Here is a 243,793-nt window from a genome sequence, read left to right on the forward strand (position 1 = left end):
AAAGCATTTTGCTTCCCTCCAACTTGGTTAACAGAATGTTGGTTGTGGTTATGGGATGGTTTGCAATCCATATCTTCCACCGAGTGTGATGTACTGGCATTCTCTCTGGCAATGGTGTTATCAGGCCAATTGAGAATACAGGAGTTATTAACACTTTTAAAAGAGTTGTTAGCAGGAAACACTGCCTGTTTGGAATCCACTCTGGGAAAAAAGATCTACCACTTAGATAGCACAAGACACTTCCTGTGTAACACCATTCATCTTCCTTCAACAGTGCCCCACCTACTGTAACTCTGATGGTTCAGGTCAAGTTCATGTCTTTTCCCAGGAGGTTCAAGGAAGGGTAGACTTTTTGCCAGGGATTAGTCAATATTTACTCATAGGAATAACAACAATAATTACAATGATGGCCAACTTTTGAATCCCTCTTTTGTGTCAGGCACGATATGAGCCCCTTTCCAGCTATTATATCATAAAATCCTTATCACTGTCACATGAAATCTATACAATTACCTGCTTCAGTTTACCTCTGAAGAAACCAAGGATCAGTTAACTGAAGTAACTTCTCAAGGACTTACAGTTGATAGATGGCAGAGCCCAGAAGCAGGTATATGTGACCTTGGTGTTCTGAGGCATGATGCCCCCTGCCCAAAGCCACAGCCTACAAAGATTCTGATGGAATTTGTTTTTGCTGCCACTTGAGCATTGGTATTTTAAAAGTCCACAGAATCCTGGCAGAGTTATGGGAGATTTTATCTAGTATGTTATGAAAGTGAAGAATGCCCAAGGCTAAGTCCGTCAGTGAGAGGGAGAGAGAGAGGGCGAGAGAGAGGGAGAGGGAGACCAGCACTGTAACTCCAACATTGTAATAACTTGCAAAGTCCTCTCCCCCAATTCCTTTCTCCACCAGTACAGCCCTGGTGACATTCACAGCCATATACGTGGGATACTTGTCAGGAGAAACATTTTGCTGCTATTGTCCCAGTCCCTTTGTCCTGAGAAATTTTATCTAGTCTTACAGTATTTCAAATAGGTCATAACTAGATTCCCTGTGTCTCTTAGCAGACTTAAGCCTAAATTCTAAATTTAAAATATCAGATGGGAGAAATAGCCTTTTCTTCACTTTTATCTACTCTAATCTTCTTTCCAAGCATGAATGGGGTCAAAAGTGGGTCTTCTGCTTGAAAATCTGGACCGCGAGGGATCTCATTTGCAGGCTCTTGAGATGGGTATTTATTTGGAGCTACACCTTCCCAGGCCCAGAAATTACAGGTGACTGTAGAGCGCGAACTACCTGGGCTGTGATGGGGATAATCTAGGGTGGTCCATGTCTGGGAGCTTTCTGACTAAAAGGATGAAAGCCAAAATCCCCTCCCCAGGAGGACATGCAACCATTGGGCTCTCTTGTGACCATCACTGGGATATTGCTCAGATCTGCACCAGGTAAGCTTCTGAGCCCCCTTAAAATGGGCTGAGCCAGCCTCCCATGTCTCCTATCTGCCACAGTCCCTCTTGCTTCTCTTTATTTAGAGACATCGAACTTGTTTTATGGAATTAGCATGCAAGGGGAGAGTACAAATCACCGTATAACTCGTGCAAGTGTCTGTCGATGATGATTTGCGTGGGGCTGCAAGGTTCCAGAGTGATGGTTACGATGACTCTGGAATCAGACGGTCTTGAGGTAAAGCTCCAATCTTCCTCTTTCTAGCTTTGTCCCTCAGGTCACTTCCTATATGTCTCTGAGCTTCACCTTCTTTATTTGCAAAAGAACTGTTCAAATACCTCTGTGGACTAAAGTCTCAGCATCACGAGACTCCAAAATGGCACATTTGTGCTTGTTCATTCTGTAAATGCTTCTCGCGAGGGTACCATGATGCTAAGGACACAACACTGACCCAAACCCATCACCAACCTTCAGTCGACTGGGCATGACAGATGTTAATGATAACGAGAATACCTCACCAATAAATGTAATGTTATGCCCCTGGGAATGCAATGAAGTAAAGGTAGGTGGTACTAAGACAGTTTGCAATGGGGGTTGAGTTGTGACCAGAAGAAAGACCAGCCATTTTCCACCACACCTCTTTGCTTCCAAGAGAAACGTAAGTTCTTAGACAAGTCTCTGGTCCTTCGGGGAGATGGATCCTGAAAGAGGAAACAGGGGAGCACTGACGTCAAGCCATCCACAGACAGGTCAGCACTCTTCCGCCATCACTCCACTGCCCTGCCGGGTCATTGGGATGAACACCACCCGGATGGGACTGACAAACTCACTCATCTGAATCTCTCCTTCCACAAACACTCACCTCCTCTAGACCTGTCCCCACTGTCCCTGTGGCCTTTGGAAGGTGAATTAATGACAAGCCTTCTGCCTCGGATTCCCAGGGGTTGTGGCAGCAGGGTGAGTCACCTTATAACGTATATAGTCCGTTTCCCCAGGAGGCGGCGGTGGGTGGAGGCATTTGTAGAACTCAGCTCTGCTCTGATAGATCATTTAGAGGATGTCATTTATCAGAGAGCGAAAGCTACCCAGGCATGCGTGCCCTCCTTGAGCCTTGGTGGGCAACCCCCAGCCAGCACACGCCTCTGCCACACACCTTTGGGGAAGGCTGGTAAGAACCAGGAGGTCACAGGGTGTCAGTGTCACTCCCCTCCATCTCCACCTCCGAGGCTCACTCACTACTCTCTCGTCCCTCCCCGCCCCTCTGTCTCTCCTTCCTTCATTCCATCTCTCAGTTCCATTTTTGTCTGCCTGTTTCTCTCTCCCTTTCCTCTTTCTGTCTCCCTTGCTGTCTCTCCCTCTCTCCCCTCCTTCTTTCCCTCCCCTCTTCCTCTCTCAAATCTCTCAGCCAGGGTTTCCCTGGTGGCGCAGTGGTTGAGAGTCCGCCTGCCGATGCAGGGGACACGGGTTCGTGCCCCGGTCCGGGAAGATCTCACATGCCACGGAGTGGCTGGGCCCGTGAGCCATGGCCGCTGAGCCTGCGCCTCCGGAGCCTGTGCTCCGCGACGGGAGAGGCCACAGCAGTGAGAGGCCCGCGTACCGCAAAAAAAAAAAAAATCTCTCAGCTGGTCTCCTCCCTCTGCCTCTGTCTCCTCTATCTCTCCACCTTCTCTCAGCGTTCTGATCCTCTCTCTTTCTCTCAATCCCATTCTCTGCCCATCTCTCTGGCTCTGTCTCCCCTTTCTGCTTCTTGCCTATTTACCCTCCATCTCCAACCATACCCAGTGGGGGTCAGAGCTGATTCTTCACACTCTTACATAAATCCTGCCCTGGGTGGGTCTAGAGAAGAATCCCCGCTTCCTTCCAGCAGGTGGCTTTGTCCCCTCTCTCACCACACCTCTTCCTCCATATTCCAAACTCAGGCACACAGAGCCCAGCCCTGAGCCCAGCGTCTGAACAAAGAGGGTGTCTGATGGCCCAGAGCTGAGACTTGTAGGGCAACAGCATCCCCCCCACCCCCGCACTCACAGCCCACCTTCAGTGTCGTGTGGATTTGCAGGGACTATTCTGGAAACCGCCTCCGGGAATCTGCGAAGCAGCTGGGGCAGGTCTGAGTCTCCACAGGACCCACCCTCCGCTTCTCAGGGGCTGAGCCTCTGTTCCCTTCCCGAAGGGGCTGGGGAGAGGGGACTGCTGAAGACACAGCCTCAGAGGAAGGCAGGCAGCCTCTAGACAGGGCCTGGCACGTGACAGTGGAGAAATCGGGGAACCCAAAGATAAAAGAACTGACTCCTGTCCCAAGACCCACATCCTTGGCCCCAGGCCCAGCCTCAGATCACAGCTAGTCTCAATTTAATTGAAAATCAACTTGACAAGGCCCCTACGTCCTTCTGCTAGACTCCGCATCATCGTCAAGATTAGAGACGGTCCCTGAAGGAAACAAGAACAGAGCCCTTGGAATTTGTCAGACTCTGGACCAGGCTTTGTCCCATGTGTCTCCTCCTAGGAAGCCTAGAAGATGTATACAATGGCCTGCCCCAGACAGATGAGGATACTGAGTTTCAGAGAGGTTAAGTGACCTGACCAAGGCCACACAGCTAGAAGCCCTGAGCAGCTCCAGTCCTCCCGCTAAATAGTTGTGCTCCCTGGCAAGAGGGGGTGTGTGGTCCTGACACAGCCCGGGGTACAGGGACACTGTCATGGCTGGAATGAAGACTCAGCAATACAGTTCGGTGAGCATCAGGCCCCTGTTCATGTTCATTGGCTGGGCAAGGGTCCCAGTGTTCTCTGCACCATGCACTCCAGCTGGTCCACCTGCCAGCACTTTGTCGTCGTTTTCCCAGCAGCAGCATCCTGACTATGCTTCCCAGATACCACCCAACTGGCAGGAAAGTTGTACAAGGGGTCTTGCCTTGCCCTCTCTGTTTAAGCGTTGGGCACAGGGACTCAAGTGTGGCCAATCAGATCCTCTTTCCTGAGACTGAGCACAGTAAGCTAGAACAAAAAGTAGTGGTAATTGATTTATCCTAAAGAAACCCTACTCATGAGTTCCTGTTGCCAAGACTTCTGGAAATGCCCTGGTTCCTGGCAGGTCCTGGATTTGTTTGTTAAGCATTTTGGATGTGTGAGCCCCCATATTCTTCTCATAATTTCTTTCTTCTGTTGAAGTTAGCCAATGTCAGTTTCTGTTGCTTACAACCAAAAATAATCCTAACTAACACCTCACTATCCTGCAATAGAGCCCTGGCATGATAATCAAGGCTATGCATGGCTGTGCCTGCCCCAGGTTGCCCCGACCAATTTCCTGTTGCCTGAGCCAGTCGTGCTGAGCTGTCTTGCTACACCCTGCGTGCTCCATCCTGCTTCATGCTTGTGCGCTTGTGTTTTATGGTTTTACCATCAATTATGTAATGAACATTTTAAAATTGAGTTATAATTAAGGTGTTAGTCAGAGGTCTCCAGAGAAACAGAACCAATAGGATATGTTTATATTGAGAGAGAGAGAGAGAGAGAGAGAGAGAGAGAGAATGAGGGAGAGAGAGAGAGAGATTTTCACATGTCTGTGGGAGCTGGTATGTATGAAATCTGTCCACAGGGTAGGTTGGCAGGCTGGAGACCTAGGGAAGCATGGATGTGGCAACTTGACAGTCTGGAGGTAGAACCCCCTCTTCCCCAAGGGACTTTGGTCTTCTTCTCTTACGGTCTTCCACTGATTGGATGAGGCCCACCCACAATACAGGGGGTAATCTGCTTTACTCAAAGTTTACTGATTTAAATGTTAATCTCATCTAAAAAACGCCTTCACAGCAACATCTAGACTGGTGTTTGACCAAACAACTGGGCACCATGGCTTTGCCAATTTGGCGCATAAAATTAACCACCACAATTCACATACCGTAAAATTAACCCCTTTAAAGTATACGATTCAGGGATTTTTAGCTTATTCACAAAGTTGTGCAACCATCACCCCTATCTAATCACAGAGCATTTTCATCACCCCGGAAAGAAACTCCAGTGCTTTAGCAGCCATTCCCCATTCTTCCCTCCTCAGCTCCTGGCAATCACTAAAGCCTTCTGTATATTACACGTGCTGGTTCACCTTCTTCCTCCTCTCTCTTTGCCTGCCTGGTAAATTTCTACTCTCTGCTCAAGATCCAGCCCTCCTCAGATCTCTTCCTTGATTCCAGCCTCCCTGAGATACATCATCCCACTCAAAGTGGTTAATCACTCTATCTTATCTGACCCCCAATTAGAAGCTGGCCATGCCTCCTGGCATAGCCCTTAGCAAAAGATATTAAAATTGTCTATTAATGTGTTTCTCTTTCTCACCAGGCCAGGGGCTTTTAAACTGTGGCCAGGGATTTCAGGAGTTCTTGAAATTGACCCATGTTTTACCTGAGTGTGTGTGTGTGTGTGTGTATGTTTCTCAGGAGAGGTCCACAGATTCTATAACATTTTTAAGAGGGTCCCAAGAAGTCAGGAGCCATGACATTGGACAGAGCTTCTTAAGGGCAGAAGCCTACTTTACTAGTTCTTCTATGGCCTCCCGCCTCGTGCAGAGTATGAGGCTTACTGAACGTGCCTGGGCGATGAATGAATAACATTTAGGAAAAGGTCCCTTCCTTCAAGGTTTTCCATCATCTTTCTCTGTGAAGCAGTTAAAAAGCAAAACCAAATAACATACGGTTAAGAGTTGGGAGGAGGAAGATAGATATATAAGTGCACACTCTTTCATTCATTCACCCATTCACCCATTTACCCATTCATCAGTTTGTCCATTCATGATTCATTTTATGCACATACAAGAAACCACGCCCAGTGCTGGCTGTTCCGGGGCTCAGAGAAGCAAGGAGTCACTGCATGTATCAGAGCTCCCTGAATACAGAGGGAGGTGATGTGGTAAAGTCTAGGAGGGTTTCCTGGGGGAGATGTGACATGAGTGAAGCCAGGAATGAGGACTAGTATTCAGCCAGATGGAACGGAGACCTGGGCAGGGGGTCCTGCGTATGTGTGTTGGAGGAGGGGCATCAGTGTGAGCAGATGCCTGGCCTACCGAGGACCTGAAGAGGGAGAGAATTCACACACCAACAGTCCCTATAGCCCAGAGAGGACTTTTTAAGTCTCCAGGAGGTGATGGCTCAGAAAGGCCAGGCCTGTGGGCTGAGCTGGGCCTGTCTGTGATGCGGTGTGTGGTGTGATTAACAAGCTGGACCACAGGGCAGAGCTGAGTGGGTGAAAATGCTGACCCCGAGCCCAGCTGGGCACAGAACAGAGGGAGGATTTCACTAGTGTTGGAGAGGAAGGATGCGCCTGCTCCCCTGGAGGCTGGAGGGCAGGAGGCTAGCCAGGCGGGGAGGATGACCCGATGGCCCCTTAGTGGTGGTTGAGCAGCCTGGGAGGCTACTAGCGCTAAAGGAACAGGGAGGGAGAACAAGAGTCCATCCGTTACCTCGGCACTTACACCAAAAGATGGAAGACGGCTGCCAGAAATTCCCCTTGAGAAAGGAGAAGCCATGCTACCGGAAATCAAGATTTCGCCGTCATGGGCAGAGAAGGAACGAGATTGTCTGGTGGCTGCCAGACGCTGGGCCAGGGTAGACTTGGGGGGTGCTGACCTGGGCTAATGGCCTCATGCAGGGAGACCCCAGGGCAGGGGCTGACCCTTCCAATCTCCCTCAGCGCCCTGTGAAGCCCCCGGAGCTGCCCAACTCCAACCTCTCTCTTTTTTCCTCCACCTTCCTTGACCTTTCTTTTTATCCCCTGCCCTCCCCACTCCCAAACACACCGCCACATCTCTGAGCAGTTCTGAGCAAATCACTCCAAACAAAACTGTGGCAGTATTTAGGGCAGGGATTCCGGGCCCAGAACTGTGCTTGGTTTTGGAATTTAAAGGTAATCATCAGTTCCACTCCTTTCCTGTGGACCACTTGAGAAATAGGTGGAGATGTTGAATGTGGATGAAGGTACCTCCTTTATTACTGCTGGGAGCTGCATCGGAGGAGGGGACCTGAAGCCAAAACTTCTAGTCCCGAAGTACACTTAGCCTAGGGTTCCAAGCAGAGCAACTGGAGAGCTGGGGGTCTCCTGTATGTCCCCCTCATCCCATAGCCGTGCGGGCGGGTCCTGGGATGTGTGACACGTGCGGGGACCATGAGCTGAGGCAGCTATAAGAAGGGGCTGAGCTACAGATCTGAGGGCCATTGGCCATTCTCCCACTGAGATGATCTCTACCTTCCCCACTGGGACAGGAGTGGAAGGGGTAAAGAGGGACAGCAATTTCTCTCCAGTACTTTTGGGTCATTGCCGGCATTTGGGGAACAAAAATGTCTTTTTCCTTACGCTTGGCACTTTGCAAGTATTTTCTAATCAATTCTTCACTGTGACTATTTGAGGTAGGTGAGAAGCCACTTCACCCATGGGGATAGGGAAGTACAAAGAGATTAAGGGGGACTTCCCTGGTGGTGCAGTGGTTGGGAGTCCGCCTGCCGATGCAGGGGACACGGGTTTGGGCCCTGGTCCGGGAGGATCCCACATGCCACGGAGCAACTAAGCCCGTGCGCCACAACTGCTGAGTCTGCACTCTAGAGCCTGTGAGCCACAACTACTGAGCTTGCGTGCCACAACTACTGAAGCCCACGCGCCTGGAGCCCGTGCTCCGCGGCGGGAGAGGCCACCACAGTGAGAAGCCCGCGCATGGCAACAAAGAGTGGCCCCTGCTCGCTGCAACTAGAGAAAGCCCACATGCAGCAATGAAGACCAAACACAGCCAAAAATAAATAAATAAATTTATAAAAAAAAAAAAAGAGATTAAGGGATGAGGCCTTGATGTGGTAGGGCCAGGTTCTGCATAGCTTCCTGGCCTCTTCTCCAGGACACATGGTCAACACACCAAGCTCTGCAGAAAGCTGTTGGACTCATCTAAATAGAGACAGCCAGTAAGCCATGAGAAGGCTGTGTGACCTTGTTTAAGTTGCTTAACCTTTCTAATCTTGCTTCTCAACTGCAAAGTGCGGGCATTTAAGGCAATCTATATTCATGGTGAACCTGCTTTGTTGAGAGGACTCTAGGGCATCCAGAGGGGAGAGGCTATGTCCTTGATCCAGCTGACAGCGCTCAGATCCTTTCCCTCCTCCCGTCCTTAAAATTCTTCCCTGATGACAAGGGTGCAGGGCGATGGGGCAGTTATAAAGGGTGAGCTCAAGGGAGTTAGTTCCTTTGTTGTGATAGAACAGTTGGGGATCTTGACTGTGTTGGTAGTTACACCAATGTACACACATGTGATAGAATAGTATAGAAATAGGCAAGTACACACACAGGCACATGTGCACACACACACAAATGAGTGCATGTAAGACTGGTGAAATCTGAACAAGGTCTGTGGCTTTCACCAGTGTCAATCCACAAATGGCGATTATACTTGTCAATTGTACAACTACGATAACGGCAGCTATTACCATTGGGAGGCACTGGATAAAGGGTACACAGGACTTTTCTGTACTATTTTTGCAGCTTCTTGTGAGTCTATCATCTTTTCAAAATAAAAAGTGAAAAAAAAATCTCCCATGGCCCCTCATTGCTCTCAGCATAAAATCCAAACTGCGCCAAGGACCACAGACCCTGCACAAACGGGCCCCCTGGCCTCCTCTGGAACCTCTCCCCCTCCCTCCTCTCTGTGCCTGGAGCTCCCAGCTCATTCCTTCTGCAGGGCTTGGGCCTTGCTCTTTCCTTCAACTCAGGTTCTCTCGCCCCAGTTCTCTGCTTCTGGGAGAACTATGAGTTAAAGCTCTTCAGTTTAGCAGACATCAGTGAGACATTAGCAGACATCGGCGAGACATGGGCGAGTCTAGCTCTGGGTAAATGGTAAAATGCTAGATCAAGCTGCATACAGACGCCAGGAAGTTTCCAACCCTGGAGATCTTCAGGAAGATCTGATTGTTTCTGGATGACTGTCGCTCACTTCAGTCATCTATCGCAGGTTTTATCACATCAAGTCACCCATGGTGGCAGGACGTGCGTTCTCCAAAGTCCGTCCAGCTGTAGGTTCAGGAAATCCATAAATGAGGTTGCTCTGCCCATCGGGGCCCCACCGTGAGAGTGAGCTTCCTTAGGGCCAGGAGTGAGCCACTTCTCCTCTCTCTGCATCTCTGGCACCATCATGAGACAGGCGTGGCAGAGCAGGGCCTCAGCGGATGCTGGCCAAATCATTGGAGGGACTGGCTGGGAGCTCATACATGGTAGACAGCAGACTCCGGGTCTGGCGGTGTGGGAAGCAGGCGAGGAGCCCTGGTGTCGTCTGCAGACTTCCTCAGCTTCCTCTTAGCGGCCTAGATTTTAGCAAACTGCATCAAGTCCTTATGGCACACCGCTCATCTGCACGGCATCCTCCATCCAGAACGGCCCTGAGCTGCGGGCACAAATACTAATGTACCATGCAAATGCCAGCCCAGAGAAAGAGAGACCTGGATTGTCAGTTAGCTCCCCCAGTGCTAGCTGGAGCACCCAACCCCCTCAGTCACTAGGGCCAGCCCAGTGCAAGAAGGGACAACAGAAACAGAAATCATCTTGAAAAGCCGATGTTGTCACGCCAGTGTCTTGTGGCAGCCCGGGGAAGGGAGCTTCAATACGAGGGGAGGAGAGGGCCAGCCTGGCTGCTCCGGAAGGGGGCTCCCGGGGTGCTTGGGAGAAAGGGTGGGTCCCTGCTCTTGGACGTGTGGCATCTACCTTCCCCTCTACCTGGCCACCTGCAGGCCAGGTCACCTGGGTACCAGCTTCAAGTGCACATGCCCCGTGGTGTCCTCTAAGCCAAGACAAGGCTCTTTGCAGATACTCTCCTCTGACCCGGGATAGTCACCATAGGAGGGAGGACAAGTGGTCCCCATCACCCCACTTGTCCTCTGTTTCCTCTAACTTCCTTCTGTTCCCTTACCCATTCCTCTGCTTTCTTTCCTTGGTGGGTGAAAGCATGAGTTTTGATGACAGATAGAACTGGGTTCAAACCCTGATGCTACAGCTCACTCCACCCACCTAGGTGGCCTTAGGCAAATCACATCACCTCTCTGATCCTCAGTTTGTTCATCTGTAAAATGGAGAGGAGAGCAGAGCCATCGAGGTATTGCAAGGATCGAGTTTTGAGTAGTTAAGAATTTCAGGCAACATCCTCTGGTGTGCTAGAAATGTTACTCTGTTTATTTCTTAAATTCTGAACTTAATTTCTATTCACGTTCCCATTCTTGGAGGGAAGAAATGAAATCTCAATAAACTCAGGGTGCCCCATCCCCCGTAGTGTTGCCTGGGGGTTATGAAGCATTGAGCTGGGGAGTGGGCTCAACCATCAGTGTGCAGCCTGTCCAGGCAGGCAGCCTCCAGAGGTCCTGATTCCCGTACATTCTGTGGTCACAGCACCATCCAGCTCAGAGGTGGGCCCCCCAGCCTAGAGCCTAGGTTTGCTGGTTCTCTGGGGCTTTCTGGGCCTCACCCCTCCTGATCGCAGGGGGAAGAGTCTTCTCCTTGCCAGACTCGACAGGAAGAGACGGGTCAGGACCTCGCTCCCAGAAAAGATGCACCGTGTGCAACACTCCACATAGAGGGCTGGTGGGGCTGCAAGTGGGTCTCAGGGCCATGTCCTCTCACCCCTCCATCCCCCCACACCCTGCTCTACTTAGGAAAGAGGCGAGGCATCCTCTGCCCCCAGATGCCACCACAGTCTGGGGTTTTAGAGCTGAATGTTCCACTGGAGGTGGGTCAAGGACACACTCTTCTATCCGCTCTCCAACTGGCCTTTCATCTTAAGCCAGAGCCTTTGTAAGTTAAAATCCAAGAAGGTGACTCCATTGATTCTGTGTCATCTTTGCCCCAGGCAGTAAATGCCACAGGTCTCAATGTGGAGGAGGGGATGTGGTCACAGGACAAAACACAAGAAATACCTCCCAATATCTTGTAGTTTTAAGTTGCCTCAATTCTGCAGCCCTGTCCCAGAGTCAGCCCTCCGCGTAACAGCAGCCACGATTCTTTTCCACGTTCCTTCCTCTCTCTTCAGGCTCCAGTTGCTGCAGCAGTGCTGGGAAGCTGGGAGCCGGTGCTGACAGGTTCAGCCAGCTGTGTAGGGCCAGGAGCGTTCATCGCTGGCATTATTACTAATCATCACGCAGCTTGGTAGCTGCTCCCTCCTCCCCTCCCAGCTCACTTCCTCCAGGGTCTCCAGTCTGTAGAAGCCCTGGAGGGAAAACAGACCCAGTGTGCATCCCTGAAGGCTGGTGGCCAGGGCTGCAGCTCCCAGGCCCTAAGGGTATGGGTGAGAGCAGCACCTGCCAGTCAGAGGGCCAGACTCCCCTCCATATCTGTCCCTCAGCTCTAAGATGCTACACCATTCCTATGAATCCCCAGAGAAACGGTGCTAGAAGAAATCAGTTGCAACAGCAGCTGGAGGACTTGGGGCTAGACAGGGAGTGTGAGCTCTGGGGTCAGATCACCTGAGTTCAAGGCCAGTCTACTACTTCCTTGCTGTGTGACATTGAGCAGGTCACTTAGCCTCTCTGTGCTTTGGTTGCCTCATATATACAATGGGGCATAATGAGAGTACCTACCTTATGGGGTATCGAAATCATTAAGTGGGACTAGGTATGTGACTGGCACATAGTAAGAATGGCATAGATGGTGCCTGCCGTTGTTACTGTAATTGGTATATAACCTAAGGAGAATAAAGAAGGGCAGTGAACGCAATTGACTCCTGGACATTTACCCAAAATTATGGATCCATATTTTGCACACACTTTAAAAAGATAAGAAATTCTGCCCATGGTTTCTGTCCCCATTGCCCCAGCCATTTCAGCATCACCTGTCCACCCTGCCACACCACTATGGTAATTATCCAGGGCACCCCTGCCCCACTTCAGCCTTGCTCTGCCCCTTGCTCTCACCCCCACCCCCTCTAGCTCCATCCCTTTCTACCCAGTTCCACCCTTAATTTCTCCACCCTGCCTCCACCCTGAATTTTGCCCTCCTAAGCTGCCCTAAGTCCCTGCTCTTGCTGAGTCCAAACTTTTGGGTAGGGACTTTGGGTGGGACAGGCCAGCCTGGCCAGGGTCAAGGGCCAGTTTTTTCACTGGCAGAGCTAGAGAGGTCATTCCCACTGTTTCTTGATGAAGTCTGGGATGTTATAGGGAGTTGTTTATCTGCCCTTTGCCCCTTGGTCTGTGGCTGTCCAAGCCAGTGGGCATAAACTTCTGCAACCCCAGAGACCCACTCAGGGTGTGATAAACAGGAGGCACTCACTAAATGCACTCATCAAATTGTGACTGAATGAATGAGTGAGTGAATGAAGGTTAATGATGATGTTAACGATGACCAGCATCCTTCCTGGAGCCTTGCAACCTGCCAGGCACTACTAGGCTAAGGCACCTGAATGCTTCTTCTCATTTAACCCTCATAGCAACCCTAAGAAATTGGCATAATTATTACCCCCATTTTACAGAAGTTGAAACTGAGGCTCAGAGAACTTAAAGTCACACAGCTAAGAAATGACTGGATCAAATCTCTTCATATAATTTTCCACCTTAGGAAAGAGTTTCTTAACCAGGTGTCCAGAGATGTGCTTCAGTGGGGAGAGTCGTGAATGCCATAAAACTTTATGCAAAGTGTGAGTGCAGGCAGGCGCAGTTATTTTGGGGAAGCAGTTTCACAGGTTTCATCAGATACTTAAATGTCTGAACATATTTGATTCCACGTCTCCAACCCTTCCTCCTTCCAGCCATCCTTCCATCCACCTCCGGGAGCCATTTGATCAATTTCATGAAGCCCCTGCCTTGTGCCGGGTCTAGCGCGGCACCCATGGCTTCTCTGGCCTCCACAACACGTAATGTCTCAGATAATGCAAGCTGAGGTGCTCTGGAATGTCATTCCCACCTCCCTGGATCTGGGTAATTCAGAAGGGCTTTGCTGCCAATGTCTGGGCTGCGTGGGTGGCTGCACTCTGTCTGAACTCGTCTCAGCGCCTGGTGGAGACTGTTCCAACGCTGGAGCATGAAAGGGAAACACTTGAGGCAGTGCAGCGGTCAGGACACAAAGGGCAGAGCCTGTGTCCTAGCTTCCCCTGCATTCCCTGCAGCCCCCATCAGCCCCACTCCCTCAAGGGGCGTGATCAGCCTCGACAGATGAGGCCATGCTTGATGCATGAGGACGTGGCCCAGGAGAGGCTCTTCCTAGGCCCAAGTCCTATTCCAAGGTCTTTTCTTGCTCCTGGGAAGATGGGGAAGAAGGTGCTTGCAAAGGAGACCCAAAGGGGAAACTGAGGAATGGAGTTAGCATTTTCTGAGCCAGGACTGTGTTCCAGCCGGGGAAACCCTGTGCCGGGTGCTTCTGCAATCATGACCTCTTTCAGCCTCACCTTGCCACTGACATTGGTGGGATGGTTCCTCTTGCAGATGTGCAGAGAGTGAGACTTTCAAAGGTCAAAGAACATGCTCAAGGTCACAAAACAAGCACCACATGTGAAGCCTGAAGCTCTATCTACTTCCCTGCCCTCTGGAGAGCTCCCCCTCCCCCCTCCTCCCTCCCCCTCCCTTCCCCTTCCCTCCCCTCCCCTCCCCCTCCCCTCCCCCTCCCCTCCCCCACCCCCTCCTCCTCCTCCTCCTCAAGACATCACCAGTAGTTTGCAAACAATTATCCTACCTGGCTTCTCTGAGCATCCCCCACCACCTTATCCCATACTAACCTGCCCCCTCCCGATTGCAGTTTGTAATGATGAGAGCATCTGGTTGTCTTCAGCCCTAGATCACCAGCTTCCTGAGGGGCAGGGACTCTTGCCTCTTCTTGTTCGTTACTGATCCATGTATTTAAAATAGTGCCTGGCAGGTAGACGGTGCTTAATAAATATATGTTGAATGAATGAATGAATAACTAAATGAGCCCCAGAGCAAATAATAATAAATGACATTTGCAGAGTGCTTTACAGAGAGTTAAAACACTTTCCCTTTACTTTATCCAACTCAATCCTCACACCAACACCCTTGAAGGGGACCTGTTCACGTTTTACAGATGAAGCGGCCCAGGTCAAATTCACATGTAGGAAGAGAAGTGGGATTTGATCCCAGGTCTAGAGGATGGGGCCCTTTCCCTGTCCTGAATGACCTCAGTGTGAGTATCTGTGGAACACTTAGGACGTCCTGGGCCAGGCTGAGCTGTGCTGGAGGGGGACGGGGGAAGAGAGTGTATGCTTTGCTTTCTAACCGCTCACAGTCTATTCGAGGAGGCCAGACATGCATGTGGAACATTTGGGAAATGGTACAAGACAGCAGCTAGCAGAGTGCTGAATTGCACATGATCAGGTGCCAACCACTTTCCCTTCCTTGACTAATCTGAGTCTTTTAATACCAGATGGGGACCCTGAGAATAGATTTCCTCTGAAATAGATGAAGAGCAAGATGGAAGCCAAGGGGAAGGCTGTGAGTTACTCATTTTCACACGGCTCTAGCCCGGCACGATGTCTGGCCCTCAGCAGTCCACTCTCCCTAACTGGCCACACTCAGTGCCGGACGCCTACTCAGGACCTCGCACACACGACCTCACCACTCTTCACGGCAGTACTGCAAGGCAGGTACTAATGCAGTCCACAGAAGGGGAACGTAGAGTTCAGAGGAAGGACTCATCAGGCCCAAAGTCACACAGCTAATAAGGGACAAAATCGGGATTTGAACCCAGATCTAGCAGCCCCCCAGATTCATGCTCTTAATCTGACACTGCTGACTGTGTGGTGGGAACTCAGCGAACTGCCCTTGTCCGCAAGGATGGGAAGAGACATGGCTGAGGGAGCAGTGAGGAGAGAGGGAAGCAAGGAACACAGCTTGTGTGTTTCGTAAACAGACAAGCACGTGTCTGCTTCAACAGGATCTCTGCGGGTCTCTGACAATCTCACCCTTTCCCCCCGTAAGCACCCTCCCAGGGGTACCCTAAGGAGTCCTATATGGGTACTCATGTCAGAGGAAAGGCAAGACCTTGCCTCCAGAGACTTCTGAGGGCATGCACAGGCCCTGTGAGTGTGTATGTAACTGCTCAGGCTGCTATAACAAGATGCCACAGACTGGGTGGCTTAAACAACAGAAATTTAGTTTCTCACACTTCCGGAGACTAGAAGTCCAAGATCAAGGTGAGGTGCCAGCTGGGTTGGCGTCCGGGGAAAGCTCTCCCCTGGGGTTGTAGATGGTTGCCTTCTCCATGCTGTGTGTGCACATGGTCTTTTGCTGATCACACAGTGGTGGTGGGAGTGGGGGCCCTCTGATATCTGTTCTTATAAGATCATTAAGGACACTAATCTCATGGGGTCAGGGCCCCACACTTATGACCTCGTTTAAACCTTAATTACTTTCTTAAGGGCTCTATCTCTAAATATAGCCACTCTGGAGGTTAGGCCTCCGACATATGAATGTGGGAAGTACACAAACATTTCACCCACAACAGGGTGAATGAGAGAGCAGTCAGAGCCAGAGACTGCATGAGCTGACTCACCTTCCAGGGTAGAGGGAGTCACAGCCATTGAAATCCATGTTGGTTGGGACTGGCAAGATCACCTAAGCGAGTACACTATATCAGGACAGCAGGAAAAATGGTCCCTACAGCCAGGTGAGTGATGGGAGGCTCCCTCTCTCTCCATGTAGTTCTCTCTTGCAAGTCTCCAAGAGGCAGGGATCCAGGCTGTTGTTTTCTTCTTCTCTTGTCCCTCATACTTGTCGTGTATTCCTACTTAGACACATTCTTTGTGAGCATCTCATGGGTGATGTCTGCTGCATTGTACTGTGTGGGTGTGTGTGTATTTATCTGTAGATAATACCTACCACACAGGGCATCATCAGGATTAAATGAACTTTTATGCATGTATAATAAATATCTGGTACATGGTAGGTGTACGAATGAACAAATATTTGTTGAATGAATGAATCTTCACTTGGGAGAGTGTGCTTCTTCCTTTGAAAGGCAAGGATGATCTGGTAATCATCAGTTGTTACTTACTAATTGGGTCACTGAGCAAAGAAAATTATTAGTTCATTCTTTCCTTCATTCATTTATTGAACATAGACTGACTGCACCCCTGTCAGAAACCAAGGGTTAGGCAGACCGTGTAGAGCTAAATCAGGAGCAGTCCCTGCTCTTAAAGACCTTGCAGTCCAGAGGGAGAGACAGACAGGGAAGGGGACAATGAGAACCAAGGTAGTGAGTGCTCTGATGGGAAAGAGTCCCCACATGCCATAGGAACCCCAAGGGGGATACCACTGGGGCCCAGAGAGGGATTCCTGGAGAAACTGACACCTGAAGTAGATCTTCAAGGGTGAGCTCAGTTTGTCAGATGGAGAAAGGGTTGAGGGACATTCTAGGCAGAGGGACAGCCCTGAAGCACAACCACTGAGGGCACACTGGGGACTAGTGAGGGTCTGTGTGGCTAGAGCCCCAAAGAGAGCAGGGGCCTTGGGAAATGAAGCCAGACCACTAAAGGGCCTCATAATTCCTGCTCAGCAGTTTGAACTTTGTCTCGGTGACTTCATTTTATTCCCACTGCTCAGATACAGCCAGTTGTGAACTCCTCTAGATGACCTTACTATTTCTATCTGTACAATGGAGCAATTCATCTGCTTCTTCAGAGGGCCTTGGGGGCGAAGGAAATGAGAGAATGGCATCCTAGCCTTTTGTAAACTCTCAAGTGCCGGTCCTGGTCACTCAGGTAGTGTGGAGCTGAGCAGAGGCCCGAAGGTGAAATGGCTTGGTGCTCCGTCCAGAGATTTTTGAGAAAACTGGGGGCTGTACCATCACCGTCTCCCCAGCAAGGATCCCTCTGTTCCTTAAGTCCTGGCCATCCTAGTGGGTCCTGTTGTGACCCCAGGCTTCAGCTCCACCCCCACTTTTCTTCCCTAGCAGGGAGGGCAGGAGGGAGACAGGGCCGGCCCCTACCTGTCCTGCTCCATCATCCGGGATTCCAGGCCTCATGGACACAGATAAGCCCTGAACTGGAAGTTAGGAGAGCTGAGGCTTTAAATCTGGTGGGACCCAGAGGAGAGCTCCCCAGCTCAGTGGCCCACAGTACCCTCATCTACCAACAGGAGTGTCCCCATCACACAGTGATGACAGAGACCTGGGCTCCAAGTTCTAATCCCCTTTCCTGGCTAGGTAACTTCAGGCAAATTTCCTGCCCTCGGTAAGCCTCAGTTTCTCTCTGTGGTGATGATTAGACACGACCAGACTAACAGTCACAGGGTGTGGGGTGATGTGAGCTATATAGCAACAGGCCATGCGAATGAAAGGGATGGGTGTTATTAAGCGCACCTTCCCTGTTGCACCAGATAGGACAAGTGCTGGGAGTTGAGAAAGCATGAGGTGCTGAATAGGTGGATAAAACCAGTCAGGGTCCCTGGCCAAGTCGCAGACCACCTGTGTCCTGCAGAATGGCAGCTAATGGGCTGGAACGAAGGGGAGCTCTGTATCCTTGGGGTAGGACTGTATGCCCGTATGGCTTCGAGTCAGTGTAAACATGGGTGACTGTGATGCTCTTTTGCACTGAACGTGTGTGCGTCTGCATACCTGCGTGTTCGTGTGTCTACGTCTTGTGTGGAGTCCTAGGGATGCACCTGTGGGTGTTATGGACTATGAGTCTGTGTGTACAACAGCAACACCTGTGTGGACTTGTGGAACCTGTGCACATATGTTTGTGTGACTGTGTGCATGAGGCCATATGTCGGGAAACCCTATGACCTGCAAGCACTGCTTATAGTGGGAACCCAGGCAGCTCAGGAAGGGCAGCTCCTCCTCAGGCTTCGGGGGAGCAAACCTTGCATTTCAGCACCACCAGGGGGCTGAGGAGAATCCAAACGGGTAGACCCAAACTTTGCCTTTTTGCATGAGAAGTCAAGATAGGGTTTGGGGTCCTGCCCCCTAACGATAGCTTGTAAGTTCTTGGGGGTCAAAGAGGGAGAAGGATGAAGGAGGGAGAGAGGGAAGAAACAAAAGAGAGTAAGGAAGTGTCCATAGGGGCCGAGGGCTCCTTTCCCCTTCCCAATTCCCTGTCATTCAAAGGTGGCCCTGGCGCCGGAGGAGCAGGAGGGCACCTTCCTCCTAAGACATCCCATTCCGTGGGTGGAGCAGACTTTGCCCCACCCCATAAAGATTTCCCTTGAAGTCAAATGAAACAACGCACCCCACGCAGGGACACACACACACACACACACACACACACACACACACACACACACACACACACACACACACACACACACACACACACACACACACACACACGTTCTCCCGAGAAGCAGTCTGCTGCCCCCTGAGCCTCACCCATCGGCCAGGCGTCCGCACCCCGCGCCCCTCGTGCGCCCCGGCCCCGCCCCGCCCCCCCGGGGTTACCCGCCGGCCGCTCTCCGCGCGCCTCAGACTCGCCTCGAGCGCGGCAGGCAGGCAGGCGCGCGCGGCTCCGCTCCACGTCGTCCCCGCTCTGTTCATTCATGATTGGTACTCGGCCCCCCGAGACCCAGCCCGAGCGCCGGGAGGGGAGCCGAGCGTGCGGCAGGAGGGGCGGGCGAGCGCGGCTCCCGCAGCGCACGCGGCGCTGGCTCAGGAGCCTCGGCCGGGCGGGCGCACCGGCCCGGTGTCCAGCTCCAGGCAGGCTTCGGGGCATCGTTCTCGGTCCTCGGCGAGGGAAGCGGCAGGGCCCGGGTCCGAAGGCTCGCCAGGAACGGCTAGCCCTGTGAGTCAGTGCATGTGCGGGGCTGAAGAAGGATAGAAAAGGCTCCCAGCGCCCCGGCCCCACGCTCGCTGAATACCAAGCTGCGGCGAGCTGCGGGGGGCTTTTTTTTTTACCTCCCCCAATTCGGAGTAGAAGAGCCACACTGATTTCCTTCCAGTGGAGGGGAGGGGCAGGGCCCGAGGTCCCAAGTCGCACACAAGTCTTCGCTGCCATGGGGGCCGTCATGGGCACCTTCTCGTCTCTGCAAACCAAACAAAGACGACCCTCGAAAGGTAAGCCACCTCCTTCTTCCTTTTGTTCCCCTGGCTGGGTTTGGGGGTGCTCGGTGCTGGGATGGGGTGTGCCTCCTGCCCCCCTTGGCCCGGACCCCCCTCCCCATGAGGAGTGGGTTCAGGTTCCTGTAACCAAAGGAGTAAGAAACCGGCGGGAGGATTGGTGTGAATACCCGTGAGCTGGCAGAGGAGGGACCCAGAGTGGGCTGCGGCCTCAGGGGCCACGGAACCTCTCCGGGGCACCAGGTGCCAGGACCCTACTCCTGGAGGGATCTCTAGGCACAGAAGGCAGAGACAAATTCACAGGTGGGAGGTGGGGACGACATTGTCTGAGTGTACATGTTGGGAAGCTCTTCCCGTTCCCATGACCGTTGGTGTTTGTGCGACTGTGGGCATCCAGCGAGGGTGCTCACGTATTCACTCACTGCCCCCCACCCCCACCCCCAGCAGCGATGCTGTGCAGACCTGGGGGTCCATCATCAGGGAGAGAGTGCTTTCTGCAAGCCAAAAGGAATCAGCTGCTGGCAGGTGATAAAACTCTCAGGGCTCGTGTCCTGGTGGCTTTAGGGAGTTGGGAGCCAGGGCATCACACGAGGGTGCTGCCGCGCTCTGGGAGCCGCCTGAGAGCTGAGAGCACTGTCAAGGTCTGGTGAAGAGGTGAGCTGACATCAGGGATTAGAAAGCATAATATCCCTGGGTCCCTCCTGCCTGCACTTCGGCTGAGATAAGCCCAATCTCACCAGCGGGACAATCATGAAACGGGCCCATGTGAAGTTGGGGGAAACGTGTTGCACCGCGGCGGACTGTGCAGGCCTCCTATCCAGCTGTTTGAAAGTTGGTTGTTGGAATAAAGACACTGGATGCAGTTAGGAAAAAGAATATGATGGGTTTGGTTTGTTTGGTTTTTATGCTCAAATACTACTGTGAGTGGTAGAAGGATTTTAAGTAACCTGACAGTTAAACCTTTAAGTTCTGCCGTTGGAGCCCAGGTTCTGGTGACAGGTGAGGTTACAGTTCCTACCCCTTATGCTGGCTAGTGATTAGATCAGCGGGAGGATAATGGTGGACCCCAGGGTGCACAATGAGTCCACTCTCAAGACTTGGTTGGTCTTTCCTGATTCAGTAGGAAAGTCTGCATCGCAGAGATAGCTCCCCATGAATAACTTGTCTTTGTGGGATCTCGACATCTGGCCCAGTCCCCAGAGGCATCAGGCTGGCTGAATACTGAGGAATAGGATCTCTGGGTGAAGATCTCAGGTGATGAAGCTGGGTTGGCATTCAGAGCCTAGAACATGGGAAGAGGCTTCGACCCATTTGTCCAGCTGCATTGTACATCCTCCTGGCAGGGAAGAGACTGGGTGCCGTTTTACCAGTCCTAGGCAGGACAGGTCTGCAAGCCTTGGCCCAGGACCTTGACATTAACAGCCCCACTTCTCACGGATCCTCAGATACTGCTTGACTGGGGACAACGTTCAGCGCAAATCCTGGTCTCCTTCCCCACCATCTGACCACCATGAGGTCCCAGAGGCCAGGGGACTGTGGGGATAAGAAACTCAGGGATTTGTTTTAATATATTTTCAATGCCTGTGGCACTCCTGGGAGGCAGCTAGGTGTCACAGAAAGATCTTGGACCCTAGAGTCCAACAGATTCTGGGTTCAAATCTCAGCTCCATCGCTCCTTCCTTACGTGACCTCAGGCAGATTCTTTCACCTGTCTAAGCCTCAGTTTCTTATCCATAAAATGGACAGGATACTATCTCTTGGCAGGAAACAGGGTGTGGAGGGAGTGGAGAGAAGGAGGACCCTGCCTCATCTACTGTGTCGGCCGCAGCTACCAGGGACCCAGAGGAGATTGCTGAAAGATGCCAAGATCAATTGAATGATGGATGTGGAGTTCCTCCCCTAGGGCTGGGCAAAGATTATGAGCTGAGACATTGCTCAGACGTTACTGTCTCCCATTCCCTTTTCCTACACAAAACTGCAGGTCACCCCAGATGGATTCCCAAAGGATTCCAAGAGGCCAGAGCTCTTTGCTTCTCTCTCCTAGGAGTCTAAGAAAAGAGAGGAGGGGGCACAGCATTCAGCGAGCCCCTGCTGTGTGCCTGACACAGTGCTAGGTGCTTTTTCTGCGCATTCTCACTTACCTGTCCCAACAACACTTGTTTGAAGCTCATTGCGGGTCCAGGGCTAGTGGATGGGCTGCCATGACAAGCTGCCCCGAGCCTGGGGTGTCTGGTCAGCCCCATCTGCACACAGCCACACCACACTGGCTGGAATTGTCCAGGGCTCCAGCTACGTACATCCCCCCCCCGCCCAGGCCTTTATCCTGGAGCAGAGTCTTATCTTCCTGTCTAGCTCAGTGGAGTGCTGGTCAGCAGAAGACCCTTTCTTCAGGGCTTGGAAACTGGCTGGAAAGGCTAGTGATCAGGGATCCCTTCTTGGTCAGGTTCCTTGCCCCATGGAGACCTGGGTTTCACCTTTGTAAAAGGCGGAAGTTACATTAGACATTTTCTCAGGTTCCATCCAGTTCTCAAATTTGAAGATTTCTGTTGCTGATGCTCTTACCAGAGCTGCCACTATGATGTCTGAGACACCAGCCTCAGAGCTAATTGCAAACAGTCAGAAGAGAGTGGTGGAGATTTTCAACTCGGGAATCGGTCTCCCTGCTGGGTTCAAATCCAGGCTCTACCACTTACTAGCTGCGTGACTAAGCCTTATTTTCCTCAACTGGAAAACAGGGACAGTAGTAGTTACCATCTTAAAATAGCTGTTGTGCTGTGTGGATTTCAGGAATAATGCAAATCAAATGCTTAGCACGAGCTCTGCTACATAAGTAGTCAGCAAATTTTAACTACTATTCAATTTATGGCTCTAGTGTTTAGGGCTTCCAAATGCCTCGAGTAAGCCATCCTGGAAGTAGTCCACGCCTGTTGGAATCCTCACAGCTCAGTTCTGGAGCGTTCCTTCTGCCGTGTCCAGGAAACTAGGACCCAAACCTCACGTGCTCAGATGCTGGTCCTGTTGCTGCAGCCCCTGCTGACCTCTGCTTTGTGGCTGGTCCTGAAAACATTGTATCTTGTTTAACAAATACCCTGCATGTTTTGAAAATATAATTTGGAATCACATACATATAAAGCTGCACATGATTTAGTGGCGAGGGACATGCCTAGCCCAACCTGGGTGTTCAGGGAGAGCTTCCAGAAGGCCACAGAAATCTAAAGTAATTGAAGAGCTATGTCACTGAATAAGAAAGTTTCAAATTCATTTCCTATCCTTCTCTCCGTTTGGGACCTTTGTTTGTCGTTAAGTAAGAATGAGAAAAGTCCTGCCTCAGAGATTCAGCCTCTGCATCCCAGTCCCGGGTAGGGTTTCTGGCTCCAACAGTTTTGTATGTGTTTATCATACGAAGGACACGGCTCTGGGCTTAAAGGGTCAGGATATCAGGGGTGATCAGATGAGGATCACGCAGGTGCAGTGGCTGGGCCTCTGTGAGGGGCAGGGGGCGAGAGAATTTAGGGAGAACGTCACTAGCCCAAGGGCATCTCAATGGAAATTTGCCTATAAGCAAATAAGCCTACTTTGCAGGGGTGGCTGGGTTATCCATCTGCCGTGACCGAGGGAAAGCATTCAGAACCTTCAGGAAGGACTGAGCTTGGGATCTCCAGAGTGTTCATTCAATAGATGAGCCAACAAAATCACACAGCTTTTAGATGCTTTTTCCAAGGCTACATGGCAAGTTAAAGACGAATATGGGACTGGTCCCCTCACTCCTAGACCAGTGAGCATCTCGGGACCTTAGAGACCTGATGGAAGCACAATATTCCTGATGAGGCCAGGTTTGGGGGTTATTGCTCCGGGCAGCATGTTCTCCCAGCATATTCTCCCAGGAAAAATCTGGGAGACCAGTGGGAGGCAGCCAGGCGTAGAGAAGCAGTAGCCCCGCCGTCACACTGTCCTGGGCTCAAGGGACCTTTGGCAAGTCATTTCACCTTGGAAATGTCAGTGTTCTTATGTCTAAAAGAGGAATACTGATTTACAGAGGTGTCCATGCCTGAGCATTACCCATTTCTGCATCTTTATCCATCCTTTTAACTCTGTGTTACCCTTCCCCCCACTGCCTTGTCTAATAGTTAAAATTCTACCCACATTCCAAGACCTCACTCAGCTATTTCCACATTCAGGAAGGCTCCCCCAAGCCCTGGAAGGAAGCAACTTCTCCCATCTAAATTCCTTAATCTTTTAAGGTGTACATTCTCATGACTTTCAAGTCATGCTTTGAATTAGGCAATTGATGGAGGTGTTAACCCCTCACCCCATCCCCAGAGCATCAGCTTCTCAGGGGAGCTGCTCTGAATCATCCTTCATAGTCCCCAGCTTGGTTCCTTGCACATAGTAGGTACGCCATAAATCTTTTCTGGAGGAACTTATAAATAATGGACTGCTTGGCCACTTTCTGTTATTTCCTGGAATTGCCCACCCTGAAGCAAAAGTTAGCTTCCCACTGGAATTTCAGTTACCAGCCCTCTGCCTGGAATAAATTCTTTTCTTTGGTCTGCTGGCTTTGAATTGGCTTTGTCCACAGAATGTACTGAGTCTGTTTACTATTAAGCAGGGAAGTGCTGAGAACAGCGTTCCTGCTCCCCAGCCCCCCTGAGAGTCACAAAAGGACAGGGAGACCATACCCAGTGCCGGGCACAGTTCTGGTCCCTTTATCCCAGAAGAAAGTCAAGGAAGCTCAAAGCGAATGGGGAGAGGGAGATGGTAAAGACTGAAAGATGGAAGTGAAAGGACTACTGTCTGAGGTTTTTTTTGGCCTGGTCCCTGGAAAAGGATCGTGTCTTGGACTTCCTTATATGCCTGGAAGGGTTTTGCTCAATAAATGGTTTGTAAATGTACAAATGAGCAAGTGAATACATACATTAGCAAGTGAGTGAAAGAATGAATGATTGAATGAATGAGGGGATAAATAAATGAGTGAATGAATGAGGAAGCAGATGAATGACAGAAGGAATGGTTGAAGAAGTGAGTGCATGAGTGAGTAAATGAATCCATAAATTAATGAATGGTTAATGAAGTCCCAGAAAGGCTATGATAGGAGGCTGTCTTTGCATGAAGAGCATGGATAGTCATGCTACCCAAATCCTGGATCTAAGCCCCCCACCGTGGAACGTGGAAGGAGTCAGTGGTACAGGAGGCCCTGGTACAGATAATTAATAGTAAACTTATAACAAGTGCTTCATGAAGAGCTGAAAATTATAAGTTCAGTCAAGAAGAGTTCTGGTAATTTTTTGGATATCTGTACCTTGGGGAAGGTGGGAAGATGGAAAAGTATCTCTAGGCTCTCACTCTTTTGTTGATTCGTTCAAAAAACTAAAGTGAGGACCGACCCTCAATGCCCTCCCTTGTATTTCAGGTTCCCCTTTGTCTTGTCTAGGTGAGATCAAGAATCTGTGTATCTGTCCACTCAGTTATTTGTTCACTAAGTAATCCCGTAAGTGTCCTTTAACTTTGCTTCCCTGATGTTTCTACCCAAGATCCCCCTTGGCTTCCCCACTCTCCCTCCACTTCCACCTCCCAAGGTGAACTCCTACACACCCTTCAAGACCTCATTCAATGTCACCTCCTCCCAAGCTTTTGTGGGCAGAGCACATTTCTCCCTCCCCTGCTCCCCTACAGCTGTTGCTCCTTCCCTTGGCTACAGTCCCGAACAATATGTGATTATGGATTTACGCATTCGTCTCTCTGACTAGCTCTCAGGGAATGAGTCTTATTTCAGGGCCTCTGTCAAGGCCTGTTGCTGATGGATGTTGTCTGCATGGAGATAAGGATGGATAGACCAGGTTGTGAGTCCCTGATGGCTCCAAGGAGTGCAGGAATGCGGCCTCGCAGATGAGAAATCCGGTCCGCTCATGGGGAGAAGTGCTGCAAAGTTCTGCATAATGGCCCTGGAGCTGATGTTCCCATTCATCAGGCAGAAGCCGAGCAGTATTGGGGGGCGGGGGGAGAGAAAGAGAGAGAGAGAGAGAGAGATACTGTGTGTGTGTGTGTGTGTGTGTGAGAGAGAGAGAGAGAGAGAGAGAGACTGAGAGAGTTCTGAGACTTTCAGACAATTTGACTTATCTTTAAATGCTTCCCCTCCCTCCAGGTAGTGTTTTAAATAGGTCACCTTTAGGGAGTAGCTGTGATCAGTTGGGCTATCACTAGAGTAGCCGTGGGAGCAGAGCATTGGATTAATTCTTCTTATTCCAGGCCAAACTGAAAGCTTCACTGGGGCAGTTGGGGGTTGGGGGGTGGCAGTGGGAGCTACAGTCAAATCAGAGAGTTAGGAATAGGGTGTGCAATGGTTAGGACCACTGGGTTAAAGTAAGAGACTTGGGTTCAAACTCCGACTCTGTGACTTCTTAGCTGAACCTCTCTGAGCCTCCGTTTCCTCCTCTCTAAGATGAGGGCAATGATGGTGTCTCCCTTATCTCCTTAGGGCTGTGGGAGGGGCCCAGGAGGTGGTGAGCACAGTGGTTCACAGAAGGTGAGATGATTCCAGCAGCTCGGGGCAGTAGTGGCTTTGCTGCTGCCTTTTGTCCCATCTCAGGGCAGGTCCCTTCCTCCTCTGTCGCTCCGTCTGCACTGTGACTGCATGATCAGTCTGCACGCTGATGGACGTTGGTGGTCCTTGGTGATCTCTGTGCCTTCGAGCTGTGGCCTCTGAGTCCACCCCGTGGGCCCCAGAGCCATCATAACTATGGCCACTGGAATCCCAAGCAGTTTCTCCAGTGACTTCTGTGGGAAGCCGTCAGTTTCAGATGATGACAAAATTCCCAACGGTGAGATAGGAGAACAGGGGTCATCAGCAGGGATAATAATAATAGTAATAGCTAACGTTGACCTGGCCTCGCTCTGTGCCAGGCGCCTTGCTCTGCCCTTTTCCTGTGTTATTTGATTAACCTCCTCCCAGCCCTGGAGAACAGACCCTACTACAGTTTCCATTTTGCAGATGAAGAAACTGAGGTTCCAAGAAGGGCAGTGCTTTGCCCAGAGTCTCACGGTGTACGGATAGCAGGACCTGGTTCCGGCTGATCCCAGAGCCTGAGCTTTTAACCTCACCAGCCTCCTCCCCTCCTGGCCTCCCCTCGAGGAAGAACAGGGTGTGTGGAGATGGGGGAGAAGGCATCCAGGGATAGACAAAGCACCTCATTAGCATATGGAACTACTGAGCCATCTGCAGGCCTTGAGCAAAATGCTTTTCACCCCATCTCCAACAGCCCCTGGATCTGTTTCCATTTAATCTGACACTCCAAAAGCCTGAATATGAAATGATTGGGGGCAGAAGGTCAATTAGCAAATTCATTAATAGGATTAAACATCTCTCCTCTGTGCTAATCATTTCTGTGAAGTAAATTCTTCTCCCTTTGTTACAGCCATCGTTGCCTGTCAGAGAAGGATGGAGCGCTTAAGTACCTCCAAGGCTGTTAGAATTTCAAACCATCAGAATCAGACCCCAGAATCAGTCTGTGTTTTCACAGGGTCCAGAGAGGCAGGGAGGGGTCAGTGGGCGGATGAGTGGTCATCCCTGCAAAGGAAACGAACACAAGAACTTGCTGGTGTATTTGCTTTCTCATTAGTTCCCTTCCTGTCCTTAGCCACACATTGGCCTAAATCTGTATTACACATATATATGTGGTATACCAGGTACAGACACATGCTCTTTTTTTTTTTTTTTTTGCGGTACGCGGGCCTCTCACTGCTGTAGCCTCTCCCGTTGCGGAGCACAGGCTCCGGACGCGCAGCCTCAGCGGCCATGGCTCACGGGCCCAGCTGCTCCGCGGCATGTGGGATCTTCCCGGACCGGGGCACGAACCCGTGTCCCCTGCATTGGCAGGCGGACTCTCAACCACTGCGCCACCAGGGAAGCCCCCAGACACATGCTCTTGATTAGACAGACCTGGATTCAAAACCTAGCTGTGCAATTTATTAGCTATGTGACCTCAGGCAGGTCCCCTTGCCTCTGTGAACTTTCGTTTCCACATCTAGAGAATTAAGATATTGATGGTAATTACCTCCAAGGTCGTTATGAGAAATAAATGCAATAATGCATGTAAGATACTGTGGTCAGAACATAGCAAGGGTGAATTAGAGGCAAGTTACTGTTGTTTGGAGCCATGCCACTCAAAGTGTGGTCCTCACACCAGCAACCTCTGCATCACCTGGGAGCTTATTAGGAATGCAGAGTCTCAGGCCCCTACTGACTCTTGCATTTTTAACAAGATCTCCTGGTGGCTTGGATGCCCACTGCAGTTGGAGAAACATTGACTTAGAGCACAGAGTATAGTGCACATGTGTGTGTATATATTGATATATATGTATATATGTAATTATAGGATTATATATCAAACTGGCAGGGACCTTTGAAGCCTTCTGGTTTAAGTATCATTTTAGGATAACCAAACAAGTCCAGAGAAGGTGAGCGGTCTGCCCACAGTCACACAGCTTGAGCGTCAGCCCTGCGATCTGAACCCCAGGCTTCCCCAGCACTGCTTGTTTTTATATGAATTGCCAGGAAGTCAGATTTCCCCAGATCGGCGTTTCTGCAGTTGATCCTTTTTTCCTTAAATGAAACAGAAGGGTGGGACCACGTATGCCCATTAAGTTTTCATTTGCTAATTTAAAATGTTATTCCAGCCAGGTGAGATCCTGAACCTTGCTTCTACCAGCCATCACCTTAGCTTTACCTCCAAGATCTATGCTACCTGAAGGTGTGGCAAGGGGACATTCTAGGTCTTCATCTAGTTGGCTTCCAAGACCGTAGGCCAGGACAGGGTGCAGGACAGACTGGTGTGAACTACTGACATCTCTCCACAAGGGTTTTCATTGACAATGCTCAGTGTGGCAGAGTAGGCTGGCCGCCCGGATTCTGAGCAAAAGCCTTTGTGTGGGATTTGAAGCCCGAAGACTTGACAGAAGTTAATAGGAATCTAATGGACAAAGGAAGGGCCTGAAGCGTGAAAGTCAAATGCCTTTTCCAGGGGGCCTAGTAGGATGTCTCTGTTGGAAAACAAACGAACCATCCTAGTTATGGTAGGAAGCTTTCTGCACTAAGCAATTAATCAGGACTCCTCCAGGGTAAATAGGCTTGTATAGGGTAGAAATTGGAGAGATGGGGAAGCATTGCTTGAAGAGGAGGAATTCTAACTTTTGAAGGCCTGCCATGTCCCAGAGCCTTCTGCGTGCCTAATCTTCCTTCATTTCTGTAGTAGTCCCATGATGGATGTTTTGTTATCCTCATTTTGCAAATTGGGAAACTGAGGCTCAGGGAGGTTCTGTGATCATCCAGTATTAGAGAGCAAGGATTTGAAGCATGTCTGATTCCAAGTTACCTCCTCCGGCCTGAGGGCACATCCAGGGCAAGCAGGCCTCTGACCCCCAAGAAGAGGTTGAACAACTGTGGCTGCTCCCGAGCTTTTAGAGACAGGAAATGACAGCCCCTGGCCTCCTCACCCATCCGACCTTGGAACCAGAAGAAGAGGAGGGCTCGGCTGGCGGCCAGGAGTGGGCTCTGGAGGCCACAGGGCGCCCAGCTGCCTTTGGGAAGCCAGTGCATTAGCATTCATGTGATGGAGGCTGCACTTTCTCTCCATCCCTGGGACTCCTCCTTGTAAGACTCTCCCAGACGGTCAGATGGTCAAATTGCACAATCAGCAGGGTCTCTTAGAGAGTCTTCCCGGCTCTCTTCCTTCCCTTTCTTAGTGCTGACACTGGGCTCGATTAGACTCTTAAGCCCTAAAGGCCCAAAGGCTAAAAGACTGTGTCCCCACCACCAACTGCCTCACCATTTGCTACTTAGATAATTCGAAACAGAAACAGTAAGATAAGTCTAAAGAAATGAAATAAAATTCAGATTTTTCCCATGATAACTTTTTGGATCATTTTTTGAAATATACTTTCAAAACAGGTTTTTTCACAAGTTTTGATGCCTCTGCTTTGCTGGTGCTTTAAGCATCTCTTGAATGTGCCTGTCGGGTACTTCAGCCTCAGAGTTGGAACCAGACAAGAAAAAGAAAAAACTCATCTGTATTGAGCACCTACTGTGTGCCAGGCACTCTGCAAGGTGTTGACAAATATAACAATATTCTTAAAGCTTTTATAATAAGAAGAACAATAGTAAAAAGAAATGACGTGTGTAACACTTTGTACCAAGTACTATTCCAAGTACTTTTGATACATTAAACTAATTTAACACTCACAGCAATCCTATGGGGTATATACTATAATTATCCCCATCTAGCAAGTGAACTCTCCTACTATGAGAGGTAGGCATTCATCCCGCCATTTTATAGATGGGAAAACTGAGACTTGGCAGGAAGTGACTTGTCTAAGTCCCTCCAGGTGGCTGGTAGAAGAACCAGGATTCACACCAGCTCTGACTGACTCCAAATACAGCCCCACTCATTTCCTAGAAGCACTCTGCTTATTTGATATGTCCCCAGGGTGCACTATAAGGATGGGTGGGAAGGCCTGGGACTAGAGACTGAGTATTGAATCCTGTCCTAACTTTTTCAGGGGCACCCTTCACTCCCTGCTGCCTATTGCATGTGTCCCTGCCTTGTGCTACTATCCTGGGTTTTCCTGACCTGCCTGAGCCACCCCCTCTGCACATTGGTCCACATCGTGCAGCCTGTCCGGGAGCCACGTCAGGCTCCCATCTACTTCCCCTGAAGGAGAAGCTGCCAGAAGGAGATAAGAGTGATGTAGGACACTGCCTTTGCCCTCAAGGAGCTTCACACCGGGACAATAATAATAATATTAACCCAAATCTATAGAGCTCCGACTACGTGCCAGACACTTCAGCAGCTTGGTTTTTGTGTAAATCTTATAGCATCACGAGGAAGTCAGCACTGTTACTTGACCCTTTACAGATAAGGAAACTGAAGGACTGAGGCATGAGGAAGGCAATGTCCAATGTCTCATCTCTCATAAGTGGCCAAGCCAGGATGTGAACCCAGAGGGTTTGATTCCAGCGCCCGCATGCTTGTGTTATGCTGTGGGGCTTCTGGGGAGGGAAAGAGCATCTCCTCCTGAGGGGCAGGGCTGGAGAGTCAGAGAGGAAGGCCGAGAGAGGTGGCGTTTGAGGTTGACAACAGAGCTAGGGCTTGGCCCAGGCAGGAAGGTAGGTGGTGAAGTTCTAGGCGGAAGGAATAGCGTGAGAACGTCAGTGAAGCAGACAGCAAGAAAGGAGAAGGAATAAACAATGACAGTGATGCTTGGCACGTTTGTGACTTGGAGGATGTCACTGGAAAGGCTGTTATGAGAAATGGGAGGGAAGAGAACGGAGGCAGAGACCGGAGTCAGGCTGTCCACCTTTATTGAGGTGGAGGAAAGGGTGCTGGCAGGTGATAGAGAGCAAGGACGAGTACAGGACAAAGGAAGTGGGGACCAGGACTGTCCCTTCTCACCCCACCCTGTTCCCCAAAAGCCTCCCAGGGATCACTTCCGCCCGCCTCCGCTCCCCCCACCCTCCCAATGCACTCACTGTTTGTCCTGCATGATTTAGCAGTTGATCGCCTTGAATTGCTCTATAATCACTCCCTGTAAACATGCATCACTCTCCAGTAAGAGTACATTTTCCTCAACAACCGACCGGAACTTTTCTTTCTGCCCTTCTGAGCTCCTCCGAGAAACTCGACACAGTTCTGGGCCCACGAGTGGTACTTGGTGACTTGAACTGACATTTCACAGAGATGCAGGAGGACGTGGGATTCCCTAATTGGGATCAGTGTGGCAAAGAAACTTGGACATAGCTCTGACACCACCCCCTGTGCCTATCCACAGTATCTGAACGTCAAAGGCTGTGGTGTAGTGCAAAAACATAGAGCATTGGGGGCCATTCCATAACTGCTTACTTAGAGTTGATGGAGGAAAGAACAGGTGTGGGGTGTTGAGTAAAACAGAACCAGAGGCCAGTCTAACTCCCCTTATGAGCTGTGTGGTTTAAGAAAATTGCTTAACCCATCTCTGCATGTCAGTTTCTTCATCTGTTAAATAACTATCATGATATCAACTCATTGGATTGTGATGGGGATTAAGTGAGACAATGTGCATGTCTGTGGCAAACTGTAAGGCAATGTATAAATGTGGGTATCAATATGTAGATGGTGATAATGGTCACCGTGGTAGTAACGATCTTGATGATGGTGGTGGTGATGATGGTGGTGGTGTCGGTGTTGGTGGTAGCAATGATGATAGTCATAAGGGACGATGTTATAAGTGGTGGTGATAATGTTGATGATGGCAGAGGTGTTGGTGACCGATGATATTGGTGACTGGTGGTATTAATGGAAGTAGTGGTACTGATGATAGGTGGTATTTATGGTGATGCTGGAGCATGATGATCTTAATGGTGATAATGATGATTAGAGTAGGGATAATGAGGATAGGGTATGAGTAGCGGTATTAGTGGTGTTAGTGGTGTTAGTGATAGGAGTGCTATCGTGGTAGTGTGGTGAGGGGTGGTATTAGTGGTGGTGGTGATAATGGCAGGGGGGATGTTGGCGATGGTGGTGGTAGTGTGTTGAGGGATGGTATTGTGGTGGTGGTGATAATGGCAGGGGGGATGTTGGCGATGGTGGTGGTGGTGATAGAGTGGTGGTGTGAGTAGTAGTGTTGGTGGCAGGATGATGGTGGTACTGGTGGTAGTAATTTAATGGTGCTGATGGAGGTAGTAGCATAGGTAGATTTGAGGCTGTCATTCCCTTTGTCCAAACTATCTTCCTTGACTAGACTGCACAGGAAGATTTCCAACCCCCAGAATTTGAATTCCCCCAGATATATTTGTGAACAATAAGAATGAATAAGACAGTTCAGCCCATGCCTCTACACTTCTACTCTTATTCGTGGTTGGTACTTTCAGAATGCTTTTCATATAAGCTGCCTTCTTGACACTTGCCTTCCCAGCATGTAGCACATTGCCATGCCTGGTACATAGCCAGTCTTCGATAAATATTTGTGGAAGGCGAGAATAAAATTGCAGGATGAGGCTGTGTTCTTAGATGAACTCATCGGTTAAATGTCCCATCTTCAAAGGTATGCGGGGTGATCAGGCAGCTCCCCAGAACACCAGAATGTACCTGCACTCACGCCAGGACCAGGGTGGTTACTGCAGCAGCCCTTCTTACCTGGCAAGCTGGGAAGACTGCCTGGGTGGGGTGGGGGGGGCCCTGGAGGTCAGCCTGGCCCAACCACGTTCTGCCCTGATTCTGCACTGACTTCTGAATACAAGCAACAGTGGAGAAAATGCCATCTCCCACCAGCTGCTTCTGAAGGGTCCATGCTTCCTCCTCAGCGCCCGTTTTTTGTGTAGTAAGAAGGAGAGGCACATTCTGCTTCTAGAAAAGTTCTTCTTGGCAGCAATCCCTCCCCCCACCCCCGGAGGGAGGGATTATGGAAGTGGCTTCAAGTCCAGTACCTCCATAGCCCACCTTTTACCCTGGGCAAGTTAGAGTCACCTGTAGGGTCTCTGTTCATCTTGGAAAAGGAATAATCACATGCCGACCTTGTAGGGTTCTTGTGGCTTTTAGGTATGTGGCACATAGTAAGGGCTCAATGCATGGTAATGGTTCTTAATATTGGTAGCATTTATTATTCCTGTCACTAATGGAGCGATTAATATAATAGGTGATGAATAACGATAGACCAGAGATTTTGTGTGTCCCTCTTTGGTGGAACCTTTATGGCTTGGATTCACCTTGAATCCTCTGGTCCTGGAACTCTGAGCCTGAGGGGGTCCCCTGAATGGATCACATATTGTTGGTGGGGTTGTTTAGAAAAATGAGGATAACCTGTCAGCACTGGGGACCGGGTACTATTCTGTCACATAAGGAATTCAATTTGAAGACCAAATAGTCTTAGATTTAAATCCCAGGCTTACCTCTCATTGGCTGTGTGACTCGAGGTAAGTTACTAGGTGAACCTTAGTTTCTTTGTGTGTCCAGTGAGGTTTATAATACCGACCACATCAGCTCCTTAGAAGAGTATGAAAAATCAAGTGTAAATGGAGCTAAGGATGAGGATTTGTCTCCCAGACAGCTCAGGACAGGAGGTAATGGAAAGACCAAAGTGGTTTTGGGATTAGAGCTGCCTGCAGCCTTATCTGTCATGGAGTTGATTTACTGTCCCCTAAAACCCTGGAACAGAATCAAGAAGGGGATGAAGGGAGGGAGTGGGGTCCTAAGAGTATGGAAGAGAATGTAAACATGTAGAGTGCAGGTGTCAATAGTAGGCTGCCCACCCGTAGCAAGCACTCGATGCAGAGAGAATTCATTCACTGTTGGCATTTTTACTGTTGCGACTGTTATTGTTGTTCAAAGGTGTGTATGGGAATCCAGGTAGAAAGGAGAACCCAAGCGAAGACACCGAGTGAGGGGACAGAGGGATGGACAGAAGCTAGGCTGAATCTATTCAAGGTTACAAAGCACCGAGTGCCATCTGGAAAGGATGGAAACTGAGGCAGGCTCCCGCCCTTCCCCAGACGTCTCATATCACCCAGTGACTCTTTAAAGGGTGTTTGGTGCACGTGCATTTGTGTAGAGAGAGGTAAAGGGTGCTACCTTGAATGGGACATCGGACACCGGTCTGGGCACGTCCCCTAAATTATCTCATTTAATTGTCACACAATCCTTTGAGGTAGATACTGTTACTATTTCTATTTTAGAAGTGTGAAAACTGAAGCTCAGAGAGAACTGACTTGACCAAGGCTGAAGGCCAAAGTGCAGGGACAGCGTTGAACCCAGGCCCATCTGTCCCTTAGGTCTCTGTAGTGCCATCGCTCAGAGACTTTACACCTACTACCTGGCATTAGCTCCATTTGACACTTGAGGAACTTGAGGCTCAGGAAAGCTGCTTCTGTGGGAGCTCAAATCGACGCAAGACTAATCCCAATTCTCCTGGCTGCGAGCTCTGTGATCTCTCCCTGGTAGCTCGCACATCATTGGAACTGACAACATAAAAGTCTCCCATTCCTTCTCTCCTTCTCTTCCTGCCTTTCTTGGCCTTCTTCCAAAACTTTGGAACAGCAGTAAACTAGCTCAAGAGACAGAAAGGCTGTCGGAAGCTCAAATCCGAAACCAATTTGGTCTTCACACAACTTCCATCTGAGCTCCCTGGGAGACAAGCCCTTCTCCCGCCACCGTTGCTCTCATGTCAGTGGGCAGCAGTCAGACGAAAAGACTGACATATATTGTTCCTCTTAATCCAGACCCCACTGAATGCACAGAGCGTTCCATGTAATGGTGAAATGCACGCACTTAACAGCCAGGCACTTCTTGTCTAGAACCTGGCTCTGTCTCTCTTGAGCTGTGTGATCTTGGGTAAGTCATCTACTCTCTCTGAACCTCAGATCTGTCTTCTGTAAAATAGGGCTAATAGCTCCCTCCAAGGTTGTTGTAAGGATTAACTGAAAAGGTGTACATAAAACACCTGCCTCGTAATAGGCACTCATTTGAGGGTTAACAGTGGTTTTGGTTGTTATGGTTTGACCCAGTGAGTTCTGGGCTATAGACTTCATAAATATAGGCTTCTCTGCAATCACAATCTTAGTCCCTAGCACAAGTATGATGGTTCCTGGTATGTGCGATCATTCCCTTATCTATTACCCATGGCAGAAATTGATCATCCATCATAGTACTTTTTCCTTCTGAGCCAGAATGTGACTCAGAATCCTTCTTAACACAGCATTCCAAGCAGTCACTACCAATTGATGACAGTTGACATGGAGATAGTTGAAATTTATTTGCATCGCAGTTCTGATCAAGTTCACATGTTCTGCTCCCTCTGTACAGCCCAGGCTATCTCTCTGCTCTGTCTCCATTCTGCTCCTGTGAGTGCATTTCTGTGCGTGTGTGTGTGTGTGTGTGTGTGTGCACGCGCGCACATTTAAACTCTTCTTCCAGGCTGAAAGACCATTCCAGTCATTTGTGTGTTGCTGTATATGTACAAATCTCTATACTTTCAGAATCCCATTGGCCATGTCATGCCTGTGGCTTGGGATCTGCAAGTAACATCAGCTCGTATCTGGGAAGGATGGCAGGTGGGAATCAAGTTAGAACTTGGGAAAGCAAATCCATGCACAGCACGCACCATCAGCCGAATGACACAAGCGATGGTGGTTGGGTACGAATTTGAAGTTTCAGAAGATTTAACACTCCATTGGCTGATGACTGTATTCTCAGGGATGCAGGCCTAGAATAGAAAAATGTATCCTTTAGGGTAATGCTAGCTGCTATAACAAATAGACCCCGATATTTCAATGGCTTAACACAGACTTTTATTTACCATTCATATAGCTGTTCAATGTGGGTGTTCCTGGTGAGCTAGTAGCTTTCTTCCACGTGGTCACTCAGGGATCCAGCTTCCTTCTGTCTTGTCACTCCACCAACCCTAGGGCCTCCTTTACATCCTAGGTGAAGGGGGTAGAGATAACACACTGCTTCTTAACCACTGTGACCCAGCCATGACAGACATCACTTATACACAGACTTCACCGGGGGAGTTTGCGCCTAACCCCAGCCAGATGTGGTGGGGAGGTGGGGTAGGGGAAGGAGGCAGAAGATGCGGTCGCTGGTTGGCTCCACAGCAAGTCTATACTCTTGGGGAAGCTGAGATGGAGGTAGTGTGAAGACCACAGCCAGGCCTGCCACAGACAGCAGTTCAGGGATGGGCACCCAATCAGCTGGGTAAGGGTCCTACCTGGGGAAGGAGTCTGAGTCCAGATGCTGTTGGGTCCTCTTTAGCATAAAAAAGGGCAGATCACCTGTGTGATCCTAGGGTCAACTGTCTCCCTCCTGGGGAAGGGATGCAGCAAACAGTCAGAGTCTGATGCTATTAAACCTTCTAGTGGTTCAGCTAGCACCCCAGATGATTCTAGGTTCATCAGGAAACTTTATTATTATTATAACACGCCTTCCCAGGCAGCTCTGCCTCTAGGGAGAGACAGCACAGGTCACGACAGCTTCAGCAGTCCTGCTTTGCACGGCAGTTCCTTTTCTCAGTGTGGTTTATATTTTGGTCTCATGATCTGGGTTAATGGGAGTGTTCTCCTGACAGATGGGTCCCTTCTGGGCGTGCCAGTGAAAGCAGGTTTCCGAACCTCCAAGGCTGGGGGCCAGGGGCTGGGGAGTTCACCAAAGTAAATGCCACCTTGTGAGGTCTCTGGGAAGCAGCCAGCAGCCTCTCCTGGGCACCACTCCTGCCTCATCACGTGGCATCTTTCGCTGGCCCGTGAGCACATGAGAGCCACATTCACAGCCCCGTCGGCCTGGGTCTGTTTCCAGCTGCACGTGGGACATTCTGGCAGCTTCTCCCCGATCTCTGTATGGAAGGAGACAGGAAGGAGAGGAGATGAGAGAAAAAAAAAAAATTAAAAAAACATGCTTCGTTTTCCCTCCAAAGCATACCTTGTGAGCCCCATCTGTACAGGATTTGGAACAAAGGAATCCCGGTGCTTTGATGATCGTGTCTGCAGTGGTTGTTGAAACGAGCCTGACACCGGTGCCTCAGAAGGAATTATAATTATATCAGAAGACCTGAGGCAACCGAATAAACTGATTAGTTGCTTGCTCCTAGTCGATAGATTTTTTTCTCCCCCTCTGGGTCATAAATAGGGCCGTGGGAGATGGTGGAAGCTTGCTGGGTGGCAGTAGTCAAGAGATGGGGCTGTGTACATCCAGGAAGCCAAACCAAGTGATACTGACAGGTGCCCCTGTCAGACTGACAGGCGCCCACCTGCTCCCGCACAGGAGGTCTCCCCCCCGGGCCAGGAACTGCGCTCAGAGGAAGGGAGTCGGGCTGTGGCGAGCATTCTCAGAGCAGGCTGATGGTGATTGGATTGCTAGGCAATGCTCTGGGAAGCCCTCCCCCAGGAAAGCTGATGCCTTCTGCCAGGCATAATTATTGCATGGATAATTACACGATTCAGAGTCTGCTGGAGAATCCTGGGCTTGTGCCAGAACGGAGAGGCAGGGTTTTGGGACTGTGACCGATCGCTGCTTCTCAGGGCCGAGTTTTAAAGAAGAGGGTCCTCTTTTTGGCCTCCTGAGAATCCCAGCTGGCAGGGCTAGGACTTGGCATGCCGGGAATCATCCTTCGGATGTCTCCTGCCACTCATCACGCCCCACACTGGGCTCCACTCCTCTTACCCCGATCTGCTGCTCAGCCATATTCTCTTCTCGGACGACAACACCCCATCCTCCCAGACCAGACCCCCACCTGCCACCCTCATGACAACCACCCCTATAGGATGCCACTGTGCCCTTCCCCTAGTTCCTCAAACGTGGCCTTGCCCTGCCTGAAAATGTAAGTGTGGAATGGAAGGATGGAAGGGTGAATGCTCCAGGCTCTGAAGCTGGACTCTGGTTTGAATCTTGACTCCATCACCTGCTAGCTGGGTGACCTTGGGCAAGTCACTTGACCACACTGTTCTTCTGTCTTCCCATCTACAACGTACAAATAATAGTAACAAAAGAACCTACCCCGTGGGATTGTTGGGAGGATTCAATGAAATAATTCATGTAAAGCACTCAACCGAATTAGTACACAGTAGCTCTTTTATCGAAGGTTTGCTGCATGTCCCGAGGTGGATACTCACAAAACGGCAAATCAAAAAAGAAAAAACAGATTTGAACCGGTCCACCTTTTCATTTTAGAGGGAGAAACTGAAGTCCTGAGAGGAGAAGGGCCCTACCCCTCTCCACCCCAGAAGCCTGACTCCTGAACCCCAGCCTGGAGCTCTCTCTTCCGAGGCCCAGCCCGCCAAGTGTGGAGTCGGACGGCTTCCCTCTAGATGGTCACGTGCTCTGAGTTCTCCAAGGGCTCACCAGGCATGAGAGGGCTGTCACCCCTACAAAACCCCTGCCTCTGAGAAGTTGGTTGGGGCCGGGGAGGAAAAACATGCAACTTGGTTTTGTTCCAGATTGAATGAAATGAGGGGGCAGGTGCCAGGCCTGGGGAACTTTGTCTGAGACATTAGAGTCTTAGTGAGGCCCTGGGCTCAGTCTGAGGTGCCCCATTTACTGGGTCCCTGCTGTGTGCCTGGGCTTGGGAAACGGCTGCATCCGTGGGCCTGTCCCTGTCTCTGGTCTCTAAGGGGCTGAGCCCGCATTTTGCCAACTGCCTGGGTCCTAACCCGGCTCCAGCACTTACCAGTTGGATGTCCTTGGGCAAGTGGCTTAACCTCCCTGAGCCTGTTTTTGCTCTTCTGTGAAATGGGGGATCCAGATCCCCCATAGGGGTGTTGTGAGGATAAAGCCCGCAGGTGGTGCCTGAGACTTAACAAAGTCTAACGAGGGAATAACCCAGCACTCCAGTGTCTGGAGTGTGCCCTTCTTGGCATGCCATCAACGTGCATTCCCTTCCTGGAATGCGGAGGAAGGAAGACCTCCGTGAAAACCCTACATAGATCTTTGCCGATCGGCAGTTTTTCCTTGAGTTAATTTGGGAGCCTTGACCTTTCCTGCCATGTGTCTCTGACTCAGACTGCAGTATCGCAGTGCCAGCCAAACGTGGTGACAAGCCCCTTTCCTAGGCAACTAAGCAGAGGCAGGAGTGCTTTGAATGCTTCTCCTGGGGTGGGAGGGAGGGGAGGGTGGAGGGAGCCATCTGACTCCCCAGGGTCCGCCTGGTGAAGGGAGTAATTCCAGTCATCGTGTCTGACGTCCCCCTCAACAAGGGGTGAGGGTTAGTTTCTGTCCCATGTTCAGAAGCCTAACCCCTGCACAGCCTCATCTCTGCCAATCCCCAGGGGAACGGGGCCACAGCCCAGAAATGCCAGAGCTGACCAGGCTGCTCTCCTGGGGTGACTCTGTACTCCATGCAATTCCATCTCACAACCACCCTTGGAATTTCTCCCAGGCGCCAGGCCCCGGCTCAGCCCTGCCGAGTCTCCCAGTACTAGCACCCACGATCTGCCCTGGATCATCAGGCGCTTTCTCCTACAGCTGGGTTCAAAACCCGGCTCTTCCACCTTCCAGCTGTGTGACCTTGCGGAGCTCATGTCACATTCTTGGGACCCAGTTTCCTCTTTTGTAAAAGTCGGTTGTGACTATGAAGCTGGCGCCAAGTCTGCAGTGCTTAGCACAGGGCCTGACCCACAGCACACTCCCAATAAACGTCAGCTTTTTTTTTTTTTTGGTCGTCATCAACTCTACACGGCAGCCCATTTCTAAAGGGAGGTCCATGCAGTCGAGGGACACGGTCTGGGTCGGGGGGGTGGGTGTGGAGAGGTTCATTCATTCTCCTGCATATCGAGTGTGTGCTGCACCCAGATCATGGCCCTCCAATTGAAGATCTGTCCTTCTGGGCCTTGCACGTTTGCTGGAATTGGAGAGTCACCAGTGAAATCCAGGTAGTGACATGTGGGAGGGGAAGACTGAGACAGTGTCAGCTGCTTTCATCCCATCCTCACTGTTTGGGACACCTCCGCCCAGCCTCGCACCCACACCCTTCATCTGACTACCTACTTCCTATCCTCTGGGGCTTGGTATAGGCATCACCTCCTCCAGGAAGCCTTCCCGTGTCTCTCCTCCATCCCAAAGCGGGCTTAGGTGACCCTTCTCCAGGCTCCAGGACACCATTGCTCACCAGGAGCCCAGCATGAAGCTCCAGACCATGAAGCCTGAAGGTCTGAGTTCAAGGTGTCTTCAACTTACAGTGCCTGACATATGGCAGGAGGTAAATAAAGCGACGTGTTCACTTAGTTATTTGCTAATATTCTGTCCTGTTACAAAGGAGATTTGAGGCAACTGAATGAATGAATGTTTGCAGAGCTGAATTAAACTGAGGAGGCAGGGGTGCTGGCCCAGGAAAAACCACATGGGCATGGCATCAGGAAGACCTGGGGGAAAATTCTGATCGTGGCCCTGTGGCTTCTGTAGTCCTTTGGAAAAGTCATTTTCCTCCTTAGAACCTCAGTGAGCTCATAACCCATGAAATGGGGCTATGAAGGTTCTGAGGACCCAGCGTGAGGCCACACGCCAAACTCAGCAGCTCAGAGCTGACGCAGAGCCAGGCATATGAGTTTGGCCTTTCAAACTATTCAGGAATGACCCGAAGACCCACAGCAGGTGGTCACTAGTTGTTTTGCAAAGGTACACACTTGAAAGGTGCTCCTTGGAGGCCTGAAGGTGAGGGAGGGTCACTGAGCTGGAGGTTTGCACACGTGGTTACACGCTCACATACCCTCCCCCAGCATGCGCATCTTAAGACAACTTCATTTTCTTCTGTCTGTCTTTGGGTTCCTGGTAACAGTGAAAGCATTAAATAAATAAATAAAACACGTTGTTTTGAGAATAATGATGTAATCTAATGCCACACAGTATTTGTTTGGGGGGCAAAATTTATTTTAATAGTTTCAAAAATGATTATCGCCCTGTATTTATAGAAACGCAATGGTTCTAAAGGGGTCATTTTACTTTTGTTATCTTTCACTGCACATCAGGGAGAGGGCATGCTGCAGTGGTATTTGTGAGCTGGAGGATTTGGGAAGGCTTCCGGAGCTCACCTTGGAGTTTTAAGGATTGACTGCATGAGAAATTCTGCCCGGGGCCTGCCCCCGGGGGGAGCCTGTGTCTCAGCAGCCAATCCCACCCAGGCTGCTCTGACTCAGCCTCCCAGCTGCTCTGGAACCAGAGGCCGCAGTGGCTCCCTGGCAACCCCTCACCCCCCCTCACCCCGCTACCTGGCCCTTCACCTCTCCCAGTACCCTGCTGCAGTCGGCAGGCCCTTTTTTCAGGAGTGAGCTACAAGTGGTCTCTGGGTAGCTGGATAGCTGTTTCGAAGGCCTGTTAGACCTTCCTAGCACCATATGGGCTTGTGCAAAGAGCTGCAGGCCAGCCTTCAGTTCCACCGTGGCATTTGCTAGCTGGATGGCCTTCCTTATCTGTAGAATGGGCCATCCTGCACAGCTGGCATGAGGAATTCATGAGAAGTGTTATGTCTAGTGCCTGGGGCACAGCAGGAGTTCAGAAAATGTAGTCGGTCTTCCTAAGGAATCTGCAAGATAGTTGGAAACACATGTCCAAGGGCGTGATGTTGCTGATGCGGCAAGAGCCAGGCTTATTTGGAGAGCGGAGGCCTTTGTGGGATGTCAGAGTAAATCGGGCCCCTTACCCTCTATTCCCCCTTCTCTCTGCCTATTGGCAGGAAATCTGCTACTCATTCTGGGACCTCAAGATGTCACAGGGCCATGGATACCCGGTCAGAGAAATCCAAGGGTCTAAAAGGACTTGAGGTTATTTTTCACTTGGAAAGGAGGAGACTTCGTGCAGGGATGTGTGCTGATACCGCCTCTGAATGCACGTGCACGCGGGGAATGTCATTCCAGACAGGGTGACGCTCTGAATTTGAGAATGGAACCCACTGGCCTCCCTTCAACAATTCAGCAGAGCTAGCAGTTATTGAATAGGAGACAATTGTTAGCAGCAAAGATGGGCCCATGGCCCATTTGCAGAATGAAGGGTGAGTGGGCATCCTATCTGCATTAGTCAGGACCTTTTCAGTTCCAAACAACAGAAAGCCAACTCTTACTCTTTAAGAAGAAAATAAGGACTTGTTGGTTCATGTAATAAGAAGGCCAGGGTAGGATAAACTTCAGTCACAGCTGAATCCAGGTACTCAAAGACAGTGTTAACAGGAGTCTGTGGATTTCCATTTCTCAGGTCTGCTCTCCTTTCTTTTGGCTTCATTCTCAAGAGAGCTCTAGCTTTGGGGTTCTGAGAGCAGCCACCAGCAGCCCCAGACTCACGATCTGCCAGCTTAGCAACCCCACTGGGAAAGAGCTTCTCCTCAGTAGTTCCAGGAAAATCCCAGGGCTGGCTCTCATTGGCCTACATTGGCCACACACTGCACTCTGATTGGCCAGGATCTAGGAGGAAGGACAATTCTGCCTTAACAACCAAGTGGACTGTACTTGGAGGAGGAGTGGGAAAACCCAGGAGCTCATCCTAGAAGAAGAGGAATGGCCGCTGGGCTGGTGGAAGCAAAAGATGTTGCTGCCTTGTTAAAGGATGCAAGGTTTCTGGCAAGGACTAATCTCACACCAAGGCACTACTCACTCTAACCTCCAGCCTGCATAATCATAAATCATTCTCTCTTGCATTTGCTGGACACCTGCTTCATGTTAGGCACTGTGATTACTGTTGAACATTCATCTTCTTAGGAGCTTCTGAGATTGGTTCTGTTATCATTATTCCCATTTGACAGATGGCAAACCATAAACTTACAGGGTAGAATACCAAAGTTGCCCAGGGTTAGAGCTTATAAATGGCAGAGTTGGGATTTGAACCCACATTAGATAGTCTGACTGCAGAGTGCAGACTCTTAGTCACCAGGGCATAGAGTCTTCCCCCAAATTGCCTCACAGCTCTCCCCTTCTATGCCTTTGTTCTTGTTGGTCTCTAGACTTTAAACGCCTTCCTTTCCTTCCCATCCTTACTCCCTTGCCAAGCCTATCTTTTTTTTTTTAAGTCTATATTTTAAAAAATTATTTATTTATTTATTTTCTTTATTGTTTTGGCTGCGTTGGGTCTTGATTGTGGCGCGTGGGATCTGCGTTGTGGCACTCGGGCTTCTCACTAGTTGTGGCGTGCAGGCTTCAGAGCACGTGGGCTCTGTAGTTTGCGGCACGCAGGCTCTCTCATTGAGGCACGCGAGCTCAGTAGTTGTGGCGCACCAGCTTAGTTGCCCCACGGCATGTGGGATCTTAGTTTCCCGACCAGGGATCTAATCCGCCTCCCCTGCATTGGAAGGCGGATTCTTTACTACTGGACCACCAGGGAATTCCCGCCAAACCGATCCTTGAATATTGTCTCATCTGAATAGTTTTCTTGGGGATTAATGCTTTCTACGCCACCGTGGTCACCAGCCCATTGCAGAATGCTGTGGGTGTATTTATTTCTCCTGGATGGCCAGCTCTTGGCAAGCAGGGACCGTATCTCTCAATTACCATTCCAGCACCTAGTACAGTGCCTGGCACACGTAGGTGCTCGTTGCTCATGAGATATTGGTTGATTGTTTAGATGGCAACATAAATAGAATCAAAGCACAGATGGTTGCCAGGACTCCAGGATAGGAGTATTATTGGTGGTGATGATCTCACAACTGTGAGTATTATGTTAATGAAAGCATATGTGTCAGGTACTACTTTAGGGGCTTTGCAGACTGCTCCTTTTAATCCTCCCAACAATGCTGCTCTTCTCATTTTGTAGGTGAGGAAATTGGGGCTCAAGTTGAGGAAATGACTTGCCCGAAGAATAGCATATCGTGTAGCTGGGTTTCAAGGACAAGGATGGGGCTGCCTGACGCTTTCATACCCTCTGCCTCTCATACCTAGACAGCTGCCCACAAGATTGGCCCTTCAACAGTTCTTGGCATCCCAGGATCTATTGAACACTTTCCCTATGTTTGGAAAATTCCTGACATTAGAAATTCTCCCTCCCCAAGGTGGGAACTCACACTCAGACTTTCCGCTGCCCTTGCATCTAGGGCTAAGATAGCAGAGGGACCCACATGAGGCTTTATTTGGAAGAGGTTCACCTAAGGAAGTATGGACTCCCTTTTTGGTGAGGGTGGCAGCAGAGGCAAACAGCTTTGTAGAGGCAGTGGTGGGGATGTTCTGGTGTCCAGTTCCTAGTGTGGCCACGGTGCCTATACCGAGCAATGGGAATGTGGGTGGCGTCTCTCCTAGAGAGGGCTTGAACATTGTTCCAGGTAGGGTGGCTTCCAAACCTAACACCTTGACCCTCTTGGAGATTCTCTGAATTCCCAAATATCTTCTAATAACTTCTTTCTCTGTGTAAACCAACTAGAGTGGATACTGTAGTTTGCAACCAAGAGCCTAACCTGATAGGTGCATCCTCGTAGGACAGAGTGTGTGGGTTTAAGACTTGACCCTGTGTGAAGGCAGCATGAGCCCTAGAGGATCTGTAGAACCAGGCGAGGACAAGGCAGTATCTGTAGAAAATTAAAGAGGGGAATTGTTATGCTGATGGGTCTTTGGAAGCTTTTGCCTTCTACCTTAGTCCTTTCAAGCTTTTGTGCACACAGATCCCCTGGGAGTGTTGTTAAAATGCAAATTCTGATTCTGGAGGTCTGGGCGGGGACCTAGAATCCTGTGCTCCCAATGCCTAGCTACCCTGGGTTTTGTTGAAGCTGGTAGTCTGAGGATCACCAGTGAGGTGGTGAGGTTCAGGTGGCCTCAGGCAAAACTTTGCGCATTACATAAATACCGACTTCAGTTTCATGAAGAAATGAGATCAAGTCCTCCTCTGGCAAGTCCACCACTAACAATTATTCCTGTCTTTGGTAATATCAGTTCTATGGCACTGGGAGTTTCAGATCTCGTAATTAGCATGCTTTGTTATACCATTCCTGCTCCTAATGAGGACATTTTAATAATTTGCTTTGTTGAAGAAACAGGATAGGTTCCTTTACCCCACAGTGCAGCACGAGAGGAATGTGGTTTGCTATTTTTACCTCTGACTCAATCGAGGGCAGGCCAAAATGTGTGAGGCACTGCAGGAGCCCCAGTACCCCAACCCAGGGGGAACAGGCCCTTGAAGCAGCCACAAGGCCTCTGAAATCATCAAGTCCTGGCCCCACATCTTTCCAGACCCAGCTCACACTATTTCCAATGGTCACCTGGCCTCAGGCCACTCTCAACTCCCTAAGCAGGACAGCCCTTTCTCTCTGCCAAGCCTGCGCATAGGCAATTCCCGAACCTGGAACGTCATCACCACTGCCATTCTTATCCATCTGGCCAACTCCTCCATGATCTTCAAAACCCAGTTCCTGGGTCACCTCCTCTAGGAAGTCTTCCTTGACCTTCCTTCTTTCTAGCCCTTAGACTGACCTAAATCTTAGAGATCAGTACTTCATATTAAAAATTCTTCTTGGCTTATAGCCTGCAGCCAACTCAGACCACAGACTTGGGTATGCAAGAAACGTTGCTTTCTTTATTGTTCGGTAACCGAGCTTAATTTCAACTTCAGGCCTTCATTCTGCCAAATGAAAGAAACAAAATCTTAGTCAATTTAGGTTCCTCCCCCACTTCTCTGGAGTTGCATTTTTGTGTCAGGAAGTTTCTGCCGTCACAGGCAGGCAGGGGTGCCAAAGCATGGGGCGGGGGCGGGGCATTTGGTCCTCAGTCTTCTCTCTGTGCTCGCATCCACTCTGAGTCCTTGACCCATCTTGCTTCAGGTCACAGGTCCATGCGGATCCCTGGGGTATTCTCCATATCTGAGCCTCAAGGCCTCCTGAGTCTAGTTCATGCCCTCTCTTCTCTCTGATATTCCTGAGACCCTCTTGGGCATAAGGAGATAGTGGGCTTTCTGGGATAAGGTGCTCTGACACCACCTCAGACATGTTGTCCAGGACGCCCCATGAGGCCGTGTTGGTATCCAGATCACGGGCCACAAGGCTGTGTGGCTGCCCTCTGTTCTCAGACCCGCCCCTCCTGCTGCCTTAGAGACTCGGCTGGAGGGGAGGGTCACGGTCCCTTTTCAGGTGACCACCAACAAACACCTAGTCTTCCTTCCCCTCAGATTGTCCTCCTCCTGCTTGCCCCAGTTCAGGCAAATTTTAGGTACAGGCCAGGGGAGGGGGTGGTGAGGCAGAGGTTTCTCTGACCAAGAAGGTAGCTTTCAGATCCGTGGTTTTTTCCAGGAGTCCTTCACAGCTCTGGGCTTGTGGAATTCAGAGAGTCCACGGAATCAAAAGCCTTTTCTCTGACAACTGTAGGTCTTTGCCTGCAGTTGTCAGATTCTGTTTAGAGACTCAGAAGTCAAGCAGGGCCTTCTTTGTTCTCTGCTTTCTGGGCGCAGTCAGCGTGGAACGCCCTACCTGCACCCCGAATTGGGGAGGGGTCTCTGGATGTTGAGAATAACAAGACAGGAGAACACAACAGACTCGGAGAGCTCAGAGAGGGGAAAGGCAGCACCTCCCTTATCTCGACATTTCCAGAACCAGGCATAGCGTAACAAGGGTTAAAAGCAGCCAACATTTATGGAGAGTTTCTGGTGAGCGTGGCACTGCTCTCCCTACACCATCTCACAATCCTATGCAGCAGGTACTATTTTTATCCTGATTCTTCATCCAAGGAAACTAATGTAGAGAGGGTTGGATAGCTAAGGCCATGCTGCCGGGGTTCACAGTCACCCCAGGCAGTGTAAGCTCAGAGTCTTAACCACTGGGTTCCACTGCCTCATATGCCCAGCACTTGGCACAGTGCCTGGAATTCGCCTCTGTGATTTCGTGGTTGTGTGGCATCGGATCAGTGTCTCAACACCTCTAAGTGTCACTTTCCTCATCTTTAGAATGGGGGTCGTACGTGTGGGGAAGATGTGAACACAGAGAGACTCAGGTTCAAGTTGTCTGACGGACAGAGCTCCAACGTTGAATCCCAAGACGTGAGTGCATGAAGTTCACATTTCATCTTTTAGATTGCAGTCCTTCGGAAGTCACAGTTCCTCTCCCAGTGCCCGTCTCCTGACCTGCAAAATGGGTACAACCAACATCTCTGGTAGACAGTAACTTATAAGCCTTGGTTCCGGCAGGGAGTGGGGTCAGGAGGGCAAAGGGCTAGACCGGGTGGGCTGGCTGGGCTCAGGCCCTCAAGTGTTTTCCTAGGCAGTTGTTCATTCATTGGCTCAGGGTCACCCCAGCCTCACCCTGCAGTCTCTGCCCCATAGAAGCTCCAGACAGGACTAGCTGCCCGGCCCAGAAGGGAGGCCCAGGACTCGTGAGCCTGCGGGGTGACACACGGGGCCTCACAGGACTCGGGCTGTGGCAGCTGCCTCCCGGCCCAGGATGGATCATTGAGCAGCTGAAGCCCCCTCCTGTGTGCAGTGGTCTGTGTTGGCTGCCTCGGCTTCTCAGAGAGTCTGATGAACGTGTTTCTCCCACAGCAGTGGCCGCTTCATTTGTTTGTCCTCGTAGTTTCCATTTCTCATTAGCTGCTAAATTGTCCCATGGCTGCAGATCCTGTCGTCCCTGACTCAGCCAGCGGGGGCTGTGCGGGCTTCAGGGGCTGTGGTCCCAGTACCATCCCAGTGACCCAGGGCGAGGTCAAGAGCAGTGGTGCCTGCCAGGCTCTGTCTCAGAGGATGCAAATTAGGTTGGCTCCTGTCCTCGGAGACTTCATGGGGGTAGGCAGGGGCGGAAAGTTCTGCCTGACCCCTGGCCTAGTAACTCAGTGGAACATGATGGGGTGCCCTTGGGTGGGGGGAAGAGGAGGGAAGATATGAGCTTTCTTCAGTGTTGTTACTCTGTGCTAGAGGCCACAAGGAAAGGCTGGCAGTTTTCATGGGCTAGAAAAAGCCAGAAGACAGTCGTCTTCATTCTGGTTGCTATAACAAATGCTTATAAACAAGCAGTCACTTCTCACAGTTCTGGAGGCTGGGAAGTCCAAGGTCAAGGTTCTGGCAGATTCAGTGTCCGGTGAGAGCCCACCTCCTGATTTATAAGCTCATAAACATCTGTCTTCTCACTGGGTCCCCAAGTGGTAGAAGGGGCAAGAGAGCCCTCTGGGGCCTCTTTTATCGGGGCACTAATCCCATTCATGAAGACCACATCCTCATGACCTAATCACCCACCAAAGGCCCCACCTCCTAATACCATCACGCTGGGGGTTAGGTTTCAACATATGAATTTTCGGGAGACACAAACGTTCGGACCATGGCACCAGGGAACTGGGGATTGTACATCTCTCTGCTTCCCCAGCAACATCTAGTAGGTGTACAATGAACACCCACCTCCTACTGATAAAGGACCAGAAAAAAGAGGGGAGGGGAGGGGACTGCCTTCAGAGGCCCCCCTCCCACTTAGCCCCCAACTTTTTGTAAATCCAGCACCCCTACCCCAGCTGCTCTCCTGTGTGAACGATCACCCTCTGAAAACCTGCAGGAAATGCTAAACTCCCAGCCTGCCCATCCCCACCCCTTGCCTCTCATACTTCTTGAGGCTTTTCCCTGAGCACACACTGGCCTCCCATGTTTATTCAGGGAGTGGGAATTAATAGCGTTGTAAATCTACCTCAAATATAATTAAGAAGGTAAATCTACTTTTGAAAAAAAAAGATTTGATTGCACATCTCCAGACCAAATAAAGAAAATTTTAAGTATCTGAGATGTGCAGCATCACGGGAACTGGGTTCTGCTTCTCCCTGCCAGGAGAACATTGGGGGGTGGGGATGGAGGTGGGAGGGAATGGTTGGAGGAAGTGTCTCCTCCTGTCCCACCGGTGTAGAGATGGCGCTCAGTCTTCTCACCTGTGAAGCGATATTAATAATACCAGTCTTTGGTGGTTGTCTCGAGGATTGGAAATGATGCCCACGGAGTGCCCAGCTGAGGGTCTCCTCCTGAATGTAAGCTCCATAAGGCAGAATTTTGCTTGTTCCTTGAAGAATCCCAGTGCCTCACACATGGTAGGTGCTTGATTAAAAAAAACAAACAAAACCAAAAACGTCAAACTCTGAAACCCAGAATCTGGCAGTGGCTTGCCCGGGGTCACACATCAAGTCAGAGCAGAGTCTGGATTCAAACTAAGGACCTCTGGGGTCCTAACCTGGGAGCTCCTTCCACTCACCCAGGAGAGGTGTGCTTTGCTGCATTCCACCAATTACTACTGTCTATAACCTTGAAAACCACCTTTCTTTCACTGGACCTCAGTTTTCCCATCAGTAGAATGGGAGTATTGTTAGCGAGAGACTCATACCTCCACCTTAGTAAACAGGCCAAGCCCTGCCCCACCTTTACCAAGAGCTGACCATTTTCTGTCCAGACTGTGGCCTACAACCTTTTGTCTACCATCATCAAAACCACCCTCTCCTCCACTTTTCTCTCTACCCTCCCCAAGGATGAAATAATGGAAGGCAAACGTTCCCCTGCTGCCAGCCCCGTCCCACCGGTCAAGCTAGAGTGAGGAGAGGAAAGGGACCAGAGCCTCCCCCTCCACTGCCCCACACCTGCTGAGACCTTAAGGAAAGCGGGGTGGCCCTGGGCTGATTCTCAGTGATTTAACTCTCCCTCACACCCGCAGCGCACCTGAGTTAAAGATGACCTTGGCGAACAGCCTTATGTATTATCCGTCTGGTGCAGAGAACAGAGTCAAAGAAAACCCACTCGGAAGTCTGCAGAGCTGCTAGTGGGGTTGGGAAGGGCAGGAAAGGAAGGAGGCAGGATGGCAGGACATGTCCCCAAGGTGTTAGGCAAGATGGATTAAGGAGAGGAGAGTCGCACTTGTGAAGCTCTGCTCTGGAAAAATCGTTGCTGAGGAGAGATTACACACCAGAGCTTCACCAGAACGGGGCTTCGCAAAGAGAGATGGGGCAACAACCAGCTCTCCCCAGACACCCACCCTCACAGCCATCCTTTGGCACTTCAGGCTGGTGGCTCAGAAAGGTAGCAGCTCCGGTCTAAACACCTCCTCCTGCCAAGGCAGGACTGTGCCGAGTGAGGAAAGCGGCCTGGCTCTGGGGCCTCCAGGCCTGGTTTCTACCATCCTGATTCTGCTGTGTGACCTTGGATGAGTCACGTTACCCACCTGAGCACATGTTCCCTTAACTGTAAATAAGGAAAATAACACCCAGCTCAGGGTACGGATGGGTGGAACCATGTGGGACAACGGTTAAGGGCAAGGACAAGGGAGTCGGGCGGCCCAGGTTCAGTGATTCAGTCACCCCTCTGAGCCTGTTTCTCCATCTGTAACAAGGGCCTGGGTAGGTGTCTGCTTCCGCCTTTCCTGCTTGTACTAACCCTTGGGCTGGATAGTTTTTGTTTCTGCCTCGTCTTCCATGTGTGCCGGGGAGGCTGACCTGGGAGGACGCTAGCAAGGAGGGCCTGCCTCTGGCTTCTGGCTGTTCTAAATGGAGGCATCAGCAGGAGACTAAGGGCAGGAGAGTGACATCAAGGTACCTGCCCCCAGGCTCCTCCCCCTGGCATTGTAGCAGGCTGCCCGGCGGGCCCTCAAAAAAGGGCCAGGTCCCTCTCAGGCAGCCCTCCCCACCCAGATCTTTCTGTCTCCGGGTACTGACAGCTGCCCTTCGCTCTTTGGATTGGGGTGTTAAAGGCACCCACTGTTCCCTGTCCTGAGTACTGCACCGTCCATGCAGTACTGCCCTCACCACTGGAAACAGTCCCTTTGTTATGCTGCCTCAGTTTACTCTATTTGAGTGGGCCTTTGTGTCCTGCTGAGACTGTGACCGAAGCAGCTGCCCCTTTGGCCCCAGACCTGGCTCCATTGCCGTTTAGGTGTTTAAAGCAAGAAGAATCCCCACAGCTGAGTTCAGCTCTACGCTACGCCCTGTATACCCCGAAACCTCGCCACCTCACCTAATCTTACAAATAGCCCTGGGGGGAAGTTACTGTGGTTCTTCCCATTTTGCAGATGAGGAAACTGAAGCTCCAAGAACTGTTCTCAGCCAGGGCTCTAACTATCTGTCCTGCACTCCTTCCCCAGCATGGGCAGAGGAGCTTCTGAGTGCCTGCAGTGCAGACTTCCAAGGCACGTTCTCAGGTGGACGTGTCCTCCCCACAGCCGCTTTGAGGAACATGTCAGTCTGCAGTCAGGTGAATGATTAAGCAGGGTGATTGGATGAAGCCCACATAGCCTGACATAGCAGATGCGCCGTAGATGCTAAACACCCTATTATGATTATTATTATTCCAAAACCCTTTTACAGTAGGGCAGGCGTGGGAAGTCCCCCTAAGGCCAGTTCCTTCCTCACAGCCTCCCCAGCCCCTGTTCTTCTGATCACCTTGACTTTGGACTCTGCTGGGTCGGGAGCCACAGGGAGGGTCTTCCCACACACACAGTTGTTCCTCCTCCTTCACTCCTAGCCCCGTCCTTCCTCATCCCCAAGCCTGCCTCTAGGGCCCTCTGTCACCTGCTTCTCTCCTTCTCTGCACGGAGCCTAGGGAGATGGGAGAAAACATGCCGTTACGTCTGGGATGTGAAATGTAACTAGAGTCACGGCTTCAGCTCAGAGTGAAAGATTCAGGCCTGGCGTGAGTCAAGGTGGAATTTCGCTACTGGGTGTGAGGGGAGTTGAGGAGGTGAGGGGTGAGGGACCCTAGGGTAGGCACCCCCCGGGCACTTCTCCGGCCCCATGACATACATGGTGTGTCATCCAGTCCTCCTTCCAGAAGTCTCCTTTGCACCAAGCTGTGTCCTTGGCACCGGAGATGCATAAATGACGCCTAGGCCCTGCTCAGAAGCTCTCAGTCCATGGAGGGGACGGTCCTGAAGCAATGACCACAGCATGCTTGGTGCTCCAGCAGACGGGAGTCCCCCTTCCTACAAGCCCAGAGAAAGATCCCTTCGCCATATTTCCTCTAAGGCAAACACCTGGCCCCTGGCGCTCACGCATTCATTCAACGAACCAGTATTACTCAGTGGATCCATTTTTGGCCACTTCTCAGCCTCCTTCATTGCGTTCCCCTCCAATGGTACCCACTACACAGTGGCTGGCCCCAGAGCTCTGGACTGCCTTCCTCTCCCTCCCTCCATGGTTTCATCCATTCTCCTCCCAGCCTTAAACACCATCCGTATACAATTTGCAGGACCTGAAGTCATGTGACTTCCAAAATATACCTCGACTCTCCCAATTCTTTTCACCTCCTCCATGGTCTCCCTAGCCCAAGCCAATCTCATGTCTAACCTAGGCTGTGGCAGTAGCTTCTGGACTGCGGCCTACAAGTCACAGTCAGTTCACATATCAGGTTGTCGCTCCCCAGTGTAAAACCTTCCAATGGTTTCCCTCGGCACTTGGAGTAAAATCCACATTCCTGACCGTGACCCTGAAGGCCACCCCAGCTGCTGACCTCCCTGAACCCACCCCCCCCCCGACCCCTCCCTCTCTATGGCTACCTGGGGCTTCTGCAAACACCAGGCTCTTCCTGCCTCTGGCCCCTTGACCTTCCCACGGATGGCGGCTCCTTCTCAGCTTTCCGGTCTCAGCAAAACTGCCCCCCTCCTCATATTTCTGACCGTTCTAGCCAAAGTGGCCCTTGCCTCCACCAGATGTCTCATCTCATCGCCCCGTTTTATTTTCCCAGGAGCTCTCATCTCAACCTAATCGTATCTTGTGAATGTGTTCGCTTGCCTGTTGTCTGTCGCCGCCACTAGACTTCGAACCCCAGGAGAGTAGGGACCTGGTTGGCCTGTTCACCGCTGTGCCCTAGCACCTGGCCCCGAGCCTGGCACAGTATAGGTGCTCAGCAAGTAATCTGTTAAGGAGCCGATGCCAAGCGTGCCGCCAGGGTGTTGCTTAACAGCCCAGGCGTCTCTACAAGTTTTATCTTCTGAACCCAGATCTCCCCTTTCTCAGGGCAAGTACGTCGCGTGTCAAGAACACAGGGTGGACACAGATTTATCCTCCCCGGTGACTTCATGCCCGAGGTGAAGTGAGAAGAGATTGGTTTCTTAGAATAATAATTGTCTCAACCTGGATTCTGGCCTCAGCAGCCCCAGCAGCCTGCTGTGTGGACATGACCTGTTCACTTTCCCTCTCTGGGCCTGAGTTCTTTCATTGTAAAATGGGGCTCCCACTACATGCTGCTTCCCTTTTAGATCCTAGGGAAACTTCTTCCCACCACCCACCCAGGAAAACTCGAATGTGAGGAAACCAGGATTTTCAGGCAAGGACATCAGCCCAGGAGCTTTCCTGGGGCATGGCTCCCACAGCCCCCGTCCTGCAGAGAGACCAGCTGGGCTTCCTAGAGGGCATGCCTGCCCAGAAGCCATCCCCATTCCACCCTGCAAAAGTCTCTGAAGGTTTATGTTGAGGCACAGTGAGGTGGCTGCTGGAGCCCAGGCATCAGTACAGCCCTGCGACTGGCAAATAGAAAATGAATCCCCGTTCCTCATGCAGCGTCCCGGGGGTGAGTCAGTGCAGCAGTAGCTGCCGTCCGGCACTGCTACACAGACCACGGGGGCTATAACTTATCCACAGTTATGCTGGCCACCGCGGTGCTTTTCAGATAACAGGTGGCAAGTTCACAGAACCCACCACGTGATGAAGACATGCCCTTCCCTTAGCACAGCACAGTGAATAGAGGTTGAGAACGGTGAGCAGTGCCCCTACCTCAGTAATGAGATCTTGATAGTGACCCACCCCTAGCAGGGCCTTGGGGCTTCTGAAAGATCAGAAACTCTGACAAGTTTACCAAGTTCCCATGCCTGCCCTAATGGTTGCAGGACAGCAGCTCTTTCTTCAAGCTAACCCTCCTCCAACTGCAGAAGGTGGGGTCGAAAAAAGACTCTAGTTAGATGGGCAGGCAACAGGGGTAAAGTGTGCCATCAGAGGGATAAGAACCTCAAGCACATCCCGCTGTCCCTGGTGGAGAAGGTCTTTGTGGTGACACCAAAAGATGGGCAGAAGCTGACAGATCTGGTGCCTCTGACTGTGCCATTCTGTGCTGGACATGGGATGTGTCATCTCTGCCTCAGTGGTCCCATTTATAGAATGGGGATGCTAGGTGATCTCATAGGGTGACCTTAGGTGAGTGACTTCTTTATGAACCCCAGTTTCCCCAGCTATGAGATACTGTATGGGAGAGCTATAAAAACAAAATACACTATGTATATTCCTTCTTGCTCAAAACTAGAATATTCTAGTATCAATCCTCTTTCCATTCCCTTTCCCATCTATTTTTTTAAATTTTTTTTATTATACAGCAGGTTCTTATTAGTCATCAGTTTTATACACATCAGTGTATACATGTCAATCCCAATCACACAATTCATCACACCCCCACCCCGCCTCCGCTTTCCCCCCTTGGTGTACATACGTTTGTTCTCTACATCTGTGTTTCAGTTTCTGCCCTGCAAACCGGTTCATCTGTACCATTTTTCTAGGTTCCACATATATGTGTTAATATACGATATTTGTTTTTCTCTTTCTGACTTACGTCACTCTGTATGACAGTCTCTGGATCCATCCACGTCTCTACAAATGACCCAATTTCGTTCCTTTTTATGGCTGAGTAATATTCCATTGTATATATGTACCACATCTTTATCCATTCCTCTGTCGATGGACATTTAGGTTGCTTCCATGACCTGGCTATCGTAAATAGTGCTGCAATGAACATTGGGGTACAAGTGTCTTTTTGAGTTATGGTTTTCTCTGGGTATATGCCCAGTAGTGGGATTGCTGGATCATATGGTAATTCTATTTTTAGTTTTTTAAGGAACCTCCGTACTGTTCTCCATAGTGGCTGTATCAATTTACATTCCCACCAGCAGTGCAAGAGGGTTACCTTTTCTCCACACCCCCTTCAGCATTTGGTGTTTGTAGATTTTCTGATGATGCCCATCCTAAGTGGTGTAAGGTGATACCTCATTGTAGTTTTGATTTTCATTTCTCTAATAATTAGTGATGTTGAGCAGATTTTCATGTGCTTCTTGGCCATCTGTATGTTTTCTTTGGAGAAATGTCTATTTAGGTCTTCTGCCCATTTTTGGATTGGGTTGTTTATTTTTTTAATATTGAGCTGCATGAGCTGTTTATATATTTTGGAGATTAATCCTTTGTCCGTTGATTCATTTGCAAATATTTTCTCCCATTCTGAGGGTTGTCTTTTCGTCTTGTTTATGGTTTCCTTTGCTGTGCAAAAGCTCTTAAGTTTCATTAGGTCCCATTTGTTTATTTTTGTTTTTATTTCCATTACTCTAGGAGGTGGATCAAAAAAGACCTTGCTGTGATTTATGTCAAAGAGTATTCTTCCTATGTTTTCCTCTAAGAGTTTTATAGTGTCTGGTCTTACATTTACGTCTCTAATCCATTTTGAGTTTATTTTTGTGTATTGTGTTAGGGAGTGTTCTAATTTCATTCTTTTACATGTAGCTGTCCAGTTTTCCCAGCACCACTTATTGAAGAGACTGTCTTTTATCCATTGTATATCCTCGCATCCTTTGTCATAGATTAGTTGACCATAAGTGTGTGGGTTTATCTCTGGGCTTTCTATCTTGTTCCATTGATCTATATTCCTGTTTTTGTGCCAGTACCATATTGTCTTGATTACTGTAGCTTTGTAGTATAGTCTGAAGTCAGGGAGTTTGATTCCTCCAGCTCTGCTTTTTTCCCTCAAGACTGCTTTGGCTATTCGGGGTCTTTTGTGTCTCCATACAAATTTTAAGATTTTTTTGTTCTAGCTCTGTAAAAACTTTCCCGTCTATTTTCCTCTTTGTTATTCTTCTTAATTTTACCATTTATGGACATATCCCTAAATAATACATTTGTAAAATATTGCATTTAATTTGAAATTTAAATAAATGGAATCACACCAAAAAAATCACACAAAAAAAACCATGAGCTTGATCATCTTGGCTCTGTGACTTGGGACAAGTTCTTTCCCCTCTCTGGGGATTGTTTTCCTGTCTCTAAAATGGGCTGAATGTGGGGGGTGGAAGGCGGCTGACCTCTGAGGCCCCTTTCCATATACAGTTCTACACTGCAAGTGACCTGACGCTCCACACGTCCCCATTCGCCTCTCTGTCCTGTGTGCCAGGCCTGAGGCTCTCCTCTCGGATGGATCAGTTCTCACCCTGACCCTCTCGAGTCTGCTGCAATTGTTTCTCAGTTCCCCTGAATGTGAGGCTTCTATCTGAACTCAAACAAGCTTTTAGCCAGTCCTGGACGGCAACTACTATCGTCTCCATTAATCCTACTGGGAGGGATTCACCTTTCTCAGCTGAATGAGTGATGCTTTGAGCCTTGCCCCAGAAATGTGGGCTGGACTATTCAGTACTTGTCACCAGCAAGCTCTCTTCCTGAAACCTCACCCTCTGGTCACCCAGGTGACTGAGTACCTTACTCTCCTTCTTATCAGCAGTGGCAGAACCACCAAGTAAAGCTCCCCCCCTCCACTTTCTGATCTCGTTCGGATGCTCCAAACAATAGTGATAAGTAATGTTGTGAAGAGGCAAAGAGGTTTGCAGTCAGATAGCTTGAACCCTGGCTCTCCTGTTTCTAGTCCGTGCAGCCTTGGCAAGTGCCTTCACCTCTCTGAGGTTCAGTTTATGCATCTACAAAAATGAGATCGTAACACCTCCTGGAGGGGTTGTTAGGAGATGCAGAGAACAAATTGAAAACACCTCAGACAACACCTGGCACATTGTAGAAGCTCAGGACCTGCTGGTTCCCTTTCAGTTCTCTCGTCCCCGTAATATCATCTCTAAAGCCAGATGGGAAAAAGATGCTCCTTTATCAGCTCCTATTCCAAGGAGGCATCCCCATCTATAGATTTATAGCACCTGGGCTCCTAGCCATACACCCCAAAGTCAAACTGAGCAGTGATAATAATAGTTATTCAGCCATAGCACACTGAACCGGGGACCTGAGTTAACTCACAGTTCAGACCTGCCGACGTTCCCTAAGCACCTACTGTGTGGCAGGCTCTGTGATAACCCCTGGGGAGAGAAAGATGGATAAGAAAGTGTAGCATTGAAATTAAAAGCTTGGTTTGGAAGTCAGACATGCCTGGATTGAGTCATAAACTCTTTGTGTGGCACTGGGCAAGTTCATCACTTAAACTCTCCAGACCTCAGCTTCTAAACTAAGATGCCTCAGAACTGCTGGAAGGATTACACGAGAGGTACTTAGCAAGTGCCTGACTCATAGCAACTATTAAAATGCAGAAAGTACCAAGACTCAATCCAGTGTGGAAAAGAAAATAAGACACACATACATATATCAACGCACAGAAAGGTGCTTCTCAGGTCAAGGAAAGTAGACACAGGCAGTCTTCGTTTTTTCTAAGGATAATTGGTACCAGTAAAATACCGCTTAAAGAGAATTTTCTTAAAACCAGAGTCAAAATATCCATTATAAATGGTGAAGGAAAAAGGTTTGAATGGGGGCCATACCTTGAAAAACTGAACCCGAAAGCATGGAAACAAGTCTTTTTTTTTTTTATCTTCTGTTAACAAAATGTAGGTTATAGTGTCAAATGTGCGAATTTTTTTCCATTGAAAATAGAAATTGTTGAGTGTTGATTTTTTGTGGGGAAGGGGATGAAATTTTTCAGAGAGAATCATGTCTTAGCACAAGGTAACAGTCTTCATTTTGTGTTTGATTTTCACAGCATGATAATAGTGTCATTTTGTGCAGATATTTTAGAGATTTATCAGTTTCCCCAAGAGTATCGTCCAATCATTAGATGGTAAAATTTTCTTTGGAAACATATGGCATCTTTATCTGCTTTCTCTTCTTCGACTGTTAACTAGTTCAACTCTGCCCATTAGTAAATCTTTTAGTGTTAGGAAGAGTTTTACTTCTCTACAAACCTTGTAACTGTACAATAATAATTGTCAAATTCAGAGTAACTGACTAGGATTTCTAAAGGAATTCAGAATAGAGAGCTTACTGGGTTGATTCTTTTAAGTAGGTATCCTATTTTAACATGCACACTTAACAAGGTCTAAATCTTACTGATATCTTTACTCTTCTCCTGAATAATAATACCTTTACAATGTTTGGACTCTAATTATCTCTGTTGGGACTTAGAGCAGGCTACCCCAAAATATGCCATTGATTCTTCCACACTCAAGTTACTTGAGAAACAGCTGGTGAAAAAATATATATATATATTGAAAAAAAAAGATATTAAAAAAAAGAAAACCACTCTGATCCATCTCTTTCCCCATGAAAGTGGGAGATAAATCTCTCATTTGAATGTATCCTCCCTGTACTAGGAGGAGAGAAAGCATCCTTATCACCAGAGTTAGGGAATTCAAAGCTAAGAAAACTATATAAACCAACCTGGTTACTTCTTCATTAGTCTGCTACCCTAAGCACAAACTCCTTTGTTTTGTTAAATCTCTACAAAGAATTGTTTCTTTGTCTAAAACTGATCTATAAACAGCCTGCTTTGGTCACTCTGGGGTCTCATTTCTATGGAACTCTATGCATATGAATTTTTTTTTTTCCTGTTAATCTGTCTTGTGTCAATTTCATTATTAGATCAGCCAAAATAACTCAAGCAGGGTAGGGAGGAAATTTTGCCCTCCCAACACCTCCCTCCCAACTTAAATGCTGTGGTTCATTATTTTAGTTCTATCTTGTGATTTATAGTCCATTTATACTTAATACACTTACTGATATAGTTAGGTTTAATTCTACCACTTTGCTATTTGTTTTCTTTGTCATTTCTTCTTTCTTGTCTTTTTTTGGAAATCAAACAAATATTTTTATTATTCTATGTTTTTCTTGTATTGGCTTTTTGTTTCACATTCTGCAATTATTTTTCACTGGTTATTCTAGAAGTTTCAATGTACATCCTTAGCCTGTGACAGTTTATTTTGCTACTTCCTGAACAATGTAAGAATTTTACAACCATTAAGCTCCATTATTTCCCTTCTTACTTTTTGTGCTATTGTTGTTAAAAATTTGACTTCTGCGTATGTTATAAATCCCACAAGACATTATTTATATTATGATTTTTAAAGTCAATATTCTTGCATATTAGCCTAAATATTTCCTTTGTAGTGTTCATTCCTTCTTACAATTTTGTGTTTCTGGCTGGAATCATTTTTCTTCAATCTGAAGAATTTTCTTTGGTATATCTTCTAGGGCTGGTCTGATGACATTACATTTTTGTTAATTTTTAGTTTCCATTTGTCTGAAAATATCTTTATTTTGTTCCTTTTTCTGCAGGATTTTTTTTTTTTGCTATTTATATAATACTAGGGGTAGTTTTGTTATTTTTAAAATTTCAGCATTTTAAAGATGTTTTCTAAAAGTTCACCCATTTTTGTTGAAAAGTCAGCTAACAGACTCATTCATGTTTCTTTGAAGATTTTGTCTCTTTTTCTCTGTGACTGCTGCGAAGAATTTGTCTTTGGTTTTTAACAGTTTGACTGTGAAGTGTGTAGATGTGATTTTTTTTTTTAATCCTTTTTGGGGGTTCACTGAGCTTCTTGAATCAGTGAGTTGGTATCTTTCATCAGTTTGGAAACTCTTGACTATTATCTTTCCAAATACTGCTTCTACCCAATTTCTCTCCTTGCTGCTGGGACTCCAAATATGTGTATGTTGGACCTTGGACATGAGCCACATGGTGCTTATACTCTTGTTTTTTTTAATGTCCTTTTCTTTTTTCTTTCTGGTTTTAGTTTGGCTGTTTCCTACTGTTCTGTCTTTAAATCACTGATCCTGTAGTCTGTTGTGTTTTGTCTGCTGTTAAATCCATCTAGTAAGTTTGTACTTTTTTTTTACTGATTCCAAGTAACTGTTGAAAGATAGGAGACTTCAGAAGGCTCCTATTTTCATCCGTTTCATCCATCATTTTCATTTCTCTTTAACACAGGAATCGTAGTTAATGTTTTTATCTGATGACTAAAATATCCAGATCATCTGTGAATCTGTTTCCATTGTTTGCTTCCTTTTCTCTTCCTCTTCTTGCCTCTTCACATGTTTTATGATTTTGACTGTATGCTGGACATTGTGTATTAAAGAACTGTGGAGACTCCAGATGATTTATTCTATCAGAGAAGCTTCTTCCTTTCCTCTGTTAGGGGACAGGGTAAAAGGCTGAGTCCCTCAGCCCAGTCAGGATTTGAGATGGGTCATTGATGGGTTGTAGTTTTTAACAGACTAAGTCCACCACCTCTGGTTTGTCCCTGTTCCTTGAGTGTGGCCCTCCAAGACTGCTGAATAAGAACCACACTGGTTTCTGTCTCCTCATTCCCAAGAGGGGGAAAAGAGTCAGGCGTTTATGTCATGTCCTCTCTCTCTAGTGGAACTCTGTCTCCTAAGTACCATGAGATCATAAGACATTTTATTCCAACTTTCCACCTCAGCTTCCATGTTACCTGTGCTGCATCAGCACTCAGCAGTGTCCTATAGAGAAAATTAGCCTCATATTTCTGGCTTTTATAGGTTCCAGTCTATCATACCAGCCCTGCCTTAAAGTTCTGCTAGATTCCGTTTCCCCCAGCAGATGACCTCGGCTTGGGCCAAGGTTTAAGCCTCAGTTAATGTCCAGAATCACAAATGCCCCCAGGGAAGAAAGCTGTCAGCAGTTATCAGCTTATTTAGGAAGAGCTCTTCCTTTTCTGCGACTTAGGTCCATTTACTTCTCATTTCCACAGCTCTTTGATATCCTCAAAATTTCTATTTTTGCAGCTTTTTTTTCCCCTTTATAGCTCTTGCAGTAGGGGAATTGGCCTGCTATGATATACTGCATCCTACCTGAAGTCAGTATTTTATCTTGTTATTTTAAGTCAACAAATTAAACATTATCATTATTAATTCATATATTAGTTTAAATTTACCCTCATATTGGTCACATATTTGCTTAGTATTCCTCAGACCCTCTATCTAGATTAATTTTCCTTCTAATTAAGTGAACTTCTTTGGTGAGGATCTGTTGCTGATAAAACTCTCAGTTTTTATCCGTCAAAAAATGTCTTTAGTTTGCTTTCATTCTTTTTTTTTTTAATGTTTATTCTTTTTTTTTAAACATCTTTATTGGGGTATAATTGCTTTACAATGGTGTGTCAGTTTCTGCTTTATAACAAAGTGAATCAGTTATACATATACATATGTTCCCATATCTCTTCCTTCTTGCGTCTCCCTCCCTCCCACCCTCCCTATCCCACCCCTCCAGGTGGTCACAAAGCGCTGAGCTGATCTCCCTGTGCTATGCGGCTGCTTCCCACTAGCTATCTACCTTACGTTTGTTAGTGTACATATGTCCATGCCTCTCTCTCGCTTTGTCACAGCTCACCCTTCCCCCTCCGCATATCCTCAAGTCCATTCTCCAGTAGGTCTGTGTCTTTATTCCTCTCTTACCCCTAGGTTCTTCATGACATTTTTTTTTCTTAAATTCCATAATTCTCTGGGTGTACATTAGCAGGTGGTCAATAGTTTTCTCTTGACTCACCAAAAACATTATTCTACTACATTCTGGCTTCCATTGTTGTTGAGAAGACAGCTGTTAGCCTAATTGCTGTTTATTTGTAGATGGTCTAACTTTTCTCTCTGATTGCTTTTAATATTTCTCTGTCATAGATTGTGTTTCCTGCACCTTCTAGAATTGAGCTGTTTACTATCGGAATGATCATAAGCAGTGGCCCTGTGTTAGACTTTCTCACTCTATCCTCCACATCTTTTAACATCTTTCATTGTTTCCATCTTTGTCTTTCTAGCTTACATTCTAGATACTTTTACTTTGTAACTACCTAATTGTTGACTAATTCTCTTTAGTTGTTTCTAGTTTGCCCTTTAACCTATCCATAACCATCCATTGAGGCTTTTCCATTTGTTTAATAAACATATTTTTATTTCTAGATGTTCCATATGATTCTTTTTCAAATCTGCCAAGACATTTTTACAGTATCTTATTATTTGCTTATGTTTTGAAGCCTCTCTTATTTCTTTAAACATGTAAACATTGTCATCTTGTGTTCTGTATCTAATGAAAATTCTAATATCTAAAGCTTTGCTGATCTGATTTTGGTATCTGTTTTTCCTGCTGGCTGTCTCTCACAGTGCCTTATATCCTTGTATGTTTTGTAATTTTTGACACTGAATTTTCCTTGGAACTTTATCTTTGAGAATTTTTTGAGGACTGAGTTTCACTTCTCCAGAAAGGACTGTGCTTGCATCTTGCAGTCACCTGGGGAAGCTACCAATCCTAAACCATTTTTTAAAAACATTTTTAAAATTTACCTATTATTTATTTATATTGGCTACATTGGGTCTTCGTTGCGGCACTCGGGATCTTTAGTTGTGGCATGCTAACTTCTTAGTTGTGGCATGCATGCAGGATCTAGTTCCCTGACCAGGGCTCAAACCCGGGCCCCCTGCATTGGGAGTGTGGAGTCTTACCCACTGGACCACCAGGGAAGTCTCAATCCTAAACCATTTAAAATTAAATGTTCTACTTGAGATTTTTCAGACCACAAACCCTAGTGAGGGCTAGCATAGGGTTACAAATTCTCAAGGAACATGAGTCCCCTCCCTTCCCCACTTCCCCTCCCTTCCCCACTTCCCCAATCTTCATCAAAGTCAGGTCAGGCAGATTTTCCATGTGAATTAATTGCTCATTCACCTTTATATTAAAGGTCTAACCCTTTGAGACCTAAGATTTAAGTGGAGGGCTTTACCCACTTGGTGGAGCCTAGGTTTTACCTACTGGTTTCCGAGCAAGATTTTCAGTGGCTTGGAGTGGCCCCTGAGTGCATAACTAATTCTTTATAAATCGTTATTTAAAGGCAGTAGACTTGCTTTCAGAATCACTGATTTCATGATTGCCCCAGGCTAAACCATCCTGTCCTTCTTTAGATGGGAGAATCCTGATGCTGGGACCTCCAGCATGGGGACTGGGCTAGAGAAGACAGGCAATGCACTAGCAAACTCATGGTCACTATTAGAGCTGGGGTCCCTGCTTGCTTTCCACACACCCAAGGGTAAGCCCTTTTGTATCCGCTCCACAGATCCAGGGGTCCTGTTGTCAGAAGCTGTAGTCACACTAAGGGAACAAATTCTCACCTGGCCTGAAAAAGTATATGCCATAAATCAGCCTTTTTGATTTCCTGGGTTCTTTTTTTTTTGGTACGCGGGCCTCTCACTGTTGTGCCCTCTCCCGTTGCGGAGCACAGGTTCCACATGCGCAGGCTCAGCGGCCATGGCTCACGGGCCCAGCCGCTCTGCGGCATGTGGGATCTTCCCAGACCGGGGCACGAATCCGTGTCCCCTGCATCGGCAGGCGGACTCTCAACCATTGCGCCACCAGGGAAGCCCTCCTGGGTTCTTTTTAATACAAAAAGATTTTAGTCCCAACCTTAGACCACGATCATGTTCTTGGCTAAGAAAACCTGCTCTGATTTGAGGAACTGACATTCATACAACTAACTGATAATATTGATTGTCTGTCTCTTAACCATGTTAAGAATATAATTAAGGAAAACCACAATAATGATAGCCATTTTACCGCTGATGAAATCACCAGACACTTGATTTAACTCCAGCATTTCTGAAAGTGTGTTCCTTGAACATTAGATCATGCAAAGGGTCTCTGTGTTTAAATAAGCTTAAGGAATGTTATATATTTGAACCTTCTCTTAGAGATTCACAACATACATTAGAACATTCATGGCTCTGAGAAGTCCTATGATAAAAAAAAAGCCTGTTTGATTCATTGTTTTCAAATCATATTTAACCACAGAAATATAGGGAACTTGGAACAGTGATAACTCATCTTTTAGGATAGAATTCACTTCTGTCACAGAGATTGGTCAACCCTCAACGAACATTGAAAAGTGGGTTATAGAGATAAGAAACGTTTATTCAGCAAATATTTGTTGAATGTCCCCTATGCCTACCACTGTGGGTATACATTGATGAATAGAACAGACAATGGTTTCTGTCTTGTTTAGCTTATAGGAGCATTGGACCATCATGGGAAGCATTAAGAAAGAAACATCAAGTGGTTAGAACCTAGATGCTCCTCAAGTTATGGAACAGGCCCACGAGTTGGGCAGTTGGCCAGATATTTGCACCCAGCCTAGAAGCTACAAAACTTACTGACATAATTGTACCACTCAAGAGAACCATAAAGAAGACTAAGCACAATCACATTTGTTTCTGGAACAGCAGAGTTTATCTAGGAAAGGAAGTGCAGGAAAGACTGGTAAGGAAGTAGGTCGTTTTAAGGCTCACAGAATTTCTGATGGATCTGAGGATTCTTTCTAAGTTAAGCTCTGTAACAGTGTCTGAGTCATAGACCAAATTCAGTAAATGTTAGCTGGAATGATGGTGGTGGTGATGGCGATGATGGTGATGACAATGATAATATTGATGGTGACAATGATGGTGATGATAAAGATGGTGATGACGATCGTAATGACGATGGTGATGGTGATGATGGTGTTGGATGGTGATGATGATGGCAGTGGTGATTCTGATGACAGTGATGGTGATATGACTGTGATGAGGACGGTGATGACAGTGATCGTAATAATGATGGTGATGTTGATTGTGTTGGTGATGATGATTACGACAGTAGTAGGAATCTTCTTCAACTCCTTCCTTTCTTTCAATGCTGCTTTCAGTTGATCACCAAGAACTGTGAGTCTACTTCTTAATTTACTCTTAAATCCATCCTCTCATTTCTCTCTGAAATTCCATTTCCTTGGAATAGGCCTTGATCTTTTCTTAATGGCCACCTTGTCTCACTTCCCTGCCTCTAACTCCCATTCTTCCGATCCATACCCCACACTGTGCTAATGTAATCTTCCTAAAGTTTGTCTGACCACAACTCTGCCTTGTCAAACAGCCTCTGAGGTTTCCCCAAGGCCTGTGCTGAAGGTGCCTGGGTGGATTAGCAGGGATTAAAGACTCCCCACAGCTTCCCTCCCCAGCCACATCTCCCCATCTCGTCATGTATCCTCAACTCAACTACACTCAGCCCACTGCACCCCAGTCACACCACGCACACACACACTTCCATGCCTATTTCGTGCTCTTCTCTTTATTTGTCTGTTCTCCTTCTTGTCTTCTAGCAAAACCTACACTTATCCTTCAGCTCAACATTCAGAGACTCTCTGGGGCCTTGCATCCTCCTCAGCCCCGGAATGGACTGTAACGTCCCTTTGCCTGGCCTCCTGTAATGCTTTCTGCACGTATCTGTGTGGGCTTCGCCACGTGCAAGGTCATGTTATTGTCTGTGTCCACCCTGGGTGGGAGGTGCTGCTTGAGGGCGTGTGCCACATCTGGACTCACAGTCCACTGTAGATCCCACACAGTGTAGAATCCCAGAGACATTAGTGTAACTGTCACCAAAGTGCTGGGTGATTGCACCCCCATAGAGTAATAGCTCTGCAGAGCCAGACCCCTGTTCTTATGGGATCTATGTTGCCCACACTTTCTTTCCTGACAATCCTGGGCCAGGGCTTCACCAGGTTTGTAATCCAGGGGAGCCTGAGACCAAACTCCATCCTCTTTTCCTTCATCGACACAGTTTCACTTGTTCTCACGAAGATGTGTGTGTAGGTGGTTGTGTGTGCCTGTTCGTGGTGAAGTCTGGATGGGCTGGAGGGAGACTCAGTCCTCTGTGCTATAGATCAAGGACACTGCATTCTCCTTAGCCTTTAGCAAGTCATTAAAATTAGAACCATTTGTCACAGGAAGGCTCAGTGCAGCATCAGGCCCTTGGGGGGACCAGGCTACATCTCTTGGCCTCTGAAGGGAATGAATCCACTCATTCACACATTGATTTCACGAATATTTATTGAGTCAGTTGTGTGCCAGGCACCGTGCTAGGGACTGGGGATACAGAGCTGAGCAAAAAAGAGCAGAACTAAGTGCTCGTTTTCATGGGTTTTATGATCAGCTGCCCTACTAGTGGGGGTGGGGGCAGACAGCAATCAGAGTAACAAACCAACAAGATAACTGGGGGCAATGATAAGGGCTACAAAGGAAATAACACAGGGGGACATGGGCAGATAATGCGGGGAGACTGGAGAGCTGCTTTGATGGGGAAATCCAAGAGGGCTTCCCAGTGGAGGCGGCATTTGTGCTCAGGCTTCTGTAACAGGAAGGGACCAAATGTGTAAACCTCTGGGGGAAGATGGAAGGCCACTCCAGACCAGGCAGAAAGAAGAGAAGGAAGGCAGTCATGGTTGGACCACAATAAATGAGAGGGAGGGTTCTAGAAGAAGCAGTTAAAAGGCAAGCAGTGGCCAGGCCAGGCAGGGCCTTGTGGGCCACGCCAAGGAGTTGGGGTTTTATTCTAAGTGCAGTGGGAGGCTGCTGGATGGTTTTAAGCAGGAATGACAAGCTCCTGTGGATGCTTTTCGAAGCTCAGCTGTGTGGCGAAGGAATTGCAGAGGGGACAGAGTTGACCAGAGAGGCAGTCAGGAGCTGTCCAGGCCAGGGCTGGTGCTGACAAGGAGCAGGGGTTAGCGCTCAGAGTCTCAGAGTGGTGAGATGCAGCCTTTCCCTCCCTCCTCCCTCCTTCCTTCCTCGGAAACCCAGCTGGCCCTGGAGGGCTCCCAACGAATGACATCATCTTCAGCTCTGGGGTGCTTGATATGCAGGGAACACATCCCAAGGGTTTGCTGAGGCCATACACCAAAGCACGAAGCTGCCAGCATGTGTCGGAGGGAGAGATGAAGGGAGAAAACCCCAATGAGCCCCTCCTGTGGCCTAGACACTGGGTCCACACCATTATCCAGCACATTCTGGATAATACAGTAGCCCTGTGAGGGACAGCTCTGTTTTGCAGATGAATCCTATAACCCTGATCAGGGAAGGTTGCTTGGAAATCACATGACCCATCCTCCTGTCTCAGAGCTTGTGTGTATCCCTGGTTCTCATTTATTTATCAATCATATCCTTAAGTAGAACTCTTAACTATGTCCTAATCACTTTGCAAATATTATTTTTCATAACCACTTCATAAGGTAGGACTTATCATTGTCCCAATTTAACAGGAGAGGAAAACTGAGGCCCAGAGAGGCTAAGTAACTTGCCCGAGGTAGCACTGAGCCAAGATTTAAACCCAAGCATGTGGAATCCACATTCTTTCTAACTCTACCTGTTGCTCTCTCCCCTCTGTTGTTCGTGAACTAGAATAATGGAAAGATCTCCACCCCACCCTACCCCTCAGAGGGTTAGCACATCTCTTGTACACATAGTGGTATTGCCGAGCTGTTCAGTGTCACAGTTATCATCTTGGGAGAGTAAGGACTCCTCCTGGGAAGGCTGGCCTGTCTTAAAGAGGAGTTCATTTCCAGTTACAATTCCTTACAGGTAACGAGAAAGTCTCAGACTGGAAACTCAGAGTGAGAAGGCGGACCTAGGTTGTCTATTTTATTTAACCTTCTGTCTCTAGGTTTAGTGGAGTACCTGGAACAGAGGCAGTGCTCCATAACATGTGTTGAGTGAGTGGATGGATGGATAAAAGGGTGAACACGGGCGTATCCTTCCTGCGAGATTTTTACAGCTGATCCAACAATACCTGGCGCAATGCGGGCAGGCAGTGTGGGAGGGCCGTGTCATGGCTCTTGCCCTCACATTCCAGGGTCTGGTTCAGTGTGCCAGTGTCAATGCTTGCAGGGCCGTGGCCTGTCCTCCGTTCCAGCTGACCATTGAGGCCTGTGGGAATTGGCCCTGTGTGGCCCTGTGTGGCCGTGTCTTCCGATTTTTCATGAGAATCTGGATGTACAGATGTCATACAAAATTATCTGATTTTTAGAAGACTGTGTGTCCCCAAGAAAATACATCTAAGCACCAGCTAGATCAAGTCTCTGGGCCACTGCGTTGAGACACCCAGTCTAGAATCAGTAGGAGGTGGGCCAGAACGGGGCCTGGATTGTTGACCACTAAGAAAGATGGGAAGGTCCCAGGAGCCTCTAAGAGGAAGTTTCATTTTGCACACTGGCTTATACAGACTCAGGATATGATCAGTGTTAATTTTCCGGTTGTCATCTCAGGATTTCAGTTGTCTTGTCTAATGCTGCAGCCAAGCTCAGTCAGTTCTGTCAAGGGATTAGAGGATGGCTCTTATGTACAGAACTGGGCCAAGGCGGTAAAGAGAGGGCAGTGGCTTTTGAGGCCCGAGGAACGGGGAAGGTGGCTTGATGAATGAACCTAATGAACTGCAGCATCTTAGAAACCAGGGCTGAGCAGCCCAGCCATCCTTCCCCAAATGGAGATTCACCACTCGTGGCCAGACTCAAGGATGTGAGCTTTATTTTCTTAATCAAGAGAGAAAATTTCTTTGCAGGCACGATTCCCATCTGGGAAATTCTTTTTATGTTCCATTTAATCCCTTCTGCTGCTGCCAGAGCTTCCTTTGGTTCTATTTATTTCCCATGTTTGTCATCCTCTCCTTCCCCTTCTCCTCTCCTTTTTCTTGTCCCCCACCCCCTTCCCCAGCACCAGCCAGAGCCCGTGAGAAGGGGAGGGGGACTGCGCTTATCCTGGCTCCGTTTGGGGTGGACTTTTAATCCAGGCATGTTGCTGCCTTTGCCAACACCCAGCGCCGAGCGAGCGTTTGCACCAGGTATTTAATTAAACCAGGGATTCCCAGGGGATTTGAGAAACCGACTGGCGGGGGAATGGGCTCTATCTCCACATCTTATTTTGACAAGAGCTGTAATTATCCCTCATCGCTGGCAGGAGAAGCAGAATCGCTTTCCTTCCAGCCCCATCTTCTTAGAGCAAGAGTACTCAGGCTCTTCTTTGCTCCAGCAATAAACAATCTGCAGACCTAGTTTCGCCCGTTAGGCTAAGACTGAGCTCAGCCGTTCCTGAAGTTAATGCAGATGTGCCGCTCAGATTGTCAGCAGTGTCGGTGGGGGTGACTTTGGAGCACCTGATCCGTGCACTAGGGACACTGCTCCCCAAGGAAGATCTTTGTGGGCAGAAGGATGGAGGTGGGAACCACATCCTCCAAAAGGACACAGGTTACTCCTCCGGGAGCCAACATGTATGGGGCACCTTCTGTGCCTGTCTGATGTTTAACCTTCTCAGCCACCTTTCCCATATTACAGATGGGGAAACTGAGGCTCTGAGAGGCAAAGCCACACTGTCAGCTGCAGTGGCCTCAGGACTTTCCCCAAGGGCCAGCAGGCCCCACAGCTTCTGCTCTTTCTACTTTATGGTACTGTGTCCCGGGGATGCCACCCCCCGCCCCCTGGGCTCTGCCCCAAGCAATTCTTGGGTAGATGCTGGAAACACATCAGTGCACTTAATTCTCAAGAACCCATAAAGCAGGTGTTGTTATCCCCAGTTGACGGATGAGCAAAGTCAGCCTTATCAGGCCACTTTCAGGTCAGACAGCAAATGGTTGGCCTGAAAGTTCGTCTAAACCATTGCGCTATAAAACCTCCCTCCATACTGCTTGTGTCCCGGGGTCCCCAAACTCTAGAGTTCTTGGAGGAGCTACAAGAGACAGTTTTGGAGTGAGGATGCTGAAAAACGCCTCTGAGCTGCCAGTCTCGCGAGATTACTGGAGTCCTGCTCTGTGTGCTGCTCTAGGTGCTTCACCGCCAGGGGGCCCACCCTCTTCAGCATCTTCAGGTGCTGTCAACCCTTCCCTTCCCTATGGTTGGAGTCTCCTCTCCAGGCCAGGGCAGAGGCGGGGAAGGGCCTGCTGTCAGCGGGGAAGAGGCGGAGGGACGGACGGGGAGGGGAGGAGAGGGGTGGGGCGTGAGGCAGATGGGCCCAGAAGCAGGATGGAGCCAGCCACCCAGCTCTGACAATTTGAAGTGTTTCTTCCGATTGTCTCCTTTCAGCCCCATCTACGGATGGCTCATTTCGTGAGGGAGGCCCTGGGCATTTGTCCCAGAACTTGAGCTGTGATTAGGAAAGGCAGGAACACTTGGGGGTGGGGGGAGGCACCCCTTAATGCACCAGGATATTTCTTGACCCTCATCTTGCAGTCGGCTCCAGCTGCCACATCAGGGAATTCTTGCGGGTCTGCAGCCTGGATTCCAGTTGCTGATGCTGCCTGTTAAAGATTTCCTGGGCTGTTCTGCCTTAGGATTTGTACAGACCTGGGTTTATATCCTAAAGTTTCCATATTCCAGCTGTTGTGACCTTGGACAGGTCCCTCAGCCTCCCTTGAGAGGCAGTGCGATATAGAGGTTAAGCACGTTAAGCAGAGGTTAAGCAGAGCCAAGCCTGCCGAGGCTCCAATCCCCACTCTCTGTGCAACCCCCTTGCTAGCTGTGCAACCCTGGCCAAGTGACTCAACACCCTGGGCCTCTCTTCTGAGCTGTAAAATAAGATTCTACAAGTAAGTATCCACCATGTGGGGTTGTCAAAAGGATGAAGCATATTCATGCATTGAAAGGACTTGGCACATAGGAAGTACTCACATGTGTTAGCCGCCATTAGGGCGTGGTGAATATTTTCTGGAATGAATATGGATAAACTTAAGTCCACAATTTTCTCTCCTGAAAATTGTCCATTGTGAAGCCATCTCAAACAGATGTGGCCTGGAGGAGTGAAAATACGTAGGAGGTTCTGGTACCTCATGCCTTTTTTCCCTACCTCCTCTCTCCTGCCTCCCCCTGGCATTCTTCACGCAGCTCATGCTGTAAGCGTTTCCTGAGGCCCCTTATGTGCCAAGCTTTGCCCCTGGGGTTAGGTCCCCGGCAGTGAACAATGTGGGTCCTGTCCTCTGAGGGACTAACAGTCGCAGGATTGTGATATAGTGCTGGTGGAGATCAGGAAAGGCCACTTTAAGAGTGTAATGTGTGAGCCATGTGACCATTATTAGGAAGAGCATTTCGAGGCAGAGGAAACAGCTTGTGCAAAGGCCCTGAGGTGGGAACATGTGTGAGGAACAGGAAGATGATCAGAGTGGCCAGACTGGAGTGAGGAAGAGAAGATGGGTAGGAATAAGGTTGGAGTCATCGCCAGGGGTCAAATCATAGAGCCAGGGTGACAAATTGGGCCTTAATCTGAGTTTTCTAGCACAAAGTTGTTATGAAGTTTAAGTGAGAGGAGAGTGGTAAAGTGCTTAGAACAGCATCTGGCATATTGGAGCCCTAAATAATAGTCATATTATGGCTTCTCCTCCTCTTTCCACACTCAGCACTGAGGCTTTCTCTTGTCTATTAGCAAACTACAGACGTTCTGGTTTAGGAAAGTGCACTGTACTTAAAGTTACACAGACTTGGGCAACAAGTCTCAGCTCTGTGTGTTTATAAACCCCCTTCCTCCCTGGAGTGTTTATAAAATGGCTACATCACATCCCCTGCCCAGGTGGTTGGGACGATGAACTGGAAAGTAAAGCGCCACAGTCAAAGATGCTTATTATTTAAACTGCTCTTGCAACCTAAGATCAGAAGACTGAAGCTGGCTGGGACCTCAGGGGAAAAGTCCCTTTCAGCTGCATCATCGGACAGGTGGGACACCAAGCTCACCTGTAGAGAAAGGTCAGAGCGCACTGGGAGCGGACAGAGTGACTCCATTCAAGGTCATAGGAAGACTCTCAGAGTGACCCGGACAGCTGTCAGAGAAGCTGTCAGCTTGTACAGCCCCTGGGGCTAGTTGGGAATGACCCTGGGTGCTGCCATCCGACCCACCTGTGCATTTCCCTGAAAGAGGCAGCCAAGTTCTGATTCAGGGAATTAAAACCCTAATGGTCCCCAAGTCTATTATTATGTTTTAATGAGCTAGAAAAGCACAAACTGAAATCCTTAAGGGCATCAGCTGTGACACACAAATCTAATAAAATAAAGCGCTTATAAATCCAAGAGTTGTTTAAAACCCAGAAATTGCAGCTCACCCTATGGAGCTATAGCTTGTTAGCCCCTAACAAGCTGAGTGGCTTTGAACCAGTCCTTTCTCTTCCCAGGGCCTCAGTTTCTCCATCCGTAATAAAATACAAGGATTAAAAAAAAGACAGGAATCCCTGTGTTCTCTTCTATCCCAGACAGGCTTTGATTCTAAGTACTTAGGGAAAGTCTACCCTGGACTATGCAATATCTTTATTTGACACCTTGTCTGATCTGCTCTTGAGAATCTTCTTCCCAATCCCGTCTTAAACATCACTCCTCAAGGTGGCATCCATCATCACCCTAGACAGAATCACCTCCTCTCTATTAAACTAAACTCCCTTTGCAAATTTGTTAGAAGTAAAGATAAATGCATTGTCTTCAAAATTCTACTCCTGTAGCCCCAAAGGGCTAATATTGTTTATATTACTCTGATTCAAGCTATCACAATAAACCCACAATTAGTTATTTGCATATATGTCCAATTATCTACAAAGCAGCAAATATATTATTCATTTTTGGCTCCCTCCCCAGTACCTAGCACAGGAACTATTTACAACATAGTAAATAGTTCCCCAAACTTTATAACATTACACCTCATCTGTCTACTTCTTGGGATGGCCCTCCCCTACCTTGGCCTTGAGGCAGGCTCCTATTCATCCTTCAAAGTCCAACCTCCAAATCCCCTCCTCTGTTAACCTTTTTCTCCTTTGGCTAAGTGAGTCTTACTTTGGGCTCCTTCATATCTATACGCCTTCTGTTGTCAGGGGGCACTGCATGCTGCCAGGGTCTGTTTACTGTCTGTTTACCCTCCTCTAGGCTGGGGCTCCTTGAAGAAGCAACTCTGGACATTTCTCCTCTGTATCCATCCCCAGTGTTCTTGGCCAGGATCTGTGAGGGCCTTGGTGCAAGTTAGGGAAACTGAACTTAATTGCCAGACAATGGTGGGGCTATTCAACAGATGTGTCAGAGCTCTGACACATAAACCCAGACATGCCCACAACCCAGCAAGCCCCCAAAGCTGTAGGCTCCTCAGCCCGAGCCCTAGAGAGCATCTTGATTGCCATTCCAGCCCCTGACCACCTTTCCTACTCTCCCAGGTCCCTCCTGCTTTTCCCTCATCCGTGTAAATAAGGCTGACAGTATTTCCAAGGAAACATTCAGCTACTTGGTCACTGTTGTGTTTCTGAAGTTGGGAAAGTAGGGCTTTCATAGGTAATGCTCAATAGTAAGCTTTGCAACATAGGCATGCGTTATATACTATGTTCATTTCCTGCAAATCAACTGCTTTGTAAAGAGAAGGTTTATGTGACAACATTTTTAAATTGATAAAGCTTATGCTCAGCGTAACACAGGTTCCAGAAGTTTCCTAAAGTCCTCCTGTGGAGCCCACACTGGGCAGCAGCAACAGGAAGAGCCAAGTTCTCAGGATAATAAGCTCGCTGTGGGGCAGGCAGGGCTCATAAGCTAACCCTTCACCGCCCTCCAGTTCTCCCTCGCCACTTCTGGGTTTCCAGCTGGAAGCCCCACGAGGGAATTCTCTGTGCTCTTCCCCATGACCTGACCCTACGAGCTGTGCACGCCCCGGTACTTATCACTCCCAGTCTGGATCTGGGCTAAAAGCATGGGTCAGGCTTCAGATCTGATCAGGGACAGAACCAGAGTGTCTGGACAGGTGTGCTGCCTCGTGGCAAAAGCCTTGGAAAAGATGAGACCTGGTCTTAGGCTTAGTTCTGCCTATGACCTTGGGTGTCTCACCCTGTGACCTTGGGCCTCTGTTCTCAGCTGCCCCATGGGGGCAGTGAGACTTCCATGTCACACCACAGTGTTGTGAGTTCTCTGACCCTCTCCCTCTCAGGACCACCTCATGTTTACCAGTATTTCTGTCTCCCCCTACCCTTCCCCTGTGGATTAAGGTGGTCCAGACTTGGGAAGGGGGCAGGCAGCTTGTGGGTATCCCAGAGATTTGAGTTTCCAGGACTCTCTAGTAAGAATCATTTTCATTTGCAGGTCATTGCTTCTCAGTCACTGTCTTTCTTTCTTTAAATCATTTTTTCCTTTATGTAACTTGAAGTATAGTTGATTTACAATATTGTGTTAGTTTCAGGTATACAGCAGAGTGATTCAGTTATATATATATATTTTTCAGATTATATTCCATAGATTATTACAAGATATTGAATATTGTTCCCTGTGTTAAATACAGTAAATCCTTGTTGCTTATCTATTTTATTTATAGTAGTTTGTATCTGTTAATCTCATACTCCCCATGTACCCCTCTCCCCCTCCCTTTCCCCTTTGGTAACCATAAGTTTATTTTATATGTCTGTGCGTCTGTTTCTGTTTTGTAGGTAGATCCATTTGTATTATTTTTTATATTCCACATATAAGTTATATCATATGATATTTGTCTTTCTCTGTCTGACTTACTCACTTAGTATGATAGGTCCATCCACGTTGCTGCAAATGGCAGTATTTCGTTCCTTTTTATGGCTGAGTAATATTTCACTGTATACTGCATATACATGCGTACATTGTATGCCACATATATACCACATCTCCTTAAATCAGCCACCTGTGGACAGGCTTTTGGGTTGTTTCCATGTCTTGGCTATTATAAACAGACAGTTGCTGTCTCTTTTTCTCCGTCTCTGTTAGTTTCCCTGTCCTTCTCTATGAATCTTTGTGTCTTTTCCTATCTCTGTCTGCCTTTCTCTTTGTCTTTCTCTTTCTGTCCTATACTATCTCTTCATCCTGTCCCCCACCCCCTTCCAGTCCCTAATGTCTTTCTCTCTGGGTTTTCTGCTGCATATTTCTTCCTCTCCGCCTCCTTCTACCTCTCACCTATCTCCCTTCCTCTCCCTTGCTCTCCCTGCTTCTCCCTCTGTACAGGTCTCTATTTCTCTCTCTAACAGTCCATCCTTCTCATAAGAAGAGGTCCCCTTTGGGGCCCAGCAGCCAGGCCAAGCATCCTACATGCGATGGACATACCTGCTGTCCAGGTCCTGACCGGAGTGTAGCATCTGCCCTGGGTTTGTTTCCACTTACAAAGGGCATCTGTAATTAATGTGGGCAGTGGTTAAGGAGGCAGAGATGTGTTTATGCTCCTCTCGGGCTCCAGTGAAACACCCGTAACATTTAATGTGGTACCCTGACATTTAAATGTCAATTAAAAAGTCCCCGTTCTGTTTGGCTGGCCCCTAGATCCTCAGATGACTGTTGCCGTCCCGCCTGCCTCACCAGCCCCACTGAGGGCCACTGGCGTGTAGATGACATGGCAGCCACAGTGACCGTGACAGTGGGGGTGGGCAGAGTCTGAACGGGCTGAGAGCATTCCAGGCGTGGAAGACAGCGTGACAAGAGGCAGGGAGGGAGTTGGCGCTTGGCTGGAGCAGAAACATGCAGGAAGTTAGCTGGAGCGAGTGTATGAAGGGGATACATGGGAAGCAAGACTAGAGGCAGCGCTTGCCTGCTTCCCCTCTTGTCCCTGTCCCTTCAGGGCATTGCCCAAAGCTCATCTGTTACTTATCACTTAGGTGCAAAGTCTGCCTCTGATCACCCTCCACTAGACTGAGAGCATCTTAAGGCCCCGGTCCATGTCTCCTTCACCTCTCCACCGCCCATGATGCTTAGTGCACACAGTGCCTGGCACACAGTAGGTACACAGGAGTGGTCCATTCAGTTTCATGCAATACTTATTTCCTGAGTTCCCACTATGTAGCAGGACTTATCCTAGGAACTGAGGTTACAAAAATGATTAAGACTCAGACTTAACCTCAAAGGCTCTATTATGTTGTGAAAGGCAAACAGAAAAGGCAAATGCTAAGACAAATGGAAGCAAAGAGAAGAGGCAGCTGGCCCAGCAAGGATGACAGGGAAGGCTTCCTGGGGGAGCTCAAAGGAAGCTGAGACCCAAAGAATAAATATGTGTTTGCCAGGCAGATAAGAGGCGGGGGGGATTCTAGGCAGCGGGCCCAGCACATGTGTGGAGGGAGAGGTGAGCCCAGGAATGTTCAGTGACAAGGATTAAGGAGTAGACAGCAACAGGACACAAAGCTTCACTGTGAAATCCATGCCCAGGGACCACGTGACTGTACCTGAGCTCTGTGAGGGCAGGGACCTCGGCTGCCTTGTTCACAGATGTTCCCAAGAGGCAAGAAGAGTGCCTGACACACTGCACACATTTGATAAACATGTGCTGGATGAATAAATAAATGCTGTCTTCTCTGGCCTCTCTTCCCTTGTCCAGTTCCCAAAGCCCAGTGGGTCCCTGCAAGTGCATTTATTTTGCAAGAGCCTTTCTCAAAGCCTGGCACCCTGTGGGTACCCCATCCCCTCATCCCCTGCATGTCATCTCCCAGCCCCTGAGCTGCCGTGTCTGAGAACGACATGCTCTATTTTCTCAAGAAAGTCTGTTCAACAAGAGGCAAATTGTCATCTAAAATTTCCTGGAATTGTCGTACAGAGAAATCTGCCTTCCTCAGCCCAGGGCTCTAAGCTGCAGCTGAAGAATGAAACACAGCAAGTGGAACATCTGCCCAGAATGGGGTTCAGGCCCTGGAATAACACATGGTACCAGGTCTAGTCCTGTGGCCCCTTGCAGTCCCTGGTCCTAACGCAGGTGTTCATTTTCCCCTCCACTCTGGGAAGGGAGCCCAGGGCCAGGGCACCAAGTTTCTAGAGTGTCGGTTTGCTACCCAGAGCCGTTTTTCACTCCCCACTCACAACCCTCCACACCCAGATCTAGTTCCCCCTATAATCTGCCTTTTCAGTCTTGGATACTACAGTAGTGGAAACTCCCTAGGAAGGCCTGTAAAACCCAGAGCTTCCCCATCCTCCATCCATCAACCTATCATTTACTCATCCTCACTCTCGGTTAGAAGCCTCCCCAGAGTGCAGGGTCCTATCTTGCCTATTGATTTGGCAGGTGTAGCTCCTCTCCATCTTGGCTGGGGCACGGTTTACACTCCCCGACCACGCAGCCACAGTGGTGAAAGGAATGAATCTAGGGATTGCGCCGGCTTTGGTTCAATCAGTTGCTCAGTTTCTTGGAATTACATCCCAGTGGCTGCTATTGACGGAACTGTATGGAGTGGTACCCGGAGCCTGCTGGACACAGGTTCATGGTCCTAAGTTCAATTTGATGATATCACGTGCCCATGCACAGGGCTTCCTTACCTGTCCTTCCCCCAACACCTCACACTCCGGCCTGAGTTTTCTGAGGCAAGGGGATCTGTGCTAAATATTTGGTGTAAGCAATGCAGTAAAAGTCTTCCTTTGTCTCCCTCTTTCTTATATCTTACCTGTAGAGGAATGGGAAGGTATACTATATAGTTTAGAAGTGGAGGTTTTATGATGTTGGACATATTCAGGAAGGCTCCAATCCCAACACATCCCTGCTCTCAAACATTGTTCTTACACACACACACACACACACACACACACACAATCCCCCACGACCCTCAATCCTTCTTCCTCCTTTGCCATGTCACAGCACATTGTGAACACATCAAGAAGCGGACGCACAAGAAAGGTCTTCTGAATCTTCGACAGGAGTTGTCATCAAATAGAGGAGCCCACACACCAGAGGTACACAAATGTTCATCAGAGATGCAGGAAGAAACCATTGAGCTTCTACTGACAATTTTTTTTATCATGCCTAATTTCTGTAATTATGCGTCTTTGCTAAGTACATTGCTTATTAGCACAGTAGCCGGTGCTAATAATATATTAACTATACTCATGTTCTGGGGGAGTTCAAAAAGTGCAGCTCCATATTTTTCTTATAATCATATTCTCTCACCCCTGCTCCTATGTCCTTCAAATTTCCCTAAGTGTCCTGGAGGGTAAATTGAGAGTAACACTTATGTGAACAGCATCTTTCCTATGATACTTCATTTGGTCTTCCCAGCGATCAATGGTGTTGGTGGCAGGAGAAAAGGCTGGGGTGGGGGTGGTGGTGGTGGTGGTGGTGGTGGTGGTGGTGGTGGTGGTGGAGGAGCTGACCATGGTCCTGAATTAGCATTGCCTCTACGGTGAATTGCTAGGGGGCACCAATAAAAATTCAGATTCCTGCATTCTCCCTACCCTCCCAAGACCTACTGAACCACACTCTCTTCGGAGATGTAGCCTACGAATCTGTTCTTTAAAAGCACCTCAAATAATTGCCCAACCAGACATGGGCACCACTGGGCTAGGACATGGTGTCTCTCTTCACCACAGGAGGCAAGAGAGTCTTGGCCAACCTCACCCAGAAGCTTGCATGTGGTTTGTCATTATTTTCTATTTTTATGAGACTTTTTCCTCTTCGTGCTCTTGCAGAACAAACAGACTATTTATATTGCTGATGTCGCATCCCTTTGAAAAACGTATGAGGTTTCATTCATTCATCCGACAAACGTTTTTACCAGTTACATTTATCATTTTATTTTCACCTGACAGATACAGAAACTGAGGCCCAGAGAGACCAAGGGATTTGTTTCTTACTTAGCTTGCAAGAAATAGATTCAGAAACTTAACCCAAGTTACCTGGCCCCAAATTCTATGCCCTTTTCATTTTTATTTCAGGACATTTTAATGAAATGGCCACAAGACCAGAGCTCTGCCTGTGCAATGTATTGTACCCCTCGGCCCTTCTTCCTCTCCCCCTCTCGCCCCCCACCCCCAAGTGCAGGCTGCAGAGGAAATTAACATTCAGGGCATGTTCTTTTCCCTTCTGATCCCATAGAGGGAACGCAGCCTCTGCCTGCCAATTAGTGATGTTCAGATCTTTATTAGAGATGGGGACAGCACGTTCCAGTTATGCAAACACCCTTGTCCGAGAGCAGCCATGGGCCAGTACACCGGCCCCATCTCTCCCCACAGAGTCACCGTGGAGGTGACTTGGTACCCCCAGTGCTGCTTTAATCAATGGTTCAATCAATAACTATTTATTCGACCTTGTCCAAGGTGCTGAAGGAAGCATGGGGGACACGTAATACCTCTGCCTAAAAGAACCTAGAGCCCCGTGGAGAGTGGGACCAGGTAGAGGGAAGAACTTAAAAGGCCCTCTGCTCTTTTTGAAACAATTAACAGTTTCTATTTATTACCCCCCAAAAATAGGTAAAGAAAGGAATTAACATTTGATAAGTACCCACTGTGTGCACTGTTAGGCACTTTATTTATTTATTTTTTAAAATATATTTATTTATTTATCTTTGGGTGCGTTGGGTCTTTGTTGCTGGGCATGGGCTTTCTCTAGTTGCAGCGAGCGGAGGCTGCTCTTCGTTGCAACGCACGGGCTTCTCATCGCGGTGACCTCTCTTGTTGCGGAGCACGGGCTCTAGGCGTGCGGGCTTCAATAGTTGTGGCGCGTGGGCTCAGTAGTTGTGGCTCATGGGCTCTAGAGCGCAGGCCCAGTAGTTGTGGCACACGGGCTTAGTTGCTCCATGGCATGTGGGATCTTCCCGGACCAGGGCCTGAACCTGTGTCCCCTGCATTGGCAGGCGGATTCTTAACCACTGCGCCACCAGGGAAGCCCTAGGCATTTTATACACATCATCTCATTCAAATCCATTAATTTTATAATGAGAAACAATGTGGTTTATTTTTCAAAGCATGTGCTTTAAGTCGGAAAATCTAGGATTGTAATCCTGGCCCTGCCACTTTCTCCCTAGGAGACTTTGTGACCTCAAATTCTTCATCCACAAAATGGGAGGAAATAATACCTGTCTCCTAGGATTGTTGGGAGGAGTAACTAGGTAGTGTATTTAAGTCCAATGCCTCATCTCCACATGACACAGAAAATGAGAAAAATGCAAACTCAGAAACCAGGAGGAAAATGAAGAATCAGGAAGAAGGAAACTGTGGCATGGAGTATGGAGAACAGAAAGTCTGTGGCAAGCAGCCAGATATTCAGAAAAAGAATCTGATTCAGGATTCTGGAGGTCAGGAGTCTGTAGCCTGAGAGGTGGTAATAGTTGTTACCTAGGAGAGCTGGAAACAGAAATGCATCAGGTCCAGCTGTGGAAGAGAATGGAATACAGGTCAGTGTCTGAAGTGCAGGGGTAGGCACATGGGTGAGACACGGTGATCCTCAACATAAAGGGATTTTGCCCCTGAGAATGTTTGAGAATTTCTGGAAGTACGTTTGATTGGCACAACTAGAGGAAGGTGTTACTGGTCTGTAGAGAGTAGAGAGCAGGTGCGCTGCTAAACATCCTACAACGCACAGGAGAGCCCCCTCACGGCAGAGAGTTATACAGTCCCAAGTGCCTCAAGTGTCACTGTGGACACACCCGGTCTAGGGGATGAGTTGGAGTGGGAGACAGGAAGTGAAGGAGTTGAAGATGAGACCAAACATCAGAGGGGAAGTTAGGAGGAAAAGAGGTCAGACCAAGGGTGAAGAGTTAAGAGGACAAAAGGAGGTGAAGTGATGAATCAGATTAGGATCTCATATGGGTCAGGCAACAAGTCAGGGATGGAAATGGGCTTCAGAGCTCAGAGAGAAGGTCAGGATCGAATCACTGAAGAAGTAAAGATTAAGAAGCAATGAGGAAGACAGTTGAGGCCAGAGCCAGGAAGAAAGGGGGCTGGCCGGGCCATCCTGGTTGGAGTTTGGATGGAGAGTAAGTATGGTGGATGCGGGTCAAGGTGATGATGCCCTGGCCAGAAGCTTGAACAAAGCCAAGGAGCCAGCAATGGACTATGGGGTCTAAACGAGGGTCAGGGGCCCCAAGAGTCCAGGCAGGTCGCTGGTTGGAGGTGAGTTAGTGGCTGAGAGGAGGAGTAGCAGGGAGAGCCCCGAGGGGGATGAAGATGCCACCAATGCTGGGAGTATTGGTAATGCTCTCAGGAGAGCAGAGACCTGACCAAGAATCTCCAAGCAGAAAAATGGAAACCAGATAGAAAACCTGACTATGGAGGCAGCATCTCCTGTTCTGGCCCTAGAAACACTCCCCACTGCAGGCAGAGTCTCAATGAAGAGCTGCCCTGGGTCCAGGCTACATCCTCAGCAAAGGGTGAGGTTTGTAGCCATAGTCTGGGCAGCCCTAGTGTGTAGAGCATGGCTAAGAAGTCAGATGCCTGCAGCTCTGAATCCCTGCTCTGCCACCTTCTACATGTGTGACCTTTGACTCTGAAGCTCAGTTTCCTGATTGATAACATGGGAACAATAAAGGAGATTATCCATGTGAACTACCTGAACTGTAGAGGACTTTGTGGCTTTTATTACCACTGGAACATAGTTCCCTCATTGGTGTTTCTGAACACTCTGGTGCATATCTATTGCAGCAGATTATTCATCCATTCGACAAACACTTCCTCGTTATCTAGTATGTCCCAAACACGTGCTGACTGCTAAAATGACCTGGAGGAACAGAGATTGATTTCGGTTCTGTGTTTACTGCACTCCCGAGGTTGAAAGAGATCTTAAAGTTCATAAACTGTCTCCTAGGCTGAAGTACCCTCTACGACATCCCCCACATGTGCGCAGCCTTGGCTCACACACTTCTAGCGGTGGCCGGCTCGCATCTCCTTTCACAGGCTGCTCTATGAGAACATTCATACGTGTGTTGAGCTGAAATCTTCTTGGTCCTGGCTCTTTCTCTGAAACTGCCTAGACTTGTTTATTCCCTCTCCCACATTGCATCCCATTTAGAAATTTAGAATTCTCAATGGCTAACGTACTCTGTCAGACAGGATGGATTTTAGGTCCCCCACCACTGAGTGACTCTCCCCAGAATGGGCTCAGGTGTATCTCTGCCCTCTCCAAGTGGAAAGCAGACAATGGCTGTAACCCTGGGACCCTTCCCTCAACAGACATAGCCTCCAGGGGGCTCAGGGTGACCTCAGAAAGACAGAGACATAGCTCTTTCCCAGTAATGTGAAACATTCTCTTACCTTCCCAAGATCAGGAGAACAAAGCGACTTCTTGAGCTCTCTTAAGGAGTCCATTCGCAGTTTGTTTGAGCTCCACATAATTGGCCCCAGATGCACAGCAGAGGAAAGACATTCGCTGACTAGCTTTTCTAGAACCACGAACTCTTTGACACTGTTGGTGGACATTCTGTGACCCTCCCAGACCTTGCTTTGGGAAGCCTCATGCTGTCTTTTCCACGCCGGAGGGCAGTCCAGATTCCTACTGGGGTTATTTGAATAAACTTCCCAACACCTCTGAGCCTCAGTTTCCTCATCCGTCAAATAAAGATAATAATACTACTTAACTCGTCAGGTTGTTGTGCATAACAAGATAACAGGTGGGGAAAAGAGATAGTACAGTGCCCGGCACTTAGTAAAGTGCTCAACCCCGTGCTAAGCTTTGTTAGGGTTATTTGAATCAAGACAGGGAAGCTGTCCTAGGTGACCTGACATTCCAGCAGAGTCATCAAGATCAGGTTGAAAGGAAGGATATTAGCATGGACAGAGGCTAGGAGCTGCAGGAACAGAAATAGCAAAACATTCAGGCATTGATATCTGACCACTGGAGTTGTTCTCTCCAAAGAAAACTGACTGTCGTGCTTATGGATGGGGACAGGAGAGAGATCTAAAGTCTCCTGCTTTTCTGCAGCATTTCCCTGTTTCTGCTCTGACGTTCTACAAGGCTGTACTTGGTGGAGGGTGGGGTCCGATCGACCCAATGTGGATTTCAGTTCTCCCAGTCACTGGCCGAGTGATACCAGAAAAAAGTCACTTCACCTCTCTGAGCCTCTATTTTCTATAAAATTAAGAAGACATCTATTCCCTTATAAGATCGTTGGGAAAATTAAAGGAGATCTATTCCTTACACACATGCCTGGCATATATTGGGTACCTGATAAATGGTAGCTGCTATTATCTTCTTCTTATCATTATTTTCATGATAATAATCTAAATTATTACTGGCATTCAAAACCGCAAAGAACCTGAAAGAATGAGGATCTCCTCCCCTTTTCTTCCCGTGCTTTCCCTCTTTGGAGAATGCATGCTAGCTAACCCTTCGCCATATTCATTCTCTCTCTGGCTCTCTCCCTCTGGCTCTGGCTCTGGCTCTCGTTCTCTCTCTCCCCTTTTTCAGTGCCCTGATAGGTTCCTGAGAGGGCTGGAAGCAGGGATTGTGAACTGCCAGATTTCATGCCCTGCTCTCATCCCTCTCTCCAAAAGCTTATCAAATATTAAAAGCTGTGAAATAGGAGGCAGGTTTTTAATCATTTTAATCACAGCCTTCCTCAGCCTGCTCAAAAGGGCTCGAAGGAATCGATTCAGAAGTGGTAATTATGCTTGTGGCCCCGTGCCAGGCTCCAGGTCAGCACTGGAGCGGGCACCAGCGACAGATGGCAGAGGCACCGGGGAGGGCTCTTCCCAGGTGGGGGCCCCCGAACAGGAGAAGCCTCATGGGAGGAAATGAAGCTAAGTCATCCCAGGTTAGGCACCGGGTTTTTAAATGCACACCAAAATCAATTGCAAATCAACTTACTTTTATTAAGACCTCCTTAAGTGCCAGATGTTTTTAGCCTCATTTAACCCGCTAAGCAAGTCAGGGAGGTATTTATCATTATCCAATTTATACGCGAGGAAACTGAGGCTAAAAAATGTTAAGTAATGTCCCAAGGCCCGTTAGAAAGTGGCACGGCCAGATATGTCCTGTTCTGGAGCCTGCACTCTGTCCTCTGGGCCTCCATCACCCTTGGGTTCGGGGGCCTGCTGCAGGGAAGTCGGAGGGACTGCTACCCTAGGTGCCCTGCCTCCCTCTTGCAGCCTCACTGTCTGTCCAGCTTTGCTCACCTCCCTCCCCCTCCCCCACTGCAATATCTTATTCCCTCTGGCTTACTCTTGCCCTCCTCTGGCTCCTGGGATTTATCCATGCACTTCAGCCCCCCAGCGAGCCATTAATCCTTTCCAATAGCTTACACATCACAGCCCAGCTGCTCACCCCGCTAGACTCATTTCTGGACAATCCTCCACCCCGTCCACCTCCTTACTGCGTACTCCCGTGGGACCTAGCTTCGTGCAGTTCTCAAACACCTTTCTCTCTTGCCTTCTTGCGTTTGCACGTGCTTTTCCCCTGCCTGGAACAATGCACTGTGCCTCCCCTTCCAGGTCTCAGCCGAAACACCAGTTCTTCCTGGAAAGATGGCTGACTCACTAGGCATTTCCCACCGCGGTGATACCGCTATCGCTTTCTGCCTATGAAGACAACCAGTCTTTTTGCGGGAGGCGGGTTGTGGGGGATGGCTTGTTTGCGTTGCTGGGATTCCTCTGGCTGGCCAGTCTGAGAGGGCAGAGGGCACGTTTGCCTGATTCGCCACTGCAGTCCAGGGCCAAGCAGGGTACCCAGTGCAGAGCACGCATCGGTTAGACATTGGCTGAGTGCGTTACATGAATAAGAAGACTGGGCTTAAAGGTGGGGATTTCTGGAGGCTTAGAAAATAGGGCAGAGTCATAGCTCTGGGCCAGATGAGGCATGCAAGTGAGCAGGGATGGCCATTTGCATACAAAGTACCCAGGAATATTCTTCAATATCACAAGAAGATATGTTTTCCATCATTTTTCCTTGAAAAATGCATCCCTCTTGATCTATCTTTCATTTCCCCACATTTAATAGAGATGTGAATACAGAGAACTATGTCTCTACTGTAAGACAAATAGCACCCCACGCACAGTAATAAATGACGACCTAAGTAGTCTGCTTGTCAGAAAAGATGAAAGGGAGTGGGGCAGGGGATGGTGAGTAGAGGCACACGGACCCTGTCTAAAGGGATAGCTGCTTCTCAACCCCAGCCTGCTGTTACCCAGGGGAATGTGGCCAGATTTCCTGACTTTTCAAAAGAAGCTGGGAATAGACTATATGCATAATGTCCCAATTTTTAAGAGTTGCCTCAATTAAACAAACACATGTACGCACAGACACACATGCACGCACACACAAACAAAAACAAAACGAGCCCAATAAAACATCTGCTGAGAGGTTTTGGGTCTTAGATTGGAACTTCAGCACACATTTTCCTGCTGAGTAGAGAAAAGCTCCTTGCAGATGGACCCAAGTGGGGGCCCCCCAACACCCGGAATCCACCAAATGCCTAGGGTTGTGTGTACCCCAAACACTCCCTTCTTATGTTCACAGTGCTTTCTTGAGGATCCTGCAGAATCCCCACACCAAAGGAGAAATGTTTATAACCCAACCAGGCAGCACTTAAAAGATCAAGGCATACATGGCATGCTGAAATCACTGTCCCCTTGTTCCCGTTTCCTCTCTGCTGTAGGATCAAATGCTTCCAGTTTCAATGATTAATCGCCTCTCAGTTTTCACCACAAGTTGTACAGTGTTATTGACTGGGACAGAAATATTCTCTGGAACAAATGCAAGTCTTGGGAGGGGCTGCTGCTGGCCTGTGGCACCTGATTCAACCCCCCCCTGAGACTGGGTGAGACTACCCCGGGCCCCCCCATTTACGGATGGGGCTCAGGGAGGCTCAAACAAGTACCCAACAACTCTCATTACTGTGACTTTATTAATGGCTACTATCTCGTGAATGCTTACTATATTCTGGGTATTGTGCCCAGCATGTTACATCTACTATCTCATTTTTTTTTTTTTTTTTTTTTTTTTTTTTTGCGGTACATGGGCCTCTCACTGTTGTGGCCTCTCCCGCTGCGGAGCACAGGCTCCGGACGCGCAGGCTCAGCGGCCATGGCTCACGGGCCCAACCTCTCCGCGGCACGTGGGATCTTCCCGGACCGGGGCACGAACCCGTGTCCCCTGCATCGGCAGGCGGACTCTCAACCACTGCGCCACCAGGGAAGCCCTACTATCTCATTTAAGCCTCATAACGCCCCTCATATATTTGGGAAGAAAGAGGACAAAGAACCTTGGCGGCAACATGACTATTTTACACACGAAGGAAATGAAGCAAAGAGAGGTTAAGTCCAAGGTCACACAGCTAATAAGCAATAAAGTAGAGAGTCCAGCTTGGTGATCAGGGCTCCTGCCTGAACTCAGGCATCATTCTCTTACCTGAGCCCAGACACAGACCCACAGAGTCTTTTCCAAGCTGGCTGGGCAAGGAACATTCTTTTGCAAAAGCTGCAGTTACTACAGTGCTTCTGTGGATGGTCTTGGGGTACTGCTGGTACTGTTCTTATGCACCTACTGTGTCACCTATGCTTGGGGGTTGGGGAGGGAGATACTATGGAGGACTGAGGAAATCTACTCCAGCCGCCCTTGTATTTTTCTTTTTCCAGTTAAACATGGTGAGCTTGCTCTCTGAGAATTTTCCAAGGCTCTGCCTCTCAATTCAAATCCTTGGAGATATTCTCCAGGGTCTACGAATTCTCAAGGGTAACATCTTTTTAAAATTTTTAATTTCTCATTTAAATAGTAAATTATTTAAACATCAGTTTAATATTCTAGATCATCGGTTGTAACCACCTTGTCACAATCTATGCCAAGAATCCGCAAAATACAGCTCATGGACCACATCAACGCCCAACCTATTTTTGTACGTCCTACAAGCCAAGAATTATTTCTACAGTTTTAAATCACTGGGGGGAAAAATCAAAAGAATAATAATGTTTCATGACACTTGAAAATTTTATAAAATTCCAATTTCGATGTCCATACCTAAAGTTTTATTGAAACACAGCAGTGCCCATGTTTGCCTGTTATCCAGAGCTACTTTTCCAGTAAGACAGCAGAGTAGAGTAGTCTCAACAGAGACCATCTGGCCCCCAAAGCCAAAAATATTTACTATTTGGCTCTTGACAGAAAAAGTTCGGTGATCCCTGATTTATGCAATGTGATTTTAGTGTCCATATTTTCATTTATGCTTTTAACTGAGTTAGGCATCTGTTTATTTCGGAGTTTGTTTTGTTTTCATTTTTATTGTTACAAGCTAATAAGGAAAAAAAATAGAGAGAAGAACTTAGGTACCTTCTAGAGTGTCCTCATGTGATCGAGTACAATTTTCTGATGGTTCCAGGAGAAAGCCAAGAGAGAGTTTGAGCCAGTATAGCATGAGGTAGACCAGCAGGCTGAAGTAAAATGTAAAAAAATGTCAACTCCACACCATAGTCACACTGCAGGCAGAAGTTCACTTTCAACCAAACCACCTCACATTAAACTAATGTTGTTAATTTGAAGTTTACTAGTTTTGCAGTCTTATTTATGCTTAATTTGGAAATTTGTTTCTGTTTTATAGCTCAATAAGAGCTATAAGCATAAGGATTTTATACCTAGCTTTATGTTTCCCTATGTTAAGTAACATTATGATAAGAATAATTTGAGTCAACACTTACTGTTTTGAGTCAACAAAAGGGTTGAGTCAAGTGTTGAGTCAACACTTAATGTTTTCCCCTTTAATAGGGCATATGTTACTCAAGTTATAAGCAGGAAAAATGGATGCAAGAAGGGTCAATTACATTATACCTTTGAATCAGTATAATCTAGTATAAATAGCTACCTGCCACCCTGGCAGAAAATTCGGTCTCACTTATTTTGGGAGGTCCCCTCCCCAGTTTGAGGAGAGTGGGGAGTGTCAAATAGAAACTCTTAAGGTTAAGTTGGGACCAGGTTCTCCTTTTAGGGTGGTGACCATTTTTTACTATTGCTCCTGTGTCTATACTGCATTTGTATGTGCTGATCCCCACCATTCATCCCTTAGGCTCTGTTGCTGAATGGCTCAAAAGTGCCCCTCACTTAGTCCTCCCACTTGCTTCCTTTCCACCCACTCAGCCCACTTTCCCTTTATTCTCTCTCCTTCTGGAAAAAAGGGAGCACAGTTTTTCTCAATAAGCCTTTAGAAACACAGTGCTAGCTTGACTTTCCTGTGTGGGGCTGGGCAAAGGAGTCAGAGAGGACTGCTAACAATGGGCCTTTCTTCTTAAAAATTCACTTTATCACAACTGTTATATAAAAAACATAGTTTTCCCTCACTGAAAAGTTATACCCAGGCATTGACGATCAGAGAATGAATGGAGCTCTTTTAACCCTCTTCTAAGTTCCCCAGTGTATCAGTTAGCTATTGCTGTGTAACAAATCACTCCAAATGTAATACCTTAAAACAATATAAATTCTTTATTTTGTTCACAAGTCTGCAATTTGTGCAGGGCTTGGCAGGGGTGGTTTGTCTCTGTTCCATGTGGAGTCAGCTGAGGTAACTCAATTGGGGCCTGGAGGATCCACTTTCAAGATGACTCACTCACGTGGCTGGCAAGTTGGTACTGGTGGTCATCTGAGAGCTACAGTCAGGGGCCTGTTTCCTCTTTACATAAGCTTCTTGTTTGGGCCTCACAGTAGATAGTGACCTCAGGGCAGCCAGACTGCTTACAGGGTAGCTAAAGATTTCAAGAACAAGTATTCCAGCAAGCAAGGTAGAAGCCATAGTGCCTTTTATGATCTAGCCTCAGAAATCACATAGCATCTCCTCCACCACACCTGTTGGCTGGTATTATTGCAAAAGCCCACTCAGTTTCAGAGGCAGGGGCCATAGACTCTATCTCTCAATGGAGAAGTGGCAAGGTGCTAAAAGAGTATGTGGGATGGAAGCTATTGTTACAAGCATCTTTGGAAAACACAGTCAGTCACATCCAATTTAGCTTAGGATTGACCTTCCACCCTGACACAATTCCCTGTCATATGTTAGCTGCTTGGGCAAGTGACTTCAACTCTCCAAGCTTCTATCTCCTCCACTAAAGAGAGGACAAGTGAGTATTGCTTCAGGGTCGTGTTATGATCATTAAATGAGATAATATATAAAAAGTTAGCCTGATACCTGGCACAGAATACATGCCTGACAAAGGTTAACCTCTTGCTCTCTTCCCCGACTTCGTCTCAGCCAACCTGCACTGACTCGAAATGACCTTCTTCTTGGCTGCCACCTTGGAAGCATTTTCCCTAAGAAAGTGTGTCCGTGTATTCATAAATTTACAGGTCACACAAAGGTGTTGTTCAAACATTGCTGGGTGCTTGGTCTTTTCAAAGTAGACTCTTGTTCTCAAAGCTGCTGGCTGTGGGAAGGAGCCCTGCAGGAGTCCTTTTGCCCACTCTCGGTCTGTGGGTGAGGGAAATCCGGACCTCCCTCCAGTGGGGCTGATGGAAGGGGAAGGACCACCATATGTCTTTCCCAGAAGGGTGACTGAGTTCCGCTTCCGTCCCAGTTCCCCTGAGATTTTCCTGAAAACCCCCGTGGCTAGCCCAGTTGGGAGTGTTAGCACATCAGATCCCATGCTTTGGTGAAAAATGTAAACACAGACCTGATTTTTCATTTTAAATGAAGCCAAGCATATTGCTCCCAGCAGATGCCGAGTGACTCAATCTGTCCTCTCGGTTTTGAAGGGAACTGAAGAACAACATGGTAAAATAAAGCAAACAGCACATTTATTGGTTGATAAAATGCTGTTTTAGTCTACCCTGGCATTATATGGTGATTGCTATGCAGCGAACATCTGTTATTAAATCCAGACTTCTGTTGCCTGGATACATTAAGTCAAAAGCTGGAACGAGTGAGAAATCCATTTGTGTGTCTGTTGCGTGTGAATGTCAGAGCTCATATGATGCCTTTGTCTTCATTCTAACTGAATCTTTTAATATGGAATGTCTCGCTTGTTAATTCTGACTCTGGGCCAATACTGTTTTCATTTGATTAAAAAGAGTTAAAGAAACCAAGAAACAGTATTCTCTCAGGTGCTCTAAGTAACTTTGTTGATTAATTTTTGGAGAAGGCATGGTGTATTTGAAAAAAGTAGGATGCTTTTAAAGAGAATTCATACCAAATAATTCAAATTCTAGGTGTCTATCCCCAGGACACAGGGGAGATGAGCATATGTTTTTGAGGGCAAGGATGTTCAATGCAGTGTTACTTATAACAGAAAAAAAAAAAAAGAAAGAAAAAGTTAAAAGTCACCTAAATGCACATATGTCAAGAGCTTCATTTGTATTGGCTGCAAATTCCATGTTCTTCCACATCACGATAGACTACATTATTTACAACTTTATGCTCTTCTAAAAAATGTTTCAGTGAATGACTTGGTGCAGGTGTTATTACCTCCTAAGGATAGATCGCTAGGTGTGGAATTGTTAGGACAAAGTGCATATTATATTGTTTATTCGTTCAGTCAACAAGCATGTCTTGAGTGACACTGTGTGCCAGGCAGCAGTGCTCTACACTGGGGCTCGGTGGGGGAGAAAAAGTCCCCACCTTCATGGAGCCAACAGAGTGGGAAGGGAGGAATGAAAACTAGAGAGATCTCGAAGACAGAAGTGAGTTCTAAGGAGGGGGCTGAGAATGGTGGAGAAGCTAGACAGGCATCTCTGAGTGCCACAGATCAGAGGGCATTGGAAGAATCACTCAGAGCTAGCAGTGGTTCCCCAAAATGTGGTGCTGGGAAATGTGGTACATTCACTCAGTCACCAAATATTTGTCGAATGCCTACTAATGCCAGGCTATGTTCCAGGCAATGAGAACGCAGAAATGACCATAACCAATAAGGTATCTTAAAGCAGAAAGAGATGGACAATAAACAAACAAATTTCAAAAAATGGTAAATGCCATGGAGAAATTAAGGAGAGCTGGGGAGGGGAGAGGTCTGCTTAGATAGACTGGGCAAAGAGAATCTCTATGAGGAAGGATGTTTGAGCTGAAAAACGAACATTGAGAGAGGGATAGTCATGAATAGACTGGGAGAATGAGATCCTAGGCAGAAGGACCAGAAAGAGCAAAAACACTGAGGTGGGAATGAGCTTGGTATGTCTGAGGAGCAGAAAGATGGCCATGAGTGAAGCCTAGTGAGCTAATTTGAAAATGGCTTAAGTCTATCTGTCAGTAATTGTCACTATAATGCTGTGAAACAAGCCACCCCAAAACTCAGCAGCATACAATAAACTGGGACTAGAACCCAGGTATGAATCTCTCCAAACTATCTTCTCTTCCATCCATAGTCACCACCTCTCTATGTACAACCTATCTGCTCTGAAAACCACAAGAGCCTCAGAATGTATTAAGTACATAAGAACTAGTCCTGCATCTAGATGCAATGGCTCTCAAACCCTAAGGAGCATGAAAAATACCTATTAAAAGCCTCCTGCACTGTTGGTGGGAATGTAAATTGATACAGCCACTATGGAGAACAGTATGAAGGTTCCTTAAAAAACTAAAAATAGAACTACCATATGACCCAGCAATCCCACTACTGGGCGTATGCCCTGAGAAAACCATAATTCAAAAAGCGTCATGTACCACAACGTTCATTTCAGCACTATTTACAATAGCCAGGACATGGAAGCAACCTAAATGTCCATCAACAGATGAATGGATAAAGAAGATGTGGCACATATATACAATGGAATATTACTCAGCCATAAAAAGGAACAAAATTGAATTGTTTGTAATGAGGTAGTTGGGCCTAGAGTCTGTCATACAGAGTGAAGTAAGTCAGAAAGAGAAAAACAAATACCGCATGCTAATGCATATATATGGAATCTAAAAAAAAATGGTACTGATGAACCTAGTGGCAGGGCAGGAGTAAAGACGCAGATGTAGAGAATGGACTTGAGGACACGGGGAGGGAGAAGGGTAAGCTGGGACAAAGTGAGAGAGTAGCATGGACATATATACACTACCAAATGTAAAATAGATAGCTAGTAGGAAGAAGCTGCATAGCACATGGAGATCAGCTCAATGCTTTTTGATGACCTAGAGGGGTGGGATAGGGAGGGTGGGAGGGAGATGCAAGAGGGAGGGGATATGGAGATATATGTATACATATAGCTGATTCACTTTGTTATACAGCAGGAACTAACACAACATTGTAAAGCAATTATACTCCAATAAAGATGAAAAAAATACCTATTAAGCTAGTTAAGTATATAATATCCTAGGCCTTGCCCCCAAGAGTCTGATTTAGCAGGACTGCGGAAGGCCCAGGAATCTGCATTTTCAAAAGTAACTGCACCTAGTTATGTTGAAGGTGGTTGATGTACCACTTTTGGAGAATCAACGATGAAAAATTCACCAAAGACAGCCTTAGGCAGGCCAGAAAGATGACCCTGCCTATTTCCCCTCAGGGTTAAGCAGAAGCTTGCCCTGACCCCACCAGTTGCCAGTGTCGTGAAGTACCCTTGGGCATTTTTAGCGAGCACATCTCTTCACTGCGATGCCATCTTCCTGGTCCAGCGGGGGAAGCCTGAGTTAATGGCATCTCCTGGGTATAATAAACCTCCCTTAGGGCTCTGGTCCCCGCTGAGCTCTGCTGGATCCTCTAGCATTTCAAAGTGAAGTTAGAGGTTCTTCAAACAGCTCGAGAGATTTCTTGGAAATCCAAGGCGCCTCATCCCCTGCTCAGAGCTGGATTTGGCTCTTAGCTTGGAGGTGGGAAGACCTCCTGGGCCAGGACTTAAGAGTGGCTCACAAGGAATCAAAGCCAGCTTTCTCCACCTTCCTCTGACAGCCCTGTGTGCTTCTCCTCTGATCTCCTGCCAGAGTGGGGAAAGGCATCCCAAAAGCTCATTAACAGCTCACATACTTTGCCCTGAATCAGCTCTTAAACACCGTGGGATGAACAGCCCTAAATGGGAAAGAAAAAAAATAAAATAATGAGTTTCTTACAAGTTCATAAATATCCCTGGTGCTTTCTGTCAGGCCAGGGTTTAGCCTTCTCTGCTCTAAACTTTATTTTCTGAGCCTCTAAGGAGAGTTGGCTATTGGTCCCTTGGCCATTAATTGCTTAGGTGTGCTGACCCCCTCCAAACCCCTCCACCACAACACACTGGTCCATGTCCCACTCCAAAAGTGACAGAACTGCTCCCAGGGATCTGCACCTTCTTAGAAACACTACTGGATAATTATTTCTTTAGTCTATACTGACAGAAATACCATCTCTAGGAAGACAGAGTGGTAATAACTAACATTACTTGAGCATTTCCTGCGTGTATTTTGCATGCATTAGCCAACTTAATCTTTGTAATAACCCCATGAGGCAAGTACTGTTTTCACTCTCATTGCCAGACAAAGCATTTGAGCTTCTGAAAAGTCCCTCATGCAAGGTCACACAGAGCTGAGGTCCGAATCCAAGTCATTTGACCCTAGGACCCCTCACCAGCTACCTCACCAGCTCCCACTTCACATTGCCTTGAGCAGACCATACCTACATGACTCCATTCAAGTTGGATGTTGACATAAACAAATCCAGGCATATCCAGGGCATGGATACTCAGAACCACATCACGTAAGGAATAGTGGCAGGACTTGAAGATGTTTTAACGTGAAGACAAGGTGGTCTCGTGGCAGGGGTTGAGCAAGGGTATAGAGGCATAAGACATGAAAAGTAACTGCAGATACCTGATGATCTATTAAGAGACAAAAGGATTAGATGGCCCTGTATGAGCCCAAGAGTTACAATGTCCAATGAGGTGAAGTAATGCCAGGATATAAGAAAAAGCTTTCACATACTCAGAAGTGTCCAAAAAAGTGTTGGACTGCCTTGGGAAGTCTTGGGAATCTCCCTGTCATGGGAGGCATACAAGCAGAGACTTGGCAATGTCTTGTATAGAGGAGTCTCAATGTCAGATGACACAAATAACTTTTGAGGCACTTTTGACCCTGAGTATATGTCATTCGGTTGTGATTTGCTGGAGCCTCATCTCAAACAGCATTTTACGTTGTCGTTAAAACGCCTAACACAGACTCCTTCTTAATAAGCCTAAAGATAGGCATCATCACTCCTAGATGATGTCTTCTTGGCCTGGGATGCAAAATTTTGTGGGCTTACTTCATATCCAATCCTTATCAGGTGATGTGTCATGAATCACGGATTACTGGAACTACATGAGACCACAGAGCTAATGATACAGGTGAAGAAACTGAGGCCTGGAGACAGCAACTAACATGTCCCAGGTCACAGAGCTAGCGAGTGCCACGTTGGGCTGGATTCAGGGCTTCAGATCCCGAGCTTACTGCTACACTTCCCACACCACAAGGCCTCCTAGAGTATCAGAGTATGAAGGGCCCCTAGCAGTCTTCTCAATCTGCAATAACAAATAGGATTCACTTCCCTGCGCCGACTTGTAATTCATCGGTCGTGATTTCCTGAAGAGCTGTTTCAGAAGGATTCTGGGGCCGCATCTGGGTTCAGTGGAAAAGAGATCTGTGAATCATTAATGCCTTGGGCATAGGTGGGAAAGTAACCACCTGTGTGCCAAGGCTCCGTGAGCTCATTCATCTCAGTGACTTTCTGGCTGTGCAAGCTGAGCTCTCAAGAAGCGATATGAACATTGCAGAAGAGATTATGAGGTGAGATGAGGCCTTAGCCACCTCATTTATGGAAATGATTTAAGGATCCTCGTATGATGATTAAACCCACCTATGGAATGAGAAAGATACACAGCTGCCTTAAGCCCCATCAATATAGAACAGATGACAGGTGATATGTAGATGGTTTGAATAACAAGTTCTAGTTCATCTTGACTAAGGTGCTTTGCCCTGGGTGGCAGGTGGCTCCGCCCCTTACATGTTGGGAAGTCATAAGCAGGTACTTCTCCCGGATCCTTTTGCTAATTGGTAAAATGAGGGATAAGGTTTTTCTCTCAGGGTTGCCATTGAAGAACGGAGAAAATATAAGTACTCAGCACAGCCTAACACTTAGCAGTTGCTCAATAAATAGTAGCAAGTGCTAGCAATATAATATTGCATCTACCCCTTCTCTCTCATCTTTCCAGGCTGTTAAAGGGTTAGCAGCAATGGCCACCCAAAAACAGATTGCCACGGGACACATAGGTCATCAACTCCAGATTATTGGTCTGGGGCAGATTTTTGGAGTCCCTTGTTCCCAAAGAGTTGGAGACTAGCTTTCCAGCTGACTGAGAAGGGGAAAGCCAGGAGGGAAGACCAGAAAATCCAAGGGTAGACCTCTTAGCCCCATAACACCTTTCACCTTCCAGTCCTCCTTGGGGATTCTCCAAGTCTACACTCCTGGTCCTAAATGTAGAGGAAGAGCCAGGGACAATGAGTGTGAAGTTTACTGCAGGCTCGATGTTGAAGGATTACACATTTCCTTGAATTACAAGGGAGCAATCTGCCTCCCAAGCCTGCTATTCCCAAATTTATCAAAACACAAAGCATTTTTTAAAGACCCCTTCATGAACTGATCAAATGTACTTGACAACAGAGCCAGCGGGCCAGTCAGATCAAGTCTTCACAGCCCCTGAGAAGTTGCCTACACGATGGACATGACGGTTCTCAGAATCTGTGGGTAGGAGGGATTTAACTCCACGAATGGGGAAGGGAAAACAGGAAAGCTAATATTTACCGAGCGCCTACTGTGTGTCAGAGGGTTTACAGAACATTATCTCATTTAATCCTCACAACAAAAATACTTAATAATGTTTCGTTTAGCAATAATAATAGCTGTGAAATGGCTGAGATTTGCAATACTAATAGACACCAGCTACTTTGCATATGTGGTGAGCAAACAGCAGCCCTCAAATTCAGGGGAGGAAGAAATGTAGTCTTTATATCACTCAATTTCATATCCATTTTGAGCCCCCAGCCCTTTGGGTAGCAGGACCTTAACCTCTGTCTTTTCAGTTTCTCTCCCAACTTCTTTCCCAAAAGCTGCATCTAAGTTTGGGGCCGGAGCTGGGAGCGCGGACAGAGGAGCTCATTCTGGGTCAGTGCGTCAGCGGGGGTTCAGGACACCCAGCTCGGTTGCCCTCATCTACCTCAGCAAATGCAGAGACGTCCTCATTCCCATCCAGTCCTGGGCAGTCATCAGTGCCTCCTCTCTGTCCCACCCCAAAGGTGGGCTCATCAGGGCTACCCACCCGCCTGCCAGCACCTCCAGGCAACGCTTGGGAACTGTCCACTGCTCTGGGCACTGTGCCAGGGCATGCATGTGCTAGGAGGCTGCCTCAGCCTGTCTTCCTAGGATCTCTGCTGCTCTCGTGCCGGGCTGTTTGCAGAAACCCCAGCACCCAGCCTGTTTTTCAGTCGCATTCTTATCTCCAAACTGACTTAGGGGTTCTCTTTCCTCCCCTCCCTTCTCAGTGACCACAAACATCTTAGTTTTCTTCTTCCCTCCCCTCCTTGCCCTGGTTTAAGAGAAGCTTTATTGAACTTGAGGGCAGAAGAGGCTGCCTCTTCCTCTGTTCTTCAAAATCTATTGTTTTGGGCACAAAATGATCTCCAGGGCTCAGGCACCTGAGGCTTAATAAACTGAAAATCTTTCTCACCTTTCCGGTTGCATCTCCCACCCCTGTGGCAGTGAATGCTGCTGAGCAAATGGGGGGAAAGCAATGAGAAAACCCCAAAATGTTATCTCGCAGTATTCATGAGCTCTAATCCTCCAGTAGCCCTGTGAGGTCAAAATAATTGTCCTTATTTAACCTTGAGGATGTGGATGCTCAGAATGGACATTTGCCTTGTCTGAGGTCTCACAGGGTAAGCAGTGGCACTGGGATGGGCCCAGAGCCCCCATCTGGCTGACTCTATTACCTGAAGATGGAATCTGGGTTGTGCCAGCTCAGTTGATAAGTAGAGGCTGCCTGAGGAATTGCTTTGAGAATTTTGAGGCTGCATCTGAATTTGCTGAGTAGAAAAGTGCTGTGATCCATTAGTAATGTCTGCCATGGGCACTGGACTGGACAGCAGCCTGCCACGGGCTGCCAGTGCCAAGCCTCACTCCCTAGACTCTGTGCGTCTTAGAAATTCTATTCACATCTGTTGGCTAGATAAATTAATGAATGCCTGAACTACTTCATTAGTGCTAGATTTAGAGAAGGGGCTTGAGGCAGGAAGTGAGAGAGGCTGCTCACGGTCGAGTCACAGCGGTCTTGGGAGGCCAGGCTGGACTGTTAGAGATAAGAATGGCAGGAGGGATTGGGACTTGAACTTGGAAGAGCTTGGAATTCCAAACTCAGAAGCCTGTGAGTTGCGAAAGGTTTGGGCTCAGGGGAATAACGTAAGAAAAGTCGCACTTAACAGCAGGGGGCAGCGAACAGTTGAGGCTGAAGGACCAGCCTGGAGAGCTTTGTAATCTGTGTGAGGTGTGGGGGAGATGCCCAGCCCATGGGAGAGGAAGGTCACGGTGACAAGGACAGGAAGACGTGGAGGGACAACTCACAGGTCTCGGAGGCTGGCGGAGGGCTCTTTTCCCTAGTGACTCACATGTTCCTTCTTTCTAGCTGAATTTCAGTTTTATTTTCAGCTCTAATCAGTGATAACAGAGAGATCCAGGTGCTTTCTTTCCCTTGCTCCACATTTCCCTCTGCAACCTCCTGGAACCTAACGATGCCCCATCCTCCCAAAGAAAAGAAGTTGACAGCCTGGAGCAGAGCGGCCTGTAGCTTCATGACTGTCATCACGGTGGCCCCCATTTACTGAGTGCCCTCAGTGTCCAGCACAGGGTCAACCCTTCATAGGCATTATCCCCTTTAATCCCGAGCAGCCTTAGGAGGTAGGAACTACTAGTATCTATATTTTGCAGATGAGAAAACTGAGATTCAGAAAGGCATAGTAACTTGCCTAAGGTCACATCACCAATAAGTAGTAAATCCAGAAACAAAAATCGTTTTTTAAAATAAAATCTGGGGCTTCCCTGGTGGCGCAGTGGTTGAGAGTGCGCCTGCCGATGCAGGGGACACGGGTTCATGCCCCAGTCTGGGAAGATCTCACATGCCGCGGAGCGGCTGGGCCCGTGAGCCATGGCCGCTGAGCCTGCGCGTCTGGAGCCTGTGCTCCACAACGGGAGAAGCCACAATGGTGAGAGGCCCACGTACCACAAATAAATAAATAAATAAATAAATAAAATAAAATAAAATAAAATCTGAGTTCAAAGCTAGCTTCCTTAACAATATGCCTCTGGCCTAATTAAGCCATGACATTTCACAGGTGGAAGTGTCCTTAGAGAATATCTAATCCGACTCCCTCACTTTCCAGAGGGGAAATCTGAGGCTCAGAGAGGGGACGGGATTTGTCCAAGGTCACCAGTGAGTTAGAGGATGAGCTGGGACTTGAACCCAATAGAGGAAGGAAGCCTGACTCTGCAGCCTGTTGGTTGTTGATATCCTCTCCCACATTTCACCACCTTCTTCCCACCCCCAGCCCCCATTGGATGTCGACCAGGTGCATCCTGACACCTAGCTCCCCGGCAAGGCCTTAACAAGGACTGAATTCATGACGTCTCCCCAGCCTTTCAGCCCCTGAGCTCCCCATCCTCCTTGCTCAGAGATGTTCAACTCCACCAGCATGTTTCCCAGGCACACCCTTCCTGCCTGTTACCCGTGAACATATCAGCCCCCGCCCCTCATTCCTGCGGCAGAGATGGTTCTGCTGTCGCTAGAGCAATAGTGCACCCAGTGGCATCTAGAACTCAGCTCATGATGGCATAGTGAATGGAGGAAATAGAGCTGAATGCATCCATGGCGAACATTCCTCCCAGGGTAGACGGGGCCATCGGCTGAGTGGCCCATGACAGATGTCCACATGGGACCCACTTGCAGGGCCACCTTCACTCCTTTAAGGAGCAGGCCTGTCTCCCAGGCTGGCCATGCTTCAGATCGCTCTCCATCCTAGACCATGGACCTCCTGAGCCCTGTCTTGAAGGAGCTGGTGTTTCCACATGTCTCCGACAGTGCCTCTCAAGCAAGCAACCTTGACCCTGCAGTTAGGGAGGCTGGAGAGCATAGCAGTTGATGGCACAGCCTCTGATGTCAAATGAATCCACTTTCAAGTTCCAGCTTTCCTCCTCCCTGCCGGTCAAGCTGGTCAATGTCCCTGAGTCTCAGTGCCCTCATCTGTCAAAGGGGAAGAATGAATCCCTATCCCATGCGTGGTCATGTGAATTAAATGGGATCATATGTGTGTTTGGCATGGTTCCTGGTGCACAGTAGGTGTTTAATAAACAATTGCAATAATAATAATAACAATAATAGCAGTTACTTCTTTATAACCTTCACAGCACTTTGCGTATATTAGGTGCTGTAGTAAGGTGTTGAGATTAAGGTGCTGCTTCTGCTGCTGCTAACTGATGATCATGATTGACGGTGGTGGGGAGGAGAAGAGATGAGAATGTAAAAGCCCTAATGGGCCTTAGAAACAGCAGTTCGTTGCAATAGAAATTGCATGAACTTTGCAGCCAGACAGTTGAACTTAAATTTATTACCCATCTGTGTGACCAGGGGAAGTAACCTCATCTCTCTTCGTCTGGGCCTCATTCCCTCATCTTCTATAGGGCTGCTGGCAAGAGTAAATGAAGCCATGCTTCTAAAGTGCTTAGCTCAGTACCTGGCCTAGTAGACGTTCAATTTCGAGTAGGCATTGCTGTTATTTTTGTCAGTACATTTCTGGTCTCCCCAACCCATGGGTCAGCACTCCCCTTGAGAGCAGGTTGTACACTGCTCTGTACGTGGTCCTTGAGGACAGGGGCAGAACAGTTATCCAACAGCTATTCATGGAGCAGTGTCTGTGTGCCTGCCACTGCGCTCCGCACACGGTGGGGACGAGAACAGACAGGATCTTGGCCTTCATGGAGCTCTCAATCCAGTGGGGAAGACAGATGAATGACAAGTCTGTAATTACAAGTGGATGTTCAGAAGGAAACCAAAAAGTTGCATGATACAGAATAATGTGGGATGGGGCGGTGGGTGTTAGTTTCCTATCACTGCTGTAACAAATTGTCACAACTTTAGTAGCTTAAAACAGCACACATTTATTATTTTACAGTTTTAGAGGTCAGAAATCAGAAATGAGTCTTAAGGGGCTAAAGTCCAGGTGTTGCAGGGCTGTGTTCCTTCTGGAGTCTCCGGGGGAGAGGGCATTTCCTCGCCATTTCCAGCTTCTAGATGCTGCCTGCATTTCTCATCTCATGGCTTCTTCCTCTGTCTTCAAATTGCATCACTCCAACCTCTGCCTCTGTCATCCCATTGCCTTTCTCTGACTCTTATCCTCTTGCCTCTGATAAGGACCATTCTGATTACACTGAGTCCACCTGGATAATTCCAGGAACTCTCCCCATCTCAGGATCCTTAATTTAATCACACTGCAAGGTCTCTTGAAGACGTAGGTAACAGGCTTCAGGGATTAGGGCGTGGACATCCTTAGGGGGCCATTATTCAGCCTAGCACAGGGGGAATCTACTTTAGGTACGTCCTGTTCTGGACATCACCAAGTTTAGCACATAACAGAGGCCATGAATGAATGAATGAATTAGTGAATGAATGAATGGACAAATGACAGAGAAAGAGAGAGGGAGAGAGACAAAGCCAGCCTGTTCCAAGCAGTCCAGACTTGAAATGGGCTCTCATGGGTCCCCTGAGAACCTGTTGCTTTGCTCATAGATCTGCCCTTGGGCATCAAGGGTCAGACCCACTGGAGAATTAAACCTTTCAAGTTCATAATGTAAAAAATTCAATGCCCTGGAGCTGAAAGTCAGGGAGGGACCTAAGAAACCAGCCACGTACTGAGGCCTCATCTGGGTGTTTCATAGAATTCATGGTCCTCTGTTTCAACAGCCACTGTTGTCTCCATTTCTCAGATGAGGGACTGAGGCACAGAGAGGTGCAGTCACTCACCCGAGGCCACACAGCCAGTGAGTGGCAGATCCACTGAGGCTTAACGCCAGCTGCCTGGCTGCAGGGCCAGTGCTCTTATTTCCATCGCACACACTTAATAAACCCACTCCTGGGGCCACCCAGCATTGTCCTCAAGGGGACTTCCTATTTCCCTGCTGGATTCTATGTACGATTCGTTTCTTGCAAGATTTTAAAAAGCAAGTATCGGCTTGTGATGGTGCTTGTCAGTCACTCACGCCTACGGCAATGCCCTCTATTGTTTTACTAGGTGGTGTCAGTAGGAGGGCAGCCTCAGACCAGGACCGAGGGAGACACACATACACACACACACACACACACACACACACACACACACACACACACACACACACACACACACCTGCCTTCCTTCCTAAACCCTCAGCTCCCTGAATGAGGCTCCTGGCACAGCTCCCCTAGGGAAGGAAATGCAAGAGGTCGCCAAGGGAGCCCAGTAGCTTTGCAGAGCAAACCACTCCCTGTTCCATGTCCATATCTAGACTGTTTCCTGTGACTCAGTCTGACTACAAATGGCCACAGGTCGAGGACCAAGGTCAGCCCAAGGAGAGAAGGGATGTATAGAGTAGAGGCTCAGCATCCAGGCCTGGGAGTTAGACCAGGGCTCTTTTACCTCCTCTGCTTCTTGCTGATGGCCTCGAGTACATTGTTTCTCCTCTCTGACCCTCAGTTTTCCCTTCTGATAAAATGGGAATAATAATGGTGTCTACCTCTTCAATTAAAATTAGATGATACTTTCACGTCAGCATTAGTGCAGTTCCTAACACCTAAAAGGTACCAAATAAGTGGTATTTGTTATTACCTAATTTAATTAGGTATTCAGAGTCTCAAATTAATAAACTTACATATTTACCGAGTACCTACTCTGTGCATACCCTACACTGGGGATGAGGGGGGCTGTTTATTTTAGACAGGGGTCCAGGGAAGGCCCCTCGGAAGAGATGACGTGGGAGCACAGACCAGAATGAGAGGAGTATATGCAGGTACTTGATGACTGTACTTAAATTAGTCTTTTTCGTGGGCTGAGGGTGGCCTGGGAGCCCATTGACCTTCAACATAAGTCGTGAGGCCTGGCCCAGAGCAGAAGCCTCTGCAGTCAGACAGTCGAGGGTTCAAATCTCAGCTCTGCTACTCTCTAGATGCATGGCTTCGAGTGGCTGGCCTTACCTCTCTGAGCGCCTCTTTCCTCCTCTGCAACATGGGGTCGGGGATGGGTACTGGCATCCAGTACACGCTCTGTAATTGGTGAGTGCTGGTATTCATATTATGCGATGCAAGTCTGGCAACTTGGAGCAAGTAGTGATGACCTTGAGTGTGGATAAGAGGCAGCTGGGAACCTTCACACTTCCCTTGGCCGGCCTGGGAGAGACCAGGGGAGCTGCCATCCCAGAGCACCCTGATCCCGGCTTTGGCCTAAGTCACTCGCCTCCTGGCACTTATCAACCACTGTGATAGTTGCCAGCTGCAGCTCCTGAAGGGAAGGCTTGGGGACCAGGGAGCCACATCCTGCAAACTGAACTTAAGTGCTAGGAGGCAGAGCAAAAGAGTGTAGGCAAGCAAGTCTGCGTCAGAAATGAGATCCCCAGTGACCGGATGGCTGACGGCAGCTGAAATGTTCTCATCTAACCGCCGAGGCTTAGTGGCTGGGCTCTGCTTTATGCTTTGGTGATGGTCAGTGTTGGGGGACACTGGGTTCGAGGGTGATGGGAGGGATGGGAGAGGTTCCAGTTTCACTCCAAACTGCCTCCACCCCCAACTCATCACCAACCTGACGGGGCAGGATTTACTATTATCACGACCACTCCTAAGACTATCTGTATTTTAAATGATAGGGTCCCCTGCCGGACTGTATTAGTCCTATTATTTTAACAGTACATATGCTGTAACAAACAGCCCCAGAGTTTCAGTGCAGCTCAGAGTGGAGGGGGCAGTGCATCTATGCCTCTGCTCCGTGCAGGCTCCTTCCATCTGTGGTCCCTCCCTCTTCTGTGTCTTCTAAGCCCTCTCCCTTATGCTGCTGGATGGGGAAAGGGAGGCTGGGTTAGCCTGAGCAGTTTGTATGGAGCGGGCCTGGAGGAGAAGACAACACAGATACAGAGGAATTTTTCTAGGTTCTGTCAGGCTGACCACCACATTCATGGAGAATGTGCTGAGGTGTCACCCCCTTTAGGTAGCATTCTCTGCCCCCCTCCACCTTCCCAAAGCAACCCGAGGTGTGTGCGTGCACACACACACACACACACACCAGGCACGCTTTGTGCTTCCCCCACGCCCTAGGCTGAACTCCAGCATAGCACATATCACAGGGAGTGATCATCACCTGCCTATATGTCCTTCTTCTCAGTAAAGTCTGAGCCACAGGGAGGCAGGAGCTGTGTTCCCAGAACCGGGACTGTGGTGGACGCTCTGTTTAGTTTGTTTGAGAAGGAGGGAGGGGCTTCCCAGGTGGTCCAGTGGTAAAGAATCCACCTTCCAATGCAGGGGACGCGGGTGATCCCTGGTCGGGGAACTAAGATCCCACATGCTGCAGGACAGCTAAGCCTGTGAGCCACAACTACAGAGCCCATGTGCCCTGGAGCCTGCACGCCACAACTAGGGAGGGAAAACCCTCACATCACAACTAGAGAGAAACCCCCGTGCCGCAACGCAGCCAAAGAAACAAAGAAAATAAATAAATAAAATCTTAAAAAAAAAAAAGAAGAAGAAGAAGGGAAAGAAAAGAGGAGAGAGAAGTAGCACTTGTTGAGATCTCTCAATTCTTTTTTTTCAATGGTGGTAAAATATACATCACAGGAAATTTACCATCTTAACCATTGCTAAGGGCACAGTTCAGTACCACTGAATACATTCACATTGTACAACCACCACCAACAACCATCTCCAGAAGGTTTTCATCTTGCAAAACTGAAACTGAAACCCATTAAACACGAACTCCCCATTCCCCCTCCCTCCAGCCCCAGGAAACCCATTCTGCTCTCTGTCACTGTAAGTTGTGCTACTCTAAGGACCTCATGTAAGTGGAATCATACAGTATTTGTCTTCTTGGGAGTGGCTTATTCACTCGGCATAATGTCTTCAAGGTTCATCCAGGGTATAGCATGGGTCAGAATTTCCTTCTTTTTTGATTAATATTCCATTGTATGTATATACCACAGTTTGTTTATCCATTCATCCCTGAATGGACACTTGGGTTGCTTCCGCCTTTTGGATATTGGCTATTGTGAATAATGCTGCTATGAACATGGATATACAAATATCTCTTTGAGTCCCTACTTTCAATTCTTCTGCGTATATACCCAGAAGTGGAATTGCTGGATTATATGATAATTCTGTTTTTAATGTTGTGAGGAACCGCCATTCTGTTTTCCATAGCAGCAGCACCATTTTACATTCCCACCAGTGGTGCACGAGGGTTCCAATTTACCACATCCTAACCAACACTAGTTATTTTATGTTGTTCGACAATAATTATCTTAAAGGGTGTGAGGTGATATCTCATTGTGGTTTTGCTTTGCATTCCCCTGATGATTAGTGATGGTGAGCATCTTTTCATGTGCTTATCGGCCATTTGGGTATCTTTTTTGGAAAAATTCTAGTCCCTTCAATTCTTTATAAATATTATCCCCATTGCTCGTAACAGCCCAACGAGATGGGTATTATTATGCCCATTTTACACTTAAGCAAACTAAGCCCTGAAAAAAACCCAAGTGACTTATCCAAGGTCATGTGTGACGTAGAAAGTGACAGGGCTTATATTTAAACACCAACCCTCCTTTTTCCAAACACTAAGCACATTCTATGAAGGTGACCATTATTACACCATTAATAGCATGTTGACTTATCTGTTGTCCTCCCTGTCCCACCCACATGTAGACTGTGCATGCCTGGAGATCGGAGACCGTTTCTTAATTGTCTTTGATGCAGTGGCGGGCACATGTAAGAATATATGAAATGTTGAATGAGTAGATGCAGGCCCAGGGCTACACCCAAAAACTGCATGTCATGACTTGGAAGGCTTGACTTAGCCACTCCAAATCTAGGTTTCCTTATCTACAAAATGAGGATAGAAACTCAACCCTCCGTGGCCTGTTGGAAGGTCGGAACTAACACCTCTGCCAAGTGCCAAGCATGGTGCCTGGTGTGTCTCGGGTGCTGACTAAATAAATGGTAGAAACCAAGAACAGTGTCATGCTATGGGGTGTCGGTGAATGCCAGACAAAACGTAATTTGCCTTCTGCTTGCTTTCCTTCTAGTTAGGGAGGCAAAACAGCCCAGCAATAACTAAAGGGGAAAATTGAAGCCAGCACAGACTACAAACAGGCTTGTGTGTGTGTAGATTATCTCAGGACCAATTCAGGAGAATCTGCACACACTGGATGCCTCAGAGGAGGGGACCCAGGAGTCAGGGAGGTTAAGGAAATTGGTTCATTTACTTCAAGTGGCTTAATCTTTGCTGTATACACTTCTGCATGGTTGGAATTGATTAGGCAGATATCTCTTCTTCTAGAAGAGAGCGGGACACAAGGATAGTGTGGGCAAGTGGCCTGGTCCACGATCAGGTGGGGAGGAGAGCCCCCTGAAAGCAGAAGGAGTCTCTTCTGAATCCATCTGGCTTCTGCCTACCGACCCCACGTGTCCTGGAGACCCTCCCACCTCCCAGCGGGAAGCAGAACCCCTCACGTCACACCAACTCCCAGAAATGTGTACTGGAAAGAACCTGCCATTTGCTCCCTGCATCCCCAGCACCTAATGGAGTTATCGTGGAGAGGGGAGCATTTTTAATTTGCTCTGGAGGGGTGTGTGGAGGCCTGGTGCCACCACCTTCCATCTCGGTGACAACAAACTCATTCTTCACTATAATTAAAATGTCACTTTGATAAATAATTCCATCAGCCCCCTTCCACCTATGAATAGCTTCCCGCTATAATTGTTCACATTCTGCTGAATTAGAAGTATTTGAGGGAGAATTTAAGAGGTATTTAGGGAACAAAGATAAATCGGGTATGTTTTCCACCCTCCCACAGCCCCTCATTAAACAGATATCACCCCTCGCTGGGGGTCCCTCTCCCCAGTGTTCTCTCAGTCACTCTTCCCAAGTAGAGGGAGATGAAGGGGTTGTCACCTCACGGGGGGCCTCATAGAGGGCTGGAGTTTGGGAACATGTGTCGGGGGGCTTCCCTTCCCAGCCATTACTGTAGGAAAGGGAGAGTGGGCTCTAGCTTCAAGAGGGATATAAGCTTGGAAAAGTCAGTTAGCCTTTCCGGACCTCTGTTGTATAACGGACTACAAGGTTACCCTTAAGAGATTGAGTCAAGATATAATTCTTGCTCAATGAGGAGTCATTTGATATTGTTTGAGGGGGGCTTCTCATTTTACAGATGACAGGCCCAGGGCTCCCAAAGGGCAGCTTCTCCTACATGACACAACTAGAAATGGGCAAGGCCAGGATTTCTGAGTCCTCAACATGGTATAAAGCACATGGCAGGAGCTCCACAAATGTTCCTGTCTTTCCTTATTTTTGTTGGTGCCTCCTTCTTCCTAATAAATCACATCCATTGGGATTATATAGGATGCACAGAGCCAGTCACAGGGTGCTGGACACCTTGGGGAGCATCCTGGATCAGCGTTGCCTTGGGTTTCAGAAAGAGATGGCATTTGTCTCTTCCTCCTCCAAGAGACGGGTGTATCTACGTGGCTAAGAGCACAGTACTTTGTAGTCAGAAAGCCAGGGTTCAAGGACGGCCTTTCCCACTATGGGGCCGGGTGTTACAGACTCTAACTACAGTTTCCTTCTCTATAAATGTAAATAACAATTGTCAAGTCTCCTCAATGAGTTGTGAAAGGCAGTACCACAAGGTCCACATGTGGTAAACATTAGCCGTTGTTCCCACTGGGTTCCTCATGAACAGTGTAGCAGGTACCACTTGGCCATGTGGTTTTAAGTGCTGTGTGCACAACTGGATGGGATGGAGCATCAGATCAATCTAACTAGGCCACCCCTCCTTCAGACAAGCCCCCCAGTCCACGTGTGAGAGTCCACGTCAAGGCCACCAGAATCCTGCCAAGCGGCTCCCCTGGCCTGGCTTCTTCCAAGAGTTCTGAATGACAGGTATTCATTGGTTGTGGTAGATGCTGAGGCTGGGGGTTGGAAGGGTGAAGGATGGAGGTGGGGGTAGGCGATGGAGTGTAGGAGGGGTGCAGGCAAAGGGGACGCGGTGGTGCGACCTGGTTGTGAGTCTGCTCTGAAGCAGAGCCCAGGAGGACAGCCCTCAGGTCAGGGAACTGTGTCTGCGAGGGCCATGCCTTGTGTCATCAGTAGGGGAATCTGTGAAAATAACTCACAGCAAGTGTCGCTGGCCAGAGAAGCAGAGGACCCTGCATGAGGCCCACCTTCCCCAGGCTCCATCCCGAGCATTTCAAAAGATGAGCCGTCCCCCGAGGGTAAGGTTGCGATCTACTGAGCAAGGGGGCGTTGTATTTGCACTGAGCACTTTGCCTGGAAGATCTGTGGTAGAGACCCCAAGATGATGGAAGGAAGAGACCCCTGCGTCTCTCCCCTGCAGGCCCCTCAGGGCTGATTCCCTGCCCATCTCCAGGACTAACTCTCTGGGGTGTAGCCTGTGGTGGGCCAGAGTGCTTAGGTTCTAGAATGTAGGAGGAAGGGTAGAGGAGAAGGAACTACCACCTGTGTTAGCTCATTTGATCTTCCTAAGAACTCCGCAGGATAAGTATATTACCCCACTTTACCGAAGGGAAGCTGAGACTTAGAGACAAAGGATAATTTTGCCAAGATCACACTTCTAACAAATGGCTGGATTTGAACTCAAGGCTCTGACTCCAAAGAGCCAGGCTCTTTACAACCGATCCATCATCCCCCTACATTATGCAAGTTTGCACCATGGTTGTAGAGCAAGCGTTTGACAGGCAGTGCTCTCTGGTAGCCTTGAGGAAGGCCTGTGTGGGGACAATGGGGCAAGGGAGTGTCAGGGTGGTGGCTTCATCCCAGCTCATTCCACACCTGCCTGGATAACAGGGCTGCCAGTGTTGTACATACCAGGCTAGCTGACATTCCTTCCAACATAAAGATGCAGGGACCCAAAAAAGTTGTTTCTGAAGCTCCAAGGTTTGAAGAACATGGCTTTGAAAACAAAGAAAGGCAGCACATGCAGAGGGTTTGTTTATTCTCTTGTACGCAATAAAAAGACAGTAATTCAAACAACTTGTTCTAGAACATTGGAATCCCCCACCCCCATACAGGGAAGCTCATCTGTCCATTTGTTTAAAAAAAAAAAAAAAAGCACATTTCTCTGCAAATGCTGACACCCTGTGACCCACCCACCCAGCCCACCCACTACACCGGTTGTGAGGCCACGGCTGCCACGTGGAGATCTTGTCACAGTTGGCAGCCGCCTCTCGGATCGAGAACTGAGGGACCCTACCTTTGAGACCCGTGCCAGACTGGGTGTCACCTGAGAGACTCAGGTGTGCTCCAGAGCCGTGTCCATGAGCCAGGACTCCTGCCTGGGGCACAGCCAAGGAAAAGAGAAGTGACATCACTAAGAAAGCACCTTCTAAGGCGTCGTGGGACATTGGAGAGAGCATTAGACTTGGAGCCGGGACGCCAGCTCCAGGGGTCACTGGTGAGCGCCCCTGGGCGAGTGCCTTCCTTTCTCTGGGCCTCAGCTGTGCAAACACTGGACAGCGGTCCCAAAGCTCTCATCCTGTCTGAACGCCCCTCCAGTTTGGGGCCTGCTTAGTAGGTGGCATTCTGGTGGACCAGAGCTGGAGCTGTGACCAAGGCCAAAATGGATACAGGAAATGAAGATGCTAGAAGCCAAAGGGGGTTGTCCAGGGAGTTCCCAAACCAATGGGACTGGAAGCAGACATCGGAGTCAAGGGCAGAGCTTCTAGGAAGCCAGCGGGCAAAGCGCGGGAGAGCGTGTGGGGTTAGCCAACACTGATTGAGCACTGGCTGTGTACCAGGCAGCGCTCAGTGTTTACTATATATTCAACTCCTTTCAGCCACACATTCGGGCCATGGGTGAGCTTTGTGGGGAAACTGAGACACGGAGAATTGAAGTGACATGCTCACGTTCACGCAGCAGCCACCAGAATGAAAAGCCAGGGTTTGAACCCAGCTGACCTGGCTCCAGCGTCTGTGCGTGTTCCTCACGTCTGGTCATCCTGCCACTGTTGGGGTCGGGCAGGGCCATCATCCCTGAACAAGCATTTGGACCCTGGAGAGTTCACGAATGGTGGGTGGCTGGCTCAGTCCGGTTCAAAGGGCAGGAGCAGGACAGTCGCTTGCAGCTGCAGCAACGCTATGACTCAAACCAAGGCAGAAGTGACAAACGGACGTGGGGGGGCGGGAGGTGTCTTACTCTGTCATCCTCTCCTGGTGAGGAAGGAGCTGTCCAGCCTTCTTGCGGGGCTGAGTCGGGCATCTCACAAACCATCTAATTGAAACGTCTTCACGGAGCCGCATTTCCCGTCACGCGGAGCAGCCGCCAGGGTCCCCCTTCGTCTCTGCTGGCCGAGAGGCTCGTCTCCCACACATCGCACTCCCTCTGCCACCTCCTGCTGGAATGGACGATCGTGGATTTTGGATTGAGATCAATTTGGAAGATGAATGGATTCATGGGCCCATAAAGGGGTCATGAATCACTGGCCTGAATTACTGCCTTCAATCCTGACAGGATGAATTCTCTCAAGCAGATTCTCCTTGTCAGACAGACATGGGAGGCAGTGGCACGACGAATCTCAGGCCACCGATAACATCATTATTCCACACCAGGCTGCTTTCGGTTCCCCAAGCCGCCTTCCCTTAATTTGCGGCTCACTTCTGATGCTGGAGAGGACAAGAAAATAATAAAATAAAATATATATGTATAAAAGGAAGAAAGAAAAGAAAGCGAGAGAGAGAAAATGGGGAAGCTTTCATGCCACATGGAAAGGAGACAAGATAAATGTACCGAATCTGATTTCAAAAACTGTTTGAAAACCCTGTCCGGGATTGTCAGAAACGGCCCTGGCGTCCTCAGGAAATGTGTCACTGCCAAAGGCCTGCAACGCTGAACTCTGCAGCCCCCGCTCCTGCGTCCTGGTGACTTGTTTAGAACTACTTCAAACCAGAACAAATCAGAGACAACTGCAGTCTCTCCTAGCTCCTCAATCACTCATAATCAGACCGTGTATTTTAACAACAAAATCTTCCCTGGCTGAAGAGCTCATTCATCTGCCTTCTGCAAGCTCAATGCCCTTTGAATGGGAAATGAGAGGAAGCCACCTGCCTCTCTGGCAGCCAGGGAAGCCGAGAGAAGGAAGGAATTGCCAGCCCGCTCCCTGCCCCATACATCACCAGTGGGAGCCCAGACCAGCAGGGACCTGCAGGTGAGGAGGCGACCAGCCAGCGAGGGGCTGAGAAGGGTCGTCATCCAGTTCCACACGTCCTGCACCGGATACCTGTCCGTGGTCTCTCGGTTTCAATTCTGTTGCTGCCATCTTTCAGCCATGTGACCCCAGACAAGTTACCTAGCCCTGTGGGTATAGAAGCAAACCCGTGGAAACAATGAATGAAAGAAGCAGAGAACCAGGACTTGGGTGGACCTGACTTTGATTTTTTTACTCCAACTCTCGGGAAGCAATCACTTCACTTCTCCAACCCTCATTTTTTAATCTGTAAAAGGGGGACAATAATACCTATCTGTAAGGTGGAGACAATAATACCTACTTGGCCTCTCTCACAGGGTTTTAGGAGGGTCAAAGAAGCAAGAGAGATGGACGGGCACGCTTGAGATGTTACAAGTGGGAGGTAGAGGTGTTATTTCAGCATTAGGAACCTTGTGCGAACATGTGCACGCTGGGATCAGGTGAGCTTGTCTGACCACAGCTGCACACACTCAGAGCCAGGGCAGGCTTTCTCTCTGCTGCCTGCCCAAGCACCGCCCATTACCAAGGACACCCACAGGTCAGAGGCTCCGAGGTTGCAGAAGAGGAGATCTTGGTCTTGCGCAGGGAGTGGAGGCTTGGGAGATGCCCAAGGGGCCCCGTCACACCTCTGCGGGACCCTCTGCAGGAACAGGGCTCTGTCCTGCTCTGCATGGGACCAGGGGACAGAAGCCAGCTGAGACCAGAGGGGAAGAGGCTTCCTGCCATCTAAGATGCTGAAGCCGAAACGGGATATTGAGAGTGCAGACGGGCCCTGAACCACATCTGAAATGCTCCCTCCTGTGCCCCTACCTGTGTGTGTGCAGGGGGTCAGGTGGGAGGGAAGAGAAGGCAGAGAACACAAGGCTGAGGCCCTGGACCATAAGTAAGGCAGTTTATAGATCCCATAGGCCTGTGTAGACCTACAGGCTGCCCTGGAGTTGAGGTCCACTGACACTGCCTTAGCCAGAACCAGAGGCCAGAAGGGGCACTAGAGCAGGAGCCAGACAGAACCAATTCACTCCTCCTTCCTCTAGCAAATGTCGCCTCTAAAATCTGACATCAGTCTGTGGGTAAAAGTGGAAGCAGCAATTAAAATGAGCTAATACACAATGCCAGGCATACGGTCCGTGCTCAATAAATGCTATTGTGATTACACTGGAGAGCGAAGTTGTTGCAGCATACAATGCATTCATCTTTGACCTGTGACCTCTCACCCAGACACAGCTAAGGAGGCCCTTTTCTTCCCCAGAAATCCTGTGCAATCTAATGGTGGCACCTGCTTAGTTTTCTTACATCTCAAATGAAATCAGGGCAACTAATGTCCAACCACTGCCCGACTTGTCAGAGTTACAGGTCCTTTATCTCATATAATGAGTTGCCCATCATTGGAGGCAATCAAGTAGAATATTTCTGGTCACATGTGGAAGAGGAGGCAATAGCCAGGAGGAATGCAGAGGTGCTTTCCCACCCCAAGATTTTGTGATGCTTAGGACTGTGGGGTGGACATAAGCATGTGATGGGTCTGGGAGGGGGGAGTGAAAAGTTAGAACACTGTGAGTGGGGGAAGGAGAAGAAACTGGAGAACCCAAGAGCCGGCATATGAATTTCACCTGAATATCTTCTTCTTCACTTCCTCCTTCCTCCAGCACTGACCTGAATGAGGTATTTAAATAAGGACAAACATGGAAGCAACCTAGGTGTCCACCAAGAGATGAATGGATGTAAAAGACGTGATATATATATCACATATGTGTGTGTGTGTGTGTGTGTGTGTGTGTGTGTGTGTGTGTGTATAATGGAATATTATTCAGCCATAAAAAAAGAATGAAATTCTGCCATTTGTAACAACATGGATGGACTTGGAGGGTCCTGAAACCATACAACTCCTTTAATCCATTTTGAGTTTATTTTTGTATATGGTGTGAGGAAATGTTCTAATTTCATTCTTTTACACGTAGCTGTCCAGTTTTCTCAGCACCACTTATTGAACAGACTGCCTTTTTCCATCGTATATTCTTGCCTCCTTTGTCGTAGATTAATTGACCATAAGATTGCACCGCTGCTCGTAACCGCATACTTTACTCAACCTGGCCTTGGCCTGCCTCTTAAGTTGCTCACCACCTGGAACTCTTGACCAGTGCCACATGGAATCACCTGCGTTTCCCTGAGAACATCATGCTCTATTTCGCTTCTGGGCCTTAGCACAGGCTGTTCCGTCTGCCTGGAATTCCCTTCTTCCTTTTCTTTTCCCACCCAAATCGTGCTTGTCCTTAAAGATCCATGTTAAGCTTCCTCTACTCTTGGGAGCCACTTTTGGCCCCCATGCACCCGTGGCCTCCCCTTCTCCACCTCCCCCACCCTGGACAGACTCCTCAGCCCACCCTTCTCACATTGCACTGTGACTGAGGACTTTCCTGTCATCCTCCCCTGGAACACGTCTCATTGATTCCTGCCTCCCAAGAGCCTAGCTTGGTGCCCTGCCTTTGATAGACATGTCCTATTGCAGGGGTAGGACAGCAAATGCTTAGAGTTTAACCTCTGGAACCAAAAGGGCCTGATTCAAACCTCCGTTCCACCATTCTTTAGCTGTGCAACCCTGGGCAAATTAGCCAGATGCTCAGAGCCTCAGTTTCCCCTTTTATAAATATGATTTAATAACAGATAGTCCAGTGCCACTTGCTGATTCAATGAGAGAGCTCATAAAAATTGAGTAGCGCCGTGCCTATCACGCAGCCAGCAGATGGCCAATTAATGTTTGGAAATACTGCGCTTCAGAATTGGACTGGAGTTAGACAGACTTAGTTTTGAACTTGAGCTCCACCACTTAACCATCTTTGTGACCTTGGGCAAGTTAGCCAGCCTCCTTGAGCTTGTTTTCTCATCTAGAAAATGGGCTTTCTGTTGGGGCTTAAATCAGAAGACTGTTGTGAGCCTGCTTACTGTCCAAATAAACAAATAAGTGCACGTTTACTGAATTAGGCCTGCCATGAACTTGGCAATGAGTGCACAGCTCTACATTTAGTGACAGGAAATTTCACCAGGAAAGCTGACCTGGGGCCAGCCCAGAGCAAGACTGTGGAGTCGGATTCCCAGCTGCAGGCTCTGCGGAGACAGAGAGAGGGGACAGAGCTTCCTGGACAAGGAAGGGCCTCTTTCGAGTTTACACATGCACCTTTCCCAAGAGGTGATCCTGGGTCACCTCTGGCATTTCTGAACGGGACATGGGAGGAGTTGTGGGCAGGGCATGGAGCACAGACTCGGGAGCAGACAGCCCTGGTGTGAGCCCACGTTCTGCCAGGGACGGCCTGCGTGGCCTTGGGCAAGTTGCATCCCCTCTCAGCTTCCTCAGTCTTTAAAGCAGGGATTATAAATGCAGTACCAACCCCGCAGGTCATTGCAAAGAGCACACCTGCCATTGGCAAGTGCAAGACACCTTGTAGGTGTTCGATAAACATCTGTTCCTGCCCTCTCTCCAGAGCAGCCTTGTCCCAGTTCATATGCAGGGCTATGAACTGGGCTGCGGTGCCCTTTAAATACACCAGCTACAGGTTTGAAACTAATGGAGCACGTGGCGGGGACGGCTGGGAGTCACAGTGGTGTGGAGGAGAATATGGCTTCACGAAAATAACATTTGGAGGTAATTATGGGGGCAATGGATCAGAACCACAGTCAGCTGCCAGCCATCCCCAGAGACAGAGGGAGAGATGGAAGCAGAAGGTGGAACCTTGCCTGGGAGCTGGACTAGAGCATCCTGCGAAACTTCAGCCTGGCTTCAGCTCTGCCCTGAGAATCCTGGGCTCTGGCTCCATCACCCATGAGGCAGGTTAGCTGTTCAGGGCTTCTCTTAGTTCTTAATCCCAATAGGACACAAGTGGTATTAAAAAGCTGTGCAAGATAGAAGAAAGAAATGGAGTGAAATCTGAGGGCAGGGAGAGGCAGAAACAATAAATGCATTAGCAGTGGAGAAACCAGAAAGAGAGATTGCATTCATTCCACCTCTCACCTGTTGTAATAGACACCTGCTCTTTCCCACCCTGTGCTTGGGCTGCAGACCAAACGTGGACCAGACCTGGCTCCTGTGCTCGGTCACAAGAACGAAGTTGGAACGTGTGTTTCCTGCTATCATGGAGGCATCGCAGCACAGTAAGGGACCACCATGCAACCTTCAGGCATCCAGTAAGGTGTCCTTGAAGAGGCACAGCCTGCCTGGAGTCTAACCTGGGTCTTGACCCTGGCAAAGAGCGGTGAAGCAGGCAGGGCTAGAAGCTGCCACTGAGATGGGATGGTGCCAGAGGGACCAAGCTGAGGCCAGCATGAAATGACCTCACCGTGGATTCTCACCACTTGGGTGAGGCCGGCAGCTCCCTCCATGTATGATTCGGAGACCCTACAAGCCCAAGGGCCGCCACTCTGCCCCACACTCAAACCTTCCTCTGATGCCTTTAATTTGCAGGGCTCTGAAAGGTTAAGACCAGATCCTGCACAATGCATGGATTTCCTTTGCTTTTAAGGCCAGTCCATCAGCAAATATTTACCACGGGACTCTGTGCCCTGGCCCTGGTCCAGCCCACAGAAGTAGCCTTCCCTCTTGGCCTCGCAGCTCTCCACCTCTCACCACCTCCCCCTCTGCTCCTCGGCCGCAGGAACTTGCAGACTAGGCATGTATCTGCCGGTCTGCCATGTAGGCTGTGACATCTAGGGTAGGTGACAGGACTTTCCCAAAAGGCCACAGTGGTGGCTTCAATTTCGTTTCCCTCCGGTGGCTCGGTGCTAGGCACAAGGAGGGACTCGTGCTCCAGGCCTGACCACACAAGGCTGTGGTTTCCACTACTCAGGGTGGCAGCAGGCCTCCTAGATAACAACCAACAGTAGCCGTTCACGTGCTGCTCCTCAGTGCCAGGTGTCACTGCGGGATTCACATCATCTCATATAATCCTCCCCCGGCCCTGGCGAGTGGTCTTACTATCTGCACTGACCAGATGAGCAAACCAGACCCAGCACGGAGAAGCACAGTCAAGGGCACATGGCCGGGCGCCAGTTCTGGGCTGCAAACCCCAAGCTTCCTGATTGCAAAGTGCGTGGTCTCTGGGTCTGCACCAGGTCACAGCTCATGAGCTCTCTCTCCTCTCCTGACCCCCAGCATAGTGAGCCAGTCAGCACAGAGGCTCAGAAAGAGACTGTCTCGGGTGCCCTCAACGTGGCCAGTTCCTTTCAGGGCCAGGGATGAGACTGCAGCTGCGGAGCCCAGCAGGGCAGAGGGGCTGAGGGAGTGGGGTTCTGCCCGCCCCCGACCTGCGCGCTAGGACACCTTCCGAGTGCATAATGTGCGGATGAGGCCCTTTGATAAGGACCAGATCCCCTCTTGTTGCTTGGCAACCCAGCTTACAAGTCATAGCAGGAAAGTAATTTACAGGAATTCAAAGTGTCCCTGGAGGTTCTGCTGAGCCGAATTTGTGCAAAGAGGAGCCTCAACGGTCCAAATCACACCATTGGAGGGAAGGAGGGGCGGGAGGAAAAGCTTCCACTTTCCTCACCTGAGAGTCAAGAGCCCTTGAGCTCAGACTCACTGATCATTTCTATTAACTTATTTACTGATTCCTTAATGAGCCCCTACTATGTGGCAGGCCCTGTGCTGGGAGCCAGGCACATGATGACAGATGAGACAGATGCCCCAGAGACACACAAGTAAACAGAGGGTCATGGACATGTGACTGGATAGGGTGTGCACAGGGGTCTGGGTAGACGCCCCAAGGAGAGCAAGTAACACAGATGGGGGGTATGTGAAGGCAGGGGTCATGGAGGTGACCAGTTAGCCAAACAGAGGAGGGCAGAGGATGTCCCAGAAAGGGGCCAGCAGGAGCAAGGGATGAGGGTGAGAGAGCTCAGCACATTCTCGATTCCTATGTGGTCGGGGGCTCGGCGGGGTGGAGGGTGCTTCTGCTGGGGCTATAGGAGAAGTGGCACCCAGGCCGGGCAGGGCCTTGAATGCCAGGCCAAAGTCTGTATTTTAGCACGTAAACAATGAATGTTACTGATAGCAGGGGCAGGGCATGAGATTTGGGTTTCAGAAAAATCACTCTGGTTTTATTTACTACTGGAGAGTGGTCTGGGGGAGAAGCAGAAGTTGGAAGGAAAGATACTGTGGGTATGGAAGTCAATTGAGAAACTACTAAGGAAAACCGCTAAAGGCAAGAGATGATGAGGCCCAAACTAAGGTGGAGAGTAAGGGACGAGTTCAAGAGGTAGGAAATAAAGTCAACTGGGCAGGGAGACTGATCCGTGGTGAGGGTGAGGGACAATAAGAGCCTCGCGGGTGTCTGATTTGACGGACGGCTGGTACCACTTACTGAAATGGGGAGGGCAGGATGAAGGGCAGGTGTGATTTTCGGGGAATTTCCTCCCGTCCTATTCATCAGGATTCTCTCGGTTGCCAGTGACAGCAAGCCAACTGGAATGCGCTTGGGGAGTGGACTGAGCCATGTCATGTGGGGCGGGCGGGGTAGGGATGCGTCGGAGCCTGAGTAGTCCTCTCTAGCGCCAAAGGCCCTAGGGGCAGCTGTTTATGTTGGACAAAGCAGGTTCAGCGGAGGGGATCTGGAGTCGCAGAGGAAAGAAACCTCAGATGGCACGCTGAGGAGGACCCTTGGCCCAGAGCCCATCCTGACCGTCACTGTGGCCCATGTCACACTTGTAGGGAGAAGACAAATGGCAGCTGGGAATGGCAAGGCTGTGCGCACACGTGGGCAGTCTGGTCTCCAAGAAGCCCGGGGAGGGGGATGGAGGTCAGCCAGATGGCGCCTGAAGGCAAGAAAGCCACGGAAAAATAAGTCCCTGTTCTCTGCTCACGGCTGGTACTTGAGAGAGGTTGGAGAGCCCTCCTGCAGGGGCTGAGTGCGGGAGCCTTCCACGGAGGGCTGCTCAGGCGTTTCCCAGACCTGTCCTTCCCTAGGAACTGACTCGGTGGCCTCATCTGGCCAGAATGACTGAGAATGGCACCGGGACAGGTTCAGCCCCCAAGAGGGGATGGGCTGGGGCATCCCCATACACCACACAGGCCGGGAAGGTCTCTGCAGGCAACTTCTCAGCAAAGAGAAAGGCCATTTGCACTGGGCTGCCTGCAGCGCCTCTTTTCTGAGCAGATCTGGTTCTCTGAGCCAGTGGGTCTCCTTCTCTTCCTCCTCCAGCTCAGGAAATGACCTGGGCAGGATATCAACCCAACCTGGGGTGCAGTACGGAACAGTGGCTAAAGGGCCTGTGTTTGATTCTTGCCCCGTGTCAATGGGCAGCGTGGGTGGGCTCGCCTTTCTGAGGCTCGGTTCCCCCAGGTTGTAAGTTGAGGTGGGTTCCCACAGGGGCGAGAGCTCGTAGGTCGTCCCAGGTGCTCTGTCGTGCTCTCTGCCCCAGCAGCCTGCCCTCTTCCCTCTGTCTTGTCTCTGCTCAACCTTCTCCCTGCGTCCTCATCACTGCAGCTGATCCAGGATTTCTGGGTCTACGCTTCCTCAAGGTCTTCTAGCCTCTGCTCCAACTTCCACATCTTCTTGGCATCCTCCAGTGACAGTTTCTGTGAGAGAAGACGGGGTAGAATCATATACATCAGCCCATCTTCATATTTTTATTGTTATAAAAGACACATCACATAAAATTGACTACTTTAACCACTTTTTGGACCTCTGGTGTTAGCTTTTCTTTTTAAAAGTTTTTATTTTATATTGGAGGATAGCTGATTAACAATGTTGTGTTAGTTTCAAGTGTACAGCAGAGTGACTCAGTTATACATATACATGTATCTATTATACATATACATGTACATATACATGTATATGTGTCTGTAGATATACATGTATCTATTCTTTTTCAAATTCTTTTCCCATTTGGTTTACTACAGAGTATGGAGCAGAGTTCCCCGCGCTATACAGACAGCAGTTTCACCCCACCTGACCATTGGTTATCCTCTCTAAATATCACAGTGTGTGCCCGTCAATCCCAACACCCCCCAATCCATCCCCTGCCCCCAGCAACCACAAGTTTCATTCTCCAAGTCAGCGAGTCTGCTTCCGTGTTGCAAAGAAGTCCATTTGTATCATTATTTTAACCGTTTTAAAGTGTACAGTTCAGTGGACACTTCAATACGTACATGAAGTATGTTCACAGTGTTGTACCACCGTCGCCACTGCCTCATTTCCCAACTTTTCACCAACCCAAACGGAAGCCCAGTAACCACTCTTCCCCTTCCCCCAGCCCCTGGCAGCCACGAGTCTGCTTTCTGTCGCTATGGATTTGCCTCCTTTGGGTATCTCACACTAGTGGAATAACACAATATGTGGCCTTTTGTGTCTGGCATCCATCATATTCTCAAGGGTCATGCATGCGGTAACATGAGTCAGTGCGTCATTCCTTTTGATGGCTGAATAATATTCCATTGTACGGGAATGGCATGTTTTGTTGACCCATTCACCATCTGATGGACATTTAGGATTTTTCCACCTGTTGGCTTCTATGACTAGTGTGCTGCTACAAACTTTCATGTATAGGGGGTTTTTTTGGTTGTTTTTTTTTTGAACACTTGTTTTCAGTTCTTTTGAGTACATACCAGGAGTGGAATTGCCAGATCATAGGATAATTCTGTGTTTAACTTATTGGGGAACTGCCAAGCTGCTTTCCATAGCAGCTGCACCATTTTACACTCCCACCAGCCATGTATCAGTACAAGGGTTCCAATTCACCACACCCTTGCCAACACTTGTTATTCTCCTTTTTTAAAAAAAATTACGGTCATCCTAGTGGGGATGAAGCCTATCTTATTTTAACCTCAGCAGGCAACGGGATGTGTCCTCTTGCGGGAAACACTCAGGTCCTCTCGCTGAGGCAGGTGGAGGGGCCACCCCTGGTTCGCCAGCACGCCCAGACACAGCCACGTCCCAGCTTAGGTTCTTGACGGGACGCCCCCATCTCCTTCAAGACTAAAAATGTGGCTTTGGAGTGGTATCGCCCTGGTTTGGATCCACATACCAGCCACAGTCACTTTCAGTAGCAGCCTACACTTTCACTGTAGTTAGCCTCTTGTGCCTCTCATGCCAGCTTCGTAGAGCAGAGGTGAGGAATAAATGAGCTCATCCCTGTAAAAAGTTTAGAGTGATGCCTGACCCACAGTAACTGCCTAATTAATCCAAGCATCATTATCTAACATAAATGATCATTGAGTGATGACTGTATGCCAAACCCAAGGCTGGGTGCCTCTCCTGTTCTTACAGTGACCCCAAGAGGTAGGTATTCAAACCCCATTTAACAGATGAGATCATGAGGCACCTGCCGAGAGGTCACTGTCTCCCAGCAGTGAGTGACAGAGCCTGGAGGAGGACTCTGGATCTGTCCGACTCTGAAGTCCCTGCTCGGTCCACTCATGGCAAAGAAAATACAGTGTCTTCTTATGCGGGGTCCATTCCGGCTTGCTGAGTGCTCTGTTTCAAGGAGGCTCTTGTGTGTGCCCGAGAGTGGCAGTAGATAAATTGCCCTGGACACTCTGGGGTCACGGAAGGATTGTATGGAGACGAGATGAGGGTCTCAGCTGAGGGGAGGGTTCCTGGAGGACAGAGATCTCCATGTGGAGCCTGGTTAATTTCCAGCTATATCATGTTCAGTGTGAATTCCTTTCTCATCTCCCCATGTAACCTTCCGTAAAACCTGTATGACTCGCCAATGCTTTTAGAATTGAATTTACGTGGGGGTGTACTAGCTTCCTATGGCTGGTAACCAATTACCACAGATTAGATGGGCCGAAAACAACAGAAATTTATGCTCTCACCATTCTGAAGGGCTGAATTCTGAAGTCAGTATCACTGGACCCAAATCAAGGTGCTGTCATGGCCACACTCCCTGTCGGGGAGAATGTGTTCCTTGCTGCTCCCAGATTTGGGTGGCTGCCAGCGTTCCTTGGCTTGTGGCCACGTCCCTCCAATCTCTCCCCCCTCTCTTCTTCTGTATGTGTCGTCTCCTTCTGCCTTCCTATTATAAGGATAAATGGGATTTCATTTAGGGCCCACCTGGATAATCCTGGATGACGTCCTCATTGCAAGATCTTTAACTTAATCACATTGCAAAGTCTTTGCCAGATAAGAACATTCAGAGAGGTTTCAGGGCTTAGGATATGGCCATCTTGGGGGCCATTATTCAGTATACTATAGGAGGGAGGATAGAATGAAGGAGAACGGCCTCAGGATGAGTGTGAAGCTGGAGGCCAGGCTGTCTGGGGGGGCCACATCACTCTCAGCTCACACACAAGATCTTACCACCTCTAGCAAATGGCAGAGCTAGGGCTAGAACTCGGGCCTCTTGACCCCGGGTCCAAGGCTCCCTTCACTATAACATACCACTCCTGCCTCTTGTTTTGCTGGGTCTTCCATAGTCATGTCCCCTGATGTGGGTCTGTCTGGGTCACCGGGATACCAGCTGGAAGGTTTTTACCTCAAGGCTGTACTAGGGCCAGGGAGTCGAGGCAGGAAAAGAGTGGGCGCCAGAACTTGACCCAGGGGCCTGTTTGACAGGCCCCGCATATCCTGCCATCTTTCCGTGTCTTCCACCACTGTTGCCCAGGCCTCAGGCCCTCCTGGGAATGAGGCCACCGTTAAATTCATTCCAGATAAGACCCCATTTCAGCCAGCTGTGATCCGTATTGCTAAGCAAACACAAGAGGGGAGAGAAGAACGTGAAAGAGCTTTGAACCCTGAGGCAGCCGATCTGCTGGGTTTCACCCTGTAGTCACATGAGAATGGTTGCTGAAGTCAGATAACATCAACTGTGTGACCTCAGCAACTCACTTTGCTTCTCCAAGCCTCAGTTTACTCATGCATAAAGTGGGGAGAACTACGTCTACCTGACTGACTCATAATGAAGATGAAATCAGCATGAAGGTGAAATTTCTTCATTCAGAGAAATGACAAAGCCATACAGCTCCTTCCATGCTCTGTAAAATCTTCTCTGCTGGAGGAAAAGTTAAAAACTCAGGATCAAGGTCCTAGTGGGAAGAATGATCCTGGGTGGAGGCAGGGAAGGCTACTCTGGCTCTGATCAGACTCTGAATACTTGGATTTGGTGTTTTAACGTTACTTGTCATCACTCTCCAACAGGGAGACATCTGTTTTCCCCTGGTGTGACAGTCATATAATAGGCCTCCTGCTGTGCCCCACAATGTCATGCTCTGGGCAGGAAAAAGTTGTTCACCACTCCACACTCCAGTGTGTGGAGTTCACTCTGTCTGCTGCAGAATCATACATAGCAAAGACCAGAGAAGAAAAAGCCGTCTTCTCCACGGTGGTTTCTTACCACACAGAATGAGAAAGCTTTTCCTCACTTCCTTCCAGTGAGAGAGTCAGTGGAGAGCAATGGCAACCACATGGCTATTTATTTGTGTTTCTGGCAGATTATAATTATCATGATCACTAGCACTTATCGAGCTAGCTATGTCAGGCGCCGTGCTGCATGCGTTATCACATGAAAAATCTTTCCGAAGGGCTTAGGAAGCAGGAAGTATTGTTTTACAGAAGAGGAAACTGAGGAATAGAGAGGTTGAATGTGAATCCCATGTCAGCCTAATGCTGGAATCTAAGCACTTAGCCATTTCACTGAATCTTTTGATTAATTTTGTGTGTGTGTGTGTGTGTGCGCGTGCGCGCGTGCTTGAATTTCACAGGGGTTTTTTGGTGACGTGTACTGTTGAACAAAAATTGTTAAATGCTAACTTGCTTATTTATGTGAGTCAGGAAGTTGTGACAAATAGGAAAATACAAGTAAAAAAAAAATAAAAGGAAGCTGGCTGTAAAGTTAGAATGGAAAGCGCATGATCTTTTGCTGGGGTGGTCCCTAATCTGTCTCTGAGCTTCCCAGCGGCCCCTGCAAAGAACGAAACATGATCTGTTATGCAAACCTCCACAGCAGTTGTTTTCAATATGTGATCCCCAGACCAGTGGCCTCAGCATCACCTGGAAATTTGTGAGATATACAAATTCTCAAGCCCCAGCTCAGAATTTCAGAGTGAGACCCGGCCATCAGTGTCTTAACAAGCTTCCAGGTAATGGTGATGCACGTTTAAGTTTGAGAACCACTTACCTTCAAATGAGAACATACCAGTTATTAACATTGACGTTTGAGAGAAATTTCTCCCCTGAGCTCTGTGTGATGCAGTGAGCTAGTGTTTTAACCAAATCCCTATTGTAAACACCATCATTAGTTTTGTAGGGGTGCTTCTTAAATTTCCCCTCAGCATAGACCCATGTGCCTTAAGGCACAGTTTAATGAAAGCAGTCCCAGGCAGTCAAGCGGTGTTGTCAGGCACAGCATGCTGGCCAGGCTTCCTATTCTCACACGGTCCCCAGTAGTGTGAAGCCTGGAGAGTGTCCTTGCATAGCTATCAGGAGGCAGGAGTCTGGAGCCAGGCTGATCCAGACTTGAATCCTGGCTGTGCATTTCAGTCACTGAGTGACCTTGGCCAATTCTGTTAATCCTCTCCTGATGCCTCAGTTTCATCAGTGTGTAACATTAGAGTAACTATTCTACCTATTTCATTGAGTTGTTCTAAAAAACACAGTGAGCTCATGGGTAATGTGCTTAGTAGGACCACTAATATACTAATAAGTGCTTAATACGTGGTCCAGTGGTTATAAACTAGTAGAACGTATGTCCTGTAGGTGATACAGCAAACCGTCAGCCTGTTTCCATCAGCCTCCATCAACAGTGATATATACCCTTTCCCACCTCCCCCAGAGGATTACTCTAGAGTTGTATATTCCAAACTTCTTGGGCACCTGATACAGAGTTCTTTCACATGTATTATACCCTTTCATCTTTTAAACAGCTCTCCACGGTAGCTATTATTACCCATTTCCTGCATCAGGAAACTGAGGTCTCCCCAGACGAGCTGACTTTTCTAAAGTCACATAGGTAAGAAGTGATTTCAGATCTTCTGGCTTGACAGTGAGACCCAGATTCATCAATCATTTCTTGAGGCTCTCTGAGATGCCTTCTCAGATCCCAATTCTAGTCAACTTAGATGGTTCTCAGCCCCAGCTGGGGGTGGGGGAGGAAGGTAGCTTTTAGAATTGGAGCAGGACAGGTCGATGGAGCTTATCTGGTTCAAGCCCCTGGTTTCCAGGTGTCCAGGCTCTAGAGGGGCTTGACTTGCCTGGGGTCCTATAGTGAGAGCTCTGCAGAGCCCATGCTCCAGCTGTCCACATCCGGTACTCAATTCTCTGCCCCATGCCTCATGGCATCTTTGAAAGGCAAGGTTAATTCCCATGAAAAGCACAGCACAACAAAGTTAGCATGAGACCGAGGGGCAGGGCAGAGAGTTAGAGCCAGTTGCTGAGAGTAACAAAATGTCAGAAAATGTGGAATCATCCACATAGTGCTTGTGGGAGGTATCATATACTCTGTGGTCAAAGCCACAGAGACAGCTATCTGGCAAGCCTTCTTTCTCCCCTGGAGTTCATGGCCACGGCTGCTTTCCTAGAACCTGGGACCAGCACGTCCCAAGCCCACTCTTCTTCCCAGGAACGGTTTTCACAGCAAAGAGCAGCAATTTTGGAATCAGGCCCAGGTTCCCAGTTGTTACATCGGTCAAAGCAAGTCACACTGCCAAGCCCAATGCCAGTGGGGCTGGGAAGGGCAGGGAGGGAGGGAGGAATTATGACTTAGTGATGCAGCCTACCACACCCACCTTGCAAGGTTGCTGGGAGAGAGGATTTGTTCACTCATTCATTCAATGTGTATTTATTGAACACTTGCCAAGCACTGTGCTAAGTGCCGGCTACGTAGCACTGAACAAGACAGACACAAGTCCTTGCCCTCCTGGAGTTTGCATTCTAGTGAATAAACCCCCTGATTTATCCACAAACATTTATGAGTGGTTTGGACAGGCGTTGGAGACACAGATGTCCACAGCAGCACCTCTGCCCTCAGCGAGCTCCTGGCCCATGAGAAAACCAGACATATAGACACCCAATTACAACACAGATGGGACAGGAGGCAACAAGCATGTGTGAGCTCCAGAAACACCTGGCACAAAGCACACTCCCTCTCGGAGCCTCTCTCCCCTCCCTTCCCTGTGCCAGACCTCCTTCCCAGACACGGGCCAGGTTTTCAAGTGACCCAGGCCAGCCAGCTTTGCAGAAAGTCGATCAAGAGCTCTCAGCAGGCCCCTGCCGGGCACAGTGCAGAGGAATTAAGTGCAGTGAGCGAAACTGAGCCATCACGAGTAAGGAGCACTTGCCCTCCCTTCCCGAGACGGATGGGGTGACTGGAGAGGAGGATACAGATCCCGTGGCTGAATCACACATCCTGGGAACCTCCGTAACAGCGTGGATGAGTGACAGCAAACAGGCCTTCTGCCTACAGGGCTGAAAACGCACTGCTTCTCGGGGTGAGCCGGAGGTCAGGGATCAGACAGCGCTCCCCAGAGATTGCTACCGTTTTCCTGAGTCTCAGGAGATGCAGTAAATTGGTTTAATGGAGTGGAGTCTCGTTGTTATGGTGGCAGGAGGAGAGCAGCCCGATCACCCTGCCCCAGACTAACGATGTTAGGTTTGGCTTGGAGTGAACGTGGCCAGCATAATTCAGGGGAACTCGATTTGTATCCTCTTTCTGATAATGGCTGTGTGCTCTGTCCTACTCCCCTTGGGCCGGCTAGAAACCTATGGCTGACGCCTCTCCCCACCTCTAAGGGTCAATCAGTCTGTAGGTTCTGCTGGTTTCCTCCTCCCAAATGTCTCTCCTGTCTCTCCCTTGATTGTCGCAACAGTCCCCACCTGGTCTCATCCGCTTTTCACACAGCGGAGATGTTGCTAGAAGTCACACTTGATCACGACTGTCTCCTGAGGAACACCCACCCACGCCCCAGCACACCCTGAGCTGTGCTGATTCCTCCCAGTGCCATGACTGTAGTGTCTGATCTTCTTATCCTTGTTGCTCTTCTCCTTGTCTCCACTTGGCAAACACCTATCTCTCCCTGAAATCCCAGCTCCAATCTCCTTTTCTGTCAGGGCTTCTCTGTCACTTTTACCCCCTACCTCCCTTCCCACCCAATTAGTGTGGACCACTGCTACCCCCTGTATGCGTCCAGCATCCATCTCCCATCCATCAGGACTGTGAGGGTGTTCACACAGTCTTCATTTTTTGACTCCTTTCTAAAGAGTCATAATAATATAGCTAGTAATTAGACAAAACACTGAGTATTTCTGTTATGTTCAGCACGGTTTGACAACGTTACATGCACTAATTCACTTAATTTCTCGACATTCCATTAAATGGGCACTATGGTTACCTCCTGCTTGAAAGATTAGGGAATTGAGGCATTAAAGAAATCTAAGTAACATGCCCAAAGCTACATAGCTAATAAGTAAGAGAGCCAAGATTTTGAACCCAAAGGAGCAGGGGGGAGAGAGAAATGGATGGAGAAGACAGGAACAGGAGAAAGAAGAGAAAGGACGAAGGGAGGGAGGGGAAAGAGCTAGAAATGAATCTTTGCTATTTTTAGTCATTGAGATTTGGGGATTGTTTGTTACTGTGGCAGATCCTAGCTTGTCCTGACTGATAGAATGAATAACAACGTGTAGACACGTTAGAAGAAGGACTACTTGATCAGGAAAGACAACAGAGGGCTTCCCTAAAAGAGAATGCAAGGACTCGCCTGGTCAGTCCTCAGCAGGGGCTGGTTGGTTTCTGTGTGGCTGGCTCTTTGTGACCCAGGAGAGGAAACATGGTGAATGCGCCAGGAGCTTGCAGCCTGAACAGAATGAGGGGACTAAGTGTGTTCAACAGGAAGTCATCCAGCTCTGGCTGCCCACGAGAGAAGTGATGAATGGAAATGCCTGATTCCCAAATAACCATCAAGTACCGGAGAGCACCTGAGGTGGAATGGTTAAGTGTGTGTTCCCAGGGGAGACCTGCTTCATCTGGCTGCGTCACAAAGCAGATGGAGACAGCTGACTGGGAAGGACTGTCAGTCCCTGGGAATTGCCTTCATCTGCTTCCCAAACATTGCCACAGCCGAGAGGAAAGCCAGAGACCCTGCTGGTGGGGCCATTGACAGGATTCCACTGGGCACGACTGCAGAAAAGGAGTGAAGTAAAGCTGTCAGTTCGTTTGGCCAGCGTCTAGGCTAGCCAAAGCCCTCGTCCCACCTCCTCACTGTGGGCTATAACTCATGCAGTTTACGATCAGCCAGATGGCCTGGAGGGCACACTCACCCCATCTATGTGCTGGGAGCCGTAGTCCAAGGGCTGGTTGCATACCAGCTTCTCAATTTTTTCTTCATTAACGTCTTTAGGCATTTTTTCCCCCTGTTCTTCCCCCCACCATGAAATTTTAATACCAAAAATATGCTCTGTACTGGTTTGTGTACTATATGCATACCTGTGCTTTAAATATAAAAAGAGTTAAGTTTTTTTCATACACACCCCACCCAGAAGAACAAATTTTTACCCCTGTGGAGATGCTATGCTTCCCATTGAGAACACATGTACACTAAACCCTCAGATAACCAATTTCTGCTATCAGTCCCATCGGATTTTAGGGGAGAGAAGCAACTTACCAGGAAAGAAATTCTTTTTGCATAGTGACACCTCCTCCAGGAAGCCTCCCATCCACCTTGAGCCAGAATTGAGCTTTCTAACATCACTGCATGTGCTGTTTTCCTGCACATTCACATGGCCGTCTTTACATACATGTTTCCCTCCTGAGTTTACAAGTTCCTTGAGGGCAGAACCTGTGTCTCTGTGCTTTACTTCCTGTCTCAGTGCCCGGCACATAGTAGGAGCTTCACTGATCATTAAAGCAAGACGAAACATGAAAGCTGCTTTGTCCGGGCCTGGGGACCCGATGCAGGGTGCAGCTGTGGTACAGTCACTGTCGCAGGCACAGCACACCCTGGCATAGTCAGCTCCTAGTCGGGAGCACCAAACAATTTCATTGAGGCATGGAGAGCTGACTGACAAGCCTGTAATAACATTTTAATGGCCTGAGTCCAATTCCCAATAAATTACTTAAGTTTCTGAAGTCATGGAGCTGGCATTTTCATTAATACCCCTGATTAATTGTCTGCCCTAGAAAAAAAAACCCATCACCATCACAATCTTGATCTCACTAGTTCCTTGCAGAGAGAATCCCAGCGGCCTGAGGTATTCCACTGGATGGGAGTTGGTGAAGGTCAAAGGGAGAATCCTCTGCCCCCCTGTCACCCCACATGGCCTTGGGAACAGAGGAGTGCCGGCTCTGAGCCCGGCTGCCTGTACTTGAATCCAGACCGCACCACTTACTGCCGGGGCCTTGAGCTACTTCAACTGCTTCAGTATCTTTATCTGTCAAATGGGGCTAATAATAATCCTTATGTCATAGGTCGATGGGAGGATTAATTGAGTCGGTACAAGTAACGTCCTGAGCACAGCAACTGGCGCACAGTAAGCACGCAGTAAATTATGCCTATTATTATTTCATTTCGGTTGCTGTTCTATTCTTTTTCCTCCAGAAAGCTCAGGGAGCTGCATCGCCTTAGAAGACACAGAACTGCATGTTTGGGAGCAGGGCTGCTTTAGTAGGGGAAGGCAGGCTTTGGAGCACTATAATGTCCACTTAACAGGGCTTTATTAAGTTGCAAGTAGTGAAAATCTGCAAATTTGGATTCACATCCTGGCTCCACCAGTGGCTGACTTGGGGACTGACCCTACACAAGTGCCTTCCCCTATTGAGCCTTCCCAAAAAATGAGGGTGATATTTTTTATGCTCTGGGGTAGTTTTTTTTTTTAAATTAATTTATTTTATTTTTGGCTGTGTTGGGTCTTCGTTTCTGTGCGAGGGCTTTCTCCAGTTGCGGCGAGCAGGGGCCACTCTTCATCGCGGTGCGCGGGCCTCTCATTGTCACGGCCTCTCCCGTTGTGGAGCACAGGCTCCAGACGCGCAGGCTCAGTAGTTGTGGCTCATGGGCTTAGGTGCTCCGTGGCATGTGGGATCTTCCCAGACCGGGGCTCGAACCTGTGTCCCCTGCATCGGCAGGCAGACTCTTAACCACTGCGCCACCAGGGAAGACCCTCTGGGGTAGTTTTGAGAATCTGATGAGACAATACAAATGGAAGCATCTGGTGCTCATAACTGGTCTTTTGTTTATTTATTCAATCAACAGCTTTTATTGAGCACCTACTGTGGGCCAGGCACTGAGCTAGGCACTGGATATCAGCAAATTAGTACCATCTCCTTGGAGCTTTCCATCACAGTAGTTAAGTTGGACAGTGACCAAGTGGACAGATCAACGTGTAATGAACGTCAGGAGGCAGTAAATGCAGTGGAGGAAAGATAAAGCATGGTGGGGAACAGAGAAGGCTGGGACTGCTTCTAGAACGGGTGTTCAGAGAGGGTCTTTTGCCAGAGGTGATACCTGAGCATCTGAGGAGAGGTTTTAATAAATTGAGAGAGCATGCCATGTGGCCATAAGGGGGAAGAGTTTTAGGGGGAGGGAACAGCACGTACAAAAGCTGGAACATGCTTTTGCCACTAACATTTTCTTTTTCTTCCTTCCTTCCTTCCTTCCTTCCTTCCTTCCTTCCTTCCTTCCTTCCTTCCTTCCTTCCTCCCTCCCTCCCTCCCTCCCTCCCTTCCTTCCTTCCTTCCTTCCTTTCCCTTCTTTCTTTCTTTTTCTTTTTTTTTTTTGGTAATTTCAAATAATTTCCTCCCCAGAGCCAACAAGACAGGGGTGTGGGCAGGAGCTCACAGGGCCTAGGTATTCAGATAGGGGCTGGGTAAGGGGGCAGGTCTTTGTTTTCATGGTCGCACATTTGATTAGCTGTGAAAGCCGGCACTCCCTCTGCCTGAGGCTTCCCTCTGCATGTGAAAGAGGCAGGGTTTGGAGCTCCCTCTTCAGCATCCTCTTGCTTAGAGACCCCATCTGGCATTTTTCAGTCTCTGCATCTCTCATGCTCCCCCCAGAGCCACACGGACCTTCATCCAGTTTCTTAATCCAGCATGCCCTCTCTTGCCTCTGGACCTTAGCCCAGGCTGCTCCATCTGCCTGGAACACACTTCCATACACCCATCTTCACTTGCCTAACTTTTACTTATCCCTTATGTCACTGCTTGTCCTCTGGAATCCAGCCTTCCCGGTTGTCCCCAGGCTGGGTAGGGTCCCTCTGCCCTGCCTACCCCCTTTGATTGTCCCCATCACTTCGGTGATCACGCTGATTGTAACTGTGGTTCCCTGTCTGCGCCTCCACCAAGTAGCATGTTCTTTCTGGGCAGGTCGATGTCTTACTTGTTCTGGCATCTCTAGGGCCCACGATCTGGTACCTAGTGAGCATGTAATAAGTATTTGCCCTGAGCTGGAGAATGCAGGGTCTCTGCCCTGAACATCTCAGGTCTGGATGGCAAGACAAGATGAGGTAACAGGATAATGTGCCTTCACTACAAAGCATTGAGAGGAGAAAGGCATAGAGGCCAGAGGATACAGCAGGAGCAAAGGCCAGGAGGCCAGAAATGACAAGTCCTTGATGCGGCCAGCAGGTTAAGATGAGTGGAACGCTTGGCCGAGGTCAGGTTTTGCCCCCTCCAGGCCCGCACACCACGATCCTCTTGCTCCCATATATCCCAGTCATGCCTGCTCTATCTGGTCAGGACCTCACCTTCCAGAATCTGGGTTTATCATCAGCCAGACTTACAAGGTATAATAAGCCAGAGGGAGTCCGGGCTGCTGCCAGATAGGCTGGGCCTTTTGGAGACGGAGTTCACATAACTTTTTGCAAAGCTGGTTCTGCTCACGACCAGTTCCATAAAAGGTCTCCTATAAGCCACACCTGCTTTGGGAGATTCTCATTGCTCATTAGCATATCAAAGGCTCTGAACCGTCCTGCAGGGAAGACTCTGGGTTAACCTTAGGAGCCCCGTTTCCCAAACTTAATTGAATGAGGAGTCCTCCGAAGGTTCTGCAGACCTACTCCAGGCAAAGCAGATCTAACCCTTCTCTGTGTGGGCAACAACAGAGAAATTTAAAAGAATTACATTGATTGTGCCATTACTTTTCCTTCGAGGTGGGTGAGGAGTAAATGAGACGAAGGAGAGAATTACGACCGGAGATGTCAAGCGGCTGTCTTACAAGGAATATTCTGTTTGCCCAGGGAGAAGGTTTGCAGAATATAAAGGACCATTTCTTCCCTACAACATCCATGGAGAGAAAGGAGGGAAGAAGCGAAAGAAGCCCTCCATTGACCACTAGAGATGGGAGCGTTTCTGTTGGTTTCATTTACATAAGTGTCCTTGGCAATTTGTCCCAATTTGTCTCATTACAAATGATGTAAACATCCGGCGAAATCACAGACAAAATGGGACAGTTTAAATGCTGCCTGATTAAAAGCCCCGGGTTGCCTGCAATAACTTGCACGCATGCTAATAGTTTCCCTGCACGGACCTTGGTTCCAAAGCTCTGGGAGCTCAGGGAGGGTCCCCAGGCCTAGTGTCCCCATGACTGCAGCTCTCCACATAGAGCCTTGTAAGAATACACTGTCACGCTCTCTATATTTTTTTGCCAAGAGAGAAAAGAAGGGAGGGAGGAAAGGAGGGAGAGAGGAAGGAGGAAAGAAGGAAGAGAGAAAGGAAGAAAGAAAAAAAGAAAGAAAGCTGCCATTTTCTCCTTTGACATCTCATTGGTGTACAGGGCGGGGTAACTGAGGGGGTTGGAAAACCAAAGTTCAAATCCTAGTAATGTTACTCGCTTAATGTGTGTGACCTTGGACCAGTCACATCACTTGGCTAAGCGTCAGTTTCCTGGTCTGTCAAATGGGGATGACAGTTCAACATCTGGCCTGCCTCACGCTGTTGTGAGACATCACATAACCAGAAGCCTCCTAAGGACAGAGACCCTGTCCTGTCCATCACTGGATGCTCAGAACCCGAACAGTGCTGACGTGGGGTGGGTGCTCAATAAATAATTATTGAAGGGATGGTGGGATGAGTGAGTAAGTTGGCGATTCTATGGGCAATATCCTTCGAGTCTGAAAAGCACTGTACCAATGAGGGAACTCTTTTATAGCCTCATCTTTCAGAACACCTCCCCTTCAAATCCTTTCCCAGTACCTCCATTAGAAGTGGCACAGTCGGGCACTGGTATCTGATGGACCCGGCTCATAGCCTGGCTCCTAATCTTGGGCAAGTGGCTAAACTCTCTGAGGTCCAGCTTGCCCCTCTCTATGACTGGAGAGTGAGCCCTGCCTCTCACAGGGTGGTCGTGATGTTTAAAGAGATGATGGATGCAAATGACCTCCTGGGAGCCTATAGGCAGGAGGCACGTAAGAAGGTCTGTTAGATTAGAGTGAGTCTCTAGCAGGACCTGAGGAGCTCAAAATCAGACCTGGAGTGAAGGGGACTTGGCCAAGGGGCTTCTCACCCCTGAAGCCTGGCGGAGAGTGCCAGCAGGGTCCACCTGTTCCAAGTGCAGAAACACTACATGTGCTGCTTTAACCCAAAACACTGGGAGCAATTGAAAGCAACTGAGAGAAGAGATGATTAGAATACAGGCCTTCCAGCTCTTGCTGTTCTTGCCCCTTCATTAGTTGCTGTGTGATCTTAATAAAACGTCTTGCCCTCTCTGTACCTTTATGTAACAATCTGATAAGAAGAATGTTGATTCATGGCACCAGGGAAGATTAGAGGATCCTGTGAGTCCCTGACACTGTTAACACTGGACTCTGTCCACCTTTCAGTCAGGGGTCTTCAGACCTCTGTGCCACCATCCCCAATCACAGAGTTCCAACTGGGAGGAAGGGTAAGGGGTCTGAAGAAGGAGATAGAGGAAAGGGAGGAAACAGGGCCAGAACCCCCTCAGCAGATGGCAGGAGCAGGGGCAAGTGGGCCAAGATTCAGACCCAAAGTCCACCACTTACTAATGTCAAGAGTGTCCTGAACTACAAACTTCTGAACCGCAATTTACTCACCTTGAAAATGGAAATAAAAACACTTAGCATACAATGTGTTGTAAAAACTAAAAAAGGGTCTGGTTCATAGCAGATGTTCAAAGGACGTCCGTTCCATTTTCCTTCCCCTTAGAGATCTTTGTAGTAGATGTTGGGGTGTCTTCCCAACATCCATTCCACGCTTTCCCTGTCTGTCATCCTCCCACCTCCAGCACTGGGATTGGTCACTCATGGGCTTGAACCCAGCAGTTTAATCCCATTAGTTCCCTTGGCCTTAATCATTGATGCAGGGAAGGCACATGGCCTAAGTTGGTTCAGTAAGATTTAAGCTCAGAAATCTGGTTTGTTGATCAGAAAGAGAAAAGCTCTCTCTAGAAGGAGTTTGGTCCGAGAGTGAGAGCTAGAGCTGCTATCACCATTTTGCTACTGTGAAGAAACTAGCTATGAGAACAAAACTAACTTGAGGAGGGGGCAAGCATCATAGAAAATGTTGCCGAAGTCCTGATCAAACTGTGCCTGAAGCATCTGGGCTTCTCAGATCCACGAGCCAGTGAATTCTCTATTTTTCAAGCCAGGTGAAGTTAAATTTTAGGAGACATCAAACAAACAAACAAACCTAACTAACACAAAAATCTTCATTATTCAACACTCCTGAACCCCCCCCCCCCCAGTCCACTGGGAGCTTGTTTTTCATGAACCAATTTAGATATGCAAATTCAGAGCGGTATTAGGGGCCCTCCCCATGGACCTAGGATTCCTCTTGACTCACAACCTGGACACAGCTTTCTGGACCCTCCCACTCCCTCCCTTTGCCCGAGGGATCTGCTGTAGTATACAAAGGTGTCCTTCTCTTGGTCGTACTAGGAGGCAGTGGCAGGGAAGCTGGAAAGAAGCAAGATGGGGCTGCAGAAATACCAACTTCAGAGTCAGGGAGACTCAGGTCAGCATCCAGCCTCTATTTCTTCCAAGCTTCCGAAGTTACATCACCTCTCTGAGCCTCCATCCTCCCATCTGCGAAACAAGGATAATAATACCTATATGGGCTGCTCTGAAGATTTCAAGACATCGTATGTACAGAATACCTGGCTGAGAGCCTGTGGGGTAGTAGGCATTTCACAAATTGTAGCTGTTGTTTAGATTTTTATCATTATCGTGGTTGCCCTTCCCGTTTTCCAGGGGTAGCACGGATCTAAGATGGTAGGGGCTGCAGATTTCTCGGTGGGGCGGAAGCAGCTAGGTGATAAGAGACGGTGTCACTTGTCAGCACAGAGCATTGTTTGGGGGAGGTGTGGGGGGGGATGGTCAGCACACACCCAGCAGCCACATAAGGTTCAGTATCCAAGTCAGTGACACGCCTGTTCCAGGTCTTTCTCAAGGTCAGGGGTGCCTTTCTTTTGATCAGTTTTCAGAGCTATCAATGTGCAGAGAAATGATGGGAGAAGAGAGACGAAAAGATGAATAAGACCAAAAGCTGCTCATAAACCAGGGTAGATGGTTGTGGAGTCTAACAGCCCTGAGCTCAACCCTGGTTCCCCGGCTGAGCCGCCATGTGACTTACGGCACGTCAGGGCCATTTTCTGAGCCTCGGTTTCCTCCTCTGGGGAAAAAAAAACCCACAAGGAAATAATCACGTATGTCGCCCAATTCGTGGAAACATAATGAAAATTAGAGGATGCAGGTGGCTTGCACAGGCTCTGGGGCAAAGGAGGTGCTCAGTCAAGAGTCCTTGGGGGTTGGGTTGAGTAGTGTCCCCTCAAAATTCATGTCCACTCAGAACCTCAGATTGTGCCCTTATTTGGGAATAGGGTCTTTAGAGATTGAATCTGTTAAGGATCTCGAGATGAAATCATCCTAGATACAATGACTGGTGTTCTTATAAAAGGAAGAGGAGACACAGAGAAGACAGCCCTGCGAAGACAGGCCGAGATGAAGTTCTGCTGCCACAAGCCAAGGAATGTCAGGGCCACCGGAAGCTAGAAGAGGCAAAGGAGGATTCTTCCCTAGATCCTTCAAGGGAACGTGGCCCAGCTGGCCCTTGGTTTCAGACTTCCGACCTCCGGCACCGGGAGGGAATCCGTTTCTGTTGTTTTCAGCCACCCCAGTGTGTGGTGCTTTGTTACGGCAGCCCTAAGAAACTAAAATACCCCTTCTGCCTCAACCCTCTCCCCTTAAACAAAGCAGATGTGAAAACCACCTCATAAGGCTCCAGGTTAAGGAAGTGTGGGATGCAAGGGGCTGTAAGGATGCGCAGGAGGGCTTGAACCTGGAAATGGGGGTGATAGCATCGCCCTCTGGTGGTGGCTTGCAGACTAACAGGATGGGCATGCCAAGCGCCGGGCCCACAGAAGGGCTCTGGGGAGAGTTCTTTATCCAGCATCAGGAGTGCTCTGTTGGGGACTCTGAGCCACCAGCCCCCGCAGAGCCATTTTTAGCAGGAGCTCAGCGACACCTGTGTCCCAGGTGGGAAGCCAGGCCCAGCCTTCACTCCACCCCCAGACCCTCCGAGGCTCTGGGCCTCCTGCCCCTGATGGCTGGTCTCTGGGGGAAAGGGCCCTGCCTCATGCACTGACCTGGGCAATCAGTTGCTCAGCCCACCTTTCAGCCTCTGGGGCTGGGGATTCCAAGTCTCTTTAACTGGGGGCAAACTCAGTAGAATGCTACTATGCGCCAGCCATTGTTCTAGGTACTGGGGGCGCAGCAGTGACCTTGAAGGAGAAGATTCCTGATCTGATGGAGCGTAGAGTCAAGTGGGGGCTGGAGAGGCAGGAAATGAATGAATAAGTAAGGGAACCAGGAGGTAACAGTTCCATGGATTGGTCTAAACGCAATGGGGTACAGACGACAGAGAGCTTCATTTTCTCCAAACTGTTTACCATCCTCTTGTCTCTCATATCCCTCCGTCTTTATTTTAGAACGTCTCTGGCTGTTCTCCTAGCTTTGCAATCACTTCAGCTCTCGTCTCAGGAATAATTTCAGTTTTCAAGTGTCTGAAAGTCCCATCCAGTTAGAACTTAAGTCTTACGTGCAGTTTGAAATTTCTCGCCTGTCTCAGCACTCAGACCTGGGCGGGGGGGGGTTGGGGGAGGCACAGCCAGCCTGCACTTCCCAACTTTTCCCTCCCTTCCTAACCTTCCTATTTCTGGTGCAGGGCAGCGGGGAGGCTTGGCCGAGGAGAGACAAGGGTCTTCGGACGTGGCTGGAGCTGCTGCTGATTTTCTGTTCTATCATGTGGCATGCTGTCATCTTCCAAATGCTGGCTCTTTCGTGGGGCTCCTTGGGGGAGGGCTTTCTTTCTCCCAGCCTGTTGTAGATAGATGTCCTTGTCAGCTGAGCTCCTGTAAGCATCCTTTTGTCCCCCAGCTGCTGGGCCACCTTCACCCCATTAGTAACAGCCTCTCTCTGCCTGGGGGTCCTCTTGTCCAGGCAGCAGCCCTCTTGGCAGGGGGAGGGGGAGGGTATCTTGTGCAAATGCCTCAAGCCTGCTTACCTTCCTCAGCCCCCTTGGCCACAAGAAACTGGCAAACTTCCGCTTTACCAGAGGGCAGCGCCCAGCTGCCCTCTCTCTGTAGGAGGCCACCTGAGGCCCCCACCTCCTGAATTCTCCAGGGGGATGCAGCCTCCAATCTTACGTTCATATACACCCCCCAGACCCCAGGGACTCAGGAAGCTCTCCCAAGGGCTCTGTCGCCAAGCTTCAGGCCTGAGGCTGCACTGGGTGTCTGCCGCTCAGGACCCCCTACCATGGCATGAAATGCCGGCTCCCTTTCACGTGGGCACCCTCACCTCTGGGAGGAGTTCTGGTTCCCCATCACTGGGCTGTGACCCCGGGGAGAGCCCCCTCATGGAAAGGAAGGAGGAGAATCAAAAGTGCACTTACTCCTACAAATTCCCTTCCCCCCATCTCCTTGGGAACGTCTATCCTCTTGTACACTGGCTTGGGCTGGTTAGTCACAAAACCCGTCGCACTTTCTCTCAGCAAGTCTAACACGCATCCACCAACTCTTTTCTATGTATGTATCTAGGGTTACTTCCCAGCCGCTGTCCCCAGATTGTAAGCTTTAGCCAAAATCCTGGGCAGCAGGATGTCTTCATCCACCTCCCGTTACAATGATTACAGAGGCGCAAAGGTTTTGAAGGGCAGGAAAACAATATAATGCGTTACAGCGTAACTGGGCTGGGAACTGGGCAGCAGTGCTGCTTTGGACCCGGGGATCAGGGCTCACTGAGGAGCCACACCCCCACGAATGGGGCGCAAGCATCACAGACCTGGGGAAGAGCTTGGGCAAAGCCCCATGGTGGGAACAACATCGCTGGGCATAACGAAACGAAAGCTTCCCAAAGTGTAGTGAGCGGTGGAGTGAGTGGCCGGGGAGGAGGCTGGACCCTGCCCTGCAGACGTTGCAGGCCATGGCGAGGAGTTTGGAAGTCGCTGGAAGGTCTGAAGCAGAGGGGGGTATGACCACACAGGTAACCCTTGTGGAGACCGGACTGTATGTGTGCCAGGCGTTATGCTAAGCACGTTTGAGTCATTGTTTCCTTTAACTCTTAGAATCACCTTGCTGTCCAGGTCTGAGTACTTGCATTCGACAAACAGGGAAACTGAGGCTCGGCCAGGTGTCCAAGCCTCCCCAGCTGTTAGATGCGAAGGCTGCAATTCAAGCCCAGGACTCTTAGGCTCCCAGCACTTAGCTCTTCCAATCAGAGCATGCTGGCTTTCCAAGAGGGGTGCAGGAGGCACCCCGCCCCCTTTCACCTCAGCCACCCTGAGCTGGTGTCACTGCTTCTGACAGTAAACCAGGAAACCAACCAACCAACCAACCACCCAACCAACGGGTGCTGCTGGGAGGGAGGGTCTGGGGTGAGTGCTTCAAGTTGACTAGAAATTCCCTGTGCAGCTAACCACGCTGGACCAGGGGCAGGGACACTGACACGGGGGTGGGCAGGGGTGGGAAGGGTCTTCTCCCTGAATCTGGAGCCCCAAGGCACCCTGCCCCGCCCTCCTGCTGCCCAGGCAGGATTCAGAAGCTGGACCTCTCAGGGCTGCAGCCTGAGACATGGGCGGGTGAGGGGCACATTGCAGTGAGGCTGTCAAACGAGTTCCGTGTAGTGACATTTATCTTTTGGGCGGCGGAGGGATGGGCATGGTTACTTCAGCATTTGAAAACATCTCCTAGATTTGAGAAACTCCCCCACCTAACAAGTTTTGGTGGGAGGCAGGGTCCACCTCCCTCTCGAGAAGCCCGGAAGAACAGATACTCACTTTCCCAGCTTCCCTTGCAGAGAGGGTGTGTGTGTGTGTCCTAAGCCCAGTGGGCTGGGAGCCCTGACCTTCCAGGGAGAAGGTGACCTGATGGCTGCAGCAGGAGCTGTAGCCAGTGTCCTCCTTGGGGGCCGATGTGGGCTGTGGTCCTGGCTGTCCCCCCTCCTTTTTGGTGTGTGTGTGTGTGTGTGTGGACTTTGCAGGGAAGACAGGAACAGGACCCCAGGCTCTGGCATGGGGCACTCTGTTTGCCCAGTGGTTCTCAAAGAATGCTCCCGTGACAAAGCTGTTAATGGCCCTGAACAGTATGAGAAAAAAAAAAATTCTTATGTAACAGAGAATATCTATATCTCCAGGCCTGGCTCTCTGGCCTCCCAGGGCTGGTCATTAATCCCTTTTCTGCGTCAGCAGCTCAAGGCACAGTCCTTGCATCGCAAACCACCTGGGATGGAACCCTCACGGGGCAGCCCTGCCGGGTCACATGCCTCCCGAATTGTGAGCAAGCTCTGCTTCTCGAGCGTCTTCAAGCAGATTTCCTGTGCCCCTTAGCAAGCCCCCTGCACTCCCCACTGGAACCAGCACCAGGCCGGCCTGACCCATACTAGTTTGGGCTGCTACCCTCCACGCTCAAGGGGTTGGTTCTTGCTTCTCATGATGCCAAGCTGCGCTGGGAAGGGGCTGAGATGACTTCAAGTCCCAGAAAAATCGCAAAATACCAGGTCCTCCTGCCAATGCCCAAGGGCCTGGCTGACCCCACGGACCCCGGTGTCCAAGCTGCAGGGCAGCTCCTGGCCCTCAGGCATCCACCAAAGCCTGGAGTACTTTGATTTGACGTGCAGACAGAGCTTGGAGGGTCTGTTTCGAACCAGCCTATGGTGTTTAGCTCTCCCCAAGTGATGTACAAAGAGGCTGAGACTTGCCAGGGCCGAGGTGGGAGCCCCGCTCGCACTCTGCCCTCAGCCCCACCCAGCACCGAGGCTGGGGGGACAGCCTCGCGCTTTAAGGGACCTGCTGGAGAGGAGAGGGGCCTGGGCCTTCCCTTGATTCCAGGGTCCAGGGGCCCCTGAGGAAACATATCAGCAGGATGAGGAGGTCAGGTGTCCTTTCTCTCCAGTACATGTCAGAGCTTTTTTTTTTTTTTTTTTTTTTTGCGGTACGCGGGCCTCTCACTGTTGTGGCCTCTCCCGTTGCGGAGCACAGGCTCCGGACGCGCAGGCTCAGCGTCCATGGCTCACGGGCCCAGCCACTCCACGGCATGTGGGACCTTCCCAGACCGGGGCACGAACCCGTGTCCCCTGCATCGCCAGGCGGACTCTCAACCACTGCGCCACCAGGGAAGCCCCATGTCAGAGCTTTTAATGAAAAGTCTTCATTCCCGAAGCCATGCCTGGTGTCATTCTGACAGTGTCGAGGATTCCGGCCTGGCCCACCCTTTCTTCCTCCCCAGCTTTGTGGAGAAGCACGTGGGGATTTTCTGCCTTTGGGATCACCTCTGCCCCCTACACACACACACACACACACACACACACACACACACACACACACACAGAGAATGCAGCCAAAAGGGTCTCTCCTGTGGCATTTGGCCCAGATGGGGAACTGTTGGGCCCAGGGACTTCGCAGGCAAGCATGAATCACGCCCATGGCCGGCTGCCCCCTGCCCCCCGTCAGACACGCACATGGCCTCCTCCATCACCTAGAGGCAGGACAAATCAGCCCCAGGGCTCCTGTGAGCCCAGATCTCTTTATTCAAGCCAGGGCCTTTCACCCTCACAGCAGCGTGTGCATATCACAAGCCCCATTACTACAAGTGGGGAAACTGAGGCTCAGAGAGGTTGAGGTCCTTAAAATTGCACAATAGGTATTAGAGCTAGAATTTCAACTTCAGTCTCTCTGACTCCGAAGGGTTTGGGTTTGCTTTCTTCCCTGGCTCTAATGCCCCCCACCAGACCCTATGAGAAAACTTCCAGGAACACTGTTTGCAGGGCAAAAAATCAATAACACATGTAATAAAGAAGAAGGCACTTATTTCTTCATAACTGTCATAAAAAGCAACATGGGGTATTTTCCATGCCCAGGAGCTGGGCTCTAAAGCCATGATTTAAAGATCTCACTCCAGGTCTGGTTGTCCCGCTAAGACGCCCATCGATATCTGAATATTTACACACACACAGCGCTGCGGTACATACATTTCTGGTAATGGGGTGTCTCTTGGAGGGGAGCTCAGGGTTAATTTGCAGGATTCACGTCTGGGGTTTGTGAGCAGCACAGGTTTGGCCCCCAGTCCCCTGGCGGGGACCTCTGGCCATGCACGGAGGGGTCAGACAGAAAATCCGCACCCTTGGCCTCCTGGCCTCCTTCCAGCCTGCAGCCCGTGGCACTGAGAGCAGCTCTGGACCGGAGCCCACCCGGTGCTTCCCACAGACTCCCCTCCCCCCAGCCCCCGCTGAGCACTTCCATCCACCAGGCCCCAGGCTGACTCCAGAATGCAAAATCACTTTGTCCCTCCTTCTCATCCTCTCCCGCCTCCTGCATCTATGGATTTGCTGTTCAGAAAACATCTGTTCCCTCCTTCACCCCTGACATAAGCATCAATCTCACGTTAGCCCAGCTGCTTAAACTCGCGGCCCTGGGAAACAGACACTCTTTCCTGACCCGGCACAGGTCTGGGGACTCTAAAGCAGGCCTGAGGGTCTGACAAGGGGAGTCATAGGGGTGGGGAAGGGGGACTTGTCCACACAGGGACCTCCAGGCTAAGGTCCTAGGTCAGGGCCAGAAGGAGAGAGAGAGATCAGAGGGGTAAGGCTGAAACTCAGGGGTCTAAGGGGAACATGACCTGCCCTGAGAGGGGCCCTGGACAGTCAAGGCCCCACCAAGTCAGTCAGAGACCCATCTGCCCGATGTTGGGTGGGAGTGAAGAAGGGCCTCAGGCAGCCAATAGAAGGCCCTGCAGCTGCGAAGCTACTGCAGCCCAGAGGTGGCAGTCAGATGCCTTGGTTCTGCTACACGCTCCCTCTGCCTGCTCCAGCAGCCCTGGCCTCTTTGCCAGTGCTCAGTTATATGCTCACCACACCCTGGAGCCCCGGCTGGCCCTCCTCTGGATACCTGGCCCCTCTGCATGCAGGATTGCCTCAGCATTCAGGGCTGCCACCCCCCGGTCGCCCCCAGCCTCTGCATCCCCAGCACAGGCACGCCTAGCAGGGACACCAAATGCACCCCGAAACATATTTGGGAAATGGATTAAACCTGAAAAAGGGAAACCAGACAGGCCGGAATCCCTATAAACAATGGGTTTTGTGAAAGGAGATGATCCCCTCTCCCGCTGGCCCCAAGGAAAGGACTTGGACCTGTCTGTCTGTCTGTCTGTCTTCTTCATAACTGTCATAAAAAGCAACATGGGGTATTTTCCATGCCCAGGAGCTGGGCTGAGGAGGGGGCAGCGGGCAAGTGCTGAGCAGACCCTGCCCAGGCTGCTAGGTATTCTGGGAACACCTGATCCACTTCCTGGGCCAGTCTGGGCCTGTGGAGGGAGGGCAGGGAGCTGGGGTCAGGGGTTAGCTGGGCTCCTCTGGTGAAGAGCAGAAATGAGTGTGATGTGAACAGGAGGTAAATAGTCTGTGAGAATTTTGAGGGCAGATACTGACTCTGGGGCGTGATCCAGGCACAGTCCCTCCCCTCAGGAAACTCACAGCCACATCAGAAAAAGAGGCTAAAGATAGATGGCATGTAGTAAGGCTCAATAAATATTTACTTAATGACTGCTGGGTGGATGAGACAGACAGCAGACAGACACTGATAATTCAATGTGCTGAAAGCTATGACTCAATCAACACATGATTATTGTTTCTACGATGCGCTGGTGAACACGAGTAAGGAAGCAAGCGTGTGGTCTCAATTGCCTCTACCCAAGGTGGGCCAAAGGACCAAGAAAGACTTCCCAAAGGAGGGAACATTTGGGCTGGGTCTTACGGATGAGTAGGAGTTCACCCAGTGCACAAGGGGAGAAGAGCGTCCCAGCAGAGGGGCAGCAAGTGCCGAGGCAGAGAAGCAAGAGAGAGCCTGGCCTGTTTGGGAAATCTAGAGTGTAGTTATATGAATGGAATGGAGAGGGTTGCCTTGGGACTTGGGGGAGGGCAGAAGAAAAGGCCCTTGCTAACTAATTTGGAGCCACTGTAAATTTTGAAACAAGGGAGGGATGTAAAGCAAAAAAAAGAGAAAAGGGCACTCTCAGCAGAGGGGTCAGCCTGGGCACCTCATGGGGGTGTGAATGAGCACGGCACATGCAAGGAACAGTGAGACCAGGTGTGGAGGGAGTCTCCTAGGAAACGATGATACCCCAAGGGAACAAGCATGGCCTTGTGATCTAGAAGGAAATGTCCGAGGAGGAAGGTTGGAAGAAAAGAAATAAATTGTGAGACTTTGTCTTAAAGATATAATTCCGGGGCTTCCCTGGTGGTTTGGAGTCCGCCTGCAAATGCAGGGGACACGGGTTCGTGCCCCGGTCCCGGAAGATCCCACATGCCGCGGAGAGGCTGGGCCCATGAGCCATGGCCGCTGAGCCTGCGCGTCCGGAGCCTGTGCTCCGCAACGGGAGAGGCCACAACAGTGAGAGGCCCGCGTACTGCAAAAAAAAAAAAAAAAAGATATAATTCCAGAGTGCAGCATCACTCCCATTTCACAGGTCCAGAAACTGAGGCTCAGAGGGAGCCATTCTGATTGGTGCTGAGTCCAGATAATCACATCTCCAAGGCTACCTCCTTCCCCCATTCATACCAGGTATAAGCAACTGAGAACAGCTTGAGTGTGGGACAGTGGAGGGAACACTGGGTTAGGAATTAGGAGACAGGGCTACAGATTGTCAGTGACTTGCTGTGTGACCTTGCCCAGGTGATTCCCTCTCTGAGCTTCTGTTCCCTCTTCTATGAACAGGGACAGTCAGCTCTGTGAGAGCATGTCTGCAGAGTTGCCTGGTACAGGAGAGAGCAGCTCCTGTCTGGAGCGCACTGGACAGGCAGCTTCCTCATCTGTGAAATGGGCATTAGAATTCCTCCCTCCCAGGGCAGCTGTGAGGATGGAAGCAGAAAATGTCTGTGAGTGCCTGGCGCGTAGTAGGTGCTCAAGAAACGCTGAGGGTATCTACCTGCATGGCCCCAGGAGCCATGAATGGGCTTCAGGAATCCAGGACAAGTCTGAGCCTTGGTGACTTGTCTCTGCCATTCTCCATATCAAAGACTTTTCAAAAGCAGCTGGAGACCCAAAGAAAAGCTGTCCTGGACAGAATTTATGTGAAAAAACAGAAACAGAAAACAGATTTATCTCCCTGCATAGACGGAGAGCCATCTTCCCAACCATGGAGCCACCAGGCCCCAAACTGCTGATTTTTCCTTTTCATCAGAAGCCGAGGAAAAGGCTCTCTAGTGGTGATACAATCTCTTGCGTCTCCCCCAGATGCTGGGCTGGAGCTGGGGCTGCCATGTGCTCCCAGCCTCTCCTTGGGGGGGCCTCTGGCTCCCCTCCTTCCCACCTTTAAGCCCTGGGGGCCAGGGAGACCACAGACCTGGGAGGTATCCCAGCTCAGCCACTGACGAGCTGGTGACCAGGGCCAGGCCCGTCAGCTCGCAGCCCCAGTCCTGACCAGAGAGAGGATAGCGCTGCACACACAGCTCCGTGATGACAGATGCCACGATGGCAATGACAGGCCACACGGCCACACCCACCAACCCCCCCCCCGGGGACATCCCCAGCGTGTCAGGGCTGTGCCTCCCCTGGGGGCCAGGACAGCCGGACAGCAGTCTGCCCTCAGCGCTCAGCCCTCCCCACAGCAGAGGCCCTTCGTTCCTGTCCTGTCCTCCTGCCTGTTTCACAGTGCAGACTCATCTGGACCTGTGGGGCAGGAGAGCAAGCATCTGAATCAATATTTAAAGTAGTGAGGGAAATAAATACTCGAGGTGACAGGACAGGGAAGAGACTCAGAAAGCCCTAGAACAGCAATCCCCAACCTTTTTGGCACCAGGGACCGGTTTCGCGGAAGACAGTTTTTCCATGGGTTGGGGGGAAGGTTTAGGCGGTAATGCGAGCGATGGGCAGCAATGGGGAGAGATGGGGAGCTGTGGGCAGTGATGGGGGAGGCAGAGGAAGCTTCACTTGCTCACCCCTGCTGCGTGGCCAGGTTCCTAACGGGCCGCAGTCTGGTACCAGTACCAGTCTGTGGCCTGGGGGTTGGGGACCCCTGCCCTAGGAGAACCCTGAGATCAGACCCTGTCCAACCAAAGCCTCCTGGATCATTAATTCTTCTGTAATTACTATTCTCTCTTCAAATCCTATATCTCTTTCAAGCTCACGAGGCCCCCTCCGAGGCCCCCCCATTGGTGCTTCCTTGCAAGGCTTTGAAGAGCATCTACCCATCCCTCTCTGCACATGGCCTCCTTTGGCACAGGCTGCAGAGGCTCTGCCTCTCCACCTCAGCATCTCTGCAGAGACCCTGAGGCAGGGAGGTGGGGAGAAAGAACACAGCTCTGCTGCGTGACCTTGGGCGAGTGCCAGAACCTCTCTGGGCTCAGTTTACACGTCCTTATTGTCAGGGACATGGGCAGAAAATGAAAGAAAAGGGCCAGCACAAACAAGTGTCATTTCCCCTCCCTGATTCCTGAAATGTGATAACCTAAGGATGGACCAGCTTCCGACTTTGCCTTCTCTGCAGGCCATTCTCTGCTCGGGGGTGAGGCTGGGGGGGGACATTTGATACAGTGGAAGAGCCTTGACTTTGAGTCAAGGGAGCCTGGGTTGGAATCCCAGCTCTGCACTTACCAGCTGTATGACCTCAGACAAGCAGCCTGGCCTCTCTGAACCCCAATTTCCACATCTACAGTATCTACAAATGGGAACAGAGCTATGGTGAGGATTGAGTGGGACAACCGGAGAAAAGCACCCAGCACAGCACCTAGCACACAGTTGGCTGTCTGCAGGGTTCCCTGGCGTGGGTTGGGGGTAGGGAACTTTGAGTCCAGAGTAAACCAGGAAGAGGCCTCCTTCTCTTCCACGGGGAAGAATTGTGAATCCCCAGGTCTAAGAAAAGCCAGTCCTCATCGTGGGGTCAGAAAAAGCATCCTCTTTTTAAGGGGTGGTGTCTGGGGGGGATCAGGCCACTGGCCTCTCCTGGGCAGATTCTCAGGGTCTCATTCCTTCAAGGGCCCTGGAAGCCAAGAGCTTGGCGTGATATGGGCGCCACCTGGTGTCCAAAGGGGGCTAGACAGACCTGACCTGAAATCTGTGCTGAGTGGTACAGGAAGCCAGGAGCAGTTTAGGGGAGAGGGGTACCCAGGGAGCCACACCCAGGAGAACAGACACCTTATTAAATATGTAGACAACAAACAAGATACGAAAAATAAGTAGGACACCTCATCGTAAGAGCAAAGAAAAAATCAAGCAGGGAACAACCTGAAATTTCAGCTAGAGTGGTCAGGACAGCCTAGCCTGGTTGAGTACAACCCAAAGGTAATAGGGGCAAATGTGCACGTCTCTGGGAAGAGAGCTTTCCGGGCAGAGTAAACAGCCAATGCACGGCCAGGAATGTGCCAGGGTCAGAGGATCAAGGGGAGGGTAGAGGCGAAGTGGCCAGGGAGGTGACAAGAGGACAAAGGTGTGTGGCCTGCAGGTCAGGGGTAGGGCTGTGGCTTTTACCCTGCATGAGAAAGGGAGCTGGTGGCGGGTTTGGAGTGAAACCCAAATGGCATGTTAACAGCTGTGTTGTGCATGGACTGATGGACTGGGGGTGGGGCTGGGGTCACGGGCAGAGGCAGGGAAGCACCTGGGAGGTGTCTGCAAGGACCTTGTGGGAGGTGATGGTGGCTCCGACCAGGATGGTAGCAGTGAAGGTGATGAGAAGGGGACAGATTCTGGATGTACTGTGAATATAGAGCCAACCAGATTTGCTGAGAGACCAGGTGCAAGGGTGAGACAGAGAAATCCAGACTGACTGCAAGGGGCTTTTGCGCCTGAGCAAACGGCAGGACGGAGTCACCATTAACCCAGTGGGTAACATCAGTATCGTGGCTCATCAGAGGAAGTATCAGGTGTGGACATGTTAAGTGTGAGATATATACTCCTTTTATTCTTTTATATTATATATATTATATATATATTTATATTTTATATATATATATTATATATGTATATTTTATATATATATATATATATATATATATATATACACACACACACACACACACACACACACATTTTTAAGAGAAGATTAATATCTCATAGCATTCCCAGACATCACTGTCAGGAATTGCAGCTCCAGGCCGGCATTCATTAGCCACAAACCAGGCTGTCAGGAAGCCTGCCTTGGAATTCCAGTTCTGTAAGTCATATGCTATGTGGCCTTGGGCAGGTCACTTCACCACTCTGGGCTTCTTTTTCCTCCATATGTAAATGGGGCAGGAAGAATTATTAAAGTCAATGTCTCAAGAGTCCCCTTCAGCTCTCAGTCTTTTTCATGTCTTAAATAACACCTCCACAGAAAGCGTCCCTCCCCCAATGTTGGCAGGGTCTTCATAGAACCATCTCAATATGAAACTATCAGTGCGTAGTCCTTGCTGTCTGTGTTTCCCACGCTGTAAGCTCCAGGGCGTAGGTATAGTTTCTTGTTGCAAGTTTTGTCTCTAGCCAAGACAAGTATCTTCTCAAGGTTCTTTGTTCAATTCTGAGGTGAAATTAGGAGCTACTGAAGGATTTTGAGCAGAAACTTTCTGGGCTTAAATTTATATAGTTTATAAAATGATCTGACTTCGGTTTACAGAAGAGTCACTGGGCTGCCGTGATAAGACTGGACGAGGGAGACATAGAGACCAGTTAGGAAGCCACCAGGCAGTGGGAGGTGGCGCCTTGGACAGGGGTGGTAGGGGAGCAGGTGGCAGTGGCGAGCAGTGACCATCTCTGGGTTGATGTGGAAGGCAGAGCCGGCAGGAGATGCTGATGGACTGGATGTGGGTGTGAGAGAGGCCAGCGTCAAGGAAGTCTCTGAAAGTTGTGTTCAAGCTCCTGGGAGAATAGTTTCCATTAAATGCCACTGGAAGACATAGGGAGGGTTTGGGGGAAAATTTCAGGGGTCTGGTTTTAAGTCTGAGGGTTCTGTTAGACACTGAAGTGGAAATGGGAAGGAAGCAGCTGGAAGCAGGAGTCTGGAGTTCAGGAGAGAGCCGGGCGGGAGATGGTAATTGTGGATCATGGGTGTAGAGATGGTGTGTAGAGCCGTGATGCTGGATGAGGTCACCTGGGAGTGACCTGGGCCCTGGAGGCCTGCCCATCACACTCTGGAGGCAGGAAGGACGCACGGGGACGATGGAGGCAGAAAGCAGAGGGCAAACAGGCCACCTGCTCCAAGGACCAGAGCTCTGACCACAGGGAATTGCCTGGAGAGGCCCGAGCCCTTGGAACCCGGCCGGGCTCTCCCGGGGATCCTCTCTGGGACAGCAGCACCGATTCATCCGCAAGGAGAGTATTGACTGAGCGCCTTCTGCATGCAGAGACCTCATCAGTGACTCAACCAATATGACGCGTCACACTTTCTGATCCCAGCCCTCTGAACAGGTATTTTCCATCCTGCATTTATCCCTGTTTGATACCCGAGGAAATGAAGGACCAAAGAGATGAACAGGTCCCCCAAGGTCACACAGCAAGCCCATGGTAAAGCAAAAACAGAGGCTGGCTTTTCTGGGGCAGGAGGTGGGGCACCTCCTATAAACACCTCCAGAATTCCAAGTGCTCCCCCTACAGTAGCGACCGCCCTGGGGCAGGTCCTACCATCCCCACTTCACAGATGGATACACAGAGGCTCAGAGATGGGAAACGACCTGCTCAAGGTCATGACTTATAGTGGCACAGCCAGGCCTGCAAACCAGGCTCTCTGCATTCAAAGTCCACCTCTGTGTCTGCAGTGGGCTGGCCTCACCCCCAATCCATCCACACCACCAGCAGAACAATGGGTAGGATCCACTGAACAAAAACACGAATGCATTCAAAGCAGACAACGAATCAGCAACATTTTAAAATTAACATTATTTTTAGGACCACAGCATCTACCTAGATCAAAATAAAGATATATGCATGAATTCCAGCTATATCCTGTATATGGCCTTTCCAGCTCCTCCTTGGCCCCCTTAGAGTCCTGTGGGCCAGGACCCACTGGTTCAGACATCCCTCTACCACCCCTGTTCCCCTCTCCTCTCCAGACACTAAATGCCTGGCAAGCCTTTCTCATTGGGAAGCTACCACCCCCATCTCTGTCCTGAATGATTGCATGAGCCTCCCCACTTCTACCCCTGCCTCCCACTCTTTTAGTTCATTCTTTGCCAGCAGACAGAGGGATACTCTACAGAATCAATCAGACCATGTCCCTCCAGTGCTTTCCATCTCACTTAGCGTAAAGGCCAAAGGCCTGATGTGATCCTAACTGCTCCCCCCCCACCTCCATTAATTCTTCTATCCCCACCCCTTCACTCACTCTGCTCCGGCCACTCAGCCTCCTTGCTGGTCCATAAACGTGGCACCCACGCCCCTGCCTCAGGACCTTTGCTTGTGCTATCACCCTCTGCCTGGAGTACTCTTCCCCCAGACATCCACATGCACAGCTTCAGACTTTCACCTCCCTCTCTGCAAATGTCCCCTTAGGGAGACAGTCCCTGACAACCCCCCTCCCAGTTTCAGACAGCAACCCTCCTCTCCCCTTCCCTGCTTTCTTGTTTCTCCCTGATATGTTCACTCTTTATCACATTACATGTTGCAGTTGTTTACATGTTGATTTCCTATCTCCCTTTACCCCTACTTAAGTGTAAGCTCCACGAAGACACGTGGATCATCTATTCTGTTCACTGCTCACTCCCCCACCCCTAGAATGGTGGTGGGCTCAGAAAAGGCGTTCAGTAAATATTTGTTGAATAAACGAATGTCAAATAAAATGGGGCCGGGACTCCAGGAGAAAGATTTGTCTATGCTCTGCTCTCTCTGTTTAGCTGAAACCAGGGGGAAGTGAGAGGTGCCAAAGGGGGGAAGAAAAGTGGCCCCTGAGCAGGGCGAGTGCTCAGAGAGCTCCAAGACCTAGACTTTAGGCAAGCTGAGACGGCTTATAGTTTACAGAGGCAGGTTTATAGTCTGCGTTTCAGAGGACAGCACCTGTTACCTTAGCCCACGCTCCAACGTCCTTGCTCACGGCTCCCTGCCTTTAGGGGCAGGAAGCCAGACCAGCTTCCAATCCCTGCAGCCATTTGCTAGTGTTGTGTGGACAGTAATTGCGCTTGCTCCATGGTTTTGAGCTCTGCCCCATGCCAGGCATGGGCTGGCACTCCACCTGCATCTGCTCGTGGGTTCCTTTCAGTCACCTCTCTATGGCCTGGAGCATCCCCAGTTCCTGAAGGGAAAAGTGGGCCCTGAAGAGATTAAGTAACTTGCTAAGGGCACACATCTAGTGTCTAAGACTCAAATCTAGATAGTTTGACCTCATAGTCTAAGGTCTTGACAGCTGTGGACTGGAAATTATGTTACCATTCTCAGTGGCAGTTTCTGAAAATAAGTAATAATTGCTGGATTCAGGATGTAGGTCTGTCAGTCACTTAAAGGCTATAATGACCTTGTCCCAGTCTCTCCAGTAGACCTTCCTCCCCCTCCTCCCTCTCCCCTCCCCCTCCCCTCTCCCCTCCCCCTCTCCCCTCCTCCTCCCCGTTCCCTCCTCCTCCCCTTCCCCTCCCCTCCCCCTCCCTTCCTCTCCTCCCCCTTTCCTCCCTCCCCTCCTCTCCTCCCCCTCTTCCCCCTCCCCTCCTCTCCTCCTCCTCCTCCCTCTCTCCTCCCAGCCCCTGCCCCACTCCAGTCGGGCTCTTCCTCCTCTCCATCCTGGTCCAGATGTCCAGAGTAACCTTGTGGGCAGTTCCTGGGAGCACCAAGCCTCACATAAAGCAGTCTCTCCCTTTTGCTCCTAACAAGTCGTGTGACACTTCCGCACACAACGAGGACAGGGCGGTGGGAGCAGTGGATGCTGAGGAAGCCTCCGCAGTACCCTCTTGCTGGAGTCTGGGGCTTCCTGTGTCCCAGCGCTGGGAGGAGATGTCCGCCAATTCCAGCTGTGACCAGCAGAGGGCAGAAGCAGCCTGGGGAAGGCCCAGGAAGAGCATTGGTGTCATTTCCTCTGCAGGTGGGAGAGACAGGAAAGCATGTTAGATTCCCTGGGGTCCCACACCCTGCTTCACCTAGGGTAGCCTACTTTTTATTTCTTCACAGGCTTCCACAAGAGACTGTGTTTGACCAGAGGCTCTCCAGCTGCTATTACTAGTATTACTGCTACTGATTAGTAATTTTAATAATGATAATGATGATAATAATAATATAATAAACTGAAAGCCTTTAGTTAGATGATCTTTAGGTTTTCTTCAAGACTGACAGTCAATTCTGTTTGTACTTCAGCAACTTGTAAAAAAAAAAAAACAGAAAAAACAAGCAAATAAAAAACACTCATCTGTTGCATATTTAAGAAAATAAACACACCTCCAGAAGTCAGTAGCTGAGGGACACGTCCCGGAGCCAGGCTTCCTGGGGTTGAATCCTTCCCCCACTACTGACTGTGTGACCTTGGCAAGTTACTTCACCTCCCTAAACTCACTTTTCTCATTTATAAAATGGAAATAATAACAAGTCAGACTCATAAGGTCGTGTGTTGTGAGGAGTAGCTGAGGTAATACAGGTGGACATATAGTACCGGAGCTGACTAATTGCTCAACCATATGTGGTTGCGATAACTTCCCCGACACGTCCCCATGGCCCACTCTCACCCGTGGAACCTTCCTGTCCTCCAATCTCCCTGCCCAGACACTTTCTAACTCAAGAGTCATGTGTGTTCCACCTGGTATACTCTTGTTCACAGGTCAGATGCCCTCTGTCTGCCGCAGTGATTCAGCTGGACAAGGTTTAGCGGCATGTGATCAAATTTCAAAATAACATTAAATTAGACCATGAAGTTTTTTTCCCTCACACATAATAGAAAGCAGGAGGTGGTTGGTACAGGGCTGGGATGGCAGCTTCAAACAATCAAGAACTCTGGCTCTTTCCATCTTCCTGTTCTGCCAACATCAGTCCATGGATGCTTCATGGTCCAAGATGGCTGCATGAGCACCGGCCATCGGTTCCACAGATGGTGGTGACCTGGTCTAAGACAGCGACAGTGGATTCCAGAGAGCTTTAGAAGGTAGAATCAACAGAACTTGGTAATGGATTCAGCATGGAAATAGGGACCAGGGAGGTGTCAAGGTTGACTCCTGAGTGGTTGATATGAGAGTTAGATATTTTTCCCATCTCCTGAGACAGGGACAGTGGTCCAATAGCCAGGAAGTGGTGGGCACTAGAGTGTCACAATGTATGTTAGCATATCAACACTGTGAGAAAGCATGCAGGGAAGATACGTAGTCTAGCCTGGTGTTAGACATTAGCAAGGTATGGAAAAGTCAACTAAATCTAGGTGAGCTTGAGCCCAGAGTTGCCATCTTGAATTTCAAGTGAACATGTACTTGCCTTATGGTTTGGGCTGTATACCCCTGGATGACGGTGCTCCCAAACTCAGGTCAATATCCAGGACTGGGTTAAAAGTAATCATTCCAAGGGAAAAATTGGCAGTGAAAGTGTTCGACTGGTACCTCAGGCTTTTGACAACAGAGGCGTATCTGTTAGTCTATACACACACCGAGCATATAAACTCAGTGAAACGTGGAGCATAACATTGAGGGAGGAGAGACAGTGTTTACTAAAATCTCCTAGTGAGTGCTAGGCATGTGCATATATATTTGAGGAGAAGCCTCGTTATTTAAAACTCTCAGCGCTGTCTTGCCATTGCCTGAGCCCCCAACACACCTGACAGTCTGGAGAACTATAAAGTTTGGGAATATCCTGCCAGGGAAACAGTGAAAGGCAGCTCGGCGTGGCATGAACAGAATGGACTCCTGCCTCCTTTGGATGCACAGGAAATGGGCAAGGGGAGCATCTTCTTTAAGGGCGAATCCAAACTCCACCCTGGAGTTGCTACTTCCTTTTGGCTTGCAGTTGTGCAGAGGATAAAGTATTCACTGAACCACAAAGCCCCTGGATGCTAGGAAAAGAATATATCTTGGTCCCCATGTTCCCTTCCCCAAGGAAAGGGTCCAAGCAGAGGAAGCTCCCACCTCTCCGCTCAGAAGGCAAATCTCTTTTACGGCCTCCCTGTGCATTCATGCTCGTGGAGGCCCGTGGGCCCGGCCTCCCCATCACCCTGGGTTCCTGGGAAGAGCCTCTTTCCAGACTCCACCTCTGAGCCTCATCACATTTCTCTCAGGCTGTTGACTTGGTCAAGGTCAAGGCATCGAGAGAAACGTGAGGGTTACCCTGAGGGTTCTGCCACGCTGGGGAGGCCTTTTCAGAGCCACCTCTCCCTCGGTGTGAGGAGCTGCACTGGCCCCATCCCGGAGGCTGTGCTGGTCCCAAGGGAAGGTGTCTGTCATCCCCATCTGTGTTCTCTCTTGCAGGTAAGTCGGACTGGAGCAGCGGGAGGGCTGTGTGATGACACACTGGCAGTTTGCGAGCAAAAGCGGCCACAGTAAGACACGAGCGATTCACTGCATCTCGATTCTTAGCTAGGGTGGTTTCAGTGTGCAGACTTCTCCTGTCCCAGAGGGGACTCCTCTGGGTCTGGAAAGGGGATGCCAAACCTCGGGGTCCCGCGGAGGGCCCCTAGCTTTGGTTGGGGGAGGCGTGGCTTTTGGTTGGAGGGGACGGTGGCTTCTGGGTACCATAAGGTACCGTAAGGCCTGTGCATGTGGCTGGCACTGGGCTGCCTGCCCCAAGGGGGTATCTCCCCATGATCTGCGACATTGGTTCTGAAGAGTTTCGTCTGGCAGCTTCAAATGGCTGAGACCTACTGGCATGGTTTGCAAGGATGCAGGGAACTTTGGGGGACCTCATCAATCCCACCTGGGCGTGCCAAAAGACCCTCGACCTCTGTGGCACGCAGCCTCGGCCGTTTCCAAGCTCACGGCATCCCCCCAGCCATGTCACCCGCCCCTGGCTTAGTGTCTCTTCCTGACACTCTTCCTGTCACTGTATCCCACCCATCACCTCACGTCAAAGTTCCAGCCGATGGGAACAATTTTTAGACTGTTAATGACAGTCCAAAACGGTTTTAAACTGTTTTAGACAGTTAATGCGCATGTGGGATGTTGGACTGGGACGTCACTGTAAGGCCGGGTTTCTAGTGACATTTCATTTCTGGCACTAAAACGTCCAAGGCTCAAGAGGCACCTGTGTGTGCAACCCCAGGACCTGGTTGTTAACCCTCGCCCTGACCCCCTTCACCTTCTCCGTGGTTCCGAGCCTCAGGACCCTGTTGTGGACAGGGCCATCTCTTGCGCGGAAGGGAGTTTGGGACAGCTTCCCCGAAGAGCTAGGCGAATTCATTTTCTCTCGATTTTAAGGGAACGGGACATGCCAGGGATGTGAATCCTGTTCCCAGGATGCTTTAGAAAGAGGTGCTCCCACAAGACTTGAATATGATTTCTCCCAGGGTGCTTTGGGGTGGCTGCTCCTGGGGTTCTGTATCCATCGGGAATATGGGATGAAGGGAGAGATAGATGTCTCCAAAACCCCCAGCTTTAACCCCACGCCTCCCCCAACCAACGCTAGTTTCCCAGGAAACCCAGGATGCCCTCTCTGAAAAGTAAATGAAATATCCCTAAGACCAGGCACGTGTTTGGCCCCCAGGATATGGCCTGAATCTCAGCAGGACCTTCCCCAGACAGCAGTGGATGTCTCCCAGGGGAGACCCATACACTCAACACCTTGTCCCAGACCCTGGACCCTCACGTCTGCTGGGGTAGGGGAGGCCTGATCCCCTGGGTCCCAGCCGAGACTCAAAAGCAATCCCATCCTCTTGGGGTTGTTTCGGCCTTTTGGTCGGGTTTGGTTTCCCAAAATCCAATTGATGGGATGTTTCTGTTCAGAAACCACTCCGCCCTCTGGCGTAAAGGAGGCCTTTGGAAAAAGGGCTCAGAAGCCCTGGATCCTGCAGTGTTGGGGGGGAGGGGTGTAACTGAAGCGCCCAGCATTTCATAACAGGGGCCGGTTGCTCCCTTGTGCATTTCCTAGTTTGATGCCCACGAAAGCCCTGCAAGCATAAGCATAGCCCATTTTTAAGCACTATAAAAGTCTCCTTGAAAATGATTGTAAGGTGATCAGTTGGTGTGGCTACTGTTAAGACTAAGGGGCAAAACCCTTAGAGGAAACAAACGACATCAGCAGAGGGCAGAGTGAGGCACCCCAAAGTGTCGCCTCCTGCAGGACCGGCCTAACCTGGCGCACAGACCTTCCCCCTCCAGCCTCTCCCACCACCCAGGCTCGCCCCAGCCTGCCCGAATCCCTCCTGCCTGTGAAGCGGGGGTAAATGAGCGTCCTCCTCACATTAGCCGAGGGTGCCCCTGTAAGAGGTGACTCAGGTCCTCTGAGCATGCCACTGAGTCCCACAGCCCTTAACCCTTCCCCATGCCGGACTGTCCTCCCCGGCAGGGTCTTCACCCCGCCTCTCCTGTAGAGTGCAATAGCCCTGAGAAGGGCAAGACGCAGGCTCTCCTATCAGCACCGGCGTTTATGAGCGGAGCACTTACTCCCTGCCACTGCCGTCCCCCTCGATCCTCACGGCCTCCCTGGAGGTGTCTTCAGTTCCTCTGGGTCAGGTGCATGAGGACAGGGCAGCTAAGCCACTGCCCCAGATCACAGGCCAGTGGGCGGCAGAGCTGCAGGTGACTCCTGGCTGACATCTCTGCTACTCCTCATGGCTTCTCTCTGGACCTAAGAAGGGAAAGGCGTGAAGAGCCCAGGGGCTGCCCTCAAGAAGCAGGTGGGCAAGAGGAAAAAGGGGAGGGGCCACGGGTATTGAGCACTTACTGCATGCACACGGTACCATGAACTTGATACTCATCATTGCTAGTGTCACAGACCTCCAAAGCCTGTGGAAGCAGATGGAGCGCCCCCCCCACTTGCCCCTCTCCCAATGGGCACTGTTGTTAAATGGTTCCAATTCATTGAATAAACCTGGGGGCAACAGGGGGCCTCCACCGGCCTCCAGTCCTGCTTTCCCAGTATAGTTATCAGAGTGAGGGCTCGGGGCCCACAGGCCAGTGCCCTCCTGCCCACAGCCAGGTCTAAAGGACAGACGCGGGGGAGTTCCATACGGAATTTACTTCAAGCCCCGTCCCCTTCATTTTGCTTTTAAACTTGTCTACCTGTGTCTGCATCAAGCCCAGCAGGGCCGAGGGCTGAGGATGGATCTGAGAGAAGCAAAGTCAGATGCGGTGATTAAAATCAATAGTCTACGTAACGCATCATAGCTCACATCATTCCACTTCATCTTTAAACCCACGACCTTCTTGCCATTGGGATTATTATCTCCATTTTACTGGAGGAAACTGATGAGGCTCTGAGAGATAAAGTGACTTACTCAGGATCAACCAGTTAAGAAGCAGTGAATCCAGGTGTGGGAGTCTGAATAACGGTTCCCAGATGTGAGCTGTGGATATTACCTGATATGACAAAAGGGACTTTGCAGATGTAATTAAGTTCAGGATCTGGAGATGGGGAGACTTTCCTGGATTACCCAAGTGGGCCCTAAGTGTAATCACAGGGTCCTTATAAGACGGAGGCAGAGGGAGGTTAGGACTGGCAGACGTGAAGGAGACGTGAGGATGGGAGCTAGAGGTTGGAATGATGCCAGGAAGGGGTCCCAAACCAAGGAACGCAGGCAGCTGGGGGCTAGAAAGGGCAAGGAAATGGGTTCTCCTGAACTTCAAGCCCTGCCGACACCCTGACCTCAGCCCAGTGGCTGATTTCAGACATCAGGCCCCAGAACTGTAAGAGAATAATTTGTGTTCTCTTAAGCCATCAAGTTGATGGTAATTTGTTATAGCAGCCCTAGGAAACTAACACACCAGGATTACAGCCAGTCTCCTGTTTCCTCACTGCTCTGCCACGTGGTGGATCCTGCTGGTCTGTGCTGGGCCTCTAGTCGGACACCTTCCTCCCCTAGACTCAGGGTCTCCTGCAGTCAGGAGCACAGTGTATCACCACTGCATCCCCAGGGCTCGGTGCGTATAATAGGCACCAGGAAGTGAGACTCACCTTCCCCTGACTGAGAACACAATAAACTGCTCATGAGTTTCCCACTAGATCTCAACCTCTCTAGCACCACGGCCCCACCTGTTCAACCGTCTCCAGTGTGTGGCTTGCAGGGCTTTTGTGGCTTCTTTGCTTCACAGTAGGAAAAAGTGGTGAGGCAGGAGATAAAAGCTTTGCAGTCAGATTTTGGGCTGAGATCCTGGCCAGCTGGGTGGCCGTGGGCCAGGCCTTCAACCCCCTGGACGTCATGCCTCCCCCTGTTAAATGGGACATTCTATTAGCAGCCCCTCCTAGAGCTGTTCTGGAGGTGAAGCAAGGTGATGTATACAGTGACTTGTGCACCGTCAGCCTCTGTGACTCACCAGCCCTCACTGGATGGGTCGCTGAAGCTATCTGAGCCTTACCCTCTTCATCTATAAACCCTCAGTGCAAACCTCTGCCAAGCAGGGCTAACCCAGAGCAGAGCCATTGCCTCTCTCTCCTGATGAAGAAGCCTGGCTACAGGAGAAAGTTCATGGAGAGCCTTAGCAAAGAAAAGACGTCTTGGGAAGAGTAGGGTGGGGCCAGATTATGAAGACCCTTGAATGCCACTTTTTCCCCATTCTTTCTGCAAATGTTTACCGCACACTTACCCAATGTCAGTCTCTGATTTAGTGGCACCTACAAGGGGCGAGGTCCCTGCTCTCATGGAGCGGCCAGACAAATGCCCAAGGCAGTCAGTGATCAAGCCACAGTAGACCTTTTCTTTGAAGTATAGTTGATTTACAGTGTTGTGTTAATTTCTCCTATATAGCCAAGTGACTCCATTTATAGACATATATTCACAGACACAGAGAACAGACTTGAGGTTGCCAAGGGGGAAGGGGCGTGGGGGAGGGATGGACTGGGAGTTTGGGGTTAGTAGATGCAAACTATTACATTTAGGATGGATAAATAACAAGGTCCTACTGTATAGCACAGGGAACCAAATCCAATCTCCTGGGATAAACCATAATGGAAAAGGCACAGTATGACTTTTGAGCAGAGACTGAACATGTCGACATCTGTGAGCATCCGTCTGGCTTTTCTGGGAGAGCGCAGCAGAGTGGAGGAGTCCAGAGGCCAAGTCAAAACTCTGTTGCATCTGTTCAGGGCTGAGGGGAGAAGGGGCTGAGCTGAGAAACAGCAGGAGCGTTGAGTGCCCGTCTCTCATCCAGACTAGTGCTGATTTGTGCCCATGTCCCCAGCAGCCAGGCAGGTCACAGAGTGAGTGCTCAGGGGACAAGGTAGGGAAAGAGAATTCAAGATGACTGAGGTTTGCAGCCATCAGAAACTGAAGGGGTTTTGGAAGACTTGGGACCACCAGCAGAGGGAACCAGCTGGCAGCCCAGGGTCCGGTTGGCTCTTTCAAGCCCTGGCCTGCCCTTGCCCTCAGGTCACAACCAGTTCAGCAAAAACCTCTGCTTTGGGAAGTATAGTCATTTTCACAATGTCGATTCTTCCAATCCAGGAACATGGTACATCTCTCCATCTGTTTGTATCATCTTTAATTTCTTTCATCAGTGTCTTATAATTTTCTCCATACGGGTCTTTTGTCTCCTTAGGTAGGTTTATTCCTAGGTATTTTATTCTTTTTGTTGCAGTGGTAAATGGGAGTGTTTCCTTAATTTCTCTTTCAGATTATTCATCATTAGTGTATAGGAATGCAAGAGATTTCTGTGCATTAATTTTGTATCCTGCTACTTTACCAAATTCGTTGATTAGCTCTAGTAGTTTTCTGGTAGCATCTTTAGGAGTGTCTGTGTATAGTATCATGTCATCTGCAAACAGTGACAGTTTTACTTCTTTTCCGATTTGGATTCCTTTTATTTCTTTTTCTTCTCTGATTACTGTGGCTAAAACTTCCCAAACTATGTTGAATAATAGCGGTGAGAATGGGCAACCTTGTCTTGTTCCTGATCTTAATGGAAATGGTTTCAGTTTTTCACCATTGAGAACAATGTTGGCTGTGGGTTTGTCATATATGGCCTTTATTATGTTGAGGTAAGTTCCCTCTGTGCCTACTTTCTGGAGGGTATTTATCATAAATGGACCTAGAGTCAGTCATACAGAGTGAAGTAAGTCAGAGAGAGAAAAACAAATACCGTATGCTAACACATATATATGGAATCTAAAAAAAAAAGGTTCTGAAGAACCTAGGGGCAGGGCAGGAATAAAGACACAGACGTAGAGAATGGACTTGAGGACACGGGCAGGGGGAAGGGTAAGCTGGGACGATGTGAGAGCGTGGCATGGACATATATACACTACCAAATGTAAAATAGATAGTTAGGGGAAGCAGCCGCATAGCACAGGGAGATCACCTCCGTGCTTTGTGACTACCTAGAGGGTTGGGATAGGGAGGGTGGGAAGGAGACGCAAGAGGGAGGGGATATGGGTATACATATAACTGATTCACTTTGTGATACAGCAGAAACTAACACACCACTGTAAAGCAATTATACTCCAATAAAGATGTTAAAACAAAACAAAACATAAAGCACCTCTGCTGCAGTGATTATGGTGAAGCAGGGCCCAGAGCTGAGGCAGGACAAGCCTCAGGCCTCAAGGGAATCCCCCAGCCCTGTGCAGCTTGGCCCTGAAGACATAAATGCTTATATAAGAAGGGAGGCTGAAAATTAATGAACAAAGTGGACAACCTATTAGGAAAAGAAAAACAGAATAAATCTTAAGAAAGTAAAAAAAAGGGGGCTTCCCTGGTGGCGCAGTGGTTGAGAGTCCGCCTGCCGATGCAGGGGACACGGATTCGTGCCCCAGTCCGGGAAGATCCCACATGCCGCGGAGCGGCTGGGCCCATGAGCCATGGCCGCTGGGCCTGTGCATCCGGGGCCACAACAGTGAGAGGCCCGCGTAACACACACACACAAAGAAAAGAAAGTAAAAAAAAGGAACTAATAAAGATAACAGCAGAAATTAACTTTTGTAAATAAATAAATAAAATACTAGATAAACTTTTTAAAAGACTCATCAAGAAAAACAGAGAACACATAAATAGGAAGGAAATAGGAAGGAAAAAGGAAACGTAAGACCTTAAAAGATTTAAGAGGATATTCTGAACAAACTTCTTGCAATTAGAAAACCTATAGGACATATAAAAATTTTTATAAAAATAGAGACTTTCCAAAACTGACTCAAGATGAAGTTAAAAACTTATAACCTCAGAGAAATTATCAGTTGATGAATACCTTTCCTCAACACAAACCTCAGGCCCAGACACTTTTACCAGTTGACTGTAATGCAGATTCAAGTAAAATTTTAAGAAGGAACACTTCCCAACTTGTTACAAGGCAAGCATAAGCTTGACCTCAAATCCTGACCAAGGAAGGAAAATTAAAAGCTAATATCACTCATGTAGATATACATAATTTTTAAAAATCCTCAACAAAATTCTATCCAACTGAATCCAGCAACATAAAAAACCTGAGGTTATCTCAGGAATGTAGGGTTGGTTTAATATTAGAAAGTCACTTCAAGAAATTTCCATTAACAGATTAATGGACAAAAATCATGGGCTCATCAACACATGGGATGAGGTAAAAGTATTTGATAAAATCTACCATCTGCCCATTATCTTTTTAAACATAGCAACCAGGAATAGAAAGAACTTTCTTACCCTGTTAAAGGATATTTGGAAAAAGCATGCAACAACCATTATACCTAAGGAAGAATCATTGAAAGCATGCCCTTAAGTTTGGGGGCACTGACATCCCTTCTTTTAAATGTGGTTTTGGAAATCCTAGCTAGCAAAGGAAAGAAAAAGAAATCAACAAAATGTGTAAGAATTAGAAAAGAACTTATTTGTGGGTGGTATGTTTGCCTAAATTCAAATAATCTAAGATATATTATTAGATTTCCAGTATTCAACAGGATTTTTGGACAAAAGTCAATGAAAAGACAAACACCAAGAGCAAAAAGATAGAAACTGGAATTTTTAAAATACCATTTAAAAGAATATTAAATATCTAAAATATCTAGGAATGATCTCACAAAAGTTGTGCGAGACATTTGTGGAGGAATTAATAAAATTTTATTGATGGCCTTAAGGAAGATCTATATAGATGGGGAGATGAGCCATGACCTTGGACTGGAAGACTCAACACAGTAAAGATGTCAGTTCATCCCAAAGTGGAAAATGATTTTGATGAAATTCTGATCAAAATTCTAACGGTTTGGGAACTTTAAGAACTACTCCCAAAATGTTTATGGAAATGCAAATAATCAAGAATGACAGCCATACTTTTGGAAGAACGTGATGGGAGAATTGATCCAACCAATTAGTAAGACAGGATAAAGCAAGAGTGGCGAGGAGAGTGTGGTTGTACAGAGATAAACAAACAATGGAACAGTGGAAAACAATAGCTCAGAAGAAGACTCCCAGAGATACAAATACCTGATATGTGACATGCAGAGCAGTGGAGAAAACAAAAGACTTCTATATAACTGTGCTGGGACTATTGGTAATCTATAATGGAAAAGAAATTAAATTGAACTCCTACTTCATACCCTACATAAAAATCAATACCAGGTGAATTAAACACCTAAATGTGAAAAAGAAAAATGATAAAACTTTCAGAAGACAATATAAGAGAATATATGTATGGCCTCATGTTAGGAAAGAATTTCTTTAACAAGATACGAAAAGTACAGACCATAAAGGAAAAGATGAATAAATTTGACTTCATTAAAATTAAGAGCTCTCTCCACCAAAAGACACTTTTTAAAGAGGGTTAAAGTATAAGCCATGGAGGGGGAGAAGTTATTTGCAGCACGTATAACCAAAGCACATATGCTGGATACTTAGAAGACTAAGGATCCTGAATATATGAACATGGCCTATGAACTAAGCTGAAGAAAACAAACACTCCAACATAAAAAAATGGGCAGAAGATCTCAAAAATAATTTCACAGAAGAATTTTTTTGTGTGTGTGGTCAGAATACATTTATTGACTTTTTTCTTTAACATCTTTATTGGAGTATAATTGCTTTACAGTGGTGTGTTAGTTTCTGCTTTATAACAAAGTGAATCAGTTATACATATACATATGCCCCCATATCTCTTCCCTCTTGCGTCTCCCTCCCTCCCACCCTCCCTGTCCCACCCCTCTAGGCAGTCACAAAGCACCGAGCTGATCTCCCTGTGCTATGCGGCTGCTTCCCACTAGCTATCAATTTTACGTTTGGTAGTGTCACAGAAGAACTTAAAGGGTCACAATTTTAGGCAAAGTCGCTGAACCTCATTAGTAGTCAGAAAACCACAGATTAAAACACAGTGAGACAGACTTAGAGAACAGACTTATGGTTACCAGAGGGGAAGGGTAGGGGGGAGGGATAGTTAGGGAGTTTGGGATTGACACATACACACTACTATATTTAAAATGGATAACCAACAAGGACCTACTGTATAGCACAGGGAACTGTGCTCAATATTTTGTAACAACCTAAATGGGAAAAGAACTTGAAAAAGAATAGATACAGGTACTGAATCACTTTGCTGTATGCCTGAAACTAACACACCATTGTTAATCAACTATACTCCAATATAAAATAAAAAGTTAAAATAAAAAACACAATGAGACACGATTTCACAATCACTAGATTGACAAGAATTAAGAAATTTATAAAGAATTGGTGAGAATATGGAGCGACATTCCTGGTGGGAAAGCAAATTTGTACACTAACCTTGTAAAATAGTTTGGCAACGCCTAGAAAAGTTGAATATGACCCCAAAATGGCCCAACAACGCCACTATTCAATAGTTACCCCAGAGAAATTCTTGAGTAAGTCCTTTAAGAGACATATGCAAGGGTATTTGTTGCAGCATGATTTACAACAGCAAAAACAACTGGATACAACTTAAATGCCCGTCAGTAGTTGAGTGAATAAATTATGCAAAATAAAAATACATATGGGGATAAGATTTATTTCAACGTGTTCTCAATCTTCCCCTCCTCTCAAGTATATTTGCCTTTGCCTGCTATCAAAGTGTCTTCTCTTCCAGGACTGTCTGTTTAGTTTGTGTGCTGAAAAACAGATACATTGAGGTATAATTGAAGTCCAAGAAGCTGTACATATTTCAACGGTGACATCTTACTAGTTTTGACGTATGGCTGTCCCTATGAAACCACCACAATCAAGATATGAATATAGCCATCACCCCAAAAGTTTCCCCATGCCATTTTTTATTCCCCTCCTTCCATGCCTCCCCATCCTGTCATTCTCCACCTGGGGCAAACACTTATCTGTCACTATAGTTTGCATTTTCTAGAATTTTATATAAGCGGAATCACAATATGTATTCTTTCTTATCTGGCTTTTTTCACGCAACGTGATTACTTTGAGATTGTCATGTTATTACCTAGCTGACTACTTCATTCCTTTCTATTGCTAAGTAGTGTTGTATTTACATTGTATAGATGTACCAGTTTGTTTATCCATTCACCTGTCGATGGACATTTGGGTTATTTCCAATTTTTTGGCTATTGCAAATAAAGCTACTCTGATATTCATGTACAAGTCTTTATATAGACAAATACTTTCCATTCTCTTGGGAAAATACCAAGAGAGGTGTTGGAATTATTGGATCATATGATAAGTGAATGCATAACTTTTTAAAGAAATTGCCAATTTAGGATTTTCTTACCATCACTCTATTAGTAAATTGAAGTTCATCAACATTTGTAACTTCTGCTCCAAAAGATATTTTTAAGAAAAGGAAAAGGCAAGCCACAGGGTGAGAGAAAGTATTTGCAAAGCGTATGTCTGATAAAGAATGTAGATTCGAAATAAACAAAGAGAATAACCACCATAGTTCCCACTAAGCTGTGAGTAACTGGTACAAGGAGTATATTTTAAAAGGAACCTTCGGGGGGCTTCCCTGGTGGCGCAGTGGTTGAGAGTGCACCTGCCGATGCAGGGGACACGGGTTCGTGCCCCGGTCCGGGAAGATCCCACGTGCCACGGAGCGGCTGGGCCTGTGAGCCATGGCCGCTGAGCCTGCGCGTCCGGAGCCTGTGCTCCGCAACGGGAGAGGCCGCAACAGTGAGAGGCCCGCGTACCGCACAAAAAAAAAAAGGAAAAAAATAAAAGGAACCTTCTGAACCCAAAGGAATTTCAGATCTGGGGAATTTTAGGCCCACTAACCAGGAGAAGGGGTGGGTGGGACATGATCTCTGGTAATATATCTGAAGGGCCGAGAACTTGGGATCTATCTTGGCTCTTGGGGGTACAACTAGGGAAAGGTGGGTCTCAGAGGGACAACTCTGGTCTCTGTAGGAAGAACTTTCTAACAGGCACAGCTGCCAGAGATCAGACAAGTCACTTTGATAGGTGGTAAATACCCCTCAAGGGAAGGATGCAAATCAAAGCCAAATTTGGACCGGATCACATAAAATCCTGTACTTATCCTGAGATTCTTGGCAATCCAGTAGTGTCAAGGGAAGGGAGATTTCTAGAATTTTTCTAAATGCGTCCTGGTGGGTTTTTCCTTCTCCAACTACACATAAACTTGGGCCCAGGTAAAACGTGCATAGCATTAGTCCAGCATGAATACCCAGTGCTTCGATCTGATCCCAGACCAATCCTGACTCACCTCATCCATCTCCTTTACAAGTGCCATCCGGGTGGTGTTACAGAAATCTTGGAACGCTCACCATCTATAATCTTCTATCTCTCTCCCACTGATTTTTCTTTTTATACCTCTCCTTCCTGGACATAATTTATTTTTTACTTTTAAATATTTGCTTCTGTTAAAAAAAAAAAAGAACGCCTGGGACAGATTTATAAAGAACGTTCCTGGAGAGGCGAGTGGATTAATTATTCAGCATCCTCTCCCTTTGTAACTATCTATTGTCTCATATGCATTTATATGGTACCTATCACGGCAGATCTCACTCCATGCTGGAGACGTAATTTCCAGGGACTGAGCCCTTGTCTAAGAGGCACAGATAATATTGCAAATACTGTTTTATTTCTGACTGTAACGGCACGCGCCATTGTTGGCTAATTGTGTTCATGTTTTTAAATGTGAAAAATAATCAAATGTAACTTGAAAGAGATCGTACAGTAATTCAAGGGGATATTAAACCACCAGGAAGTTAGTCGGCAAATAAATAGGTGCTTGTGGCTGTCAGGATGAGTGATGGGGGAGGGGGCTGGCTGTGGGGGAGGAGAGAGGGCAGGAGACAGAGCGAAGGGTAGAGCTGCAGTCCCTGGTAGTGTGTTGGGGGAAGGGGGTTCCCGGGGGCCAGGAAGAGAGGACCTGGAGTCACTGAGGAGGCCAGACACAGAGGAAGGGGGGCACTGCCTCCTCAGGGGGAAAGCAGACGGGTAGGTTGGAAAAGCCGGCAGGTGTTCACACTTGCTTGTCTGAGTGACGTTAGCTATCAAACTCGAGGGTACCTGCTGGGGCAGGGAGGGGCTGCCATCTACTATTTATACACCTATGACATGGCAGGCATGTACCACTGGCTTTACATATATCTTCTCTCTTTTTATCATTAAACATCCCTATGGAAAGATAGTTGCTGCATTCCCATTTTACAGATGGGGAAGCTGGAACTGGTTAAGCAAAGCCTGAGTACTTTTCCTGACACCACTCTGCATCCCCCCTCCCTACACTGCTCCCCCCCAAACCCCACAAAAAACAAAAACTAAGGCACAGTCCCTGCCTTCCAGAAGCTTACAGCCATTTAGGTTGGTTCTAGACATTAATATGCCCAGATTTTCTTTCTTAGTTTTGCTTGCTTAGGATAAGAGAACACACACCAGATTGCAGGGAGGTGGGGTGAGGCGTGGAGGAGGAGTGAACGTCTGGGCTTGTGTTCAGAGTGCCCAGTGCCCTTCCCACCCCCAGGAGGAGGAGTGGGGAGCAAGACTGCCGGGTGTCTCAGAGGCAGAGCCCCAGCCAGGCAGGACTGCTTAGCAAGTGAAAGAAAGACAGCCCAGCTCTGGACCCCTTTTCTGTCAATGCTGGTCAAGAGGGATGGCGTTTGTCAGAGTTTTCTGGACGCAGAATTTCGCGTCTTGTTGCGTGTACCTGGGGAGTGGGAGAAGTCTTCCTGCTACCAGGTGTGACCTTGGCAAAGGGCAGGAAGCGGGGGAAATGAGCGTATCCCCTCCTTTGCTTCCTCCGTCTCACTCTTCATCATCATCGTAAAATTTGGATCTGCAAGACTTCCTCTGGGTTTGACCTGGGGTTTTGCGCCATAACTTGTGAGACCCTCTCTGCCCAATCCAGACTCATGCTGTCGGTGCACATAAAAATCCCTAATTTGACGCCAAGTAACAGAAACCAGTTCCACTTATCTTAAGCCAAAGGGAGGACTTCTCGGAGGCACACTGATGGAGAGGGGCAACTGGGCCTCAGGTGGAACCATCTGTCAGATGTTGCCAAGCACCCACCATGAGCCAGGCTCTGTGGCTCAGTGCATGGGGACAACCCAAAGGGTAAATTGCACCTGAAACCCTGAATGAACTCACATTCCAGTCATGTTCACAAAGAGGTAATAAATTTGTAAAACTGTGTGTACTTCTCTGGCCACCATAAAATCCTGCTGTACTTTGATGCTGGGTATCCATTTAAAAAGAGGGAGGATTGGCTGAATCTGGGGTATTACCATAGGAAATTCATATATATAATCATTTACTCATGAATATTAATGCATTTAATGAGGGTAAAACATATTTAAAACAGAGCGTTCATTCCAGCTACTGTTGGGTTTGTTCATTCCTCTTTCCTGTGCAGATAGTATGCATGGTTCACCTGTATATCAAGCATCTGGATAGAGCTCAAGTCGACCTGTGATTAAATTAGGTTAGTCATTTGTTGGTGATGATTACAGTGTTAACTCATTTCCAGGGTATTAGAGTCAGTAGTTTCACATTTAGGTACGTGACTTGCATTAACATTATCTGGTTAATGGTGTGAAATGTTCTTCGTGGCTTTTTGGAACGTAGTAAGATGATGTTAACACAATCTGGTTCTGAGCTCTATTTATAATGGGTATCATAAAACCATTATTTTGGAGCATGTTAATCTGAAATTTGGAACAATTCAAAAATAAACAGGGATGGAGTTTGCATCATCACCACTTATAACACTAATAAGGACTGGTAAGTTAACAATGAAGAAGTTTATAAAATAATGACTTCAGTGGCTCTGGAGTCAGACCAAAGGTAACAACTGGGCATAATCAAAATTACTCTTGAGATTCCCTAAATCATCCTTAAAACATAATACATGAAAAGATACCAACTCAAAATGCATCCAACAAAAGTCATTTTTTTCCTCCAACATTAGGAGAAATCTCTGTTAGCTGTGCATTAGATGAAGTTGGCATGTATTGGGACCAGGCTGTATGAAAACTACATAGGTCTGATGGTTGTTGACGTCGGCAAGCAGGTCACACTCAGCCCGGTGAGATGCACTCTGGGAGAGGTACCACTTGGAAGGCAAGGCAGGAGAGGTCATAAGTCACTGTGGAGCATTGCTTTAGGTGGCAAGACTGAATTTCTCCTCCACTCAATTTTCACTGTTCTCTCATATTCCCTCCCTCCCTCCCTCTCACGTAAAAATAGCTTTACCTCCACCTGGCTACGTTTGCTTATACTCTCAGGTGGCTCTGTCCAGAAAGGCCAACCCCAAACACTGTGCCCACCATCACTAAACAGGTCCTGGGTGCGCTGATGGCCTTTTAGAGTATAGTGAGTTCTCCAGAGCTGACTTCTTCTGCATTTTCAGGTGGCCCAGACTGCTTTTGTCCCTCCGTGGTGTGTCAGAGTTGGGGTTGGCGGGTGCGGGACTTGGCTTTCAGTGTGATGAAAACAGGCACATTCTGTGGCTGGGATCTCAACCCTATTTTCACTCCACTTCTGATTGCCATTGTGCTCTGAGCATTGACATGCTTCCCGGAGGAACCCTGTCCCCTCAACTATATGTAGCACAGGTTAATTCCCGTGCTCCTGCTGTGGGGAGAATCCTATGCTGGAAGTGGGTCCCTCTCAGAGCAGTCAGTCATCTTGCTTGCTGACCGATGATGCTGCCACAGGGCAGAAGATCTGCATTTGGGAGAAAGCTTGTGGGTGGTTGGAACAAGGGCTGGGCTTGGAAAGGCCTTGGGGCCCCAAAGGGCTGGTGTGGAGGAGCTGGAGTGAGGGGAAGAACGAGGGCAGAACAGGCTGGCACTGACCTTGTGTGCCCTTTCCTCCCACTGCCAGCCTCAGAGCTCTGGCCTCTGGCCATCCTGACTTCCTGAAGCAGCCAGAGGAGAGCAGTTCTGAGGGGAAGGGCCAAGGAGGACATGGCCTGTCAGCCCCTCCAAGCCCCTGGGAGCCCTGTCCTAATACTGGGCAGCAGCTCCGTTCAGTTACGGGGCATGTATATGAGCCAGGCCCCGTGAAAAGCTTCCTCCCGCTTTTCCAGGAATGAATCTCAGTGCACAGACTCAAGTGCGCAAGAAGTGTCCTAGAATTAACTCCTATTTTCAGTCCTTGTGACAGTTCTGGGCCTGACCCTGCAGCCTGCATTTCTGGGGTTCCCTGGCTTCACACCTCCTTCATTGGGGAGCACACCCCAGGAAGGAAATAGACGAGGCCTCGAATGTGGTAACCCCTGGAATAGGAGCCCCCACAGGGGCCATCCAAGAGGTCTCTAAGGAGGTGATGGAGAAGGTCCCCCGAGCTGGGCCTAAAGGAGTGACATTGCAGGCAAAGGGATCAGTACAGGCAAAAGCACAGAGACCAAAAAAAAAAAAAAATTAGCCTGGGGAATTCTATAGAGGGCAAAAGAGTACGGGATGTCATTCCAGCCATCACTTTTCTTAGACATGGCAGGAGATGGGTTTTAGAAGCGGAGGGGGAAGGGCAGATTACGGGGACCTCCCACGGGTATAAAGACCTTCCCTTCTTGCTGCTGGTGGGGAGCCAAGATAGGGTCTGTCTTGTGCTCCACTGAGGCCACAGCGTCCAGCACAGCACCTGCAGGGCTGCAGCAGGAATGTGGGACGTATCTGGTGAATGAGTGAGGGAGTGAATGTAGGAAAAAATGAATAGGGCCAGTGACTTGATCACATTTGCCTTGAGAAGGGTCACACCAAAGGCTGCATCAGTCCCAAATTTCCAACACAACAATGTCTTCCACAATGGGTCTGAACACGTAACACTTCTCAGGTTTTCTTATCTGGGTCCTGGGAGCCTACAAACTCGACAGTCTCACAACAGGCAGAACATGAGCAGCCCTCTAAGCTGATGTTTCCAGAAACACGAGGTCTGTGGTCCGTGAGATTGTTTAGGTGGTGCAGGGGCCCAGCGTCAAAAACATTGAGACACATGGGCCATATTCTCTTTCCATTCTGTGTACTTCGAAGACAAGTTGTATTTCTTGCCGGTGTGCCTCTAACACTTCTCAAATACAAGCTAGTCTTCCCCATCCACTTTTTTTTTTTTTTAATAACCAAAATAAGGCAAGCAGGGCTTTAAAAACCTTTGACAAGCAGCCGCCTCTCACTAGAATTTCATGACACTGTTTTGCTTTGCTCTCTTCATGGTTACAATTACCTTCTATGTAGGGGAAGTGTATCGCAGGATCCCAACAAGAAACAGATGGGAACCCAAATTAGGATATTTCCAAGGGACTCATGACAAAGGTGTGGGAGGGTGCAGGGGACACACGAGAGAGAATGCAAGAAACCTGGGGTTTTGTTGTGAATGCAATCTATGTTCATTAAGGAGAACTTGGAAAATACACAGGATTAGAGAGAAGAAAAAACAAGTCACCTGAATTCCTGCCACCCAGAGAGAAGCATTGTTGACACTTTTTGGAGAATTCCCTTCTTCTTTTTTCCTTGTTTCTTTAGAGAATTCTTTCCTGAAGGCTCACCCGGAGTCTTGCCATGGCTGAAAATATCTTGCATGTTCCAAAGTATGAGGAGGGGAATGAAGAACTAATATGCTCAGCACAGGGAACCTTCTGCGTTTTGTCTTAAACCAGACTCTGAACCAGACCCCTCGCCTTTTCGTTCCATGCTTTAATCGCCTTTCAGAACTTTAACCTTGAGAGAAGAGCTTTTACTATTGGAATTACTTCCATTTCATCATGACTCTGCTGTTCATCTCCTAGTAATCCCCTAGATTTTTTCTTGGCCCCTTTGGGGTCCCAAGATGAGAATGATGATAAGACCTACTATTTACTGGCCACTCTAGCCTATGTCTTGGTGCACACTAGCCCATTTAATCCTGCCCATGACCCACTGAGGTGGGAGGAGTGTGGAGAAAGGTACCAGGAAATAAGCTTATCTCAAGTTGTTCCTAGTCCTAAAAGAACGTAGAACATTACAGACCTGAAGTGACAGGGCACTCTAAGTCAGGTGCATGACTAAGTGAGACCCAGTCACTTTTCAGAGCTCCAAAAGGTTTGAATGAATTATAGATGTATTTATAGCTTTTAGAACTTCTGACACAGTCCAGAACCGTTGGCTGTAAAACGGTTTCCCAAATTCAATCATGTTTCTCAATGATTTCCATTTTGAAATTGGAAGTCTTTGCCCCTCAAGATATAATAAAAGCCACATCAAAGAAAATGGAAAACGTTTTCCCCTTAATATTTAAAGGAGAATGATTTTTATACAAGGCAGTCATTTGTCTGCTTAAAGCAGGTCCCAGGGCAGTGCCGGTTGGAGTTGAGCGCATAATGCTTCTGGTGGATAGTTTCTGTAATGAGAAGCCCAGTTAGTGGATACGTGCCCTTACATGTCTCCCCAACTAGCTGGGTGGCAGCTAAAGACCCAGCATAAGAGGAGATCAGGACTCCAGGCCCAGGGCCTCTGTCCCAGCTTCCCTGTTCCACACACATGTGGATTTCCGCCCTGCGCTTGGCATCTGCCTCTAGGCTAGAGAATCTGAATGTGGTGAGAGTGGGCCAGGCTCTCACTTGCTTCCTTCCCACCTGGCCCCCAGAGACCCATCAAGGTAGAGCCCTGGGCTATGCCTGGTCTATACGCTCCCCGCCACCACCGGCAGGGTTCAGTGACCCCTGCCCTTGCCTGCCCCTTGCTCCTTCTTTATGGTGTGTCCTAGACATGGAACCAGCACAGGCTAACTGTTCCTACAGGAAGATCACTTTGCTAGAGAACCAAGGCAGGTTAACAAATACAGATTTGTGATATATTTCAGAGATGGAGCCAACAGGTCCCTCTGGGCGTTTGCATGGGGACTGGAAAGGTAAAGAAAAGAGAAGCCTCTTCAGATGACACCTAGGTTTTTGACATGAGGTAGTTGTCAGTTTCTGGAAGATTTACTTGGGAGCAGTTTTAATGAGACGGAAATCAAGGGTTTGGTTCTGAACCTGTTATGTTTAAGCTCCCTATTAGCCATTTAGGTGGAGATACTGAGCTGATGATGAGTCTGGAGCTCAGAGGAGAGGTCAGACAAGGCTGACGTTACACATTTTGGGGTTGTCCATGGCCTGAAGCACATAGAGGGAGTCCAAGAAAGGGTCTGTATGTGTGTTTCCCTGAGAGCACATGTCCGTGGACGTGGGGACACATGACAGTTTGTCCATGTGTGTACAATGACATACATGACTTGGGAGGTCACATCCATCACAACTTCCTGTCTGACGCTGGCTGAGGCATGTCTGCCTTCTCCTGGCCTGTAAATAAGGGGATGACGCTGATGCCCTTTAAGATCCCTCCAAGGTTCTGGGAGTAGGTGAATCAAGATGATAGAGCCATCGTGGTTTCTTTGTGGAATCAGGAGGAGGAAGTCTTAAGACTGTAAGCAGAGTGGTTAGAGGTGGCCCTGTACCTCCACCTGGAGCCTTCAGCAGCTGTGTTCCCTGACCTAGCAGAGGACCCTGAGCTCTGCGATAAGAAAGGGGCTGAGGCTGAAAAGGCACGTGGGTTACGGCTTGCCCACCCTATATTACACCCTCTGCATCTCTTTGCAATTCAACAGAAAGGTCTGTATTGCGTGTCTACCCACTTGCTCATTCCCACCATGCCGATCCGAGGGGTCCAGATGAAGTTGTGCTACATCACATTTGACTAGGAGCCAGGAGGCAGGTGGCCTGAGCATCATTTCCCACCCCACCTCCCCCTCACTCCCACCAGTGTTCTCTCCCCACCCGGCTTGTACATGAGGCCAGCTAATGCGGATTTCAGTCCCACTCTCCAGGGTTTCTCCTATAGAAGACGAGGAGTTGGGGGTTCTATCAGAGTTAGAAGAACAGAAAGAGAACTTTCTGGATTCCACATCAAATGCCCCTTTCCCAGGAAATACGATAACATCTGATCTCAGGTCATCTCCCCATGTGTCCTTCCCTAGTGTCCCCAGCCTCAGTGGACCAGAGACCTGACAGTCATCCTCTAGATCTCCCTCTTCTCCACCCAGACAGTCATTCCACAAGTCCTGCCCATTCTAGCTCCTGGCACCTGCAGCAGCCTTCCTCTCCTCTCTATCCCATCAACACCATGCAGTCTCACCAGATCTCTGAACTGCCTCCCCTGGCCTTGTGCATTCATTCCTGCCCTCGCCTCCAGGCCTGTCTATACCCTCCTCCAACGGTGTCTACACCTTGCTCCAGTCCTGTCCACACACTCCAGGCAGAGTCATCTTTCCAAAACACAAGTCCTACCATGCTACTTTCCACGGCCCTCCATCACCTTTAGAATTAATCCTTCGTGGGGCTTTCGATTTAGTGGGGAAACAAAACAAAACAAAACAACAGTGAGAAAGTACGTTAAATATATTAGCGAGTAGTGACGAAAACTAAGACAGCAGCCAGAGAGCATGTCGGCAGTGACATTTTAGATAAAGTGGTAAAGTGGGTGGGGTCTCTCTAAGGACAGGTCATTTGAGCAGAGACTGGAGCACTTAGTAGGTTCTCAATAAAACTTAGTTGACTTAATAACAGAGTGCCTCACTGAGAGAAAGACTCTAACCCATTTTTCGAGAAGTCTTTCCCTCCAGCTAATATTGTTCCAAGTCACAAGCATGAGGCTTGGGGGACCTGAGTGGGAGTTTTAATTAACCTGATATGCAGCAGTGGGAATGGAAGCCCGAAACCTCAGAAGCCTTTTCTGCAAAAGGTCCAGGGCTTGATAATAAAATGGTGCTTTCATCCTTATTAATGGGGGAGTCGATTTAAGGACCAGACCCAGCAGATTATTGATCAGTGTTAATCATTAGAAAATACCAAGTTAATGAATTTAACTGCCAGGCGATCTCTGTGGGACCTGGGGAGAGGCCAGTTAGATACAATAACCTTGTTCCCTTCTAGTCCAGCTAAGAGGCTTATTTACAGACGTCCAGGTTTTTCTAAGGAAAAAAAGGCAAAGTCAAAGTCACTGGGAGTTAAACAGTTTCTCCTTCCAGCTGAGTTGCTACTGGGGCTGAGTGATCACCCCAAGCCTGTTTAACACGCATCTGCTACCACTGCCACTCCCTGTTCCGGACTTTTTTAAATAAACTTTTTATTTTAGAATAGTTTTAGATTTAGAGAAAATTTGCAAAACTGGTAGAGAGTTCCCATATACCCCACACTTAGCTTCCCCTACTATTAACATCTCACCTTGGCATTGTCGCGATTAATGAACCGACATTGCTCCATTATTATTAACTGAGGTCCATACTTAATTCAGATTTCCTTAGTTTTTACTTAATGTCCTTCTTCTGTTCCAGGATCCCATCCAGGCTACCACACTACGTTTAGTCACCTTGTCCCTTCAGGCTCCTCTTGGCTGTGACAGTTTCTCAGACGTTTCCCCCTTGAGAGTTTCGAGGCGTTACCGTGTAGTTTTGTAGAATGTCCCTCAGTTGGGTCTTATCTGAAGTTTTCCTCATGCTTTGACTAGCTTCGGGGAGGAAGACCACAGAGGTAAGGTGCCGTTTCCATCACATCATGTCAAGGATACATACGATCAGCGTGGCGTGTCATGATGCTGACTTTGATCACCTGGCAGAGGTAGTGTTTGTCAGGTTTCTCTTCTGTAAAGCTTCTCTCCCTCCCCTTTTCCATACTGTCGTCTTTGGAAGGAAGTTGCCACGCCTAGCCCGCACCTAAGGATTGGGATGTTATGCTCTACCTCCTTGGGGGTGGAGTATCTACATCAATTATTTGGAATTCTCCGGCACAAGAGACTTGTTTATATTAGTATGGACTCAGGGGTATTTATGTTTATACTTTGGGTTATAATCCAGTATTCTTTTACCTTTTTTGTTGCTCAAATTGTTCCACCTTTGGCCATTGGGAGCTCTCTCAGTTGGCTCCTGTGTGTCTTTGACATACCCCCATCATTGTACGTTTTTTTGTTTGGTTTTTGAGCACTTCCTTACTTTCTGGCAATACAAGATGCTCTAGGCTCATTTTATATATTTCCTACCCCGGCCCTAGAATCAGCCATTTCTCCAATGAACCTGGATTCCTTTTATTGGAGAATCCTGTATTAATTTTCATAATGGGTTGTTGTTTCACTTCATTTTCTTTATGAGTATAAAGATAAGTCATGCTTATTATGGACAATTTAGCAACTATATGACAGAATACAGATGAAGATGAGTATTCCTAATCAGTCAACAGCAGAGAAAGCCACAGCTAACATTTCGGGGTATTTTCACCTGGTCTCTTCTGCTAGTTGCTGGCCCTTGAGGAGTCCTTTCTGTCCTTTCACTCTTGATCTTCTCCATCAGACCAAGGGATATCCCCAGGGAGTGGGGAACTGGTTTTCCTCCGTGCCTCACAGCTGTGGTTGCAGCAGATGAGTCATTCTGGCCTATCTTGGGTTGCCTGTTCACTGGGTCTCTGCCCACTTCTCCCTCTAGGCGATCATAGGTCCAAGAGGCCCAGGAGTCAGGGCATGTCCTCCAACAGGCTGTGAGGATAAGAATACTTCCAAGTTCAGTGACCTTGGGCACCATCGTTGACTGCACTTTCTTGTTTTCTAAGGATTAAATGAGATAATGTGTACAACGTGCTTAAAAGAGGTCCTGGAACATAGCAGGTATTCAACACGTAAAAGCAATTATTATTTAAGTTACCATTATTATTAATAATCCAGAGAAATACATCCCTTAATGACAGAAGCGCAGGCTTAGGGTGGTGGGCAGGCCTCTGGGGTATAATATTTGCACAAGCAAATTGCCTCCTCCACGGGAACCTCATGAAACTGATCTGATCCTTCCCAAGAATTTGAGCAGATGGGAGAGCAGCTGCCTCTCTACAAGACCAGCAAATGGAAAAGAGGGCCCTTGGGGTCTAACTGAAAAGAATATACACCTAGGGATAGGCTTGCATTGCTGTCGAGAACATGGGCTCTAGAGCTGGGCTGCCCAGGTTCAAATCCCAGATCCATCACCTACCTGCCAGGTCCCCTTTATACAGTAAGTTGTCTAACCTCACCAGGCCCAATGTAAGAATAACCATATTACGTACTTATAAGGTTGCAGCAAATACTAAATAAGTTCACAAAAGTAAGAACTCAAACAGTATCTGGCACAAAGTAAGCACTCAGTTCATATCAGTTACTATTTTTGTTATTTCATCATTCAGAACTCTTCAGCTTGCAAATAACAGAGAAATTATCTTAAAATTGCTTAAGTTAAAGGGACTTTTTGGCTCATGTAACTGAATCCCAAACGTTCATAGTGATCAAGTCATGTGCCCTTCCCAGAGCTAATCACTGTGAGGGGACCCTAGGATGCAACTGGCCACTCTGAGTCACAGGTTTCACCCCTAAAAACAACAATCACAGGGGATAGATGTGGGGATGCCAAAAGCAATATATGACTTTCCTTGAAAATGCTTCCCTTTTCCCTGAAGATGAAGCTTAAAAGGAGAAACTTCTGAGGGGCTAAGCATTGAGCTGATGGGCAAGTCACACAGTCCCTCTGCAGCAAGGTTCCTGAGGAGGAGTAAAGCAAAGTTGGGCAAACAGGCAGCTAATCTATGGGCAAAAATCACTTTCGACAGCATCCTGACCTCCCGCCTAGTGTAAGAGAATCTCCTAAAATGTTCCCCACTGGGCTCTGTTAGGAAAAGGGAAATACCACCAAACTGAAGTCAGCAGTCCTGGGTCCAAGTTCTGGTTCTGTTATTTGACGTGGAGCAGGTGGCTTGCCCTGGTCTGGGCCACTGCCTTGTCCCTTGGCATTAAGCAATGAGTCAGCCCTAGAAATCCCTGACCCTGACCATATCAGTGATTGCTCTCCTGTGTCGACTTTTCTTCCATATAAAGAGACTGTGGCATGTAGTGGGGGAGCCCAGTCAAGGAATCAGAACCCAGGAACCGGACAGAGTTGAGGAATCATGGCAGGGGAGGAAGGGAATACAAATATGTATTAATGGGGCTTCCCTGGTGGCGCAGTGGTTGAGAGTCCGCCTGCCGATGCAGGGGACGCGGGTTCGTGCCCCGGTCTGGGAAGATCCCACATGCCGCGGAGCGGCTGGGCCCATGTGCCATGGCCGCTGAGCCTGCGTGTCCGGAGCCGGTGCTCCGCAACGGGAGAGGCCACGGCAGTGAGAGGCTCACGTACCGCAGGAAAAAAAAAAAAAAAAAAAAAAAAAAAAAAAAATATATATATATATATATATATATATATATATATATATATATGTATGTATTAGTGCCTAGTCCATGCCAGGCACTGATGTGTCAACATTATCCACGGTGTCTGATGCCAAGCAGCCCTGGTGACTGTGGTCAGTCATTGACATACTATGTGGGAATAGTTTCCAGGGATCTAAAGGAGGCCCACTTGCAGTCTGGCTAGTTGAGCACTGTGCCATGTTTGCTGCTGGGCAGCTGGCCTTGGGGTTGCCAGAGGCCCTGGAAGAAGAGCTATTAGGCCACGCTTCTGACTGGGTCCTTCTGTAGGAATCCTGGGTGAAATTGTTCCACTAGTCTTACCTCTTTGGAGAACCCTTCCCAGGCTGGACTTGGGTGCCCCTGTGTCATGCTCCTCTGGGTCTTCTGCTTCTCTCTCAGCACCCAGCACATAGATTTGTCATCTCCATCTAATGTCTACCTACCCCACTGACTCTGGAAGCCGTGGGACTGAGCTCCCTCCAGGCCCCAGCATTGATCCTGGCACAGAGTGGGTGATCTATATTTGTTGAATGATTGAACGAATGAATGAATTTAGATGAATTTAGACTCTTTCTAGCTTCGCATTGTAAAGCAGGAAAAGATGGAATGAATACGATTTTAGGCAAGTCACCTAATCTCTCTGGACCCCAGTTTTACTACCTGTAAAATAGATATAATAGTAATCTGTCCCCGTGTCATGGGACTGTTTTGTTGATTAAATGAGATAATGTATGCAATACTACTAACTACCCTTACTTGAATGTTCCTTATATTACTGGTGCTGTATTAGGCTTCAGATAATATATTTGAAGTAATAAATATAGCGGACCTTAACAAATACTTGTCTTCTTCCCCCAAAACTACTTTAAAGTTTAAATGTTATGTTTTTTTATATATATAAAGGTTTTTTTTAAATTTATTTTTGGCTGCATTGGGTCTTCGTTGCTGCACATGGGCTTCTCTGGTTGCGACGAGCGGGGGCTACTCTTCATTGTGGTGCGCAGGCTTCCTGTTACGGTGCCTTTTCTCGTTGCTCTAGGCGCACGGGCTTCAGTAGTTGTGGCACACGGGCTCAGTAGTTGTGGCTCGCAGGCTCTAGAGTGCAGGCTCAGTAGTTGTGGCGCATGGGCTTAGTTGCTCTAGCGGCATGTGGGATCTTCCCGGACCAGGGATCAAACCCGTGTCCCCTGTATTGGCAGGAGGATTCTTAACCACTATGCCACCAGGGTCCCTAAAGTTTAAATGTTAAAGTAAAATTTTATTTGTTGAAGGGATGGATGGATGGATGGATGGATGGATGGATGGATGGTTTCCAGAAGTAGCAGCCTTCACACAGCAGGGGAATGAGTGGGTATAGGTGTACCGTTGGTCCAGCAGAAATTTAAACCCTTTTAGAATAACTACCTTGGACTTCAGAGAGTTACTGGGTATGGAGATTTGGCTTTAATTAAAGTCTCAGCACAGTGTTAAATGCCATTTTATTTTAGCTCATAATTAACACTAATAAGATGAGCAGATCACAAACAGCACACATTCTGAGAAAGTGAAAAACAGCATCTGAGCTTGGTGGTTTCCATTTTCGGTTTTCCCCCCTCCCATGTTCTGTTCAATTAAAAGTTTTGAGAAAATATTGCAACCACACTCCTTGTCTTTATGGTAATGAAGCATATTAATTTGAATGTGATGAATACAATATTCCACTGACTTTTTTATTCCCTTATCTACAAAAGTTTAAAATAATGGGCCAATTAAACTGGGAAAGAAGAATGCAGGGTTTGCCCGGTGCTCCAATTCAGCAACCAAAGAACGGAAAGAGCAAAATTCTGTGACAGTCTGTGGGCCAAACTTCATCTCCTTGGCAATAGCTGAGAGACACTAACGGATAATGACAGGTGTGGACCAGGGCGGAACAAGTACCGTATTAGGGATCAAGAGACCAGGTTCTAGAGCCTCCTCTGGTATTTTCTCAGTGAATATTTGTTGGATGGATGGATGGGTGGATGGATGGATGCAAGGAAGGAAAAGGTGAGCCAGACCACATCCCAAGGTCCCATTCTTCTCAAGGTAGCAAATTAAGTCTAGTTTGGAGCTGACCTAACCCTTCTAAGACCTAGAAGTTCTTAGAGGCAGAACTTACAATTTAAAGTCCAGTTCTCTGACCTCTTTATCCTAGAGGCATAAATATAAATTACAGAGCTAGCCTGAGCTCAAGTATGACAGCCCAGAAGAGCTCAACTCTAAAACAGAGACCCTCCCCCCCCCAAACCAGCTAACCCCAGGGAAGGCTAAGGCTTCACCAGTACAGTCTTCTGCTTTGGGAGGGGGACATCCTGGACAGGGCTTATGACCGTGAAATATGGTCAAGCTATCTCCATGAGGATCTCCAGAAGGCTTCCCACCTCCATGTGGTCCCAGCTCCACCTTGCCGCCACTGTGTTATCTGAGGCAGTCTGCAGGTACATCACCCTCAATTTCTGTGTACTTTGTCACTTTCTATTCTGTCCTCTACATTGCAGACATTATAAAATGCAACACACATAGACACATACACTCATGATGATGTTCCTTTGCTTAAAACCCATTGTGCCCGGGATAAACAAATCCTTAACACAGTCTATGAGACTCTGCTTGGCCTACCCTAGAGTGCCTCCCAGCCTTTTCTGTCTCCACATCCTCCGGCCCTGCCCATTCCCTGCCTCTAACACTAGCCTTCAGTCAGTTCCCAAACACCTCTTCAACACTTAGGATCCCACTCACCTCAGGACCTTTGCACATGCAATATTTTCCTTAAATGTTCTTGCCCTACCTGTCGTCTAGTTAATGCCTTATGATCCTTCAGCAATTAGCTCAAGCCTCACTTTCTCAAGGAAGGCATCCCTGATGAAACTCCCTACTCCAGTTCCAGCCTGAGTTGGGTCCTACGTTTATGTTGTCATAGCCCTGTGTATTTTTCCTTTATGGCACTTATCACAGCTTGCAGTTACATGCTTGAGCTATTATTTGAGTCATGTACCTCTCCTTCATTAGGCCGTTAGCACTATAACCATTGATTCTTAATCATTGTATTTCTATTGCTTAGCACAGTGCCTGGCCCATAATAGACACTTAATAAATATTTGTTGACTGAATGAATGATTGAATGAATAAATGCCTAATTCAAGAGTTTTGTCTCTTTCCACTCCACTCTACTGCTTCCATTTTGGGATTTCTTAATTTCTGAAGCACTTGGGCTAGGCCTTATTCTGGGAGCTTAAACAACCGAGATCTACCCTTGCTCCCAAGCAGTCCACAGTGTGACAAGAAACAGATACATAAATGCATAATGACAATACAGTGTGCCAAGTGCTGCAATAGATGTAAGTGCAGGGTTTCATGGAAGCAGGTAAGAAACGCTTCTGTTCCCCACTGGGGAGGCTTCCCAAAGGAGATAGTTCCTAAGATGAGTCTGAAATGAAAAGGTATTGGGAAAAGAAATAAGGGTGGGGGAAAAATTTCAGGTGAAAGGACCAGCACGTGGGAAAGCTCAGAAAGCAGAGACTGGTCCTGGTAAGAAACACAAGCGACTGTGATGACTGTGCCCTGGATGGAAAGGTGGTACTGTGAGAGGTGAGGTTGGGAGGTAGGCGGGGACCAGATCACCAAGGACCTTCAATGACAGCCAAAGATGGCAGTGGACACTGTATGGAAGGGACTGGTGTGGTGAGACCTGTGATTTGGAGAACTCCCTCTGGAAATGCTTTGGAGAAGAGATGTTCATACTTCATGGGAAATATTTAGCCTCTGTTTCCCCAGAAACAGAGGATTAAGCCTGGGGAAACAGGCTCGATTCCAGGGCTGTCCATCAAACTACTTTACAGAATCCAAACTTTCTTTTCCAAAGGGCACTTGGTGTGATGGACCTTGCTTATTCATTGCAGGGAGAATTCATTTCAGGGTGGAGAATTAAAAAAAATACAAGATTAAGCAGTGTAATCAGCTGCTGCAGAGAGTTGGAAATGCAATAAATAATAATAGCATTGAGAGCTGTTTTTAATAACTCACCAGTGTAATTTAGCTCCGGCTTCTTGGAGCATATGTCAGAATGTATGTAATGGCAAATGCCTCATTGCCAACCTCTAAAGACAAATGTCTTCCCAGGAGGAAATGGGGGGGGTGGGAAATTGGAGGACATGATTTGCAAACTGGATGTAGGAAGGCAAGCATCATTCACTTTGACACCATTAACTTTAAATTTGTGATCCTTTGCAGAGGTGATAGGTTTCAGTTGGTTTGTCTTCAGGGATGGGCAGGTTAATAGCAATAATGTGGTAAAGGCAAGACTCATAATCTGTAAGAGACTCTGCAGACCCACCATTTGCATGCAGTCCATGTTCTAATTACAGATCATCCTTGTCTATCTATTACAGCAGGTCCCCAGGGGACTGATGTCTCGGCAGCATTTGTTTTACTTAGTTGAGTTACTAAATATTCATGAAACCATTAAAATGTGTTATTGAAAAGTTTTTGACAGAGTCTGACTTTTAATAATTCATATGGGTTGCACCCACCCTCCCCCCCACAAAAAAAGTCCAAATTACTGGGATGGGGCTAGGAGTCCTCCCCTCTTAGGGAGGCATCGTGACAGTTAAAATGAGATGGACTTTGGAGTCAGATGGAACTGAGTTCAAATTCTAGTTCTAGTTCTACCACATACTAGCTGTAACCTTTTGCCAACTTACTTAAACTCAGAGGCTCTATTCTATTAAATGACAGTGATGATGTGATGATGATGTGATGATGATGATGACAGCTAATATTCATGGATCACCTATTGCATTATTTCTTTCACAACAATAGTATGATGTAGGTACTATTGTGATCCCCATTTTATAGATGAGGAAACTGAAGCTCAGAGCAGTCGAGTAACTTCCCCAAGGCACAGGGCTAGTAAATAACTGTTCTAGGACACAACCCTGGGTCTATCTGACTGCAAAGCTCATGCTATTAAGTGTGCTGTGCTATTCTCTGATACTAACTTCTACGGTTTTGCAATATTAGAGACAATGAATGTAAAGAATAATTGCTGGCACATGATAGACACTTTGTAATGTCTCTTGCGTTGAAGGACTAGATTTATATTCCTTTGATGTGTTCTCTCTGGGAAAACATAGCACCATGTCTTTGTCAAAGTTTTATAATGTCCTGATCATTCCATACCTTTGTCCAAGTCACTCCACGCCTCCACCAGGCCTCGGGGTTTTAATCTATAAAGTAGGGGTGAATGGGAGTTCTTACACATACCATTAGTTTGGGTGTAAATTAATACAGCCACTTTAGAAAACAATGTAGCAATATTTAAATCAAAGATGCACAAACCCTGTAATACAGCAGTTCTACTCCTCCCCTAAAGCAGTTTCTCTGCCTCCACACTCTTGACATTTGGGGACAGATATTTCTTTGTTGTGAGGGACGTTCTGTGCATTGTAGGATATTTAGCAGCACCCCAGGCTTCTCTCCACTAGATTCCAGTAGCCTCCCCAGTTGAGACAACCAAAACTGTCTCCAGACATTGGCAAGTGTCCCCTGGAGGCAAAATTGCCATTGAGAACCACTGCCCAAAAGGAACTCTTGCAAAAGTGCGTCAGAAGCATGTTCAATCTGATCAGAGCCACAAGATTTGCAATAGCAGAAAAGAGGTAACAAGCTAGCTGTCTGCTAACAGGTGAATGGTGTGTTTATCATGGCCTAGCCACTGAATGGAATCTAATACAACAGTGAAAATGAATGAACTACAGTTTCACATGCCAACATGGATGAATTTTATAAACATAGGTTTGAGCAAAAAAATAAAAGCAAATTTCAGAAGCCTACATGTGATATGATTCTATCTTTGTAATGTTTAATAACGTGTAAAATTATGCTATATACTATTTAAGGGATATGTGTGTGTGTGTGTGTGTGTGTGTGTGTGTGTAGTAAGACTAAAAAGAAATGCATGGAAGTGAAAATCACCAAATTCAGGATATGGCTATTTTAGAGGGGAAGGGGTTGTAATCAAAGCAGGGTACATGGGCTTCAGCTCTACTGATATAACTTTATTTCTAGGAGATGGGTATATGAGTATTCATCAGATTATTTTTTATACCTCTTTCTATGTCTGAAATATTTTACAATACTTTTTAAAGGAGTTAGAGTATATCAGTTCTAATGAGGGAAGAGCACAGAGAAAAATCACTTGAGGAACTTTTCCTAATTATGCATATTTGCCTCTTGGAGATTCTGAAATCCTCTCTCCAGTTCACTCTCCATATCCCCAAGCAAGAGTCACCGCCTTGACCACTGTCCCCAGTAGGAATGTGTCATCTCTCAGGTGTTACAGGGCTGAGAATCAGTGGTCACTGGAGAATTCTTCAGGATGCTTCCTCTGGTTTACTCTTCCCCTCTAATAATCTATGATTCCATAAAAAAAGGATTTGGGGTTCTACTAGGTAGGTAAACACATAAGCAAACATCCCTCCCTCCAGTTTTCAAAGCTCAGCCCATGAACTGTCCTATGCCAGGCCCTGGACAAGTATATCCCTGGGGGTTAGGAAGGGATGCTCCTGGAACGAAGACGGGTGCTCCTGCCAGAGTATTTGAAACCATCCTTGTATTCCTGGCCACAGAGGTGTCCTAGGACTCAGGAAGCACCACTACCTTCAGGTGAAAAAACAAAGCCTCAGCAAGGTCAAGTCATTTGAAGGTCATCCAGCTAGTGAGTGTCAGAGACATGAATAGACCCAGGCCTGCCTTCAAATCCCCGTCCTTGTGTCTATGCCATGCTACCTTGCTGCATTAATAAGAACTCTCACAATTGTAACTGAGAGTTAGTTAGCAATGCAAGAAATTAAAGCAAGAGATTTCCCCAAAAAGCACGATTGACAAATACGTGCTCTGCATTTGGAGACAGAAGAGCAGGTTAGAGAGCGTGGAGAGTCCAGACTTCAGCTCAGCTCTGGAAGATGACTGATTTGGCTTTAGCCAGGCAGAGGAGGGAGAGAGCATTCCATGTGAGGAAACAGAGAGACAAGGGAATGGGCAGGGCAGTGCAAGCCAAGTTCTGTGCCAGGAAGTCAATGTCAAATGCATTTGGTCTAGAAGAAAGCTGGCTGGAACTGGTGCCCATCTGTGGTTCTGTTTGGAAGTACAGTCACTGGACCGGAGACTCCTTGATGGTCGAGTCTGATCTTAGTCACAGTCGTATCACTGGGCCCGAGGGAACATGATATTGGAGAGAGGAAGGCAGGAAGGAAGAAAGCAATGCAGGAGAGGAGGGAAGGAAGGAAGAGAAGAATGTGTGTTGAAATTCCAACGGAGCCTGGATCCCTCCTGAGGAAGCAAAAGAGGTAAAAAACTGAACCATGTTGGTGGTTATTTAAATGCCCTTATTCCCTGGCTTTATTTACAAATGAATGTTCACTGACAACAGTTCAGGGTTTTTTTGTCTTTAGCATCTTTATTGGAGTATAATTGCTTTACAGTGTTGTGTTAGTTTCTGCTGTATAACAAAGTGAATCCTCTATATGTATGTATATATATGTATATATATATACCCATATCCCCTCCCTCTTGCGTTTTGCTCAAACCGAAAAATGATTCACGCTGACAATCAACATGAACATGGTGCACTTGTTCATAAATGTGCTCATTACTCTTGCCTGCCGGGAAGCATCAACTCGTGCGTTCTAGCCTGCGTTTAGCAGAGAGACCTATGCTTCCACCTCCTCAGCCTAGGATTGTGATGGGGAAAGAGATGCTGGTGAGATGCAGAATGAAGAATGAGTCCTGCAGGCTGGAAGTTTGCTGTGTGGTGGGGAGGGAGGAGGGGAGGTCTTGAAGTTCATCCCAAAGGACACAGAATTCTTGAAAGAGGGTTCAAGATCCTCCTAAAACTAATCTTGTGAGGTGCTTGAGATAAGCTTTTCTGAGGGTTTTCTAAAATCCAAGAAGAAATCCGGGATGCTTTTCTCCCATTGTCTCTCCTGCCCCCCATCTCCATGGAGCTGATGATAAAATCAGATAAACAGATCTGCCTTTGAGAATTGCCCACAGAGGGACTGGGACCCAAGGCGTGGAGAACTCCCCCATTGGATTCCATGAGAAGCTGATTGAAGCAGGTCATCTCTCCCCAGTGACGTGTTTATGAGAGAAGGGCTTCCAGCTCCATGCACTGAGGCTTTTACCTTTCAGCATCTGCCCCTTCCCATAAATATGCTATCAGGAGCAATAATGACTAGCGAAGAAGTGGAATCATTGTTGGGACTGAGTGAGTTAACGAAGTGTATAAAATCTCTAACCCAGGGTGGGATGGCTGTGTTACTGTAGTTATTATTATTGGGGAGAGAAGCAAAGGGCCTGAGAGAAAGAACTGAGAAGAAACAGGAAAAACGGGGACCAGGACCAACTCTGAACTCTACCCCTCATGGCCCCCACTGCTGACCACTGAGAATCGGAGTCCTGGGGAGTCAGGGAATACTCTCAATGAAGGAATCCACAGAAGACCTGAACTCCAGGCCTGGCTCTGCCACCAACTAGCTTTATCACCTCCTGGGACACCCTTGTCTGAGCTTCCTCTGTCAGTTGGTATTCATTCTTGTGATAATTAAGAAAAAGGAAAAAACCTGTGTGAAAGTCCCACACAGTGTCCAACCCATGAAAAATGCAGATAACATTTAGTTTCCCTCTCTTGGCCCCTGTTTTCTTCTCTGTAAAATGAAAATAACGCTGCACCCTAATTTGAAAGTTTATTATGAAGAGTAAGCACAGTATTTTTCAACAAATATTTGTTGAGAAACCTCAATATGTGAAGTAATGTAAAAGGTGAAACAATTTTGCCAATTATTGGATTGGCCAAAAAGTTCATTCTGTTTTTTTCCGTAACATCTTATGCAAAAACCCGAACGAACTTTTTGGCCTGGCCCATAGAAATCCTAGAGCATTTTTTAGACATTGTGACCCTCCTAATGGAAAAGGATTTCCTCTTCATCTGTGCATAGTGTCTAACACAGGCCCAGTAAATATCTGAGAAAGAAGAGAGAGAAAGGAAAAGAGGAAGGGAGGGAGGGAGGAAAGAGAGGGAGGGAAAAAGGAAGGGAGGGAGGAATGAAGGAAAGATGGAAGGAAGGAAGGAAGAGATATATCATTACTTAATTATTGTACAATTATCATCTTCATTATAAAACTAATTTAAACAAATGCAGCCAGTGCCCCCCAAAGAGCACCAAGATAAGGGCTATGATAAAGAACACTAGAATAATTTTCGCATTTTGACCAGTAATGGGAATAGTAATGATTTTCTCTCTGAATCATAACCATCTTGCAGTTAATAGTTCGCCTTCTGGTAGAATTGAGAGCTCTGAGATGGTGCTCTGAGGAATTCTTTCATTTCTTTCCCACCTTTTAAAGAAAAGAGAACTCCAAATGCAATTATTGGCATTATTTTTATACCAACTGCAGCAGAACATTCCAGAAGATGAGGCCTCTACCAAATTAGTTTATCCAGATGAGATTTAGACAGTATGTCTGGGAGAAGCACACAGAAACCCACATACCAGCAGCAAGCCCTACGGAGTCAAGTGAATGTGAACACAGCGTTGCCCATGTGTTTTCGGTTAGCTAAGTGAACTGCTGCAATCTTGGGGGGCCCTGTACCACAGGACACCTCTGTTTACTTCAGGTTACACAGCAAAAAGCAAGCTGTAAGCAGCAGAAGTAGCCAGCTAAAATCGAATTTTTTTTCTGACTGCTGGGGGCCAACATAAATGAATTTTAAGCAGCAACAAATCAGACTCGACCGAAACCATTTGCCTGGAAGGAAGATTTGTGGCTAGAAAACTGAAGTTCATGCTACCCAGAAATTTCCAGAGAAAGTCTTATTCCCATACCTGAAAGAATATTCCTTTCTTTCCCCAGATCCAAACCCCCAATGGAAATGGCTTTTTCCAAAACTCCGTGTACATACTCAATCTGTGACTTTTCCATGGGACCCAGCTGCTGATGATCCCCTGGAGTGTATGAATAATAATAATGATAATGATACTAATATAGTTCTTTCTATGAATAATAACTAATTCATTTCAGTCTTCACAACTGTCTGAAGTATGTACTATGATTATATCTGTTTTACTAGTGGGAAAACTCAGGCACTGAGAGGTGAAGTAACTCACCAGCAGTCACAGAACTAAGTAAGAGGCAGAGTTCAGAGTCAGTGCAGGCAGTCTGACCCTGGAGGCTTGCTTTGGACCTCTATGTCACACTGCCGTTCACTGCATGCCCAGGACTGTGCTAAGCAGTTTATGGTATTATCGTACTTCATTACTGCAACAATCTTATGATACGGGTACCAAGAGTATTCCCATTTTACAGGTGAGGAGGCTGGCTGCAAACATTTAAATGACTTGTCCCAGGTCACACAGGTGGCAGAGCTAAAATTCTCATGCAGAGATTCTGTGTACCTGCAATTTTTTGGTGAAAACTATGTGCTGTGGACTGACTGTGTCTCTCCAAAATTCACATGCTGAAACCCTAATTTAAATGTGATAATACTTGGGGGCGGGGCCTTTGTGAGGTAATAAGGTTCAGATGAAGTCATGAGGATGGTGTCCTCATGATTGGATTAGTGTCCTTATTGGAAGAGGAAAAACTAGAGCTCTCTCTCTTTCCACCATGTAAGGATACAGCAAGAAGGCAACCATTTACAAGCCAGAAAGAAGGCCCTTACCAGAACACGACCATGCTAGTACCCTGATTTCAGACTTCCCAGCCTCTAGAATTGTGAAAAATAAATATCTGTTGTTGAAGCCACCCAGTCTATGGAATTCTGTTATAGCATCCTGAGCTGACATAGACACTAGTCGTTTGTGAGTGTGACAATCTTGGTTCCCAAGAGTCCTAAGGGACTTTGAAAACCATAGCCAGTACTCATTTGTCAGACTGTGACAATTCTGAACTGGAATCCTGTGTTTTGTGGTGTCTGGGTCAGAACAAGTCAGGTAGCTGATACATGAGGTCGGTTCACCACCTTCACCCCACGTTCACTCAGGGGGAACGTCTCATGAATGACCAATCCTTTGTTTCTTTATGGCAAACAGCTCAGAGGGGGAAAAGTTGCCTGCTAGTGCTGACAAAGAATTGAAGAGGGCCAACAAAGATTCTTGGCCAAAAAATAATAATTTGGGACAAAGCGAGAAAAGTGTCCAATTCTATGCAGGCTGATATCTACAACGCAAACATATTCACCTTACAATCTATATGGAAATAAGAAAAAGCAATTTGTGAAATGGATTCCATAAGTGTTCCCGTTAGGGTAAGAATTTCTCATCAAATGAAAGATGGAAATTCAATAAAACTTTAAAGGGAGGTTACATGTAGAGGGAAGATTTGTGCAGACACCACATCATGCTGGATGGAAATGTGATGTGAGAAAAAGCAGGTTCTTTAATAAACAATTCATGGATCTCTCACTAGTATCAAACCACAGATACCCATTTATTAGCTGGATGTGTGGGGAAATGTGGACTTTGGAGGCAGGTAGACCTGGGTTTAATACTCATACACCTATGAGACCTGAATTTCCCTCTGTGATCTTCTTGGGAAAGTGGAAATACCCACACAGATATATTGTGAGAATCCAGGGAAATGGCCTGTGTAAAGCAGCCCACAATTTCTAGAAAATAGTAGTTAAATCTGTCTGGTTATCTTTGACGTAACTCACATGAGAGGCAGATGTTCCTAAAGCTCAGGGTTAGGAGACAATCAGGAGGGCGCTTGTCTCTGAGACCAGAATTCTTGAACGAATTTAAGTCCTTGCATGGTGACAGCAAAGGCAGAAAGTGGGAACCACCACTCCTCCTTCTCATATCATTTATTCCCAGAAATTCCAGAAAGTGGCAAAGGATTAAGTCTACTTTCTAGCATCTGGCCTTGCATCTAACAAATGCTGAGTAATACATGTTGGTGGAACTGAACTGAGAATGTTTTGTGCACGGTGAAATAATACAACAGGTAAAAATGCAGGGCAGAAATGTGTCTGAGACCAGAGCCATCTGCCCAGAGCTGACATCTAGAGCAGTGAGCATACATAATCTTGCAAAGGGGGTGAATGCAGAGGCAGGAGAAAGTCAGGGACAGCACCAGTCTTATAAGGTAGAGAGCTGTTGGAAAGGAAGCAATAGAGAGGCAGGAAGGAGCAGTGCAAACCAGGAGAGTTTATAGAGAAGGCAAGAGAACAGAGTACTGACTTACCAGAAACTTGGAAATACCTCTGCTCCTAATTTAGTTCCTCATGTCTGGCTGTGCTAATGCCTAAAATACCACGAAGCCCATTGGGTTAAGTATTTCTCTCGCTAGGGCTCCACAGGATAGAAAACACAGTAAGGCAGGACAACCCCTGGGCAGGTGAATTTGTCAGGCTTCCTTTTGGGCAGGTGGGATCTGGAATGGCAGAGTGGTGTCCTGGTAAACCTGTAATGGTGAGGAGGGGGAGGAAGCACTCAATTACAGTGTTTGCCAATTTTCTTGGTGTAAATACTCCTGCTGTGGTTGATTTCAAGCCACCACAGGTGTAACAACTGTCTTGCTGGTTTCCTGAAATTTTAACAATCAGTTTTCACAAGCTGGAATAGACTGACTCCAGGCACTGCCCAGGCACCAATGAAATTGGAGATTGATATATAGAACCAATGGGGGAGTTACAGAGCAGAGAAGACGAGAGTTTCCTGAGTCTCACTCAGATATGTAGAATATGTCTCCCCCTTTCACAAAGAAGGAAAGAAAGGAGAGAAGAACTTTCACATTTAGTTATTGTTGTTGTTTAAAATCAGTTACACACATGGGAGGAAATTTTCATAGTGGGTCTCCCTCGGGCCCCAGACCCTACAGAAGCAACTAAAATTATCAATTATCCTTCTGGAAATATGTTATGTATATGCCAGCATGTGTATGGGTATATGTCCCTTTCCAAATTAAAATGATAATGGTAAAATGTAAATCGTCCCTTTTCAAAATTAAAATGGTAATGTACTAAACAACATTTTCATTATATATTTTTAGTATTCTTCCAAAAAGAGAATAAATTTTAATTTATAATTAAATTTACAAGATATATAATTTTAGTGGCTATATAGTATTCCTTTTATGTATGCACTGTAATTTATTTAACCAGTGTGCTCAATGATAAGCATATACTTTTTTCACTCTTTTGCTGTTATAAACAAATGACGCAGTGAATATCCTGTACACATATATATACTTGCACACACATGTAGGCATCCCTGTGTGTGAAATTTCAGGACCCAAGGGTATATACACTATTTATTTCTGATGTATTTTTTTCCCTCCCAAGAGGTTGTATGAATGTACATTCCCACCCACAATTCATGAGAGTGTCTTTTCCCCACATTGTTGCCAACATAGCGTGTTCTCAAAATCTGAGACTAGCATTTCTTAAATGCATACTCTGTTCTCATACTTGGCATGGGTTCTCTTATTTGAGGTAAGTGTATTCACAGAAGCAGAAACTGGGCCTTATGGAGATCAAGGAACTTTCCCAAGGTCTTTGTGACATTAGTCTCCAATCTTCCTTCTTCACCACATTGACTACCATTCCCCACGAGGCTCACTGCTGACAATCCCGTGCAGGAAAATTGTAAAGTTCCCCACAGAGCCGAGAAGTTTAGGATACATGAATATCATCTTTTGCTTCACCATATTTTTTTTTGCTTTATTTCCAGAAGTTTTGCTCATTCAGTGCTGCCCAGTGATCATTTAGTCAGCCTGACTACCCTCTTAATAATTTCTGATACTGATATAAAACCTGCCTAAACACAAATATAACTGTGGGCCCAGCCCAGTTTACAATTACCTTCTTTATGATCCGGTTTCCAGGGACGTTTTATGATGTCAAAGCAGGAACCACCTATATCCCAGAATAAGCTTGATGGGTTTGTAACTGAAGAAGTAAAAACAAATTGTTGTCCTTTTGAAGAATAACCCTCACGTCTAAGTCTATCTCAGATCAAAAGCATTAAGTCTCTTCCCTTCTGTCTTCATTTATGTCTACTCTCACGTGCATTCCCTCTGAGTGGCAGAGAGAATATGCTGTGAGACGTTGCCAATTATGGTCACACTCGGGTAGCAGATGGTTAGGGGTTGGTTTAACCTTTAGGGAAACTGCCTTGGGAGAAAATGAAATAAAAGCAAAGATTACTATGAAAAAACATAGACGTTGCCAGCTAGGAGGAGGAGAAAGGAGGAGGGAGCGGGGAGGAGTGGAAGGGAGGGAGGGGGGAGAGACTGCAAGGGAAGAAAGACCGGCGGAAATAAACCGTGCACTTAGAACAGCGGGAAGGGAGGCTTGGAAGCGTGGTTTTCCGGCTTTAAATGCCCGCTTGGCGTCTTGCTGGTGCGTCAGTGTTCCGTGAGGATGTGGGCGGAGGGCGAGTCTGAGGGGCTCCAAACATTGGGAATAGTGGTGGTCGTGTGGTCCTCTCTGAAACTTTTGCACTACCTCGGGCTGATTGACTTGTCAGACGGTAAGCAAACCCCCGAGCTTGCCGTTTTATATGAATGTGTTTTTCAGCTTAGGTTGTTGTGAGAGTAGTTTAGAATATGCCTGGAAAGTGGCGCGCGGAGACCCGAGAGATTTGAAAAAGCCCGGCTAAATCAGCGCTGTATTGATTCCGGCCTTTCTCCAAGCGCGCGAGTGATGCGCTGTCCGTGGTGCTGAAACGTGGAGCCTGGAGAGTGATGGGGGAGCGGCAGGGGAATTAGGATCTTCTGTTCCCACCCTATATGCATGAGTCTTGGTGGATTACTAGCTGTGTGAGACTAGCAGAATACATCAAAATCCTCTCTCAGATTGTCTGATGACTATATTGTTGGTATAGTCTGTCTATATGACTGTCAAATGACTGTCAATGACTGTCAAAAGTCATCGTACTGATTAACTTTGTTTAAGAAGTAGTTGGGAAGACTATGGTGGTAAAAGATTTTGTAAAATGCTGATCACAGTGCCCAGCATCTAGAAGACATTAAACAAGTATCAGTTTCTTTCCCCAGCCCTTAATCCTCAACCCGCATAAGAACCTTTACTCTAAAACCACCTAATCAGCCATGACTTTAACTCCATTCTTTAGTGAGAATATAGTTAAAAATTCAGGTTAACCATGTTGTTTAATGTTTATTACTAGAAAGTTAGTGGTTTGGTCCCCAAAGTTAAAGGAGCTCAAGAAATAGAGAGTATTTTCTTCCTCTTCATGAGACTTTGCTCCAAATAGAACATAGTTTTTCTAGATAATTCTTATCACGTAAAATTAGGATCCAGGAAAGATTCCAATTTTGATGAGCAATGCATTAAACAAGACCAGCCTCCAACAATGTACATTCATATTCGATGTATATACTTCCATAACTGCATGGTGTAGACAGAATTCCTCTCCCAAGAGGTAGTATCACATGCATAATAATGAAATACGTTTGCAGACAAAGGACTAGCTAAAGTACCAATCAAAGCTGAAGTAGGCCAGAGACTGAAGGACAGAATGATGTGGTTGGATGAACTCTGGACTAGCAGTTACAAGACCTGGTTTCTATCAATAATCTGTCTCTGTTTGACCTTGTTCAAATCATTGTTTTACCTGGATCTCAGTTTCCTATGGCAATAGTGATGATTTTCGATCTCTGCTTCATGGAATTCTGGAGTAACCAAAGATTTCTTTTATTTGGTTTTGAGCAGGAGGTGGTAGGGCAGACTCTGAACCCTTCATTCCTGCTTTCACAAAACCAGCTCCACTTTATCTGTTCTATATGTTAGCCCTATGTAAGAACTTTTAAAGCTTTAGCTAAAATTTGGTGAATCTATGATTCTACAACTCTATGATTGTGTTTCTCTGAGATTTTGAAAGCTGAAACATATTCAGAAAACTTTTTCTTTCTTAAAAACCACCTGAAATCTAACAATGGGGAAGAATAGTTCTGTATGCAAATAGAGACTCTTCCTGTCCCTCAGTCCCTTATACGTGCTCTTCTAAAACTCCAAATTCAGCTTGCCAGTCATAACAATTGAGCAAAGTCTCTGTTCTCCACCAGATTCCAAGAGAATGTGTCCCATCCCTACTCAGAGCTTCAGAGCAGACACCCACCGAGATTACAAATTAATGCAAGAGCTGCCTACTTCCTTATAAGGCTAATGGTGCGTGGAAATATTACCCTGTTCCTTCCTTTCCATAGCCAGAGGTGACCATCTCCCTTCCCCTGCTTTAACTTCTCAAGGTTACAGCTTTTGGTTTTATTACCACAGAAGATATCAGTTATTCATCTAATGTTATGGTAATGAGGGGATTAAGGTGAAAAGTAGAGAACATATGTTTATGACTGCCTCCAGGAACTCAGGTGAAGGAAGGGATTAATATTTATTCTGCATCTACAATGTCCCAGGTGTAGTGCCAGGTGCTTTTATATACGTGAGCTAATGTAACCCTCAAAATAACACTCTAAGGGAAAAAATTTAATAACTCTTGCAAGTTGATATCATTGTTCCTTTTATATAAGGAAGAAGACAGCTTTAGAGAAGTTACATAAAATTTCCAACGATACAGCAACAAGCAGGTATTGGTCTCTAAAATTTCATCTTCTGTCCTGGACACCTAGTACCTCAACAAGTAAGCCCCCTCCAGATGGAGTCTGTGGTCTGTCATTAAGTCTATACCACACATATGCTCCTATGCTATAGCCTTCACCTTGTGGCCCAAAACACCATTTTTAATGTGTGTGTGATATGGGAAACTATTCACTCACTTATTATTAAGAGGAGAAGACCTCCTCCTACTGGAGGAACCAACAGGATGCAGTCAATTTAAAAAGAGCAGTGGAACATCTCTAAAGAACCCATCAGTAGTCTTTCTTAGGCCCTTGGTCTTGTTCTTATTTTATTTTTCAGTAGTAATTTTGAAGTAGCATAGATATTAGGCCGGGAGTCAAAATAGCTGCGTTCGAATCCTGGATGTGCCACTTATCAGTCGTGTGACCCTGGGCAAGTTTCTCTTCTCCAGGTCTCACTTTCCTCATTTGTAAAAATAGAGAAATGAGAATGGTGGTTGTATTAATTTCCTGTAACAAATTATGTCAAAGTGGATGGCTCAAAACAACAGTAATGTATTCTCTCGCAGTTCTGGGGGCTAGAAGTCCAAAAGCAAGGTGTTGGCAGGGCCAAGCCTCTGGAAGAGAATCTTTCCTTGCCTCTTCCAATTTCTGGTAGCTCCAGGTCTACTTTGGTTTGTGGCAGCATCACTTCAGTCTCTATCTCCATTTTCACATGGCCATCTTCTCTCTGTGTCTCTGTTTTCACATGGTATTTTCCTCTTCTTATAAGAACACCAGTCATATTGTATTAGAGCCTTAATGGCCTCATCTTAACTTGATTACAAATGCAAAGACTATTTCCAAATAAAGTCACATTTAAGTTATCAGGGATTATGACTTCAACGTATCTTTTTGGATAACACGGTTCAACCCAAAACACTGGTAGTAATGCTACATATTGTAAGGATTAAATGAAGCAGCATACGGGGAAGTACCAAGCTTGTTTTCTGTTTCATAGCAGGTACTTTGTAAGTGTTTAATTCTTTCCAGCCTTAGATCATGCCAATCAAATGAATATACTACTCATCAGACAAAAAAGACAAAAGCCATGCTTTATGTCTTTGATTTAAAGTCCATCAGGCCTCTTAGGAAGTAGAAGCCTTCCCTTTGGATTTGACAGTTGCCAGTGAAACTTCCAGAGTAGGAACACTGAGATGACTTTTCCCCTATATGCTATGTCACCACGCATACCCAGCCTTCACTGCCAGCGCTTGCTGATCTATCAAGCTCATCGTCACTTCCACCAAAGTGAGGACAGCAGGGGCTGCAGAGAGAAGATCAAGACAGGGGTGTGGAGGTGACAGACAAGTCATGCCCCCAGAAGATTCAGAGACCAATACCAGTTAATTCTCTGCCTCTCTTCTCACTGCTTGCTGGGCCAGATTTATGCAACCTCACCCTCACCAGATGAGAGCCCTCTCTCCCCAAAGCACCATGTCTACGGGCTCTGCCACAGTAACTTCCGAAGTGATTCACTACTCCAGCTCAAAGCACTGCCTGAAGCACTGAGGCACACATCAGTGTTTCTCAGAGTGGGTTCTCCTGCTACCATATCTTATATCTGTCTAAATATAGGGTTACTTTGCCGTCTCTGACCATAACTTATTCATGAAACCAAGAATGTCACAAGAACAACAGACCAAAAAAAAATAGCAATAATAACTTGGTAAACTTGGGGAAACCATGAGAATCCAGGTGTGTTTATTGGGGCCTTTAGAAAGTCCATTTTCTCTGTATTCTAAATTGTGTGAAACATGTAGTATTACTCTAGAGATTTGCTGGATCCACTTGATGGCAAAAGATTTGAAATATGGTTCATATGAAGCCAACTACCCACACATATCCAACTTTAACCATTTGTTATGGACTGTTTAGTATTTTGTAGCTTAAGAAAATATTGCCCATATAATGTTTGACTTGGACAACAAAGAAATCCTGTGATATATAAAAATCCTAGGACTTCCCTGGTGGCGTGGTGGTTGGGAGTCTCCCTGCCAATGCAGGGGGACACGGGTTCAAGCCCTGGCCTGGGAAGATCCCACATGCCCTGGCAACGAACAGTAGCTTCTGCTCGCCACAGCTAGAGAAAGCCCGCATGCAGCAGGGAAGGCCCAACACAGCCATAAATAAATAAATTAATTAAAAAAAAATCCTATATTATCATTGAACTAATTTTATAGTGTTAAAAAAACTGAGGTCCTGGGGCTTCGATTTCAAGGCCACATGACTAGGAAGTAACAATTTCACGACTCAATTCAAGCCTTTTGAGTTCCACTCCAGAGCACTTTTCATTGTCCAAATGCAGCGAAACTTGCCCTTAAACTGTGCCTGGAGCATTGGGAATATCACCACTTCTACTCATCAAATAGTTGTATTATTACCTTTGGTAAAGGGCTTATAACCTAATAAAGTTGGGTTGTAGTGGGCTGAACCATGGGCACCCAAAGATATCAGGTCCTGATCCCTGGAAACGATGTCACCTTATAAGGAAAAAGGTTATTTGCAAGTATGATTAAGGATCTTCGGAAATTATCCTGAATTAACTCGGTAGGTCCTATATGTCATCATAAGTATCATAAAAGAGAGGCAGAGATTAGACACAGACAGAAGAGGAGAAGTTGATGTGAAGATGGAGGCAAGGATTGAAGTGATGTGGCCACAAGTCAAGGAATGCTGGTAGCCACCAGAAGCTGGAAGAGGCAAGGGAATGGATTCTCCCCTAGAGCCTTTAAAAAGAGCATGATCTTGCTGATAAATGTGTGTGTATGTGTGTGTGTGCATCTCCAGGGTCCATATACCCTCCTACCACTGAATAAACAGAAACAGCTCAAGTGAATTACTCCTCTACAACCTTAACCTCAACCTCTCTCTTTTCTCTTTTTCATCTTTCTTTTTTTTTAATTGAAGTATAGTTGATTTACAATATTATAATATTTTCAGGTGTACAACATAGTGATTCAGTATTTTTACAGATTATACTCCATTAAATGTTATTACAAGATAATGGCTGTAATTCCCTGTGCTATACAATATATTCTTGTTGCTTCTTTTTCCTCTTTCTACCTCCAGATTTGGTTTGTTGTTTTTAATTCTTCTGTAGATATAATTATACTTTAAATGGCACACAATCCTTGGTTACTTAAGTGTTGGCTTTAAGTAGTGTCTATTATCCACCTTCTCTAAAATATTGGGAGAAAAGGACACTTACTTCCTCTACCTCTCCCACCTTTCTCTCCACCAAGTCTGTTCATTATATTATCATTTTTCAAGGCTTATGATATTCCCAGAAATACCCCTTTCAAGGTAAATGGGAGGGGTTTCCTCAGGCCTGTCATTCCCCATAAGGACAACTCCATTTGCTGCTCTGGGTGGCCCCCGAGTTCTATATCTAAACCTTTCCTACTTGTATGACAAGCAGCAGGACAGCCAGGACCTCCTCGCATCCAGTCAGGAGAATGTATTCTGTGGTCAGAAGCCTTCCCAGTGTCTGGATCTTGGAGGGCTATCCGGAGGCGCCCAGGCCCAGGACTCTTTCATTCAGCTGCAGCCTGAAGACCCCGAACCTGACCAACAAAATGAGACTGACTCCAGGTCCCATCCACTCTGCTACCTGCCCACCTCCCCACATCCATCCTGTAGTTGAGAAAATCTAAAACCCAACACAAAGACACACAAGATTTGCTGGGCTAAAATCGCTGGTATTTCACAATATGTCAGAGTAAGGACGATAAACTTTTTAAAACTTATTTTTCTATCCAAGGCCACAGATTCTGAGAAAAAGTAACGGCCACATACAAGTCAAAACAACTGCATGGGACTGGTTTGAGATTCTTCAGAGAAAGAAACATAAAATGTTCAACTCACCTGATTTGTAAAAACATGTTTTCCTATTTATTTACATAGTAATCTCACAAGCAATACATGAATGAACTCTCACTTTTTTTTTAACATCTTTACTGGAGTATAATTGCTTTACAATGGTGTGTTACTTTCTGCTACATAACAAAGTGAATCAGTGCATATATATATCCCCATATCCCCTCCCTCTCGCATCTCCCTCCTACCCTCCCTATCCCACCCCTCTAGGTGGTCACAAAGCATGGAGGTGATCTCCCTGTGCTATGCGGCTGCTTCCCACTAGCTATTTATTTTACATTTGGTAGTGTATATAACTCCATGCCACTCTCTCACTTTGTCCCAGCTTACCCTTCTCCCTCCCTGTGTCCTCAAGTCCATTCTCTATGTCTGCATCTTTATTCCTGTCCTGACCCTAGGTTCTTCAGAACCTTTTTTTTTTTTTTCAGATTCCATAGATATGTGTTAGCGTACGGTATTTGTTTTTCTCTTTCTTACTTACTTCACTCTGTATGACGGTCTGTAGGTCCATCCACACACTACAAGTAACTCAATTTCGTTTCTTTTTATGGCTAATATTCCATTGTATATATGTGCCACATCTACTTTATCCATTCATCTGTTGATGGACATTTAGTTTGCTTCCATGTCCTGGCTATTGTAAATAGAGCTGCAGTGAACATTGTGATACATGACTATTTTTGAATTATGGTTTTCTCTGGGTATATGCCCAGTAGTGGGATTGCTGGGTCATATGGTAGTTCTATTTGTAGTTTTTTAAGGAACCTCCATACTGTTCTCCATAGTGGCTGTAACAATTTACATTCCCACCAACAGTGCAAGAGGGTTCCCTTTTCTCCACACCCTCTCCAGCATTTGTTGCTTGTAGATCTGTTGATGATGGCCATTCTCACTGGTGTGAGGTGATACCTCATTGCATTTTGATTTGCATTTCTCTAATGATTAGTGATAATGAGCATCCTTTCATGTGTTTGTTGGCAATCTGTATATCTTCTTTGGAGAAATGTCTGTTTAGATTTCTGCCTATTTTTGGATTGGGTTGTTTGTTTTTTTAATATTGAGCTGCATAAACTGCTTGTAAATTTTGGAGATTAATCCCTTGTCAGTTGCTTCATTTGCAAATATTTTCTCCCATTCTGAGGGTTATGAGGATTTTTGTCTTGTTTATGTTTTCCTTTTCTGTGCAAAAGCTTTTAACTTTCATTAACTCCCATTTGTTTATTTTTATTTCCATTTCTCTAGGAGGTGGGTCAAAAAGGCTCTTGCTGTGATTTATGTCATAGAGTGTGCTGCCTATGTTTTCTTCTAAGAGTTTTAACAGAGTCTGGCCTTACATTTAGATCTTTAAACCATTTTGAGTTTATTTTTGTGTGTGGTATTAGGGAGTGTTCCAATTTCACTCTTTTACATGTAGCTGTCCAGTTTTCCCATCACCACTTATTGAAGAGGGCGTCTTTTCTCCATCTATATTCTTGCCTCCTTTATCAAAAATAAGGTGACCATAGGTGCGTGGGTTTACCTCTGGGCTTTCTATCCTGTTCCATTGATCTATATTTCTGTTGTTGTGCCAGTACCATAGTGTAGCTTTGTAGTATAGTCTGAAGTCAGGGAGCCTGATTCCTCCAGCTCCGTTTTTCTTTCTCAAGTTTGCTTTGGCCATTCGGGGTCTTTTGTGTTTCTATACAAATTGTGAAATTTTTTGTTCTAGTTCTGTGAAAAATGCCAGGGGTGGTTTGATAGGGATTGCATTGAATCTGTAGATTGCTTTGTGTAGTAGAGTCATCTTCACAACGTTGAGTCTTCCAATCCAACATGATATATCTCTCCATCTGTTTGTATCATCTTTAATTTCTTTCATCAGTGTCTTATAGTTTTCTGCATACACGTCTTTTGTCTCCTTAGGTAGGCTTATTCCTAGGTATTTTATTCTTTTTGCTGCAATGGTAAATGGGAGTGTTTCCTTAATTTCTCTTTCATATTTTTCATCATTAGTGTATAGGAATGCAAGAGCATTCCTGTGCATTAATTTTGTATCCTGCTACTTTACCAAATTCATTGATTAGCTCCAGTAGTTTTCTGGTAGCATCTTTAGGACTGTCTGTGTATAGTATCATATCATCTGCCAACAGTGACAGCTTTACTTCTTCTTTTCCGATTTGGATTACTTTTATTTCTTTTTCTTCCCTGATTGCTGTGGCTAAAACTTCCAAAACTATGTGAATAATAGTGGTGAGAGTGGGCAACCTTGTCTTGTTTCTCATCTTAGAAGAACTGGTTTCAGTTTTTCACCATTGAGAACAATATTGGCTGTGGGTTTGTCATATATGGTCTTTATTATGTTGAGGTAAGTCCCCTCTGTGCCTACTTTCTGGAGGGTTTTTTTATCATAAATGGGTGCTGAATTTTGTCGAAAGCTTTTTCCGTATCTATTGAGATGATCATATGGTTTTTCTCCTTCAATTTGTTAATATAGTTTATCACATTGATTTGCATATATTTAAGAATCCTTGCATTCCTGGGATAAACCCCACTTGATCATGGTGTATGATCCTTTTAATTGCTGTTGGACTCTGTTTGCTAGTATTTTGTTGAGGATTTTTGCATCTATGTTCATCAGTGATATTGACCTGTAGTTTTCTTTCTTTGTGACATTTTTTCTGGTTTTGGTATCAGGGTGATCATGGCATCATAGAATGAGTTTGGGAGAGGTCCTTCCTCTGTTATATTTTGCAAGAGTTTGAGAAGGATAGGTGTTAGCTCTTCTCTAAATGTTTGACAGAATTCACCTGTGAAGCCATCTGGTCCTGGGCTATTGTTTGTTGGAAGATTTTTTGTTTTTTTTTTTTTTTTTGCGTTATGTGGGCCTCTCACTGTCGTGGCCTCTCTCGTTGCAGAGCACAGGCTCCGGACGTGCTGGCTCAGCGGCCATGGCTTATGGGCCTAGCCGCCCCGCGGCATGTGGGATCTTCCCGGACCGGGGCACGAACCCGTGTCCCCTGCATCGGCAGGCGGACTCTCAACCACTGCGCCACCAGGGAAGCCCTGTTGGAAGATTTTTAATCACAGTTTCAATCACAGTGCCTGTGATTGGTCTGTTTATATTTTCTATTTCTTCCTGGTTCAGTCTCAGAAGGTTGTGCTTTTCTAAGAATTTGTCCATTTCTTCCAGGTTGTCCATTTTATCGGCATGTAGTTGCTTGGAGTAATCTCTCATGATCCTCTGTATTTCTGCAGTGTCAGTTGTTACTTCCCCTTTTTCATTTCTAATTCTGTTGATTTGCGTCTTCTCCCTTTTTTTCTTAGTCTGGCTAACGGCTTATCAATTTTGTTTATCTTCTCAAAGAACCAGCTTTTAGTTTTATTGATCTTTGTTATTGTTTCCTTCATTTCTTTTTCATTTATTTCTGATCTGATCTTTATGATTTCTTTTCTTCTGCTAACTTTGGGGGTTCTTTTGTTGCTGTTCTTCTTCTTTCTCTAATTGATTTAGGTGTAAGGTTAGGTTTTTTATTTGAGATTTTTCTTGTTTCGTGAGGTAGGATTATATTGCTAAAAACTTCCCTCTTAGAACTGCTGTTGCTGCATCCCATAGGTTTTGCGTCATTGTGTGTTCATTCTCATTTGTTTCTAGGTTGTTTTTGATTTCCTCTTTGATTTCTTCAGTGATCTCTGGGTTAGTTAGTAGCATATTGTTTAGCCTCCATGTGTTTGTATTTTTTACAGATTTTTTCCTGTAATTGATATCTAGTCTCATAGCGCTGTGGTCAGAAAAGATACTTGATACGATTTCAATTTTCTTAAATTTACTAAGGCTTGATTTGTGACCCAAGATATGATCTATCCTGGAGAATGTTCTATGAGCACTTGAGAAGAGAGTGTATTCTGTTGTTTTTGGATGGAATGTCCTATAAATATCAATTAAGTCCATCTTTTTTAATATATCATTTAAAGCTTGTGTTTCCTTATTTATTTTCATTTTGGATGATCTGTCCATTGGTGAAAGTGGGGTGTTAAAGTCCCCTACTATGAATGTGTTACTGTCGATTTCCCCTTTTATGGCTGTTAGCATTTGCCTTATGTATTGAGGTGCTCCTATGTTGAGTGCATAAGTATTTACAATTGTTATATCTTCTTCTTGGATTGATCCCTTGATCATTATGTAGTGTCTGTCCTTCTTTGTCTCTTGTAATAGTCTTTATTTTAAAGTCTATTTTATCTGATATGAGAATTGCTACTTCAGCTTTCTTTTGATTTCCATTTGCATGGAAAATCTTTTCCCATCCCCTCACTTTCAGTCTGTATGTGTCCCTAGGTCTGAAGTGGGTCTCTTGTAGACTGCATATATACGGTCTTGTTTTTGTATCCATTCAGCCAGTCTGTCTATGGTTGGAGCATTTAATCCATTTACATTTAAGGTAGTTATTGATATGTATGTTCCTATTACCATTTTCTTAATTGTTTTGGGTTTGTTATTGTAGGTCTTTTCCTTCTCTTATGTTCCCTGCTGAGAGAAGTTCCTTTAGCATTTGTTGTAAAGCTGGTTTGGTGGTGCTGAACTCTCTCAGCTTTTGCTTGTCTGTAAAGGTTTTAATTTCTCCATCAAATCTGAATGAGATCCTTGCTGGGTAGAGTAATCTTTGTTGTAGGTTTTTCTCCTTCATCACTTTAAATATGTCCTGCCACTCCCTTCTGGCTTGCAGAGTTTCTGCTGAAAGATCAGCTGTTAACCTTATGGGGATTCCCTTGTGTGTTATTTGTTGTTTCTCCCTTGCTGCTTTTAATATTTTTTCTTTGTATTTAATTTTTGATCATTTGATTAATACGTGTCTTGGCGTGTTTCTCCTTGGATTTTTCCTGTATGGGACTCTGTGCTTCCTGGACTTGATTAACTATTTCCTTTCCCATAGTAGGGAAGTTTTCAACTATAATCTCTTCAAATAATTTCTCAGTCCCTTTCTTTTTCTCTTCTTCTGGAACCCCTATAATTCGAATGTTGGTGCATTTAATGTTGTCCCAGAGGTCTCTGAGACTGTCCTCAGTTCTTTTCATTCTTTTTGCTTTATTCTTCTCTGCGGTAGTTATTTCCACTATTTTATCTTCCAGGTCACTTATCCATTCTTCTGCCTCAGTTATTCTGCTATTGATTCCTTCTAGAGAATTTTAAATTTTATTTATTGTGTTGTTCATCACTCTTTATTTGTTCTTTAGTTCTTCTAGGTCCTTGTTAAAACATTTCTTGTATTTTCTCCATTCTATTTCCAAGATTTTGGGTCATCTTTGCTATCATTACTAAGAATTCTTTTTCAGGTAGACTGCCTATTTCCTCCTCATTTATTAGGTCTGTTGGGTTTTTGCCTTGTTCCTTCATCTGCTGTGTGTTTCTCTGTCTTCTCATTTTGCTTAACCTGCTGGGTTTCGCGTCTCCTTTTGCAGGCTGCAGGTTTGTAGTTCCTGTTGTTTTTGGTGTCTGCCCCCAATGGCTAAGGTTGTTTCAGTGGGTTGTGTAGGCTTCCTGTTGGAGGGGACTAGTGCCTATGTTCTGGTGGATGAGGCTGGATCTTGTCTTTCTTGTGGGCAGGACCACATCTTGTGGTGTGTTTTGGAGTGTCTGTGACCTTAGTATGATTTTAGGCAGCCTCTCTGCTACTAGGTGGGGTTGTGTTCCTGTTTTGCTAGTTGTTTGGCACAGGGTGTCCAGCACTGGAGCTTGTTGGTCGTTGAGTGGAGTTGGGTCTTAGTGTTGAGATGGCGATCTCTGGGAGGGCTTTCGCCGTTTGATGTTATGTGGAGCCGGGAGGTCTCTGGTGGACCAATGTCCTGAACACAGCTCTCCCACGTCAGAGGCACAGGCCTGACACCCGGCCGGAGCACCAAGACCCCGTCAGCCACACAGCTGGTGTGGGGACCCGAGGGCGGACCGGGTTTTGCCCAGCAGGGTCCAACCAGAGCGCAATGGCAGTGTGGCCAGCGCGGGGCCGCAGTCGGCCTAGGCCGTCGTGCTGCCCTCCGCTCAGGCTCTGGGGCAGCTCAGTGACCGCGGAGGGAAGAGACACCAAGCAGGGAGTTAGGGCTGCACGGGGACCCAGGCTCCATGCCAGGTGGCAAGGGCCGGGCCACTGGGCCCTCAGTCACTCCTAGAGAGAGGTGGTGGTGCAGGAGGGAGGAAGCGGGGCACAACCGGGCAGCCGGGGACTGCGGCTCCGCTGAGAGCTTCCACCTTCTCTGAAATCTCACTTTTTCAAACAATGCTTTACAATACAGATAAAGTGAAAGTGCCAGTAGCTTGCCCTGACATCCCAATCCCCACTTTTATACCCAAGTACTATTGTGACACCAGTGCCCAGAAGCTAAAGATAATGATGCAGATTCCTGGGAACTCACAGAGAAGGATCACAACCTGACTCTTACGTTAAGAAAAGTGAAAATAAATTCTTTAAGGAATAAAGTTATCCTGCTTAAAAAGTCCATAATATCTTCAACTACAGAGAGAAAGGGAAGAGGAGAAATAAGATAGGAAGGTGAGAGGGAGAAAAAAAGAGGGGAGAGGAGAGAGAAATGGTCAGAAGAGGCAGGGAAGTAAGAGGTGAAGAGGTGGGAGTGAGTGAGGAAGGATGGAGGGAGGGGGGCAATAACAGGAAGGAGATTTAGCCAGTTTCGAGGCAAGCACTTGATTCTCTGTGGTTCACTTGGGTGTCCAGTAACTTACGTTCTATCATCAGAAGCCTTGAGAAGTCTGCTTAGCTAGTTAACAGTTTACCAACTGCTCTCTGTGCTTCCATCTCTAGAGACTCTACTCTGCAAAGGAAAGTCACAGCAACCCACTTTGCACTTGAGCTGTGGCCAGATCACCATCACCCCCAGACAAAATCAGCCCCAGGGAGGAACCCAGCCTTTGTATCCAGGGTCCATAAACCTGACTGTAAAAAACAATCTGTCTAGTTACCTCGTTGGGCATCTCTCAGGCTGGGCATTTGAGGTTTTCCAAAATAAAGAGTTCAGTGTCACCCACCTAGTCACTTGTTTAGTATATTCAGCACAGTCCTTCATTGATCCAATGCCCTTGAAATAAGTAAGCACAGCAGTATTGTTCCTTTATTTCCCTCAAGGCAACATGTAAGGATTAAAAAGTCAAATTTGTCCATAGATTCCTCCTCTCTGCCTTCACCTTCCCTCTCCATGCCTCTGGCCTTCTGTCTGTCCAGCCCCAGGACCGCAAATCTCTCTCATGCTACTCACAGCCTTCTACTGTGATGCCCACTTGGGCTGATCTTTCCATTCATTCTCTCCCTGACTTCCCTGCTTCTAATCCATTTCCATCGAAATTCATCTAGACAGTGTTCCATTCCTTCTGCACCCTAACTGATCTCGAATCATTCTTGAAAAACGGATCCCTGCTTAGACAGTTGTTTTGTCAGTGAATTTCTGTGGGAAGAACCCAAGTACAATCTTTTATTTTAAATTATGGTACTAACATAGTCCAGTGGGCCCTCCATATCTGTGGCTTCCACATAGGAAGATTCAACCAACTGCAGATAGAACATATTTGAAAAAGATTCCAGAACATTCCAAAAAGCAACACTTGAATTTGTTGCTCTTGAGCAAGTATTTGCATAGCATTCACATTGCATTAGGTATTATAAGTAATCTAGAGGTGATTTAAAGTGTACAGGAGAAGGTACATAGGTTAAATGCAAATACTATGCCATTTTACTATATAAGGGACTTGAGAATTTGTGGATTTTGGTATCTGTTGCAGGTGGGTTGGCCTGGAACCAGTCTCCCCATGGACACTGAGGGACAACTGTCTACTGGCTTTAGACTGTTAGCTGCTTTCCCATTTGCTTATTTTAGAAACTAGAAAGATGATTGGTGAGACTTGTCTCCTCAGGAGTCACTGAGCTGTAGCTCCTAAGGGAATCAACTTTAAGAGGATAGTTGGTTCTAACACCAAGAAGAAACATTTGTTAAATGGATGAACAAATGAACAAATGTCTTTATCCCATAAGCAAAGAAAAGACTTGGGGAGAGGCTGACTCATGAAAACAGTGACTATGTCTGTCCTATTCACCATACATTCCTTCTGCCCAACACAGCGCCCAGTACACAGGATGCTCAAGAAGTGTTGAATGAATGAACAAATAACTGATGGATGACCCAGAGATTTATCTCCCAAACTGCCTCACACCTTGAAATGCATTTGGCAGCCCAAGACAAAGGCTTCCAACTTCACAGCGAAGACCCCATATCCCACACCATACACAGCTACTTCTCGCTCTTCTCTTGTGGGCCTTCGTTTTCCTCCAAAGCCTGGCTCCTACTCCAGATGTCTCTATTACCTTCCTAATATACATCCTAAATATTGACAGAAGTGTGCTATTCCCCTTCTAGCCCGCCCTGGGGTAATCCCCTCATATTTTAGAGAATATTCTAAGAATAGAACAAGTTCTCCAACTCTGATACTCAGTAAAAGCTGATGAATGAATGGATTCATGCAAATTATTCACAGCAAAGGACTTAGAATCCTTTCAAACCCAATCCTGGGGCGTACTCATTGCCATTGTTTACATGGTTAAGAAAAGAGCCCCTGGCGGCATGTCAATAGATTCGGACTTCAGTCTCAGCCCTTCCCTCGGGCACATCAGTCAGTGTCCCTCACTGAGCTCACACTCGCCAACTGTAAAATGAGCAGGTTGAATTAGATCTCTAATTTACAAACGATGAATTGCAAAATCTGAAAGACCACCCTATGGGATTTGAAGAAGGAAAACAACATTCTTCTGATCTCTCACTTTAACTCTAGCATCTGATTGCTTTCATCTCTTTTACATACTTAGCCACCAAGCAAAATTTCCTTTGATTAAAGAATTCTTTGCCTTTATGGGAGTTTAAAATCCACTGGATGATCTAAGGTCTATCCAACCTTGAAGTTTTAATGATCCCAGGATTCCACTTTATGGAAGAAGACCCACATACTTGCTTTCAAGGTAGACAGAAGGGATGTGATCCAGCCAGGGCCACAGCGTTTCTCTACAGCACCATCACTATGACGACCAACCATCAGTTAGGATGCTTTATGGGTGCACTGGGCCCCAGCCATAACCCCTAGAACACTGGAACCAGCAGCAGCCATAAATAAAACACAGAACTAATGAGTGATATATCTGTTCCCATGGCTGCTAGAGTGTCAATAAGTTGAGAGAGTTTTGCAAAAGCCGAGGTGAGATCACCAAGCTTCTGGTACCAAAAAGGTACACTTCATAGAATGTTTAGCTGGACAACACCCTAAAGAGCATGAAAATGATCTGGTGTCACGGAAATAACCCTCAAGCTAGAGTCAGAGGCCAGAATTTAAACCCCAGCTCTGCCATTTGCTGACTAACAACTTTGGGCAAGTTACTTAACTCCCAATCTCTAAAATGGGGTAATATAACCCACCTTGCAGGACATTAGGAGAATTAATTGAAATGAATTGTATGAAAGCATTTAGCTCAGTGCTAACAATTTAAGGGCCCAAGGGGAGGAAGTGACTTGCCCAAGGTCACTTCCTCAAGGTCACACAACCATGCCATTATTGTCATGTTGCCTACAACTCAGCATTGCCATGGTCTGCAAGGCTTCTGGTACCCAGGAAGCCAGCAGGGCCGCCTGAGCCTTCTGTCTCAGTTCCCAGCACTTCAGGGGTGCAGTCCTGGAGGGGGCACTGAGATACCACCCCGGAGCCTCACTCTCAGGAATTCAATATAGAAGGCACATTAAGACCTGTTTACATGGAAGTGCTGTTTGTAGTTATTGTTCCTATGGGATATTCCCCCACTGCTTCCTCCAATCCTGTTTTAAAATGCTCAGCTAATAGAGTTTTCTTAGCTCCCCTGGGGAGATATTCACAGATGCTAATAGAGACATAATTCAAAAATTGCTTGATATACATGCCCTCAATTTTCCCCAAGAAACACCTAAGTAAAGATCCCCAAACCTGTAATGCACTCATTGGCCAGATGCGATTAAACATGCATGGTATTAAATGTATGGGCTGCTGTTCAGCCAGGTCTGCATTAAGCTGCAGCAGTGATGGCTTTATCCTAAGATCCCACAGAAGCCAAGTGCAACAGAAAAGAAGCGGGCTGCTAGATGGGAGCCCTGGAGGACCCCTGCTCTCGAGTCTCCAGTCCTTTTCAGACAAGACATGGAGGCTTCAAAAAAACCCCTCCAGGTCTGGAGAAGCAAAGAGTCAATGCTGAACAGCTCCAGGAATAACCACTTCCATCTCTCGATGTGTAAAGAGAGAGAAGGAGAAGGAGAAGGAAGGCAGAAAGCAGCTGGGTGCAACATTACAACATTGCAACATTCTATTGCCACATTGTGTAAGCAATATTACCTCACGGAAAGAGAGACCCAGCGCCGCATCCCAGCGCAGGCACTTACTCTCTGTGGGACCCTGGGAGAGTCACTTAAGCTTTCTGAGACTTCACGTGAACAATGGTGAACTGGGGATACTAATATTACTTCCCACGATTGATGGGAAGATAAAAGGAGATTAACAAATGGGAAAGTACTTAGCATATCCTTACCTATAGTAGGAATTCATTAACTTACAGAGTAGGAGTTCATTAAACTTCTTTTATGTAAGTCTTCTCTTCCCTAAAATCTGAATATGGAGAGTGTGGACATGCTTACATGTTAAAAAAGAAGAAAGAAATGTTGAGCAAATCCTAAATATACTAAAATTAGAGTAAAAGAAGTAAACTAGGACCGATTAAAAGAAATTTGACTTACCAAAGCCAATAAACTTAATGAAACTTGGTATCTTAAGAGGAAATTAATATAAATTGAAAATAGCATAGGCTCAAGGTGACTTTAGAGAAGTTTCTGGAGACTAGATCCATAACTGATTAATAACTAAAAATATAGAGAGAACTGCCCAAGGCTAGAAAAGTAGAAATCCAGTGCCCCATCCCCCCACCCCCTCTTTCCACTGCAGAAGGAATTAAAACCCAGAGAATGGAAATGCCCAGCCCAGCAGAGAACACTGAATCAGGGGTTGAGGGATGTGGTTCAGTGTTCTTTGCCCTGAAGAACCTCCCAGGGGTCAGGCTAGCCCTCCTACATGTTGTCCCTTAAAGATGGCGCCAGACTGACTCCCAGGCAGGGTGGCCCAGAGCTCAGTTCACCACACCACCTCCTCACACAGGCATAGGCAGGAGGGGAAAGGAAAGAAGCCACACCTCCTGCACACCTACTATGTGCTGTGTCCTGGGTATCCACCTCATCCTTGGGAAGACCCTGAGAAGCGAGAGTCTTTAACACACACAAGGAAACATCATTGGGCAGGTGACCTAACTGCAGGAGCAACATGTCTAGTGTGTGACAGGTATGGAATCAAGCCACACTCCCTGGGGGCAGCATCCAACTCTTTTCACTTCTCCAACTTTACAGATGCAAACATCTGACCACAGGAGGCTCTCAGACCTGATTTGAATTGACGTGACTGAGCTTCAAATCAAACTATAAATACTGAGATTTTACAATTACATAAAGCATTTGAAAGACCCATAAATTTTCCTGTCATCACATAATGAGAGCTGCCCTCACGGCTGCAGCAGGCATGTTGTGGCTTTCGCTTGGAGGAGGGATTAGCAAGCAGAAAGGGGGCTTAGAGAGGGCAGATGGCTGGGAGGAGAGAGGCAGCAAGAGGCAGGCTGGAGACAGTTCCGTCCTAATGGGTTTCACCCTCACCCCTGCAGCTCTTGGATGGTGCCTTTGCAGGAACCATGGCTGGAAGCACCCCAGTCCACTCCTGAGGAGAACCTCAAGCTCTTGGGGCAAATCTAGCACAAATGAGAATCCCAGCCTGGCCCTTCCAGGATGACAGATGCTTCTACTCCCAGATGGGGGAAAAGGCTGAAGTGCTCTCAGCCAGAGACCTCAATTTATCTTCAGGACAATTTTAATTGGAAACCCTACCTCGTTGCTGCCCACTTTTTCAGAAATAATTAGAATGCTAATCTATAAGAAATATGTCTATTAAAAATAAATTAATAATATATAATACATTTTGGATTATAATTTTGAATCCTTTTTTCATAATTTAAGATGGCCATCCCATCTTAAAGTAAAAATTCATATATTTTTAATAAGCCTGAGACATGTTTCCCAATGAACCACAGATGGTTCATTTTTATTATCCTATAAAGAGACATTATGGGTAAATGTTTTTTTAAGAAGGTCAAACAGGGGGCTTCCCTGGTGGCGCAGTGGTTGAGAGTCCGCCTGCCGATGCAGGGGACATGGGTTCGTGCCCCGGTCCGGGAAGATCCCACGTGCTGCGGAGCAGCTAGGCCCATGAGCCATGGCCGCTGAGCCTGTGCTCCCGTAAAAAAAGAAGGGCGAACAGAACCTGAGAGGTGCTCTCTTTTGGAGGTCTCCAAGCACCTTCTAAGCATCAGGACTCCCTCCTGTCATCACAGAGGCTGAGATGGGGAGATGTCCTCCATCACCCACTAAGACACATGATCCCCAGAACTTCATCCCTGATCAGATAGAAGCAATGTGGCAATATCAAAAATAAACTTATGGTTACTGGGGGGTAAGGGGGGCAGGGATAAATTGGAAGATTGGGATTGACACATATTCAGTACCATATATAAAATAGATAACTAATAAGGACCTACTGTATAGCACAGGGAACTCTACTCAGTACTCTGTAGTGGCCTATATGGGAAAAGAATCTAAAAAAGAGTGGATATATGTATTTGTACAACTGATTCACTGTGTTGTACAGGAGAAAGTACTACAACATTGTAAATCAAGTATACGCCAATAAAACTTTAAAAACAAACAGACAAACATAGTTCAGATTCCAACTCTGTCACTTGGTGACTAATAACCAAGCCCTAATGACCTAGAAAATGAGTATTTATAAAGTAATCCTCATGAGGTTATTTAAGGAGTGTATAATGCAGGGTACGAAATGCACTGAACATAGTAACTTGCAGGGAGAGGCTCTCTTTAATGTTCTTTCCTCTCTTCTCAACATCTAGAATCATGAGGAACATATGAAGTTGTTGCATATATGTGCCTATGCCCATAACCTGGCATGGTAACTATAAAGAGAATAGGTATGTTCTTTCCATTTGACAAACATGCATAAACCCTTCCACAAAAAGCTGTTGAATTTAGAGAACAAATAGTTCTGAACTAACCTAAGAAGATGAAAGGTGTAGAACATGGGGTGGTAACCAGCTGTTCTCCCAGCGCTGATCATTAGGGTATTGACTTACAAACCAAAGGTAAGTCAGCATTAATCCAGCCCAGCCTCTGTAACAGCCCCTTGCTGGAGCCAAGGGGACAGAGAGAAACGTGACAGCTCTTTCCCAGCCTTCCGCACTGCACAGCACAGTTCCACCATCCCTCCAATTGTTCAAGCCTGGAAAATCTTCCTTGTCAGCCCCCATCCTTTTCCCTCACACTCCTGTCCACTACATCAGCAAGTCTGGTGGATTCTCTCTGCCAGAGAGAATCAAAATCTCCTTCTCACGGGTCTCCACTCCCCAAGGATAACCGCTATCCTGACTTGTAATAGCCTAGGTTAGTTTTACTTGGTTTTGCACTCTATTCATCTATATTGTTAGATGCTGCTGTAGTTATTTTATTCCTATCACTGTGTAGCAGCATTTCATTGCTTGACCATGCTAACAGTTTGTTGTTTATTTTACCATTGATGGATACTTGGGTGAGTTCCTGGTTTGGGGCAGTTTTTAAACACAATTTTTAAAGGTTACACTCCATTTACAGCTATTACAAAATATTGACTATATTCGCCATGTTGTACAATACATCCTTGTAGCCTATCTTATACCCAGTAGTGTATACCTCCCACTCCTTCACCCCTATATTGCCCCCTCCCCCCTCCTCACTGGTAACCACTAGTTTGTTCTTTATATCTGTGAGTCTACTTCTTTTTTGTTGTATTCACTAGTTCGTTGTCTTTTTAGATTCCACGTATATGTGATATCATAAAGCATTTGTCTTTTTCTGTCTGACTTATTTCACTTAGTATAATGCCCTCCGAGTCCATCCATGTTGATGCAAATGGCAAAATTTCATTCTGTTTCATGACTGAGTAGTATTCCATTGTGTGTGTGTGTGTGTATACATATATATATATCAACCACGTCTTCTTGGTCCATTCACCTGTGCTGGACACTTAGGTTGCTTTCATATTTTGGCAAATGTAAATAATGCTGCTATGAACATTGGGGTACACGTATCTTTTCGAATTAGTATTTTTTTTTCAGATATATACCCAGGAGTGGAATTGTTGAGTCATGGCAGTTCTACTTTTAGCTTTTTAAGACACCTTCATACTGTTTTCCACAGTGGCTGCACCAATTTCCATTCCCACCAGCAGTGTAGGAGGGATCCCTTTCCTCCACATCCTTGCCAACATTTATTATTTGTGTTCTTTTTGATGACAGCCACGCTGACAGGTGCGAGGTGATATCTCATTGTGGTTTTGGTTTGCATTTCCCTGATGATTAGCAGTGTTGAGCATTTTTTCATGTGCCTGTTGGCCATCTGCATTTCCTCTTTGGAAAAATGTCTATTCAGTTCTTCTGCCCATTTTTTAATCGAGTTGTTCATTTTTTTGTTGTTGAGTTGTATGAGCTCTTTATATATGTTGGATATTAATCTCTTATCAGTCATATCATTTGCACATATTTTGTCCCATTCAGTAAGTTATATTTTCATTTCATCAGTGGTTTCCTTTGCTGTGCAAAAACTTTTAAGCTTAATTAGGTCAGTTTGGGGCAATTATAAACTTGATACCTCTGCTTCCCATTGCTTTAAAGATAAAATCCTGAAGTTGGCTGATTTGACCAATTGCTATCTTATCTGATATGTCCTCCTTCCATCATTCCATCATTCTGCTCCACCACTTGGCCTCCACTGAGTTCCTCAAAAGGCCAAGCTCGTTCTCATCTCATGATCCTTGCACATGCTATTCCCTCTCCCTGAAATTCTTTACCGCTTTCTCATCTTTATTTTCAGCTTATATGTCTGCAGACTCTCCTTCCCCCAAACTTAAACTAGGTTCCGTCTGGTTTTTCTGACTCATGCTGCCACCACTCTTTTCCTTCACAGCACTTAAGACAACTCATAATTGCATAATTATGCAATTCACTTGAGTGATTATTTGTTTAACATCTCAGTCCTGACGAACAGAGCACTTGTCTGACTTATTTGTGACCACGTTGCTGATGCCCAGAACAGTACTTGGCACAGAACAGGAGCACAATACATATTTGGTAAATGAGTGACTGAACTTGCCATATCGTCAAGGAGCCCATGATCAAGAGAGACAGAAAAGCCTTTCTGTATTTACCATGCCAGGTGATGGTTGCTGCAGGAGAGGGAACTTAACTGATGCTGTCTGGGGAAGACAGAAAAACTTCCATTTCAGAGGAAGTAGCCCTTGAGGTGACATTTTATAGAGGGCTGCACAACGCCAGCAGGCACCATGCACACTGTAGTCTAAATAGTGTCCTGTGGAGGTGTGCAGTGCAATGGGATAGATTTGAAGGAGACCCAGGAAATACGCCGGCAGAGAGAGAAGGAAATCAGGCACCAGATGGGAGCAGGAGTACATGCAAAGGTATGAAAATGTCACCCAGGAAGTTGTGTTGGGGGAACAGCAAGTACCTCTAGAGAGTGAGTAGATGTGTAGCGGGGTGACAGTGAGTAGGAGAGAAGCAACAGATAAAACCTGAAAGCTAAGCAGGGAGCAGATCATAAAGGACCTTGACCACCTCATTAAAGAGCATGGCCCTTGTCCTGCGGGCAGTGGGGAGCCATTAAAGGCTTTAAAGTTGGGGACATATTCAGATGTATTTCCTTTGACCACTTTGTCTTCTCCTTCCCCACAGCCTCTACGCAAGAGATTCCTGAAAAGCTCCACCCCATCTTCCCCCCACCACTTAGAATCACACACACACACACACACACACACACACACACCCCTTCTTTCCTATCTAGTGAGCTCCCATGGCTTTAGATTTCATGCCCACCATCACTCCCTCAGGGAAATCTTCCCTGACTGCCTACACTACACCACAGCCCCCTGCCACTCCCTCCCATAGCATCAAATAGCTCCACCTTACAGAACTTCTCAATTATAATTTTGTATTTGTGTCTGTGATTCTGAGGTTAAGTCTCCCATGCTCCAAACCATAACCTCACTGGGAACAAGAACCACATCTGCCTTTGCTCACCGTTGTAATCACATTGCCTGTCAAAGTGCCTGGCGTGTACTAGCTACTCCATCATTAGGTGCTCTATGAATGACTGTTTAACAAAGATCCTTCTGCCTATTCATGCAGAGAATCCACTGGTATGGTTGAGCCTACAGGCTGAAGGCTGGACCTTTGCAATAGTCCTTAGGGGAGATACTGAGTATGTGAAACTGAGTCCCAGGGATGTTCACGCCCAATGCCCCAGCTAGGAAATGTCAAAGTAGGCATTTTTAACCCATGTCTATCTAACTGCAGAACCAAACTCCATTGACTATATTTTCTAATTTTCTGTATTCTTGATGCTGTGGCATTTGGGGCCTTCATCCTGGAGAGACTGCCCCCCTACAGAGCTAGTTAATTCCTAGGGATAACAGATGACTACTCTGCACGTGTACCTTTGTATGCAAGCCAGCCAATCCAGAGCCCAGACCGCAGCGGTCTCCTTTATCTAACTCTCACACACCAAGCCGATATTCTCTCTGCCCTAAATCACCCCAGGGCCAGGTACCAGACAACTAGGGACCACCCCTGTAGCCCAGAGGCTGCCACATTGTTCAAACTTTCCAATCCTAAGCTTTCTCAGCACACCTATCCTGCCTTGCCGATTCCCTCCCACAAAACCCCCAGCAAAGGCTCTGCGCCGTGCTGTCCCCTCTAATCCAGCTCTGCCTCCTGACTGACCCTGGTGCTTCCCTGTGTGGCCCTGCATTGGCATACTGTGCCTCCCATTTCTAGGGATCTGTGAGTATAAACTTCTTCATGACAGTCATTTTCACGTCTGTGTGTCTTAAGGTACCTGAATAAAACAAATCCTGGGTATGAATGTTACCACAAAAGCCCTTTAATGCATTGAATGCAGGTGTCCCGGTGTCCTAACTCCTTGAGGATGCAACTGTGCAGTGAACACTCTAGTCTTCATTGCTCTCAACATGGCTTCTCAGAAGGCACTCATGAATGTTTGAAGCTAATAAGCAGGAAGCTCTCAGGAGCCCTCTCTCCATAGCATCTGCTTTAGCCCCACACCGGGCCCAGGCGTGGAGCTTCTCCAGTGGCCTCGGGACCAACCAGTTTTACAAATTATCAACATCTCCCCATTAGCTGTTGCAATATTAAATTGTGTGACTGGAAATGAATGAATAATCCCACGGGCAAGTGAGGGCGACCAAGCAGCAGGGATTTAATAACAAGTCCTGCCCTCTCTCCAAGCTGAAGGTCTCCCTAATTAAATATTAAAAATCTATCCGCACAGCTACAGCAAAAAATTGCTTTTTCAGCAGCGTAGCTTTCCGAAACTTCCTCAGAAGACCAAAAAGCTGTGGGAATAGCCTCTTGGGGACCCAGATGTGGAAGCAAGGGATCTGCCACATGACAAGCACTCCTGGGCACCAGGCACAGGTCGTGCATGTACCTTGTCACATTTAGTCCCCGTGAGGACCATGAGACCTGGGTTAGATCACATCCAAGTGACAAAGTTGGGATTTCAACCCGGTTTGATGTGGTTATAAAGCTCACGCAATATAACACAGCAGTTAAGAACATGGGTTTTGGCCTCAAGCACACCTGGATTTGAGTCTCAGGTCTGTCATTTACTAACTGTGTGGCCTTGGGCAGATTCCCTTACATCTCTGAGTCTCAGGTTCTTTGTCTTTAAAAGGGTAGCTCACAGGGAAGCCCTAGATGCTGGGCTGGTACCTAGGAAATGCTTCTGAAATGTCAGCTACTATTCTGACCAATGGAAGACCCTCCTCCCTCATTCCCACCCCCTGATATCTGAAAAATGCCTCCTCTAGACTAGAGGGCACCCTGTCCAAACCGCTGCTTCTAGCCGGGCTGTGTCTCTTTTCTTCATAGGTCAGGGAAGAGTTATCAGCTGTTTATCACCTGCTGTTTATCACCTGCTCCATGCCAGTTGCATCTTTATTCATCAACTTATTGAAATCTCACAAGAGCCCTAAAAAGTAGAGATGGTTTCTACTGTTTCCCAGTGTTAAAACTGAGATTGATGAATCTAACATGTTGCCAAGGCTACACAAAGATTCCCCAAGCCAGAGGTGCTCCATCCTCATCTGCCCACCCCCAATACCAGGGCTTCCGAGGTGTTCCACATTTGTTCTTTAAGTCGACTTAAAAATAACCTTCATGGATTTCTCCTTTTTAGAACTTTGTACTTAGTCATTGCAGAAAGTTTAACAAATACACATATAACAGCCATCCAAACCCCAACCTTCACAGATAGCCACTGCTAAAATTTTTATATATGATATGCTAGAGATAGGTAGATAGATAGACAGATAGACAGAAATTTCCTATTTTATAAAGCCTTCTTTTTTCCACTTCTAGGAATATTTCTGAGAAATGATATGAAATATGTACAGGGTTACCCACATCCTTAATCCTGGTCCCATTGCTTCCTAGCTTCCTAGACTTTGCTTCAATAATTATTACATCTCTTTTGCATATTTAATCTCTCCATTTTAATTACAACTACTAGGACCTGTTTCCCCCTTCAGGGTCATGGGCCAACTAACATAAGAATAAAGAAGGAAGTTACTGATTAGCTAGAAAACAATCTTAACAGTCCTAGGAGATTTTCTTCAGCTTTAGTTTTCTTGACGCCATGGAGTCAGGTCTCCAGCCAAGCCTGACTCAGCCTATGGCATTCTAAACAGGAATAACCATGCCCCTTGGCATTCCAGCTGAAACTTCAAATATCTCAAATTGTAGGTATAATTATTAACTGATAGGGAGAAAAAGACTTTCCTCCCTTTCCCTCACTTGCAGAGAGCTGGGACCAAGTCTAAGGTCTCAGTCCTGCTTGTTTAACAGAGGCTCTCTATTGCAAGGAGCCAGCAAGGACAGGAAGGATGCAAAGCCATCAGGCAGAGACCTGCACTGCAAAGCCACTCTCCATGCAGTCCCAGCAAGTGGGGAGGGGTCAAGGATGCATCAGTTCTTTTATGATTAACATCAGCCCTCATTGGGTGATTAATATTATAACTCATAACTCTCCACTGGCTTCTCAAAAAGAGAAAACCCTCTGTACTGTACTTGCTTTGCTGTGTGCCACTCCTAAAACTGTTCACATGGGCCCCAAGCCTGGCACAATATGGTCCATGCCCACCTCACACTCCTCTGTCCCTTATTCACCACGTCCCAGCCTCCAGATGTACTGGGGGGCTTTCTGTCATCTCCTAGATGCAGATGTCACCTCCCAGAGCAGGCCTCTCTTCTTCCCACCGCAGACTCCTTGGAGAGGCTGTTCCTTCCCTCTGCCCTCACTCTCCACCTGGCCATCCCCTTCCCGGCCTTCTGGACTGCTACAGAGAAGCCCTGCAGTTACAGCTAGGTCTTTCTGTTTAAGTTCCTATGACATCCCCTACCTTTCCTTTGTTTTTCCTTCACTTTGCTTAGTTGTAATTCAGAGATCATTCGCTTAATCTCTACCTTCACCCCAGGACACACATCACCCCTGTTCCCATTGGATTGGCCAACACCAGTCACATGATCATACCTAACTTCAAAGGAGCAGGAAGTTCATCCAAAGGAGCAGGAAGTGCTTGGAAGAAGAACCAAAAGTAGTTTGTGATGAGCACCAGTGACCATCACAATATAATGTTTTGTTTGAAAAAACTTTGATTCCACAAAAACATCACAACAAACACAACTAGACCCATTGCACTACAAAACACCGATTGCACTGGGCCAGACTTAACTAGGACCAGCTTCCCAATGAAATAAATGGCATCTACTTACATTATCCCACTCAAAATGTAATGTTTTTAACCAAAACATTAAAATTATAATAGCAATCCATACATATAGCTTAAAAAAATATTTCAAATGGTAACAAAGCTGTAAAGTGAAAAGGAAAGTGTGCCTTCTCCTGCAGTGTCCCCACCCCGTAATCCCGTAGAATTGACTGCTATAGACAGAATTTATCAGGTCTCGAGATGAAGGTGGGGGGCCTGGGAAGGCTTCACAGAGAAGGCACATGCAGAAGCTGTTTGGGTTTCTTATATTTGAGACTTAATTTTCAAAGACTTCTATGATCCAACTTAAGCTTTACTGTAAGCCACTTTGAGACTTATGTCTAATGATGAGAAATACTGTTTCTCTCAGAAGGGCTGGGAATTCCAAGCCACAGCTCCAATCTGGGAAGTTTCATCAAAGCATCGCTCCAAGCTTAGCAGTTGCCACCCACCACTCAGATTAAATAGCTTCAGAGCCCTGTGACCCACTAATGCATATTCACAAACTAACTCAGCTAATTAACCCTGGCTCCTTCATCCTCTTAATCTACAAAAGCCTTCCAGTTGGCCAACCCTGGCTAATGGAGTGTTATGTGGGCTCTTTGTAGGTTGCACCCCTCTCATAGCCAAGCAAAGACACCTATTAGAAAGCTGAGGCCCCTGCACTAAAGTGAGGAGGGGACTTCACTGAGTGCCTTCTACAAGTCAGGTGCTTTCTGTGCAGGGGTTCCTCTGATTCCAACAGCCTGGGAGATGGGTGGTACTGTGCCCATTTCACTGTGAGTCTCAGAATACAGAACTTGCTCAGGCTCGTCCACTATGAAGCTGCAGGGCTGGGATTCAGACCTGACTATTTTGGCTGCAAAGCTTACCATTATTCCCCACTTACTGATGCCTAATTGGGTTGCCGCCTTCCCCGACCACCCTGTATAAAATAGTGCCCCCCGTGACCCATTTCTCTAGTCCTGTAACCCTGCTTTATCGTCATTCACAGGACACATCACCACCTCTGTTCACTTCTTTATCCCCAGTGCCTGGAAGAGTGACTGGCATCTAGTAGGCACTCAGTAATTATTTGTTGAAGGAGTAAATAGTGCTGTGAAAAAAATACTGGATTGCCAGAAGGACTGACCTGAGTTCAATCCTGCTCTGCCAGGAATCCAGTGTGTGACCTTGGACAAGTCCGGTTCCCTCTCTGGGCCCCGGGAGCCATATCTGTGAAGTTAGAGGGCAGGATCAGTGTACCTCTCCGTAACTCATATGCTCTGGGACTTCTACAACTTGTCACCCATAGTGAAGGCTACCCTCATACTCAGAAACAGGAAACAAAATTAGAAATGCTAAATGGATGGCAGAGTTTGAGGCAGGGGAAGTTATGGGGAGAAAAAGGCTGAAGCCACTTGGTGTCTTCCCTCCTGCCACAGACTGGGCTCTGTAAATCCTCAAGTGCAGAAAGTGTGAGAAGCTTGGGTAGAGGAATGTAGCCCCTGATTTGCTGAGACAGAGGAACAAACACAAAGACACAGGAGTGGGCCCAGGGGAGACCCATAGGGTGGTCCTTTATGCCAGTAAGTATCTGACTGTCAATCAGATGATGAAATTAGTCTTTGCACTTCTACTCACCATCTTGATAACCTCAGGGATGTCTCATAAGATCTCTGGTTCCATTTCTCTTAATAAAAGAATATAATATTAATAATTAATAATTACAATATTATATAATTATTAATAATTACAATATTAATAATATTTTCTCTGAACCTCAGTTTTCTCCTCTGTAAAATGAAAATAATATAACACGTATCTCACAGGAGCTAAGTGGTGTGAAGAGTGCTCTGTAAAATAGAAGGCTGAAATGTACTGAAACAGAACCTGTATGTCAACCCCATTCTTGATGCATGTGATGTTAGCAGCACAGAAGCATCATCTAAGGACACAGCCTGAATCTGCACAAAGGTCCTCTCTAATCACAGGGCACCCTTTTTTCCTCCATGTTGCCTGGAACCCCAAAAATGAAATTCGGTCACCTTTCTAGAATATCACAAAACACACAAAAGTCACTTGGAAAAACATGGTATGGGGTAGGAGAGAGGGGCTGTTAAACAGGACCACAGACTCAGGCAGTTAATGTAAATGAATGATGATAGATAACAACCCTCCCTTGGTCTTAGCGTTGGAGAGGTAATAGGGAGTAGTAGGGTCTGCGGTTTACTAGAGTACACTTGCTCTGTCTAGAGTGAGCAGCTTCTCCTCCGCTCCAGCCAGTTGTGCTATGGGATAATGCAGGCCTGCAGAGCTGTAACTTCAGATTTCTAGAGAGAAGCCAAAATCCATATTTTATGTGAAATAAATGTTGGCAAAATTCACATTTAGAAGGAGTGAGATAACAACTGTACCCCGTGGACTGCCAGATTGTGATTTCTGAACTAAACTGTCAAATGATGGAATTAGCCACTAAATTAGCCAGCTGCTTTCCAGATAGTGTCTTGGCTGCTGTCTTGGGACTCTTAATGTAATTCCCATTCAGCTCCTAATAGCTCTACACACTTTTAGCAAATAATGAGCCCTTACTATTCACCTACTATATGCAAAGCAGATACTAGACATCATATAGTAGGATACTAAAAACAAAACAAAAATAAGGACAAGACATAGTCTCCCTACCCCCACTCCACCTCACCTCACTCCTGTAAATGTAAACTGCAACACCCAAAGGTAGATTCTGATAGCTACTGGGTGATTGTTCAGAGATAAGAAGTGCTTCAGGAGTTTGGACAGACCGAGAGCTTTCCATGTGGTGGGTTTTGGGAGCTGCCCGGAGGAGATGGCTCTTAGGTTTCAAGGGTGCCTGGGATTGCGATCAGCTGATCACATGCTTTGGCAGAGATGGGGGTCCACATACCAGTAGAATCTGCAGCTATTGCAAAAGATCCATGCCGTGTAGTTGTGGGGAATTGTTCTGGAAAGCTAAACTGGGCCCCCAGGAGAGACTCTTCAACGCCAGCTGGGGAATCTGGGCTTTATCCTGAAGATTCAGCAGAGAGGTGGTGGGTTGTACCGGGGTGAATTTGATGGAGAGGGACCCCCTTATCCTGCTTTCTCGAGGATGAGAAGTCTGGGGGTAGGCTCCAGGGGCCCCTCCAGTTTCGACTCTTCACCTCTTGTGTTTTATTTCAGTCCACACAGAATAAACAAGCAGGACGGAGCTTCCCCAGACAGTCTCATGCAGGCTGTGCTTAAGTGGGGCTGTGCAGGGGGTAGGGGTGGGGCTGTGGGGTGGAGGAGGCCTTCGTGGTAATGACCTGGATCCTGAAACAATTCAGAGAGGCAGCAGGGTTTTTTTAACAGGCAGTCTTTCCTTTTTTTTTTTTTTTTTCAGCCAGTCTTTCCTTTTTTAACGATGGTTTCATTTTACATTTTTATTGGCCCTGCACTGATTGTTCTCGGGCTCTCTGATGGGATATGAGATGTACTGACATTTATAGAAATCAAAACATTAATAAATCACGAAGTTCATAACGTCTGATTTGCTTCTAAATGAGACAGAACTATTATCACCATAAAGTTGCACATAAAATAGGCCCAATTGTGATGTACTGTGTAGTCTAATCAAAGGCATTTGAGTGAATAACCTTTCCACCAAAGAAGGAAACAATCAAAGCTGAATAACTTCATTAATAATTCAAGGTGTGTCTGCCAAGTCTTCATTTATTAAGTGCACGGTTAACAGGCTTCCGAGCTGAGTCCTGGAGATGACACCTTGCCACCTTCTCCCTGCCTCTGGGCAGGCAGGCAGACATTCTCAGACAACCTGGCTGCAGTCCTTGCATCTGGCAGCTCCTGTTCCAGTTGAGGGTAACATCCAATTCCCTTCTCCAGCTACGAAATGGACCATAGCAAGGCACACTGTGTCTGGATTATTAAGGGCAGAGGGCATAGAGCCATGTAATAACTCTAAGGGAGAAGAGGCAGGAAATTTTCTCAATGACCGGCAGTTATTATGTCTATTTGCTAACAGCGCAGGCCCTGCATTTCTGGTGTCCACCACCCACAGAAACTCTGCCCTGTTTCCTGGCTGTCTGCAGACCGAGATGCTTAACAGCTCTTTCATCCAGAGTCTTGTGTTTGCTTATGTCCATTGCAGTTAATATAGAATGATAATATTCGCTTTAGCTAGTTAACGTCCAACCTGAACTGGCAACTGGGTGCCTATCTGACAGAGTAAATCACAGAACAAGAAAATTTTCCTATATCGAAGAGAAGCACACGTAATTAACTAGATCCATCAGAAAAGTTGTAATCATGACCTAGAAAGTGTCTAACAGACAGGATTATTGGATTCTGCTGTTGAGAATGACCCTTAAAATCACAATCTTAATACACTAGAAGGCGGGAATAACATTTTTGTGCACCTGCTGTATGCAGAGAGCACTTTATATATCTTATCTCTTTAGATTCGCAGCTACAAGATGGGTATGATTATAACTCAAATTAGTCTAATGACCACATACCTCCTAGGGACAGTGAGATGATTAGATCAATTCTAAAACTATTAGCGTGCTCTCTGAGCTCACCAAGACAGGCACTTACTATGAGGATGCATTAATACTGAATTCCAGAGAAAGCTCACTTGGCCAGTCTCCATTATTTCCCTGCTTGTGATTATTCTATATGGCATACAGGAGTTTATTTTTCCACTAACAAAGAAAGGGTTTATTTGGTTGGGTTACAGGGGCTAAACCTACTCTGTGAAATTGAGTATTTCACGAATATTGAACGGGTTTTCAGGTCTTTAGTACACGAATTTGGGATAGTTGAGCGTAAGACAGCTCTTCTAAAATAGTAGCTAGAATGTGATGGAGTCAGGTCATACTGGTGAATCATGGGTTTCACTTCCCAAATCCATATTCAGTGACTTCATGTTGATAGTCTGAACTAGGCTATGATGGGAATATTTGCACCAAGGATATTGGAAAATTGTGTCAAGCAGCCTTCTCCCCCACTCCCCCAAGAGCCAGTTGTTAAACACTTACCAGCGCATCAAAGCAAGCCCTCTGCTTGGAAACCGTCACTCAGGAAGTTGTCAAGTTATCTGGGTGGCAGTTAACTACTCTTCAAAAAGCAGACTGAAAGACTGACACCTTAGCCTGACCTTGATCCAATGACTTCCCATGAATGAGAAAATTCTATGCCAACTTGAGATAAATCTTATTCACATGGCAATTTTACTTTTCCTTTGAGTAATTCCTTCAGCCTCTCTCTGTACCTTCATTTTTCCATCTTAATACTAAAAGCATCTAGACACTGTTTTTTCCTCTTCCTCATTTGCAATAAATCATTTTAGCCTCCCAGTCAAGAGAAGTAACAAAATCCCACCCATGTAATCCTCTGATTTCCTGCAGAAATATTCTAGAACCACTCATCCTGTGTAGTATGCCCTCTGTCCCCAAAGCAGGGCAGCCACTGCTCATTAACTGACAGTCCCCATGTGCTGGAACTTCCGAGCAATGTCCAGCTGAGACCAAAGGAGACATGGTGGGAGGTTTCCCCACTACTTCCTGAATACTAGCTGGTGGCAGGATATAACTACTTCCCCCCTAGAGCTGTAGAAACTGCTGGAGCTACCTAAATAAATCATCAAAAGTTTCATCCTGGGACACTTTTTCCAGACAAAGAGGTCCACTTACAACATTATATAGAGATTTTCGCTTGTGTCTGAGACTGCAGTGAACCTGACATTTATTTCTACTCTGCAGCCTGGTCGGGGGCTTAGCTGGACAGAAGTGTTTGCTTTGGAGATGAGGGGACACAAGAGTCCCTAATAGATGTAGCCTTGCTCCTTGTCCTGAAATACTGTTTAGGGCTCCTTCTTCCTGCCAACCCTGGGATGTAGGTGACTTACTTCTTTCCCAGGAGTTTCTTTGTTTTTTCCTTCTTGGTGAAAACTGTGTGAATGTTACACTGCCACACAATCAAAAGAACGGTGACTTACATCACAATCTGTGTAGTGATCTTGTGGACTTTTAATAATTGCATTACATTCCTGACAATTTCTACCACTACCACCACCCCCAAGAAGTGCAAGGTGCATCTGACATGCCCCTTCCACACACCCAGTGTGCTGATCTGAAGGCCACCCTCAAAAACACCCCCATTTGAGGAGAAAGGTCAGAGAACTGAAATACTTTCTCTCTGTCTCTCTCTCTCTCTATATATATGTACATATATACATACACACACACACATATATACATATATATATTTCAAGTATATATTTTTTTTTTCTTTTTTTTTTTTTTTTTTTTTTGCGGTACATGGGCCTCTCACTGTTGTGGCCTCTCCCGTTGCGGAGCACAGGCTCCGGACGCGCAGGCTCAGCGGCCATGGCTCACGGGCTCAGCCGCTCTGCGGCATGTGGGATCCTCCCAGACCGGGGCACGAACCCGTGGCCCCTGCATCGGCAGGCGGACTCTCAACCACTGCGCCACCAGGGAAGCCCTAGATATTTTTTTTTGAGACATTTCATCTGGAAAACCTCCCATCTGATGGAAGTAGCAATACTCAAATATTATTTTTGGTAGGACTCTGTTTTTTTCAGAACATTTTCAGGACTAAGGTGTAAATGAATGAGAAACATATAAATTCAATTTTGTTTAAAAGGGTCAGGAGGGTTTCAAGATTAAGAGAACCAATGCTTGGAGCAAAACATGATTTGAGTTTTATTGAACCAAGAAGACTGAAAAAAATGTCTGGAACACTCAGAAAAATCTTTATCAAGGCTCAGCACTCCTGGGACTCATCGTTAAGTTTATAAAATTCAGAGCTGATGAATTGTGTGTGTGTGTATCTGCTTGAGCTTATGACTCACCTCTAAGCCTTGGCTGTAAGAATCTCAGCTTCCAGGATTATACTTAAGGGTCCAAATGGAGCTTATTTCCCCCTCTGCTCCACACAGACACCAACAAGGATCTTCACCCCTGATTACCTTGGGGTAATTTGTCAATCAAAAGATGGTGTTAAAGTTGCCCGGAATAAACCAACAAACTATGTATAGGGGAGAGTAAAAAATTACATTTTCAAATGCCAGCATGCTATCACTAATATAGTCTCCAATGTAACGAACATAGTTTAGGCAACATTAAAAATGAATCTCTGGAAACACGAAAAATATGATAAAAGAGATAGCACAGCATTCAATTTCATGCACACTGTCACATAAATTATTTGCAGCTCGAGTATGTTATGCTCTTTTAAATTTCCCTCTGGGTACAGTTTTAATGGCATCCTACAAGTTTCAATATGTCATATTTTCATTGTCATTTACTTCAAAATACTTTCTGATTTCCATGAGATCTCTTCTTTGATACATGGGACACTTAGGAATTAGAACCATGTCGCTTGATTTCCAAACATTTGGAGATTTCCTTGTTTTCTTTTTACTCTTGATTTCTTGTTTAATTTCCCTTTGGACAGAAAACATTCTGAATAATTCCAGTTCTTTGAGCTTTTTTGAGATTGGCTTTAGGAGCCAGGAGATGATCAATTTCGGTAAGTGTTCTATGTGCACTTGGAAAGGGTGTGTATTCTATGATTGTTGGGTAAAGAGATCTACATGTGTCAGTGAGGCCAAGTTTGTTCATTGTGTTGCTCATATCTTCTATACGCTTATTGATCTTTTGTTTTATCAGTTTCTGAGAGAGGTGTTTTAAAATCTCCAATTCTTTATGAATTTGCTATTTCTCCTTTTGGGTCTGTTAGCCTTTGCTTTATATGTATTTTCAAGTTATTCTTTTTTTTTTAATTTTTTAATTTATTTATTTATTTATTTTTGGCTGTGTTGGGTCTTCGTTTCTGTGCAAGGGCTTTCTATAGCTGCGGCAAGTGGGGGCCACTCTTCATCGCGGTGCGCGGGCCTCTCACTATCGCGGCCTCTCTTGTTGCGGCGCACAGGCTCCAGACGCGCAGGCTCACTAGTTGTGCCTCACGGGCCTAGTTGCTCCGCGGCATGTGGGATCTTCCCAGACCAGGGCTCGAACCCGTGTCCCCTGCATCGGCAGGCAGATTCTCAACCACTGCGCCACCAGGGAAGCCCTCAAGTTATTCTTATTGCATACTAATTTAGAATTTTGTTATGTCTTCCTAGTGAATGGCCCCTTTCATTATGAAAACTCCCTCTTTCTCTCCAGCAAAGCTTCTTGCCTTAAAGTTTATTTTAGCTGATGTTAAAATAGCCATGACAGGATTTCTTGATTCGTATTTGCATGCTGTATCCTTTTACATTCTTTTAGTTTTGCCTTTGCTGTGTCTTTATGCTTGCAAGCAGCATTTAGTTAAGGTTTGGTTATAACTTGAAGATTGCTCTCTTGTATGGAAGATTTTCTATTTGTTTTTGTACTTCAGCAATTGTACTGTGATGTTCTTAGTGTGGTTTTTCTTTGTGATTATCTCCTTGAGGTTTGTAGTCTTGAATCTGTGGCTTGATTTACTATATCCATTTTTAAAATTCTCATTTATTTATCTCTTCAAATATTGCTTCAGCATCATTCTTTATCTCCTTCGTTTTTGGAACTCCAATTATACCTAAGTTAGAATTTTTCATCATGTCTTATGCTCTTATCTGTACTTCCCATTTTTTTCTCTCTTGTGCATCAGTAAGTATATTTTTCTCTCAACCTATCTACCAAATCATTAATTTTCTCTTCATCTGTGCATAACCTACCGATAAATTGGTCTATTTAGTTGCTGATTTTGTATAATACACTTTTCAGTTCTAGAATTTTAAACTTACTTTCTTGTATATATTCTGGTCCTCTGGTAGAATTCATCACCTTTTTTATCTATTTTCTTGAGCATCTTTCATTATTATTTTAAAGCCCATGCTCGATTGGTCCAATATCTAAATCCCATAAATCTATTACTACATTGGTATATTCTATCTGTTTCTTTTGGTCCTGTCTCTTAATATGCCTGGCAAGTTTTCAATGAAAAGTGGACATTAGAATAAAAAATCTGTAAACTACCTAGCTGAGCCTTCAACTTCTAGGAGGTAACAGAGTAGGGGCAGATAAACTTAATCCAAACAGGGGCTGAGCTATCTTGAGGCTGGATTTCAATCTTTGTAAGGCCTGATCTATTTCTAACTTGTTCTTGCTCCTAGTATGTAATCCTTTAGGGGTCAAACTGAAAGCCTGGGTGTTTACCAGGAACCCTCCTCCTAGGAAGACCCAGAACTCCAGCACTTAACTCCCAACACTGTGAGCTTGCCCGAAGCTCTGTTTGGCCGTGGCTTTTGCTCAGTTTCTCTTGACCTGTGTCACTTAGGCATTAGCAAAAGCCTTGAGGGAATAAGCAGCTAGAGCTACCAGGCTCATTTCTCTGTGGCCCCTCCAGTCTGGGCCCCTCAAGTCCCGAATGTCTTTGGGGCACTGACCCAATTTTTGTCTTCCCAGATTGCTGAGAGTTCTGCTCACATTCTTTGCTTAGCAGACCATTTTTGCTCAGTTTCTCAATCTCATTACCCATGCCACTTTAAATGCACTTGAGTTAAAAAGCAGCATTGATTGTCAGACTCACTTTAATGAGTTTTTCTTCCCTCCAGAATCATGGCTTCTAAAGTTCAGGCTATCTTGGTAACTCTCCAAACAGACGTGATTTTCTTAATCCTCCTTTTCTAGCTTTTCTCAGTGGGAGGTCAGCTCTGCTACAAGAAAGTTTACAATTCCAGGGCCTTTTCGGCTTCTGTGCCTTTTCATATGCTGTTCCTTTGTCCCTCTTCCTTCAAGACTCAAATACATTATCACCTCCCCTTGAAATCTTCCCTGCGGCCCCTTCTGGTCTCCTCCATCCAAGTGGCATTAGTTAAGAGCTTCCTCCTCTTGGCTCCCAGTGTCTTAGCCATATCCACACTGCTTGGAATGATTTGCCAATGAAGAATTCCAGACCAGCAATTCACAATATTCTACAAACAGGAATATTATATTTGGCCCATGCTGTATGTATAAATGTTAAATTCATTGATTACAGCTAGGAATCAGGACACAAATCATCTTTTAATAGTAGCATCTCTTGAAAAATCTGAAGATCTGGACTCACCAACCTTAAATTCTACGTGACAACAACTGGCTGCATAACAGCTATTTCCCTTTCATGGGGCAATGGCTCGCCAGTTCTCAGTCCCCACCACTCTCTATGGCTGTACATACATCATCCAATTCATCTAAATTACCTACCAACTAATATTGGCATTTGAGTTTGTAATTCTTGGTCTATGTGTGTGCCCTACCCATCAGTCTAAGAACTCCATATGAACAGACATTGTATCTTTTCATCTGTCTCCCAATACCTGTCACATTCCTGGCATGCCAGAGAAGCTCAGTCCATAGTTTTAGACATATCTCTGCAAGAATGCTGCTACCCTAGCATTTTTAGAGCAGTAAAACTATTCTGTAGGATACTATAATGGTGGATACATGGCATTAGACATTTGTCAAAACGTATAGAACTATACCACACAAAGAGTGAACTCAAATGTAAACTATGGGCTTTAATTAAAAATAATATATCAATCCTGGTTTTTCAATTGTAACAAATATACCACACCAATGCAAGATGTTAAAATAGGGGACACTGTGAGGGTGGGGTACATGAGAACTCTCTATTTTCTGTGCAATTTTTCTATAAACTTAAAACCGTTCTAAAAATAACCTCTACTAGTAGGGCTTCCCTGGTGGCGCAGTGGTTGAGAGTCTGCCTGCCGATGCAGGGGACAGGGGTTCGTGCCCCGGTCCGGGAAGATCCCACATGCTGCGGAGCGGCTAGGCCCGTGAGCCATGGCCGCTGAGCCTGCGCGTCCGGAGCCTGTGCTCCGCAACGGGAGAGGCCACAACAGTGAGAGGCCCGCGTACCACAAAATAAAAAACAACAAAAAAACCTCTACTAGGAAAACAAATAAATACAAATGCTACCTATCAGAGTGATAAAAGGGGGCAACTAAATCCAGCAAAATAAGTTTCTCCCATGGGATTCAGGTCAGGAGACAAGAGCAGAAATACTTACCAAAGGACACCCACCTATACCACCACTTTTAGGGGCAGCAGGAAAATAAGCCTTTCCTGCCTGGGGCTGTGGGTAAGGAGTGACTAAGACACACTTAAAGTGGTGGCTGGTCTGCCATATGCACTCTTAGTCAGGGATACTGGAAAGACAGGAGGAAGTTCACATAATAGCCTACAGAGGAAACTAGGCCGACCCCCAAATTGGTCCAAAAAGGCCAGCAGGAGAGCAGCAAATAGAGCCTGTTTCCCACTCTCTGGGACCTGGATCCACCCTACTCCACCGTGCAATGGAGGATTTTCCAGGTCTGATGTTTTTCCTTATGTTTTACATTCTGTGTAATAGGGGATTTTGCCTTCAACCGCCCTGCCCACTCATCCGAATGTGCTAATTCATTTTTTCAGTAGCCCTTTTTCCCCTTCTGCATCTGTGTTACTTATGAAGCTTGAGAAGGAAAGAGAGAAGCAAAGAGTTGTAGATTGTAAGCTCCATGAGAGCAGGGAACAGGGTTGTTTCATTCACTGAGATGCACATAGTAGGTACTTCATTGATAGTTGTTGAGCGAGTGAATAAAGAATCCTGCAAGAATGCAGTTTCAAATCACAAAGTGGCAGAGCGTGGCAATGGGGCCTCCGTTGTGGAGGGTTATCTTATAAGCCACTCTTCAATCAAACATGCAGGTATTTCCAAGGCCCATCCACATCCGTTCATCCTCTGCCCCATGCCATCCCACCTCTCTTCGGGCTGCATGGCTGCGGGCGTGCTCAAGGAGCTCCCTGCTGGGAGCCGTGGGCACCGCAAGGTGACCCGTTGCTCTTACCTGTTCTGACCATGGGAGAAGGTCAGTTCCAGCTCTGCTAACAAGAGACTTCTTCGCATATGTCAAGCTGGATGGTGACCTGGACACCCTCAGAGCAGACTTTCCATGGAAACTAAAAGCGTGTTTTGCTTGTTTGATGAGTGGTTTTGGTAAAATGTTTTCTTACTTTTTCCTAGACATCGCCTGGTGGTATTACCAGTAGCAGAAAGGTAAAACAGTGTAAACTAACTTGACTACCTTGCTCACATTACTTTCAGCGGGAGAGCTTCTTAATCAAGTATATATTTTGTAATTAGTCTTCTCACTGACCAACTTTCTGGGCCCCTTAACAACAAACCCCACCTAAACAGAAAGAGTTGGAAACATTCTTTTAGAGACAAGTTACGGGAAAAATTTTGCTCCCCTTAAGAAACTGATATGTTTTTCTCTCACAGACAATAAGATACATGTAAAATCTCAGAGCCAATTTGTGGCTCAAGTGTAGGAACTGCTTAGAACAAATGACCTGGATTTCTACGTTCTCTTTTTCCCCCGTGGTCTCGACCTCCTCATCTAATCAATATTTTCTGAGGCAGTTTTTCCTATTACCTTATGTCTTTTTATTTTATTATATGTATTTCATATAATCAGCTTCAAGTCCTTTGTGAAACAAAGCAGAATGTGTTTAAATAAACAAACGGTGAGGGAGAGAGAGGCGGTAGCCTGGGTGATGTGAGGTAGGAGAATGGTAGTGGGTGGAAGGGCAAGTAGGTATAGATCAGGAGCCCAAAACTCAGACGCCTGCAGGACCAAGCAGGGAACACAACTGAAGTAAGTGAGCCGGGGGTGAACAGAGGGCACACTAGAGGCTTTCACTGCTCAGAGGGATCAGCCCCTGCTCAGCACTGATAAGCTGTTACCTTGTGAGAAGGTGAGACCAAAGTTGTCAGAGAATCCCATTTTCAAAGAGAAATCAGAAATCCAAACTTGTGCATGAATCTCTCAACTTTAAATGTTGGAAATTCCAAACAAAATTAAAACACATTTTATGGGCCAAACAAGACCTATCTTTGGACTGTGTTCATGCCAATGACCAACACTTTTGTAACCTCAAAACTAAATGGGTGGTTACACAATCCAATCCAGAGACCCCATGACGGAGAAAATATTTCCAGTACAGGAAGAAGGAGATGGTCACAGCCATGGTCTTTGGTCGTGTAATGGTTATGGACCTAACAGAGGAGACCCTCAGCAGAGAGAAGACCAAAGACTTGGGCCGTCCTATTGCTCATAGTCTAAGGGCCTCACTTGTACACGGGCACAGAGCTTGTCAAGAGCAGAACTACTGCAAGGATGGTTACAATCAATTTGCAGTTTTGTGCTCGAGGGAAGCAGAAGCCATTGTAGAGGCACATGGAAGCCAGATCTATAAAACAGGCCCTGGACTGGCTGGATTTGAGGTCCAGTCCTGTCACCAGCTGGCTCTGTCACCTAGGACTCAGGCAAAGCCAGTTAGTGACAGAGTGTGGAAGATATCTCCCATGCTAGAAGTCCTCAACATGGGCTCCATGTGTTTGAAAGATACAGAAACTCATGGAAAGTACAGGCAAAATGCCATGGTTAGGTGCATTTTCTTTTTCTAAGAGGGCCTATTGCTTTCATCCACACTCAGAAGAGTCTGTGACCCCAAAACATTAAGGTCCACATAATCTGAATCATCTCCTCCAAACTCTCCTTCAGTCTGGGAATTACCTGTGTAGCATCCTCTACAGTTGGTTATTCTAGCTTGCTTTAACTGCCCCCAGTGATAGATTGTTCGTCACTTTTTAAGGTACTTATAGTTAGAAAACTCTTGATCTGTTAGGACCCCCATCTTCCTAATATTCTGATGGAGAGGGTAATGTTCTCCCACTTCCCACCACACACAAAGTTTTAGTGGGACGACGGGCATGAAAACATTTTACAGAGCAAAAGTAGTTTACAAACAAAAGGTATTCTGATTTACTCTTGTTAGGTAGTGATCACCATTGTATTAGATCTCTGGGTTAATTTTTATCTTTATCATCCAAACTCAACCTGACTTAGTAACTGGCTCAACATTATTTTTAATAATAAAAATAATAATAACAAGCAACACTTGCCTCAGAAACTCTTAACAAACCTCAGAAGAAACTGTCAAGGAGGCTCGCATCTGTTAATTCTGTTTCCTCTTCCTCCAACCAGAGAGCTGGGCCACACCCCCCTTCCCTTAGTGGGACCGCCTGGATAGCACTCAGAGGCTCCCTGGGGGAAAGCAAGGATTTTAAAACCTCCACAGCCCCTTTCAGAGTTTCTTCAGAATATATTTACAGTGGCCAGAACCACGAAGCATACAGAGAAAGAGAAGGGAGAGCTGATGTGAGGGAAAAGAATGCTTAAATTATGCAGAAGCCATTGTAGAGGCACCCATACGGTTGCTACAAGTGTAGGCAAATTAAATTAGTGTTTTCCATTCCCAAATCATGACCATGAGAGTCACAATCAGCACATTTTTATAAAGGAATGATTAAATTTGAGAACAGAGTATATCCCACATTACTGAGGGAAAGTACCATTTCATGAAATGGTACTCTATTTCATGAAACCCTTGCTTCAAAACATTTTATAAAATTTTCCCTTTATGTATACTGGATTGTGATGTCAATTGTAATTCTTACTATGAAACACAGTAAAAAGAAATTCAAGAACCACTGGTTGAAGCCCCTAACACCCACCGTGCGGGCGATTTCCCAGCATCAACATCTTGAATCCCAAATATGTAAATTTCCTTCAGCAACTGATGTTACCATAGTCTGACAATTAGAGGGTGATGAAGAAGCAAAACAAAACAAAAGCTTGGCAGTCAATATTCAGATGTTACAGAATCTCTTCGATACAGAAACTGATCCTGCTGGTCAGACAGTAAACAAACCAGTTCTATCTTAATGAAGTGGTTTTAATATTTGATATATCTATAACCAGTGCATTCTTAAGGAAAGAGACAGTTACCAAGTGCAGTTTCTGAGTCAGAAAGATTCTCTCAAATTTCTGCAAAGAGATTTCCCTGAGCTTGTGAAGAATCTAATCACAGTCAATACTGAAAAAAAAAAAATCTTTTAAGCTTCTGGATAAGATAAACTCGGAAATGTATACTAGATGCCTTCAAAAATACACCTTTTCTTCCAAAAATACATTTGTGTCTTCCTTATTTACATTTTAATATAACTTTCATCTCTTTTCAGGGTTAAACATCTGTGCATTTTTAAAAATAAAATTGCTATTAAATCTAATGCTAGGAAATTTAAACCAACAACTTGAATTCTAATTTTAAATGAGTTGAAAATATATGTGAGTATTCTGAATTAGACTTACGTGGGGTTTTTTGTTTGTTTGAGAATGCTGCAGTATTTAAGTAATTGCTACTTAACTTGTTAGCTAGAAACATAACAGTATTTAAAGGCTCTATTCAAATTATAAGGAAATTGGCCACTTCCAGCTGTTTTGCGTAAACAGAGTCTTATTTATATTGAATAATCTGCTTTACTCTCTGTAGGATAAGATGATATATATTTCCCAGTATGTAAGAAAGATGACAGTTGGGAATTGTTACCAGGTTCTTCTGTCTCTCCCTTGGAACCTTACCCAAACGTCCATTACCTTAGAGAGGAGATAAAAGATATAAACTCACTTTGACGGATTCCTTTTGCATTGAGATCAGCGTCTCAAAGGAAAAGTGACAATTGCGGAGAGAATCTGATGCAAAAAGACTGACACTGGCTAGGGAAGTGCACACAGTGTAATGCACCTGCTCATCCTGTTCTATCAGATAGAAACTCAGCCTGTCCTCACTCTCCATCATCATGGAGTGATGCCCATCTCATGACTACTCTTGCCAGCCCCTATTTACAGTTGTTCAATACATGGATTTGGTGATACCTGCATGGCAACAATGGGCCAAGAAGGTTAGATGGAGGAAAACACTCACTTACCTTCTGTGATGGTAAAACGTTGTAAGTTACACTTATTTAGATTTTGTGATCCTACAGTAGGAGATGGACAGAGCAATGGGATACTTTAAATGACACTTTCTAAATACCTGGTGCAAAATTATATTGCATTGTATAATAGTATGTGTAGGAGGGATAAACTACTACTTAAAACAACTGTTTTTAGAGCTCTTCAAATACTTCAGAAGCTTTCATTTATATAAAGTAGCTCCCATTTAAGTCATTTTCCTATTATTTAAGAATGTCTGGTAGGTATTACAGTACCGGGAAGTGCATTCATATTTTTAAATTAATACTTAACATGCTGTAATTTGTACTTTTTGCCAAATCAAGCTAGTCTTCCTCTAGTTTCCTAAATGGTGAGAGTTTACTCTATGGTTTTTTATGAATTTGTCTCCCTTTGCTGTTTGGAGGATGTTAGTCAATCTGCTCACTTACCTGTGTCTCTAGAATATTCAGATGGTTCAATGGGCAGCAAACTGAAGATGCAGAGCAGTTATTTTGAAAGAAAAGGAAACGTTTTCATGTGGACTTATCTTTAGCACTTCTGCCCTCATCTCCACTTGGAACACATTTATCTCCAAGGCTGAAGCTCCCTCCCTAGGTGGTATCCGACACAGCTGGAGTAATGGCTGGACCGATGGTAAGACAGAAAGTGACTGAGCGGGGAGGCGGGGTTCAAAGCAGGAAGGTCATCTGCAGTGTGACCCCCCAGCCCATGAACCTACGTCTCAGGTCGCCACACCACCCTTTTGACAGCCCAGACTGTGGGCTGACGAGTGACCACCAAGGTTCGTTGCTTCAATGCCATCTCCTCTGGTTCCAGATAAGATTGAAGACGAGTTGGAGATGACCATGGTTTGCCATCGGCCTGAGGGACTGGAGCAGCTTGAGGCCCAGACCAACTTCACCAAGAGGGAGCTGCAAGTCCTTTATCGAGGCTTCAAAAATGTAAGACCCACAGGGCCTCTGAAGGCCCCGGCAGGATCTCCCATTTGGGACTAAGCTCTCCCAAATGCCAAAGGGACCCATCGGAGAGATTTTTGCACATGTGTAGTTGTAAAAGGAAGGCCAAATCTATAAAGGAAACAGGAGAGCAAGGTCACCTGGCTAGAGGAAGATGCCAGGCAAGAATGAGGCAGTCTCAGTAGATGGGAAATTGGCCAACAGCCCAGAGACTTCACAGGATTGCACAGCCTTGGCCCAGATACCAGCCTTAGCGTAACCCATTCACACTGTCAATACTGTTAGTGCCCCAGAAATGATGGGATTTAGGTCTGCTGCTAACCAAGCTCACAGACTGAAGTACAAGCCTGATAGCCAATGTATTAATTTACCTCAGTTTCATATATTTAACCTCATGGTAGCCTTGCTGGAAAGGTACTGGTAGCCCCATTTTACAGGTAAGGACACTGAGAATCAGAGACTGACTCACTCCAAGTTACAAAGCTTAGAAGGGGCTGAGCCAGGATCCAAACCCAGGTCTTTCTAATCCCAAAGCCCAGACTCTTTCCACCTCACAGTGCCCGTTCTCTGATGACATCTCATCATTTTGCAAAGCAGCTTCAGTCCTAAGGTGGAACTATCTCCCAGCCACTCACCTTGGAGATACGGAGGTGCACAGGTGGTTGCCCGGTCCCCGCCCACCAGGGATCACAAGGAACCCCAAGGCTCTCAGACAGTCCCGCTGACTCTCTCCCCTTCACACAGGAGTGCCCCAGTGGTATGGTCAACGAAGAAACATTCAAGCAGATCTACGCCCAGTTTTTCCCGCATGGAGGTGAGTCCGATCTTGAAACAGATCCCTCCTGGCTCCCTCTCTTCATCCCCTGGCAGCCTTCCTTCCTCCAAGTTCATACTTCCTTGTTATCTGCCTCCTCCTCAAGGTTGGGGAGAACGAGCAGAATTCCTCCCTTATTGCAGGGTGTGGAATTCACTGAAGCTTTAGCAGAAAAGAGCTCTGAAAATGGACCTTCTCCCAGAGAGGAGAGTGATAAAGCAATATCACAAAATGTCCTAACAGCTCTATAAAGCTGGTATTGTTATCTGCGACCCGGGCAACTACGTCTCAGAGAGGCTAAGCAGCTCACGGAAGATTGCACAGCTAGTGAGTGGCAGACCAGAATTAAATCCCAAAGTGTCTGTCTAAAGCTTTGCCAAGATAGGCCTACCATTGTGCTATACTCCATCCTTTCCTTAAAACAGCTTTCCTTGAAAAAGAACTTTAGTAAATACCAGAGACTATAAAAATAAAGGAGTCCAAAAAGATGCAGGTTGAATAAAATTGTGCTTATAAATCAGGTTAGCAAGTGTGCCAGGCTCACAGCCGCTATGTCATTCTGCCTGACTCCTGCAGGAACCTGCTCTGACCCCACGGGTCTGGGGCATCAGAGGCTCTCCCTGTGGCTTCAATGTGTCACATGCCAACTTACTTCCTGCCCCAGGAGCCATCTCCTGCAGGACCCCTTCCCCGGGTCCTGATGAAACAGAGATCCAAGTGTCCCAGACACTTCTTGGGCTCCGTTTCTCATGGACCTCTTCAGCAGCCTTCTTAGGTGTGGGACCCAGTACAGGACCACTCTGCCAGCTGGGGGCAGCTTCACCCCATGCAGGCCCCAGAACCGATGTTTGTTGAGTCCTATGGCGCCACTCTTATATTGAGTTTTTTCTATGTGGCAGGCTGGTTGATGGTTTTGATGTTATGGCTATATGAAAAGTTTAACATTGTGCAGAGATGGGAAGGTGAAGCTCAGAGAGGTTGTGTTAGATGCCTGGGGTTACACAGCTAGGTAGCTCTCCAAGACCAGGTCTGTCTGCTCCCTAATGGGTGCTCATTCCATGGCATTGTGCTGCCACTCAGAAGAGCATCTTCTCCACACAAGTCCCGTGTCATTCATCCAACAAGAATTATACACATAGAGAGGCAGGAGCGTCTCTCTCTGGGGATGGCTAGACTTAGGAGCAAGGGCCTGTCTCAGCTCTTGCCAGAACTTCCCACCTAAACCCCAGAAAAGCCAAACGGGTCCCAGGTCACAGCAGCAGTTTTTCCCACTCTGTAATCTTCTCCCTTCTATCACCCTAGCATCATTCTCTTCTCTTTCTTACTGTTTTTAAGTGATCTCCCCTCTGCAGGACCCCTGCTCCCATCACCTGCTTTTCCTTCTGTGCCTTGCAGATGCCAGCACGTATGCCCATTACCTCTTCCATGCCTTCGACACCACGCAGACGGGCTCGGTGAAGTTCGAGGTATGCTTGTCTCTGAGAGGCCCCGGGTCCCCATCACTCTTCCTCTAAACCATGGAGATGTTGGGAGGAGTGGACCATCAAATGCTTCAGTCCTTTACCATTTAACAAGGATTTCCTGAAGATAGAAGAAGCAACTGCCCTTACCCTCCAGGAACTCAGGACCTCAGGGACTAACAATAACAGTCTAATCGGTCACATGTACACCGCGCTGACCATGCTGCAATCTCTGTACTTAGTGCTCTGCATGTATTAACTCATTTAATCCTCACAGTAACCCTAACAAGGTAGGGTTCTATTATTTATTATCAGTTTACAGAAGAGGAAATTAAGGCAGAGAGAGATTGAGTTGCTTTCCCAAGTTCAAACAGTAAGTGGTAAAGGAGGGCTTTGAACTCAGGTGGTATGTTTCCAGAGTCCATGTTCTTAGCCACCAGATGATACCACCACTTGTACAATAATCGTAGCCATGCGATAAGGCAACAGTAGGTGTCAGCACACACTGAGCTCCGTTCTTCCTCCAGAAGCTCCTTCCCAAAAATGGGGCAAGGTAGGCAGTGGAAGGGGGGTGGGGCTGTTCACTGAGCTTGGCCACATCCTTCTGGGGACAGAGGACCTGGGAGATACCATTCTGTAAAAGAAGTCACAGAGTCTGACCCAAAGACAGAGCTTCACCGCCCCCCCCCGATGGCTTGGTGGTTAATGTCTCTCATGCCTCTTCCACTTCTCAGGACTTTGTAACTGCTCTGTCGATTTTACTGAGAGGAACCGTCCATGAGAAACTAAGGTGGACATTTAATTTGTATGACATCAATAAAGATGGATACATAAACAAAGAGGTAAGTGAGCTGAGGCCAGGGGCATGCGAGAGCTACAGGGAAGGCACCTAATTAGAGAGAGAACAGCCTTAGTCATGAGGATGAAATGGTCCAAATGAGGAGGGATCTGCTTTGGGGCAGAGGTGGTTCCCGACAAAATGAAGGTCACCTTTGACCTCCCCCATTGCCCTACCCTGCCCTGTCCACGGGCACTCAAGAAAGGATTAAGCAGATTCATTCACTCTCACTTATTCAATGCACATTCTAAAGGGGGTATAAATAATTTATTTCAGTGTAGAGTAACTCCTCCCACGGGAATTTGCATTTTAACAGGTTAACAGCCACACGTTAAAGGTAAAAACTGGAATAGTAGCATTGCAGGCATCACCTAGAAGAGAAAAGGGAGATCTTTGAGGAAGAGGAGATTCCAGTTGAATCATAGCCACAACCTATTTTGCCTACTAATAAAACCTCAGAAGGGGGGTCAGGTGCAGCCATCTCTAAATAAATCATCACAAATAAATTTCTGAATCTTCAATGCTTGACACTCTTAGAGCCTCAAAGTATATGTGGTATCTAGATAGTGAAATACCCACAGGTCTATCTCAAAACTCACTTTGGTATCTACTGTATCCTGGCATCTCAGTCAAAGCTTGGATTTAGCATCTTATAGCATCCCACTTCCTGAGCTCCTGTGTGCCAGGTACAGTGCCTGGAGTTACAAATGTCATCTCTAGTCCTCACCTCAACCCTGCAGGTTTCTCTCCAATTCTCATTCCTCATTCATTCAGTCATGGATTTGCTCAACATATATTTGAGGGCTTATTAGATGTTCTAGGTGCTGAAGATAAAGTGGTGAACAGTCCCCAAAATGTGAAAATCCTAATATCCACTAATAGCAGATGTGGTAAGAATTCCAGTAAATACATATAATGGAATGACAGGTGGCCATTTAAAACCATGTAAGAGCAATCAGATATAAAAATTTGTATGTTACATTACATTTTAAAAATCACTATACAGTAGTATGTATAATATTATCTCAACTTTGTAAATAATTAAATGCTTCTATATATACTCAATATCTTATACTCCAAAATATTCAAATACTACTTTACAAAATATATAAGGAAAGGACCCTAAAATGAGACTTATAACAAGATCTTCAACCTTGATTCAACCATTATTCCATCACTGAATAATCTTACTAACTCCTGCTCCCTTTTTTTAATTTGCAAACTAGACAAAACTGTCCCCATTAATACCCATCAGACCTTTCTGGATGGCAGGATTAATAAAGTACTCCTTAAAAGGAAAAGAAAGTGTGAATAAGCAGCATCTTAGAAAAGATAGCTGGATCTTCCCCAGGCAGTCATTTGGAAATAGTTTCATCAAAACTGTAGGCAATGAAAATCCTGAGAGAGCAATCAAAATTTATCTTTAAGTCCGCCTGCCGATGCAGGGGAAACGGGTTCGTGCCCCGGTCTGGGAGGATCCCACATGCCGCGGAGCAGCTGGGCCCGTGAGCCATGGCCGCTGAGCCTGCGCGTCCGGAGCCTGTGCTCCGCAACGGGAGAGGCCACAACAGTGAGAGACCCGCGTACCAAAAAAAAAAAAAAAAAAAAAAATGGGAGTGCTATTTAAAAAAAAGAAAAGATGGGGGGCAGGGTATGTCAAGAGACCACAGAAGTCAGCCTGAAGGAGTTCCCAACAGCCAAAGCCAGAACAATTTGAGCAAAAAAATACAAATTGATAGTTTGGGTTATAACCTATAAAATAAAGTAAATGTCCATGAGTCCTAACTAATATATATGTACAAATAATATATTATGTATTTAAATATATAATAAATATGTATTTAAATCAGTGAATACATAAACAAGTGGGGGAGGGGAAGGACAACTCTTCCTTAAAGAAGAATTCCAATTAATAAACATAGAAGGAATAAAGGAAATACAAAATCCCCATTAAGCAAACATTACAGTAATACTTTTTGCAGGCAAGATCCACTAACAGATTCTAAGATCAGTGGAGAAGCTTGACAGGCACCACCTTAATCAAGTGATCAAGGTTAACATCGCCAGTAATAAGACATAGCAACACCATGTACCTCTTCGATATGTTGCACCAAGAAGGATATAACATCACTTCTACGGTATTCTTGTCAAAAATGCATAAGTTCAGTCTAATCATAAGACAACCAGGGACTAACCCAAACTGAGAGACATTCTACAAAATAACTGACCAGTACTCATATCAAAAGAGTCATGGTCTCCAAAGACAAAGACAGAATGAGGCACCGTCACAGATCAGAGGAGACTAAGGAGACACAACAACTGAATGTGACGTGGGATCCTTGAACATAAAAAGGCATTGGAGAAAAAACTGATGGAGCTTGAATAAGCTCTATAGTTTAATAGTTTTGTGGCATTGTTTATAGTGTTGTAGTTCCTAGTATTGTAGCATTATTACCTTCCTAGCTTTCATCATTGTGCTGTGGTTATGCAAGTCGTTAGCATTAGGGGAAGCTGGGTCAAAGGTATACATGAATGCTCTGTACTATTTTTGCAAGTTTTGTGTAAGTCTAAAATGATTAATAATAGGTCAAAAAACAAAACCAAAACAATTAAATAAAATAAGCACATGGAATGAGGAGTAGCAGCAAGGAACCCAAGATAGAAGCTGGCCCCCGGGTCTCTGCAGACACTCCATCAGATATCCTGAAGACAAGACTGCCTTCCTACATTCTTTTCCCCCGTTCCAAGTAGGGGATGGGGAAGCCCATGGAACACTACTTCTGGTCAGTGTGATCAGGAAAACACCACAGAGCCACTCAACAGTGACTGGGCTCCCAGCCCATGGCAGGCATGGTGCCAGGGGCAGAGAACTTAGCAATGAAGGATCAAGCATGTGTCCTCAGAACTCACATTCTTGGGGAAACAGATCTATAGAGCAGTAAAAAGAACAAGTTAATTATTTTAATGTGTATGTGCTGATCACTTATTCCATATCAATGAAAGATTAGAAAGGAAATATGAAAGAATTTGTCACATCTATCTGGCCCCATCAATCAAGAATGGTAATTTTTGCCTTTGTAGAAAGGGATCTTTTGGTTACAAAGCTAGAAAATCATCAACATAAACGAGCTTAAGCTGAGAGATTTCTTTAAAGATATAGGTAGTTTCTCTAAAAAGTCTTCTAAAAAATAATTTTTTAAAGTGAAAAAGAAGATATAGGTCGTTTGGCGTAACACATTTAATCCCCATTCAAGCTAGGAAGTTGTTAGTCTCCCCCCATGTCACACCAGTCTCCTCTTCTTATTCCTCTCTTTCCTCTCCCTCCTCCAGCATTGTCTTAGATCAAGTTGGTCACACTCTCCTCTGCAGGAATGATAGGTTCGGTTGGCAGCAACGTGGGGGGGCGGGGCGGGGCGGGGGGGAAGACCTCAGAGGAGGTTTTAGTGGATAGGGTAACCATTCTCAGACACTGCCTCTCCGGGGCTTCTCTTGGTCCCTGTTACTACCTCTGTCTTCTTCAACTGCTTTTCTCAGAGAGAGAGAGAGTATGTGTTTGTGTGTGTGTGTGTGCACATGTGCTCATGAGAATATTTCTCTGTCCTCCCCCGTGTCCCACCTCCCTTCTCCCTCTACTCTCCTCACTTCTCTTCTTTCTCTCCCTTTCTCCCAGAATTCCTCTCATCTCCTCTACTCCACCTGCTCCAGTCTACTCTTTATGGAAGTTCTTCCCTGTAATAGAATAATTTTCGGTGTCTGCTCTCCCCTGATCTCAGCTAAAACCTGGAAGTGGTTTGCCCATGGCACCAACTCCAACTCTTCACTCAAACTTCTCAAGAGATAAAAATAGAGTGGCTCAGCTCTGTAGTTGGATGTCCACATTTGTTCCAATCAGCTGTGGTCACAGTGACAGGTCACCTGGTACAAACACAGCCACCCAGGCCAACCATTGAAAGGAATTATGGAGCGGAGAGAGGGTCTTCCAAAAATGGGGTGTGGGCTGATCAGTACACGAATATGTCCGCTCAGATCCCACTTATAACCCCTCACTGAGGAATGCTCAGGAAGAGGCAAGCTACCCAAGAGCTTCTGACGACAAAGAGAATTTTCCACTGCCCTCTCTCTGGAAGGAGGCTCCCAGAATATAGCCCCTTCAGCTTGCTTTCTAACTCCCTCTCATCAACTGAAGAAGTTCCTTTTAAACACTTTCGTTCTCAAAGGAGACCAAGAGCCCCAGACTGTCACCCAGAGGAGCTTAACTTCCTGGTTCCCACCCTATGTGCTTCTATGTCCCCTCTCCAGGAGATGATGGACATTGTCAAAGCCATCTATGACATGATGGGGAAATACACGTATCCTGTGCTTAAAGAAGATACTCCAAGGCAGCACGTGGATGTCTTCTTCCAGGTAAGAGCACACACCTGTGCGTGAGCTTTGAGCTCAACTTAGATCAGTCAACCCACGAGCCTCTGAGCAGTGGTTTGTGTCCAAGCCTGCACTACAGATGGTAGGAAACAGAAAAGAATTACAAGATATCTTGCCCTCCAGGAATAGATTATCTCATTAAATGGACAAGTATGCACTACAGAAGAGAATAAGGAAGAATATTATTAAGTATAAGTGGTAGAGTATGGACTCTAAATTCCATAAAAATGGTTGGGGGATCAGAGTAAACAGAGAAGACGTCATTAAGCACATCTGTGTAGGTGTTAAGCATTTGTGTCTGGGGAGTAAGGGGAAATCAGGTGGAGACTAGGGTGGCTTGGAAACTGGGGTGAGCTCTTTAGACCGAAGAGTTTAGCCTTGCTCTGGTAAAAAGTAGGTGCTGTTAGTCCGTGAATAGAAGAGTGGCAAAATCTTAATGGTGTGCTAATAAAAAAAATTAACCTAGCAGGAGAGTATCAGAGAACATCAGAGCTCATTCTAGTCTAATCCTCTCACTTTGCAGATGGGAAAAGCAGAGGCTCAGAGAGGCTTAAAGATTCACTCAAGGTCACACAGTAAGTGACAGAGACAGAAGTAGAACCTCTCATGTCCAGTGTTCTTTCTGCCAAATGGACAGGCTAGAAGTGAGACTGGGAAAGGCATGTTAGGGTGTCAGCAGAATAATCTGGTGATGAGAAGATGAGCATCTACAGCAAGTTTTTTAATTTGAAGGAAGCTCATGGGGGTCAAAGTGCTGTAACCAGGGCCTGGGTGGAGTTGTCTGGCCAGTGAAAGACCATCCTAATTCTCGGGGGAATGTTGGTTAACAGAAAGCAAGTTTTGGAATGCATATCACCAGATTCTTTAAAGTGCTTCTTGTTGGGTCTTTCAGAAAATGGACAAAAATAAAGATGGCATCGTGACTTTAGACGAATTTCTTGAATCCTGTCAGGAGGTAAGGAGAGATCTCGGGGCAGAAAACTTCTATATCTGGGAAAGGAAATCTGGGGCAGAAGGGAGAAAATGAGAAACCTGCAGTTTCTCAGATTAGAGCCACCACCATCACCATCACCAGCAACAACTCAGAATTTCAACAATCTCCACTCCTCGGACTGGTCTGTGGCTAGTCCTGGGTAAGCACAGGCTGAGCCACACAGACTAAGAAGGGGGATGTGAAAGCCCAGAGGGGATCTCTGTGAAACTAAAGACTTCCAAGTGGGCAACACTGTCATTTTTCAGTCTTCCTCTGGCTTGATGACCCACTCCCCAGACTACAAAGGGAGTAGCTGGAAAAAAAAATCTAAAGCTGCGATTCTTAAACCATAGTGTGCATAAGAATCGCCCGGGATGATTCTAAAAATGCCCATTTCCAGGCCTCAACCCAGAGACTCTAGATCTGGGATGGGGATCTAGAAATCTTCATGCTAACAAAAGTGTCCTGACCAATGCTTCTAAAACTTTAATGTGCAAACCAGCCTCCTTGAAGTTCTTGTTAAAATGCAGATTCCCATTCAGAAGGTCAAGGGTAATGTTGATGTTGCTAAAAGGATAAACTGGCCCCAGAGTCAGCCAGAGACTGAACTGGAAATAATTGCTTTCCTCTAATTTAGAAAAATGCATTTATACTCCTACCTTTTCTCAGAAAGGTGCACAGTTACTCTGAGTTCCAGCCAATAAGAACTGCAAATGCAAGAAAGCTGGGGAGACGTTATTAACATGTAGTGAGCACCTACCAAGTTTTAGGTACATTAAGTAAACCTCACATAATGTAAAAAACCCTGAGCAGTAGGGTCACTATATAGTCAAAATATTTAATAACTAGAGTAGACTGAGGATTGATCATTCTTAACTGACTTTGACCAATGCCCTGGAGCAGTGCCCTAAAGAACCCCTGCTAAAGTTGGTATTAACCTGTTAGTTGATGGACCTTTCGGTAGTCTAGGGGTTCTGGACCAGTTACCAGGTAGCCAGGTAGCTAGAGAGGCTCAGGTCAGCAGCTATTTACCAACAGGATTAGAACCATTTCCCCACTTTAATCATTATGAACTAGCTGAACATCAGTATTCATCATACCCATTTTAAAGAAAACGGAGGCACTGCAGGTTAAGAGATGTGGTTAACGCACAATAAGTGATAGAGATGGAACTTGAACTCCATCGTTCTAATTTTAAATACCATGCCCTAGTGTACCATGCTTTTTTGACTTTGCTTAACAGTTTTTTAATCAATTTAGTTTCTCACATTAGCAAGCAATATTGATTAATTAACTCACTTCTTTTTCACAACCTACCCTATAAGTAGATACTATGATCAATGCCATTGCACACACGAAGAAACTGAGGCACAGAGAGACTAAGTAACTTGCCTAAGGTCACTCAGCTCGTAAGTGACAGAGCCAGGATTAGAACCTAGGCAGCCTGACTTCCGAATCCATATACTTAACTGTCAGGCAATTATACCTCCCTGTTATAGAAACTTTTAAAAGATTTCAAATACCCATAATCAACTTTGTTGATTTTCTCTACTTTAGGTCTGCTTTCTATTTCATTTATGTGTGCTCTAAATTATTTCCTTCCTTCTGCTTTTTTATTTTAATTCAATTTTTTAGGTTTTCTTTCTAGATTTTTGAGATGGAGGTTTAGATCATTGATTTTCAACCATTCTTTTCTAATATATGCATTTAAAGGGCTACATTTTCCTCTGAGTACTGCTTTAGCTGAGTTTTCTCTGACCCATGGAATTAGAAATGTGTTGTTTAATATCTAAATATTTGAGGATTTACCACATTCCATACTTACTCCTTAGAGAATATACAATAGAAAAATGTAAACTAGAATAGAATAAAAAAGAAAAAAAACCATGTGATCATCTCCATAGGTATAGAACAAGCATTTGATAAAAATGCAATTGCCCACAGCTTCTTAAAAGAAGTAGTCCTCACTTGTTTACTGGAAAATTTGGGGTTTTTTTTTTCTGAATTCCTCTTTAAAGCCAGAGAAGGTGCTTCTCCCTTTGAACTTCTCACTTTCTAGGTCCCCACCTACCCCTTACTCCCTGCTTCTCATACCCTTGCAGAGTTCTATCTGAATAGGAAACCCATTCTGCAGATTTGCTCTGGAGATCTGAGAAGTTACAGAGCTTCTCAGGGAGAAGCCTCAGAGAATTCTAACCATCCTCTTCTCCCCCTCCTCCCATCCCAGGATGACAACATCATGAGGTCCCTCCAGCTGTTCCAAAATGTCATGTAACTGTGAACACAGCCATTCGGCTCTCAGAGACGTTACTAAACAACCAACTTAACACCTTGATCGGCCCTCCTTCTGATTTTACACGCGGACTCTTGGGACAGAAACACATTTTGCACTTTGGAAGAATTCTCTGCAGAGACATTTTGGGGAACCCAGGATCACGTGGCTCAGTCTCTGATTGCCAGCTCTTCCTCCTCCCTCTTCTTGAGAGAGACAAGATGAAACTGGGTTTGTTTTGGAAGCATGCTCATCTCTTCGTACTGCTGCCCTATGGAAGGTCCCTCTGCTTGAGCTTCAACAGTAGTGCACATTTTTCTGTTTGCGTGCCCCAGGCTACTGCCTCCAAGTCCAGCAGACCTTGATGTATCTGGAAGCGAGATGACCTGAGCCAAATGCACATCAGCTTCTGATGGTCTCCCAAACCAATGTGCCTGTTTCTCTTTCTTTGGTGGGAAGAATGAGTATTATACAGAACAATTAGAATCTACTATGACTAGATTGGGAGAGCCAGCGCCTAACGTATGTAGGATAGGACTGAATTATTAAGCATGGCATTGTCTGATGACCCAAACTGCACATGTCCTTTGTTTCCAGAGGCAAGGACAATAATGCTCTCTCATATTAGCATCTATGCTGGTGGTACAAGTCCCTTAACATGCACAGGAAGGGAGCCAATGCCCAGTGGCCCATGCCTCCACTTCATCTCCTGCTAGAGCCCAGCACTGCATGACCCTCCCAGAAAGCCCAGGATGCCTGCAAATTGTTGTAATTTTATACCATCTTCTAATCAATAAACGGAACTATTTCTTACACTCTTAATCTTCATTTCATCCACGACATTGGGCAGAAGAGGTAAGCTGTTGAAAGGGAAGGCTAGCCTATTCCTTTGGCACCAGTTATTAGTGCCTACATTGTGCCAGGCACT

General features: G+C 47.0%; 1 protein-coding gene and 1 long non-coding RNA gene across 4 annotated transcripts; both read left to right on the top strand.

Moving 5' to 3' along the window:
* The first annotated feature begins 19,374 nt into the window (after positions 1 to 19,374).
* Positions 19,375 to 242,868, top strand: KCNIP1 (potassium voltage-gated channel interacting protein 1). 3 transcript variants are annotated; one of them, XM_019945776.3, is made up of 8 exons: positions 19,375 to 19,435; positions 231,947 to 232,071; positions 232,831 to 232,900; positions 234,296 to 234,366; positions 235,095 to 235,202; positions 239,498 to 239,602; positions 240,513 to 240,575; positions 242,821 to 242,868. In XM_019945776.3, the coding sequence occupies exons 1-8, from the start codon at positions 19,375 to 19,377 to the stop codon at positions 242,866 to 242,868; spliced, it is 651 nt and encodes a 216-aa protein (XP_019801335.1). The 3 variants fall into 3 exon arrangements, with proteins under 3 accessions (XP_019801335.1, XP_019801341.1, XP_019801348.1); XM_019945782.1 differs by lacking the exon at positions 19,375 to 19,435 and adding an exon at positions 189,136 to 189,223; XM_019945789.1 differs by lacking the exon at positions 19,375 to 19,435 and having other exon boundaries at positions 231,958 to 232,101.
* LOC141278359 (uncharacterized) lies at positions 43,593 to 113,752 on the top strand. Its single transcript, XR_012330954.1, has 3 exons — positions 43,593 to 43,680; positions 46,786 to 46,878; positions 113,740 to 113,752. It is a non-coding gene; the product is annotated as an uncharacterized lncRNA (long non-coding RNA).
* Positions 242,869 to 243,793: the final 925 nt, after the last annotated feature.

Source organism: Tursiops truncatus, chromosome 3, assembly GCF_011762595.2.
Source record: "Tursiops truncatus isolate mTurTru1 chromosome 3, mTurTru1.mat.Y, whole genome shotgun sequence".
NCBI classification, from domain to species: Eukaryota; Metazoa; Chordata; class Mammalia; order Artiodactyla; family Delphinidae; genus Tursiops; species Tursiops truncatus.

Excerpts from the sequence above, each read along its gene's own strand:
- KCNIP1 (XM_019945776.3), top strand. The coding sequence starts at position 19,375 with ATGGGGGCCGTCATGGGCACCTTCTCGTCTCTGCAAACCAAACAAAGA. Across the intron at positions 232,901-234,295 it reads CCAGTTTTTCCCGCATGGAG|ATGCCAGCACGTATGCCCAT; the intron begins GTGAGTCCGATC and ends TGTGCCTTGCAG. Across the intron at positions 235,203-239,497 it reads ATGGATACATAAACAAAGAG|GAGATGATGGACATTGTCAA; the intron begins GTAAGTGAGCTG and ends TCCCCTCTCCAG.